The sequence below is a fragment of the Triplophysa rosa genome, linkage group LG7, assembly GCF_024868665.1.
Source record: "Triplophysa rosa linkage group LG7, Trosa_1v2, whole genome shotgun sequence".
NCBI lineage: Eukaryota > Metazoa > Chordata > Actinopteri > Cypriniformes > Nemacheilidae > Triplophysa > Triplophysa rosa.
The window spans coordinates 23,338,583-23,581,605 of record NC_079896.1 but is presented as its reverse complement, the minus strand read 5'-3'; the positions used below and the strand labels follow the sequence as shown (position 1 = coordinate 23,581,605).

The 243,023-nt window shown below is 38.8% G+C and overlaps 4 protein-coding genes across 18 annotated transcripts; 1 reads left to right on the top strand and 3 right to left on the bottom strand.

The window, feature by feature from the left end:
- Positions 1-1,585: 1,585 nt before the first annotated feature.
- st3gal3a (ST3 beta-galactoside alpha-2,3-sialyltransferase 3a) lies at positions 1,586-31,238 on the bottom strand. Of its 6 annotated transcripts, XR_008963224.1 has the most exons (14): positions 31,015-31,231; positions 30,078-30,163; positions 29,560-29,708; positions 27,890-27,937; positions 25,888-25,930; positions 23,782-23,874; positions 20,497-20,591; positions 18,880-18,943; positions 18,609-18,704; positions 18,111-18,297; positions 10,944-11,090; positions 10,260-10,406; positions 4,554-7,655; positions 1,586-1,650 (listed from the first exon to the last, which is right to left on the bottom strand). XR_008963224.1 is itself a non-coding variant. In XM_057337404.1 (13 exons), the coding sequence occupies exons 3-13, from the start codon at positions 29,675-29,677 to the stop codon at positions 7,566-7,568; spliced, it is 1,128 nt and encodes a 375-aa protein (XP_057193387.1). In that variant the 5' UTR covers positions 29,678-29,708; positions 30,078-30,163; positions 30,662-30,996; the 3' UTR covers positions 6,209-7,565. The 6 variants fall into 6 exon arrangements, 4 of the variants coding, with proteins under 4 accessions (XP_057193387.1, XP_057193388.1, XP_057193390.1 ...); XR_008963225.1 differs by lacking the exon at positions 1,586-1,650 and having other exon boundaries at positions 5,871-7,655; positions 10,944-11,085; positions 31,015-31,238; XM_057337404.1 differs by lacking the exons at positions 1,586-1,650; positions 31,015-31,231 and adding an exon at positions 30,662-30,996 and having other exon boundaries at positions 6,209-7,655.
- A 7,579-nt stretch (positions 31,239-38,817) lies between these two features.
- kdm4aa (lysine (K)-specific demethylase 4A, genome duplicate a) lies at positions 38,818-53,089 on the bottom strand. Its single transcript, XM_057337972.1, has 22 exons — positions 52,974-53,089; positions 51,137-51,296; positions 50,864-51,039; positions 50,518-50,632; positions 49,268-49,461; positions 49,136-49,185; positions 48,953-49,056; positions 48,736-48,873; positions 48,270-48,619; positions 48,022-48,179; positions 46,197-47,941; positions 46,000-46,072; positions 45,124-45,305; positions 44,275-44,470; positions 43,761-43,837; positions 43,308-43,363; positions 42,352-42,460; positions 41,879-42,067; positions 41,468-41,641; positions 41,179-41,298; positions 41,002-41,094; positions 38,818-40,919 (listed from the first exon to the last, which is right to left on the bottom strand). The coding sequence occupies exons 2-22, from the start codon at positions 51,281-51,283 to the stop codon at positions 40,782-40,784; spliced, it is 4,584 nt and encodes a 1,527-aa protein (XP_057193955.1). The 5' UTR covers positions 51,284-51,296; positions 52,974-53,089; the 3' UTR covers positions 38,818-40,781.
- A 1,439-nt stretch (positions 53,090-54,528) lies between these two features.
- On the bottom strand, positions 54,529-237,658 carry ptprfa (protein tyrosine phosphatase receptor type Fa). 9 transcript variants are annotated; one of them, XM_057338018.1, is made up of 36 exons: positions 237,317-237,658; positions 171,430-171,601; positions 158,328-158,473; positions 155,051-155,192; positions 133,424-133,612; positions 129,771-129,788; positions 126,828-126,938; positions 119,639-119,650; positions 114,008-114,277; positions 111,558-112,139; positions 111,345-111,478; positions 110,713-110,857; positions 106,178-106,483; positions 101,314-101,507; positions 84,316-84,433; positions 83,427-84,008; positions 82,254-82,351; positions 81,176-81,432; positions 80,274-80,355; positions 76,915-77,130; positions 74,894-75,051; positions 73,789-73,800; positions 73,505-73,617; positions 71,182-71,214; positions 70,510-70,607; positions 66,091-66,214; positions 65,720-65,895; positions 63,647-63,766; positions 62,318-62,472; positions 61,924-62,209; positions 59,946-60,124; positions 57,120-57,246; positions 56,775-56,900; positions 56,537-56,691; positions 56,031-56,166; positions 54,529-55,846 (listed from the first exon to the last, which is right to left on the bottom strand). In XM_057338018.1, the coding sequence occupies exons 2-36, from the start codon at positions 171,518-171,520 to the stop codon at positions 55,778-55,780; spliced, it is 5,760 nt and encodes a 1,919-aa protein (XP_057194001.1). In that variant the 5' UTR covers positions 171,521-171,601; positions 237,317-237,658; the 3' UTR covers positions 54,529-55,777. The 9 variants fall into 9 exon arrangements, with proteins under 9 accessions (XP_057194001.1, XP_057194003.1, XP_057194007.1 ...); XM_057338020.1 differs by lacking the exon at positions 106,178-106,483 and having other exon boundaries at positions 237,317-237,657; XM_057338024.1 differs by lacking the exons at positions 71,182-71,214; positions 106,178-106,483 and having other exon boundaries at positions 237,317-237,657.
- On the top strand, positions 227,863-230,131 carry LOC130556752 (structural maintenance of chromosomes protein 5-like). 2 transcript variants are annotated; one of them, XM_057338028.1, is made up of 7 exons: positions 227,863-228,018; positions 228,444-228,819; positions 229,107-229,157; positions 229,231-229,275; positions 229,354-229,418; positions 229,519-229,663; positions 229,826-230,131. In XM_057338028.1, the coding sequence occupies exons 3-7, from the start codon at positions 229,149-229,151 to the stop codon at positions 230,114-230,116; spliced, it is 555 nt and encodes a 184-aa protein (XP_057194011.1). In that variant the 5' UTR covers positions 227,863-228,018; positions 228,444-228,819; positions 229,107-229,148; the 3' UTR covers positions 230,117-230,131. The 2 variants fall into 2 exon arrangements, with proteins under 2 accessions (XP_057194011.1, XP_057194012.1); XM_057338029.1 differs by lacking the exon at positions 227,863-228,018 and having other exon boundaries at positions 228,345-228,554; positions 228,759-228,819.
- Positions 237,659-243,023: the final 5,365 nt, after the last annotated feature.

Below are 243,023 nucleotides of genomic sequence, written 5' to 3'. Positions count from 1 at the left end.
ACACCTGGTTGACTGCGGCATGTTCAACAAAAAACCTTACAAACCAGTTAATTAAATATAAAAGTTATAATTAAAATGCGTAACTACATTTATAAAACAAACAAAATTATTCATATTTAGCCTTAATTATATGATTACATTACAATGTTTATAAAATCATTCTGCAAATTTAAATTAGTTCATTATTGTACACAAATAAACATTAAATTTATGCACACTTTCATCCACAGTGCATTAAAGGAATACATTTTATCAGTATGTGTGTTCTATATTTAAGTTGACTGCAGGAGAGAAAATTAAAATCAGCCATGGATTAAATCAACAAAATGAAATGTCTTGATGCCAAGGTCAAGAGGCAACATCGTGTGTCTGAAAGGTTTATGTTCTGGCACAATCAGAAACAGCATTCTTATCTGCGAATGCGAATTCAGGATTGAAGATATCAGCACTGGATTTCTGACTAATGAAATAACTGACAGGTAAACACACAACACGTTCAGGGTTGCCAAACTAATCTCGTGGGATTTCACTTACAAAATTCCCACAATATTGAGGAATATCAAAATAGATTCCAGCTCAAGCTCTGAGCTGTTTTCAGCCACCTGAAACAAGAAGATTAAAATGTGTTTTTGGACAGTGCCACTTTAAGACATGAAGGTGGAGCTTGACCTGATGTATTGAAAATGTTTTAATGGGTGGCATGGCTAAAATATCTCGGCCACCGTCCAAAGGTTCACAACCTAGAAGGGGAGAACTACAACAATCTGTGCCAAGAACAAGAACTGGGCAAGTGTCCCTGTAATAAAAATACACAATAAATTACTTTTGATAAGAAAGCGTGGTAATAATCACTAGATTTTCACATTTTCAAAACATGTTGTTTGGTTACCAGCGTTCTTCAAAATATCTTCTTTTGTGTTCTGGAGAGGAAAGAAAGTCATACAGATTTGGAATGACATGAGTATGATGATGAGTAAATGACGAGCTTCATAATTCATGCGTACAATCTTTAGTCTACCTAAGTGCAGGAAAAGAGAAAGAGAAAGAAAAAAGGTTTGTTAAAGGAACAGTTCACCCAAAATGTATAATTCTGTCATGAATTACTCACCCTTAAGTTGTTCCAAATCGGTATGAATTTCTTTGTTCTGATGAACACAGAGAAAGATATTTGTAAGAATGCATAGCATTGGCCACCATAGTAGGAAAAATTATTTATACATTTCTTTATTCTGTTAAACACAAAAGAAGATATTTTGAAGAATGTAAGAAATCAAACAGTTCTGGGGCACTTTTGACTACCACATTGGTGAGTAATTTTTGGGTGAACTGTCCCTTTAAGAACAGAATCATTCCTAACACAGTCAGCTTGTACAGATGCACAAACTTTGCCTTAAAGACATCTACACTACATCAGCTCAGGACAAGAGCATCCCAGCCAGATGTTTGTTTCTTCAAAGCCCTGCAAGATCCCAAAATAGATGATGGAGTAAACAGCTCTAAAAAAAACTAATGGCATATAGATGCAAAGCAAAATGAACGGAAGAAAATCATTAATGACTGACAGTCAGACTGAAGAATCACTTACGACTAATTTGTCCTGGACTTCCGACTTTGGCAACGGTTTCGAAGCCGGTGGAGACGGCCAGGAGCCTGAACACAGACAGACAGACAGACGTGTTCTTAAGATGGAGCCAACAAAGAGCGTCTCACACACAGTAGGCATTCTTGTAATGCACACAAAACACACACACACAGCTTTAGATAAACAAGCAGAGCCTACCTGCCACCCCACCAAACACAAACACACCCCCGGTAAGCACTATTATGTCTTTAATTGTGGTCTGATCTCATTTTATTTATTTATTTTGAAGAGTAAAGTATAACGCAGCAACGCGCATTGCTCTAAAGATCTTTCAGACATCGTTTCGGATGCCGTCTTTGGCCGTGTAACAGATCGTGACCTTTAAAAATGGACTAATGGTAAATATGATTTTATTTCAGTGCTCATTTACACTCCGGTCAGCTTCTGTCAGAGTGATATATATTCAGGGATACGTCGTTCAGCTGCGAAAACAAAGCCCTTAGCTTGTAACATCTCACAGTGTGAGTGAAACCCGGTCCCTGTAGTGTGATCAGAGAGTCGAGGCTGACCTGCGTTCTTACAGATGTGATGAAGTTCACTCAGGAAGCCAGACCGCATGCTTCGAGTACCGGCTACACAAAGCTCTCCTGAAGAAAAAAACATCACGTCTGGATAACGTCAAACTAATTAAAACAAAGGGCTTGCTGTTTTTCCACGAGAAAAAGCGCTCGAATTCGGTATATTTTGTTTAGCCTAGCTCGGATGAAGTGTGCCAACATTCAGAGCCAGAATTTTACACCCCCGTGACTTGATATGTAATCAGGGCAATGAGAAACTAATTAACATTAATAAATGGCAGAGGGAAATAAATAACATATGAGATATGCCGCGCTTGAGCCAGTGTGAAATTGCATTTGATGAACAACATCATCAATCTCGAAGTCGGTGAGGTTGTCGGGTGTTCCATTTGTTATTTTACGATGCAGAAGGGCACTCGCGAACACCAGCGTTTGCGAACTCAAGTGTTCACACTGTACTGCTACCTGTAAGACTCGACGGAGGGGTGGCATTCGGGACAGGGCGTACGATCGTGACCCCAGAGCGTGACCTTTAGCCTAAGTCCTTCTCTCCTGGTGAGACCCTTCTGTGTGTCCAGATGTCCCACTGAGATCTACTCTACAACTATTGTGAGGAACAACATAAGTAGAACTATAGACACAAGACTGCGTTCATCAGACGCTGACCTCTTGAGCCCTGAATGTACCACCTTGACAGCAGAGCGGGTGGTCACGGCAGGTCTGCATCTACTCTCGAGGCTTAATGAACAAACTCCTGGGGTTCAGGTCAAGCTGGTAAAGAAATTTCAAGTGTATGGAATTTCATAGGTCAATAAAAACTACAAGCTTTTATGATATTTCTAACGCATTCCCTTTTATTATAAACAACAGCGTGCATATACTGACACGGACTATAGGGGTGTCACGGGGTACCGGTATTGACAATAAACTTTGCGTATTTTAAGTGTGATTCATTGGCCAAAATTTGACTGCTGGCATTGTTTTTATATGAAATTATTTTGGCCATGATAATTGTATCCTAAAAATTGGATATTGTGCTCTAATAGACAATATTAATCGTAACGCTCGTCTTCGGATCATCATGCAACCAAAACCACAAACAACAATATAGTTATTATACAGACTGTCGTCGAGATACAAAACCGTCCAATCAAATGTAAAGCACTCTTGGAAGTGAAAAATTCGAGGCATGGAGGGTAGTACATGCAGGCCTCTTTAAACCAGAATGTAAACGAACACATTATAGCAAACAAAGCTGGAGTTTATATTTAGCGTGTTCAGCCAGAGAATGTACCAACACATAGACAGGATGCTTGACAGCGAGGTAAACACTTGAACGTATCGGAACGCTTGGCCTCCCAGAAGGGCCTCAAACTTTACCTTTATCTTCTCACATCTTCCAGACCAGATCCCTTCTAGTCTGGAAGCGAGTGGCAGGGTGTAGATGGACAGAGAACATTCAATGAAAAACTATTAGGATGTATAACATCCAGGAATGTATGGAAGGATAAAGCAACAGTTCAACCCTAAGGTTGCTCCATCTCTGTTTCACTTACTTAGTTCTGTGAAAAACAAAAATACTTGTTTTCATAAAGGGGCATCGGTGCGGGATAATGGTCCGGATTGGCCGCAAATGTCCCAGCCAGAAATATTTGCCACTCAGTCGTCTATCAGAGATCACACCCCCCAAATGTGATCACCTATAGATACAAAAGTATAATGGGAAGTCCACATACCAACTGTATTAGATTTAAAGCTCATGTGGGCAGCATTTTAATTGTGAAAATGGTCCTTTAACTGTACTTGACTGGCCGTACTCTTAAAAAAAGAAAGGTTCCAAAAATGTTCTTTGTGTGGTTCCATAAAAAACCCTTTAACACAGAAAAAGTAACACCAAGGTTCTGTGGACAAGAAGGGTACAATTACTAAAAAATAAATGTAAAAATGCTTACATTCAATTTAGAACAGAATTTTATTTTTTGCTTTTTATTCTTGCATTTTATTTTTTTATCCTTTGTTTTTATTTTCCCATATGAATTCCCCCCCGTATTTTAATATCTCAACATTTATTTATTTCCATATTTATGTATTTTCTATTACATTTCTGACTTGTTTTTTAATTTAGGTACATTTTGTTAGTTTATTTTGCAGTGGAAAATGTTTCCACAGCCTATGAAAATTTAAGAAAGCAATGGATCTTTTAGAATATTTTTAGTGAATGGTTAAAACCTTTATTTTGAAGAGTGTAAGCTGTTTTCTGCGTTTTCTATTGGAGTTAAAAACAGGTGGGAAGTGACAAAGTTTCAAAAGGAATAAAGTCAATGAAAAGTGATCCATCACAGGCATTAGATTGATCAAAAACACAGCACAGGCTGGTCTTTAGTCAAACTTACGTGTAAAAAATCCTCATGTAACCAAACTCTGCTCAAAACACTCGGCGAGTGTGAAACTGGCAGGATACGACCTCCATCCCAACTGTGTCACGAAGGCCCACCTACATGGAGAAAAACACCTGTCAAGAGCAAATTCCACTCGTCTATTCACTTGTTGAGATCTAAAAGCCGCTTCTCCTCTCACTGCACACACTGGCTCTAACTCAAGCGTGGCGTATGACCAGGTCAAGGATTATCTTTAAATAGGAGACACCTGCCTGTTGTGTCCATAGCTCAACTGTCTGTGATCTCACACTACTTTCTAAATCTGTTTGCTATTTACTGCACTCCGAGCTCATTAAACGTTTTAGCGCTCGGTGTAGCACCGCAGAGGGAAGCGAGACAGGGTTGAAAGCGAGGCCAAGAAGCAGCGCAGCGTTTGAGAGCCGCGACCCTGGACACCGAATTTAATGCTCGTGTTTAAAAGATTTACATTCCGGATTTCACACGTAACAGCTGGTTGGTTTAATTCATAACAGGGAATTGATATTCAATTAATACAAAATAAAAAATCATTACGAAATTACCATGCTAAATTAATAATTGGATAATACACATTATGAAAATAATTTTTGACTCATTTATGCATCACTTTACCATAAATATGACTAATTTTTCCTCCTTTAAAACGTTCCAGAATGTCTTTGCTCATTGAGTTTCATTATGGATTACGTGGATTATTGTAAACGCAACATTTGTTTGCTTTTACACACTCAGGGGCGAGTATCACTAACACTATTGATGGAACTTGTTTTGAACATTGAGGACATTCCCCCTGTGAAAGCGTTACCAAAAATGTCTTCATATATTATGCTATAAATCACTCATTAGAAATACATCCGACAACAGCAACATCTGACAACAGTATGATTCATACGGACCACAACATATCATTTCAGGATGGGATTTAAAACTTAAAAAAACAGATTATATTACTTTGCCGCTTTTACTCTGTAGAGGAGGCTTCACTCCCACATAATTCAGGCAAAAGGAACATTTCCTCATGTATATGGGTGTTTCCTCCACTACTGGCAGATTTGGACCCTTTTGTCATATGGCAGATTGTTAGAAGAACATGATTCCCATCACATTACTTACTGAGGCGGAAATGACATTTTAAACATTTTTAAAATAAAAATTTGCATTTTACGTTTTATAAAAACAAATATTTTCACAAAATGTATTTATGATGGATTTTTATATTTTATAGATGTAAGGCTTGTGTCTGGGTAAAATTTCAATAGATTTGTTTGAAAAGTTTGAAAATAGCCAAAGAAATTATACATGCAAAAAGTTAATTGAAAAAGCTGAAAGAGGACAGAAAAGTTAGCTAAGCCACAGCTCTAATGCTGGGTTCACACCAAACGCGAATTAAGCGTTTTGCGTGAGTAAATTACATACAAAGTCAATGCAAAGATGCGTATAGACTCGCGAATCGGGTGGCGCGATTGGCGCGTCAATCTAGTCTTCCGCGAAGGTTGAAAATATTTGTCAGATCGCGTCGATCACGCGAAAATAACGAACTTTTCCCACGAGTAACAAAGTGTGTGGAACGCGATTGTTCACGTTTGGTGTGAACCCAGCATAACAGCTTGAAACAACGTTTAAATAGACGTGGATCCATCTGAAGATGTTACTAAATCTCTCACAAATTTTATTTCAAGTCTCAGCATATTTTACGGGTCTAAATGCTCCTGTAGATCTCAAAACACTGAAACAATAGAACATTCTGTAGACCCAAAGCTGCCACATATGAATATTGCAACTATAATTACACATCATATGTTCATATATACTGCAAATCTGTCCACGGAAGACATTTACAAAAATGGTGGATTGGTGTAATGAGGTCCTCTGGACGGTTGTCAAGAGACAGACAGCAGCGGTACTGGTTTTGGAAACTAAACGGAAGGATTTCCAGGAAATCTGCCTCACTCAAGCCTTTGAAACAGACCCTTGAAAAATTCCTTAAACTTCCCATTAACCTTTCGGCCCGAGGATTCAGAAAACCCCCTCCGCACGGTGGTGAGTCATGAGATGAGCAGCCAGAGAGTGTTTTCTTCCACAACACATAAACATCAGACTGTTTGTTTGAGAAGATGGTGCGTTGATCAGGTGAGAGTTTAAATGTCATTTACAAAGGAAACATTGATCGCAGCACTGATGTTCCCCAATGACATTGACATTAGAATGATGATTGCTTGTAATTTTCTTCTTGACTTTATTGCTGACTCTTTACCTGAATGAATATTTTAAAACTTTGCACCAGTTTTAACCCTAATGATATGATGCTAATGATATAAACAAACTATGGCATCGTGACAGCCGTACTGTACATGGCACCCATTACAGCTCCATTAAAGCATATCAATACGTTTTTTGCTAGAACGCGTCAATCTACGATTCAAATTAGAAAAACTTCGGACTAAAGACTGTACATATCGTCATAATAATACTTTAATAGACCTGGTCTCAGGTAACACACAGACAGGGATATACATGTGCGAAGTGCAGGAAAAGTGTGTGTTGATCCAGTTAACGGCACAGATTTGTTCAGAAAGAACAGCGGAAAGTCATGGGGGACAATCATTTGTTCGGTGCTGTTGTGCATAGCCTGAGATCGAAGACAAAAGTATTAAAGCATCAAAGTTCACGTGGCTTAAAAAATAAAGCTTCTTAATGACGGATTAAAATCCTGTCTAATAAATACTGAGGACAAATACAAACACAGTTCATGTCTCTGCTGTTGAGTAAAAAACAGGGGAAAGCAGCAGGTCAGCAGTTCACACTGGACGTTGTGTCGCTGCTCTCCGCGAGGATGGACTCGTTCACTCCTGCGACTTAAAAAAAGCACTACAGAGTCTGAGGTGTGGTTGCCATGGATACTGTAAGCATATACAGTGAGGTCGCTTTCTTCTAGCGGTATCACGTGATTGGCTCAAACATCTCTGCGGAGTCTGCCGGGTGAGGATGTCAGATTCCATTGGTTAGGTCCCGAATGACTCCGCCCTTTACCAGCTTCCGAAGAAATTCCTTTTCTTTGGATATGTTATGTGTCCATGACTGTGTGTGAGAAAGGGAGTAAAACAGAGAACAGGTCAGAAACAAAGTTCTGTCAGTCCTGACGTCTGTCCTGTCCTGACAATTCATCAGCTGCTGATCTGCTGAGAACACCCAACCTAAACCACATGGATGAGCTCTCAAATCTGTCATGATTCTGCCGCATCTTGTCATGTTTCTGTTGGTCTAGTGGCGGGATCATGACAGAACCCCATGTTTCATGTGGAGAGACATTTTGGCACTGATGGCCTTCCATACTTTCCGGTCTGTCTTTGTCCCCACCCTCTCGTTTCCTCATTATTGATTGTTAATGATTTCATGCCCCACACCTGTCCCCTCTTGATTTAGTTCCCTATTTAATGCCCTTGTGTCTTCTGTCCTGTGCTGGTTCATTGTCATTCGTTGCATGTGGTGAGTTCCTGTCTTGTCAGTATAGTGTAGTCTAGTCTTTTGTAATATATGGTAAATGTTATTTTTTAGTCCTGTCTAGTTTAGTTAGTCTGTGTTCCTGTTTATCTGTCATGTTTATATCTTTGTTGTTTTACTCCCTCGTGGGTTTTTGTTTTGTTTTAGAATTAAAAGTCTGTGTTAACCCTTACCCGCTGTCTGCGTTTGGGTCCTCTGTCCTTGCACCTCACCTAATCCTGACAAAATCGAGACAGCAGAAAGTCTAAACAGTGGCTGTGTCTCGCTGCTGGGGAGTCATTTTATTTCAATCAACCCCTCTGCACAGGTGTACATATAAATGTGTACACTCAAACATACAGTATTTATTATGTATAATTGACTCTTATATTATTTGCATATAAGGGCCATTCTACAAAATTCATGCAAACTGCTGTCCCACATGCTGTTCAATTATTACTAAGATCCTTCTATTCTCTATAGAAACCCACAATCATATTTCAAATAAGCTTTAATATACAGTATATAAAACCTTAATTTATTGGGTACTTTCAATTGGGAGATGGCTGTCCCGAACCCAAACCCCTAAATTTCAATTTATGTAAATGATATTAAAATAATTTTTGCATTTTTTCCCCATTGTTGTTTTTAAAAATATCTTTTTGATGTTTTTTATTTCAGAAGTAAAAAAATATTTATTTTATTTTTTAATGATTAAACTTTATGTAAAAAATGTGTCCCGCATTTTCATGTCAATACCGAAACAGTGTATGTTTTAGTCCATTGGCTGAGACTTTTGCCACACCCCTACATTTTTACAAGAATAATTTCTGTGTCCCTCTCTCTAATATCTACACGGTGAGTAGATCGGTCTTATTAATTTAAAGTAAACAAGTTCAGAAGTCTAATAATCTGTGTATAACTTTAAGGAACGTCACTACCAAACATATTTTTCCTGCAATTAAGCAAACTTTTTTTGTGTGTTCATCTGTTCAGAACTGTGCTTGCTAACCATGTGCTGATTAGCATCTTTGAGCTAGGCTCAAAAGTATTCAAAAATTGTCACTACCAAAACAGTCACGACCGAAATGTATCACTGGGTATCCTAGTTTCGGTAGTGACAAAAATTGTTTCGATAGTGACAAAAAGGAACACTTAATCCTTTATTTGGGGAAATAAACAAAAGTCAGTACAGTTATGCAAATCATTAGTATTTTAGTATGTTTTAGTAGTGATATAGTACTGTATGTGAGCTGTAGGTTTTCTATTAGATTTTTACTGTCAGATGTGTGTCTGCTATATGTGCTGGCTGCGTATGTGCAACATAGTTAGTTATTTGTATTAACACAAAATGTTGATTCAGCTGTGCATATTAAATATTCACTACTAAAACATTACCAACACTGCTGAAAATGTGTCCATCACGACCGAAACATGGGATGTTTCATCAAAAATAAAGTATACTAAATTATCAACTAAGATGTTTTGATAGTGTTTGGTTCAATGTATATATAAACTAATGAATTCTTTGAAATCAGTATGATAAATTTGATGCCTTTTACACGGAAAGATTGCATTCAAAATGCAACAAATCTCATAAATTACATTTGAAATATTGTTAAAATTGTAACCGTTATTGATTTTCTTGTGAAAACATTTTTTAAAAATAGCAATATACAGTATATAAATGTATTTGTATGTAGATTTAAACAAAATCTTAATAGGTCAGTATAATAATTCTTATTAAATGATATATTATTGTGTTTCGGTAGTGACAAAATTTGGGGAGAGGAAGAACATTCTAAAACTTTCTGAAATGACAATATGAAAGTTTTTATTTTCATATTTAGCACAATTACTAGAAATGTGTACCCTTGATTTTATACAATTTGCATACAAAAAAATTCTGGGGATTTTGTTTTTTTCAAGATGTTTCAAACTCTGACTTTGCACCAATTCTGTAGAATGGCCCATATATGAATGTTTATTATTATGTGTCTGTTGTTATATTTGGATGTCTGCACTGAAAGCTTCAAGTGGCACCAAAACAAATCCTTGGCAATAAAGCGATTTCTAATTCTGAATCATGTCTACTCTAGCTAATTTATCTAAGACGGGTGCAATAAAGGTCGTTGGCAGTGGCTAGGGTTTAAACAGAGCTGGAGATGAATCACAGAGCTCAGGTGAGTGTTATGCGGTTACCTCTTTGATTGCTGACATCATGAGCTTCTCATAATAGTGTAGAGGAGCTCTGGGTGTATTCATGTCATACCCAAATCCAGCAACAGCCACCTCATCACAGCTATGAAGGGCCATCGTGATCGCAACGGTCCCCAACGTAGGAATATTCTAAAAAATAAATCATCAGTAAATCATTTATATGCAAAACTAAAAAGGATTTGTGTGGCATCACTGAATTGATGCAGCTTACATTTACTACTGTACTGTTTGCACAGTAGCATCGGTACCATACGATACACCTCTGTGATTAAAGATGAAGGTGAAATCTTTCGTGCAGGACACGCTGAACTCTCTGACTACAGTCGAGTGTCCTGCTCAAACACTTCAGTACAGATACCGTATACACAGAGTGTGACTGACTTTATCAGACATACAGAGAGCGATGTGTTTATCTCCTGCAGTCACTGTCTGATCCAGTGTGGATGGACAGACGAGTCTGATGGTGAAAGTCTTATCACAGGGCGTCACTCCTCTGGCTAGTTCTGCCCCACTCTACCAGCATACTGATAATAACACAGGAAACGCATCACAGCTGGAATCCACACCCCCTTTAACTTTCCATAGCTATAACCCATGTGATTCCCTCATTTGGTTTCTGTCTGAATTAAAGTGTTGGTGTGATATTCGCGTTTGGTTGCTTCTCACCCCTCGTCCCATGAGGCCGTTGTTGTGCGGAAGGCCGATGAATTTGAAAGCTGCTTCTTGGATGAAATACGGGTTTAGGATGCGCATATGCTCGGCTTCTCTGGGAACGACACGTGCCACAGACTTCCAGAATCCCTCCATTCTACGCTGAAAAGTAGAGAGTAGACATCAGCAGAATGTACATAAGAAGTCACACACTGAATAATAGATGAAACGAATGAAACCTGCGTGACTGCTGACAGTCTTTACCATGAGCAGAAATAGCTTTCCTTTACAAACTCTCACTCCTGCTCTGTAAATAAGTCATTACAACTACAAAAAAAGGCGTATATGAAACAGAAACATTACAGGCGCTCAATAACGCATTCAGCTGAGTAAATAAGCCACGCACTTTGATATTCAGAATAAAAAGGGGGACGCTAGCAATGCAGTCATTTGGCACACAGCCAGCAGCATACCCAAACACAGGGCTCTTGGTGTTCTCATGGCACGTCCACTTCACCTGCACCCAATATCGCCCATACGGATACACCTGGGGCGACGTGACTGTTACAAGTTAAAACTGCAGCTGACATTCATAAAGGTGACAGAGAAGTCTGGAGTAACAAGTCCGGTGGGATTTCATCAAACGCCACTCCATTCCCGAAAAGCCACCGCAGACGGCACATAATTGCACGGCCTGCCTTAAGCATGTTTTCTTTCGGTGTGCGGGACGGTCTTCACAGAGGTCAAAGAACCAATAACAAAGTTGTTCAACACAGAATCTTAATTGTGGTTGTCTGGTTGCAAAAAGGTGTTTTGATAAACAGCAAAACTGCCGATTCACACCTGGTTTGTATGTCCATAGTATGTACAGCGATTTAAATAACGTCAAGATGTACATTAACTCACAAAAGCAAACTAACTATACCACATCAGCTGATTATTCAATTCAATTACGTTTTATTTATATAGTGCTTTTCACAATGTTTCATGGTTGCAAAACAGCTTTATAGGAATAAAAACAAAAATAAACAAAAGTTAGCATCTTAGTACAAACTCTTGATTGTTGACGGAGATCGCCTGGGCTGGAGCTGGGATGATCAGTTATGTTCACAGGGTATCGCAGGAGGATGGCTCATGAAGTCCACAGAACATTACTGACATCTATTCAATTAATTTTAAACAATCTGATTTCTACAATATTTCATTGAATCAAGGCAGTTTTACGGTAAACACATGGAAGCAAAATACAGGTCAGAAAAGAGATGTAACGATACTAAATTTCTCCACCGCTAGTTTGGTGGTTATATAAACTCGCATTAACTAAATTCTAAAGGTTCAATTAATTAATATTTCTTAACTTTCTGAATGTTATTAATTCATATATTGACTATTAATATTGAACATCAAATTGAACATTTTATTTACACAGAGCACAAATTCATTGCATTTTCCTGTCATCTTTTGATGGACAGGATATATCGGCTCTGATTATCGGCTGTTTATAAACTATCGGCCGATAGCCAACAGTGTGAAAAAAAAAAAATCGCTTTTATCGACCGATACCGATTATTGGCCGATATATCGGATGCATCTCTAGTAAAAATAAAAAAGTTGTATGAAATACATAGGAAATACGGTATTTAAAGTACATTGGCTTTATCAACGGCAAATAACGATGGACTGAAATCTTCACAGCCGACTAATGATTACGAACTCTGAACTCTGGCGGTTCGAGGCAGCTGACAGTGCTATTAAATAAGCCTGTGTATCAAATAAAAATATTAAAATACCAAATATCAAAATATAACTTGATATTATATGACATCCAAATACCAAATAATGAAAAAAGGTGTTATATCAAAATATTGCTAGTGATGCTTACTGTAAAAATGGACAGTAACTGGAACGTTGCCTTATTGGTGCTATTAAGAAAAAATGAATATCAATGAAATGTATATTTTGTCCAATGCAACATTACTAAACAATATTAGGACATAAAACCACATAATAAAACTCATTGCTGAAAGCACAGACCCCTTCATCACCAGGCCCAGATCAAATCTGAATGTTTATCAGAACATTACGCACTTAAGCAGAGGTGAATCAGCAGAAAGTGAATCCGTGTTGTTCGGCAGCGGCTGTTTGCTCGCAGAGGGTCAGAGTCATAAACACACAGGTGGAAAATGTGACGTGGCTCATGGAGAGAGAGAGGTGAACATAATACCCTGTGCATGAAAAACAAGAAGCGCAAACAAAGCCACAAGGAGAAGGAAGACCCTGTATCAATCACCCCACGGTGGATCCGCCCAACGCTGCGACAGGTCTTTGTACGCAGAGTTTCCCTGATACCCGTCACTGAGCGGCTGTAAATAGACAGGCGGGTAAAAAAACAGCCGACTAATGATTACGAACTCTGAACTCTGGCGGTTCGAGGCGGCTGACAGTGCTGTTTAAATGGCTCATTGTGCTGTATTACGGCACGGTCACTAAACACTGCCATAGCAACGAGAGCAAAACTCATCTCACTGCGGGATACAGTGTCCCGCCTAAAGAGTCGAACCTGATCAAAAACAACAGTTCGATATTAAATTATTCACTCTAATGCAAGTCATTATTATAAATGTTAATACATGAACATCCATATCCAACCCACTTCAAAAACTGAATTCTGTCCGAAACACTGTCTCGCTAGCACACACACATGTTCGGTCATACACGCTTGCATTCTTTCCCTGATGGGTAATCCTCGTACCCCTTGTTTTCACAGCTCCAAACTTCCCTTTCTTTGGTTTAAAACAGTTCCTGACACATATTTGTTTGATGATTCTGGCCCGTAGGCGTGGAGTGCACCCAGTGTTTCCCTTCTCTTGATTCTGGCGGAGGAAGTGACTACGGCTTGTACGCAACAATGGCTGCTCTCAGTCTCGCTGACACTCTGGAGGTGCCAGTCGCACGCTTTATCTCAGAATCCATCGGTTTGACACACACTGCTGCATTCATGAACCGCTGCAGTCTTCAACAGCGGTCTGGTGAGTGGTTCGGGATGTTGACCCCGACCCTGACCCCCACCCCTCTTTCTCCTCATGTCTGAATCACCCGACTTCAAGCGCTCTTGATGCTCATAAACATCATTGTGTTTGAATGTGTAAGAGAAATATGTCATAGAAAGCATCTAATGATTCACAGACATGGGCTCTGTTCAAATCTCAAGGAAGCTGCCTGCCTAGACTGCATCCTAAGGTGGCCAAAATGATTAAAATGCATTAAAGCTGCAATTCGTACAAAATTAGTTATTAAGCAAGTACCTAAAATCTCTTTACCTTAACCCAATTCACAACAGCTTATAATAATAACTGACTTCATCGCAAGTTTGTCAGGTCATCTGCTATTTTATGTTTCTAACAGAGATGGTGATTCACAGGCAAAAGTTACAGATTGCAGCTTTAATGACTAAAAGGGTTCATGTAAATTTTCCGTTATAATAAATAAACTACTAGGCAATTCCATGCAAATGTCAACCTTAAGATGAAAAAAATCAAGTTTTTACCAATGGTTTTCACCGTACAGATAGGTCAGATTTCAATATTTGGGGTTTAAATACCCATATTTCTCTTAAACTTTCAAAGCACTTTTTATTGTGCTTTTAGTGTAGTTTTCCAGAACAGAACAGTCACATCCATAAAGGCCCGTATACCTCATAAATGGGCACATGATTAAAATCAAGTAATCCTTTTATGTTATGACTCCAGGGTTTAGTAAAATATAAACAGATAATTCAATATATTGGTAATAAATTCTCTGAGAATTTATATTGCAAGTTTTAACTGAAAATGTCACATCCATAATGCTGGAATCGCCCTTCTATAGTATAAATATAATATAGCAGGGTTTTTCCTGGCTCAAAATGAGGCGGAGGTGGTGCCATCCTGATCTTGTACACACACACGCAGGCCTACCGTACCATTAAGTGGCTTAACCAAAGTGACTAAAAGTTCTAATAAAATTAGATAAAAATGACAATTATTAAGTTTTAAAACATTACTTTTATTCAACCAAAAATAAATCGGTTCAAATGAGTCATTCGAGTGCGAGTCATTCTGAACGCAATGTGCATTCATACTGGCGAACTCGCTGTGTACCGTATACGCTGATTCAACGATCCAAGTGCACAGCTAAAGACATGACAATGATGTGCGTCATGTTAATTGAATAAATTTCAAGAAATGAAACGTACTTGGATGCAAAACAAACAGCCGTGAAACACAGGCTGGCTCTTGTTCTGCAACTCTTTTTAGCGCCTCAGTGTGCTGATAACGAAACAGCGCCTCCACTGTGTCGTAATGTTGCAACTGCAGTTACAAATGACAGTCTGTTAAATGCACGCAGCATGTCTTGTGAAGACTCGCAACATAATTTTGGCGAGAGCCTGAGGCGGCACGACATTTGACGGAGGCGGCCGCCTCCAATTTCTCTATGCAGGAAAAACCCTGTATAGTATTTATACATTCTTGATATTTTTATGCTTATTACAATATCTACAACTTAGCAAAATATGCTAGCGTCAAAGTCTTCTGGAATCAACTCTGAGCGCTGCACGTGACGAGGGCTATTCATATGTCAGTCCAAAAACCCTGACACCAGAACCCTTGTGGTGACATCAGAACCCTTCTACAGTACCGCTTCTGCCCAGTCAAGCACATCAGCCCACCGACTGATCTGCCCTCTCTCTCCCTTTGTTATTTTTGAAGTCTTGCGGAGCAGCTAGAAACAGGTGATTACGCCAACAGTGGAACAACAGTTTATTGACCCTTTACCCACCTGCTCATATTTACCTTTCTGTACTGTGTTTGAATCTGATTTCAAAGAGCCCACGAGGAGACAAAAGCAAAGGGACGGCCACACAACAGCTGACACCACCAAAAGCTCTTCGACTAGGCTAACATCTCACATATGGTGACATTGGTCTAAACACACCGTATTAGGACCACAAACCAACTGATGATTTAGCTCTTTTGCCGCATCATTTACGACAAGATATCTTGGCCGTTCTTTTGCTTTTAGTAGACATAGTTGCCATTTAATTCTGAATTAACGGAGATGAAAGTAATGAAAGTCTTTTGGCTGGGAGCCCTTTTGCGTATCCCACAGTAAGATTATCGCCAACAAACACAAGCACAAAGAAAAACATCTACTTTTCCTTTAACCTCTCAATTATCCTCATCAACATTTCTGTTTGAATGTTTTGAATTGAAGAGTGTTTACTAGACAATCGAGTTCGAAATTCGCACACTTCAAAACGTTCACGGCATTAACACGTTCCGCTTCATTTCACGTGTAAATTACACCCGTGATTGTGGCATGCGGTAGGATGTGAATTGATGTTTCACATGGATGGGTCAGTGACGGATAATGCTTTCAAAGCGAAAGAGACGTTCAACGTAAAAACAATTATCTAGAAAACTAGTTTCAGGAGAAACAGTTTTTGTTGGTTCAAGTCGGTTTATCATTAAGCAAAATTGTGTGTATATTCTGTGTAAATTGGTTCATTTATTGTTCAGTTTGTTTAAATCACTACTTTGTGGTTGCAAATGCAATAGATCCACAGTGTGCTGTAAAGACAGTCAAATTTATCTTCACCCTAATCTCTACATAAAACACTCAAGAACAAACGTCTGATGGATCCCATGGAAGATTCAGAAGATACATTTCTTTTTCCATTTTCTGTGCCTACAAACCACACTTAGTCATAATGGCTCTTTCAGACTTTAATGGGAATTCTAATGGAGCAGGACATAAAGGTGGAAAGATATGTTATCTGAGGAATAAAAGCAGGTGTTTTAAGGAATAGAAGGAGTCTTTACGAAGTCTTTATAAAAACCCAGACAGCGATAAATCTGAGCCACTGAACCTTATCAGGAAACAGTGAGACAAAATAACCTGATCTCTCACAAGCAAAACGGTCTCTCCAGAAGATCTTTGTGTGGTTAAATGAATCAACAAGGCTTTATCAACTTTTTTAGTATCACGACTGATGAAGAAAATCATTTGAGCAGAATTCCCTAATATGAGAGATCTGTAGGGGTGGAAATCTTTGGGGATGGCACACTGCAACTCTTTTTTTACAGAAAATGCTCAATTATTTGTTACCGAGGTGCAAATCTTAGCAATCTTCGTAACGATGCCTCAGTGCCAAATAAAGTATAAAGAGAAGAAACTAATAAAAAAACACATTAAATAATGTCTAAAATATATCTTTTATTCTGTGTTAATGAAATACTATACTAAAACAACCATGAACGTTTTGTTGTTCAGTAGGCCATGACTTATTTTCTCTGGCTATTTTTTTTAACAAAATAACTTTTTCACGACTACATGAGATGCATTGAAAATCAATAAACAGGTGGCAAATATTGCAGCCAGCTTCACATTGCCAGTTAAATGCCAGTGACATTTATTACAGTGTTGCGTCCTGGGATCCAAATAATGTGCAAGTGTCCTTGAGCCGAGCAAAGCAGAGTCGACTTTCATCATGGGAGAAAGTCCACGAGCAGAAAAGAGGCCAGATGTGTGTGTGTGTCATTCTTATTAGCATTCTGGATAACTCACCAAAAGAGCTTCTTGACTAAAACCAAACCCTGGAGATAAGACGGCTATTCTCCAGTCCAGATCACACAATTGAGCACATCACTGAGTTTATGTCAGTCACCTGAGGAAATGCTACACTGCCTCACACACAGGTGCATATCAAAGACACAGGAAACACAAAACCCACTTCCTTCTATACTCACCAGATGACCTATTGACAGTTTCCTGGGTGATGTAACTGTGTTTACTTATTATATGTCATGTACAGTACAACTGTATGTGTAGTGTATTGTTTTATATATAGCGAGGGTAAAGACCAATTTTCAGTCTGGACTATAAAATTGAACTAAACTTAACTAATTTCAAAAACCTTTTCTAATTTCTCTGCTACAAAACATTTTATAATAAACACTACTATTATAATAAAATGACTATATTACCTATTTAAAGGAATTCCAAACTATGTTTTTGTCAATCTCAGTATTCAGACACCATGCTGCCCCCTACTGGTGATAAAATATGTATCGCCTGTTTATTTGATAATCCTGTGCTGTCTGATATCTCAACAAATAAACATTATGTTCAAATCTGTCTTACCAGCTTCTCCTTAACCACAATTTGACGGAGCCATTTAAAGTCCACTGCTTTGAAGGCGGAGAAGACGAAAAGCGAGTCCTTCTCGTAACGCTCAGGTTTCTGGATGGCTCCTTCAGGGTAGGTGATACGCATTGTCGTCTTAGAGCCCACATCTTTCTCGAACCCCCTGACTGGACCCTCATTTAGTCTAAATTCATTGGACAAACAATGGACCAGTCATTAAAAAACACTTTTCCAAAAAAGCAAAAATGTTTTTATAATCTTCCATCAAAATGCAATTTTTCTCTGCCTCTTTCTTTTTTGGCTGAAGTCACCAAAACTTCTCATTTTTAAAACTTTACCTAAACTGCCTAGCAAGTGGTTAATTTCACTACGAAACATACACTTTTCAGTATTCAATCACAATTGATTATGTAAAAAAATCGTGTTTTTTAATGGCAGAGAGGGAAACATATTCAAAAATTAATCAAACCACAATCAAACATTTTAAGAACATACCGTATAACAACATCATATTCATCGATTTTGGAGCCCAGGGACTTATTGAAAAGAATTCCTCCGTTACCAATAATAATACACTTCATACAACTCAAACTGTAAGAGATAACAGAGAAATTTGATCAAAGAAATTTTACAAACAGAACAAAAAAGCCATACAAACAGAATAATATACAGCACAGTACATGATGTTAAATATTGCACATCAAAATGGAAATATACACAGTCATAAATGACCTACAATAGATTATAACAATTAGACTAAATTCACCTGTCCAGTTCTGGACCCAGAGAATAGCTCTTCGTAGTTGCCAAAATAATATCAATGATCTTTTCTGTGGACAGAGAAAATGATGTAAATAAGCGAGTTTCTCATCTTGAGAATGTGCAGTCATACCCAGTCATTTCAAAAAATACATTTTCTTGATGATAACTGGACTCCACACAAATGCATCTTGATAAGGCTGTAAGACAAGAACACAACATACTAGTATTCAAAGTGATTTACATGAAACAATGCCTGTCATATCATTTTATCATTTTAAAACTGCTAATTTACTAAGTAGTACACTAGTACTCCATTCTAAATGCCGCCTAATTCAAATCATCCATACTGTTTAGGACGGACCGTATGTGAATTGGAACCAGCATGAGAAGTATTTCTATACTAGAATCGATTCTGATATGAGTGATGCTTTAGACTTGCATCACAGCCTCTAACACATTCAAGTATGAGAAAAAAAACCTTCATCCACTGCAATACCCACTGTGCTATTTTAAGTAAAACCTCAAGGCTGTCTTCTGGGAAACAGACTCTGAACTTAATGCGTATACCAAGATTGATCTGTAACACTTAAAAAACATCTGTCTGTTCCACAGAAGCATGTGTTGGAGCAGCATTTCTCATTCTCTCAAATAATCAGACTAAGAGTAAAAAAAAAGTTTTGCCGTTATGGCGTTCTGAAAGGTTGCTCACCGGCCTAGGTCAAGAGATCTTTGAGTCTCTGTGATATGGCTCAGGTCTAGGCAGAAATCCTAGTCTAAACACTTAACTAAAACTAATAACTCACAGCTCCTTCCAACAACACTCGGAGTCAGGGGTTTATATAAATTACTAAAACGATGCTCGCTCTAAAAACGCCACTAGCAACAGCTAATTTAATTTTAGTTGTGTTTCATCTCAACATCACATTAGAGTAAACAAAGACAAGCGTAATTCCCACACAGACGTGGAATTCTTACACATTAACATTTCCGCTGCTTGAAAAAGCTCAACGGCTCTGATGCGGAGATGTTGACAGCTCTGTTCTGAACGTCCCACACCATCTGCTCACTGACCAATGTGAAAAAGTATCTAAATAGTGTCAGAGGAAAATCTGTCACTTAATGTGTATTTAACTGTTTAATCAGGCTGGAAGATAATTAGACAAAAAACCTCAAGGGCAGAAACGAATGAAGGTAAGTGGAAAAGTGAAAAGACTTTTGTATTTTGTGTGAACATCTACAATCATCAGCAAATGTTGGACGTGGACTCGAAGTGATTAAATAGATGTCACGAGAAAATGGCTTCCACATTACCTGCACGAGCCTCTGGTGACTAGTTAGGCAGACATTACATCTATAAACCGTCTGACTTATATTTATCCGCAAGTCACTTTAAATAAATGCGTCCACTAAATGAATGGATGAAAAAAAGGCTTGAATTTTATTGTTGGTTGGACGGTTCACGCTGACTGGTGGTCTAGTTTTGGTCTAGCTGGCGGACCGGTGGGTTTTTATTTAATAAATAAAAAACTCCCATAAGCTGACATTGCACAAACAAAGGTTCTAAGGCAAATAAAAGGTAAGAAATTGTAAAGTACACATTCAACCAAACTTAAAGAAATACCTTGTGTTTTTACCCCGAAGGGAGGTGGATAATTGCTGATCTTTGACAGCCGCTTAAAATTTGAATCGAGGAACATGGGGGCTGGTTTCGAAAACCTAACACAACAAATAAAAGAGAAAAAGAGGTTAAAACTCAAATTACGACAAGAACAAATGTAAAGGAACACAATCTGTGAATAAGGATCACAGTAATGACTCGCAGCCCCCTTTATGGGAGATGTATTGGTAACGGGTGGAATATTACAGAGGATTATGTGCTCTGCATTACCCATAATGCCCTGGCTGCTGGTGTGTTTAAGAAATCTCTCACACCGGAGTGTTTAAAGAAGCAGACATGCCGATCTAGTCTCAAACTAATCTGACAAATGAAGGGGGTACGACACAAAACAAACATTGTTGAATTTTTTAATATTTTTATATAATTTCAAAATATATTTTGAATGTCATTTATATTTTTACTCCAGAAAAACATACCATTCTACTAAAATGAATTAGACCTCACAACACATATTTAAACAAAGCTGGTATATTGCAGGTTAATCTGCAGTATGTAATTCACATCAAAGCCTAACACAGTATATAAGTTACACTACTAATTAAATCCTCCCTCAATGTGACCAAAAACCATGTGTGCTGGAGTTAGAAAACTTGTAGAAACACCCAAACGTCCCATCTGCCATCCAACATACATACACCTGACCTGATACCACTATACACCAGAGACGTGCTACACTGCCTCACTAAACAATGGCTGAAAACTTTAGTCATACTTTTGATGATGTTGTACGCAGCTGCCAAGCCCCTGGAGTAACATTACTAATGACACAGGTGCTTCGCTGTAGTATAGTTCCCATGAATACCATCCTCTGGGTCTGCTCACGTTCTAGTCACTTAAGTGAAGGTGACAGACAGTCCCTCGTTCCTCGCTAGCTCCAAACACATCTAAAAATCCATGAATTGTATGGATCACTGCGCGCACGTCTCCCAAACTGTGATCAGATATTCATTCTTGTCATAACAATAAGGGTCACAGAGCTATGTTTTATCCCAACAACTGTTTTACAGTATATAATTAGTTACTGATAGAGCATTGCTATTTTAGCAGGTGCCAAAAGTTAACCTGGGCCAGTTATCTCGGACTAGAGTTAAGCATGGTAATAGTTGACATGGGCTTTAGTTAATCAGTTAACCAGGGCCAGAGTTAACCTGGATTAGAGTATGGTAATAAGGGACTTGGGCTGTAGTTAATCAGTTAACTAAGGCTAGAGTCTACCAGGGCAAAAGTTAATTAGGATCAGAGTTAACTAGGGCTAGAGTTGATCAGGGCCAGAGTTAACCCAGACTAAAGTATGGTAATAGTTGACACGGGCTGTAGTTAATCAGTTATTTAGGGCTAGAGTCTACCAGGAAAAAAGTTAATTGGGGCCAGAGTTAACCCAGACTAGAGCATGGTAATAGTTGACATGGGCTATAGTTAATCAGTTAACTAGGGCTAGAGTCTACCAGGGCAAAAGTGAATCAGAGCCAGAGTTAACTAGAGCTAGAATAAACCAGGGTCTCAGGTTAAGTAATACCTATTAATTTTTCTTAATTCGGACATTGACAAGTTAATTTTGAACCCAGTGGATGGCACGTCAACTAAACCCAGAATTAGGAGTTTTATTTACATTGGAATATTTGACAAACACGGAAAGAGATTAATATATGAAAACAATGGAGCAAACTAACGGTATGCGTTTTTCGGACAATAAACCTTTTCATGTAGTCTTTGGCAATTGCTAGTATTCGGCTGACTTTGTGTTGCTTTCCAGGTAGAAGCATTTATTTGAGGTCAGATTGCAAATGGGGTCTTTGGCCATGTGCACCAATGCATGTCAGATGCTAATTACACAGCTAACTAGATGTTATAGGGTTAGTGTCTCAACAAACATTGAAGATGTCATGGTCTATTTAGTATTCCCATCTGACTCCACTTAGAACGGAGAGGTTCAACATCAAAATCAGACCAAGCCCTTGCTTTACAGTTATACATGTTACGATAATGACAATGACTAATGATCTAATGAAATTCAAAATGTGAATAATGATACAAAAAATAAAAGCAAACTATCCAGTAAGGAGAATTTATTCTAAATTAAGTGTCGATTCATCATCTAAAGGATTCTGATTGTTCTTTAACTGCGGTTTATATTGATCTCAAAGGTTTTAGGAGGAATCTTGCAGCGTAGAGAAACCCTTGCGTGTGAGTTGTGTAAATCAGAACCTCTGCTTTCTCACGCAATGGGAGCTCAGAGGAGCAAAACAAATCTCCAAAAAAGACCTGCATCACATCGGAGACCAGAACTGAGCGCTGTGGACGTGAAACATCTTTGATACACAGAGGATAAAGAGCTTCCACAGTGAGGAATCTTCTCAAACTATAAATTATTGTAAAGAGAGAGGAAATATCTCCTTTTTATGCCACTCCGAGTTCATCTCGGGAGCATTGCATGCAGAGATATCTTTACTGGGTAATGGGTTTAAGAAAAACACAACATGGTGCAGTACTATCGAAACAGGATAAACTGTAGGGTGTAAGACATTTTGTCGTTAAGATATTTAATGTTAGTGTTTAATGTCCAATTCCACTTAAACACTGTACAATTTTTCTATAAGGCTACTTTGAAACAATGTGCATTGTGAAAAGTGCTATGCAAATATATGCACAATAAAGGACCTATTTGGTCAGTTCACCGAGAGATCAGGCCTAACAAAATGTATTGATGAGCAGGACATTAAAGCGGAGGTAACATGCTATTTCATGCATTCTGACTTCTTTACATGTGTTGGCTTCTCAGGCTTAAGATGGTCAACTTGTCAAAAAACGAGCTGGATGTATGACTTTGATGAATTTCTGTGCTCAATTCACTCCGCAAGGGTTCGTACAGGTTTTCGAACGTTTTTTTCAAACATGAATTCCCGTTTCGTAACAAGGGTTCTTAGTCTCTTATTGGACAAATCTCCTGGAAAAGCACACCCACGCGTCATCCAGCAAGGGAAAGAGCATGCCCACGCGCGAGCGCGAGAGAAAGAGCACGCCCACGTGTGTCAACCAGTCAGCGTGAGAAAGTGCACGCCCATCAATGCCACTTTCAGCAGAAAGAACTGTTTGTCTGTACAGTATGTGCATTTTGATATTTCAACAGTTTGATATAGTGAACTATGTTTTTAACCATGTAGAGTGAGATCAGATTTGTACTAAGATCAGAGGTGGAATCAAATTAGATGTGTAGTGAGATCGGCTTACTTTGGATAAATTGAGGTCATCTTGGCCTGTGCGTAACCTGGTTTACACTCGCCTTTACTGAGATTAGCATATTTATACTGGAGCTCCAGGGGTCTGCAAAGCAATGACAGAGTAAGAACATGTGTTAGAAGAAAAGGAGACAGTGGAAAGACATAAGACAGCCAGTTAAGAACCTAAAAGCATTTGGACACTTACTGCAAGTCATAATTGTGAATGCATATGTCTTTGAATTATCTATCAATACTAACAATATTAGTAACACATACTACACAATATGTGCAAAAATGTGATACAATATCTGAACTAAAATATTTTTAATAAAATTATGCAGGTGACACCAGATTCATGCAAGATATTTAACTCACAAATACATGTAATTTATTATTAGGCTTGCATCTATTATTAATGTACTCATTCTTAAATGATTGATTGATTTATTATTGTAACTTAATCCCACATATGTGACCTTGGACCACAAAACCAGTCATTAGTACCACAGGTATATTTGTAGAAATAGCCAAAAATACATTGTATGGTTCAAAAATTATTATCGCTCTTTGGGAATTGCCCACTCAAGTTTGGTATTTATGTAAAGCTTAGAATTTCCGCTTTCGAGTTCATCTACTTTCCACAACGTCATTACAACGGTAAGCCAACAGAGAACGTTTAAATAAACCTGGTTCTTCTTAGCAACGGCCTGCTACAGCGCCTCTGATGGATAACTTTAAAGGCGATTTTCTCAACATAAAATTTTTTTTGCACCCTCATATTCAAGATTTTCAAATTGTTGTATCTCGGCCAAATATTGTACTATCCTCTCAAATCTCAATTTCAAAATATTGACCCTTATGACTGGTTTTGTTGTCCAGGGTCACATAAAAACTAAATATGTCATCTATTCTGATGAAGAATATAGGTAAAAATTTGCAGAACTATAGGATTACAAAATAGAAATTGAATACAAGAAATGTAATTTTTGTCTTTTTGTACTGGTATAGTTCTCAAGTATTAGCGGATTAATTTCACAAATTTCAGAATATGGATTATTTGCATGTTAAAATTTACTACATTTAATCATTATTTAGTGTATTACAATTAAATGTTTACCCTACCCGTGTGTCCCAGTAATTTGTAGTGAATGAAGTTTACACAAGTGTCCTAACAGAATGATCACAGGTATAGGTCATTAAATTTAGACATGTTCCAATAACATCTGACAACCAGAAAATGTTCAAATACTGTCTTCATTTTAAATATTAGTATATTTCATCTATTTATTTATGACGTAAAATCTCATAAACATCTTTTTGTGAAGAGTATGTAAGAGTTAACCCATGTTTATCTAAAGAGGTGAATTTAGAATAAATGTTAAATTCACTAATTCCCGAAAAGATTATAATTCTGAAAAAAGAAAATGCAGATTACAATCTAAACCCTGTTCCTGGTGAGAAAGTGGCCAGAGGATGTACAACGATAAATGTTTCTCTACGAGACAGCTGAGGTGAGGTAGAGTTTATGTTAAAAAAAGCGCCAGAATAAACCCTCTTATTCACAAGCCGGCAAATGGAAACTTGCTGGACAGTTTACATGAACACTGGACATAAAAAGATGACTCGCTGACAGTGTCATTAATACACGTGGAGGTTAATGGTAATAGGAGAGGCCGTGTCATGTTTTTTCTGGTAAACGGACCTCCCATATAGATACAATCAAGAAATCGGACATGACTGGGTGAGAGCTGCTGGGTGCCAAGACATCATTCATTAGAAAGGCTTTAGGGCTCCATTCAGTATTCTAGCAAAGTAAAGTTCAAATAAACAACGGGTCAAGTTATTAAGAGAGAAAAATTGGTGGACACTACAGGCCGAAGTAAACCCACATATGCACATATTTAAACTCTGATCCAGTGAATACAGTGAGCCGTCTTGTTGTATACAGCCCACATAGGCAGCAGTCTTCTAAGAAAGAACTCCATGAAACATACAGAAACGACTGAGACATGCATTAACTCAACTGTTAACTGTTTTATCATCTATTTTGAGTGATTCCATTTACAGTGTCATTCACAGATTATAAGAACAGATCTTAAACTCATGTGTTACTTACAGTTTTCCGTCAAGCTTCGTAAGGAATCCCTGCTTGTCGTACTCTAAAGAGAGAAGAATTATTAGACATCAACAGATTTTATGATCCCGCAAGAAGAAAAAGATACAGCAAGTTATTTTCAATGCGCCCCAAAGTAGCCTAAAAAAATTACCTGACAAATGTTGTTAAGAAAGCAGGTTATAAAGGGAGAGCTTATTTTGGTAAGCAACAAAAGAAATGTAAGACACTGTTTACATTCCATCATGAACCACAAGGGTTTTACAACGATCAGCACGCAAATAGTAAATTAACTGTTCAATTGTACATGCTGTCAGGTGAACAGGAGTGCCAGTGAGGCATTACTTTGAATAACTGGCAAGCATTTAAGAAAATGTGTTTTATGAAATAAGTAAGAGATCATTTACAGCCAATGGTTATTATGATCAAATAAATTGTAAAACAATATAAGGGTTTATTTTTTTAGCGTTGTCAGACTATAAATACATAAATAAAGGGACGTAAAATATCGATTTAACTTAAATAATTTATATTTTTTATATTGTAAATAGAACTAATATGAGAAATATGAAACTAGCAAAGCTATGCAGAACACGGTTGGCTGGGACAACAGTCAAATATAAAGCTAAACAGTAATTCCAGGCACATAAACGATTTTACATGACTAAATATTTTTTGCTTAAAAGACTATATACTGTATAAAGACAACCAAACAGATATTATTCTTTTGGGTTGTGCAGCTAAAAATCTGTATAGTTCACTTTTATAACCCAAACGATACTAGAATGACACAATTTCATCAGCAGCTGTGAACGTCACAAATTACACAAGTCTTCTTTCCTGATCAAAATAAATGCTGTCTGAATAGAAAGAAATCCTGATATTTAAAACTAACACTAATCACCAATTGTGATCTATTTTATTTGGCTAATGTGATGTGTGATGAGTCCGACCTGAATGTAATTGTTGGAGAGAGAAATAAGCTTGGTTATTGTCAGCAAGGAAAGTCGTTTCAGTGGTACATAAGTTAGATGCACAGGATGACCATTTGGAATCTGGGTGCTGCATTAATGTGGAGAGCGAGGTTGCAGAGACGTTGCATAAGATGCAACAGGTTTTAAATTATAGGAAAGAAATTTTAGCTCAGAGAGTCTTACAAAGACCGCTGTGCTTCTGTCAGCAACCTGCCTGCTATTTCTGTGCAACTGACGGAATACTCAGGTTTAAGAACTGAAGATCTATCAATAACATTGGTGGCTGACAATTACCACTGATAATATTACATGATCATTACAGATGATACTGGTAAGAAAATAACTTTTGTAGTGATCAAGTGGCTTTAGCATTGAAGCAGTGGGATGATGGCATAGTTATTTGCAATGCTTGTGGCCAACAATACGTTTATTTACTGTAAACACTTTACTGCTACGTTTTAAAACATTGCAGGCCACAGATGCCAACAGCAACAGCTTAGTCACGATATATACAATATATAATACAATACTACAGCAATATAATAAATACGTTTCATTTTTGTGTTGTCTAAATCTGAAGATTGTGCTGTCAGAATTCACACTCTATTAACAGATGAATGTTTAGCATAGACACTTAATGGTGGTCAGAAGGGTTTTTCACCAGCCCTCTGACTAGCAAACCATCTGTCAAAGCACAAGCACGTTTTCACTTCATCTGCAAGTGGACAGAAGCACAACATGTCTTTGTAAATGAATCTGCAGCAGGATTCTGCTTGTAGACACGAAGTGGGATAAGCTTCATAATGCAGGGAGATTAAATGAGCAGTGTAATTTACATTTTCCATTCATTATTTGCAATCCAGTTGTTTTGTCCACTTAATTAAGTGACCTTACTTAGTAAGAATTTAAGATGTTTTACATTGAAAAGAATTTAACTATCATATTTTTACAGTAACGTATACAAGCAATTCAAATGAATAAAATTAATCTCCCGACATCAATGTAGTATAGCATATAGGGTGAACCTCTACCTGAAGCTAATACACGTCCCGTGGAAAGTAATGAATCCAAATCAGGTTCTGAAACACAAGATCGTGAGCAGCGGTCTAAGAAAAAGTGAGATGCTCGTAGTGTCTCTGTAAACATTATTCAACAACAGCAGCACACGTGAAAGTGTGAATGTCTGGTTATTACTTAACCCACTCCAGATTCACACACACACACAAAATTTTTCATTGATCGGTACGCACCATGATTAAATCATGTTCTCCGAGACATCAGCTTTGACTATGAGCTATTGCCCACAAAATTAATATGTGATTTACAGCGATGTGGCGCTTTGATCTGGAAAGATTTGCCAAGGGGGGTTTGGAAATAAGGCGAGGGAATTCAAGCACACCGAAGAAAAACATAACTATGCAGACGCACGCAAGTGCTTCATTCTGGGGGGGTCTGATTTGTTCTTTATTACTAGTACATTGTTTATTACTTATACTGTTTTATTACTCATCAGAGTCATGCTGCCTAGTTAAAGATAAAGTTTTTGTTTTCTGTCTGAGCCAAAAGGCACAACGCAGCAACTCTGAAATAACTAACAATTGTTGCGCAGATTTTATCCAGGTCCACTGTAGTCACGGTCAAAAGGCTTTTGCGATCTGCAATATGAAAACCAGTGTATGGCACACTCCCCAAAATGAAGAAAATTCGAACAAAATTTTTACTCTGACCATTAAAAAGAGTTTTGCCATGTTGGATTGGAATGGTAAAAAGACTCCAGAATGTAAGAAACAGCAATCCAGTAAATAGCAATACACATAAAAGTAGAACATTTAAAAAATGTATGTTCACTTATTGGGCTAGTATAGGCAATGTTTTCCTGATGTGTTACATACAGAATATTCTGTATTTATAATATTATCAGTAGACTACTGGTGACCTCAAAACTGAAGATAATGAACATCACTGCACAATATTATTTAAAAGAACAAAAGATAGTACTTGTAGTTTTGCCCAAGCATACTTTTCGCAATAAATATTTTGTTGATTAGAAGATTAAATTGAATTAAATTTGCAATGCAAGCACTGTGTTGAATGAATATACAAGGTGAACAAGGCCAGTGATGTGGTCTTGGCTCCCTCCTCTGGCCACAGTAAGTAAAGCAATATTTTATTCTGGTTCCTTTTGGTTTTAATATTATGATGTCACACCTCTGATGTCAAAGGGGAATGCAGTAAAAAGGGATGGGCAACAGTCTTAATTTTAGGCATGACATTTTGGGGGAATTCCTGAATGAGAGTAGAATGAATAGATAAGGTTTTAGGGACTTTAGGTACAATTTAATTTGTAGAGAAATACAGAACACACTCTGGATAAGCACTCAGTTTCAGTTCCATCACATCCAGATGAACTTTTGTGCTTTACATAACATCAGACTAAAAGAACATGACAAATTTCATTGACCTCTAAGGGCGTATTTATTCTGTGGGTTTGGGTTTCTCCAATACAAGTTAAGGATGTAGTTTCAGTTTGTGTTTATGTGGTTTTCATGTTGACTAAGTATCGATACGCAAAGCAACCAATATATATTTGTTTGTTTGTATAAATATACCATTTAGGTCACAATGCTTTACACACGCCTGTGTTGCAGTCCCACTCCTCACAATCACGTCATGCTGTAGGAAATGCTCTGGGTTTACTCACGAGACTTTTGGACTGAAGTTCTCAGGTGTAGTCTTCCAGAAGAATAGTAGAGAAAAAACAGCACCAGCGTGGGACACAGGAAAATGATGAAGTTCCGTGTGGACTTCATTCTGATCATCTCACAAAAGGCTTCATCTGCAATGAATCACCTACACACACACACACACACACACACACACACACACACACTGTCTGTAGTCTACACTTATTCAGCAAAGGAAAAGATTAATATGATTTTTGAGCCATGATATCGTGAAATGATATGACATTTACATTTAGCAGAAGCTTTTATCCAAAGCAACTCACAAATGAGGTAAACAATGGAAGCAACTGGAACAACATAAGGACAACAAAAAGCAGAAGTGCAATAAAACTGGTACAGTTGAGTGACACGAGCAATGAGTTCAACACGAGGCAACAGAGACAAAAGAAACGTTTTGTTTATGTGAACTCAGAAAACACATCTTTAAAACAGTAGTTACACGCATGTTGTCAAAATGAAGTAAGCTGGAAATTACCATGACAACAGTGGTTTAAACCATCCGTTCAACCACCCATAACGTTTTCTTTCATTTTCACATGTGTACTGCCAAAAGATAAAATTCTGTAAAGGTAAATTGAATAAAAACCAGTTAAGCCAGATATTACAGCCTACTTTGTTTATCTTACCTGACAAAACATGTACAGTCTAGTTGCTACAGTAAACTATTATACGTTGAATTATAGCTGCTTTTAAAATTAAATAAATATTTAGAAAAAGCCTGGAGATTATATTAATGAAATAAAAACATAAAAAATAATATTAGATATTAGTATGTAGCCCTGTGGCAATTTGGAAGCTTTATGCTTTTTTGATTATGTAACAAGAAAATAAGTAATAATAATAAGTCTTCTGAAATAGATTACAACCATTTCTAACCTTAACATACTTAGCCTTACAGTACTGATATAAGTGATGTCACAGTAATATTGTGAAATTTTCGTACACACCATAGTCTTGCAAGTTACACAATATTTTAATTATTTGTTGTTGTTGTAGTTATCATGGCGTGTGTAAACAAAAAGGCACAGTACTACCATACAACATAAAGCCTTACATTACCATACGATTTTGCATTTCTGTTATACGACTCGCGCGTAACCACTAATGACCGTCAGGTACGTTAACTATTTTGTGCGGGTTTATAAATAAATGCAAAGTGACCCCACGAGCCCATAGCTGCTGTAACGGTCGCACACATTCGTCCAGTTAGCGCCCCTGCTAAGGTCCTGCCAACTAACCGCATAACCAACCCTCGATCCGTGTCCCCAACCACACAATTACACAAACCTTTCAACAAAAACCTCACTCAACAAATAAATTACGGCCGTTGAAATCGCAAAAAGACAATGCTAGCCCTAGCCCTAGCCCGTGCACGAGCGGGAGTGTGAGTCTGGATAGATTTCGTTGCCTACCTCAGAGAGCGCGTCCACGACACACAGCGACAATAAAAACATGTCCACAGCAAGCTGCTATCTGTCTCTGCTGTCGTTACATTTCTCCTGAAGAAGAAACAGCATCTTTTCTTCAGCGTATGAAGTTTGTTCCCACTCCCAGTGTTGTGAAGGATATAGAATAAAACGGAGTTCATGTGTTGAGGGAGGGCCTGAACAGCTATTGGCCAAGGGATTTTTGTGCGCGCACGCACGCACGCGCACGCACACACACACGACTGAAAGCTTCATGTCTGCCGACCCGTTAATCTTGTCAAAAAAGCATCCTGACTTGTTTTTTCCCTGTATTAATTACACAAAGATTGACATAATTTTATCCAAGAAGTGTCTTTTTTGCATTGATTTGTTATCAAACATTAACCTTACACACAAAAACATTCATTATAGATAGATCTATTAATCCGTGTTTTCAAGTATTAGTTGCCATAGTTCATAATTTAGTAATTGCTAAAATAATGTTAATTGTACTGCTTTTAGGTAAATATTAATACTGTAACTTCGAGGAAACAGGAATGGTTACAAATAGAAGACCCCTGTCTTTGTGTCAGTTGCGTGGTCTATGAAGTGAGGAGCTCATGTACACTATATGTTCCCTGTTAGTAACAGTAACAGAGAAGCAAATGTTTGTTTATAATGTGAAAGAAAAATTAAAACTAAAAGAAAAAAATCTCTCATCCTGCGCTCATCATGCGAAGATGTCACGCTCAAATGATATGATATTTAGATATTTATTGAAAATTAAAAAATGCAGAAAGATTTGTGTGAATATTTGGTTTAGGTGTTGGGGAAGGGTTAGGGGATAGAATATATCATAAGCCTGATAAAAAAATCAATGGAGGTCTATGGCAGGTCCACATAAAATATGGAAACCAGTGTGTGTTTGTGTGTGTGTGTGTGTGTGTGTGTGTGTGTGTGTGTGTGTGTGTGTGTGTGTGCGTGTGTGTGTAAGAGCAAGGCTTGCTACTATGTGAAAGGTTTCATAAACACTCTTCAAACCTGTATTCAATGCAATATTAAAAAGTCTTTATTACGTCTTTATGTCTGATATCTAATTATATACAGTACATAATATATAATGATGAAGCTCTCTGGACGTTCTTCATAAAGCATGCTTGGTTTTCTTGTGCAGGGGTCTGAAGCCATCGTCTTCACCCTCATTCTCTCTCAAATCTCGATGCCTCTTACCGGAGGGTAAATTGGTGCGAGAGCTGTGAGGTTCAGAAACAGGTGAACTGGATCGATGGCTGAGGTTCGGGCTTGTGGAGGAACACGGCGAATGAGAGTACAGGCGTTTTCGGGAGTGTGAGAAACCAGACCCCTCGGCTCTGTTCTTAAAACGGTTCACTTCCTGTGAGCAAGAACCAGAAAACCGGTTTGTAAGAAGACAGAGCTTGATGCTTGAGAACAAACATGATGTTCACAATCTTACCTGGCGTAAGAACATGTTGATATTCAGGGCATCAGGAGACACACAAGACTGTTTGCAGGTGGGACAAACATGTTCATCATCACAGCATCAGTGATGAGATCATTACAGATCTGACAAAGAAAAGCATCAGGCACTGGATCTTCATCTGAGGTCAATGAGGATAAGAAGGGTGGGGTAAGAAGGGTGGATTCTCTTTCCTCTGAGTAGCATAAGCCTCACTAAACAAAACAAGCACACAATTATCAACCAAATGCAAATGTTTGTTCATGGTGAGGTCTCTACACAGATGACAGTTGTAAACTCACGCATTAATAATGGGAATGACATGCTTTCCACTGCTGCTCAGCATCACTCCCTTCATGTTGGGGTCATCCACCTCCATTAGGAAGCTGACAGGAATTCCTGCGCTTCTCCGCATGCGCTTAACCCCAACAAAAGTTGAATCCTGTGAAGGCAAAAGCAACAGATTGCATTTACATTCATGGCCCGATCCGTCCCCCTCACTGTCCCTATACGAAAGGTGACAAACATCGGTAAACCTGAGGATTAATCAGGGTTTCCGCTATGTACATTAGCCCAAGTAGTGGTGGACATGCCCGCCGCTCCCTTAATTATTTTGCCGTCACTGCTTCAGAATTGGGTCGGGGCAGACACAGGCTGACCCACAATAACAGGGCTGCCAACCCTCACGCATTCGCCCTGAGACTCATGCAATTGACTGTTTTCTCACGCCACTCATCCATTTTCTCACACAGGATCACACCCGCCATTTTTTTTCTGTGGTGTGTAATAAAATTTGTGATAGAAATGCCTAAAAGCCTATCTGTAGTTTTTGGTGCTGCAAACGGTCTAGCAGTGGACCTCAATGTTAAAATAAGGTGGCCATTGGCTAATCAAATGTAAGAAGGCGGGAGTTACTGTTTACAGAGCCGGTGTGGTGGTGACCAATCAAATCAAAGAAGACATCTTAGGTTCGAGTGCAACGCACGATGTTAGAGGCTAAACAGTCAATATTTTACCATTTTTTTAATAATAGAAATGTTTAGCGGTAGTATCCACTGATGCAAACTACAAAACGCCGTTTTAAATGGAAAATATGTCATTTACTTGATTCATGTAATGTACACATACATCCAGGGGCGCAGATGGGATTTTTTAACTGGGGGGACCAACCTGTCAGCAAATGATTTCGATTCAGTTAGTTATTTTGTGTAATTTGGGCTTTAACTAGTGCTCAAGTAGTTACTTTGCGTAATTTGGGCTAATGGTTTGCACTAAAAGCCATTGGACGATTCTTATTTGAAATAATGGATAAACAACAATGAACAAAGGTCACCCTGATCAACACCAGCAATGCATGATCAAACTGTTATTTGTCTAGTATGCCAATTACCCACCAACACTTCAGAGGCAAATAGCAAATTAAAACAAAAAGAATGGTTGGATAAATCCAACAATTTAGCGTCAGGAAATACAGACTAATTTCTGTGTTTTTAGGTCACGAATACAATGAACCAGGGGTGTAGTCAAGTTTTTCTTTTGTGTGTTTCCCTCCCAGCCCTCTCACCCGTCCCAGATCGACAACCCATAATGGTTGATGTCCTTAGGGCAACATCATGTTGACCCTGGGACAACATTTAAATCAACCATTATCAGATTTCAGAAATAAGTTTACAGTTTATTTTAAATGTAATCTTACAGCCAGGATTAGGTGCTTCTAGACCATTGTTGTTCACTTATCATTTCCCTCCGATTTTAGGGGTAAGTTATGGTTAGGGTGGGTTTAGGTTTTATTTATAAAAATGTTGTCCTTAGGATATCAACCACTTGGCAAAATTAGGTTGAGCATACGTTGACTGAGGTAAATTTACTGATTTATGTTTAAATAAAACATTTTGCAGAAGGCATGAAGTTTTGGTCTGTGATTGGCATACTAGGCAAATAACAGTTTGATCATGCATTGCTAGTGTTGATCAGGGTGGCCTTGGATGGCTTTTTAGTGCAAACCATTAGCCCAAATTGCGCAAAGTAACTACTTGAGCACTAGTTAGAGCGCAAATTACACAAAATAACTTACTGAGTTGAAATCATTTGGTGACAGCTTGGTCCCCCCAGTCAAAAAACCCCATCTGCGCCCCTGCTGGTAAGCGATGAGAGTCATGATAGAGTGCACTTGAAAATTCTGCTCATGATGTGAATGTTATTATACTCACTTCGTAGAATAGTAACAGCGGCTGGACTGGAACATGACAGCTTTGATTTTGTCCTCCTCTGATGCGTTGGCCTCAGCCAGATTCTCAGTCTGTTCATTTACAAAGAAACGCTTTATACGCCTATACAGTTTACATAGTTTTCATGTTGTTCAGTGGATTTCAGTACCTTGAAAAGCTGCTCCAGTGACAACGATGACCTGTTCACGTGCTGCTGAAAGAAGAACAAAGAGATTTACTATTACCAGGCATAACCCCATCACACCCAGAGAGACAAACTAAACACACTTAAAACAACGCAAACAGAAACCCACCAACTGGTATTTTAAAGCAAAATAGCTAAACCACAGCAAGGTACAAATTTTATATTGAAATAAGTTCATTACAGAAAATGTATGTGAAACTTATAAGGTGATGTGATGTTTTACTTAAAAAAAAAGTTTTAACTTACTAAAATTGCATGTGGGCCTATTGTTCCAGGCTTCTTCAAGGTCAACTCTGACCAGATTAAAGAGATCATACAGTACAATGTAAACAACCGAGTCAACACTTTTGTTTACATACTGCTTTTGAAGATCCACTTGATGGTTCAGAGCACTTACTGCAAAACAAAACAACAAAGACTCAATGACTGATTGAAATTCACTAAAAGATTCATATTCGTAACATCATCACGTGACTTACTTGGCATGTCTGTCATATGTGAATTTTACCCCAGTTCCAGGGATTCGTCTGACGGTCAACATGGTGTAACTGGGGATGATGCCCGCATCATCAGTGTATTCTGTGGTAAACACACACTTGTTTACAGTCTGTCCACACCAACCAAAGTAATACCAGGGTACTGTATACTGACCACAGTACATGTCAATGTTAAAACTATTTACATTAGTTTGTCATGATAACACCCCAGTACTGTATTTACAAGGGGAGACAAATGTGTTTTTTTTACCAGGTCGTAAAAAATAACACCTTACATACACGCATACTAATTAGTGTCATAAAAACTTGTTGAAAGTTGTGAAATGCACACATTATACTAAACGCACAAGGCGAGCAACAGACTTAGGTCAAGCCATTAGACTTGGCGTGAGAGAGAAAAGGAAAGGCAGGAGTTTCGGACTGAAAGTAGGGACTCTGAATGTTGGTACATTGACAGGTAAAGGCAGAGAGCTGGTAGATATGATGCAGAGGAGGAAAGTCGACATTCTGTGTGTCCAGGAGACCAGGTGGAAAGGGAGCAAGGCTAGAAGCATTGGAGCAGGGTTTAAACTGTTCTATCATGGTGCGGACAGGAAGAGAAATGGAGTAGGAGTGATCCTGAAGGAGGAGTTTGTGAAGAATGTTCTGGAGGTAAAGAGAGTGTCAGATAGGTTGATGAGTCTGAAGCTGGAAATTGAAGGTGTGATGTTGAATGTTGTCAGTGCTTCCGCTCCGCTCCACAAGTTGTGAGCAAGAGGAGAAAGACAGATTCTGGAGCGAGTTTGAGGAAGTGATGCAGAGTGTTCCCAGAGGTGAGAGAGTGGTGATAGGGGCAGACTTTAATGGACATGTTGGTGAAGGGAATAGTGGGGATGAGGAAGTGATGGGCAGGTTTGGTCTTCAGGAAAGGAACCCAGAAGGACAGAGGTTGGTAGACTTTGCTAAAAGTATGGAGATGGCTGTGGTGAACACGTACTTTCAGAAGAGGCAGGAACACAGGGTGACATATAAGAGTGGTGGCAAGAGCACACAGGTGGACTATATTTTATGTAGACGCTGTAATCTGATGGAGATTAGGGATTGCAAAATAGTGGTAGGAGAGAGTGTAGCTAGACAGCATAGGATGGTGGTGTGTAAGATGACTCTGGTGGTGAGGAAGATGAAGAGAGCAAAGGCAGAGCAGAAGACAAAGTGGTGGAACTTGGAAAAGGAAGAGTGCTGTGTTGTTTTCAGGGAGGAGTTGAGACAGGCTTTAGGTGGTCAGGAGGTGCTTCCAGATGACTGGACTACTACAGCCAAAGTGATCAGGGAGACAGGTAGGAAGGTGCTAGGTGTATCATCTGGAAGGAGGAAAGAAGACAAGGAGACTTGGTGGTGGAATGAGGAAGTTCAGGAGAGTATCCAGAGGAAGAGGTTAGCTAGGAAGAAGTGGGACAGTGAGAGGATGGAGGAAAGTAGACAGGAATATAGGGAGATGCAGCGTGAGGTTAAGATAGAGGCGGCAAAGGCCAAACAGAAAGCTTATGAGGACATGTATGCAAGGTTAGATAGTAAGGAAGGTGAGAGGGATTTGTATCGGTTGGCGAGGCAGAGGGATAGAGATGGAAAGGATGTGCAGCAGGTTAGAGTGATTAAAGATAGAGATGGAAATGTGTTAACAGGTGACAGGAGGGTGAGGGAAAGATGGAAGGAGTACTTTGAGGAACTGATGAATGAGGAAAATGGCAGGGAGAGAAGAGTAGTAGAGGCAAATATTGTTGAGCAGGAAGTAGAAAGGATTAGCAAGGGTGAAGTTAGGAGAGCTTTCAAGAGGATGAAGAGAGGAAAGGCGGTTGGGTCCGGATGACATACCAGTGGAGGTATGGAAGTGTCTAGGAGAGATGGCAGTAGAGTTTTTAACTAAGTTGTTCAACGAGGTCTTAGAGAGTGAGAGGATGCCTGAGGAATGGAGGAGAAATGTTTTGGTGCCGATTTTTAAGAACAAGGGAGATGTGCACAGTTGTGGAAACTACAGAGGTATTAAGCTGATGAGCCATACAATGAAGTTGCGGGAAAGAGTAGTGGAAGCAAGGCTAAGGGGAGAAGTGAGCATTTGTGAGCAGCAGTATGGTTTCATGCCAAGAAATAGCACTACAGATGCGATATTTGCTTTGAGAAGGTTGATGGAGAAGTACAGAGAGGGTCAGAAAGAGCTGCATTGTGTCTTTGTAGATTTAGAGAAAGCGAATGACAGGGTGCCAAGAGAGGAGCTGTGGTATTGTATGAGGAGGTCTGGAGTGGCAGAGAAGTATGTTAGAGTGGTGCAGGGTATGTATGAGAGCAGTAGGACAGTGGTAAGATGTGCGGTAGGTGTGACAGAGGAGTTCACGGTGAAGGTGGGACTGCATCAAGGATCGGCTCTGAGCCCCTTCTTGTTTGCGGTGGTGATGGACAGGCTGACAGATGAGGTCAGACAGGAATCTCCATGGACTATGATGTTTGCGGATGATATTGTGATCTGTAGTGAGAGCAGGGAGCAGGTGGAGGAAAGTCTAGAGAGGTGGAGGTTTGCTCTGGAGAGAAGAGGAATGAAGGTTAGTCGCAGCAAGACAGAATACATGTGTGTGAATGAGAGGGATCCAAGTGGAACAGTGAGGTTACAGGGAGAAGAGGTAAAGAAGGTGCAGGATTTTAAGTACTTACGGTCAACAGTCCAGAGTAATGGGGAGTGTGGAAAAGAGGTGAAGCGTGTGCAGGCAGGTTGGAATTGGTGGAGAAAAGTGTCCGGTCTGTTGTGTGATAAAAGAGTACCAGCAAGAATGAAAGGAAAGGTGTACAGGGCAGTAGTGAGACCAGCAATGTTGCATGGTTTGGAGACAGTTGCACTGAGGAAAAGACAGGAGGAAGAGTTAGAGGTAGCAGAGCTGAAGATGTTGAGGTTCTCTTTGGGAGTGACGAGGATGGATAGGATCAGGAATGAGTACATCAGAAGGACAGCACATGTGAGGTGTTTTGGAGACAAAGTTAGAGAGGCCAGGTTGAGATGGTTTGGACATGTTCAGAGGAGGGAGAGTGAATATATCGGTAAAAGGATGCTGAGGTTAGAGCTGCCAGGCAGGAGGCCGAGAGGAAGACCAAAGAGGAGGTTTATGGATGTAGGAAGGAGGACATGAAGGTAGTCGGTCTGAGAGAAGAGGATGCAGGGCATAGGGCTAGATGGAGGCAGATGATTCGCTGTGGCGACCCCTGAAGGGAACAGCCGAAAGGAAAAGAAGAATGATGATTACAGCTTGTTACAGGTAGGCTAATGTTTAATTTAGATTAATCCTAATAGATTTAATAGAGCCTATATATTTTTTTAATGTGGAGGTCAATGCAGCTTTTACAAAGAAGTTAGTAACATAGCCTACTACTTTTTTTAGATAGGTAACTTATAGGTTATCCTTTTTGTGAGTGATGATGTAATTAGTAAATATTACTTTTGAAGTATCATACCCAACACTGGTAATTAATTTAAAACATATGCATTGTATCTAAAGATCCATTAAAAATGTTTTAGAATTTTTTTTATTTACCTCAGTTATCCCGGACACGAGCAGTGATCAATGACGACACTCTAGTTTAACTACTTTGAATTGCTACTTGTTATAATGTGTAGATTTATTAACACCGTAATTACTTTATTAAAGACTAACACCGTGTTTACACTGCATCCAGTGTGGACAAAATTGAAATAATGGGTTCGAATGCGTTTCTAATGTCTTTTGTTGTGTCGCGTCGCGCCTGTCGCGTCCGGTGTGGACACGGTGTAAGGCCCATTTTCACAGAGAAGGCTTAGCTTAAGCCAGGACTATTAGTTAAATTAGGATATTTAAATCGCTTTTATTAAAACGCCTTGGATAAAAACATTATTGGTGTGCATGTTGAGACAAAACAATGGCAATTACATATTTTTAGATATGCCAGGGCAATTTATTTTCAGTTAAAACAGCTCAAATTTTCATTTTAGTCTGGGACTAAGTTAGTCTTAAACCTTGTCTGTGAAACCGGGCATCAGCAATACATCAAAGTTCATGGATTTAAATCCCAGAGAACAAACATGCAATTAATTATATCGCGATGTTCGCTGCTTTGGATAAAAGTGCACGCGAGCAAACACGGAGTTCTCACAGGGCAAAAACGCAGCTTGATAAGAAACATGTCGGCTCACATTCTTTACTAACGCACATAAATGATTTTTTACAAAATACAAAAATGTCTTCGAGCCTTTGCGTTTATAACAGGAGTGAGAACGAGACTCGTATTCAAAAGCAAAACAAGAGGCAGCCAAAACCATGCTGAAAGCTTCAGTTTTAAATTACAACATACAAAAACTATCTCACAGTATATGAACATTAAACATGTATTTAAAAAAAAACAAATAAAGGCTTCTTGATAAAAAACTTTTATAATTCATTTATGGTGAAACTCAGCCCTCTAACAAACAAAGGAGGACCACTACAATCTTTTACCAAAAGCTGGTCAACAGACAGGCAATGGGCCTCAACGTTCATAAATGCATTGTTATCTCTGGAGCTTGGCTACTGAAAGGAAACAGATAAAAAGTCATACAAAAACAGTTAAAAGTGCAAAAATAGCTTATTAAAACCCCAGGGGGTGTGATAATATGTTGACAGCAGTAAGCTACATTATGCCTGAAATTGTGTTGAAACAAGAGTGCAAGGCAGGGCTCTGTGAGCTGTGAAAGTGAGATTCTTGGCATGTTCGGCTTTATCCTCTTTCATAAAACAGAATGACAAATCGGCTTTGAACTTGGACAGCACAGTAACTCGCACATTTCTTGTAAAAGTTACTTTCGGAAAGCACCAGGTAATAAATAGCCGTGTAAAAACATCTCTCGAGATGAAAAGCTAATTTCATTATGTTCCAAATAAAGCACAATATTCAGGATGTCTACTGCACAATTTACAACAGTGTAGATCATATAAAAGCATCGTAAAATTGTAATGGCACCTCCGTTCTGTAAAAGATGGGTAAAACAGCACCCTGAATTCAGTCAAATAAATTAACGCAATTCCTAAAATGGAGATAACAAATAATCATATTTCTTTTTTACGAACAATTATTAATGAGACAAGCTACTGCTTCCTGTGCCAATTCATCCGGGGACCATGTGGGAACATCTGAACAAAGATTATGAACAATGAACGCCCTGCGTCGACTCCACACCCACACCAGAAAAACGTAACATGCTGGACGAACGACAGCTTGTAGGGGTCTATAGGAAGTGGTCAAACCCCTTCAGGCTTCTGACCACTGCTATCTGAACGCTGTTGATATAAACAGGGTATACTAGAGTCTGCTGGATGGGTGCTGGTGGTTTCGGATGAAGGTCGCGTCATTGCCGACTACTCCATGATGGCTCGATAGATGACGGGCTCGATGTAGTCCCCTCTGTATCTGGAGTTGATCACTCTCTGCCTCTTGCTTTCCTGAACCTTCTTCTCTCCAAACATCCCGTCGAAGCGCATGTCCGAGGCCTTGGACTGAATCACATGCACTCACAAATCAGCACTCAGAATATTTGGAAATATTGAATTGATTGACAAACTCGGTGATGGAGCTCACCAGACGAGACTTGACCCTCTTGGGAAGTTCTTCGTCCAGAGTGTAGACGTCTTCTCTCTTTGCGGTGAGCTGCGATCCGTCCTCAAACTCCACCTGAGAAGGTACGACATACCGTCACGGTAGGTTTTTAGAAAGGGAGGATTAACTGGATAATAACACGCTAGTATGCATATTTACCTGGTACATCTGTATGACATGAGCTGCCACAAATTTGGCTCCATAAACAAGGCCATCGGTCCATCTGACCTGAACCACTTCACCCTGCGGAGGTGGACCCAGCTGAGCGCAGTCCCGGTTCTACAATAAAACAACAAAGTGTATTACTTCTTTATTTTTAATAGCGTGCTTCACTACATTCTAACAAAAACGCTAACTATAAAAGGCCAGTTCAACCTTCTGAAGGTTACTGTCCATGACATTATTAAAGGGTTTAAAAACCACAGAGAAATCTCTTCAGCCCTCTCACCACAATGTCTTCTGGGAAAAGGTTATCGCTGAAGGATCCGTCATCAAAGTTGACCTCATAAAACGTCTCTTTTGTCAGCTGTATCACTTCACACTGATAGTAACGGCCGTTTTTGTGTTTGCAGATGACCTTTTGACCCACGCTGAGCTCGGCTCTCAGAGCTGCTGCGTTTCGCTACAGACAGAAGAAGAGAGAAACTTTGCTGTAGTTCAACACTGAGTTAACAATGCCAAGGTCATTGTTTGGGCTCAAACCAAAGTGCGAGTATGAAAATATAAGGTCTTACTCAATACTTTGTTCTCAAAGAAAACAGGAAGTCAATTTTAGTCCAACTTATTGTAGTGTCAAAGTGAACCAAGTGTTTACATCAGTTAAAGCAGAAGCTCTGAACGCTTTCTAAAGTTTCCAAACCTCTGACTGTACTGGCCCTTTGTGCCGGCAGCAGGTGACGTAGACGATGAACGGCCAGTCGTCCGGGTGCATGATGACACCTGCAGCCTGCGCGCAAGTGGGGTGATAGGATGTGGGACAGCGACCGTGAGAACACTGCACGCAGCATCCTGACGTTTTCTTCATGCGCCGTTTGCAGTAATAGCATTTCTACAAACGCAGGAAGTTGGTTCGGAGGAAATGAGAAGTGGAAACATGCCTCAGTGTACATATAAATAACACTACAGTTTCTTACTGTATGCACTGTGTATCTAGTATTTCCATCAATGAAACTCATTTTTCCACAGAGAAGCATTTGGTGGTTTTCAGTTTAGGACGTTTTAAAACGCACTTGATGTGTTGGAAGTTTTTGAAGGAAGTGAAATCTTCAAACAGAAACGGTTTACTGTGTAAAGGGCAGCCACTCCACACAGTTCTCTGGAGATTATACTCACCAGTTTAAATCTCTGTAAGGGAATGCCGCTGAGATCCACAGGAGATCGTTCCGTGATGTTGACAAAGCGCGCTTCAAGCACGGCCACTGCGCACAGCACATGAACCCACCTGCACATGGACACACGTCGGTTCATGTTAGAATCTCGGGGTGGTAGTATATGGAATTTTTACATTTGCATGACAACGTAACATATTTTGAGGGTTCAATACAAACGTATAAATCGTACGGTTTTACTCATCGGGTCGATTTAGATATTTGCCACTTGCTAATTTTTACTTTATAAAACCTGCCAATTTGCTGTAATCAGCATTATGCAAATAAAAAATACATAGAAATGTGTATGATTAACTGCATGAAGTTGTATAAGACCCAAGTCAAATATTAGTTAATGTTGTTATCAAGAGAAATTATATTAAATAGCCAGAGTTAATATAGTTTTGTTTTCAGTTTTATTAAAACTTTGAATTAGCCATTGTTTTTTTGTTAATTTTAGTTCAATTTTGAGCAATTTATGCTTTTATCACATCGTTTTTATTTGTTTATCGTTTATGTTGACATACATTATTATTAGATTTATTTTCATTTCAGTTAATAATTTGTAACGCCTTAATTTAAACTTATTTTAGTTCATTTCTCAGGCATGATTTTTAGTTTTTCAAATAATATTTAGGCCATTTATTATTTGATTTCAATAAACAGAAAAAATGGTTTAATACAACTATAATAACCTGTTGATGGCAAATATAACCTGATGGTTGTCGTGTTGTCTTGTTTTATTCTTTGTTGCTCTTTTTAAAACATGTCAATGCTTTATCGATAACAAAATCTGATCACTTTGCTTGTTGCAGCTATTAAAAAGCAAATAATATCTACAAAGATCAGGTCAGGTCAGGTCAGAGAACACGGCTTGTGTTGTATCACTGCTGACATCTGGTAGACCTCTGGATTACTTACTTGCCATTATTGGCTCGGTGTAAAGCACCTCCTCTCAAAGAACACAAACAGCAACTCTGAAAATCAACAAAACACAATGACATCAGAAATAGGAAACAACTTGTATCTGCACTGGTAGACGCCTACTTCTACTCTGCCCTTAAAGTATGCAGTGTTTTTGTTATAAGTATAAACATTTAAGTGCACTGGGACATACTAACACGAAATGGAAGTGGCCATTGTTGCCTAAAACAAACATCAAAATACAGCTCTTCCTTGCATTTAGGTTTAACTCTCAAGTTACTATGTATTCAACAAAGGTCTACACTGGACACTTGGGTGATATTTTATCATCTAATGCAAAGACAAAACATGTTCTGCTAATGTGATGAACAAGTAATTCCATCAAAGGTTCATGTCGAAACTGAAGCTGAGACCACACTCTTTCACACTATGTGAAGCTTGTGTATTCACCTCTGTGAGAGCGTCGGCTTTACAGCGGGCACATTTCCACTCTTTTGTGACTCTTACTTGAGGCACACCGTAACAACCTGAAAGAGAACACGCCACAAATGAACCACACTTCCTTAGGCTTAACACACCCTTTCCTGCCACAGTACACTCAAATCAAGAATGAAAGCCTCAATTATCAAACAAGCCCATACTCATGCAGGACGTGACTCGTACTGATACGAACATGTTTTATGGTAGAAAAAGCATAATATATGATAACCCTGTTAGGTTTATTCGAACACATTTTGTTTCCTCTTCACAAACAATCCAATCGGACTGATACGTAAAGTGTCAGCACTGTTTGTTTTTCAAGATTTCTTGACAAAATACTAAAAGCATACTAAAACTCAAGCTCATTGAAATCTTAACGAACCTTTCAAACTCTGACAAACCCGCAACTTGTTCAGTTTAGCATAAAGCCAGCCACTCGAATGAAAAACAAATCTCTTGCAATATGCAAAGTTCTGAGACTCACTGGCGTGCACACGGACGCTGCAGTGCGAGCAGCTGATAAGCAGGCTGGTTCCGTCTGCGTCCAGGTGAGGTGTGGACAGGTGCACGCCTGCGTTCTCCTCTGTGGTGGTGCTGAAACACATCTCTGGAATCAGAGGTTTGGTTCTCATTTGACCTCCACGCAACACCACGGCTGACTCGCTGTCGCCCCCTTCAGACTAGACACAAAACCCACAAGCAGGAATGTAGAGGATGACACAGGAAGTCTTGGGCATGTAAATCACAGATTTGTAATGAAGGTGACGGGCTGACGGCATGGTTATCTTTCTATACTAAAACCATTGATTTAAAAACATCTGTTGATTCTGTCATCATTTATTCACCCTTTTGTCATTTCAAACCTGTTTGACTTTCTTTCTTCCATAAAACACAAAAGAAGATATTTTGAAAAATGTCGTTAACTGGACCCTGTAAAGAGCCACCCATCGGCCCAACGACGGAATCCAATGGCGTGGGCGAAGGTATCTCGTGTGTTCTATGACTTTCTTTCTTCCACAGAACACAAAAGAAGATATTTTGAAAAATGTTGTTAACTGGACCCCATTCACTTGCATTGAGTGGGGGCCAGTGCCGTTCGGTTACCAACTTTCTTCAAAATATCTTCTTTTGTGTTCTGGGGAAGAAAGAAAGTCATACAGGTTTGAAATGACTAGAGGGTGAGTAAATGATCAGTTTTGGGGTGAACTATCACTTTAATGCAGAATAACAGAAAACAACGCATTTCCTTTTATGTATTTTGCATCATTTGTGCATGAAAATGATAAGAAGTAAATATATCATAATACTGGCTCACTCTGACATTGCGACTTACCCGCGGGTGTGCTTGGAACAGCATGCACACTGCGCAGTAGGGTGGCACCAGCCCCATCTTTCTGTTGTATTCTCGCTCTCTCTCTAGATTAAATGGTTTGTTTTGCCACAGGTGGGTCAGAGGTCGAGCCCAGGCCTCTCCGTCCAGACCGTCCTCCTCTGATGCAGATGGGTCCTGTAGCTCTGCACAAGAAACAACAAAACACATCGGTGCAGAACATATACAGACTAACAGATCAAATGTTGAGGAAATAAATGTGACTATCACAAAAGTGCGTTCTGTGAAACAGATAAATATAGGGTATATGTCGAATGTCACGTGACTAAACCAGTAAACAGGTCTGGTTACATCCGCTTGTTGGAAAAAGTGTATTTACAGTATTAACTATCAGCAATATCTATGGATTTTGGAAGTGGAAATGAACCATCCAGTCAAGTTAACATATTTACTAAATAGGTTTTAACCTATTTTATATCATTTTTGATTGAAGTGGAAGCCTATTTAATAAATAATGTTAACTTGACTGGATGGTTCATTTCCACTTTAAGGTAATCTGCTAACCTAGCTAGCTGTTTCCATTGTTAGGCGTTTTGTGCTATTTTAATATTGAAATGTCTGTGAGAAGAAAAATAAACAAACTTATATATATATATATATATATCAATCGGTTTATGTGATGGGCATCGATTTTGATCATCTTTGGTAGCTAAAAAAACGGCTCATTATGTAATGAAGGGCATATGCGTGTGATGTTCGGCATAAAGCCTACTGGATTGCTTTTTGATCAAAACAGATGCAAAATGTGCATTTTTACCGGCTTATTTTCATTTAAAAATATTGTGGCAAGTGTTGAGATGATCAAGACAAGTATCTGACCTTCATCACTGATGATGTCCTTCATCAGAGGGTGATGTCTAGGTAGTCTGGGGATTCTGGTTCGCGTTGTCTTCTGTAAAACAACACACAAATTTTTATTGCCACACACATGCAGTGTCAGACTAAAGAAGCGTGTGCCAAATCTACAGACCCTCAATGTAAAAAGGCTAAAAACGTGCCTAACTTTCCACACGTACCTTGCTGTCTTCCTGAGACTCGCTATCCGAATCACTGTCTCGTTCCCTCTCGTGCCTGATGCGTGGTTCGAGCTCGCTGTAATCTCCTTTAGCGTAGCTGTGAACGTGTAGCACCTCAGCCGGACTCAGAGTCCTCTGGAAGATACGCTGGACTTCAGACTGGTTCACCTGACCGCCGCCTGCTGACACAGAGCTACTCTGCGACTCCGAAAGCTCCGTGGCCTTTGCGTTTACGGTGACATCACAGGCGGGGACTGAGCTCGTGTCAGGCTCACGCTTGGGGCTGACCAGGTTGTTGCTGGGTTCAAGGGTAACATTATCCATGTGGGCGGAGCTAATGCAAAGCTCTTGTTTAGGGCTGACAGTGCTGTTGCTGGGATCTGTGGCGACATCATAAACCTGGGCGGAGCTTAAGTCAGGCTCACATTTAGGGCTGACGGTGCTGCTGTCGAGTTCTGTAGTGTCATCAGAGGTGTGTGTGGAGCTAACGCCTGGCTCGTGTATAGGGCTGATGGTGCTGCTGCCAGGTTCAGTGGTGATGTCACAGAGGTGGGCAGGGTTAAGACTGGTTTCATCAGTGCTGATAGTGTTTGAAATGCACTTGCCAGGTTCTATGATTGTATCAGAGGTGTTGGAGGTGGTAATGCTGGGCTCACAGCGGATGGTGCTGCTGCCAGGTTCAGTGATGAGATCACAGACGTGGGCGGAGTTATTGCTGGCTTCATGCTTAGGGTTGATAGTGATGTCGCTGGGTTCAGGGTTGACATCACAGACGTGGGTGGAGTTATCGCTGGCTTCATGCTTAGGGTTGATAGTGATGTTGCTGGGTTCAAGGGTGACATCACAGACGTGGGCGGAGTTATCGCTGGCTTCATGCTTAGGTTTGATAGTGATGTTGCTGGGTTCTGGGGTGACATCACAGATGTGGGCCGAGTTATCATTGGCTTCATGCTTAGGGCTGATAGTGCTGTCGCTGGGTTCAGGGGTGACATCACAGATGTGGGTGGAGTTATCACTAGCTTCATGCTTAGGGCTGATAGTGCTGTCGCTGGGTTGAGGGGTGACATCACAGATGTGGGTGGAGTTATCACTGGCTTCATGCTTAGGGTTGATAGTGATGTTGCTGGTTTCAGGGGTGACATCACAGATGTGGGCCGAGTTATCACTGGCTTCATGCTTAGGGCTGATAGTGCTGTCGCTGGGTTGAGGGGTGACATCACAGATGTGGGAGGAGTTATCACTAGCTTCATGCTTAGGGCTGATAGTGCTGTCGCTGGGTTCGGGAATGACATCATAGATGTGGGTGGAGTTAATGCTGGACTGAGCAGACATATCTGCAGGATGATGTTCTGGTGTGATGTCAGAGGAACATGAATGGGGTGTGATGTCACTGGGTTCAATATCAGCGAGCTCCGTGTTGACATCACCGTTCTGAGTGACGTCATCGGGTTTGGTTTGGATGTCGCAGCTTTGAGTGACAGCATCGGACTGAGTGGTGACATCACTGCTCTGAGCCGTGACATCACTGATGCTATTGGATTGTGAAGATGAGGTGACATCACTGGGTTCAAAAGGAGTGACGTCATCTTCTTGAGCCTGAGCTGTGATGTCACTGCTGGAGGTGGGATGCGGCTGCTGGTTTGATGGAGAAACCTCTTCCTCTGTGTGAGGAGGAGGGGCTTGATTCTCCTCCAGGTTTGGAGGGGGGGTGTCTGTCTGCATGGTTTCCTCAGCCTTCCCTTCACCTGCAGAAAAAAAACACTTCTGGCATTTTATATCATTTAAAAAAACGTACGATGTTAATAATTCCTACGAGGCTCTTAACCTGGATCAGCAGAGATGGATTGTTCTTGGCTTGCATCTGTCTCAACCTCGCTCAATTTAGCTTTCTTCTTCTCGACATCCCGCTCTTCTTGAACCTGATGGTCATCTTGTCCTTCAGCATCATGAGGACGCTTCTGCCCCACAATCTGCTTTGGACAGCTGCAGCATGACATCATAGGGATTAAGAGGAAATGTCATCATAAATGAACCTAGTATGATAATATTTGTTAAATGAACATGAACACATGCCTGTTGTTCTGCTCCGAGGTGCTGCTGGGTTCCTCAACACCAACAGCCTTCTTCTCATCCGTCTCCAGCTGTCCATCGACAGCTTCTTTCTTCTCTTCAGCGTTTGCGTTCGTCTCCTCTTCATGTTGCAGCTCTCCCGTCTTCTCCGCTTCTGCTCCGCTGCCGTCTCCGAGCTCTTCCGTCTGGACCTCGCTCCTCTCGTCCGTCCGCTCCGCTTCCACTGGTGTGGGCTTTGTGTGATCGATGGGCGCATTGTCCTTTCCTGCTTTCCAGAGTTTGTAACGTTCTGGCTGAAACTTGTGAACAAACAAGTCCATAGATATCTTCACCATGTCCTTCCGGCAAGAACACTGGGAGGAGACATCAACAACACAACAAGCTTTTTGTAATCATTTCTTTATTTCATTTTCATTAAAAAGACAAATATGGGAGTTGATGGCACTGCTGTACGTAAAGTAAGACGTACTAATGTGGCCTGTTTGCCGTAATCAATCCAGCGCTGGGTGGCAAAGTTGGTTGACTCTGCGCAGTTGAATCCATGATTAAACCCTGCGTGATATCCATACGGGAAGGTCACGATGAACTGGCCAGCTTCCTGACTCACCTGATGTGTTCAACAGATAAAATATTAATAATACGTTCAGGCACAACATGAAGCTTTTCATAAATATAAAGAAACAAACCTTGTCAAAGGGAATGCCATACTTCCTCAGAATCGATGGTGAAATTAAAGTCATTTTGTGTCGTAAGAAGGCTTCGCAACTCTGAGCGCTTCCAGGAAAAAATCCTGCGTGAATGAAGAAATGTCATGACCAAAAGAGCTGATGAAGAAGAACCGTAAGAAGGCCTACAGGATTTTACTGTACCTTTAGCAAGACGCTCCAATCTTTTCCCATGCTCCGGAGGCACGGCATACCTGCAGAAGAGTTCGTTTTAATTCAAGACAAAGTAATAATGTCTTTAAATCTCTTTACATGACACATGTGCTGTGTCTGTACCATGACTTGGGTTCTCCGAAGTGAAGGTAGTTGATGCTGTAGAGATCCATGTCCTCGGTGTGCCAGGCAAACGTGCTCTTCCACATGCCGAAATAAAGATACGGAGTGTTTACTCCTTTTATTGTGACCCCACTTTCTCTCTCCACCGTGTCCAAAATAGTGTTCAGACGACCAATATTCCACTCTGTGACATCCTATTAGGAGAAAAATGTAATGTATGTGTTGGCAGACGTTTGAGAACAAAGCAATATTGTTAAACATTTTTTAGAAGAAAACATTTGAAGGAATCGTTAACCCAATAATACAAATTCTATAATAATTTGCTTGCCCTCATATCATTCCAAAACTGTATGACTTTCTTCCTTGAAACACATAAAACGACACAGAAAGTCCACGCTGCTGTTTATGATGTGAAGAAAGTGACCAGGTGCTGGCAAACTATTCCACACAAGTCGTACAATATATTTTAATATTTTTCTCGCAAACTGTTATATGAAAACAGAAGACCTGAAATACAGCTTTTGAGTTGCTTAGAGCGGTTTTAGGCCATGTTCACACTTGACTTATTTTTTTGAAGCGGCTAGCGTCTGTTTTACATTATAATCCTATGGATGGAGTAAACCGCGTTTTCAAAAAAAGCACCGAGCGCTTTTTAAACGTTTTTCTGCAGCTCAGGGCGTCTTTCGAGGTTGAAAAAAGTTCAACTTTTCAGAGAAAAAACGCCCTACGTCAAGCAACTTTTTTCACAGCTAACCAATCGAGAAGGCTCAAGCTCGAAAAAATAAAATGGCAGCCGAAATGCCGTTTAATTTTCACTTTCAATAACTTTTGATTGCATTTCTAGCGAGAAATTAGTATTGCAGTTTTTAAATAAGTGATTGGTTATTGCAAAGACGCTCTCTGTTTATAATTCGAATAGACTACGCTGCCAATGAAGACTATCTCTCTAAGCCGCTTTCGTGCACAAATGTTATCTTTGAACATTGCCGGCTGCTATTTGTAACCACAACGCTGGCATAAAAAAGCGGCATTGTCAAGTGTGAACACGGCCTTATTGTGCTTTTTTGTGTTTTCTGAATGCTGACAGCGCCTGGCCACTGTATGTTTTCAATGTACTGTATAGAAAACAGTGTCATCAATCTGCTTAAAAACGTTGTTTTCCATGGAGGAAAGTTGTATGGTTTAGAATATAAATAAATGAGCGATTAACCCTTTTAAAAAATAGGCAAACAGCAAGTGAAATAACTCACTGGGTCATAGAGGGTTCCGCTAACATCCGCCCCATATAACGGAGGGTTGAATGTTAAATTCTTCCAATATTTCCTCTCCAGCTCATCAAAATCAGCGTATCTGGGATTACAGAATCTACAATGCAGATGTCAGAGAAACGTTAAGTTACACGGTGAGAACCAGGAACATTTATTTAGTAAAAAGGCTTTACATGACTGCTTTCGGCAGACCATTTTATCCAAAGAAAAAAAAAAACGGAATATTTTGACTACCCATTTATCACTACAAGCATTCCATGGGATGTGAAGTTTAATCTATAATGAGCTCATTAAAAACATATAGACTGTCTCAGGCTTTGCTCCTCACTTGTCTGTGTTGGCGGTTTTGCGAAACTCGCGGACCGTCATTGGTTTCTTCTGGATGTTGTACTGAGTGAAGAGACCCGACTGGCCGGTGACAACCTGCTGAATAGGGGCGGTAATCACCAAATCGTCAATGTCGTCATACGTGAGTCTGGGCTTCCAATCTTTCGGCGGCACCACCTACGACAAAGACACAAGAATACAACTTGCTGAAGTGACAATCTCACAACAATAGCCGAACGAACATGGCAGAAAATTTAAACAAGGTGGTGCTAACCTTTGCCATTCCTGCTCTGTGAGCGCCCTGTGACTCCATATATGCGATGTATCTGTTGAAGTCTTTGAACTCCTCTTTTGTTGGATGAAAGGTCATGATCCTGGTCACAGGACTCTGAGAGCTCTGAGAGACAGAGTCTGAAGCCATTCTGCCTTCTGGACTGAATGAGGGAGAATACATTTTAGCAACAAAGACATAAATCCACAACATAATAGTTCTATCTTTTCGAAAATGTTTTTCAAATAAATGCGCTAAAAGTTTGTACCTATTTATCTATTTACAGTTACTTTAAAATATTTAAAGCTACAATACGTAACTTTTGCCTCTTTATCGCCATCTATGTTTAAAACATCAAACTGCAAGTTATTTTGTGTCTTTACATGGGTTGAAAAACAACTGACATTTTCTGTAAAATCCACACCCACAGCTCAAATTATAGACCATAATACTATAATAAGCTGACCGTTGTGAATTGGGGTATGGTAAGGAGAGTTCTGATGACAGGTCTTTTATGTATTTCTTAATATTTTTAACTTTGAACACTAAAAATGATATAACCATCATTCATGTTTCATACCTTTTCTGGGAAAAGAAAGCATCACACATTTTCTGTAAAAAGTAATTTTTACTGTTGCAGTACATTAAAACAAATCTACGAATGTTACCAAAAACCTTGTCGATGTTATTGACAAACATTTGCGATATTTTAATATATAGTGCAGCCCTAGCTATAACACACACGCTTTAATATTAGGCTACACACCATCAATAAAAAAAATGTATACATTCAACAAGTGTCTTGTTGAACAAACTCATTCTCGAACCACTAAACTACAAACACAACTACTATTCTAGGACTAGGCGTGTTTATTTATTTATAACACATTTCCTACACTATGGTAATTCTTTACTAAAGCATAACGGAAAAAAAGAATGGCTTTATATATTTTACTAACATATATAACATAATGAAAAAGAACATAATGAAAAAATCTATTTACTGGTATCCGTTCATTTTTAAGGATCCATACATATATAAAATACTATTATAACCTGTTCTGTACTTATACAGTATAAAACACTATCATATCCTGTAAAACCATCCTACTCGCATATGTTTATACTCATTTTGATTAACAATCTGATATTAAATGTATTATACTTGAGTAATAAATAAAAAGTACTGCATTATTCAAACTCATAGTACACGAAAAAAAACTTAATAATAACCAACCAAGTTATAGTCTACACGTTGCATGTAACATAAAGTCTGTTAAAGTGCATTATTATTTAACTACTGTTCTAATTGTATTATATTATGCATTGATATTGTGTTGTATTATATTGTAGATAATGAATGTAACAGCACTTGTAAAATCAGACCCTGCACTAGCATGCTAACTGACTTAGCCCAATAATAACACCGATCATTCTGAGGGTTTTATCTGACAAAATCAAACCCACATCTCTCATGATCTTCTCATCATATTCATCCTCGGGATCATTTAAAGTTCCGATGCAAAAAAATCTGTCACACAACAACAAAACAAACATACTGACGGGCTAAAGCTGCTGAAATGACACAAAACTTACAGCTGTCACACAAACACACAACTCAAGTCAACACACAAACACGCGGTCACGTTTATTAAAACGACTCGTTAAAGTTTCCGTTTAACTGTTTAACTCTTACATATGAATTATTGATCTGCTCAAAACTTTGATGAGCTGTGATGCTAACTCCTGTAAACACCGACACTCGCGGGCTGAAACGCAAGCGAAATCGCATAAAAACATAACGGTTTCTGTCAAAAGAGTAAGATGTCATTTTACTTACAGGTGTCGATGGGTCGACTGACAGCTGGTGAGTGCACGAAAGCAAAAAAACAGCGCAGAAAAAGACGATTATACAGCAGACATGTCCTCCATTAGAGCTCAGCACACGGACTGCGCATGCGCAGGAGCACACTGTTTACAAAGATGGAAGAAGGCGTTCCTCTTATCAACTCTCTCCATATGACCCCTGTGGGGCCATTCACACGCACAGAACACGTTTATATATATATCATACATATTAGTACATACTTGGTAACACCATATGAATTTAACTTTTAGACTTCATAAAATTATGTAGATTTGTTGAATTAACTCTGTATAACCAATAACTAGAGGCTAATCAGTGAGATTACAGATTCAATACATTATCATGGGGCCATAGAGAAATATAACACATATATTTAATAGTATATCGGTTAATACTGATGTAATAAAAAACGTTTTTAAAGTATATCTTTGAATGAACTAAAGTAAGCCAATACCCATGGGACCATATAGTTTCCAGTAAATGACAATGACAGTACTGTCTCAGGGTATTCCTACAGGACCATACTGATATAGAATCCATAGATAATAGGTATAGAGTGACATATATTTTGCCTATATAATAAAGATTGAATTTACTGTATGGATTTGATTAGACTGTCATTCTGTACTGTATGGAGCCATACAGATTGACAGATTACACATTCCTATGGGGCCAAATACAGTACAAATTTAATATGCAACTCTATACATCTCTATTTATGGTCTTTATACCTATCTTATGCCGTGAACAGCCATATACAGAGAATAAAGATGATCGATTATAACGTATAACCCACCTACTGTATTCAGAATACATATTGTGTATTACTCACGCCATATAATATACTGTATATACTGAATACATTTACACAATATATTACTCGCAAACATTTTCCGTACATCACTATCTTACTAGCCATGTGTGCGCATAGGCATACACAGATACTCATTTTTCTGCATCATTTGCACAGTATGAAAAATACAGTAATGCTTCAGACTACACCTGTACAGTATTTCAATCAATTTGAGCTCAGTTGAATGTTAATCTTTTGATGAATCCTCTCGGTACTTTTTTGCCTAATAAGGTCAGTCAATGGCAGTTTCCAGACCACGGAGGTGTAATTCAATCATTTACGGTTCTCCAGAGGTAAACAGAGACATTGATTACCGTCTTCAAACAGATGACCGGGTCTAATTATGTGTTAATTACTATGCAGAATAAAAACCAGCAACTCCGACCTTAGACTAAAGGGAGAACTTGTGTCTAATTTGTGAAATAATTCGCTTGAAACTTCTCGGATGTTAAGATGTTTTAAAAATAGATGATAATATCACTATAGTAGGTGTTCTAAGACAAATAAAATAGAATTTCATTTGAAATAAAATAGTCATTTACATCAAACTGCAGTGACTGGTATGCTGGCTCACTTCAGCGGTTGACCACAGGGTTTCTGGCACAACAACACTTTAAACTGTGGAGGAACAAGCCATCTGTTCGTCAGGAAATGCGAAGAGAGGAGAACACAACACAGCTAAACAATAAAAATGTACAAAACCCAATTAAGCATTTTATTAACACATATTTCAACATATTTCTCTCCTTTTTTATTAACAAATAGAAAACAGACTGCCTGTACAACAGATAGAACGCTGTTTTGTCTCTATGCGAACACAAAGTGAAATGAACCCCTCCCTGTCCTGGAATTCCATCTTATTTTTTGCGCTCAGGCCATAGGAGGTAAGAAACACTGGAGTATGCTCATGTCTTCAGTCCACCGATGTGTGACGCTGCAGAGGACGTATATGTGTCTGTACGAGCCACAGTGAGAAATGATCAGACCACATAAGGAGGATTTTTTTTCCCGCAGGGCATCGATACCCAGGCTCAGCTCTGGTGAAGACTGTTTCACTTCGCTATCTTCCAAACCGGATGCCGCACGACTGAAGCTCCGCCGGACGACTGTGGGGACAGGCTGACCTTTGACCTGGGATGACATGGAACAAAGACTTTGCTGTGGCAGCAGGTACGTTTTCTTTGAGTTCATTAAAACGAAGGGTTTCCAGAAAAAACGGCCGTTCGCTTCGTAGCGCAGAACCACGTCGTTTCATTGGTCTATTCAGTTTCGGTCCAGTGAGGTCACGGACTCGGCTGTAAGCATTCCATCTCTTTTCTACTCGATTATATTGTTTTACAAAGTATCAGGAGGTGAAAAGGTTTTATAAAAAGTTTCCCCCGTCCCACCAAATAAAAGATCATAATAATGATTCAAAGTAAAAAATCATCAGCAGCTCGGAATACAGTATTAGTAACCTGGTCATGTGAAAATACATGTCCACATGTGCTAAAAATAACAGAACGAGAATAATAATAAACAAGAAAATAAAACAAACCCCGTAGATATACAATGATTAGTGTAAATGATATAAAATATTGTACTTTTCGACAGCAATGGCAATAATAATAATAATAGTAATAACAAAGGATGCTGATAATAATGCAATGGCAGGGTAGGGTAAAACACTCAGCAGGTACAGAGACAGGAGCTGTGCATATATAGAGACCATATTGAAGCGTCTGTTTTAATGAGAGAAAACGGACTGGAGTGAACTTTCAGTAGCGTACGTCCTCTCTCTCCCTGTATGTGTCAGTCAATCTCTCTCTCTCTCTCTCTCTCTCTCTCTCTCTCTCTCTCCAGCAGCTGTTTGGGATGAAAAGGTAGGATGGCTATGGCTCAGCAGGAAGTGACGTCTCTCTGGTTCTGAGCATTCTGGGAGTGGTTACGTTGCATAGTGATCGAAGCTGCCTAGGTACTCCAAAGCTGCTCTGTAACACAGCTGATACTGATCCTGAAACACACAACACACACGCCGTTACGCTCAACAGCACAGACTAAAGGCTTAACACTCATTTATCACAAACATGAGTGTACGTCAAGTAACTGTGTGAAGAATTGAAATATAGCTTCATGATGGTATTGATTAGTGTGAAAAACGACCGAATTGTCCTTGAAGAGGACAGCAGTGAGATTACCTCCGTCTGTACCATGGCAGGTCTCTGAGTGCGCAGCGTTTTGATGGTGTGGAACATGTCCACCACACCTTCATACCTCATCCGTTCCAGCACGATACTCAGAGTGATGAACACGCCTGTTCGGCCCACACCAGCACTGAGAGAGTGAGCGAGAGAAAGACACACTTCAGACTTCAGCACACGTCAAAGTCCCTTTAGAAATGTCGCCGCACTCATCGGCCATGTTTGCAACATCTCTGGGCAGCTATTTCAGTATATCAGCTTAAACCGAATAAGACTGATATCTTTCAAATCGCTTGCTAAGGTCACAATAAAACAACTTATTACACGGCGCAGTGGAATACTTGATTCTGATTGGCCAGTCGTGACATTCCAAGGTAAGTCATTTCCCCAAAATGACCCATCTGAGTAAAATTTTCTTGAGTTATTACTGAAAACATTCACATCTAAAGATGCAATATTGGATTTACAGCTCAACCAACGACACTGTGTGTCCTCCGTCTCACCTGCAGTGAACAGTAATTGGTCCATCCTGTCCGAACTGCTCCTTGGTTTTGTGAACTTGGCCAATGAAATCAATAAAGCCCTCTCCTGTCTTTGGCACACCTTGTTCCGGCCAATCGGTGAACTGAAATTGGCGGATCGTCCTAGACTGGCCATCCTGAGAGAGAAAGAGAGATTTAGAATTTTAGTGTTTTAAAGAAAAACAAATCGATCTGTAAGCTGCAGTATGCTGAAACGCACCCTGGCGTCCGTCACTTTAAACTCCCTTAAGATGTACTGGGGCATGTTGTATTCAGCCATGGGGTCCACGACAAAGTACTGGTAGCGAGCAGATCTTTCAGCAGGCCAGTACTGATGGCACTTCTCCTGTGGGACAGAACCACAGTTAAGAGTTAAGAAGCATGTTTTGATCCCAACCCGAATTCAAAAGCTTTGTTTTCTAATATTGTCTGTCACTTTGGACAGAACACTTCAAGTTTTAAATCATGTCTTTTATTATGTACGTACTATAAAAACAATTTCTTTAATTCTTTAAAACAACATGCATGCACCGACAGTATATGCAAAATAGGGTGACGTTCTCACCCGTCCCATCTCTCTGAGCTTCGTCAGCATCACCACGATGGTGGAGTTGTGCTCCCAAAGCATCCTCCAGAAGTCTTCGGTGGTTTCAGCCAGAGGACCCTGCGTTCCTATATAAGCCTTCTGCTGCCTGTATGAACACAAAACATTCCGTTTCAAAACACGACATTTGACACAAACTCTGAGGTTTCACTGCCTTAGTATTGATTGAAATGGAACAAGGGAGTAGTTCCTCTCAGCTGACAGCAGGAGGCGCTGTGGCTCCATAATTGAGATGCAACACAACACGACCCAAAAAGACAGACGTGTGGAGATAAAGCCAGCAGGGGAGAGAGAACACTACTACAAGATGGAGAAGATGAAGAAAGAGAAGAGTGAGACAGGTGATAGAGACTGCCAGTAGCGGTTTACTGTCACATTGGTCTGTGTGAGGAGGACACCAGTAGATGTTTTTAGTGCTCGTGTGAGACTCATGCTGTGCTCATTTCTTCAGATAAATAAAGAGAATGCTTCTCTCAGACGGAAAGAAAAAGTGCAGGATTTCTAATCTATCTTCCTCAGCGCCTCCTTCATCCTCGATGTGCCTCGTTCACACATACGAGTTTATGACTGCAGTATTGCAGGTCCTCAATCCTGAGCATTTTGATAATATTTCTGTATGTGGGTGACATATCAAATAGACACTACAGTATCTCACAATAAACGCATCGTGTGTGCCACACTTCTCATTTGCATAAAAGACATTTTTTACATCACTGGAAACGCCCACAACAGCCAATCGGCCATGTTAACATATACAGCACAGCACATGGCATGCTGGGAAAATGCATTCATCTTGTGGATGCTGTAAGTCATCATTGCAATACGGGTGGAGAGAGAGAGACAGGTAAAGAAAGAAAGAGAGAGAGAGCGCCTGGTGTGTAAAGAAACTCATTTGCTTCATTCAAAGACAGGAAGCACAAACCCGCCACGCATCAGGCTAAAAGCAAACGAAAGCTCGTCGACGTCCGTCCTGCATTATAAACAAGATTAGTGCAATTACACTTCAGTAAGGTAACAGATGCGAGGGAGCTCTTTGATTGGCTGTTAATGTGATTAAGGGCCAATAATGAGTCCAGATTCTCACCGCACCTCTGCCCTCCGCCTCACATGACCCTTGAGAAGCGGTGGAGGTACAGTACCGCAGGACTGGAACTACAGCTTTATTGCATGAAGCCGAATCGAATAATGGATCCCTATTGAGCCGATGACAAAAAGTAAAAAAGTGCTCGTATCCTTTAGGGCGATATATTTTTAAAACGGCTTTTATGGGATTTTTGTCTATGATTGATAGTGCGGCAGAGAACTATTTGGAAAGTTTACTCGGTTTGAAAAGACCCTAACTCCTGCTGTGAAGCGTATGTGTGCACCTGTAACAACCTGTAGGACTGTGCGATTGTGTGTGTTTGTGACAGATCGAGCAGTTCACACAGAACATACTCCACATGTCGGGTAAACCCCCACTGAACTGTTCCTCTCCTGTCAGCCAGCGCTGTTATTCCCCAGCGCGGATGGTGCTTCAGCAATAGACAGTCCTGCCAATAAGTGCGATTTGTCCTGACAACTATCAGAACAAAGGCGGCAGACACGCACGCAGAGGGGGACCTCGGAGACGGGCCGTGACGCTGTCACATCCAGCAGGAGGGAAACAGACAGAGGGCAGTGACAGAGACACACAGCTGCACAAGAACACGTGATCCTCCATTCGCTGACGCACAGTGCGTGTCTTCATCAAATCTCACACCAGGGTTGGACAAAATTCAGAATACCGTCGCTGTCCTACCGAAACCTTGGATGTTACATCTTTTCAGGAGATTGAAAAACACTGTACAGTACTTTTGAAAAGATTACATTTTGTGCTGTCAAAGTTGACAAGCACTTTTAATACTTTTTCATTGGTTGCATAACCCAGTGACAAACATGGAGATAAAAGGTTTCAGAAGGACAGCAGCAATATAAAAACGGACTTCCTTTCAGTTTACGGGTGTGAATTTGAATTGAATTAGCCACGCCCAAATCAATGATGTTGGATATCGTCACTGTCGGAGCGAGACCTTGTACCTCCATTTTTCATGATTTTCATTTTTCTGCCATAAATTATTACTATTGGTCACCCTTCATGTTTGTCTGTGGGTTTTGCAAATATTGAACTAATAAAAAGTATTAAAAGGAGCGTGTTAACACTGACAACACCGTTTGTAATTATTTTTCAATTGGTGTTTTTTTATTTTCTGTAAAGTGGCCGTTTTGGAGAGAGTCCAACAGCGATTGGACTAACAACCATCTGTAAAAACTGTAAAACGCAAATTTCTTGATGAATCGGTCCATATCAATCCTACTTAAATTCTTCGTTAAATTGAAATCTTAATTCTGCGTCCTATTCACTATTTTAATTCAAATTCATCAATTTATCGTCCACTAAAATTACAGGATATTTGGTCCGCACACGCATGCACACGCATGCACACACGCGAACACACACACACACGCGAACACACACACACACACACACATTTTGTGACATGAGGACATTTTATAGACTTCTATTGTTTTTATACACCGCTGGTTATAGACGGTTTCGGCAGCAACAACATAAACAAACGCTATGTGGCCCAAATTTAACTTCCTGTAGACTTCTGCAAAGAATCAATAACTGTTGAGTAGCTTTAATTGAATTGAATACATTTAATATACAATAAAATATGAATATCAATTCATATTACTTTTAAATAAATATAAATAAGTTGTTAATTATAACAAACACAAACAGACACACACATTCTCACTCACCTGTATCCATCAATGAAACTGGCGTTAATGTAGTCGGACCCCTCCACTCCTCTGATTGGCTGCAGACACACACGACTGGACTCAAATGGCATGATGTTGACCAGTCGGTTCTTGAATTTGTTGCAGGGCAGACTGGCGCTGATGAATCTGGAGGTGTGTGCTTTTGAGTTGGCCAGTTTCTGTTGGGAGAAAAGATGATCATTTAGATGTAATATATGGACAGTTTGCTCTTTGGGCACCCTTGCATGTGTGCTTTTCAAAAAGTCTTCGCTGTCAACATTTGATGTGGATTTGTGACTGAAAACGAGTAGTTCTGAGCAGCGCTTGTTCTTCAACTTCAAATAAAACTAGAGGTTTGTGCTCTTTAAAACTCAGCATGGCACCAGCGAGTTTACTCCATCATGGGAGTAAACATCCCCACCCCGTCTCCCCTAAAGTCATTACTGCTATACAGGAAAACCCAAATGTGTCAAAACACAACATCCTATAGCACTGACCTGCCTGCTGATGGATCATCTCCTTCAGACACAGTCAGTTTAAAAAGGAGTTTACACAACATCAAGCATCAGAAACATGATTATACTCTCCATGGATCTATAATGATCCAGCACACACAACGTCTCTGATCGTCATCATTTGGGCTGTGAGGCGTCCCTGAAGACAGCTGTTGTGTGTTCACAGAGTGTGTTAAAGCTCAGACAAGCAGCGAGAAGCTTACACGCGTTTTCCAGCATATAGCATCTGTACGTCTCACCGCGGTCACAGACTGGTTTCTCACTCAGCTTCTAGTTTAAGGTAATGTCACTTATTAGTAAAGTGTGCAAAGGTTCTGGCCAACACTTTCAGTGTAAATTGTACTGTATTGTGTACTATCCATAGTGGCTTAACTGGTAGGAATGGGAATTATAAATGTTTTAACAATTTTAGTTCACATTGCATTTTAACAACTGGAAATGATTCAAACATTTTGATCCTGATTCCATTTTAACAATTTGAAATGATTCAAACATTTTGATCCTGATTCTATTTTAACAATTTGAAATGATTCAAACATTCTGATCCTGATTCTATTTTAACAATTTGAAATGATTCAAACATTCTGATCCTGATTCTATCTTAACAATTTGAAATGATTCAAACATTCTGATCCTGATTCTATTTTAACAATTTGAAATGATTCAAACATTCTGATCCTGATTCTATTTTAACAATTTGAAATGATTCAAACATTCTGATCCTGGTTCCATTTTAACAATTTGAAATGATTCAAACATTCTGATCCTGATTCTATTTTAACAATTTGAAATGATTCAAACATTCTGATCCTGATTCTATTTTAACAATTTGAAATGATTCAAACATTCTGATCCTGATTCTATTTTAACAATTTGAAATGATTCAAACATTCTGATCCTGATTCTATCTTAACAATTTGAAATGATTCAAACATTCTGATCCTGATTCTATTTTAACAATTTGAAATGATTCAAACATTCTGATCCTGATTCTATTTTAACAATTTGAAATGATTCAAACATTCTGATCCTGATTCTATTTTAACAATTTGAAATGATTCAAACATTCTGATCCTGATTCTATTTTAACAATTTGAAATGATTCAAACATTCTGATCCTGATTCTATTTTAACAATTTGAAATGATTCAAACATTCTGATCCTGATTCTATTTTAACAATTTGAAATGATTCAAACATTCTGATCCTGATTCTATTTTAACAACTTGAAATGATTCAAACATTCTGATCCTGGTTCCATTTTAACAACTTGAAATGATTCAATCATTTTAAATCGGATTCCATTTTAACAATTGAATCCATTTAATCAAACTAAGTGTGACCACAGTAAGACTTTGTTAGTGACTTGGTTTCTGTTTTTTCTCCACAGTTAAATCTCCTTGGTCTTTTAGGTCAAAATTGACACAGGAAAGGCTTTGCAGTGTTTATATGACTATGTCTCACCTTAAACTCCAGCTCCATGGCGGTTACAGCATCTCCGGGCGGAACCAGCGTGAGTTTCTGGATGTGTGTGTATAAACTGCGCGCCGGGACCTCCGTGTTGCCGCAGGTGGCCGCCTCCAGCAGAGCTTCGTGGATGAAGATGTACTGATCCTCCGTCTGCACCATGTAGTTCCTCTGAGCCCGCATGCAGGTCACGTGACCATAGATGTCCACCAACTTCTCATGCTTCATTCGCTCTAGCATGGCATCTATTACGATGAAACAGCCCGTTCGACCCACGCCAGCACTTCCAACACAAGAGCAGACTCATGTTTAGACTGATTTATCAGATTCATTTCTACACTAAACATTTGTACACTGTTAATGTGGAAAGTGAGTGTAGATCGTGATCTACCTGCAGTGAACCACCATGGGTCCAGCGTCCGGCGGATTGCAGGCCTTTACTCTGCGCAGAAAGGCTAAAATGGGGGTTGGGTATTCAGGAACGCCATGATCCGGCCAAGCCATAAACTGGAACTGCCGAACTTCCCGTTTCTCGCTGGAACCGGTCTGTTGGAACACATTAAAAGGGAAGGAAATGTGAATGAAAACAGGATTTATTTTCCTCCTTTGAAATAAGAGTTTGATGTTCCTTCCCCGGTCCACCCGGAAGATTTACTGAAACTAAGCTGCAAAAATGGGTCGGTCAGAAATCTTCAAGGTTATGACATCACAACCATAAACCTGTTAACGTTTATGCATCAATGCCTGCTCAGAATACAACCTGACACACTGGTACAGAGACGTTTAACCAATCATAGAAGAAATCAATTACATGTCATTTACATATAAAAATAGTGCAGGCAAATAAAGCATCAAAAACAGACAGAAATAATTATTATGACAAACTAATAATTATACAATTTTGTCATAAAATAAGCAAATAAAAACATATTATTGTATTGTATGTACTGTTATTATTAAACGAAATTATTAAACTAAATTCAACTAAATATTTAAAAAATATATAAAAATTATTATTACCATTGTGTCACAATATAAGCAAATAAAAACATATTATTGTATTGTATGTACTGTTATTATTAAACGAAATTATTAAACTAAATTCAACTAAATATTTAAAAAATATATAAAAATTATTATTACCATTGTGTCACAATATAAGCAAATAAAAACATATTATTATTATTATACGAAATATATCATTATTAATAATAAAACTTTTTATGTCAAACTAACAATATGTGTTCTTACAAAATGAAATGCTACAGTGATAAAAATGATTATTGAAAGTTTGTAACTTTGTCACAAAACAATCAAAAAATATATATATTCTTTTTAATATTATTACAATTATTAATATGACTATTATTATTATTATTATATATTTTTTTGTTTGTAAAACTAAACTTTACTAACAATAAGCATTCTTACAAAATGAAATGCTACAGTGATAAAAATGATTATTGAAAGTTTGTAACTTTGTCACAAAACAATCAAAAAATATATATATTCTTTTTAATATTATTACAATTATTAATATGACTATTATTATTATTATTATATATTTTTTTGTTTGTAAAACTAAACTTTACTAACAATAAGCATTCTTACAAAATGAAATGCTACAGTGTAAAACATTGCCTCTAAGCATTTATAATCCTCTCCACTCTGATAAACAAAGAAATTTTCTCGACTATGATAAGATAAAAGTAGTTCTGACCTTATACAGAGCGAAGGTTCTGACGCTGTAGGTGGCTAACTCCACTGTGTCCAGCACGGTAACCTGAATCATGCCGTACGTTTCCGTCCCACGACTGGGCCAGTACTGGTCACACTTCACCTTTAGTGACACGCACACACACAAGCATCTCAAACAACACGTGTGTTGATATACAATGTGTCAGAGCGTGACTATAGAGGGAGGTGAAGAAAGACAGATTCAGTGTCTTGTGTTGTGCTGTAAACTTTCTGTTTGAGCCATTGGAAACTAAAGCAGGACTGTGTGTATATCTGTGTGTGTGTTAGGCCTGGGGGTCTCTCTCTCAGGCTGGGCGGGCAGATGGGGGCTTCACGCACTACAGAATGTCCAGAGTAGTGGCAGAACCTCAGGCGCTGATAACATCCACTCACACACACACACACTGAGGGGTTTGTGAATAATGGCCGGTTAGGCTGAGATTCAGGCGCATTAGTCCGACCCATCTGGGCTTCTGTAAACACTGTTGTCCAACCAGAACAAAGAACAGTTACAATTTGTTCTCCCTCTCTTACTCACACTTTTGTTTTTCTATGATTTTGGGGACTTTGTTTTGACTTGTTTTTATAGCCTACTGCACAAAACCTCCTTGCGTTTTTACATTTTCATTAAGGCATTATGTATTTCTATTGTTAAGCTGTAGGCAAATTTATTACACACCTAAATGTGAATATAATACATTCTATGTTTTTTATAGAAAGTTATTTCTAATTACTACAACACTAACCCTTAATCAAGCCCTAAAGAAACTACACTTTACTTTATTAATTTGTCTTTATTATGTTTTTGAAAGGATGTTCCTAAATGTCCCTCAAGGAAGGTTTTTAGATGCCACCCCGCACACACAAGACACATTAACACCAACACACTCCTTCAAGCTCTGATTTCGGTTATGAAGTGTAAGATATTTCTTGCCGTGGAATGAATATAATCCTGTCACGGCTGGGAACAGCAGTAACAAGCAGCACAATATATTTGTGGTTACAGAGAGCAACAGCAGGTTTCTGGATGTAAAAATCACATTTATTTTCTCCATCGAGAAATCGATTTGCGGTGAAAACGCATAAACCTTTCAACACAGATCAACTATGAGCTCACAAGTTGTTGAGGAAGCCAAAATTTGAGTGCTTTTAAACCTGATTTACACCCTCGTGAAGCTCTCTTCGGAGGTCTATCTGATAATCTTTAACAGCGAGACACAATTTCATTTCCATTAGAATGCTCGTGTAAGATTCATATGCGTGGTAAAGTGCACGTGAGGTGGAGAACAGAATGACCAGCTGGCAACACGGCAGGTGAGGACTGTAACTCCTCCCCTCTCCCGAACACACGACTTCCTGTCCAAGACTTCTATTTGTTTCTTATATAAAATACAAATTCTGTCATCATTTATTCATTTACTTTTGTCATTTCAACCCTGTAAGACTTTCTTCCACAGAACACCAAAGAAGATATTTTGAAGAATGTTGTTAACTGGGCCCCATTCACTTGCATTGGTTTTGTGCCCGTACAATAGAAGTGAATGAGGGGAAGTGCTGAAAACATCTTTTGTGTTCTGCGGAAGAAAGAAAGTCTTAAACGTTTGAAATGACAAGAGGGTGAGTAAATGATGACAGAATTTTTATTTTTGGGTGAACTATCCCTTTAATGGCTTGGAGGCATCTGTTGAATCAGCAATGACAGAACCTGAAATTTGACGTACAAAAGAAATTCCGCGCACTAGAGGGTTTTTAGAAAACAAATAAAAGTCGCTTTATATGCCAGTCAGATGGTCTATTCCTGAAAATAACAGCTGCAAAGTGGACCAGATTTTACCCAAATGGTCAAGTCTGGCTACACGAGACTAAAGATATCATAAATATGAGATGATAACATCTGCAGTTTGGTCTAAGAGGCATCACGGGTTAGTTTAAATAACTTCAAAACGATAATTCGGGATATTTAATACCCAGTCTGAAAGAGAATCATTTAAACGCCATCTGTCTCCCACCTTCGCAAAACTCTTCCGTTCCCCTCGGCAGACACCAGACAACTCACCCTACTCTTCTCCTCCAGTCTGGTCATCATAACGATGGTGTTGGTCCTTTGCTCCCACACCATCCTCCAGAAGTCACTGAGCGTCTCTGGCAGAGGACCCTGAGTGGCGATGTAGGCGTTCTGCTTGCGGTAGCCGTCGACGTAGTTGCCATTGATGTAGTCACTTCCGGGTACGCCTGCAACGGTGCATTTATTTGTGTTATAAGGTACTACACTTTTATTGGTAGCTAAAAATGGAAATTAGCCAAAATATTTAAGAAATGAAAATGCAATGGGTGTGGGGGGGGGATTTAGGGTGGAGTTGATGGTTACTCTGTCGTTCCTAAATCATAAGGTTGTATAAAATAAGATGCATGAATTTCTGAACTAACCATCAATGGGGTTCAGCACGACTCGGGAGTGATCGTAAGCAATGACGTTTGCATAGCGGTTCTTGGGTTTGTTGACCTCTAGGTTAGAATTTTCCCAGGTGAACTGCTGACCGGGATCAACAGACTGCAAACCAGAAAGACAAACCGGGAACAATTAGAAAAGTAGACCAACTTAAGCCCAATGCACATCGAGTCCGAAATTTGCATCCAAAATTTCGGCACGTTAAAAAATAAATACGACCTCACGTTATTTACACACTGCCTCCGATATTTTCGTCCGTCAATAAAAAATTCGGACTGGGTTCGATTTGCGTCAAGCTTCAAGCATTTTGAGTGGCCTTTTATAACAATTCAGAGACACCGTACAAACAAGAGCCAAATACGAAAAACGCATACGAACATTTCGGACTGTATGTGCAAAGACCTTTACATACAAACTTAAAATCTATACAAATAACGACTTTTCTGTATTGCCTCACTGCAACTGGCAGGCCAAGTTTCCCACGTTATTGTTGTGTAAATGTGGACGTTCATGCGTTCAGATGTTCAGCTTCCTGTTTTTATTTATTTTAGTCTTTTATTCTATTGAGCAGGAAGATCGGATTTCTTGACATGCCCTCCGCTACATGACCACGCTGGTCTGATTCACCACAGTAAATTTAAGACCTCCATAAGCCTTTAAACCCACATCACTGTTACCATAGTGATGAAATAATGAGTCACATGGGTGGTACTGTATGCACATATGTCTGTTCTCTAGTCTCCCTGCAGTGCATTTTTGTGACTCTTGGGATAATTGATTTGTTCATTCCTGGCACAGAACACCTTTTTTATAATGAACAAAACAGTCATTTTTCATGTATAAATCCCATATAAACATGGGAAGGGAATTCACGGTAAACCATTGGGACAATTTTCTATATGTAGATCACATGATCAAACCGGAGATTAATAGGAAACAAACAAAGAAATCTGGCATATTGCAGTTGATTGTTTTTAACCTTACTTTGCGTAATTGCATGTTTGTTTCTTGCCACTTTGATAAATAAATTGAAGTAATAACTATTTCAATTTAAAATGTATGTACAATTACATTATACTGTATAAGCTTATAAATCCCATATAATAATTTTATAGCTTTCAAACCCGCTCACTGTTCCTCAACCGACTCATCTGCCATTACATTCTTTCTCCAAAGGGATTTTAAAAGAAACATCCGAGATAAAGTCGAACGAACATAACTGAGCTCCATTAAGTCTCCTGACTATGAAAAAACAACCCGTAAGCAATAACATGTTCCTCTGGGTGTTTTAATAGCGTTGCTGAAGCATGTACGAGTTTCTCCCACTCAACTCCAGCTGCTGTATGGTTGGCTATACATTTCACAAAGTAGTATTGTTTTTTCTATTATCAAGCAGAACACTGGAGATGATTGTTTTATTTATAAAAGTATTCTGCAAGTGCTTAACTATAATTCTGTACACACAGAAATTGAGAATTTCCAGTGACAGCACAATCCAGAAATGTACTGTATATAACAAACTTGACTACCAAAATTATTGAAATTTGATGCTTTATCCGAAACGACTTACAGTGAAATAACTGTACATTAACCCCTCCCCAAAATGCTCGGGGTGTTTCCAAAAATCTCACTAAATTATCTCAGCAATTGTAAATCAATATAGATATTTCCTACTAACACGCCAAGCAAAAGATAGAACATCTCAAAAACATTTTTGTCGGTGAAGTAGGGTTGCACGGTGTACCGGTGCTACGGTAGCATCGCGATGCCTCTCTATTTTTGAAACGGTAGTATCGTAGTACCGTAGTTAATGTTGCATATGCGCATTACTATTTATTTGAACACTTACATCTGCCTTTTGGCGGTGTTTATCTCCAAAATGAATGTGTGTTTTGAATGTCTCGGACGAGTTAATGATTCAAATTGGCGATTTGAACAAGTTGGTTAAATGATTCACAAACTCAGTGGAAAATTGACGCCACCTACTGGCCGTTTTAGTTCTGCATTTAAAGTAAACCTAATATTTCCCTTTATAAAGACTGCTGTATCAATTAAATTTGTCCAACATTTGAATTAGTTCCTACGTGAAAAATGATCTAGTGTACTTTAGTATTTACTACAGTAAACTACTAAAACTCATAGATACTAGTGTTTTTGAGTCTTATCATAGTAAATATTTAAGTATACTACAGTATTTATAGTATTTACAAATGACTAAATGTAAATGTATTTGCTACAATTTATCCAATTACTACAGTTAATACAACAACATATTCTAGTGCAAAGTATAATATAGTAAATAAAATATGTTTAATCTAAATCTGTGTTTTTTGTATAGATTTGAATTATATGGCACAGCATCGATTCGTGATACTACTTGGTATCGAGATACACTGCAAAAAATGACTTTCTTACTTAGTCTTTTTTTCTTGTTTTCCAGTGAAAATGTCTACAAATTCTTGAATCAAGATGCATTTTCTTGATGAGCAAAATGACCTAAGAAAATAAGTCTTGTTTTTAGTAAAAAAAATGAAATTTCAGTGAATTTGTGCTTAAAATGAGCAAAATGAGCAAAAAAATCTGCCAATGGGGTAAGAAAAATAAACTTGAATTGAGTGACTAAGAAAAAGGTCAACCTTAATTCAAGTTTATTTTTCTTACCCCATTGGCAGATTTTTTTGCTTGTTTTAAGCACAAATTCACTGAAATTTCATTTTTTTTACTAAAAACAAGACTTATTTTCTTAGGTCATTTTGCTCATCAAGAAAATGCATCTTGATTCAAGAATTTGTAGACATTTTCACTGGAAAACAAGAAAAAAAGACTAAGTAAGAAAGTCATTTTTTGCAGTGTACTTCAGCTGGTATAGTATCGTAAGACATGTTTATGGTACCGTGACAACCCTACGGTGAAGAATTACTTCACTAATAAACTTCTGGTTTATTTCTAATGGGCTGTGGTCAGGGGCATAGAACACTAAATAAGACTAAAATAATAATGTTTAAAACTTACTGTATACCACACTTTCAAAAAAAAAGAGCACCTACAGTATTTACTTCTGTCTCATGGTCTGTCCATCTTTGCATACATCTCTCCCCCATAAGCCCCATCAGAGCATCTCTTTATCCCGTTCAGCTTGTTTAGTATTGCATGCTAATGGAAGTCATTTGGCGTTTCATTAGATCACTGTTACTCCCTCAGTATCTGATGTCTATATTAAGCTTTTGATTGTTTAACCACTGAACTGCTTGCCATGCAACAACAACTCCAGCAGGCGACTGAGTGCTGTCCCGTCCGCCCTCACACACATGCGTGCGCATGCACACACTGCAGGATTAGACGTCTAATAAAGCAGGTGACTCTCACACTTGCTATACTCCTAATAGAGTCATTCTCGAGGTTTAATTTCAAGCTCTGCGGATCTGTGCGTGTGTGTGTGAGAGAGAGAGAGAGAGGGGGTTGATGTGATTAGGAGTGTGTAAATTACAGTGTTGTACACTTTGAAAGAGAGTTACATCAGCACATATGTGCAGAGCTCACAGCAATATCTGTTTTGTGTGTTAATGAGTTGACACTCATGTGATCTTTAGAAAAAAAGTGATAGAGTAAACACATTGTGCTGTGTGTATGCGTGCGTGATAGTCTCAACCTTTTGTTATAAAGCGAAACGTTATCAAAAGTCAAATGACACAAGGCAACCCATAAGATCTCGAATTATTTCTCCTAGACATCAATGAGAGTAAATGGAGAGGAAATGGAAAAGACCCAGAACTCTCCATTCTCCATTAGCGTTTCACAATTGATCTTCATGTCACAAACTGAGCTCACATTTGCCAAGTCTGCAATCAAAAGTCAATATTATTGAAGATCTCAATATGAACTCAAACGTTTCTCTTCAATTGACCCAAAACTCAGATTAACCTATACGTCTACATTTTATACCTTCATTCTTTTCATCCATTTAAACAAATCTCTCAGTTATTTGTATTGTTATTAATAAATAAACACGAAGTAGGAGAAGAAACTGTTTACAGTACACACAAAAAATGTTGAAAACTACGCGAACGTTGCTCTAATACTGTTAGCTGAGAGAAACCTTCATCTATAACCTTGCAAACTATTTCACTTTATCTTAAACGTCTCTTCAACAGTTGATATGCTTTAGATGTAGGTCACATGTAGCACAAAACACATCTGCAGTGTTTTCCAGCTGCAGTGGATATTTATAATAGATGTGCTCTCCGCCTCTCATTGTCCTCGTTTATCTATTGTAGAAACACATCATTTCATGCAATTATCTGATGTTCAACAACAAGAAAAAAACCCCACTGTGGCTTTTTCAGCATGTGAAACAGGGGATTCTTTTTCTTTGGGTTTGTTAATACGCCTCACATTACCTCGTATTCCTGAGAGAAACGCAGGCCGTCGTTGGCTTTCAGTCGCTCTATGTGGTCAGCCAAAGCGCAGACAGAAACTGGAGGGTGTTCTCGCATTCCTACAGGGAAACAGAGAGGATGAAGTGACAAATATATTTTAAGGGTCTTGTTTTGTTTTGATTGGCTGTACTGTGAGGATCAAACAGAGTTCACATAGTTTTGAATCTTTTAGAAGATGAGTACATTCAGAGATATAAAGAGCACAAGGGTTGTGCAATGAGGTAGTGAGAGAGACTGAAAGAAAAGGACACAGATCAACGCTTGTAGTATCATGCTATGTGCTAGACAAGTAGCGGTGATGTAAGCAGTGAAGGCACATGCTCAAAAGATGGATTATGAACTGCTTCCGGGTCGTTAGCAAGATGATATCCTTTACGTGACATGTAAATGACACAAGGACTACAGTCGGACCACACGTTTTCAGATTCTTCCGCCAAACAGAAGAGGCGGAAGGTTTGAGACACACAGCCTGTGGAAAGGAGGTGAGAAATGATAAAGCTTTAATTGACAGCAGCCATTGTGGTGGTGGAGTGGGTGTGGCGGAGTGGGTGTGGCTTTGGTCTTGATGGACAGGTGGGAGGGAGGTGCGAAGGTAAGTGGGAGTTCACACGGGAACACAAAAGCAAAACTAACTTGGGGTGTCGGGGCAGCTGAAGGCACTGGATCCTGTGGAAAAAAGGAGATAATATATTTACGAAACGCGCTCTGTAGAGAAGTTTGTCCGTTTAGGGCTACTGTAGAAACAACATGGCGTATTCCATAGAGGGGGACCCGCGGCGTATGTAGATAGAAATAGCTCATTCTGAGGTAATAAAAACATAACGCCGTATCATTATGTAAGGTCTTTACACATCTGAAGACAGTTATGTATCTTATACTGCATTTCTGTTAATAGATCCTCAAAAAAAACCCACACTGGACCTTAAAATGGCACATTTCTGTATTAATGTCACTGGAAGTCAAGACAGTATCTGTATACAAGTGACCCTTGAAGTTATATTCTGCATTTGTTGCACACCAAGGATACATTATAAAACTCGCTCCTATTTATCAAAGCGCCCTAAAGGTGTTTGAAATACAAATTCTAAACTTTTACTAGTAAATAAACAACACTGGCAGTAAGACTCCTCATTTGAAGACTGCCAAGCAAAGTAAATCAATTTTCATGCTAGAGAAGATGACATGAATATTCCTCCCGGTTTTGCCATGAGAAATATCGCGCATCAGTCGGCCCGCGTGCTCGCAGCGGAACAGTCTGACATAAGAACATAAGTCACTTTGCAACTGAAGCAAATTCACATTCTTATTGAAGTCAGCAAAATATCTGTGCGCTCTGAAATCCCCCCTGAGAAAGAGAGAGGGGCCTAGAAAGAGACAGAAAGAGAAAAGCACAGAGTGCAAAATATGGATGGAAAGGAATGAGAATGATAAAGATTTTCTCATGCGGATCGTCTCAGGCTGGAATAGCGTTCAAATCTCATCCGGAGGAGAATGAAGTTATCTGGTCTGATGTGACAGCGTTCTGTGTGTTTGTGTGTGAGAGAGAGAAAGATCAGCTGGCAGGATCTACTCATCGTGTCCTTCACCTGACAGAGTGAATCTGTATGAATAATGTTTTGTCTTCACACCAAAGTTCCAGCTGACCATCACATTCATAAATCTAGAAAGAGCTTCTGACAACTATATCCGAACCTAAAACAGATTCATTTGTGTTGCAAAACTTTTTCAAATACATGTACACTTTTGTCTAACAGTGGTTAGACAAAATGATTACTGAAATACATTAAAAAAAAAAAAGATATTTCTTATTTTGCCATTTTTATATGAAAAAAAAATTACAAAATTAAAAAAAATATATATATTTTTTAGTGGAAGGGGGGGCTTCGAATATTTTTTAATACAACGGGGGCCATGGAATCAAACATTTTGAAAACCCCTGTTTTGGAAGCTATCTTGTTTCTAAATTCTATACATGCAATCCCAGAATGCACTGCATAGTGAAAAAATTACAAATTAGCAAAAATACTTCACTAAATTTTCACTCCACTACATTTCATAAATCAATTTTTTAAAAATGTTTTAACCTTTAATACAGAATTTACTGTAAGCACATTTAAAATCCAGTACTTTCCTACTTTTAAAAGTAAAAAGTAAAAATACTTAACTAAAAGATAAGAAGTAAAACTACTAGATTTGAGCTTGTACTTAAATATTAAAATGTAAAAAAACAACATTTATTTATGAAATGCAGTCGAATAAAAAGTATGATATATGCTTTGTCATGTAGTGAAGGATTTCCCCCCCAAAGTTTGAGCACTCTAACAAAATACAGATATTTTAAAAAGTATTTGAGAGTAAAAATACTCAAGTAATGTCCACCTTTACGATAATAAATGTGTTCTGTTGAACACAAAAAAGTGTTCATTCAATTTGAAAAAAAAAAAAACCAAATTGGCGAAATAAGCTATGATAATAAATGTGTTCTGTAAAACACAAAAAAGCATTCATACAATTTGGACTAGAATAAAATTGTTTAAATGAAAACTGCACTATTTCACTCAATATTTGTGTATATTGTATTATTTGTTTGTTAGAGTATGACATCATCATCTTGGAGACATGAACATCTAAATTACTTACTTATAGCTTTCCGTCTCAGTTAGGGGTCCTTCACACAGAACGCAGGGCATTAAGACAACTCGACTGATCTTAGCGGGGTGCACTTACAAGTGCATTAACTCATTAACGCTAATGTACTTCATTTATTCCACTGCTCTATTGTTTAACGCTGCCGTTGAGCCGCTGCATGTCAGCTCTTCAGAAGGCAGCTGCTTATGTAGACATACAACAGCAAGGTAACTCACTAGGGTTTTGAAACACGCCTCTTGTCTTGTGTTTAGGTTGTGCATGTAGAAAGATGATGTAACAATACTATATAGTGTATTAGGTCTATTACCTTGTGTCTGGTAGTTGAGTCTCCTCATTTCCACTGGGTCAGAAGAATTAGCCAATAAATGATCTTTAACTCCAGCTGAGTGCTCGTCTTTCGCCGAGGGAGAGGTGCGCTTCCTGTCCAGCCAGGAAATGACACGTGAGTATATGAACACAGGTAGATGTGTAAACATTTGAGATCATTTGTTGTTTGTTTCTGTTAGGAAATTTCATTTATACAGTCATTTTTTATTAAAAAACCAGCACAAAATTGTCTAACATCAGATGAAAGAGAATCAAGATACCCACCTCTCCTGTTTGCTGCATTCCACAGAAAGACAGGAAAAAAGACAGAGAACGTCAGAAAGAGAGACAAGTGCAAAGTGTGTAGTGTGAATTTTTAATTGCTAATGAGCGTCATTTTAACAAACTCTCCCCCTCCTTTGTCTAGAAAGTTCTGTCATTTAGCATCTTTTCTACCTTTCCTATCGCTCTGCTAACATTTGGAAAATTAGTTTTCTCTCGTCTCAAAAGACCTCAAACTCTGGACATTTGGTTCTCTTACATTTTTAATAAGAAAGATTGCATTAAGACGACGAGTACGTTTTTAATCTCCAGTTTTTGTTATGCCTCCAACTTGCAGAACTCGGCACAATGGAGAGATCAAATTTTGTTTAGGTGTGCTATCTTTAAACTTTTTTCTTTCGTTGAGATTTTCATTGGAGATTTGGGGTAGGGAAAATATGATTTCTGCTGTCCGGTTGAATAAGTGTAGCACTATTTAATCGTTAAAGTTCTGTATTAGCATTCAGTATTACAAAAGCCTAAGCGTGGCCTGAGGGTACACGTCTAAATTGCTGACTGTCGTAAGCGCTGTGAACGTTGCAGTTATGAAAAAAGGTTTCTCGACGAAAATAGCATGACTCTTTTTTTTCACCAATGTCTAATGTCTCTCTGAAATTATATTTATATCACTCTAATATATATATATATATATATATATATATCGCTGCTGTCCTTGTGAAACCTTGTATCTCCATATTTCGTGATTTTCTTTTTGCCATAAATCATTATTATTAGTCACCCTTCATGTTTGCTAATGGGTTTTGCAAATATCTAAGCAATAAAAGTATTAAAAAAGTGCTTGTCAACTTGGACATCACAGTATTTAACACAGCTAATTTAGACATCCAAGGTTTTGGAAGGACAACGACAATATTTAATTTACGTTACTATAATTTTACATTAATATTTTATTGTACTAACTGTATTAAATTCAATTATTATTATAGTTATTGATTCTTTGCGGGGGTCTCACGGAAGTTAAGTTTGGGCCACATAAGGTTTGCTTACGTTGATGCCGCTGAAACGGTCTATATATAAATCTATATAAAGGAGTTGCTCTAGATCATACCTCTTGAAGAGCAAAATGGCAATAACAATGATGATGATGAGAACGACGGCCAGCACAGGTCCCATCACCCACAGCATCTCTGGGTCTTCCATGTGACGGGACATCCCGCTGTGGAGCTTCACCATCATGGATTCAGAGTATGGACTCACGGTAAACATCTGCGTGAACACCAAAACAAAGACCGAATCAAACAGACACAACAGGACTGAGTAAAATCTTGCTTGAAAACAGTCAAAAACTTTCTAAGTTCATGTAGTTCTATTGGTATTGTGTTAGCGTTGCAAAGGTCATAGGTTTGAATCAATGCATAAACATACATTCATAAAAATACTAGTGTCATTTCCTTAAATACCTCTTAAAGGCATAAAATAATTTAGAAAACGAAATATAAAATGCAAAATAGGCCCTTTTTAACCCGGTTAACAGGTGAATTTTGGGTGTTAAACAGGAGATGAGAGGCATGGCGACCGTGTGTCCCCTGTATAGTGTCATTTAATGACGTTTAATGGTCACAGATACACTGAGGATTTTTTAAAGTGCGTTTCAACAGAGCAGAGGAAACCCTTCAAAATCTTCAAAGCAGCATCAAAGCTGGTCCTCTTCCACGAGCGCAGGAAACGAATCGCCTTAGTAACACCTTTTAGACAGCACAGCAGGGTGCGCACAAGACAGAAGGAATGGAAAGCGGAAGATAGAGAGCGAGAGAGAGAAAGGGCCGAGGGTGGAGTAACCTCCTCTGTCCTGCCGAGAAGCGAATGATACGCATCATCGACCTCTGAGGCAAATCCCATCAATGCAACACCTTCTGCACTCCCACCTGAAACCACTGCGGGAACCAAACACCCAGCCGCTGCCCAGAACTCGTGCGAGTCATTGCAGGAGCTCGGCACAAATGTTTGAATTTTTATTCCATGTCACTTTAGTTCGGACACTGTATAGAAACGCATCTGGAATGACTTCGAGTAATGCGAGTATGAATAAATAGTTCAAAACGAGGCCCAGATGTCACATGCACATATAGACATCATCTTGCTTTTTTGGTTGCGTCTTGTAGTTTGGAGTTCCAACGTCTCATTTTAATCCTAGCCTCCACTGTCCTGATGTCACGTCGTACAGCTTATGAATTATGAGTTTGGACACCATGTGCGAAATACATTTATTCATTTGGCAGATGCTTTTATCCAAATGACTTACTATACTAGCCGTGCTTTTTTACTCCCTGGGAATCAAATCCATTAGCACATTTTCACTGGGTGTCAGAGAAGGATCTTCTGTTTCTGACATGCAGAATGTCTGTCACACACACACACACACACACACACTCTCTGTCCCTCTTTAGAACACACACACTCTCTTTTTCTCTAGCAGGTGTCAGACAGAACGTTTGGAAGGACGCAGGAGTAGTGCAGTGAGAAAGGATGTAAAGGCCTGTGGGAATCTCTCAGTGGGAAACTTTCAGAGTGATCAATTTAATCGTCATTCCTTCAGACAGAAGCGCATCCCACAGCGTGAGTAATGCATCTCTCACTGACTCGAAGACTATTTACTTATACATGTTCATGTGTGTGTGTGTGCATCACAGTCACACACTTCATGTGTTTTCACTCTCCTCCATCTTCAAGACTCTTCATGTGATGTCTCAGTCTATCTCACGCGTTTCGTTCATCCCCTAATCTGTTTTTCTTTAAATGCAGCGGTAGTTTTGCTCTCCTCTTCTTTTATCCAATTTCACACTCGGCAGTCTGTTTACCAACACGACACAAAGCAGCACTGACTGTGCTTTCACCAGCCCCCTCCTCTCCTCTTTCTAATTCCTCATTTCTTCACCTCTAGCTTTCTCCTCTCATCTTGTCTCCAGCAGAGCTCACAGCTGCAGATCTCTAACCCAGAGTAACTGATCATGAGGGTGACGACGATAGAGAGATGAAGAGAAAGAAAGTCTCAGCTGTCTTTAAGATCTCCTCTCTACTTATATCTTCATCAGCTGCTTTAAGCAGCGAGTTCAGTTTATAATGACTTACCGAGTCCCGATCTTTCAGTTCTGCCATGATAAATGTGCGGTACTGTTGTTGGCCGGGTAGGGGTTTGTTATAGTAGCTGTTGTAACTTTTCTCATCTCCTAACACAAAGGTCTCTGGAAGATAATCCAACTTGGCAGCGATGTACGGCCGCAAGAAGTCCTGAGTTTGCCGTCTCCTTCTCTTCCTCACGTCTGAGTCTCCACCACCCTCCAAAAGCTGAAACACAGACAACATACATAAATGAACATATATTTCATATGTAAGTACTTGCTTGCTCGGATCTTTGCTAGAAAACGGGGATGTTTCCAAACGCAGAACAGCAATGCAGACGCAGGTCTGATGCTTCTTAATATCTGAAAACTCTGGTGTTCGAAAAGCTTTTCCTGTTTTGCAGACGATGGTTTATTGAGAGCAAGTAAACTCATGAGAAAGCAAACTGAAGTTGAGGGCTAGAGCTTTAGTATTAATAAAGGAAAGCAAAAAATGCCAAGTGAAGCTTTTTAAAAGATCCGAAAGCGTCTCAGCAGAAGCTGTAGAGACGCAGAGAAACACATGAGAAGAAAAGAGCAACCACAAACACTAGAAAATCATGGAAAAACATCCATCACAGGCCTCATAACATGAAGTGAAGAATTAAAGTGACAGCATACAATGCTAGAGTAACATTTATGAACCTTTTATTGGGGACTTGACAAATAAATCGTAAATGTGTCCTATGGTTTGACAGCAAAAATAAAACTAGCAATGAGGATAAATCTCTCTCATGCTATTTTATATTATACATATTAATAATACAAAATAATATATTATTAACAGTTTGTTTTCCAAGTTTTCTCAAATTTATGTCACACCATAGGACATAATATGATATGTTTGTCAACTACCATTTTACAGTTCCAGGTGTTCATCAGTTGAGTTAGACTCAGTATGTATGTCTTAACTATTTATTATATTTGTATTATTTGCAAAAACTGATAACTTTAAAAAAAGAAAAAAAAATGTAGGGATGCACCGATATGTAAACTTTGGCCGATAACGGTAACCGATACTTCTTTAACATTGAAAGCCGATAACTGATATATTGGCCGATATACAGTATCTAAATATTAATATAAAATTCCCTAAGACTGAGACAAAAGGCAAAAAGTGGACAACTGCTTTTATTTGAAAACATTCACTGCAGAAAACAAGGTCCCCATTAGTTCTATTCTTTCCCCTTAAAATCATGTACCAAGCCTACTTTACGATTCTTTAACCTTCAAACTTTTCTGGTATATAATGAACAAATGATAGATGTTCTTCCAGAGCAACCCAGAAAAATGTTCTTAATAGCCACATGTCTAACAGGTCTCAAGACAGAAAGCATTCAGAGATTCAAACAATATGCTTTTGTTCCTATAATTTACACATTCAAAAATACTGGATCTACATACTGTACCAACATCAACAATGTTTTGCTAATAGCAGTAAGCGAATGATCACGACAGAAAGACAGTACTGTGCTGTATTTTAATTGTGAGCAGCCTGTAGCTGAAGAAGTTTAACCAGACGAAATGATTTATGATTTATCGGCTATAATACATCGGCCTAAATTTTATAATAATAACCAGGGCAAGATGGAATCTACAGACTTTTTTGTTAATTCCGTGCAGAATTTTTGGAAAAATCTGCGGAATAGATTTTAAATGTGTTAAAAAGAGCTGAGAGAATGGGCCTTGAAAACATTACAAATAAAATCAAAAATAATGATTTCTTTGAGGTTAACAATACAAATGTAATTGGAATAACCAGTTTTCAAAACAAAGCCATGTCTCTTTCATAGTACATCACAAAAAAGATGCATAAAATATATGTTAAAAATGTTAATTACAGTTAATTCCAGAATAGTCTGATAGAAACACAAGAAAACAAGTAACAGAAAAAAATCTGGTATTTCATCTCATTTATAATCTCTAGTGTTCAACTGTCCAATCAGCATCATAGAGCATCACAGACTTTACAGAACATCACTCCCCATCTTCCCTAATTATTTTGCTCTGTCTCGGGCTGTAATTTTTGCTGACAGATGACGTTTTTTTATAGTTAAATAGTTAAAAGGTTAACTATTCCGCTGTGAATTTTATTTTACTCATTTCAAATAACAGATTGTTAGTTTCTATAAAAAACCGCAACAGCAATCAATATAGCCTTTAGTCACAGGCAGGCATGCGCAATTTCTTTCCTACTATGGCGAGGGAAATGAACCCGGACTGATTGGGTCAGACCGGTTATATTAACACTAATAACAGAAGCGTTAGTTTTGCCTTTTTATATTGGAACTAAGTTGGATAATAAAACAAGCAGATTGACCAGGAGACATTTGCAAGCAGGACTTCAAAGGACGTTTCATAGAAGTGTTTTAGAGGTATGCGCACACACACACACACAATATCAGTGTGTTACACTGAACAGCTTTCACAGCCGATGTTAAAGTCATGGAAGCTGTTATTTGACTGTTGGTTATCTTAGAATGTGTGTAGCTGAATTCTTATTACCAGCTGTAGGACTGTGGTGAAAGTAATTAAGCGTGCAGTTCAGTTAAATGTTAACAATCTCTGATAACCAAACACTACTCCAGCGGCTCTTCCTCTTCTCTAAGGAAGGCCTCGCCCCTTTTTTGGCGTATTCCTTTTGGCGGAGGTTATTCAAAAACTCAGAATAGCGACATAATTTACCCGGGATGTAAAGGGCTGTAGTCTGATTCCAGCCGTTCTCTGTAGTCCTTGAAAAGCGAATTCTGTTAAAGACAATATCTCGCTTGGCATTGAACTTGATCATTTTGCAGATATTGTTTATGCTCTAACAGCAACATTACACACTAACTAAAGTTAGAAAATTTACATTACGGGGAATGGCCCCTTTAATAAACAATAGTAAAACACAATAAAAATATGATAACATTATAAAAAAATGATATTTTTTAGGGATGCACAATTAATTATTGACCATATCGGTATTGGCCGATACCTATATGGTGAATCATTAATTATGTTTTTTATTATGTTATCATATTTTTATTGTGTTTTAGTATTGTTTATTAAGTTATTATTACTTAATCAAAACAACCCAACTGCAGTTTGATTGATCTTACTTGGAATGCACAATAAAAAACATGATTTTTCAAAATTGTATGTTTTTGCAAACAAACTCTTCATATAGTCTTGGTGAGATTCACACTAGTTCAAGGTAAAATTAAGTAAAGCCAAAAAGAAAAATCTTGATTTTTAAGCCCTTTTATCATATTCAAATTCACAATTTTAATAAAAATTCTACTTGTGGTGGTGCTGCTTTTTCAACAAAGCACGCTGATACACACTAACCTCATCCAGATCCATGTCTTCTGGGTTTTCCCAGCGGCGCAGCGTGGATGCAGTTACTGGTACCACCACTACATAAAACCACCTGTAAGGACACATACACAAGAATATTTATTCACATCTCTTTGACTCAACTATAATGATGATAAACATGTCCCTATTTATCTCTGCCATCTTTTAGAGAACAGATTTTGCGCGTCCTAAATGAAAGGGCAAATCTTTCTGGCTTCATCGCGGCTCTTGTTGTTTGTGAGGGTGATGTAAATGTCTGTTTGGACAGCACACCTTAGATTGCTTTTCTAAATGATTCTGTGATGCTCCAGTAGCCTCCAGCATGCTCACTGACTGTAACAAACACTTGAAACTCAATTAAAAGGAGATTTTTCTACGCTCTAATGCACGGAGCGAGCACTGTCTATTGTCAGTACTGTCACATATAACTGCCTCAAATTGTTCAATTTCGGTGATTTATAATTGAGCATTAAGCAGAAGGACGTCTGAGCTCTTCGGCCAGTGTGAGACCTTCTTCTGCACTGTATCAGGTCAAATCTAGCGTGCCGCTAGCAGGTGAACTCATCTAAGACAGTTCCTCTGAGCTGAGATGGGAAGTGCCTCAACATTAACCTTTGATCTCGGTCTCGCTAAAGCACAAAGATCCAATATTTGCCCACTGAGGAACGCTATTCCTGCCTACGTGCGCTGACTAAGACTCGAGACTCAAGCAAACATTGCCTTGAGATCAGAAAACAAGAATTGTTTTTCGAATAGCAAACCACCCAGTAGCCTGCATACTTTACACACAGTGTGCAATGAAAACCTGTTAAATGACCAGTGTTGCTACTGCAAGAACATGACCCCAGAATATAATAGCCAAAAGACTGATTTGACACGTTGGTGTGACTGACCTGACGAGGGCGCTGTTGTGCACTTTGGGCAGTGTGATGGTGAGTTTGCCTCCTTCTTCTGGGTCTTGTTTGTAAAGGACGGGTTTGGTGATGAAGAGGTCTGGGGCGGTACGAATGGAGACCTGCTGCTGAAGCCCACCGGCGCTGTTTCCTCGACTCATCAACACAAAAGAGTAATCGGTGTCCGGCTGTAACCTCGTGATCAACTTCCTCTTCAGATCGCCCTGCACCTCCACGCTCTGCTGGTTATACAGGATCTGCCAGCAGGGAAAACAGGTTAATATTAAAGACAACACAAAGAGAAACAAACTAGAGATGCACCAATTCTAAATTTCTTCACCGATACGATACCGATAGCCGATTATACAGAGTGATATCTGCCGATACCAATTCTAAAGATTAAATTAATATTTCTTAACTTTCTGAATGTTATCAATTCAAATAATGACTATTAATATTGAACATTGAATCGCAGATAGTGTGAAAAATTGCTTTTATCGACCAATACCGATTATTGGCCGATATATCGGTGCAACTCTAAAACAAACCAAAACAGCTTTTTTTATCAAATAAAAATTCTGCATTCCATACTTTCAACACTAAGGTTCAGAATTTTCAACTTCCTCTATAAATAAGTGGGCAATACGGGACCATTTAAAGTAATTAAATGGTAATTTTTGCCTCTGTATTGCCACCTCTGATTTAAAGTAAAACTGAAGCTTATTTTACATATTTACCTTTACGAAGGTTGAAGTGAAATGATGTCATACTGTGATTTCCAGCTAAATCTTACCAGCTCAAATGGATTATTATTATAAGCTTACCATTGCAAGGGCAAGGAGACAGTTTTGAACACTGATTTTTTTAATATACTTTTTTGTTTATAATTTTGAATACTTCGTAACAAAGATTTTTTATGTTTTTGTCTATTATGTTTTTTTAACCAAATATTTATAAATAACTTATACTTGTGACTACAATGAATTCTCATTTTAATTTATTTGTGTTTTGGATGTACACATGTTTTAATTTAGCTTCACTTGTTTTTATTTATTGAAGTTAATGAATCTGTTTTCACCTTGAAAGGCACTTGAGACTTGTAGGTTTCGGGCACCTCCCACGTGAGCAGAACTGAGGTCTTCATCACAGCTTTCACACCAAAGTTTTTGGTGAACTCTGCCGGAGAAGTCAGAAGAGAAGGCTTTTAGTCACATGAGACACAAGAGCAGTGAAAACAATGCAGGACAGAGACAACACAGATTAACATGAAACCTAAAAACATCTAAAGAATTTAAGAAACTATCTGTTTTCTGCCTGCTGTCTATTCTGCAGGGATGGAGATGAGGGCGACACATCTCAGCAGAATATATGCAAAGCTAAATCCACTAAACTCTTGGTATTTCTATATAAAAATTTATCTTATTCAACATCCTCCTGCAGTGAGAGATCAGATTATTGTCATTTTTTACAGTGTAAACGCCTCCTTAGTATGTAAATGAAACTCGTTATAGATTGAGCTCAGCGCTATTTGTTGTCAGTCGAGCAGGCGGTAATCAGAATTTCATTTAAATGAGATGTTTGCGTACATTTTCTATTGATCATGGTGGCGGTAATTTATAAAGCGATGATGAAATGATGAAGGCTTCTTCAGTTACTCAGAAAACGTTTGCAGGTCTAGCAGACCCACAACATTATTATTTCGTATTTAAATCAAAATAGCCATAAAAATTATTGTAAAAAATTACATTTAATTTATCCCAGTTATTAAGCAACGTAGACAGCATGCTGTATATAGTTAATATTTTTGATAAACCACATTTATAAAAAAGATGCTACTTGTATTTCGTTTAAAAAAAAGCAGTACAAAGAAAAATCTAAAAATTATATAAAAAAAGAAAAACTTTTATCTTGAATAAATGCTTGAGAAAGAATCAATTGTGTTGTATAGGATAGGGTGACCATAAGTGCCATTTTTCCCGAACACATCCTGGCCAGGATTTCGGGTGCGTCCTCCAGGGGTCGCATTTATCGATCGCGTACGTCATCGAGGTTCTCACATTTCAGTTAAAAAAACATTATAAAATAAAAAATTGTACTCCCCCTCCGGAGGATGCACCCAAAATTCTGGCCAGGAAAATGGCACGTATGGTCATCGTAGTATTGTCATTTTTACCAATAATTTTCTTAAAATACACTTTAAAAACAGACCCGAACACCACAAAAGGTCTAGCACGTATTCATACAAACTCACCAGGCATGGAGGTAGACATGGTTCTGCTCTGAATGCTGGGGCTCAACGGACCACCTCCCTTTCCTGTGAACGCTCTCACTCTGACGTCGTAGGTCGTGTCTGGCTGCAGGCCGTGGATGGTCATTTGCGTCTCCGCAGTACCGTTGGTCTGGTTTTGATGGCTGTTGATGTCACGGTACACCACCACGTAGCGCACGATCTTCCCGTTCCTCTCGGGCAGAGGCGGAGGGTCCCACGCCAGTTTGGTGGTAGTGGTCGTCAGGCCCACCACTCTGAGATTCTGGGGGTAGCTGCTGGGAACATCATCTGGCGTGCTGATCTCTTTGGTGTACTCCTCTCCATTTCCCGCTCGGTTCTTGGCGCAGAGCTTAAAGATGTATGTGGCCCCCTTGTGCAGGCCCGTGACGGTGAAGTGATCGTCTGTGCGTCTGAAGTCACGGGCCGTGTAGGTCTCATCTTCCTCACGCTTGTATCGCAATCTGTAGCCCATCAATTCACCCACCATCTCTTTAGGGGGCTGCCACTGGATCAGAGCTGTGTTCCCGATGGTGGTGCTGATGATCATGGTGGGCTTGCCAGGCACTGTCGGACAGAGAGAAAGTTGGCGTCATAAGTTATGGCGTATCTAAACGCTTTTTAGCAAAATATCACCCCACCTGTACTACTCATACTTGGGGATCTGAACAAGCCCACACAAATGCTCAAACTTCAACGTGTTACACAACTAGTTTAATGTGTGTAGGCCTGATATTACAGCTATAGTGATAGCCAAGGCCATTTGTTGAGATTTGTGTTTTTGGCTGCAGTTGAAACTTTTTACCCCTGAAAACACTGGCGACCTTAAATGTCAAATAAACTGTGATGTCACAAATTAAACAAAAACACACACCTGCCCCCGTAGTGGTCACCACTTTGGCTTTGCTTCTTGCTCCATCTCCTTTAGTGGTGTACGCTGCCACGGTAACAGAATATGTTGTTTCAGGCAACAGACCAGTGATGATAGCCTCCTGAGAGAGAGAGAGAGAGAGAGAGAGAGAGAGAGAGAGAGAGAGAGAGAGAGAGAGGGTGGTTAGTCTCTGTCTCTCAGTCGATGGAAGGCATACTGTGGTGTTGGTACTCATTATTTCTGCAATAACTTTTTTCTCAAAAACATTACTTTGTGAATATACTCACAATTATGATATGATTTTGTGTATGGTGTAATCTTCAATGTCTTTTTTAATTTTCATATTTTAATGATTTGACTTTTCTATAAATCTTACCATTTTTCTATATTACTATTCTTTCTGTAGCCAATCTATATTCTTGTCTGTTTGTGTTTTCTGTACAATGCGCAATTGAGAAAAGCACTCCTAAAATAACCTTAAATTGAATAAAAAGGCTGAATAACTTACGGTACTGTAAAGTAAAGTGTTTTCAGAATGAAAATGCTCTTTTTTCCAGGTCTTTATAACTCAAGGATAATGGTCTTATTCAGTCCTTCATACATTATTTGTGCTGCTCTGAGATATTTTTACAGAATTCTGAAAGCAGGTTAATAAAAGCTCAATTCATAAAGTGAATGTCCCTGTTAGTAGAGTTTAAAAACTGACCAAAAATATGAAAAGTTCACAATCTGAGATTTTGATGATTTCACTGTCATCAACATCAATTACTGTATAATATATTTTAGACTTAGTATTTTCACAGCATGAAGGGTTCTAACGATTAAAGGTTTTACGATAAACCATGATAAAAGCGTCCAACAGGTAGTAATATCATGTCATATTTGAGTTATCATTAAACCGTACCAACTTATCGTTACTAACGGTAAATACTGTCCAGTGTCAGCCAAAGTTAGAGATGCATTATGAAATGCGGGTTTTGTTCATTTATGTCCGGAATGCAAAATAAACAAGCAAAATAATACGTTATTGATATGTGACATACATATTCATCCTCGTCTGCTCCCGTTTAATTGTGATCACAGGGCTTTTAGTCCAAAAATGTGCAAATTGGGGGAAACGTAGATTTACTGAAACACGTTTACTTCATATTTCTTTAGACAGACTGAAGATTTTAAAGCTCTGTTCAACTCTGATTGAATCAGGTGTCTCCTGGGTCCTAAAGTACACCCGGTTACTCATGACACATGCAGACAGATGATTTTATGATTTGTGTTGCGTTTAAATGAATGTCTGATTTACTTCAACCTGAAAAATTGAAACTTTTACCTAATGGCCCCATTGTGCCAGGAGGAATAATATTAATGTTATATATTTGATGTTTATGACAACAAAAATCGTTTTTAACAAGCTTTTTGGCACGAGTACTTTTTGGACGTTTCCAGCACATGTGAACAAAACCGTGATAGTACTGACAGCCGTGATAATTTTGTTCTCTATAATAATTATGTAAAATGTTCATATCGTTACATCTCTAGTCTCTATGTTCCCTCATTGCAGAAACAAATCTGTCTGTAGAGCATCACAGCATGATGTTCTTAATTCCTGAGATCTGGATCATTTTTACAGATTTAGTTTTTCTGCCAGGGCTCAGATTTGCAGTTTCACACTAGAAGCTGTAGATTCTTTGAGAGATGAAAACTAGTGCATGTGAGGGTCTAAATATAGTAACCTTAAAGATTCCATGTGTGTAGTTAGAGAGAAACAAAGTGTTTTTTTCACCGCAGGAGGTCTGAAATGAGCTGACAAAAAGTCATCAGTAAACACAGACAGAAAACAAGCAAACACGTTTATAATACAGCATACACAGTTTAACAGATCTAAAAGCCTGACACTGTGTCCTAACCAAACGCACTGCGCCGCCGCGACGCGATGAAAGGTATCTTTCCATGTTAATCAGAGGTTTTGTCCTAACCAGCCGCAACAGGGCTGCGCAGCGAGCAACGGCCGTTTCTACTTTAGACGTCGCGGCTGACAGCTCCGCCCACAAAACGATCTCATTCGATGTAAGTTCTGCACCTCATGAATATTAGTCACCAAACATGGATGATGACAGGTCACAGGCTATATACATTTGATTACATACGTTTAGATTCTGAAATTATAGCATAGCGTCCGGTGAGGCATCACTGAAGTCATGAGAACAGAACAGGACGCATCTCTCTGCATGTGCACTGTTCAGCTGCAGCATGAGAGGGTGCGTGGACAGAGAAAAACTGTTCTGATTGGCTGTGTTTTGGGATTGATTGTCGCGTGCCACCCCTTTTTCGCGTTCGGTATGGACAAACAAATTGCTTATCTCAGGAATCTCATCGCGTCGTGTTTGGTTGGGATGCCGTGTAACAGACATTTTTGTTCTTAGAATGCTCTTATTGGGGTAGAGTTCAAGTCTGTGTTGTCTGTAGAAATGAATAGAACATAGAAATAAACTTTATATGAAAATAATATGTCTACAGTGAGATACAGTCGCGGCAAAAATATCAGGTTTTCAATGTCCAAGGACATTGCTAAGATGCCATTAGGTAAAAAGACTGTTTGGGGACTTTTCTAGCACACAAATGATCACGGCCACCCAAACATAAAACACATGCCTCTTTAATCATCACCTCACAGCTCCAGACTTTTACGCAAATGGGACTCACGAAAAGCTTTTAAATGCTGTTTAAAAGCCACGGCATGGCAGGGGATCGTCTCTGCACTTTAAGCATATTTGCCTTTGCCTCGTTTCTCGTTTTTAGCAGTCCGGCTTATCGCTGCTAAGTGTTCGGGGGAGTCACTGAGTCCTGAAATGTGGGAAGACTTCAGCGTTCATATTAAGCCGTGATGGATGGACTGCCTGTGGCAACACAGAGCTTACCAGAACATTGAGAGAGAGGAGTCTTTTTATCTGTTTTGAGTGATATCACTGTCACGTCCCATTAATATGAAAGAAAAGGAAAGCGAGACGGAAGGGGGCCTAGACAGACCCGCATACTGATGGAAAGATTAAACAGGCCATAGCTGTAGATGACACTTGAATATGAGTCTTGGTAAATATCTAGGGCACATGAAGAGGGATGCAGGCCTCTTGGCAGAGCGAGAAGAGGAATCGCTCGTCTCCAGCGCTACGGACGTCGAGCTGTCACTGGTTGTCTGAGGAAAGAACAACTACCTTTGTCAATCAAATTCACTCTTCGGCGATTTGGAATGTCTGGGGCACTGCTGGAATTATTTTCATTTCCCACGCAGGTGAAACCGAGTTGAGCGGCTTCTGATTCGATGTGAACAATTATGACACATCAGAGCTGCTGTCACATAACCACAGGCACATTTTGACCCCTATTTATCTTGAATTCCCAGCCTATGCATAAACAAACACAGTACACACATTTGTTCTCAAGTCAAAATAAAAATTCTGTCATCGTTTACTCACCCTCTTGTCATTTCAAACCTGCATGACTTTCTTTCATCTGTAGAACACAAAAGAAGATATTTTGAAGAATGTTGTTAACGGGACCCCATTCACTTGCATTGGTATTGTGTCCATACAATAGAAGTGAATGGGGGCCGGTGCTGTTCGGTTACCAACTTTCTTCAAAATTTCTTTTTTTGTGTTCTGCGGAAGAAAGAAAGTCATGCAGGTTTAAAATGACAAGAGTAAAATGATGATAGAAGATTCATTTTTGGGTGAACTAGCACTTCAACAGGAAGACAAAATCTGACCCAGTTTACTTTCTTAAAGGGGTGATATGACACGGCTAAAACGAATATTATCGTTTGTTTTAGATGTAATGCAATGTGTATACACGATTTAAGGTTCAAAAACGCTGTATTTTCCACATACCGTGCATGTTTGTATTTCCTCTTTGAAACGCACGGATTTTTAACAAAGCTCATGGCTCTGAAAAGCGAGGTGTGCTATGATTGGCCAGTTAACCAGTGCGTAGTGATTGGTCGAATACTGCAAGCGTGTGACGGAAATGTAACGCCTCTTACCATATTTGGAACATCAGGTTCCAAAGCAATTGTACTGACAGGTACGCCCACCTTACTTGCGTATACAATTGGGCGGTCTTAGTCAAATCATACCACCAACTGACGTAGATTTGTGGGGGTGTGGTTACACGAGGCGTTTCAGGCAGGTCTGGGTGAGTATTCGCTTTTAGATAGAATGCATTCAATTTTTGCAAGTTTACGTGTCTAATACATGCATTGGCAACTTATAACACACCAAAGACAGAAAAACACGTGTTCGCTCCATATGACCCCTTTAATATACACTTCTGGTCTGATTGTAATTATTCTTTAGTTTAAGTTATTACAAAGACATATTTTTTTTGGTTTAGTTTTTGTAAACTTAGATCAAAATGTAATAACATGTTTAGTCTTTCAACTGTTGTCACCATTTCTTTCTCTTTTAATCCTGTCATCCAGAGGCCATCCAGATCTTTCTAAAGTCCTAGACGTCACTGCGATTTAATGGAGAACAAATGGAAACATTGAAGACACTCCTGCGTCTCAGATATTTCTCCTGCGAGAAAGATCTCAACAATGTCACAAAGTGAGCTCAGATTTTGCAATCAAAAGTCAATATTATTCAAGATAATATGAATTACAATGAGACAATATGAGCTTAAACATTTCTCAACCTATTTACCCAAATCCAGATTATTTCACCCACACAACTTTCACAATTGCCTCATTTGTTTCTATTTTTATTTAGAAACATCTGGGACTAAGCTGATACTTGAATTTAGAGCTCAAAATCTTCTGAGCTATGAAAGAGCAACCTCTGAGCATTAAGATTATCCTATGGGATTTTTTTTCTTGGTGAAAAATGTTTCATTCAGACAAAAATGTTTCAGTCAGACACTCCGTCACATTACAGAAGTGAATTCAGTTCAGGATGATAAAATTACGAGACGGTTGACATTTAAAATAGAGCTAATTTCTCTGTTATTTTTTTTACAGATTTTCCACGTAAAATGTAAAAAAAACCCAGAATTTTTATGTTTTTTACAGATTTTTTTATTAATGTGTTTTTGAAATATGAAATATTAAAATTACAGAAAAAGACAACAAATTTACAAGAAAAAACTATTTAATACATATCCTTATATTCTGTAATTTTACAGGGAATTTTTTTTCTTTTACTGTATATTTCTGTTTCTCCCACTAACAGAAAATTTTAATTTTTTTACAGTGTAATCTGCTTTTCTTACAAAACAACACGAATTCACAATAGATAGTATCAAGTCCCACCCGATAAAAAAGTGCAACTGAAAGTTCCTCAACAGAGTAAAAGAGAGAGAGAATTAAAGTAGTGTTTGTCTCCAGGCTGCTATCAAAACACATGCACAACATTTCAAAGGCAGATGGAGGCGTCTTTCTGCCGTATGCCCACATCCCAAAACACACTACAGTTACTCACACAGAATCCCTCTTGTTCCACCGACACACACACACACGGCAGGAAAAGAAGTCAATATCAGACCACAAACCATAAACACTTTATGTTGTAATGATTTATGCAGAACAACAGGTTTCAAAGCATGGCTTGTGTCAGCGGAGGCATAAAGATTGATGATCAATTTACCATGGAAAAACTACAAATAAATCAATACGATAAAGAAAGCTGAAGAAGAATAATATCTTTCAACGATTTCAGGCCATGAACCTCAGCAGCTTGATCAAATCTAGTGATTAGTTCATAGAAGTGCTCAATGAAGCAGCTGGGAACTTGATAAACATGATTTTGTTTCCCAATGGACTGATATAAACGCATGCACTCTGACTGCTGCATAAAGGCACTCGAACAAATCAGAGCTTGCGAATTTGAGAAAGCACTTTCCACATTTGTGTGCAATATGCATTAAATGGTCTGTGGGTGTGTGCGTGAGGCCGAGACAAGACCCTGATTCTGGGATCGGCTGGCGAAGAATTCATCGACCTTCATCTCTATGAGTCACTACAACATCACACGTACTGAAAAACAGTGTTTTACAAAAAGTCAAGAGCGGAGACCTTCACCGACATGATATTTTTCAGACTGAATAAACCATGACGCCTGATAGAAAGACTCACCCCTGTGTTCCCCACAACCTGTTCATTACTCCAGCAAACACAGTTAACAGAATCTATCACTGAGTGTATCATAACACAATCTGTACACACAAAGACCATTCCAAATGTTCTTTTAATCAGCATTTCTAGATGTATTTGGGCCATTACAGTCCAGTGTCTGTTGAATTTCAACTAAATTAAATGACATAAACTCTTCCAACAGCAAGTTAAAGACTGACAGAATGACAAGACAAATGAAAACTGTGATAAAATCAAGGTTATCACATAAAAAATGTATGTTATCTTTTCCTAAATACATGTACAAATAATACTGTTGTATTTCTTAAAAGTGAATATGAACTTCACTGTAAAAACCTGAAAAAATACAGAGCATCTTTTCTCTTACTTTGACCCGTTTCTCCAGTTTTCATTTTCTGCAAATACATGCAAACCGAAACAATATTTTTAGTTCAAATTTGAGAGATTAAAAAAAAACATTCTGAGCGTCCCAGAATCAGAAAACATCCCAGCGACATCATTCATTTCAATGAAGAGCTGGTGACTTCAGGCGACAGTGACCGTTGCCGACAGGAAGTGGGCGTGTCTAGCGACGCAACAATGTTGAGCATTGCTCAACTTTATGCAAATGATGAGCGACTTTCAGAAGGGGGGACCTTTCATAGACATAAAAAATTGTCTTTCATGTTATTAATTTCCTTGCTTACTTCAGCTTTAATCCTCCAAGTAACATGGCCCTGTAAACTATCGGTACTGTTTAGCGTGTTGACAAAATGTTATATGCTCTCCTACTTGTAAGTCGTATTGGATAAAACCGTCTACCAAATGAATAAATGTAAACATCATCATTTTTATACTGTACAAACTGCACTGTAAAAAACATACAAACTGTAATATTCCAGCAGCTGGGGAGCCAGGAAAATACCGTACAATAAAATAGTTTTTATGTTATTTTACAACCAACTTAATAAAAATTAAACGGTAAAATTCAATTCAATTATTTGTTTTTTTACAGTGTGTATATTCTGTTCCCTAACCGTCACCCTACCACTTACCCTCACACAAACCTTTTTCTGCATTTTTACATTTTCAAATAAACATCATTTAGATTTATAAGCTGTTGTCCTCACACACACACACACACACACACACATACACGCACACACTGTAGTTGATGATTTAGCCGCTGTGTCAGTAAGTGGAGATTAAGTTTCACCTTCAGAGGTTAGAGGATATCTGCTTATTCAGCAACCAGCTCAGGGATTACATTTTTCCCTTATTTCCCTCAAACACACACATCTAAAGGAGCCGCCGTCTGCCAGTCACAGTCCTCACATCCTGCACACGTTTGGTGGTGGCAGGGTGATTTCTCTTCTTAATATGGCCGATGCATATTCAGTGAGCGCTGTGCTTTCCCCCAGATGCACATCAACTGCTGCCATGGGCCCACTGATGGAGGGATTTATATTCCGCTCCATAACCTTGCTGACTAACAGCAAATAAAAGACACGGCACCTCCAAACCCTTAGAAAAAGCTTTAATCATAAAACAGCACACATAAACAAACAGAGAGAGCGAGAGAGACGTGAGAAGGTTGAAGAAACATCTGAAAATCTGTGATTGTACAGTGATAGAAAGGGTTGCTTACTCAACCAAAGACACACTTTCTGTACATATAGCCTCAAAAAAATTTTTACATTTCCACATTGCAGGTTATTCTGGTCAAAGCCCGCCCACTCTGATGGGAAAAGACTGTCTGAATCACGTTACCAACACCCTATGTTTTAGATTTTGTTTTTCAGTTTGCGGTTTAACAAAGAGATGCGTTATTCCGTTCAGACATAAAGATGATGCACACAAACACACATAATCTCTCTTCCCCTTCATTGCCAAAACTCTTGTTGAGCGTGTTGTATGTAACCAGCTCTCCTCCTTTCTTATGCAGAACAACCTCCTGGACAGCAACCAGTCAGGTTTCAAGAGCGGTGATTCCACTGAGACTGCGCTGCTCTCTGTCATTGAAGCCCCGAGACTGGCAAGAGCTGCCTCAAACTCATCTGTACTCATCCTACTGGATCTATCTGCCACCTTTGACACCTTTGACACCGTTAACCACCACAACCTCCTGTCGACCCTCAAGGCTATGGGTGTCTCCGGAATGGTGCTACAATGGTTCAGGTCTTACCTCTCAGGTAGGTCATTTAGAGTATCCTGGAGAGGTGAGGTCTCTGAGTCCCAACACCTCGATACAGGGGTGCCTCAGGGCTCAGTGCTTGGGCCGTTGCTCTTTTCTGTATACATGACATCCCTAGGCTCTGTCATTTGGAAACATGGCTTTTCTTATCACTGCTATGCTGATGATACACAACTCCACCTGTCATTTCAGCCTGACGATCCGACTGTTTCTGCATGCTTTTTAGCATGCCTGAGTGACATTGCGCTCTGGATGAAGGACCATCACTTGCAGCTGAACCTTGCAAAAACAGAACTGCTTGTAATACTGGCCCACCCTAGGATCCATCACAACTTCTCCATTCAACTGGGCTCATCAACCATCACATCTTCCAGAACGGCCAGAAACCTGGGAGTGGTGATCGATGATCAGCTAAACTTCACAGATCAGGTTGCCAGCTCCACTCGGTCCTATAGATACATCCTCTACAATATCAGGAAAATTAGACCTTTCCTATCCGAGCATGATACGCAGGTCCTAGTCCAGGCTCTTGTTCTGTCCAGACTGGACTATTGCAGTGCACTACTAGCTGGACTTCCTGCTTGCACAACAAAACCTCTACAGATGATCCAGAATGCAGCAGCAAGAGTGGTCTTCAATGAACTGAAGAGAGTACACGTCACCCCTCTCTTCATTAAGTTACATTGGCTACCTATAGTCGCTCGCATCAAATTCAAGACTCTGCTCCTGGCCTACAAGACCACCACTGGTTTGGCACCCCCTATCTTCACTCACTAATGCAGACTTATGTACCCGCCAGATCCTTACGCTCTGCAAATGAAAGACGTCTTGTGGTGCCATCCCAAAAAGGTAAAAAAAAATCGCTCTCACGAACCTTCTCTGGATCGGTTCCACATTTGTGGAATGATCTGCCTGCTGCAACAAGATCAGTAGATTCTGTGGCCATCTTTAAGAATCGGCTGAAAACACATCTCTTCCGTCAGCACCTGACCGATCTTTTCTACTCTATCTAAATATATAAAAATTAAAAAAAATCTTTAAAAGATTAGCTCTGTACACTGTAGTAGGCTTCGTGGGACATGTTTTATTGCACTTATGCTTTTTGTTGTCCTAATGCTGACCCAATTGCTTCCATTGTTTACCCAACTTGTAAATCGCTTTGGATAAAAGCGTCTGCTAATGAATAAATGTAAATAATCCACACAGACAAAAATCGACAGATCACAATTCACAGGTGCAGAAACATCGGAAATCAAAGATGCCATATTACCAGATAAGAATATACAGACGTGCACCAGCACACTTACTTACTTGTTGCTTGCTGCATAGATTACATTGATTAAATTTGACAGGCTTTGTGCAATTTTTAGTGGCTTCATCTTCAGAAGCGCTCATTGTAGCAATCTGGGGTCTTGTAAACATGATTTTACTTTACAGCAGATCGATAAAAACCTGGGCACTCTCAAAACTGCATTACGCTAGAAAAAATCAGCTAGTGGAATTGACAAAACTCTCTCCGCTTTGATGTAATAAACTGTATATAATAAAAAGCCAAATGAAACAGAAATCTATGCACTGGTTGCTATCAAACAGCCTTTAATAAAAGCTTTTATAAAATGTGTTTTTAACTTAAAGCGGAGGTAACATGCTACGTCATGCATTCTGACTTTTTTACACTGTTAAACGTGCTGGCTTCTCAAGCTTAACATGGTCAACTTGTGTTAAACATAGAACGTATGACGTAGTATTTCTGTGCTCGATTCACTCCGCCAGGGTTCATACAGGTTTCGGAAAGTTTTTTTCCAACATGGATTCCCATTTCGTAACAAGGGTTCTTAGTCCCTTATTGGACAATTCTCCCAGAAAAGCACGCCCACGCGTCACCCAGTCAGCGTGAGAAAGAGCACGCCCAGCAATGCCGCTTCACTCGGCTGACTGAAGTTTAGCTGTGTTTGTTTGCTCACTGCATTTCGGTGATGAATGTTATATAAACGGTGGGTATAACGCTGGATTTGGAGATCGTTTGAAACTGATAGATGCCATGGTCCCTGCACTAAAAGATGCCGGACTTGAACTGCACGCAGTAAGTCAAACTTTAGTCATATGTCTGTGTTTTGTTGGCAATCGGCGTGTACATGCATAATGTAAACAACACGAACTTATAGTGAATCAACATGCAGGGATAATGCGATGATGTATTGTGTGCTCGTGCTGTAGTTCCGCCCCCCCTCCAGGTGCTCGTCTTTTTCCGGAAATAATCATACGGCTATATCTGTCTTTTATCAATTTGATTAAAACAAAATACTCTTCGAAGATACGAAGTATGCAATACTACTGTATAGGCACTCAAGATTAATATGAGATTGGCAGAAACTGCGTGTGTTACCTCATCTTTAAAATGACAAACCAACAAAGATGTGAGCACAGCAAGACATTGCACTTCATATAACTGCTATGTATAGACTGTTTCATCGGACGCACGTGTGGACTCTTTGCGGAGGTCTACCGGAAGTTAAATTTGGGCCACATAACGTTTGTTTACGTTGTTGCCGCTGAAACGTCTAAATCCTTGGCGTGTTGTGTATGTAGCTGATGTATATTTCTTGTTCTGCATCTTAAACTGCTAAAGAACTGTCGTGTAAATACATTTAAACTCGTATACAGTCTGTGTGTAAAACATTAGGACTCTTGAGGTTCTCTGTAACACACGTGTATTGACGTGCTAATGCATTTGTATTTGTCTATACAGTAGATCATTGTAAAGATCTTTCTGTCCTCGCTGTGTTTGCACTAGATTTCAGCCTCAACGAGAAGACAAGCATCCAGTCGTACAGAGCAGATGTGTTCTGGTTCTTTAATCCTTATTTAGCGGGAATGTTTGGACCACTGAGCATTACCAAAATGTTCGGCTGGTGCTCTGATGCACCATCAGCGTGTCATTTAGCAGATGTGAGAGGAAAAACAGTGCTGAGATAAACAAAACTTTCTTTCATTTCTCAAAATCATTGCGACTGCCACAGGTGTTTGCTCTATCTCTCGCTCTCGGTCTCGATGGGATGAAAATGGGCAGTAATTTAGCCTTGACGCTGATACTGCTTCACAATAAGAGTAGAGAGAAGTGAGTAATGTCCTATTTTACATTCCTGTCTTGCGGACGTGGCGCTACACGACCACTTTTCGCTTTACAGGTTTGGGCAAATGTGAGGAAAATGATGAAATATGAAGCCACGGCAACTCTTTGTGCTGTTAAATTGTTATATCACTCAGCACACTTCGAGGGTCATGTTCTGTTGGCGGGTCCCCCATCACTTTGGGCTGATAAAAGCTTCCATTAGGCCAACCCACCATCAACTAGCCTCTCTCTCTCTCACTCGCTTACATGTATGTCATCACATTTGTTGGATGCCAGGTATTTCCTCCTGTGAATATTGGACTGGGTTGTGAAAGCATGGGGGAAATGTGCTGGAGGCTGCAGTGTTTTGGCTCTGGTTTAATGGCTGGGGTTTGGTTCTGCAGGGCGTGTTATGGATGGAAGGAAGAAGGGTAATGCTAAGGGAGATCTGCTGCTTAATTAACTTTCATCATTTGACGCATTTTAACTGCGTGATCAAAAGCAGAACATCCCTTAAATCTAATGTTCATGCGAGCGTGTATTCATCTGAAGAAATATTGAAATCACACAGAAATCCAAATGCTTGTGCATTCGCAGACCGAAGATGTTCTTTCATAACTCAGAAATGTCAACAGATACACAAATGAAGCGATTTCGAGTGCAAAGTGTTACGTCATATTCGGAAAAGTATTAAAAGAAATAAAATCATTTCTATAACTTAAAATTCCCAGGCTTGAAAATCGCCCTTTTTATTCGATTCCGATTCACAAGCTCTCGATGCGATTCGATGCTCGATTCGAGTCAATGATTAGATTTAATACAAATTAAAGATATTTCTAAAAAAAGATCAGTAAATATCACATTACAATGGTGAATTAGAAATTGAAATGCCACAAATCTGTATATTAAACTTTAAACACACTTGGGTATATTGAAACAGAACAGGTTTTTACATTTAAGATACAGTATAACAAACAAAATTTCACAAAATTAGCTGTAAAGAGAGGCTTTTTTTGCGAAGGTGATGTTAAATTCGACGACACAACCGCATCCACCATGTTGACTAAGCGATGAATGAACGATAGGCTCCCTGTTGTAACATCCAACCGTTGTAAAAGGGAAAGTGACATCTAGTGGATAGTAGTAGCAATAACATTCACGTTAATGAATGTTCAGTGCTTGCGGAAATATGAAAGAAAATAAATCGATTCACAGCTTTTGAGAATCGATATTGAATCGACCGCATTTAAAAAACGATTAATCGATTGAAGTCCTAGTTACGAAGCCAATTGGTACATATGGGGATGATTAGGAGGCCATGATGTATAGAGGCAAAGGGGCTAATTTGGCCAGGAAGCCGGGGTTACACCCCTACTCTTATTCAAAGGAATCCTGGGGTTTTTTATGACCACAGAGAGTCAGGACATCGGTTTAACGTCTCATCCGAAGGACGGTGCTTTTTGACGGTACAGTGTCCCCGTCACTATACTGGGGCATTAGGACCCACACAGACCACAGGGTGAGCACCCCCTGCTGGACTCACTAACACCTCTTCCAGCAGCAACCTAGCTTTCCCAGGAGGTCTCCCATCCAGGTACTGACCAGGCTCAACCCTGCTTAGCTCCAGTGGGCAACCAGTCTTGGGCAACATGGTAATATGGCTGCTGGCTTGATACCCCCATTAGCCAAAGACAGCTTCTCTCCTTCAACAAAAAGAGTGCTTGCGTTTTCTTTCTCTTTATCTCGCTCTCCATCTCTCCATTTCTCCCTCCCTAACAGTGACCGGGTCATCACGCACACCCTCTCCTGCGCTGAAGGAGACATAGATCAGACTTTGACAGCATGTCTTATCTGATAAGACGTGTCTCATGCTTCACAGCCCTCCTCTCGCTCTTTCGCTCTTTCTCTCTTTTACACGCAGGGATCACCGAGTCCTTCAGGTATGAAAACAAAAAACAAATAGCATCTGCCCAGCACCCTTTATCTTCCAACAACTCCATCGACAGAGAAGTATCTTCAGACAGAATCGAAATCAATGCTCTCAAAAAACAGAACTGCACAGACATCCTTAAAATCAACCTAAAACCAACAGTCTCTGGACAGAAGACTATAAGAGATAATAAATGATCCAATTAAAAGCAAATAGGGGTCTAACAGCCTCATGTCAATGGAGAATCTCAACCATGATACTTAATTCTCTGTTTTGAGGTTTTCAGCCTTTAGCTGAAGACTTCAAATCTGAAATCTTTATTGATCTAACCTTACAGTAAATAAATAAATAATTTGCATCACGTACAGTTCTAAAGAATGAGAGAGATTACATTTTGAGTCTATTATGATTTCATGCTTGCTTTTAAAGATACCAAAACTGACATTTTTGTTTTTATTTTTTCATGAAATATTGGGGAATATAATAGAATATAATGTAATATAAACAGTGTTTATAATAAATGATTTATTTGTGCGGGTCATGATTATTATTATTATTATACAACAAGTATACTGTCAGAAAAAAACATTGTGCCAGTTTAAAAAGAAATCTGTGTCGCTGCTTCAAAGGAAAAGTTCATGTCAAAATGAAAATTTGCGGGTTAATTTACTTGCCCTTAGGCCATGTACAATTTTTAGGAGAGCAGAAAAGAAGAAAAAAGATTTGTATCTATAATGCTGTAAATAATGTTCAGTTTCTTGCCCAGACGGATCGTTTCGCTTCATTCTGTCAGACTTTCATTTATCATCAGTAGCTGTGGGGATTACATTTATCTTGGTCTTTACAGCTCTATTGTAATAAATTAACAACAAGTTTTCATTATTTGATGAACTGTTGCCTTAAAAACCCAGTAACAAGTACAATACAACAAATTTCAAGAAACCAAAAAGCTACATAAATCCTACAGTCTAAAATGGTTCTTTATATAAATAAGCTCCTCTGCTAAACTGGTAAACAAACAATTATATTAAATTAAAGAAAGAGATCACCCAAAAATTTAAATTCTTCCATCATTTATTCGACCTCTTGTCATTCCAAACCTGTATGACTTTCTTTCTTCTTCAGAACACAAAAGATGATATTTTGAAGAATGATAGTACCCAAATCAACAATGACCCCCATTGACTTCCATTGTATGAACACAAATCCACTCAGACATTTCTCAAAATATCTTCTTTCGTGTTCCACAGAATAAAGAGTCATACAAGTACAAAGATGCACTTCCACTTCTGTTGCAGGTGCATGCGCCCGATATACTATGAGTTCTACTTCTTCTTTCATTCAGGTGTAGCAAGAAGTACCACAGTCAGCTTCGGACAGATTTTGTTCTTAATGATGTTACACTCCATCGTTCTTCGATTTCGCTTGAAGTATTTCAGGGCCCGTGGAGCATAACCCCAGGACAGACTTCATCAGGACCGACAGCCACTTCATCTCTTCCAGACAAGGACACGCTGGCCATAAACTGGGGCGCGAGCGAACGCTGGGGTGGTGAGAGAGAGCAATCATCAGCCTCCGAGACTGACAGAGCGGGCCACTCAGAATGATTCAGAACGAGCTTCGCAGATTCGATCCATCACCCGTACATGTGATGTACGAATGGGCAGGCCCCTGCCCGAACCCATTTCATCTCCTCTCATCTCCTTCCTCATCCCCCAATACAACACAACACGCTCCATTTACCATTTCTGAACGGAGAACAAGCAAACTAACTGCTGCTTATCGATTCTAATGTGGAAACCGCTCGGGTGCCAAGCTGGCAGTCATTACAGTACACGAGGAACACAAGCAGAACCGGAAGAGAGCGAGAGAATTTGCTTATTGTACTGTAATGTTTGTTTTTCACTGCACTTATTTTTATTTTACATTACACTATTCTTTATTGCACTTGTCAATAGATTTCATTTCTACATTTCCATTTAAATGACTTTTCATTCTTTTACATGTTTTGTGCAACTGCTGCAATGCAAACATAGGGACTGATGCCAGTGTACGTGCATATCTGATAACTGCCATGACAGTGTGATAAATGTCCACATATGAAGGATGGTGTGTTAGCGTGAGCAAACGTGTTTCTCGTGTGTAAAAATCTTACTCAAGACCATCACGGTCATACGGTACAGATAAGACAGGAATGCAGGTGATGGTGGGAGAAAAGGTGCAAGTTTTTATCAGGAGGGAACAACAGCATGACGAGGCTCTCCCCCTTCAGGGAAACCAAACGCATCACTGAAGAAAAGGAACCAGGCCTGCTTTCAGATGAGGATCGCTCTGGTCCTTGCGTCTCGCCAAAACGTTTCAGCATTTTGACTCATTCTGTGCCTGCTATTCCAACACTTATGATAGTCACGCGTGGTCTGCGTGTTCCCGCAAGCTAAACGCTGAATAACAATCCTCCTCTTGACTCTCAGATCTCCCATGAATACTCGGCTAAGATTACAGCACCCCCAAAGCTGCACATCTATTTAATAAAAAATGAATTTCTATCAAATATATATATTAACATTAACTTCATTTGGCGAGTTTGAATCTTCCCTCTGCAGGTTGGAATTACACTCTTATGAATAAAGCAATTCCCACTTGTTCTCGGACTTAAGTGTGAATAAATTCAATTTTTTTTATTGGTAGCAGGTGTTTTTGAAGCCTGTACATATCACTGAATATGTTCTATAAAAATGTTTATTATACTTTCACGGTTTCATTTTCTTTTCATAATAATTAATTACATTACATTAATTACGTAACATAATTTTAAGGCATAGTTCGTCCAAAAATAAAAATTCTGTCATCATTTACTCACCCTCGGATTATTCCACACCTGTATACAATTCTTTGTTCTGCTGAACACAAAAGAAGATATTTGGAAGAATGTCAGTAACCAAACAGATCTCATCCCCCATAGTAGGGAAAATAAATACTATGGGAGTCAATGGGGGATGCGATCTGTTTGGTTCTGACATTCTTCCAAATATCTTCCTTTGTGTTGAGCAGAACAACGAAATTTATACGGGTTTGGAACAACCTGAGGGTGAGTAAATGATGACAGAATTTTCATTTTGGGGTAAACTATCCCTTTAATAGAGCTGTTAATAACATATATTACAATGCACAGTTTATATAATATGACTCTACATTACCCCATTAATTACAAATAAAACGACTCAAAACACAGTGTTTACAATTATTCACATGTAAAGTTGTTTCATAGATGATTTTATCAGATGCACACGCCTGGCCCGAAGTTGTAATGTAACAATTTATTTTATATTGAATTAATATGAATATTTTACAGTTTATTAATTATATTAAATTACATTAAAACTAAGTTATTGATTCTTTGCGGAGGTCTACCAGAAGTTTGGGCCACATAATGTTTGTTTATGTTGTTGCCGCTGAAACTGTTTATAAGGCTTTATAAATACATTAAAATGAATTACGGACATATTTTTAATGGATTCAATATACACAGACTTCAAATAAACTCGTGCTTTCATTCAATTTCACACAGAGGACTAAGAAAGTGAGCAATAACTGGTCCGGGTCATGAACTGTGTGCAGTAAAAGGCGTGTGCATACAGAATTCGTACCTGTGCCTCTGGCAATTCCATGTCCATGATGATGGGCTGCCCGCGTGGCTCCCCGTTCTCCAGCCGCGAATACACCACCTGATAGCCACGGATCTGTCCGTGCTGCCTCTGCTGCAGAGGAGGCTTCCACGACACGCGCAAGGCCGTGGAGTTCACGTTGTCCACCTCGACTCTGCGTGGAGGAGCGCCAGGCACTGCGCGAGATAGAGGGATGCTTTAAAATTCAACCAAACAAACAACAGGAAAAACCTGCTCCCAGGCTCCCAGTACTACAACATGTTTATAGTAAGTTATCTGCTCTCCTTCCCACACACTGGGTTTCTTTCTCAAATCCTGAACAAACTAAAGGAACAGATTCTTATGATTTGTGTTTCCCAAAATTTGTTATTACAGGTTTTGCTATTCTTTACCATACACTTCACAGTGTGTTGAAACAGGGAGTCTGGGAGACAGGCTTCACCAAGCCAGCATACTGAAACTCCAAAGACAGAAGGTAACCCTGCTGATCTGGAGTTTGGTGGAGAAAGCTGCAGCTCGGTAGATGTTAATGACAGTCAATAGATAGTCTATAGATGAAGGGACGGCGAGGTGAAGGTTAAAAAGCACAGCGTTAAAAGATTAATACCCAGACAGAGAAACCTCATCCCCGTTCCTGAAGCAACAGCCCAGAGCGCAGGAAGATCTATGAAGGTTCAAATGCTGAACATCAGCAAAATAAGCCTCACTTAATTGGAGTCATTTGACTGTATAAATGTGCTGGGCAGCAGAATCCAGCCTTGACCTTCAGTTGGAAAAAGTCAATAAAGGCCAAAATGTTGTTTGCGTGCAGATTTATGTGTCTGTGTGACCAGAGGTAAAACCAAATGCGGTCAGGTTGCAGAAACTGTGTGTATTATGTGTGTGAGAATATGTTTGTATACATACACAGACACACATATGCAAACATACACATTATATTTAGAGCATAGGTCATTTCACATGTTTCTCATGATGTTCATTTTTTCATTCTGAAGGCATATGCTTAAAGGAGTAGTTCACCTTCAAAATGAAAATTCTGTCATCGTTTACTCACCCTCTTGTCATTTTAAACCCGTATGACATTCTTTCTTCCACAGAACACAAAAGAAGATATTTTGAAAAATGTTGTTCAGCCACCCATTCACTTGCGTTGGTTTTGTGTCCATACGATAGAAGTGAATGGGGGGCTGTGCCGTTCTGTTACCAACATTTTTCCGAATATCTTCTTTTGTGTTCTGCAGACGAAAGAAAGTCATACAGGTTTGAAATGACAAGAGGGTGAGTAAACGATGACAGAATTTTCATTTTGAAGGTGAACTACTCCTTTAAATGTTTAAACGTTAAATTTTTATGCAAAAATATAAACTATAATAGAATTTAGCACATTCTAGGAAAATGGTGACCATCCTGAAGATGATACAAATAATCCAAAATAAATTAGGATATATTATATCACAACATAATTCCCATAGTTAATTTGAGTTCAATTATTTGATTTATAATTTGCTAATTCATTATTTGATTTAATTTAATTCTTTGTCTATTTGTCTTTGACTATTATTAGTATACAATACTATTTCTATCTATCTGTCTGTCTGTCTATTACATAAAAAAAATATATAAATATATAAGAAATAAATATTGAAAAAATCTATTGAAATCAAATTTAGAATCAAACGTATAATTGAATCTGAGCAGCATTTCAGAGGTTATAAATCTGAACTGTGCTGGTACTGTTGTTTAAGCTCTTATGTTAATTTAGTAAAGAAAAATGTTTATTATTTGAGCTGCAAAGTCTAAAACATTCTTGACTAGAACTCTTTTCTTGAAAAAAAAAAACCTAAGGGAGTTCAAATGATTTTTGTGGTAAATGATATTATAACGCAACCCCTGTCGATAGAGCAGAACTGTGTTGAACCTTAAACTTCTCTTAGGAATTAAACCCCAGGATCTTCTCCTCAAACCTCAACATGACAACAGTTGCTGGAAGATTTAACTTCTTTTATTCCTCTCAACCTTCCCTCGCTCGGTCTCATTTTCTCTTTCTCGCCCTACGGTACGTCTCCATGGAAACGCCGGTGGAGGGTTCGCACAAGGCTCTGGTACCTCCCTGTGCTCGCAGCCACTTCATTCCACTTGAGCTTCTAAAGCGAATTACCCACAGCTTCATGCGTGAAGGCAACATCGCAGGCAAATTACACGTGTGCCAATCAGCAGAGAGATGGATCCGTAACATGATAAAGATCAGACATCACCTGAGACCCATGAGGTGTGGCACGTGAAGCCAGTCTTGTGAAGACCAGCATGCAGCATATACAGTAGCTTAAAGCGGGGCTGTGTTTAAGGCCATACATTCCTTTCAGAATTTCAAATAAGTGATCCAGCTCTGCTGCCCTCCCGCATTGAAATTCTGCGTGCCGTGACCTTGCTCAAAACCACACGTTCACACATCACCGTGTGAAAGACATTCATAACTCCGGCGAATAAACCACGAAGCTCAGAAAGACTCGAACCTTTATTTATGAGAATGCGCAGGTTAAGTGGCTCAGAAACTGTCAAAACACTCCTTTCTGTTCAGAATTCACTAACAAGCTCATGGCACAAACAGTGTGCACTTCAATATTTCTGTATTTGTGTTTGATGAATATGGATGTCGGGAGCCGGCGTGAATGGGCGGAACAGGTAAGAAGGGCCTATATGACAACTGTTTACAGATAAAAGGCAGAGCTAATTTATCAATGGCTCGCTGGCAGCCTAGGTTTTTGTTTTCTGTCGGAGGCGTTGAACCCTTATTGGCGCCACAGCACATTATTCTCTCCAGAATATGCACGAGAGACAGTCAATGGCTTGATTTATCTCATTTTGGCCTGATTAATAACCCTCCTACGAGACTTGAAATGAAACTATAACAACACGTAAAAAGTTTGCTTTGGCTTTCGAGTTCAATGTGTAAACTTTATGCGCTGGTCCAATAGATTTACATTTTACATGATGTTTCTAGAAAGCAGAATATTATTGAGTCCTTTATGAGGATACTTCACCCAAATATAAAAAAATGATGTCATCATTAAATCACCCTCCTGTCATTCATTACCTGTATATGTCTTTCTCTTCTGTGGAACCCAAAAGAAGATATTTTGTGAAATGTCTCAGTGGTTTTGTGTCCATACAGTGGAAGTCAATGAGTGCCAGTGTTGTTTGGCTACCAACATTCTTCAAAATATCTTCTATTGTGTTCTGCAGAAAAACATCAGAATGATATGACGCTGTGTAAATAATGAAAGAATTTTCATTTTGGGGTCAAATATCCCCTTAAACTTGAGCCAGCAAGCAATTACCAAAAACGCTGCACAACATCCTAACAGTGTGGTGGTGAGATTTGCAATGGCAAGTACCACAAGTAAAAAAATGTGGTTAAATAATGTTAAAAACAAACGCAAATCAGAAACTGATGGCTGACAGAGGGCCAAAGGGACAGGATGAACTGAGAAAACAAGCCCTGGTAAAAAAAAAATAAAGAACCCTCATTAACAGTAAAACCAGAGGTAGTTAAAAAAAACAATGCCTCCAGTAACAAGAAAGACAGAAAGAGGGAGAGAGTCACAGAGGGAGAGGCAGAGAGAAAGAGAGAGAGGCAGAGAGTTTATGGTTTGATTGACAGGTTTAAACAAACATGGGACATGTTCTTCCCGCATTCATCGCCCCATTCACCTGTCAATCAAGCTGCTGGAGAGACTAATGTGGAGCTTTAAACAAGCCCTCACACTCACACACACTTATTCACATTCACACACTCTCAAGCTGGGCAGTAGTAGCTAGATTTTTACATTTTTTGAAAAGAATCTAAACGGCGAAAACTTGGCAGCATGATAGTACTTGTAGGTGGATGCTATGCAGCTGAGCTCTATTCTGTGTATTTACTTCAGTAGCTGGTTGAAAGTCTAAAGCTTTTTTTCACAGATTTTATCTTCCGAGTGAAAACCAATTGTTTTGAAATGTAACAGCGCAAATGGAGCAGTTGCACTTTAAAGTTGAATACTTACATAAATGAACTCCATAGGTGTTAATTAGATCATTTTATAGGTCCGGTGTATGAAATTTAGCAGCATCTAGTGGTAAGGTTGTGAATTGCAACAAACGGCTCACTCCACCCCTCCTTTTCAAAGCACTACGGTGGCTGACACAGGACTAAGATGTTTCCACGTTTTCCCGATCTTTGCAAGACAATTAATTTACGAAACACGTTCTGTAGAGCAGTTTGTCCGTTTAGGGCTACTGTAGAAACAACATGGTGAATTCCATGTAAGGGGACCCGCGGTGTATGTAGATAGAAATAGCTCATTCTAAGGTAATAAAAAGCTCTTTATACACCTCTGAAGACATAGTTATGGATATTATATTGCAATTCTGTCAATTGATCCTTCAAAACATGATACACTGGACCTTTAAAAATTAGATGGCACTCATTTAAACTTTTCTAGCCTTTACAGTAGCAAGTGGAATCACAAAAGGTCAGTACGGACAACAATAACCCCCCCGATCACCCACACGCCCCCTACGCTTTTCTCCACAAGAGTCTTTTCATTGAAGAGCGATGGCCGACTCGCAAAATAATACACCAGCACTTTTCTCAGGGCTTTCTCTCTCTCTTGTGTACAAGAGAACAGAAGAATGAAGAGCAGCAGGAAGGAAGTCCAGCGTACAGTAATAAAAGCAAGAAGCAGAAAGATCCGGAGAGGAAAGCAGGAACCAGGCTGGTCACCGGAAGTATTAGTTCTGGTAAGTTTGGCATCTCGGTTAGAAGAAGCAGAGAACAGGTCAGGAGCAGGCTAAAGCCAGGTATTACCGTCCTCTTGCGTTCTGATGCGGGTGCTGCTGCTCTCAGGACCGGGTCCAACATCTGTGTGTGCTTTGACCCAAATCGTGTACTCCGTCCATTTCTCCAACCCCTCCAGAACGTAGCTAGACACATCAGCCGGGATGTCTTGCACCTCGTGCCGTTCTTGGTCTTCGCCTGACGTGGCCTGATAGGCAAGTGAGTACCTGACGATGTGTCCGTGACGACTATCGACCGGTGGAGCCGCCCAACTCACCTGGATGCTGGTGGAGGAGGGACTGAGCAGGTGCACTTGCTGTGGTGGGGCGGACGGGGCTGGAAAGGGTAGGAGTGCAGGAAGAACACATGAGATCAGGACCTTGCTGGTTCTTCCTAGCAAGAGTTATTTGTCCGTGAAGTGTTCTTGAGCTGATTACATGGTCAACACACCGTCATGTGGAAATGACACAGCACACCAGAAAAACTGCTGGGCCGTTTTGAAAAATCTCAAAAAGCTTTTGATAGATTCTGATCTCCTCCACTGCTGTGGCCTTTTACAATTTGGTTTCTAACGGTGCTCTAAGATTATTATTTTTTTCTTTAATACCACAAACAGCAAAAGAAATCACACTTTCTATGATTAAATAAATATTTATTTATTTAAATAAAAAATATAGAATTAATTTATACACACATGCGCGCACACACACAATATATAAAAGATCAAATAAAATAATAATACATACAGTATGTATATATACAGTATGTGTGTGTGTGTGTATATATATGCATATACCTGTATATATATATATATATATATATACACACCTGTGTACATACACACACGCACACGCACACACACACACACACACACGCACACACACACACACACACACACACACACAGTATATACATATATATATATACAGTTTATACAGTATATTATATATACTGTACATACACACAGTACATATAATATATTGCATTAATATATATTACATAGAGAAAGAGAGACATATTGATATAGTGTAGACAGATATATACATATTGATATAGTGTCCACTATAACGTACAGATATAATGGACTGTGGTCATTTCCACTCAGATATTCTGCTGATATGATTCTTTGCAGGAAAAACGAAATATTGATGTTATATTATATTATGTTATCTTATATTTTCTAGGTATCATTTGTTAACAGGAAAATCACAGTCCTCCTGGGGTTTTCAAGCACCAGTACATAAATGGTTTTCTAAAATGACTTTCTAAAAATAATTCTCTAGGGCATCAGGATATAAAAACCTTTTTAAAGTTTAATATTTGTCCGCACCTTCTAAATACTGTATGTGGCGAAACCGAAGCAGAGATTGATGGTTACCCGTTTGCGCGTGTGTGCGTTTACGGACGTGTGACAGAAACAGAACGTATTTTCTTTCTGACACAGACTCTTCGGCTGAGAGGTGATTGATGGCCAGTCCATCTCTGAGTTGCTGTATTGGTTATTTTTAAAAATCACTTGAGTTCACAGAAAATCCTGCAGCTCTATTCTTTCCCATCCTGTGGACACGGCAAAAAATAACTGTAGGATTATTACACGGCTCTCTGGAATTCTTTGGTCTGGTTGAATGGTCTGACTGAATTCTGCAGTCAGATATTTTTGTACGATAACCACCAATACAAATAACACTAAATTTGCACTAAACATTCATGTCTTTAGCCATGTAAAAAGCATGACAATGCACAGTCAAATGATCATTACTGCGACATAAACCACATAAAGGTGATATAAGAACCTCTTCTTTGTGTTCTAATCACGCTGTCTGCGTTTATTTAGCTATAAAGTCCATCTGACTTTACTTTTCATTTGGAAGCAACATGCTGGATTTTCAAAAAGGACTGAAGGTGAATATATGATCCAGTATGTAGGTGAACATACGTATGATGAATATGAAAAATACTCTATCACTCCTGTGTTTTATTGAGCAGAACAGACGCAAAACATAAAACTGTGATTTCAATGTATCCAACTATAATATAAGGAACGATTATTGAGGCAGTTTAACTCCACGCAGAAGATCAACAACCGTGTCTGTAAACAGTAAAACATAGGAGGAGGAATCCATGAGAGAAAATAAAAAAGGGAATAGAATGAAAAGAACAGCAGAGTGACAAAAAGGTGGGCCAACCGGGTGAGAAAGCAAGATTGCAGCAAGAACGCTTTGAGAAAAACAACAGATAGAGTGATGAGATGCTGGACACATCTGGAGTCAATCAAGAGGGTGTTAAAGTGAACATAAAAGTGAGAAAAAGAGAATATGAGCATGTGGTTTTGAAAGAGAAAACAGAGTGAGAACAGCTGACAATCTCTCTCTTTTTCTCTTCTGCACCTGCAGCAGAAGAATGTATGAATAAAATGTGAGAGAAGGTAGTCGGTGCACAACATAAAAGAGAAGAAGAGAGGGGATGTTGGGTGATGACAGAGAATGAAGTGGGAGGATATAAGGTGTATTAAAGGTGAAAGAGTGTTCTGAAGAGGTGCGATGGGTGAAAGAGTAAAGCTTCCCAAAATAATAACATCAAAACTGACCTGTTTACTTTCCTAATGCATACTCATGGGACTACTGTGAACAAATCATGCTTTAAAAGACAAAGCTTTGTTAAATTTAAACATAATTTAACGAATACTGAAATGTTAACAAATAGGTAAATCTAAACAGTAAAAGCACAAGTTTGGTAACAGCAAACGCTATTAAACCTTCAAAGGGACACTTCACCCAAAAATTTAAATTCTGTCATCATTTACTTACCATCAAATTGTTCCAAACCTGTATGAATTACTTTGTTCTGCTGAACACAAAGGGAGATATTTGAATGTTAGCAATTTTCAATTCTTGGCCACCATTGACTACCACAGTAGGAAAGATAACAATGGTAGTCAATGGTGCCCCAGAACTGTTGGCTTTCCTACATTTTCCAAAATATTTTCTTTTGTGATTAATAGAACGACAAAAAAAAATGTATCAAATCATTTTTTCCACTATGGTAGTCAATGGTGCCCCAGAACCGAAAATTGCTAAACATTCTTCCAAATATCTTCCTTTGTGTTCAACAGAACACAGAGATGTACAAAGGTTTTGAACAACTTGAGGGTTGAGTAAATGTGACAGAATTTCATTTTTGGGTGAACTATCCCTTTAAGTTTCCTTGCATGTTTACTTCATGTTAGAGGAGCTATTTGTGTGTTGCCTTTAAGTTGCTCCCTATGACGTGCACTCAGATGTAGTAAACAGGTCGACTAGAGCTTTGGAAAAGAAAGAAAGAGTGAGAAAGAGAGGGATTTTGGTCCCTCAAGTCTTTACGGACATCGACTCAAGGTTCAAAAAGATGGATGTTTAGAGACAAAGAAAAAGCGTTTCTATGGGAACAGAGTTTCTTCACGGGTCCCTCCTCTCAAAGCCGACACACGTAACAAATAGCTGTGAATAGCAGGAGATTTCTCTCAGGAGCTGTCATAAATATCTCTGCTTTAGTCCATATCGATGGAGCCGGAGAAAGATGAGGACAGAGATTAAAGCGTGCGGCCTGCGTCATTCTGACGCCACAGAGAACACACACACACACAGTCAGGACGCGTCACGGTCCAGCATCGCAGCAGCTCTCCGGAACCATTCTGTGTACTGTGATTCAGCTGAAGTGTTAAAAGAAGTTAAAAGAGGCCAGCGATGCTCTGCTCTGGAAAACACAGGGGCTTCTGAACACCAAGACCTACTTAAAATTTTTAGTATGGTAGAAAGTTTTGTTATTAGGGTGAAATAACACAGATGTAAATGTTAAATATACTGTAATGTTACATATATATAGCAACCGCACACTGAAATAAAAAGTTGCTTTCTAGTTTAAAAAATATAGACTTTCTCAAAACAAGATAAATTGACTTGAGAAGCAATATTATGTAGGACAAATCCTTTTTAGAGAACACATAGTAAGAGTATTTTTCTTACTCTGTTATATCAACAACATTTAATAAGATTTAGAAAAAATACAATTTGCCAGTGAAGAAAGATAATCAAATTATTATTATTATATATCTTATTTTTAAAATGTCCATATATATTTTTTGAAAATAAGATACAAAAAATATCATAAAAAGATTCTGCAGTGGACGTCAAACACAATGTTCCAACTACTAGAAGCGAATTTCTAATAGTCAACATAATGGAGTATAAGAACGCAACACAACATATTACAATATATCTTCATAATTTAAACTAAATTGTAATATATACGCATTATCCTTCTATCCCTCACAGCCTTGTTTTATTTACATTTAAACACGCCATATTCTCAGGTTATAACAGGAGCATGATGCCACATGCTGTTAATGTTTTCACAAACAGCTTTTCACATACTGAATGTTTCAGTATTTCGGGAGGTGAAGCGGTGCAGTGTGAATTATAGCACAATTAAAAATGCACGAAAGTTAATATAGTTTGAAAACACACCTTACCACGCTTCAACAGAGGCTGCTATACTGTATATATGGTCAAAGAACATGTGGCACTTACTGGACTGCGCAGTCCGAGCCTCTATGGGCTGTGTGAACACACCGAGCCCCATTTCAGAGCGAGCGGCCAATGAGAACTTGTAGAGGGTGTCTGGCTTCAACCCTTCGACAGCATAAGAACCCGCTGGGTTAAAAGTGATGTGCTGCTGTGAAGGATAACAGAGAGAGAGAGACAGAGAGTGAGACACACATACAGAAGGCAGTATGGAATACTAATGTATACACACTGTATACTATACATATATTAAATATGTCAACAGTAAGAAGAGCAGTTATCATTGCTGAAAAATGGTTTCTATTTTTAATTTTACGTGAGAATGTCTTACATTTTGGAAATGTGATCATATGAGTCACGGAACAGACTGAGGGTAAATATCACGGTTAATATTATGCATCACGCTGGGAAAAATAGGTCAATTTAGGCACGTTGCATTGTGGGATATTTCATGCCGTGTGCTCTGTATACTGCACATTTAGGCAAATGTATTAGGTTAGCTTTATATTTTATGCATATGAAAAATTCACATTATTCACAGTGTGCATATTGTAAAATTGCTGTGAGAAGTATGGCCATATTTCATTCTAACCATGCAATGTACAATCAGAGATTTTCTTTGTTTAAGCTTGAAGTACCTTGTTTTCAGATCCAGCTTCCCAATACGCAAGCTCGTATTTGATGATCTGGTCTTGGACGGGCCACAGCCACAACAACATGATCCGTGTGTCAAGTTCAGCCTCTGCTTCAAAGCCGGTGGGTTGGGCCGGGACTGCGGTCAGAGAGAGACAGACAATCTTACCATGTTCAAATTCATAGTTTACATCTCAAACAGGTGACACCCAGCTCACCTCCTTGCTGCGTTTTGACTTGCAGTACGTCTGAAGGCGGGCCGTCGCCCACCGAGGTGAACGCCAGCACACGTAACCCGTATGTGATGTCTGGCACCAGGCCGGAGATGGTGGTCAGGCTGCCGTCTTCTGTGTTGTGTTTCTGCCAGGTGCTGAGGGGCAAGTGCAGATCGGACGTGTAGTACACTCGATATCCTCGTATCTGTCCGTTGGGCTCTTCGGGAGCCTCCCACTGCACCAGCATGGTTGTGGCGCTGAGCATCCGGGCCTGGACCCGTAGGGGAGGAGACGAAGGGGCCTGCTCGCTGGTCCTCGTCTCCACCGCCCCGCTGGGCGGCCCGCGGCCGATGTTATTGACCGCCATGACGCGGAATTCGTATTCCGAGTATGGGCTCAAACCCCCGATGCTGTAGCGGGTGGAGGCCACGCCGTCCACTTCCTGAAAGCCGTTGTCTGAGATTTTGGCCCGGTATTGGATCACGTAGTATGACACGGATTCAGGGTTTCCGGAGTCCCACGTTAGAGTCACGCTGGTGGCGGTGGTTTCCGTGACGATGAGAGAGGTGGGAGGGCGGGGCAGAGCTGAGAATGGGTAAAGATGTAAAATGCTAAGCAAGAGATAATGTACAGTCAGTCGTTACTGTGAAATAAATCTCAACAGAGTAACAGCAATAATATTAGTCAATTTTAAGTACTTGACAAAAAATGTGGCATGGTACATTCTGTTATTACCATTATTCTGTCTTTCTGTCAGTGCGGTCAGGTCATCTCAACAGACGACCAGAAAAGTGCCTACATTGTAATAAACAGCTTTTTAAATGGACTCGAAACAACTTTTGGGCTCTATGCGATTGGACAGCTGTCAAAAGTCCAAACAGATCAGCCTGAATAGGCAGTAGCAGAGTGGAACGGGACAGAAAATCCTCGGAAACCTGTGGCTAAGTGCTGCTTTAAGAGACTTAAAGCCCCTCAGCTGCCCCGCGGGCCGGGAAAACCCAAAACACATGATATTAACCTCAGCTAACGTGATAATGCACGAGTGTAAATGGCAGAGCAGATTCGCAGTAATGCCACATTCGCTCTGATCAATGCTAATCCTGTAACTCAGCTCAAATTCTCTTTCATTCTCTTGGACTGTAGCTTTCAACTCTTCCCTGGATACAAGAACAAACGCTGACTGTTTTAATAGTTTAAAACAGTTTTTTCACTCAGAGAGTGAAACATGAATTAGATTTTTACTAAATCTGTGAGTTGCTTGAATGATTTTAAATCAAATAAAATGAAATGCAGATCAATTTAAATGATAACCATTTACAGCATACGGCACAGATACAGCCACAGAATTTTTTTCCCCAAATTTTCCAAACAATCCAGCATTTCTAGATGTATTGTGGCCATTCCAAAATACATTTACAAATATTACTGTTGTATTGTTTAAAAGTGAATATGAACTTTTTCCTTTGTATTTGAGGTCTGAAAAAATCTGAGCATCTTCTCTGATATCTGGTTTCTCCAGTTTTCATTTTCTGCACATAAATGCAAATAGAAACAATATTTTTATTTGAAATTTGGGAGAAATATTGCTAGTTGGTCACATAATGAAATGACAGAAATGGGAATTATGCAGTGATGAAAAAATCCAACATAAATCAAAACTTTGCAGAAGTTTTCTCTTGGGTGTTTTAGTGAATCGCTCTAAAAATCTTTCTTTATTCAGTCCAAGTCATCCATTTGAAAAACATTCTTTAATTAAAATTTTAGTTTTGTAAAGAAATAAATTAGTGTTCAATTTTTTTTGTTTGTTTAAAAAACGGAGAATTTTGCTTTAAAAAAGCTTTAAATTGAACACATTAATGTTACGAATGCCTTCCAGAGAAAACAAACAGAGAGCACGGGACAATGAAATGTTTCAAGCGGATTCATTATCGAGCGACAGCCCTTTACAATAATCTGTAATGATGATGTGAAGCGCAGAGAGCTGGTTGGCTCTGTCGAGGAGGAGAAGAGGAGGAGAGAGATCTCCTCATCACATCTCGGCTCTGATAAAACATTGATGAGGTGATTGCGTGCGCTCTCTGTCTAGGACGCTGGGAACTCCCATGAGCATGTTATTGATGTGAATTCTCTCTCAACGTTCTTCAGCCCGACCTCCAATCTGATTGCAGCAGCTTTGTTTGGAAGTGTCTGGATAATCACATCTTTAAATACACCATTGATATCATCGCTAGCTAGAGAGTCGAGGATTACTTAAGGATAAGCCTAACGTTACCAAGCAGCCAGAGATGTAGAAGTACTTCCTTGTTGCATTTCAGTAAGTTTGGAAATCCAACTCCTTGAGAAAAAATGTTTCTGTTGACTTTCACTTGTTTCAACTTCATTGTGTCATTTAACTTTTTAAAATATAACAACAATATGTTCTTGTGTTAGATGGGATGCTAGACGTCTCTTACCTTTAACAGTGATCTGAGCTGTTGTATCAATCATGCCCAGAGAGGAAATAGCCACGCAGGTGTAGTTAGCTGACTGGCGGATGTTGGTGAGCTCCAGCACGTTTCGTCCGATAGGCATCTCCTCTTCTTTGGTGAGCTCCACCTCACCCCTCATCCACTTCACGTAGGGCATGGGCGCACCCACCGCCACGCAGGTGAGGTTAACGCTGCCGCCCGGCATCACCTCGTGATTGGTGGGCGGGATTGAGAAGCGCGGCGGAACCCGCCGGACTGTTGGAAAAGGGCACATGATGTTAGAAGTAGAATATTGGTGAGGGAGACAAAAACATGTCTTATACTTGTAGTACGCAGGGGTCTTTGTGTACGTTTTTGAGACATGACGCTCTGAACAGATACAAAAAGGTAGTTAAAGTCCCTGTGAACCGGAAGTTGCGATTGTTTTTACTTCCATATTTTGACACATTTCCGAGTTAAATGGAATTTCCAATGAGAAAAATAGTGGGCGTGGCTTTCGTCTTTTTCTGCAATTTGGTTGGATGTATACAAACAGCCGTTGCATTTTGAAATGGAACTGGCAGCAGACTGACAGCTTCTAAAGAGCCCTAAAATAATGTGTGCATACTTTTGCACTCGTCTGTGAGATTTTGCAGTATATATAGTGCGGGTGAATTAGAAAATATAGAAAGACGTAGCACACATTGAGAATGCTTTACAACTGAGTCAAGACTATGCTTCAAAATTTAAACTAAATTTTCAAACTTCATAAATCAATAAACTTCATAATTGACACTAGATGGCTGAATTTAGTCAATAGTTTAAGCACACAGTGTATGGTACATGCTTTGGGAGACACCTTAAGTGTCTCATTTTTTGGCTCTGGGCATTGATGTAGTCGAGTCTCATTACTGTCTCATTAAATGTAATTTCTCCGAATAACTGCCGATCTTTTCACAGTAATACAACTAAATGAAATCAATGCCACTCTGTCTGCATTACAACATTACAAAAACACAGTGAAGCAACAGAAACAAAGCTGCTCACAAAAACACTGATAGACCAGCCATTTCTTACAATCCTTTTTCCACTTTACATCACATGCTCCTGTCACTAAGTCTACAACTGACAGACACTCAGACTTCAAAAATTTGACAGACAGGTGAGTGTCATTTACAGATTTGAACTCTGACTTTCTCATCAATGTGACTGATATTTTAGCTGTGCAATGCACTCCTCCGTTTTCTTTAAAGAACTTAAAGGATCAATCTAAACCTAGATGAGGAACAGAAGCATTTGACGGCTGAATGTCACTTCACACACATTAAGATGCTGTGCAAAGCCAAATCATCCTTTTTAATATCCAGCTGACACGTTGTGCATCTGCAGAGCTTGTGTAAATAAAGGTCATTTCCTGAAGACCGCATGGGCAAGCGGCCGTTTGACAGCGTTGATAGAGAGACCTTCATTAAACAGATCTTTTATAACATCTCTGTATATAAATGGAATTGTTGTCGAGTTTAGCTCCGTGAACACACGTCTACTTACATTTCACAGTAAAAGCACAGATAAACAGGTCTCGCTTCTGAGAAGCTCCGACTCGCTTTCAAATCGAAACATTACCTGCTCATTTCCCTGTGATTACCTGCTCATTTCCTGACACAGGAAATGACTCCAGACAAATAAGGAAAGTGTGGGGCAGAGAGATTTCAAATGCTCAGTGTTTACATGACTTGAATGTGTTTTTGGAAACAGAGCACTGGATAGCACCCAAACACTGTGCTCTGGTCGCATACATTTGAATTTTTTTAATTAGGTATAATTGTTTCTTTCTGCATTACTGGAGGCAGGTGAGATTAAGCAGTGAGCGTTCAGAATAAAAACTTATGTATATGAACTTTTTTACAGTTTTTTTTACAGCGAACACGATTGATTTGCAATGTAAACTGATGTAGGGTGTAAAATACCGTTTTTAAAATTACATGTTTTTCATGCTCTTCTTGTAAATTTGCAGTCTTTTTGTGTAATTTGACATTTTTTTAAATCGTATTTCACTGTAAAAAAAATACAGTAAAAACTGTAATTTTCTGGCAGGTGGGGCGCCAGTAAAGGACCGTAAAATAATACTTTTGTAACGTAAAAATTTCACGTTTTCCATGTTCTTGTATATTTGCAGTCTTTTTGTGTAATTTGACGTTTTTCTTAAATTGGTATTTCACTGTAAAAAGAAAATACAGTAAAAAATGTAAATAGCTGGGGCACCAGCAAAAAGACCGTAAAATAACAGTTTTGTCAAGTAAAATTACATGTTTTTTATGTTCTTGTAAATTTGCAGTTCTTTTCTGTAATTTGATGGTTTTTTATTGTATTTCAAAAATATGTGAAAAAATCTCCATAAAATGATAGTTTTACACTATACGTGAAAAATCTATAAAAAATAACAGTAAAATTCTGTAATTTTTTTTTATAGTGCAAAGTTTCATGGCACTGGGTCTGGTTGTTACTCACCTCTTAAACAAACAATCAGTGTTTTTTCTTTCTGTATCATATAGCTAAGGTTCAGATATAGTGAATCAAAACAAACGTGTGCATGCTTGACTCGAGTCTAGTAAACACTGAGCAAATTGGTCTGACGCTTTCTGATCTGTGCCAGCCGTGGCCAGAGGCAGCCAGGCTGAATTTGAGATTAACAGATAATCACAGAGTTTTGACTTTGCGGACGGAGTTTGTTAGTCGGGCAGAAGTGCCTGAGGTGCAGAAAGACATGACATTAATCCATTAGTCACTGTACATAGAGAGGATGATGTTATCCATGGACATGAGGGATGGTTAGGACATGATGGCAAGAGTTTGGAGGTTGTTAGGAAAGTTTCAGAGTCTCTGCTGGCTCGTAAAGCAGACGGGCGTGAGTGAGGGATGCCAGCAGTAGACACGAGGTTAGAGAATGGGCTGAACGGATCTCATAAGACTTGTTTTTGGGAGTGTTAATAGAGCGATGAAAGCTTGCAGTTAGACATGCACACAAACACAGGCATTCAATTAGAAGAGAGAGAGAGTTGCAGGCTTCAGATGGGGAGGATTGGTGCAGAAATACCTCCCATCCTGGGTTGCATTCAACGCACGAGAGATTTCACACACACACATAAACACATACACAGACAATTTAAAGCATATAAATGAAGCATGACGCAAAGAAACACGTCAGCAATAGTCAACAAAGCATGCATGTGTGACCAATACACTAAATCAAATCAATTACACACAAATAAATGACATAATGTGCAGCAAAGTGCAAAGAATCCAATTGTAGCCCACTCTGATCAATAGACAATACACAATTGGATTTTTTTCTCTGAAACAAAGGATTCCACAACAAGAAAAGTCTTGATGTGGCCAGTTTTTGTGCTTTTAATCATAGAAATGACATTTGAGCCATTTAGAAGTTAAAGAGGTAAAAATGTTCTGGCTCCAATCCATGTCAGATGTGTATTGTGCCAATACAACCCCTTAGGTTGTAATGCAAAAAAAATCTTCTGGAGAGAAAACATATCAACCAATAAATAAACTCTAGGTCCAAAAGTGAATACAAAAAAAATCATTTTAAATAATCTGTTTGCCAAAAATATGTAAAAAATAAACACATTTTTATAAAAAATAAATATTCTTGGCTGGTAAATTCTCTAACTGGCAGGTGTGGCAAAAACAAACAGTGACGTGACTAAATGTTCTCTGTACATAAGAGGTCACAAACTAAGACTGCAGAGATTATGAATGTTGGCACATCTTGTGTGCTGTGCAGGTGCCAATATGAGAGATCGCAGGACGACAGTGCTGATGAGAACGTGCCTGAGGCCACAGAAATAAAAGCATGCGTTAAGACACGAAGAACTGAATAGATCATCGAATAGACATGGGAGTGGTCTTCAAAAAACCCCAGGACATGTTAACTGATTCCTGTCAGGTTCTTCAATGCCTTCTGCAGAAGTGTTTTACCGTTACAAAGAACAATTATATATAGTGACCCTGAGTTGGCTATAAGAAAACTAAAAGTTTAGATGCAACATTAAAGGGACAGTTCACCTAAAAATGAAAATGATGTCATGAATTACTCAACCTCAAGTTCTGTAGGTCTGTATAAATTTCTTTGTTCTGTTGAACACAAAGAAAGATATTTGGAAGAATGTTAGCAACTGAGATTTCTGGGGTACCATTGACTTCCACTACAATGGTTGTGGAGAACTGTTAGTTTTCCTAAATTCTACAAAATATTTTCTTTTGTGTTCAGCGGAACAAAAAAAGCATACAATAATTCTTTCTACTGTGGTAGTCAATGATGCCCCAGAAATCTCAGTTGATTTCATTTTTCCAAATATCTTTCTTGTTCAATGAGACATTTATACAGGTTTGGAACAACTTGAGGGTGAGTAATTCATGACAGAATCATCATTTTGGGGTGATCTGTCCCTTTAAGGTTCTTCAAATCAGTGGTTTTTTTTAAACACCAGTACACTTCTGCATTATTATTACTATATTAAACTAATGCGAACGTTGGAGGAAAAAGTGTTTAGTTCTCATTAAAAATATATCACAATGTGCACAATAAAAATGGCTTTTGGGGATGAAACAGAACCAGGACATTTGGAAATGTATACCCAAAATTTCTCTGGTATCGTGCTGTAAAATCCCTCTTTGCTCTTGAAGCGATTGTTTATCAGAGTTCAAAACAGCCCTGTAAGACCATCAGTTTGACATTACGCTGTTTCTCTTTTCCCTTCACAAATTTCCGAAAGAAAAAAGCTAATTTGTCAATGTCATCCAACGCTCTTGTCTAAATGAAACAGCTTGTTTTGGAGATAACGTAGAGAGGGCCGTGTTTGTCTTCTCCGCGGAGAACAAACGCCCGGGTTCAAGCGTTCCGGGCCTGGATTTATTTGAAGGGAAGTCTTCACCAAATGGCTGATTCCAAAACAAACAATCAAAGCTGCTTTAGCCATTTTAAATAATTGAGAACTCAAAAGGCTTTCTGGCAGTTAACCGGGATGAAAGGACGAGCTTTCAGAAATGCGGGCAGAAAAGCGAGGGATTGCTGTAGTTTTGAAATTTGAACTGGTATATAAACGAGTCTGATCCGCTAAGCTAAGTTCAAGCTTTGAACAACAGCAAATCGGCCCGTAGATTTAGAAAGAATTATGCTGCTGTGCTGTGCAACACTGCATAAAACATCTAAGCGCTTTCTTAAAACAGCAGCGTGATCGAAAGACATAAAAGTAAAGTCACTCTCCGAGGCTTTAGCCTACAAGATGCAGATTTGAATAATGAGAGTCTGGGGTCGGAATCAGCGATACTACAATTGTTTGGAAGCAGCCTAACTAGGGCCCTTATATTCTCAACACTTCACGAAAAAGAAAGTAAATCAGATGATGACAAAACGTCCAATGTCGTGAAGCATGCAACACTGATGAAAAGCTCATGTTGAAATGTAATGCATTAAAGCAACAGGCAGGCAGCGTCATGCGCGAGTCTGTCCGGCAGCGGCAGACGGGGGTCCTGAGAGACCGGCACGCAACAGCAGGGGGTGCACGCGGCTCCCGTCCGCAGACCCTCTGAGTAGGAGGAGAGAGAGTGAAAAGAACGCACCTTCCCGTTGGTCTGAGAGTGAGGAGTGGATTGAGTTTGGATGGCAGGGTGCGATGAAGATGGGGGGGAATCAAAAGAGAAGAGGAAGAGGAGGAGGAAGACAAGGAGAAACAGAGAGAGAGTAAAACAGGCAAATATTCTGCTTATCCATAAAAGAGACATGAGACGAGAATGTAAAGACAATGAAAGAGCACCAGCAAACATGCACTTCACACACATTCACACTCCTCTTTCTGTGTTTGATATATTGCTGAAGTCATTAATAATTACTGTAGATGACTTGAGCTGCTTATGGTTTAGATGTATGTAGTAAAAAACTAATAGCATTTAGCAGATTGCATACACATTCACTTCACACGTCAATTTCACCCCAAACAAAAAAAGTCAAAACTACATGAAATAATTCTAATTTCATTAAAAGACTGAAGCCTATTTTTCTGAACATTTTTGGGACATCATTTTCAAGTAAGCACATTTTCCAGCTCAAATTATGTTCTGTGTAATTTGAAGTAATACCCATTATTAGTCCTATTAAACTAACGTAACATAAAAGGCAGTATAATAAATACTGTATATGTTGTTTCTTTGAATTAGATTTGAATTACATGAGATTTGGGTTGGACTGTCATTTACTCACCCTTTGTTAAACACAAAATATACACTCACCTAAAGGATTATTAGGAACACCTGTTCAATTTCTCATTAATGCAATTATCTAATCAACCAATCACATGGCAGTTGCTTCAATGCATTTAGGGGTGTGGTCCTGGTCAAGACAATCTCCTGAACTCCAAACTGAATGTCAGAATGGGAAAGAAAGGTGATTTAAGCAATTTTGAGCGTGGCATGGTTGTTGGTGCCAGACGGGCCGGTCTGAGTATTTCACAATCTGCTCAGTTACTGGGATTTTCACGCACAACCATTTCTAGGGTTTACAAAGAATGGTGTGAAAAGGGAAAAACATCCAGTATGCGGCAGTCCTGTGGGCGAAAATGCCTTGTTGATGCTAGAGGTCAGAGGAGAATGGGCCGACTGATTCAAGCTGATAGAAGAGCAACTTTGACTGAAATAACCACTCGTTACAACCGAGGTATGCAGCAAAGCATTTGTGAAGCCACAACACGCACAACCTTGAGGCAGATGGGCTACAACAGCAGAAGACCCCACCGGGTACCACTCATCTCCACTACAAATAGGAAAAAGAGGCTACAATTTGCACGAGCTCACCAAAATTGGACAGTTGAAGACTGGAAAAATGTTGCCTGGTCTGATGAGTCTCGATTTCTGTTGAGACATTCAAATGGTAGAGTCAGAATTTGGCGTAAACAGAATGAGAACATGGATCCATCATGCCTTGTTACCACTGTGCAGGCTGGTGGTGGTGGTGTAATGGTGTGGGGGATGTTTTCTTGGCACACTTTAGGCCCCTTAGTGCCAATTGGGCATCGTTTAAATGCCACGGCCTACCTGAGCATTGTTTCTGACCATGTCCATCCCTTTATGACCACCATGTACCCATCCTCTAATGGCTACTTCCAGCAGGATAATGCACCATGTCACAAAGCTCGAATCATTTCAAATTGGTTTCTTGAACATGACAATGAGTTCACTGTACTAGAATGGCCCCCACAGTCACCAGATCTCAACCCGATAGAACATGTTTGGGATGTGGTGGAACGGGAGCTTCGTGCCCTGGATGTGCATCCCACAAATCTCCATCAACTGCAAGATGCTATCCTATCAATATGGGCCAACATTTCTAAAGAATGCTTTCAGCACCTTGTTGAATCAATGCCACGTAGAATTAAGGCAGTTCTGAAGGCGAAAGGGGGTCAAACACCGTATTAGTATGGTGTTCCTAATAATCCTTTAGGTGAGTGTATTTTGAAGAATGTTTGAACAGATGAACAGATCTGGGAATGGCCGTAGCTAGAGAATTCTGGGTCCCCTGAAAAAATATTGATGTGGGCCCTCACCCCCTTTAATAAAACTAAAAATTTAATATCAAGTTTTATATCATATCACTTTGTCTATTTACATCTAACAGAAGATGGTAATGTTGTGGTAAACCCTTTTTTAAAAGTTAAATGTTTATAAATGTTATATGAACTTATGAAACATTGTCTTAAATAAATGCATGAAGACTTTTAGACAATACATTATCAAATAATAAAACAGATGTAAAAATGACCATCAGTACTGTATAATAGTCTTTTCAATCAGTCTGTTATCAAATAACTGAAGTTAACATAAAAAATTTGAAAAAAATTTGAAAAGAATGCAGTCATGTAAATAAATAGACCACTTAAATGTTTCTAAAGTCTTAATGTTTAATGAAAATAACATGGAATTGCATAATATATCATTAAATAAAGCCAATACTTGTATCTATACAAAAGCCCCATAAAATAAATCGTGCAGAGCCCTGTTTAAATTCCTTTTTTTTCTTAAAGTCCAAGTTTTTCTATTTTAATTCTTCTAGATGTTTTCTAGAATGCTATTGTATAGTATAATGTTTTACACTATGATATACTTCAGTACACTAACAGTAAATAATAGTGCAGATTATGCTACAAGTGTACTACTGTGTTTTTGTATGTGTTGGTCATAATTTGTTCAAATTAACCAGACTTTTATTCTGGCGGGCCGCTGCAAAAACCTGGATCTGGGGCACCATTGACTACCATAGCAGATAAGAAAACGACCGTGGTAGTCAATGGTGCCCCACAGTTGTTTTGTTTCCCACATTCTTCAAAATATCTTCTTTTGTATTCAACAGAACAAAGACATTTATATAGGTTTGGAACAAATTGAGGGAGAGTACATGACAGAATTTTCATTTTTTTGGTGAACTATCCCTTTAATTGTCATAAGAGCAATGACACAACCCACAAGACTATTTCATTAAGGAAACAGAATTTTCTTTTGATTTTGGGGTGAAGAATCACAAGACACGCACGCATCATTTCATTTCCATCCACACACATTTTCAAAGTCACAAACACACAAAAACAAACAAGCAAAAGGCAGGACCCTCAACGGTGTGAGCGTCAGTGTGGTAAGGCACATGGGAATGAGAGTGACGTAGAACAGGATAAGCATTTATGAAATGGTGGCTCCCATATACAGTGATCAACAGATGCACTGTAAACACGCAAACAAAAAATTGTGATTGTGTTAAACACGCGCTCGCACACAAGCTGTTCAGCAGAGGTCTGATGTACAGTAACTGTGTGTCAGTGATGTTAACACACCTGCAGAGAGACTCGAGACAGTTATACTACAGTACAAATGAAAATAAAACCATCACACAGCTTTCTGTATGTAAATATCCTCATTAGTAGGGCTGGGCAACATATAAATATCCACAATGTGATATTAAGTAGTCTACCATCATATTTGAATTCCATCTTAAATTAAATCCATAGATTATTCCATGTTATAATAATATAGTATTATATTTGTGTAAATGCAGTGTGTATGTGTGTGTCCAGAGAGAAGGGTACACAGAATGGTGTTTATTGTTTAAAGAACAATGTCGTTGTTTGATGTTCGGAAAACACTGATTTACTTTAAATGTACTGTACCGTATGATTGTAACATTCATTGACGCACATAAATAAACACGTACACAGTGATCATCTTAATTCTTTTAAACGAAACTGTGTTTTAGTTTGTTTTTTACAGTTCAATGTGTTTGGCCAACAACGACAGGTTTTGAACTCATCTGCCATTAAAGAAATTGTCTTTATAAGAGAGCATTTCTTCACTATATCGCTCAGCCTGTACAAGATGATGTACGTACACACACACAAACAGATAAATCAAACAGACAGTTCACTTTAACTGCGAATACATGTGAATTATAAATCTCTGAATCAAAAAAGCAATAAAAGGCTGACACAACAGGTGAAAAATTCACTGACTAACAACCATTCTCTCTCTCTCAAACACAAACATAAAGCACCGAGTGAAGTCTGATACTCATACATATATATTAAATGTCATTCATCACAGTACATCCTGATTGTGTGCGTGTGTGTGGTCTGTGTAAAGATCAAAGCGCTCCGGAGAGAATTCAGACGATATGATCTTCCCCATGCATCATTTATATAGGGTTTCTCACTGAGGCGCTCTGATTGGTCGAGCTTGAGGAAGAAAAACAGGCGGAATTTATGTACAAAGATGTGAGTCTAGTTTTCATTTCCAACTCTAGAGCTGAGTCTCAACCCAACACAAACAGACTCAAACACACTCAAATGACATCAATTCCTTGAGATAGAGACTGTAGAATTTGACACTTGTTATCACGTTTTCAAGAAAGTATCGATGCTTTTTTGTGTGTTCAGTTCACATCCAAAAAAGACAATTTACCACAACCTTTCCACATTCACAAATCCTTTAAGGTCATTGAACACTTGTCAGTCGGAGGTGGGTTTTAAATGAAAGAGTGGAGTTCTGAAGGCTCTGTGGTCTCTGCTGTAATAGATCCTAACATTAATAATGAGGGAAATTCCACGGCTCTGCTTAACAACGGGATTCTCTGATCCTGCCTGCAAGAGTCGACATGTTCTTTCACTGATACCCTGACAAAACTTACACTGGTTCTCATATTCAGTGCCTGGCTAGTGGAGTCAGAGGGATTTATATCTAATTTGCTAAAGTGTTGCTTACGGTTAAAGTGATGTTCTACACCTCTAGCAATGCATTGCATGGTTAGCTATGTGATGTCTAGCCAAACGATACAACTGAAATGTAAAACATTACAAACAAACTTAGCAATCAATCAAACTTAGAGATAATTTGACGTGTCTACGGCCCGGTTTCACAGACAAGGTTTAGCTTAAGCCAGGAGTATGCCTCAGTTAAATTAGGAAATTTAAATCGCTCATATAAAATGCCTTAGAAAAAACATCACTGGTTTATATCTTGAAACAAAACAATGGCACTGATGTATTTTAAGATAGGTCAGGGCAAATCATTTTCAGTTAAGACCTTAAGATCTAACATTCATATTAGTCTGGGACTAGCTCTAAGCCTTGTCTGTGAAACTGGGCCTAAAAGTGTTTTTCCCCTTATGCTAGGCTAATGTGAGAAATCTAACAGCCTTGTTTACGAAAAAAATGAGTAAATACAATTTATTATTATTCATAATATTTTACTTTTTGTATGTGTGGCGTTCAGGTCTGTTTAGTGTGTTGGACCAATCAATGTTTGCTTTAAAATAAAATAAAATAAAATAATAAAATAAAATGATGTGATTAAAGGGGTCATATGGCACGATTACATGTTTTTCTGTGTCTTTGGTGTGTTATAAGTTGCCCATGCATGTATTAGACACGTAAAATTGCCAAAAATTAAAGTGTGGGAACAAAAGATGCATTCTATCTAAAAGCGAATGCTCACCCAGACCTGCCTGAAACGCCTCGTGTAACCACACCCCCACAAATCTACGTCATTTCATGGTATGAGTTGACTAAGACCGCCCAAATCTAAACGCAAGTAAGGTGGGCGTACTAGTAAATCTCATTGTATCGTCGCCGCCGCAGCCATGTCGTTGAGACAACTAAAAACGAATGGTTACATTTTATTTACAATACTGTTCCAGAACAGTACAATCCGAATATTCAAGTGTGTGCAGCGCATTTCACAGAGGATTGCTTCATGAACCTGGGCGAGATCAAGGCCAGCTGTGCACGAAAGCTTTTGTTAAAAAGTGGGGCAATTCCAACCATTACAACTTCGCAAGGACAGTCTGGCACTTCAGATTCGCAGCCTGTAAGTATATTTTCATTATACTTCAAAAGACTTTGTTACGGATTAACGCGAGTTGAGTTTGTCGTGTGTTTGTAGCGCGTGTTGTTTCTTTGTGTGATCTACAAATGCAGACACACGCGCAACGTGAAAAAAGACAACATAAGTCCTAATAATCAGAAATTATGTTCCAACTAGAGGCAACAAATGTCGTGTTTATAATGGGGTTTATTGTCTTTGTTGAGTGGCGACGAGACATGGCGTAACACTGGTTGATCACTAAAGGCAACTCTTTATAACGTCGTATATAAAAGGTAAAACAGTAAGCTATAGTTTTTAACTATTTAACATAATATTTTTTAAAAAACCTTACCAATCCTTTACATCCTGCTCAAGTTGTGCTGGCAAAGTTGATGTATCTGCTTGATCATCTTCATTTTCCGGATCAGATTCGGGCTCAAATTGATAAGGAAAGTACCGATGACATTTTATCACCTGTCAGTACAATTGCTTGGAAATATGATGTTCTGAATATGGTAAGCGGCGTTACATTTCTGTCACACGCTTGCAGTATTCGACCAATCACTACTCACTGGTTAACTGGCCAATCATAGCACACCTCGCTTTTCAGAGCGATGAGCTTTGTAAAAAATCTGCGCGTTTCAGAGAGGCGGGGCAAAGAGGAAATACAAACACGCAAGGTATGTGGAAATACAACGTTTTTTAACCTTAAATAGTGTATACACATTGCATTACATCTAAAACAAACCATAATATTCGTTTTAGCCGTGTCATATGACCCCTTTAACAAATTTTTAACCTCATACATTTATATCATATTTTTTTCACCGATTTCATAGATTTTTCTGTTTTACAACAATTTATAAAAGAGAAGCATCTTCTTCATGTCATGTGATCTCAGATATTACCCATATACTGTATGTTGCTTGAAAGGATTTTTGCATACGTTATTATGGGTATATTTGTTTAAAAACCGAATAATGCCGTGGGTCCACTAGACCCGCAAAATTAGTCTGAATAACAAAAACATGAACACCACACAGGGTTAAACTAATCTTATGTTTAAAAACTTCATTTCAGTATTTTTGTCTACATCTCATTTTAAGTAAAACGTATAATCTTTCGAATCTGCCACGGATAAACACAATGTAAACACACAAACACACAGCTGGGTCACTGCAGCAAAGCTGTCATTAAAATGCCTTTAAAAGATCAGAAGTGGAAAATAAGAGTAATTCTTCCTCATGGAAGCAGCTAGAGGTTTTATCAGGTGAATAGAGAAGAATAAAAAGAAATGATCAGGTTTTGAGTGACAGGCCCAGCTCTGGTAAATCCTGAATAAGAAGCAGAGGTTTGAAGTGAACAGGTTTTGGCTTGGTTCAGATGGACCTTCGGTGACGGTGGCAGATCTTACCTCTGACGTAGAGGTTGGCAGGAGCCGAGTACCGCGTTCCTGCGCTGTTCACCGCCACACATTCATACTTGCCCTGGTCGGATTCCTCGCTGTTCTCAATCTGTAGCGCCCCTGCAAACACAACACACACAAATCACAAACCCGACAAAAATTCTCTTACACACACAAACTAGAGTAACCTCCAGCGCAGTAAACAGTGCCACGCTGCAAACGATCCGTCGTGCCCAGACAAGAACGCTGGTCAAAACAACATCGGCACAGGTGCCCCGAGGGAAAGCAAATCTTATTTGTGCTCCACAAATCTACAGCAGCTAAACCGCAGACACACACTTCATTGACTAACAATTGGCTGCCTCATGACCTTTCCTGCCTTTCTAAATACAGAAAGGAACGAGAAACATCTTTCGCTCCATAATTCAATAAATCCTCGCCAGTAATGGAAAGCAAACTGAGTTATTTATTCATTGTGGTAAGTAAAGAGACCTGTAGGCTCTGCTGGCTAAAACTGTCACAGCGCATAAACTCAGATTTCTGCTAGCAGAGACAAAACCGTGCTCTCAGAATGGATCTGCCTGACTCGAGACATAATACAGCTGGCACAATTACTGTCAATACGTCCTCCGAGCATCCATCGACAGCCATGTCACCAAACAAAAGGCGATCCAGGTGGACTAACACTAACAGCTTGTTGACTTAAAGACAAACCTGTCGCAGCACATGCAACGCATTCTCTGTCTGAAAGAAAGTCTGCATCCTACCACCACTTACCTGACTCCAGCGTTCTGGAATATCCATTTTTGATATATTTAAGAGCACACATAACATAGAAAGACTGCAGCCATTGTGTTTTGACAAACAGAAGCAGATCATTGGTCCGTTAGGTTGTTTAGTACGGCGGTGCTGTTTGTTCGCGTGACATACATCATGCAATCTGAGAATGATGGGGGCACACCGAGAGAAATAAAAATGTTGTTTTAATGTTCTGTATTTCAGAAATATTCCTGAAATGCATTATGGGATGTATAAATGTGTGCATTAAAAATTGAAACATAATTGAAAGTTTATGAGACCTCATTAGAAAACTGAGCATTAACCTCGCTCCACAAATGTGCACACACACACACACACACGCACGCACGCACGCACGCACACACACATGTCTGGTTTACTATCTCCGTGGGCACAGTCCAAAGGCGTAATGGTTTTTATACTGTACAAACTGTATATTTTATCCCCTACCCCTAAACCTAAAGATCATAGAAAACTTTTTGCATTTTTAGATTTTTTTTAAATATTGTTCTGTACAATTTATAAGCTTTTTTGCCCACGGGGACCTCAATTTTGGTCCCCACGGTGACACGAGTCCCCATGTGTTGGTGTGCATTCAGGTTTAGGTCCCCACCGGGATATACAAACATGAACACACACACACACACACACACACACACTTTTCTTATTTTATTTAGATCGCAGGAATGCTGTATTTGCAAAGAATACATACAATGCCGTCTTAGCTTTGGTCCAAATGGATGGATCTTACAAGGCAGCATAATTTGGCCGACTACTTTGTGCAGCCATCTTCACATCACAAGTGCTCTTACTCTATGATACCTAAAAATACTGCCTAGGTAAGAGTTTACAACAGCGCTATTGTCTCTTTTGCTCCTATCATCAGGTTTTTTCCCCATCGGTTCTTTTTATATCTAATGTTTTAGTATCAGACTGATATTAAGAAATGTCTAGTCTGTCTAATCTCAGATTCCCTGTGATGACAGCTCGCCTCTACATCAACAGATATGGAAAGATCAGTTCTGTATTACAGCAGAGAACCACATTTATTTTTCCCATGTCGCCGGTGAGCTTTTCTATCCCTCTGACTGGTCGTTCTGGTCTCTGGCCTGAAGAAAAGACTCAGCTTTAGTTAAGAGCCCTGAGCAGAGAGGCGTATGGCTAATACAAACTGTCATATTGACATTAAGCTTTTGCGTTTTTGAATTTCAGGGAATGAGATGTCAAGGTATCTCGCTAATTCCAGAGACGCGCTGTTCGTCTGCTCAACAGTTATTGATCAGACAGGTTGTCAGTCATCAGAAGACCTCACATCTTCCATTACAAAGTTGAGTCGATGAGAAAACGAATTAATACTAAAATCCATCCAGATCTTGATGTATAATAAAGATTATTATTGGAATATCTGTACAGAAAAAAACAAAACGAATCTATTGCTACTAATACCGATAGCATTATTCAGAGTGATTCAGAGTCTGCAGATACCGATTCTGAAGATTCAATTTATATTTCCTAATTTTTCAATGTTATTAATCGATATAATGACAATTAATATTGAATATTAAACTGGTGATGTTTCTTAACATTTTCTATACACAAATTCATTGCATTTTCCTGTCCTCTTTTGATTGACAGGATATATCGGCCCTGATATAAATTGCTTTTATCGACCAATACGGCCGATATATCGGTGCATCTCTACTAATAATATATCACTATTACTAATAATCTCTCTCACACAAACGCACACACACATACACAATGCAAGATTGTAAAAAAGTTTAATTTCCTATTTTTTTCTTTTAATTTTCAAAAACGGCAAGCACAGTTTCGTGAGATTCATCCATAGAAAAGCATTAACACTTTTTCCTGATTTTGGAGAGATACCATGCCTCGAGGTTTCCTGTGATTTGGTCTTCAAAATCTTTAACATTCCTACTCTTTTTTGAATGGCTTGATTCAGACGTCCATTCGTGATACACACGAGCAGAGGTTCATGCACAGAGACGAGGCTGGACTGAAGACCAGAAGAAAGACAAGGAGAGACCCAGAATGAGAGAGGAGGTGAAAACAGTGATGGGGACATTTGGGGGTGAACGAGTAAAAGATCAGGTGATGACGCATTCGGTAACTTTCTGTTTTCAGCATTCTTACCTCTGATTGGTGTACCACCTGGTGAGGTAATATGAATGCAAATAAGATTAAAGAGAACCGTTAGTGCAGAGCAAAGAGAGAGAGACGAGAGAAAACAAGAGAGATATACAGGAGAAGAAATATTTCTTTTCAAGAAGTGCCATGTACAATCCCATTCGGATTTGAGAAAGAAATGTGTTTTTTTTCTTAGTGCTGTACGATCTACAGCACCTTAACGTTATTGTGTTTTATTTCAAATGAAAAATGTATATTTGCGGTTTCATGCCAGAAACTTACCCGACGCAAATAGGCAAATGCAAAAAGCGTGTACTTGCTTTTCTTGCAGAAGGAATTTAACAAGGGGGTCTTGAGTCAAGCTATGTTTCAACTTCGAATTATCAATAATGTTACGATATTAGCAATGAATAATTCTGTTGCTTTGCCAAAACAGTAGCGTTATAGAACGACACATCTTAAGCTCATTATATTCCTATTCATTATTATAAACTCATTATAGCTCCCCTTGTGGGGATGCTAAGAATGCAACTGGCATCTGTGAAACCCCACTTGTGTAGCTCGAGGTGTCACATACTTGCGTCGAGTATGTTTTGGACTCAGGGTGACACATTTTTTCTGGCAGTTGAGCCAGTAACTATTTATCCTGTCACTCGGTGCACAAGGGTCTCCTGCTGTTTTTAGAGAAATTCATATTCTACCTCCAGCACATCTTTGGCCTTTGGGTTCAATCGCAGCTGTGCTAAATAAAAACAGCATGTGAGGGTGCAAATCTTGTGACAGCAGTTTGATTAATTATTATTATCATACTTCTATCCCAATGTATTGCATTGACTGACCCTTGAGCACTTTTACAAGGAAAATCGCTTTTGTTACTCCAGATACTGTATACAGTACAGAAGGTTTGTGTTCATATACCGTGGAGTCTGTTGGCTATGATGCAGATTTATGTTCATCTGGATTATAAACCAACCGCCCCGCAGGTGAAAACAGGAGTAGATTTGGGAAGGTGGGGGGTCAGAGACACAAGGAAGCCCCTGTAAACTGTGCGGATTGCATTTGGAAGCCATCATCAGTTTACGGAGCCCGGTGCACACTGGGACCCTCAGAAAGCTCGGAGCGAGCTCATTCTGCTGGGTGAACCTGCAGTGTAGCACCACCATAATGAAGAATAGTAAAACTTTACTATATCATCACTATGTCGAGGGGAGAAACTTCTAATATGTGTTACTTTATTCTGCGTTTAACTCAGTTAGAATGGGCATCCGATATTTTACTAAGGAGAAATCGATAATCAGTCTGACGGATCCTCTCAGCGATCATTATTAATCACCTCTGCCTGAAAGCTTAGCTTGAAGAAGGAGGCGGTGTGCTGGTTATTCAATTTAGGGGTTGGTGCAAATCCACAACTCTTTTTCTGGGCAAAAATAACATCGACAGTTGATACGGCACTACTTCAAACTTTTTTAGGTCAAGTAACCCTTGTTGGAGAGATGGAGCATTGCTCCCTTGATACATCTTATATAAGATTATTGCAGTTTAAGCCTGAACAATACACAACATAATTGCAAATAGAAACAATATTTTTATTGGAAACTTGGGAGAAATATTGTTAGTAGTTCACAGAATGAAACAAAAAATGATCATTTTACCTAATCACATAAAGAGTAAAATGGTTTCAATTTTTTTCCCTGCAGCTGTTTGTTTTCAGATCAAAGTGTCTCAAATACCATTAGGTCACAAACATTAGTCACAAATTATTAGTCCAAATTTGATCATTGTTAGTCACAAATTATTATTAAAGCTGCAATCCATAACTTATTTCTTGATTAACAAAGCCATATACTTGATCATTTAAATGTTCAATTTTATATTTTCAGATTTTATATTTACGTATTTTCATTTGATCACAAAAATATATTTTTATTCAAACATCAAATAGCAGGTCCCCTGCAATTCCACCACAGCCCACCAAGGGGTCGTGAACCCCAAGTTAAAAAATCACTTCTTTCCTAAAAGTCTTGATAACTTGATAACCTGAAGGCCGGTGAACTCTTTAAATAATGTTCAGCACGGGGTGATCCCCTTGGGCATGAGTCGAGATCTGAACAGAAAAAGCAGCCGGTTCAAAGCTCTTCCACTCTTTTATGTCAGGACGCCGAGGGCCAGGCACTTGTTTCTCTGACCGGGGGCTTGATTCCTGACATGTTGTTGTGTAGCTGCCTTTCCTGTAACTGTTTACACACAGAAGCAGGATAGCAATCCAGAGAGCGTCTAATCCTCTCTCTAGCATCTTATCAGATTTTGCCTCTAGTTGTCACCTCTCTGCCTGCTAATCACCCAGCCTGCATTGTAAATAGATTGTTGATTGATGTCCAGGGTAGAACGGGCCCGTTCGGCACGGTTGACGGTAATTACTCCAACACAATGACGTGCCGCAGTGAGATTAAGGTTCCGCTTTGAAGCGGCAGGTATTGAATTATGAGTGTTTTTCCTATTTGTTCATAGACGTTCTGTAAAGGTCACGATTTGAAAAATTGTTTCATTAGCATTGGCTAATGAAAAAAGGCCGTCGTGCTAATGGCCGGAGAGCAGAGCTAATCTCAGAATCAAATAATGGAGTATATGCAAACAAATAAATGACGCGATTATCTGAGATGAATTGTCCGAGTGGGAATTATTTGACAAATACAGGACCGTTTGACGATTGATGCTGGAAATCACTGTTGACAAGGCCCGATGATTCCAATCAAAACAAATCACGGCTCTGTGCTGTTAATATTGTTAGCGTGTCCTAACGGGAGGGTTATGAATAATAACTGCAAGGCTGTCCTCGTGTTGACTCCTGTTTACTTCAAGAAATGAAACCGGAGGCCCGTCTGGAAATAAAACTGTCATTTGCTCTCTTTCTGTGCGTTACCGTTGACGCGAGGAAGCGTGCATGGGATGTTTTGTGTGATGCAAGACATTTTCTGTATTCATATGGAGTTGCCAGGCTTTGATCAATCATGTAAATGTTAACAGGTAAGCGTAAGGGTTGTGTAGCATCTCGCAGCAGATGTCACTGCTAGCTACACTTTATATTTACATTTTTATTCAGCTGTGAGGTTTAATTGTGGGTGAAAACTGTCTGTTTCTATAGTTTCATTTTCAGAAAAAAATTATGAACTTCCCATAATTCTCACGCGGCAGTAATGATGCATTAAAAATGTGAAAATCCACACGTTGAAACTATGTCGGCCTCTGTATAGTATACAGTTTGAATATTTTGCTATAAACGTAAAATATTAATTTATCACAACTGATATATTAGACAGTTTTATACTGAACTGTCGTTTCTGACTCATGCGGTGATAAAATATTAAGTAAACTTTTCTTTTTGTTTGCTTTGAATCAAACGTGTGATTCATCGTTTTCATCCGATTTGGTTAAAGGCCTAAAACCCTTTACTGAGGATTTGTTTTAGATATCTAAAAAACGGAAAAATACTGTACGTTCCAGAACCAAGGCCGCTTAAAATGGGGCAACGTCTGTCATTGTTTGTCGTCAAGGTCAAATAAAACACCCTCCTGTTCGCAATTACTTTTTGGCAGAAGACCTTCATAATACTTTCATTCTTGAAGCCCTCGGAATATTGTGTGTTCACAGGTTTACTTTACCTGAACGGAGCTGTTTGATTCTGCCGTTGCTGCTGTTAATGTCGACAGGAAGGAAGTCTTTAAACCAGGAGATCTCCGGGTCGGGGTTGCCGCTCGCAGCACAAAGCATGGTGGCGGTCCTCGTTCGTTCCACCACCTTCAGCTGTGGGCCCATGTCTATGGTGGGGAACCCGTGAGGGATCTGGTCCTCTGAAACACACGCATAACAAAGAGTGAGAATTAAGCACGCACATGCACAGCACCACAGATGATGAAATTGTACCATACACTGCGCCCCTTTGGTAAAGCCACGGCTTTATAAATGTTAGTATGCAAGACCACCCGGCTTCTGGCAGCTGACACGCGTGACTGTAAGACAGAGAGGTGGAGTATAGTTCACGCTGTGAAATCCGCTGCTAATGTAAATCTGGGCGGGTCGAGGCGTGACTAATCTGCCTGTGGTGTTTCTGGTCATGGGTATACGATGGTGAGAGGGGAAATTTCCCCCGAGGTATTTCAACACCTTACAGAACGGCTGGCTCATATTGACCCACAGTCTCAAAAGAATACAGTCGAAGCTGACATCACTAAATTGGTGACCAATAAAAAACCAATAAAAGTCAAATCCAAAAGTTCAAGTTCAAATTCCTCTTTTGCACTATGGCAGAGGAGAAAATCTTGCTTGTCAGATCTCATGATGCCAAATGTCTATTTATACCCTCAAATGCATGACTGTTAATTGAGATAAAAACAATCTGAATCAAAGACGAACTGTACTATGAATCTTTAATGTGCTGTGAGTGCTTATGTGTTTGAAATGGGAAATGAGGAGCACGGTCATTGAAAGGAAGAGGGTCCTGTGGCCGACACGCACTCACTGCTACCAGATAATAGAGGAAATAACAGAAATATGCAGATCAGCATCATTAAGAACAGCAGGTGCAAAAAGAAAACATAAGAGGACCGAATGTTCAAAGCTGTTCAACAACACTAATTGAGCCTTACCAAAACATGAGAGCAATAACATCTCAATTGTGATGAGGCCTAGCGTGTTTATTAAAATGTAAAAGGCTGTTGTTCATTTGAATAATTTCATGTACAATTAAATAATCATACCAAATATTGTCTGCACGTACCGTATGCTTTGAAGTCAAGTGGTAACACTATGTCTATACACCCGTCATGTGTGTGTGTGTGTGGGGGAGGCGGGGGGTTCTCAGAATGCAGTGTATAGAATGGACGCATTTAATGAGTTTTATTAACAATGCACATGTGATGAAATGCAATTGTTTTGTTTGTTGCAAAACTGAAAGCAGTTCTGAGTTTGCTTCTGTTAAAGATCAACGATTAAATTGAATTTAGAGTGTTTAAATGTGTATCTTTTCTATCTATTTAAAGGGATAGTTTACCCCCAAATGAAAATACTGTCATCATTTACTCACCCTCTTGTCATTTCAAACCTTTATGACTTTCTATCTTCCGCAGAACACCAGAGATTTTTTGACGAACGTTGGTAACCAAACAGCGCAGGCACCCATTTACTTCTATTGTATAGACACAAAAACAATGCAAGTGAATGGGTGCCGGTTAACAACATTCTTCAAAGTATCTTCTTTGTGTTCTGTGGAAGAAAAAGTCATGTTTGAAATGACACGAGGATGAGTAAATGATGACAGAATTTTCATTTTTTTCGTCAACTATCACTTTAATATGCACTGGCATTTGTACTGTGCATAATTCACTGTTGATCTCCCCCAAAAAGCAAACCTTGTGGTTGGTGGTATTAGACGTTGTTCAGTTTATCTGAGCCCCCCACCAGCCCAACACAACCACAGTGACTTGTGATGAAAATTTTGCAAAACATTGCCTTCTTTATTTTGGGAATTCTGTTTGGTAACGCTGAGGCACAGAAATATAACAATCATTCATCAGTCATCAATCAACAATCAGTCATCATTTATTCATTCTCATGTTGTTCAGAAAACCGTATGACATTCTTTCTTCTGTGGAACAAAAATGAAGATATTTTAAGAAATGTCTAAGTGGTTTTGTGTCCAAACAATTGAAGTCAATGATGGCCAGTGCTGTTTGGTTACCAATGTTCTTCAAAATATCTTCTTTTGTGTTCTGCTGAAAGAATGACATACACTTTTGAAATGACTGTAAAAAAATAAATGATGCAAGAATTGTAATTTTTAGGTAAACTATCCCTTCAACTGTGAATTTGCAGTTGCACCTGAGAACTGTTATTTTAGGCATTCCAGACCTTTTGTTCTTTCATCTCTGATCTCAGAAGTAGCAACATAACCCATTAAACACGATTCAGAATATCACATTACTCTTAAAATATTTATACATTTCCAATATATATTTCCAATCACGCACCCCTTAAAACACATTCCATTCTGCCTTTAAAATCTTTAGAAGCTGTTTATGAGTTTACCTTCACCAACACAATGATGAAACCGGACCCCTCTGCGGTTAAATTACAGTGTCACTGAAGTTTGGTTTTCTCACAGTACGGTTCTATTATGCACACTCACACAGAAGAGTTTCTCTGAAACAATAGAGGGAGAAGTAGGGAAAGCCTACATAAAGAGCTTAGCCAGAGCCCAGAACGAGGCGAGAGAGACTCCCCGGAGGGCTGATGTCTGTCTGTCTCTATCCGTGTGTGAGAACGTGCACCTGTAGAACGCCTCATCCCGTTACCTTTGTTGTTGTGTTTGTTTTTCATGGAGAAAGAGCACAGATAAGGTCGCAGCGGGGTCACTATGATGTACTGGAGGTCTTTGTGTGACACACAGATTTGGTAATAGACCCCAGTGGGGATAAACCAACACCGGCCATAGCGAGATACAGCTTCAGGTTTTGAAGGAATCCTCTATTGCAATCCCATCCACAGGGAAGGGAGGGTTTGTAAGAGATACTACGCTATACTGGTGTATTGTATAGTGTGGTATTGTGGTTAAATTTTACCCGCAGGAAAAAGTGATATAGTTGAATATTTCTGGTTATATCTCCAATTGCTTCTCCTACATACTGTAGTAATGATATCACAAGGAGAGCAAATTTGAAACTTTTCCAGATTTCCAGAAATTCTTCTCAGAGACAGCAATCTCACATGTCTCAAAAACACTTTTAACTTTTCGTCTCATTTGTGTCTTTTTTTGTTTCTCAGAAGAATTCTAGGCAAAAGTGTAAGAAACCTAAGAAATCATCATACTGAACCTCAGAACAATAAAACGGTCCCATAGGAAGAGCTGTTAACCAGAAGACCACTGGTCTGATTCCCACCACGAGTGATTCATGAGCCATTACAGATTGTTCCTTATCCACACTTTGCTCCAGGGACGATGTATCCTGGTATCAGGTGAACTTTTAGTAGTTTGGGGTAACATTATTATGGTATTTACTACAGCTAAATCAGCCCCCACAGGATTTTGCGGAGATTTTTTGTGATTTCTGTGGCCAAAAATGCTTAATTTTGCAGCGGCTTTATTAAAATTTTTCGATAAAAATTGCGGGGGGGGGGGTTTACCGAAAAAGTACAAAAAAACCTACTTGAATTGGCAAATAGGGTTCTTCTTTAAAACTACCACCTGTGAAAACATTATTTATGCATTACTTATGATTAAAAGGCATGCAGAAGATTCATACTGAAGGTCAGGAAACCTCGGCCGCTTTAAGTTTAAGGCCCGCCCAAAAGGCCATTTTGACTGACAGGTCAAGCAACCAATCACATATCGTTTCATGCCGTTTCATGTTTATGGTTGTGGAAATGTCTATGCAATGAGTTTATGCCATGAACCTTGCATACTTTTAAGAAATCAGCGTTTAGTTGATTGTGATGTATGTTCATTGATACCGAAATAAACATGATGTTTACAACGTTACAACATTTACAACGTTAACGGCTAATGATAACGCCTTCAGCGAAACGAAGGAAAGGATACCAGAGGCTATTTTTTAGATGGCAATGGATGATGTTAGAAAATTGTAAGTGTTACAGACCCTTATATCTACCTTCTATAGTATCTCTCTGCTTGACTTTTGGAGCAGGTTTTGACAGAATGCGCGATGTGAGGACGTCACATGGCGCGTCTTTGGCCAAATTATGCGGAAAATCTGCGACAATCTCAAAATTTTGTAAATTGCCGCAAATTTTGCGGAGTTTGTTTGATTATGCGTTAAATTTGCAAAATCCTGCAGGGACTGCTAAATGGAATTATAACTATACAGTCTTTCAGAGTATAAAGCATTGCATTTAAAACTACACATCACTGTGGAAATAACATTATTATTTAAGATCTGAACGTTTCACTTTAAAATGAATTAGTCTGATTTACCATATTTAAAAAATGATTTCTGAACTGAGGAGACACTGAAATGATTTCTAAAGAAACTGCGAGAATGTGTTCTGAGTGGTTGCCAGGATATTTCTAAGCGGTTGCTAAGGAGTTCTGAGTGGTTGCCAGTACATTGCTGTGTGGTTTCTAAGGTGTCCTGAGTGGTGCATTGGTATTCAACCCCTAAGATATTCTGTTACGTGTTTAATTTTTGTCTACCATCCATTAAAATGTAAGAGTTAAAACTCTTTCTTGTGAATCAGGGTTGCCAAATAGCAAGAACGGCAGCCATGCCCATGAGCTGTTTTTTTCATTATGCTAACTGTCCAGAAATCTCTGGCTAAGCTTCACAATATCGGCGCAGTAAAAAGGGTCAAAACTGGTTGAACTTTAAGCATTGTATTACAATATCCGACCAGTGTACAACCAAGAGTCAAGGGTGCTCTGTAGCTTGACGCTTCACTCCACAAAGTTCAATGTTTAGAGCAACATTAACCCGACGCATGTGAAAAGACTTACAAGAGTTCTACAAGTTTAAATTGATGGACCGATGCCTGCCTTAGCAAGCACTAGAATAAATCAAGAATCATTTCATGCCCCACGGCGTTCTAAATGTGTAACCTACGCCAAAAACATTGTTCAAAGTGTTGTAAAAGCACATGTACAGAAGAACACAAGTGTGCACTTGAACCTGGGGCTTCACACAAGAGTCTTACGTGGCACACGGAAAGCCAGCTAGACATCACGCTTTAATGAGGCTTTCTGGATCCGACCCACAGACCAGTTTTAAGCCCTTTGTTGAATCTGATGGCGGAAGAAAGCATGTCGTACCTTCATTTGTGCACTAGTAAAAGACAAATAACACAAGAAACACCCTGAAATTCAATCACCCGGATTATTCTCCAGTGACAGGGCGACGTCTAACACTCACACCGACAGCTCGGCTGCATTTTTGACCGGCTCAACACAATGACGCCAGCGTGGATGTTTCTCACAGTAATTTAACACCCAGCTATTTCATTAAAAGTATGCAAGTCGCTAAACAAAGAATTCTACGGTAATGGCAACCCTCAGACAAATTAGTCAGGGGGAAGTATTAGGCCTTATTACGTGACTCCGGCGCTGCCGCGATTATTCGCTGGAATTTGTGAAATTGGGGATTACTCTATCCACCCTTTAATCCCTGAATGTTGGAATCGCGGTGGAACTGACAGCCCGTCCGTCAGACAGAATTAGCTATTGAGAGGATGCTGTCCCGACAGGCCTGTCTGTCTCTCTCTAAAAGTCACAGGGTTTTTGTCAGCTCACGGAAGCTTATTGCCACAGCAACCTCAGAGATAACACATGAGACGGAGAGAGGGCGACCCTGCGTCATCCGCCGCAGGAAATAAACGAAAGACAACATTCTGTCTATCTGCTTCCATCTCTGTCTTACCTGATCACTTCATCACCTGAGGGACATTATCAAAACCACACATTACACTGACACAGTGTGTCAGTACATATTTCCTTTGCCAAATGCAAATACATGACTACTCAATACACATCTGCCTCTTTCTTAAGGGCTAAACTGACATATATAGACTGAAGTGCTTTGCTTTCAGACTTAAGCAGATTGTAAGATCTCAATCACACTTTAGAGTCTCTATAAATCTGTCATTATGATTGTCATCATGATTTTAAGAAATAATTCGACTAAATTATTTTCATTTTAATGATTTTTATGTAGCCGTTTTGTTATTGAACGTCAGCTGTTCCAACAATATACAGAAAACAACAAAAAAAGAGGTTTCAGTTGCCATGAAATGATGCAAATACAATACAACGAACATTATTCTCACTTGTTGCACACAAAAACATGCAATGCTACCAACGGGTCTTTTCAGTTTAACCATGTGACAACCCAGAGGAGCAGGTCAGGTGTGTTGACTGAAGCGTAATGAAGCGGGCCGTCCGCTGGACATGTGTCACAATGACCCATCCACTCAGCTATGTGTATGTGTGTGTGAGCAAAAAGACGCCTCCACACTGGAGTTTTGTTCTGGGATGGTTACTGACAAGGTGTTTGAAACAGTATACCTGCTGGATCTCAGACACTTCTGGAGGCAAAGAGAAACGAGAATCACATTGGGCTGTAACACAGACAGACAGACGGAACGCTTTTGCTCTGGGGATGAGAGACAGATCTTAATAGGGTTGCGAGTGTATGTCTCAAGCTGCCAGGCTCATAGAAATTTTTTGAAAACACGACAGAATTTGACAATAGCCCCGGAGGATATTGTCTAATGTTTCCTGGTTGTGAATTCTTCCACTAAATGCTGCACGGAATCAAACCATGTGTCCAACGCAGGCTGGCAAACATTAATCCGATCTGGTGGTGAGGACTATTTGGAAAAGGTTTTTTAAAAGGAAAAAAATATTAAAAACTAGATTTGTACACGTTTTGAAGGAAATGCATGGTCGCGTGGGCATTCTTATGCAGTTTCAAGGGTGTTCTGGGTGGTTTCTAGTTTCAAGTAAAAACCATGCATCCATTTGCAACAGCAATCCTCTCCATAACAAGTGATAGAGATGCACCGATACTGAATTTCTCCACCGATACGATTATTCTGAGTGATATAGATTCTGTAGATTTAATTAATATTTCTTCATTTTCTGAATGTTATTGATTCATAACGACTATTAATATTGAACATCAAACTGGTGATGTTTCTTAACATTTTCTGTATACAGAGTACACATTCATTGCATTTTCCTCTTACATTAACAGGATATATCGGCGCAGATCACTGGCTGTCTTTAAACATGTGAAAAATTGCTTTCATCGACTGACACCGATTATTGGCCGATATATCGGTGCATCTCTACTAGCAAAATAATTGAAAGAATCATTCATGTTTAAAACATAAACTGTCAATTCCCTATTTTAGGTGACTGTTCTAGTGCTGCACAAAGTAATGAGATGCTTTCCGTAAGAAAAACATTTGGATACATTTAAAAACATATCTATATGTTCTGCATACTTCTACCCTCATACTAAATATCAAAAACTTTTTTCCTAGAAAATTATAGTATATTATTAAATACTGAGAAATAAAAACATTCTCCATTAAGTCTCGTGAGCAATGCAGTTTTATAGATTCATTTGATGATTTTCTGACCAGTGAGGGTATCAGATGTGAAACAACAGTTCACACTCACAATATGAGAACGGCATCAGACAGTGTGTGTGTCCGCCCTCACAGCTGCAGATGTAGACTCTTACATGGATCTGGATTGACAGCTGCATCACGGATCTGTTACAGATTTGGACGTTTTCACTTGAGCGGTGGCTGCGAGCAACACGCATGAAGCCTTGCTGATGTACATGACCCGGAATTCACACACTCTCTTTTCACAGTCTCTTAACCTATGCATGCAAGCTAATCATTTCTAGCTAATTCTCATGAACATTTTACAGGAACGTAACCAGGGTGTAAAATTAACACTTGGTAAGTGGCAAAGAGAGTAAAAAAGATCCTTCTGAAAAAATGGTCTTCGGTGGATAGATAAAAGTGATTTACTGGCTAATTGGCTGGTGGCTTTATCTGAAACTGCAGCACAGGTGATCCGTTCTTTAAATAGAACTATAAGAATGAGTCTGAACATCACTTAAATAATTAAGTGATATGAGCAAATGAATTGACCATCAATACCTCAATTAATTAGCCATCATACGTTTATCTACTTGATATATATCTTGAAGACAGTTCCTGTGACAAAACAATATTATATAAATCTATACATAGCTAGAAAAAGAAAACAATTAAATAACTGCAGTTATAAATGCATTGCATTATTTTTTGGTTTAAAAAAATCTAAAAAGATATAAAACAGATAAACTCCGATTGAAAAAGTTTTATTTGTCTTACGCGCCAGACGTTCAGCCAACATTCCGTGTGACGACTGAGGCTGAGCCTAAAGTTCAGTTTATACTCGAACGTCGGACCTATGCCGTAGCCTACGCAGAGCCGCGTACCCTACGCCGTAACCTGACGCGCACCTCTCCAAAAATGTAACAACGCATCAACTCAACGCGGACCGCAAGCGCTGTTTGAACCCCTCCCTCAGGTCATAAAACTCTGCGATAGAGTCATGTCTACGCAAACGCATTTCCGAATGAATATTAATATAATTAATAATATTCCGAAGTAAAATATTTGTGCTTCTGTATTAAACGTCTCAAATCTGCAACAAAAGTGACTGTTTACTTGTCGCTATCACTGCTAATGCTTCTCAAACGAGCTGCTTCTTCTTCGGCTCTTGTCTTGGTTACACAAGCAACACGCGCGTGGACACTGACGCCTAGTGGTCATTGCCTGTCGATGCGGACAACGACGTAGAAGTATAAATGAAAACGGCTACGGCGTAGAGGCTACGATGTAGGTCCGACGCTCGAGTATAAACTTACCTTAACCTTCCAAAGCACAGACTTTGTATAAATGAAGCTACAAACTGTATCGCCAGAATTTCTGGACCTCCGTTTAACATCAAGTCTCAGAACAAAAGCAATAATAAATGACTGCTGAATGGAAAAAAGAACCTCCTGCCCCCTGTTAAATAATACTTCCATCTTCCCTGACTAAAGTTTCTCAGGTAGGACATCTACACCTCATCAAGGAGCTGATCCTCACTGGGCCGGAACAGGGTGGTTTAATTAACACGACATGAACTCCTCTCCATCTGGGAGGAAGAGCGAGAGCCGGAGAGCAAAACAAACAGAACATGCCTCTCTTTCCTCCCCTCGTACGGCTGACATTTCCTACCCCGGCCTTTCATCTCCTCTTTAATCAAGGAGCAGTCATGATCCCCCTTGGGGAAATTGAACGCTCTTAATAAAATCTTCTTCTAGGCAGATAAAAACCGATTGCATGGGGATGAGCGGAGGAGAGGGGAGGAAGCAGAGGTGAGGGGGTAAGTAGGGATTCAGGAGAAGGACAGTGCTGGGATAAATTAAATGGAGAGAGATCTCACACTTGTCTGTAATGAACTACCACTGCATGCTTAAGAAATGAGCCGGACTTGAGGAACAGGGTTTGGTGCGCTGCTGGTGTCACTATTGATAAATAACTCATCCTTCATGCAGAGTATTTTAAAGATATTTTGAAAAATGTTTTGTAACGTTATACCGTCCGCCAAGCTAAAGCCTGCTGTTTCCTGTCCAACACAAGCAATGAAGTGACAGTGATGTTGGCATCGAGAGCGTGTGATGTCAGAGGGCGTGGCTGCATCTTGCTCTCTTCACCCTTGTAAATTGCTGGTCAACCCTGCCACAATTGTGTCTATGACCTTCTCTCCGTTTCATCAAGGATAATTAGTTAGCGGAATTTATTCGCATTGTTAATTCCTTCCCCTCAACTATCTCTCTCTCACACAGAAACACACACACACAGTATCTCGGTTGCTAATAAGACTTTATTAGCTGCTGTTTGAAGCTGGGTCTTTGAAGCATCATCCCTGGAGGTTTGCAGAAGTCAGCAGTCTTTAGTGAGGCTGGCGGATAACAGGGATGAAGGTAACAGCACTTCTCTACACATATATGCATGTTTCTATTACATGCTGTGTTTTAAAAAGACAAACGGGTGGTTGACCTGAGGTTTCTGTGATTTGCATAACTTCAAATATTAATAGTTAAGAAATATTATGCGAGCTATTTTGATGACCTCATATTTTATGCCCTCATATTACAAGGACAATAAGATTAGCAACGATGTTATGTATTGTATTACATATGTAAGATATATATATGATGCACTGATACTACATTTCTCCATCGATGCGATAGCCGATTATTAAGAGTGATATTTGCCGATACTGATTATGAAGATTAAATTAATACTGGTAAGTTTCTTAACATTTTCTATACACAGAGCACAAATCCATTGCATTTTTCTCTCCTCTTTTGATTGACAGGATATATCGGCCCTGTGCATCGGCTGTTTTTAAACTATCGATAGCCGAAAGTGTGAAAAATAGCTTTTATTGGATGGTACCGATAATTGGCCGATATATCGGTGCATTTCTCTCTCTCTCTCTCTCTCTATGTAGGGTATATTGTATAATACAAAAAACGGAAACAAAGGCTACAAGATGATTAAAATAATAAATAATATGGGGTTAACAATATGCTAAAATTGTAATATAAAAATTGTGATATGCATTGTAAAGCTATGGCAGTTTTTTTAGGATATGACGTCTGTTTAATCCCACTGGTTAAACTGCCAGCTCATGACCTGCGTCTACACATAACGCCTATATTTTAGTTTTATTATTCTGTGACAGACCTATTTGACGACTGTGACCATTTTTCAGTCCACAAAAGAAACTCACAAGCGCCCCCTATGCAGCATCAATGCAATGTGCTTTATCAAAGAATGCTTCCTTTTTAACTTCAATCCAAAATAAAGTATCAGTTTCTACACCAGTCATTAGGCACAGCTGAAGGCAGAGATACTGCCTAAACATTTTCCTCAGTCTGTCTGGGGAAATTCAAAACAAGACACAATGTTTCCTTGACAGAAATTAGGACATCAATAAACAATATATGAACAAACACTTTCAATGTCAGCTGTTTGCGGGGAAAGGACAAAATATCTTGTAAATAAGTTTTTAAGGATTGAAATAGGAAATCCACTAGCTTTAATTACTTCTTTATCAAGTCCCAGCATCCCTCTGGTGTGTCTGGTGTGTACGTGCATGTGTGTGTGTGTGGCCTGTTTGCTGCAAGATAAACTGCACTTTCTCTTGCCTAAGAGCCACAGCATCCCAGTGAACACATCCCATCTCTAGTGGCACGCCGAGAGTCTGAAACTACACATACACACAACTACACATAAACACAATAACTCACTTACATAACCACACAAATCTTCCAAGAGATCAGGTAATACAAAATTACACACTCAATAAAAAGACATATCCATTAAACAAGACTAATCAGGAAAGAAAAATGAACACGTCAGTCTTCTGGAGCACAAACATGAAAGATTTTTCTTCCTTCACAAACACTCCTTTGGCTGAAGGTTTGGCTTGAGAAGCATATTTTGCCAGGCTGTTATTTTTTACACAACGGGTTAATAGCAGAGCGAGATATAGCATGACCACAGGTATGCAGCCGTGAATAGAGAGCGAGCAATAAGAAATGCCTTGGGGTTGATGGCAACACACAGTGTAATGATGAGTTTTAGAGGAGACATGCGGTGCTTACTACCCAGAATCCTCAGAGTACGACTAGCGTGCTTCATACATGCTCTTTATATAATGTCTCATGTTACCAACTATTCTTGTTCTGCGGCAGTCTCCATGTACCCGAGGCAATCTCTCTCTCTCTCTTTCTGGTTAACACCCTTTCAACATTATAAATCAGAGGAAGATACATCGAATACATAAGTAGAGAGAGGAATTTCAAAGGAATCCTATGGAATTACCTTCTCTTAATGTCCGTGAACAAGGGGGTGTGCTTTACCGTGTGATGTATGCCTGACATTCTTTGTGTGTTTATGCAATCCCTTGCAGTAACAATACCTCATCACATGAACCAGGTAACTAAATACACAACAAAGGGGTCAGAGAGGGCATTGAATCTTTGTCCAACTTACACAGCGTTCACTGTAAAAATATGTAGTTTTACAGAAATTTACGGTTATTTTTAAACAGATTTTCACAAAAAAAAACAAAAAAAATGTTTACAGAATTTTACTGTAATTTTTTTTACTTTAATTTTTACAAATTTCCCATGCATTTTTGAAATACGGTTAAAAAAGTCACATTACAGAAAAAACTGCAAATTTCAAAGAAAAAACACGATGAACATGTAATTTTAAGGTTTTTTTAATGCCCCCCGCTGCCAAAACGTTTTTCACAGTTTTGCTAATAAAGGCATAAGGACCCAAAATGTGACTTTTCTCGTTGTTGACGCTAAATTTGGTGGACGAGCAGGATTCTCATCGCTGAGCTGAACCCCCCCAAAAACCTGTATTCAAAGTGCTTAACTGGGATTACAGGGACAGGTGCACGGTCAGATCAGAGGTCAGAGGTCACTCCAGCATGGCGCCTCTGTGACAATCATTTGGGAGTGTGGAAATTAGACGATACATGCACAACATCTCAGTTTACAGCAATTAACACATTTACAGGCATGTGGGCTTGTTCTAATAAAACTTAGGGCCAGATTTACTAACAGCGTGCAGAAGCACAAACACCTCTTTTGGTGTAAAACAGACAGTAGTTTATTTATTAAAGACACGCTGTGAAAATTAGCGCTGAAAAGGCGTGGACACAGCTGTTTTTGCGACTGACCTTATTTCATATGCATTTGCATGAGTTTCCTCTTCAGATAGAGAGCATTTAAATGAATCACGCAACGTGATTTACTAAGGTTTGCGATTGTGATTGTACTGGTATTTGTGGCTTTATTTAACACCCAAAAAAGCATGTGTTAAACCTGCTCTAATCTGCGCTACTATTAGTAGATTGCGTTGGGAATTATGGAAATTAGATATTGCGGCTGTGTTTTTTTAATGTGCACTACTTCTTTTAAACTGCGCTCTCACGCTATTTTGCCACGTTTAGTCAACCTGACCCTTGTTGTTCAATCAAAGCACCGTTAGTCTTTTGACCCGCCATATACATCTTGTGCCAACTTTTAGTTTATTCATCTGAAATGGAAGACAGGTTTAATATGACAAAAATAAAGTGAAGAGGTCGTAATTAAGCATGTACAGTTAAGTATGCACAAATGTTAAGTAGCTTTCATTGCTCTTATAGAACAGACTTTGTTTCTTACAGTCTGCACTGTGGGGTGTAAATAACTGTCTGTTATCTCTTATTAATAATTAAAACATCTCTTTGAAGTTTGAAATGTCAGGCTAGCCTTCATTATGTAATAACATAGAAAATCTTATATAACCTTCAGAATAAGTAATTAAACATTGACTGAATCGGTGTGATCAGAGCAAAATGTGAGTGTTTTGTAACCAGATTTCAGTCAGTTGAGATGTTAGAAGCATTTTCGATCTTTTTCTTGTCAGCATTTCAGCTCTCCTCCTTTAATCGTTCAGAGACGTGTTTTGAGTAAATGACACTGGAGGTGATGAAACAGAGGAACATCTCGTCGTGCGCTCTCACTTCACTCAGAACTAAACATGAAGAGAGAACGCATGCCACAGCTCATGGAGAAAGATTTTACGCATTAAAAAAAAGGGTGCTTCTTTTCTGTAGAAACATTATCAGAACATCCTGTTATTGAACTGAAGCATGAACTGATCTTTTTCATTAAGAGGAATATGTAAAAGGAACACGTCTGGTTATTTTTAATAATATTCTGAATGTCCTTCAGTATAGCCTGAGCACTTCATATAATCAGTGTTTGTTCAAACGTTTTGTGAATGTGCAGTATTTGGTAGATCTGCTCACTTGGGTCAAGACTATTGAAATGTTTGGAGCCGGAAATTTTATGGATGAACTACTTGGTGTTGTGTGTGACGGAAATGTAATTGGCTCGATGGGGATTAATACGAATCATTTTGATTCAGTTGATTGGCTTATGAAATCAGATGTAATTGGCTGGTAAAGTGGCATGTAACAGATGTGAATACAGGTGCATCTTTATCTTCCTGTAATAAAAACGACAAACCCCACTTCGTATAAAGAAAATACTAACAAAATACCTGCGGCAAACGCTTCTAACAATGTTGAAAGCGTATTAGCCCTTAAAGTACCCTGACGGTTTCCCAGTTGAGCTCTCTGTATTAATACTCTGTAAATTAAAATATTTATGATTAATCTTTATGTTGCCTAATGGATTCCCTTACTGCAATAATGATAAGCCCGGAATTTAATTCCCATTTTAATGGATCATAAATTCTAGTTAAAATCTTATTGCTTGTGGACATGTCATGTTTCCTAAATGGTTACCAATTGAATCTGTCTTGTTAATCTAGAAGTGTGACAGATGTTAATGGCACTGAGTTGAATCAGAGTTATGTGGACAGTGTATGACGGCTTTTCTACATGACGTTTTGGGCTTTCAGTGCGTTGGACGCCCTTTGAGTCATATTTACATCAGTAATTTTAAGTGCGTTGAACTTCAGCCGCCATCAGGAGCAAGAAAATGAGAAAAGAGCTTCAATTTGATGTGATTTCCCTTAGGATGTGTGAGGTGTGACCTCATATCATGGTCTGAGGTTCATAGATCTTGTGCTCATGGCGATGGTGTCATTGTACAGTAAAAGATGCCTGCTTTTCATGAAAAGCTGCTTTCTTCTAAACATGTCCTGTGTGTGTTTAGACCCCGAAGCTAGAGCGCTGAAATCAGTTCAAGTCTCATCCAAATTACCATTAATGTAACCTTATTCACATTACAGTATTTTTAACATTTTGTTTATTTAATGTAATGGGAATGTAGTGTGCTGAACTGTCATAAAAATAATGCAATGCCATATGAAATCGTAATGGTTTTAAAATAGGTTTATCTTCATCAAAATTTTCTGTCAATATCTTTGGATTTTAAGGTGAAATGGGTTTTTTTTTGGGAGATTTTGGACCCAGAGAGCATCATTTCAAAGTCATCGTTCCACTCTGATGATTGTCTCTTTACCAAAGGTTTATGTTTGGGCTAAAATAGTTCAGGTGTATTTATGAACTGTGGGTGTCCTGCTCTTAGTTTCATCTCTTTTATTCATCCTCTGCTCCTCTTTAAATCTTCTTTCACTCCTTTGAGCAAATAAGAACATAGAAAGGCACGTTCAAAGACAAAACATTAAAGGAGCACATAAGTAAAGAGGAAAGCTTCATTTCTTTTCTGTCTTAGCAACCCAGCCGTCTGTTAGGTAACCACAACAGGGGTAGTCATTTGCCCTGCCGGGGTGAGATCGGTCTAACAGAGAAGCACTTTGTAACCATGGATTGGTTCAATTGTTTACAGTTTAACTGGAATGGAACTAGAAATGGACCGTGTCCTGGGCATTCAGCCTGTAAACTAACTAGCTTGTTAACTTCAAATATAAACACTAGAAGGTCTGACACGCTACATGAATCACACCGCTAATGCAACAAATAACAATTGCATGCCGATGTATCGCACATTTTAGCGTGTCATTGTTTCGGCTGTTTCTAAGAAACTTGACGACTAAATCTTTTAACATTTCTTCTTTGTTTAACATACTTTAGCCGTGTTGAAATCAGTTCCTCTTTCAGAGGGTTCTCACAAGGTGCAGAAGCAGCTGTTAATTAAGTCAGTAGGATTTTTGTGCTGTGTCTTGAGATATAAATAATCAACACTTTGTATAACTAGCACTTTGTCGCTTCACTCTGGTTGGACAGTTTCTCAATTCAGCCTTTCTTTGATTGGAGCTTACATATCAAACTTCAGTATTAGATTCCAGATACATCTAGTATTGAAATTATTAATGATACAAATATTGCAACATGCATATTTGCAATTGTTTGCAATATCAGCATGATTATAATTCTTCAAAAAGTTATGTATAGTCAACGTTTTAGATCGATGCAGATAGCAGAGAGACTGATGAGAAAAATCATGTATATATTAAATATGTTTTAATATAATTTAAAATTATTTTACAAACTTTAAGCAGTACCATATTGCATACTGCAATATTTAGTAAGTTATCACATTACACTTTTTTCTTCAATATCACGCAGTCCTAATAATGACTTTATTCAATTTATGATCTATATTTTTTAACACAAGTGTTAGCTCTGTAAGGTGACTCTGACTGATTGACATTCCTCTACACACATCATTATGTAATGCTGATAATTTATGCACTCCAACACATGTACAGACTGCAACGGTATGTGTGTTTGTTTACGTGTGTGTTTGATTACGGCTGTTATATAAGTCTAAACGATGACATAAACACTGCATTTATCTGATTACAGTCAATGTTCGCCCACTCTCGCATGTAGCATGAGGTGCACCTTCTGTCTTTTCTCAGAGTCTGTCTCTTTGCGTCTCCATCGTGGAGGGCTGATAATTGGTCTGTGGTGTGGACATGACAGCAGTGATGTCACGTACCTGCCTTGACGTGCAAATTGTGGCTTTCAGCCAGCTAGCAAAAGACACAAAAATACCCCTTAAAAAATGTTTAAAGCCAAAATTCAGAGATACGCCGAACATCGTAAAAAGGCTTAGCACAGGTATAACACACACACACATGCAGACCTCTGATGGTGAATTTAGCTCCTCATAACGATAAACGTCTCCTGCAGGTGCATGTGGCAGGCAGCCCGGTGTGATGATGCTGAGGAGGGAGGTGGGTGTGTTTACCTTACTGCAGTACACTGATGGAGTGCTGAGTAATTGATATTTTGCTAAATCCAAACTCAGCTCAGAGGAAGACTGGGCCACTGCCAACCCCTGGAAACTGAACCCAGGTCATGGATCAGCAACCGCGTGTGTGCGAGATGCACGCTGTAATTTCAGCCCATTGCCCTGTTCTATGCATTAGCTGATCTTTACAAAGGCTCACAGGAGGAGGGAGAAATAAATAGACGCCGTCTGTCTGTGGGCAGATATTTAGATAAGGAATGCCTTTAAAGGGGAAAAAATGCATTTCGAAACGTCTGTGGGTGAAATTGCCGGTCTGAGTCACCTCGTCTACTGTATCTGTATGCAGGGAAAGTGATGATATGCTGTATATTGGCATTCTGTCAGGGAAGACATCTGTTTGCAGGTTGTACATTCATGGCTCTGTGCGCCAGCTGACACTTCCTGTCAGTCTAGAAAAAAGCTAAGAGGAGTTTTTTTCCATTTGAGAATGGCTGAATTCATAGTGTAGGCTTTCACTGTCTTATTAATCAGAGAGAGAAACGCACACGGCACATTTTCAGATCTTGAAATGGCCTTGTACTTTCTTTAGGCTGCACTTTAAGATGCTGATAAATTGCAACGAATCTCATAGACTCAGCTACTCTTTGCTTTCAGGTGAAAACAATTTAGACGCATGAATAGGTCAGTAAAATTCAAAGAATGAGAAAGAAGAAGAGAAAAGAAGCGAGTGGACGAGATGAGATGAGAAGTGAGGAGACAAAAAAGAAAACAAGGAAAAAAAGAGAACAGCATAATGCCACGGTAACACTAGACTCTTCGTTCCGCTGACTTCCATTCACACGCATGCGAATAATATTAGCATTCACTGCATTCCAAAGATCAAGTCTGGTGAACTTTGACTTGCGAATATGTATCACTTGACGACCAATAAGAAGATCAAAACGTCACCGTGTGATCTTTTCAGGTGAAGGAGACCCAAAAATTAGAGCCAAAGATACCATTTTGTTCAATACAACCTTAAAAAAACCAGCACAAGCACATCATAATCTATGATGTTTGGATAAAAAACACTTTACCATGTGATGACACAATTTTACAGGAATTCGTAACTATTTTACGAGGTGGCTAATTCGTCCGAATTCATCCGATCTTATTCGTATGTTTTAGATTTGCTTTCATGTCAGTGACCGTTTAGGGGTGGGGCTTCAGTATTGCTTTTTTCTATCATATGTTGTTGTACAATTCACATCATATGAACACTTAGTATAGACCGTTTCATGGGACGTGCCGCCTAGGCTGCACTTAAAGGACCCATTGCAAGAAAGTCAATTTTTTTCTGTGTTTAAGTGATATAATCGGGTCCCCGGTGCATGTAGCAACCCAGAAAAAGTGAAAAACAAGATCCCAGTAACTTTGTTTTGGTAAGCCTTTCTCTGCAAGCATGTGAGAAATCGAGCCGTTCAGATTTCGCTCCTGATGTGACGTAGACGCAGGCTCTTATTATAATATTACCGCCCCTTAATCTACACAATTCCACCCACGGCGTTGCCGCCATTGTTGTTTTCACAAGAGACAGCGGTATACGTGACACCATGGCTAAAGTTCGTGGATTGTGCGAATCACTTCAAGCCGGAGTACTTTATCAACCTGGGACAGTACAAGCAGGATTAGCTTCAAAGTTGTTCCTCAAAAGGGATCGAGACCAAATGAACGAGACAAAGCTGCCGATGTAAGTAATATTTATCAACAGTCTGAATTGACGTACATGTTCCAAATATATATAAGAGGATAACGTTAGCATATGATAGCGAAGGGAGCTAAGACAGTCACGGGCTAAATAGAACATTCAAAGCCAGTGTTAAACTTACTCTATATTTATATGTTATTTGGCAAATGGGCACTTGGAGTTTAGCTGTATGTATCTTAATACATTATGTGCGTTAATATGTTCAGCTGCGGCAAGCTGTTTGTTTTGCTAATGAACCTCAAATCATTCGTCCTAAGGCTGAAAAATCTGCTTGTTGAAAATGCTCATACAATGAGTCCTTTAACTTCCAGTCTGTTTGTTTATCGGTCTGGCTAGTGTCTAATAATATAACTATTTAATTTAATTTATGTTAATATTGATTTATATTATTATTTTATTGTATAATAATTGTATTAAAAAACGATTTGTTGAAATTTGTTGTATGTTAATTTTATTAAATAAACCATTTGTTGAACATCTAGCAGTTGAGCTTGGTATCGCTGGAATATTGGAAGGAAAGCTTAGCCAAGTAACGGTTCTTCTCGGTTTATTTTGCTTGTTATCAGAAATACTCTACAGGCACTCTATTGTTTGCGAATGTGTACCGGAAGTTAAGGGCAGTCCACGAACGCACGCATGCGCAGTAACGTTTCTTTACGTTGTTGCTTTGAAACCGTCTATAATAGTTTGGAATTCCTGTGCGATCAGGTTGTATATCCGCTTGCTACCCTTATACTCAGGGCTGTGCTTAGAAATAGTATTCTGAAAGTCTAGCGTGACCGCAGTATAACTGTGTCTACAGCCTCAACAAAGGCACTGTAGTGACAAAGACGGTGGCAACATTCTGCTCTAATTATTATGGAATCGAGGGCACAACACCTAACCTACAAACCTGATTCCTGCACAGGTTCAGCCCACCTGCTGGTCCACGGCTCCGAACAGACGTTCACTGGGACTTCGGACTCACAGAGTATAAGAAACTGTGGCCCACTTTCCAACAGGCTTGGCATCCTAAACCGACGATTTTCTCGCCTCTAAATGAATTATTCAATTCCCAAGATTCCTGCACGGATATATTACAAAGACAAATGGTGTCCTGCTATGGTGCCCTGCTATGGCTCGAGCTGCATTTAGAGGAGGTTGCAGAACGTCAGTGAGCTGTACCTGTGGACTAAAACAGGCCTCTTTGTTTATGAGAAGGATTTGGATGCAGGATCTAGACTGAGATTTATCACCCGGTAGTATCAGTGCCTCTATATTCCACGTTTTTGAACATGCATTGAGCTGCGGTGTGCAGCACACTCACATATAAAACATATCATCTCTATCTGTGTGTGTGTGTTTTAATCTACTAGGGGTCAAGGCAATGATCTGCTCAAATGTACCCTGAAATGAACTTGCATCTTTAAAAGCAAACACACGCCCTCACACACAAACACAGTTGAGCTTTGAGCTGTAGGAACACAGTGGGGCTTACAGACAACACAGGCAGCTATCAGAATGCCGCACATGTTCCGATCCAAACGCGAGCGTGTGTGTGTGTTCGCTTCTCGGTTCTTTGAGATGGCGGGCTGATAAGCTTCATAACCATTCAAGAAAAATGAATAACAAACCACTGAGAAGAAAACGCCTGGTGTGGCTGAAGATTTTGTGCTTTCTATCAGAGCTCAGAGAGTCTTTCACAGAAAACCCCATTGAGAGGGAGGCAGTATATTTGGGGGAGCTTTTAGGAAAATGACTTTCTTTATCTTTTCAATGTGATCTCCCACTTTCTATTTCTTTCCCTAAACTCAACACAAAAGTAGTTCACAACCAAATTTACTTTTATAATGTGGAACAATTCCCATTTCCAAACAGGATCCTCAATGATATATAAATACAGGGGAAGACCTAAAATTGTATACAATGTTCAATTTGAATGTTAGTTTGCAGTGGGTAAAGTACTTTTTTTTGACAGAACTGCACTAATAAACTAAAGGAATCTATGAGAAACAGAAATAAAGAAATATGTTGAATATTTTCATTTCTACTAGGGAATTTGTGAGCTATTAAATATATTCGTACAGCAAATACATGCAGAACCTTAAAATTAAAAATAAAATAATATCATTAACAGCTCTTGCTGTACTCTTTAATCCCGAAGAAATTCACTGACTCTTCAAATTTACCGACTTCCTACATGATGTAAATCAGTATGTGAAAGCAGCAGGGAAAGAAGCAGATTAACGTCAGCCGAGTCTCTCATTAACAGAATCTCACAAATGTCATTATAAAGGTCACAAAAAAACTTAAAACCAAATAAATCCGTGTGCAGGCAGTGTTTGATTGTATATCTGTTCCATCTCTAATGACACAATTGACCTATCGGTAAGCCCCGCCCCCTTAGTTACTGTCTTTCAAAGGCAGCTGTTGGTGTAAAAACCTTGTCCGAAGTTGTTTTTGGAACATTTTGGACACACTCTGTCATCAATATGCCATGGAGGGATATATAAACGATTTTAAAATAAATATGGTGGATAAGAAATTTAATTTGGAAGCGAGGGTTTACAGATCACAATGCAAGCGAGAAGCCTCATGTTGCGGTCGTCACGATCGCAGGTGACAACATCTAGGATCAACTGTTCATACCGCAGGGTAAGATTAAATACATTAACCACTTTAATATGGAGAGACTGAAATGTAGGCAATGTAGGCCTACATGCTGTGAGAACAGGTAGCCATTCAGATTTGTACGTTAGAATGGACTCACTAACTTAACTAGTTTTAGCAAGAGCCCGAGATACGATACTGAAGGACAAGATGACCTTAACGAACTCCAGGTGGAAACTTTAACTTAGTGAAAGTATGACAACCAGAAAATAAATCACTGTCATCACTGGGATCGGAGTTGAATCGGGTTTCTGCTCTTTTTGTGTGGGTTTAGGAAATTGAATAAAATAAATTCCACTCCTCATGCTCCCAGGACTCCTGGAATTAGTGTTTCAAGTACCCCAGGCACATCGTTTTATCATTTTTGTAGCATAAAACGCCATAAAAGCGATGAGAGCTTCTGATCTTACAATGTTTCTCTATGGTGCCTGCAACCTAAAGTTGTCCGAATTTCGGTCCCCTTGCAACTCATATTCAACTTCCATAGGCTCATCTCGCTCGAGGGGAGGGGCTTACCGATAGGTCAATAAAGTCCTATAAGAGCATCGGGTTGAGAGAACGAATGTTCTTACCTTCCAGTACAGTGAGTTTAGTGCTGGTGTTAATTTCTCCAACGCTGTTGGTGGCCGTGCACTCGTAAATGGCCTCGTCTCGATGCGTTCGCAAGGGCTGAATCCTCAGCACTGAACCCGAGCCGTCGTCAAACTCTATCACCTGAAACACACACAAATTCTATTACACCAGAATCACAAATAAACATCTCACTGGTGTCTTACCAATACAGAATAAGAAATTTACAGAATTACACCCACAACACTCTTTTTGATGCTATAAACAGCTCGCAAGGTTGCATGAATGAAAACATCAAGAATATCAATTAAACTACTTAAAGGTCCAATGTATGAAATTTTGCGGCACCTAGTGGTGAGGTTTCGAATTGGAATTAACGGCTCACTCCAGCCCTCTCCCTTTCGAAGCACTACGGTGGCTGACACCGACAAAGATGTCATCACGTTTTCGCTTATTTGCAGAAGGAGATGACGTATTTACGAAATTCGCACTCTTTGTCTGTTTAGGGCTACTGTAGAAACAACATGGTGAATTCCATGTAACTTTTTGGACTTTGTTGATACCTAGCACTAGGGCTGGGCGATATATATCGCGGTTCACGCTAATTATATGTGTCTAAATCGATTCTGAAATCGATTCGATGTTTTATGCACAGCTCTTGCGTGAACAACGGCTCTTTGATCAGTAGGAAGTACTGCTCGATCTAAAATCACTACGAGATTGAGACGTTTGAAGAACAGCGATAGAATATGACCACTGGCATTTCCTGGAACTAATTGTTCTTCTTCTGTTTCTCATATTCGGAGTTTCTGCGCAAGAGCGCCCTCTGGCTTTTGGATGTGGCGGCATTTAACCGTAAGTCATTGAGAAACTGAGAGCATAAGAATCGCACAATATATCGCCCAGCCCTACCTAGCACCCATTTTCCCTGTGTGCAAAACAGAATCTTGACATTCTGCCTAATGTCTCATTTTGTGTTGAATAGACAAAATACAAGTTAGTTATTTGTTAGTTATTTTGGCGAGGCTATTACCATATAAAATGTGCAAAATGTGCTAATAATAAACCCTGGAAATGTCCTCACTAGCTCCTATATGACAGCGATGTAAAATACACAGCGAGATGGATTCATGTTTAAGCACACGACCATCATTGCATTCAGACATACAGTAGAGTGGAGTGTCTGAGACACAGAGCGTTTAAGTGAAGTGAGATGGTGATGCTGTCAGCCCCGCTCTCCTTCACGCTCAATCAACTCTGTTGACAGCGTGAGGGCGGGTCGTCTCAGCGAGCCCTCATGCCCGGCTCTTTGGTTATAGGTTGGCTGCCAAATTGAGATTAACCTGAGCTCTTTTGCCTCACTGCTGGAGGACTGTACCGTCTACACTGATTGAAAAAACCCGAATGTTATGAGAATGCTATAGATACAGTCAGCAAGGAGGACCTGCCTGACAAAAAATCTCCATAATTTGTCTGTTTTCACAAGCTGCTATTAAATTGCATGGATCTAATGCAGTTCCCTTGTTGCTATAGTAGTTAATTACATATTGCACATTTGAATTGATTAAGGTCTGCAAGTTACAGTAGCTATTAAATATCTTTTCATGGTAGATATTAGTAGAAAGTAAATGACCTCTGTGATGAGTGTCTATTCTATGGAGAACTTTACATTGATAGTCCTCAGAGGAGCCCACAAAATGAATGTTGAATAGCCATTTATGTAAATGTAGTGTCACAGGTTAATGTTCCCGTTGTTGTGACATCATAACAGGTGATAGACTGAATATCAGCTGACAACTTGGCTAATTATTTGTGCATTTTGAGATCATTCTAATCGCCTGATAATGTATCTACTTGGCTGATCACCAGAAGTGACAAAATCTCCAGACAAACAAAGTCAGTTTTCAACTTGTTTAGTGAATTTTACAGCTGCAATCTGCTACTTCAGTGGTTATAATAAGCAAAAATATGACTTATTATTACGACTGTGTCCTTGAATATCAATTTCATGATTTCAATGGAAAGACAGTTTGACTAATTTGATTTCAATCCACGTAAAGATACATACGTACTCGTATAAGCAGGTCATATTAGCATGCTACAGTCTGGCTTGTTTTGTGCCAAACGCTATACGGAATATGAGCCTCTGTACTGTGTCCCGACTGCAAAGGGTTTTAGCAGACCACCAGGCCAGGCGACCTTCTAGGATCCGCTCACACTAAAACCGCTCCATCAGAGAGATCGATTCACATCCGCCACCTGTGTTGATGCTGAAATTGCCAGCATAAGCAAAAACGGCAACAATGGCAGGACAGCGCGTGAAGGGAACATTACTTTTGTCCGGAGTGCAGGGAGACCTGTCAGACCTTCTCTGATCGCTTCTCCAAAAACGTCACAGCTCACTGACTAGGACCCAAGAGAGGCCACATCAGGTCCAGACGACAAAAGGAGAGTCATGCAAACAGAGTGCTAGGGTGGAATCAGAGCTATGATGTGGACTGCCTGACAATAATAACACGCAAAGCATTGAGAAGACATGTATTAACCAGTTAGAGTTGTTTTGATCACTTTTATGATTTATCCTTTTGGAGCTGTAACATAATGAGTCCCATATAAAGGCATAAAGTGAATGTGACGGTATTTTATATACAATTCTTAGTTTGTGTTTAGCTGAAGAAAGAAAGCCAACTGGGACGAAACGAGGACAAGTAAAATTTTGTGTGAACAATTTCTTTAAAAATGACTAAAGGACTAATTATTGTCTAAAGATTCATATTGCCTAAAGTAAAACATACAATTGTGTTTTTATTAAAGTATAAATAAAAAATAAAAAAGTGCATTTATACTATCCATTAGTGTATTCATATGTGTTGAAGATAATCTGTACACAAGCACTTTGTGTGCTCCCAGACTTCATACTTATTCTAAACCTGCTGCACTACGACTGAGCTCGATATGTAACTCGCATGTAAACACTTGACATCTCCCCGGCGGCCTCCAAACCTCACAGCAAGTCACGATGAAAGATAAATCCCCCGCACATGATCTTAATCAAAGAGTGAAGCCGAATTATTGTGCGACGCCTGAGAGCATGAAAGCTCAGTTAGAGGTGAGAATAAAGGCAGGCGCTTTGTTTTTCAAACTGGGTTTGATTACATGTTCTGGTTAAAGAACAGCTGGCAGGAAGCAGGTAGATCTCCCACATGATGCTCGATGTCACGTCTGATCAGAGCACGGGTACAAAGACAGCGCATCTCTTCATCTGGCATGCACACGTACCTCAAAGCGCTGTGAGCTGACTTTCTTCCCCTTCTTCATCCAGGTGATGCGTGGCTTAGGCTCTCCGACCGCCTGGCACACGAAGGACGCCACCCCTCCAGAGATGCCTGTCTGATCTTCAGGAATCTTAATAAAACTGGGCATGCCTGGAGGAGAGATGGAAAGAGAGACATTAAAACATTGTACACAAAGACAAATGACACAGATCTTTCTCCAGCAAGATTATTATAGATTACTAAAACTAAACTAAAACTATTAAAGCGTTTCTGTTAATTGAAATCAAATAAAATACCGTCCAAATAGTACTTGAAAAACTTAAACGTAACAAAAACGAGAAATGTTGCCGTAGCCATAACTTAAATAAGTTTATTGCATTATTAAAAGTTAAGGCATTAATAAGTAAAATAAACATATCTCTTTTACACAAAATATGTTCAATGTAAATATATATATATAAATATATATATTTATTTAACTTATATAGCAATATAAAAAACGAACAAAAAAATAAATAATAAATAAATGAAATGAAATGACAAGCACTAATAAAATTGCTTAAAATTAAACTAATGTGAACAGAAAAACTATAATAAAAATAGCAGCTAGTTCTAAAAATATCAATGAAACTATAATAAAACTGAAAACAAAACTGTAATAACTCTGCAGGTTTCTCTGCAGAGATTTCATTATGAATCCAGCCAACCCCAGATGATCCGGGACTTGCTTTTTGTATCCTTTACATTCCACACCTGTATGTCACAATGTCTTTAGTTTTTCTTCTAAGGAATAACGTTGATGCTTGAATAAGACAAAACCGAATAAGACAAAACTGAGAACTCCAATTATCGCATATACCCAAAATCTCATTTGCACTTTGACGTCCATTGCCACTGTTTTTGTGTTTGTTTGTTTGTTTTATTCATTCTTAAAGGAGTACTTCACCTTCAAAATGAAAATGATGTCATCATTTACACACCCTCTTGTCATTTCAAACCTGTATGACTTTCCTGTATGAATTTTCATTTTGAAGGTGAACTACTCCTCTAACGCCATTCCAGCATCTCAGGCTATATTCATGGCGAGAACCAGTCAATCCATACACAAGTCTGTTATATACACAAGTTGATCCATACACAACTCGGGGGGACAATTTTGGACAATTCTCAATCGACCTAACCGGAGTGAACCCACGCGGACACAGGGAGACCATGCAAACTCCACACAGAAAGGTTTCCCATCCCAGCCAGGACTCGAACCGGGGACCTTCTTGCTGTGAGCCACTGTGCCGCCCCCTGTTTTTGTGTGTCATGTGACCAGTGACAAATGTATAAAAAACACAACCACAATAAATACTGGAGAGCTACTGCAGAGGGGAAGATTATCACTCTGACATTGTGCCTAAGATCTGTTTTTGCGCTTCAGAAAACAAACAAACTAATACAGAGTTACCACATCGAGATGAGTAAACTGTTCCCGTAAATCTCCAGAGTTTTGAAAGCAAAACCAAATACAACTTTGCAATACAACTATCCTTGCAATAAGCGCTTGAACAAAAACTGTGTTTAATGCCTCCCTTCAGCTAGACCTCCTGGCAGGTCCCAATAATATTCACCAGTGCATGTCCCTCATGGCTGGAAACAATAAATATGAACGAAACGATTCGGCTGTACCAAAAAAAAGAATAAACTGTGTATAAGCTATGACAGTTCCATTTCATAGGATGTATCAAAAGCATAATTAAAAGCTCTGACAGAATATGAGTCATGGCAACCCAAACAGATTGAGCTCCCCAACCGGCACGTTCCCCTAGTGAAAACACATCTGCAGAGGAACGGAGAGCTGACAACGGCGTAATTAAAGATTCCGGACATCCAGCGCACCACGGGGAGCAATAGATATATCATGCCGCTCACCGCCTGCTTTGTTTACTTCTGTCTCCGGCTATGGGATGCATAATGCAAACCGCTGCCCTCTCTGGGGACGATGTCTTCATTTTTTGGCAGGAAGTGTGTTGGTGTTGTATGTGTGTGAGAGAGTACAGGGGAGCATGTCATTTTCTTTGCCTTTAATTCATTCTTTCACTCGCTTTACAGAAGTGATGTCAGTAGGGCAGGTGTCATTATGGGAAGCAGTGACCACTGTGTTTTGGTGACTTTCATTACAGGTAAAAGAAGGTGGCGCATGATGATTGATGTGTATTTCAGGGTGATCAGTGGTATATATTTGCATCACCTGCACAGGGTCACAGGACGCCGAATCTTCATCACATGGCTAATGTATCTGACGGCTTTTCATATACGCAAACTACGCAAGTTGTGTAGGGCCCCTGCACCACCAGGGGGCCTCCTTGAGTACAGAAGAAAAACATTATAATGTAAACAAGACGCGGATTCCTGCCTTCATCGTTTGGAAATTTCCTTTTTAATACTTAATTTATTTCATTACTGTGACATATTCGGACATCATGCAGTGCGCGCAGGTGATGACATGCACATAATGTGATGATGCGTATTTACACATGGCCATGGCTTCAAAACGAAGCTACCCGTCTGTAGCGGAAAAACGGCAACAACGTGAAGCAAAAGAACAAGGCGGCGTGTGTTTTTGTACTATTTAAAAGTCTTATTTAGTTTTGCCAAATTATGCAAGTACAGAAAGATTTACAAATTCAGTATTTGTCGACTGGTATACAGTTGGTTTGACTGTGGACGTTCGTGGATTTAGGGACCGTCTCCAAAGTTACATACTGTATAACATTAATATTCTAACTTCAATAGCATTAACAGGAAATTACTTACAGTCACAAAACCAGCTGGACAATGTTCATGTGAGTCTCACCATTGCAATCCACTGTATTTCGTTTGCCCATGATGATGTGTAATTTTTGTGTCATCACATTTAGAGAATTGTTTTTTTGAATGCTTAGCTTTCGTGAGTAAACTATATTTATTTATGTTAATAACTCATTTGGTTAGTAAAAAGCTAGATGGTTCGAGAGCCAAGTATTACTTTAGGTAAATGACTATTTACATGTGAATCAAAATGTGAATTTAATTTAAAACTTAATTGTGCTTACTGTCAGTTTAATGTTTTTTTGTCTTTCAGTTTTAATTCATTTAAGTGTGCTAATTGATTTATTATTTTTATTTCTTATAGTTTAGAGTTATGCTTATTCTCATTTGAACTATTATGACAAGGGCCACTCACAAAGGTTTGCATAGGGCCCCCAGACGTCTAGGATCGGCACTGTCTGACGGTCACATTGGCTGTTTACCTCTGACCCTGGATGCATCACGCAGGACAGGCATCACAGATTCAAAGTCACGCAAGACTTCCTCTGCCTGCTAGCATGACGGTCTGCTACAATATTTACCGTGTTGACTTTCATGTGTGTTGTAGAGGCAGAGCAAAGCAATCTGGCTCCCTAGATTTGCGTCCTTACTCAACCTTACCAAAACACAGACTATCTAATGAGCCCTCTTACATCACCTGTCAATCATACAGTACAGTAGACATTTAACGCCCTCTGAATGTCACTCAAACTCAAACCGTCGATTCTCCTGTTTCACCGTTTTCTCTATTTTCTCCACACAAGTCTGTTTCTCTATTATAATCTGTAACCCACGTACTGTATACATAGACTGTATTTAAACTTCACCTTTGAAACAAAAAGAAATGAAGAAAAGTCTCAAGTGCAAGAGCATAATTGTATTACATACAGACTCATACATGATGGAAATCATTTCCACTCCATGACGCGAGAGTCTCCTGGCATACCAATACTTTTTTAGAACTTCTTGATTAAATCATAAAAACATTAACTTGGAGTCTACAAGCAATTCATAGACTGATTCAAATCGGTATTTGTAGACGGACAAAGCTGGACTGTGTCTGCCTGTCAGCATGAATGTGGGGCGTTTCTAAGGTCAGTGAATCAGACGGAGGCGGTGTGGAGTGTTGCGTGATCTTGCCTGCAGCGAGGAGCATTTTTAAGTCAAAGCATCTGTGTTTTCTCCCGGTCCCAGCCCAACCCGTCATGAACATAACTCACGCAATTACATGTTAGCAAGAATTCATCATGTTAGCAAGAATTCATCATGTTAGCAAGAATTCATCATGTTAAACAAAGAATAATAGACTATGAACATTCAGAATGAAAGCAGCATGGAATTGGTGACATATTATCTGAAAGGAGTATTGGAAACAATATCACAGTGAGAACTCAAAGCCCTCTTTGAATGTTTATGAAGCCATTTGATATTCAGAAGATAAACTTAAAATTCTTTTATTTTGAAGCATATCTCTCGATATTAAACTTCAAGGGCCGATTTCAGACATGACCATAGATCGCAAGCTCTGCTTTATTATTGCTGCGTTTATTTCATATGTCTGTAAAATATTCAGTGCATATTACCTCTAGAGAGAGAAAAATGTCAACAGAGGTTTAATTTCTTTAGTGTGTCTGCAGAACGGAATCTGTGGCGTAATTTAAACAAGCCAACACTTTTCTGCTGAATAAACTACAATTTGCCAGTATTGATATTCCAATTTATGCTGACAGTCACAAGTCTGGCTCGTGAGACTATATTATTTATACACCATAATTGCAGCTCTACGTGGATTTTACAGTGAGGAAAATTACTAGACAAATGGATTAAAAACAAATTCGAGTACTGTACTTGAGGCGAGTATGGGTCAAGTTTCTGGCCTAGGGGTCGGAGGTCACAACAGCGGGCACTGGGCAGCCGACCACCAACATGGTGCTCACTTCCCTTGACCCGCTGCGGGAATACAGTTAATTTGTCGTGCCCACAGATCACGGGATTAATGAGTATCAGCCGTCTGTGGCTGTCTATTTCTCATGTCTAGCAGGATCAGATGTTAGACACACTGTTTGTCCCCACATAATATTAGGTGCTAATAGCTGTGATCTTTCCGTTTGGAAGTGTGTAAGATGACTTTCTTAAACTCCCAACTGCCAAAACAAGCCACAGAAAAATAAACACAATGTGCCACATGTTCATGCAATTTCACTTTGTGCATTTCATTCACAGCACGGTGATACTCCACGCCTCTATTTACAGATCAGCTCATAGAGAAGCTTCAAAACCCGCAGGAAGTAAAAGAACCTAACAGCTTCCAGGAAGTCAGCCTCCTGCCCTTTGCCCCCAAACATCAAGCAGCCCAAAATCGATCAAAGTACAGCAGCCCGGCCATTTATTCTCATTAATTATGGATGCGCTGTTTACATCCAATTGTGCACGCTCATGTCTGCAGGACAGAATCTGATTGGACATGAACACAGGATGTGTCAATATGTTCAGCACGGCATTCTTATCAGTCCCCCTTGAAAACAATGTTGTGTACAAACTACAATGGGTGCTTTAAATACATAACTAAATATCAACAAGCTTTGTTTTCTAGTGCGTCTGTGATGTTGGTTATGTCTGTGAAATTATTAACATGATACGTGTTGTTTTTTTGATCAACAATAATGTTTTTTTTTGTCATTGTTGTATGATCAACACATTTGATGCTTTTTCAGAGTTATGTTTTTTAACCATTTACGAAGTCTTAAAGGGATAGTTCACCCAAACAGCAGAACACAGAAAAAGATATTTAGAAAAATGTTGGTAACCGAAAACCGATGGTACCTATTGACTTCTTTTGTATGTACATAAAACCAATGCAAGTCAATGGGTACCATAGTTGTTATGTTACCAACATTCTTTCAAATATCTTCTGTGTTCTGCAAAAGAAGGAAAGTCATACAAAATTAAAATAACAAAAAGTTAAGTAAATGATGACAGAATGTTTCATTTTTGGCTAAACTCTCACTTTAAGTTGGAGGTTCTTGGCCAAAACAAGTTGCTATGTAGACCACACTTGTGGTTTATTTGGCTACATGAGAAAGGCATCTTAGTCCACACATTGTCATAATATGTTGCTGTTCATAAACTGTAATAAAAAATACATAACAGAGGTCTTATGCGAGTTTTTCAGACTTGATAAAGTTGATCTAGTGTGAACCCTGGGCTTTATAACTCATGAGCAGTTTGAATATTCTATGGGTGGTAATAAGGTAAGAACAACACTAAATTCCCAAACCTAGTTAGAGAGACTCCAGCTGAACGCCTGGACTGTTTTATTATTCAAGAGAAGAGAGGAGTGAGATAAAGCCGTGGAGAAATTGCTTCTCTTTTATTCCCCATTGGGTGGTGCATTACAGTAATGGCTCTGTCTAAATAGCTATAAAGAGGAAGAGTGGTGGCCTATTATCACCAACGTGAACAATTCCTCTCTATTTCAATCTCTCTCTCACGCTTTCTGATGTGTGTTAGCAGGGGTGGTGTGGCTGGTATTGTTTCTTGTTCGCGATCGTTCAATAAGCAGCGAGTGAAATGCCTACACGAGCAGAGAAACTCTGAAGGTGATTATACGATCAGCACACCCGGACCGTCTCACTTTAAAGACTCTGACATCACTAATAAGCTTATTCAGCGACTGAGAAGTATGAATCAGAAAATTAGCTTTCTGATGACAATGTAATTGCCTTTCAACGGAGCAGGAGCCAAACGAGTTATTTAAAAGAAACCGAATAATTGTGTCCCGCAGTCTGATTTCTCTATTCAAGCGGGAATGGTTTGCTATATGATAAATGGATTTTTTAAGTTTAATGTGAATATTTAAGGAGTAATGTACAGTCGGTTGATCATCGTCACATATTATAAAGAGGATAGGTCCTGTCCTTGATGCGGTTAGGTCAAAAGTTACAATATATTGTTTATTCACAAAAATTATGACTTCACTGCGAATGTGCATCACTACCAGCACTTGAATTTGTTGCATAGCAAAATGTTGTACAGCAAAATGAAATAGTGATTTAAAAATTTAAGACTCCAGAGTTGTACAAAAGAGAGATTTACACAGCAGTTTTATACAGTATAGCAAAAAACTTTGACTGGACATGTGGATATATTTAAAGGTCATTTAACAAATACAAAAACAAACCTGCACAAAATGTAAAAAAAAAACTGCAGTCGTATAAGATAAAGTGTGCCAGCTGCCATTAGCTGTGATTCAGGTTACAGTAAACACTGCTAGATGAACACAGGCAGAAGGGATAAAATTACGAAATTGAGACTGAAAATCCCACGCGCACACGCGCATGCACACACAAACACAATCAGTGCAGCAGCTTTTTTGTCATTCAACACCCTGCTCTTGTCCTCCAGGACCTCTCTCTCATTTGGGCTCATATAACCAGGGTTTAATGGCATCTAGGCAGACAGCCAAACAGTCAGATATGTGAGTTGGAGCTGCGTTTGGCAATGAAAAATGACAAAAGTTTCAAACATAAGTCACTGCTTTTGGACTGCAAAGCTCTCATTAGCGGTGCGGCTACACGGGCTCAATCATGCACAATGAGAGGAATCACTCACACAAACACAAAGACAGGCGCTGAGCTTTTTACAAGGCCCAGAGGTGCACACATTTTCTAAATGGCTGCTGAAAGAATATATTCTCCCAGTGAGCGGCCCTATTCAGTTTCCTTATGCATGATAACAGTGCAGAGAACAAGAAGTTCATTAAACTGACTCGGATCTGTGTGAAATAACCGCCTGGATAACTCATCGTTTGCTTAGTTCAAGATGAAAAACAAATACGTTTCATGTGTGTATATTCTTACTACCCTTCAAAGTGCTCTGCAGTACTACTATTACTAGACCTGCAGAGTGTAAAATATAAAATATCTATCGGGACGATCTACTACATTTGCCAAAATGCACTGTACAACCAGAGCACAATGGAACATTGCCGCCCATAATGCAATGCATCCCATAATGCAATGCATCAACACACTAAGACCCTGTCTACACCAGTGCGGTTTCATTTGAAAATGCGGCTTTTTCCTCTCCGTTTTGGCCTTTTGCTCACACTGATACAGCGTTTTTGCTAACAAAAACAGAGCTTTATGAAAACGCATTCGAAAGTGGATACATTTGAAAATGCCATTTTCGCACTGTAGTCTGGATGAGGAAGACAGAGGGGTTTAAAAACGATAAAGTGGTTTTCATCATGTGATGCAGTTGTTTTGGCTGCTTTCCAGTTTGTTACATTAATGTCAGTTCGTGCATACTTTAGATTGCATTTCAGGAGACTGACTTGCAATTGATTACTTGCTATTTTTGTTTGGCAGCGGAGTGTGAATTAAGTTTCATTATCGCTTTTGCAGCTTTACACAAGACGTGATACCCGCAGCAACATCCCTACCTCTTTGCCCATTCATTTAAAAAAAACTTGGTGTCTTTGCTCCACATTGCCGCGACGTAAGGCAGAAAGTAAATAAATGCCTGACAGAAATGACACAGTCACACAGCGCAGTACATGGATGTAAGCATTTTTCAGACATTTCAGTGTGGATGGGGAGCGTTTGGGAAACGCTTGAAAGCGCTGTGTGGAACTCTGTTTTTAAATGAAAACGCCATAGTGTAGACAGGATCTAAACCTTCTGTTTCAATGGACTGGCATACGTTGAGGCACTTTTACATATCACTGAATTCAAAATAATAATAAATAAATCGTAGGCGTTATACAGTTATCCCAGTATTCTTAGCACTTATTAAGGTAAAAATGTCATTGCAAGTGGCATCTGTAAACAAACAATGCTTGTGATATTCTCAGAACTAACCGTCAGGATCCCTCAACAAACAACCTTTGTGTTCATTCTCTCTGGTTATAATCACCTCAGGTTTATGCAAAGCTGGGAAAGTTCACAAAAATCATCCGTGTATACATATATAAAGTTATAAAATGAATTTACCCTGAATGCACTGTAAGTCGTGTTTGGTGAATACATACAACAATAGCCAGAGCCACAGGAGCTAGACGCAAAATTCATTTACATTTTGTCCACCTGATCTTAAGTGAATTTGTAACTATTTTACAAGGTGGCAAAGTTTACAATTATTAGAAAAAAGGAATACAGAAGCCCCACCCCTAAATCTAGCGCCACTGGTGTGAAAGCTAAAATGTACGAATAAGGTCGTATAAATTCATACAAATCTAGGACAAATCATCTACTAAGAGAACATATGTAGTGACTCAAACCATGTGGAAGATTCACCCTCACTTTTCTATCTAAGCAGTCTAAAGGTTCTTTTGTCCCCCAGGGAGTCAGGACCCCCTCTAATCGAACTCTCTCTCTCTCTTCAAAAAGGCCTCAAGCTGCTTTTCTGGCCTTCATGATGTGTGCCGTTATTGCACATAAGTGACTTTGATTCCGTTGTCAGAGTGATTCCTGCTGTGTTTTTGTAGCTTCTCATCCTCATATTGACAGAAAGACTCTCTCATCCATTCAGAAATCAAAGCGGAGCTCTTTAGTGCTGTAACAGATACAGTCTGTGCTGTGGCCTTTCCATCTACCTGCTTTCAATTCTACCCGATTACTCGTATTTTGTGATTTTAAAAGACTAAAATGTCTATAATGATAAAAAAGCTTTTACAGGTCTAGTTTCATGTAATTGTATTCGCCAGTTCTTTAGAAATCGTTGAATTGATATTGGTTTGATATACTTTCAGAAAACCTTTTTCAACCATTTTCGATAAAATCAACCTGCAAAAATGTATATAAATGTGGGTATAATGTAAATGTGTATAAAAGCACCGTATGCACCACACAAGCGCCTTATTGAAATAAATTACTACAACCAGGCAGAACAAATAAGCATGACATCTGTGACACAAACGTATAGTATGATGCATCACTTCATTCTTCCGGTCAAAATATATGACTTATGTATAACAGCTCTGCCCCTCACAGGTGTGTTTGTTTGTGCATGTGAAACAGATTTCTGGTGGTTCTGCTGGAGGGTGAACTATCACGATTCATCCAGAAAATCCATTCGCATCTGCGTCAATTAGGCCAGACATCAATACGTGGCGGACAGTTAAAAATGGGTTGTGTCGAACCCCTAAGCTCCGATAGGAAACACGCTTAGGCACACACATGGCGCAAAATCTAAACAGATTTAGTGAAATCTTGTTACACTGACCTTTTTAACCCCTGGAGCATTGGAGCTCTACTGATGCGTTCATTCAGACAAATCGCTTCTTAATCTGAAGTGATTTGAATAATCAATCTTGTTTGAACGGGCAGTGGTAAAGCCGATCATTGGCTGCTTCAGCAGTGAGTGTTTGTCCTGTTGTCCCATGAGTCTCAGCTCTCAGTCAGGTCAGGCCCGACTCAGGTGCAGGGTGAGGGGTCTTCTAAGCACTAATTTGTCATTTAGCAGATGCTTTTATCCAAAGTGGCCTACAGTACATTATCGCAGGCTCAGTGCCCCTAAAGTAACCCAAGGTCAAGGGTCACTCTCAGTGTCACAATAGTGATTTTTTGATTAGTGAAATTCAAACCTGATGTGTTCAAGACAAATGCTAGAACCGTTTTATTTAAATATAGCCAGAAACGCTACACTGGTTATGTAAGCATGCAAAGCTTTAACATGTGAAAGCGTGAGCACGATTTTTTAAGCTACAGTTATGCTGAAGGCAACATTTTCTGAGACAGACGACTTGAATTTCAATGTATTCTTCACACAAACTTATACTCCAGCTATACATACTAGATTTTCCAAAGTCTTTGTAATGTGCTGTTTAGAAAATGTATTTATTTTACACATATTACAAAATGTGAAAACATGTACGGTATCCAAGCCACATCAGTATATTTTTAACCCAATAAACCCAATGTTGTTAATCTGGTAATTTTACCATATTTCAATATAATAGATACTTAAACGGAATATAGATCGATTGTAGGTAATATATCAGGCCTGGGTGATATATTTATCTATTACTCCATCCTTTCGAGCAAGAAGAGGGTTAATAGATGAGAGAAAGTTAAAATAACTAGTTTAACTAAACCTTCATTATAACAAGTTATCAATATGGAATCTCACTGTGGGTTCACATTGGCTCTTGCTACGAGGTCGTTAGAAGGCGTTCCTAGCTTTGGTTGCTCTAGTAACATTTATAAACAAACTCTGCAGTAACTGACGAGAGACGGATGACGTGAGCTCCGCTGCTTTACTCCTATTGGTAGTCGCTCCCGAAAGTCGCTCGTCATTTGCATGAAGTTGAGCAATTCTCAACATTGTCGCGTCACTAGACACGCCCACTTCCTGTCGCTTGTGTCGCTGGAAGTCACCGTCTCTCCATTGAAACCAATGACATCGCCTCGCTTAGTCTCTGGGTGTCTAATCTGTCAATCAAAGCAATGGAACCTGAAGGTCTATCAAGAAAACATCCCTTCTTTTGGAAATGCAGAAAAAAATCTTTATTAATCATTATTGCAATTAGCGGCATGTGAATGTAGCACATGCTGTGCGAGGTGAAATCACTTCCTTTAGCGACCGCTGGCGTTAATCTCATATTTGCATGAGCACAGCAGAAGCTCTCCACTATAGATACAGCACAGCATCAGTCAGAACCGCTGAAACTCAATAAGCCCCATTGCTGCTGCAACCACACACTGAAGTTGCAGCATATTTGCTCTCATAAATAAAACATGGTGATTTTGTTCTCTGTGCTCGCAGTCTGCGAGATTACGTCTTGCGCCAGTCTGCGAGGAGAGCAACGGAATAGAAAAACAAAGAGTGAGAGGAAAACAAAAATCTACTGAGCTACTCTGGCGCTGGAGTAACTGCCGGTGCAAGAAGTTCACAGCATCTAAGAAACATGGTAAACGCTTTTATGAACAAAAATAAAAAGAGTACATTACGAGTACGTTTACAACTATAGACCACCTGATTGGTTAATACAACAGGAACTATTTCCAGGACACTCTGAACAAAACATTCCAGCTACACAGTTGACTAATGGTTTTATATTAACACAGAAATTATTGGCATACATGGTTTCTGTTGGTGCATCCTCATTTATTTCAGATATCATTTTTCAAAAAGTATTTAAATAAGGTCTATATCTCTCTTCCACTCGCGTGGATGCTACACGCAAATATAATAATATAAAAATGATTTCAATATTATTTATATAAATAATATAAATTTCCCAACCACCGCACCACCTCGGTTAATTTGTCCATTACCACCGCAGTGGTAAAAAACTGCCACCGTCACAGCCCTAATGATCATTCCAGAACAATGGAAGTAAATATAGTTCTAATAACCTTTTCTTTAATTCCAGGTAAGTGATTTAATTTTGACATTGGAAGTTGTGGGTAAATGATTAACGATGCAGGAATTACTGCCATCGTAAAGATCGAGAGCAGTAATAAGTGACCAGTCGTTCAGACGTTGGCGTCCTTATTGCTTTCAGGGTTCAGGGACCACACAGCGCAATACCTGCGACCCTCACGCTGCTAAACAAACACGCCGTTATCATCTCTCATCTATAGAAGTAGTGAACACACAGGGCCTTCGGTCAGTAACTGCAAAAAAAAAAAACACCTGAGAAATCTTTCTGCGGACACCTGAAACTTTTCTTAATACTGACAACAACAATTTCTTCAGAATAAAAATACAAACAAACCAGCAGGCTTCACATTTTCTGATTTATTAATTTTCTTATTAAGATCTGGCTAAGTCTGAAGTGAAGCGTGTCTTGTTCATTAAAACCCAAGCGGGTCTCTTGAGGCAAACAAGAGCGATTCTAAAACTTCCTAAAGTATGTTATTAGACAAACAACATGACGTCGATTGCATCCACTCGATCCTGCCTCTTCCTAAATGCCTGTGACAATCCTATTTCCTCATCTTATATTGTGGATGTCTCCATTATTTACACCCCTTGATTCATCATCAGCTAGCCAGACGAGATTGAACTAAACAGACTGTGTCAGAAGATGTGCACGAAATGTGCTGCCCCAGGACTGGCTTAAAGCACTAACCAGATTTTCCTCCATGTATCTAACAGAACGCTTCACAGACTTAAGGAAAGAAGGCTTTGTCTTGGAAACAACATGATATTCCCATACACGTCATTGTTTAAATCAAGATAAACAGAAACGCAGGCACATGACAACAGCCATGTACGAACAAAGAAGGCAGAAACACATGCGCTGTGTTTAAAGTCATACTCACTGTCTGCATGGATTGGCACAGCCAGGCAGAGGAGCAGCAGGAGGCGTGTGGCACTGGCACGGGGAGAGGCCTGTCGGGCATGTGGCACCATGATTTGTGGTTGGCACTCACCGCAGGGGTTCCCTAAACTCCTGCTGGATGACTATACGCTCACGCTATCATTTAGTGAGACCTGGCAGGGACATAAAAGAGAATGACATCAGACGGCTGCAATGCAAATAACACAAAAAGTCAACAAGCATTACATCATGACATTCCACTACATTAAATCATCATCCTCAGTATTCCAAGAATATTCAATATTCACACAGTCCTTAAGACCGCATTGCGTTTCTGTTCCTGCAGCTCAGTTTCTACAGCATTGCACAATGTTTTTTAGGGTGAGTAATACGGATACAATATGCCATAATAGAGCTCCTCCTCCCGAACAGGATTTGGTTGTTGGTCCTCTTGATTTTTGTGTTCATTTTCATGTTTCTTTGTTACACACTAGAGGGTGGAGTCTCTGAAGTTAGCCACGCTTACTAATTTACAGTGATATAGACAGAATATAATTTTTTTCTTTGCAACAAACTTTGGGTTGTTGACAACCGCACATGTGTCCAATGGTGTGACTAGCAACATTTTTGAAAAGAAATAACAATGAAGATAAATCTCTCTTATGCTATTATTTATTACACATATAAATATGAATAATATAAACTAACTTGGGCTGTCAACAATAAATCGCATCCAGAATAAATGTTTGTGTTTACATAATATATGTGTGTGTACTTGTGCATATTAATTTTGTATTGATGATCACAAAAACATATCTACACATGTATATATATTTAGGAAATATTTCTATGTATTTATCTAGATTTACCAAAAATTAATTTTTAGATTTTATATATTTTTTAAATATATGCATGTATGTGTATGTGTTTATAAATACAAAATTAATATGCGTTGTACACAGACATATAGTATGTAAACACAAACATTGTGTCAAACAATTAAACACTGTTTGTTACCTTTTTGCTGTCACACCATAGGACACAATGTGGTTTATTTGTCAACTACCCATATACCTTCATACCACTAAGCCCTAGTAGTAAATAATTCAAGGTTTGCAATTTTTGGGCGAACAATTCACACAATGAATAATGTCACTTGTTAATTAAAGTGATAATTAAATCAAGTGGTTCTTAACATAAGAGAAAACAATTATGCTCAGGAGACCTCTAGCCTCAAGAGAACACACAGATCATGCCAGTTTGACACTGCGAGTGCGTGTCTAGGGATCTCTGTGTGTTTATAGCCGCCTGGTGAGAGTTCTCCTGCAGACAAAGCCCATGCACACATGCAGACACACACACTCACTCATGATTAAGATGATGCGTTCATCTATTAACCAGCACCGCTCATCATGTAATTGGCCGGACCTGAGCTAATTAATCATGCTCACACAAAGCAGACATCTGCTATCCAACACACCCCCACCGCCACAGAGAAAATAATCACGGTAAGAGCACAGAGAGATGCCCATCCAGCAGCACTAATTACAGTCACCACAGCAGGAAAGCTTGCGGCCGCTGGCATTTGGCAACAGCGTTTGATCGGGAGTTGAAGGTGCGCTTTCAAATTCCTGCAGGCTGCGTCACTCCATAAACGCCTGAGCGGAGGGGAAACATGTCTGGTCTGCGAACACGGTATTTTTTCACAGCTTATTATAGAAATGAAGAGCCTTGAAGTGAACCGGTAATATGACGGAATCAAAAATATGGCTTTAATGCAGAATATTTAGAGACACAAACACACACACTAGGGGAGGAATCACAATCGGGGGCGCCGCTAGGTATTCTGGGCCCTGTCCATAATTTTAGTCTGGGCCCCGGTCCATCCGCAGCCGTGTTTCCGGGGGGACCTCAGTCTGTCCGCGCCGGTCCGTTAGCGCTGGTGTCAATCGCCTTCTGGATGCGATGCAGACCGCAGAGCTCTTAGAATCGTCCTAACCTCCCCGCCCCCTTACGGCACCCCTGATCACAATTACAAGTCGATTATTTTTTAGTGTTGGGTGTGTTAATAAGCATGTTCACAGCTTGCTGTTCTGCATCTGTTTTCATGGCAAAATCCTCTCAGAAAAGTTGCCCCGTTGTTGTAAACAAGTTGCAACTTTCTATTCTGTTTAATGCAAAAATGCATCACATGTACAGTAAACACCAGGAAACAGCTAAACGGAACGGGAAGTCAGTAAGATTAGATTAGTGGATTTTAAAAATATGTATTTTTGAACATGTCTAACACACACACGCGCACACAGTAAAGACACTGACACACACACACACACACAGTAAAGACACTGACACACAACTCTCTCTGCTTCATCACACACAGTAATTAGAGCATCTGCCGCCACCCTGCGCCCCTCTGTCTCCGCCTTTCTAAAGAAAACAGAGACTCTGCTTTGAGTGGATGTTAAAACCAAGCCGGCCGACCGTCTCCGGCGTGCCCACCCTGCAGGCTCCCCTGAAAATTCTTACAGGAGGAGACGGAAGAGCATGCTGGGAAAACAAAGCGCGGACTGAACACGCTGTGCATTTCTAAAGACCTGAGTCACCTCCGCTGAAAGACAAATAGTACGAGCAGCCAAGTGTGATGATAAGCATGTTTAAATGAAGGGTCATAGGTCAGTCCATTTCTCGAAGAAATCACTCAAGACTGCACATTGGCTGCCAAGCAGGGGGGAACAATTCAAGACCTTCCTTCACTCAATCCACAATTACGAGCTGAATTTAAGAGTGAAATCACCATTTAAAAATGAAGTCCATATTCAAAAAAGAGGCTTATGATATAACAGACTTCTTCTAAAAAGCATTTTGCACTGTATTGGGATTTAAAGTTACTGTGTTGATCTTGAGCGATTAATACGTTCTTGATGTTATAATACAGGTTCTTCAGATCAGTGTTTTGGGCATCATCTATTATTAGAAAAGTAATGCCCTCCATTTGCAGTAGAGCAGTTTGTAGTTCAGAAAAATGTCTTACGAGTTAAATGAGACAAAAACTGCTGAAACCGAAACAGAAACCTTTGGTTCAAGACTTGCTGAAGAATGCTGATGACTTAAATTTATTGATGAAACCAAACATCATAGAAATCATATGGTATCCAGTAGATGCACCGATATATCGGCCAATAATCGGTATTGGTCGATAAAAGCAATTTTTTACAAAGAAAAATCAATAATTTGACGTTCAATATTAATAGTCATTATATGAATTAATAACATTAAGAAAGTTAAAGGAGCCATTCCCTGTGATGCCAATTTTCAAACTTTATGTGTGCAATGTTGCTGTTAGAGCATAAACAATATCTGCAAAATGATAAAGCTCAGAGTTCAATGCCAAGCGAGATATTGTCTTTAACAGAATTCGCTTTTCAAGGACTACAGAGAACGGCTGGAATCGGACTACAGCCCTTTACTTCCCGGTTAAATTATGTCGCTATTCTGAGTTTTTGAAAAACCTCCGCCCAAAGGAATACGCCAAAAAAGGGGCGAGGCCTTCCTTAGAGAAGAGGAAGAGCCGCTTGAGTAGTGTTTGGTTATCAGAGATTGTTAACATTTAACTGAACTGCACGCTTAATTACTTTCACCACAGTCCTACAGCTGGTAATAAGAGTTCAGCTACACACATTCTAAGATAACCAACAGTCAAATAACAGCTTCCATGACTTTAACATCGGCTGTGAAAGTTGTTCTGTGTAACACACTGATATTGTGTGTGTGTGTGTGCGCATACCTCTAAAACACTTCTATGAAACGTCCTTTGAAGTCCTGCTTGCAAATGTCTCCTGGTCAATCTGCTTGTTTTATTATCCAACTTAGGTTCCATATAAAAAGGCAAAACTAACACTTCTGCTATTAGTGTTAATTAATATAACCGGGCTGACGCCAATCGGTGCCCTGTCATTTCCCTTGCCAAAGTAGGAAACAAATCGCGATATCTAACAAAGATTGCACTAGCATGATGTGAAGTTGACGCCATTGTTACTGTTTATTGCTAAAAGCCAAAGCTTATGAATAAACGTGCACCAAGAGGGGGACCAACCAATCACAACAGCCTGAGAAGTGGAAGCTCGCTGCTATGGTATGGGTGGGACATTTTCAGACACACGTTCTAAGCGGAGAACCAAATCAAGACAGACTGGGTCAGCTTTACCAATCAGAGCGTTTCGGTATTGTTTTGTGAGAAGAGCGACAGCGGTGAACAATAGACTTGAAATATGTGAAATATAAAGCATTTTTTGAAACAAGAAACATGAACATCCATTGTTAAAACCCCCCAAAACATAATCAAAGCTTCGAAAACAGCCAAAGAATGGCACCTTTAAGAAATATTAATTTAATCGTCAGAATAATCAGCTATTGGTATCTGTGGAGAAATGTTTTATTGGTGCGAAACCTTTGGCTCTAATTGATAGCTTCATGTTCAAGAATGCAGGAAATAAAATGCTAATTTTCATTGTCTATTCCTGTAGCTCAGTTTTCAGATCATTGCGTTAGCAAGGCAAAGGTTGCGTGGGTTCAAATCCCAGGGAATACACACAGTGGTAAAAATGGTGGTATACTTTAAATGCAAAAAGCATCTGTCACATACATAAACGTAAATGTGCGGAAACACAACTCATAAACATATATTGCTAAATTTACTGCAGAGTCTATCAGAGTGATGTTAGCTCAAAAGAGCACTTGCTTTATTAATATTGGATTGATGTATAATCTATCATAATCCCACAGAAGACTTGCTGCGCATTACATTTCCTGTACGTTGACAGAAATCCCTATGTGGGGAAAAGCGGTAATATCTCAGATACACTTAGAAAATCAATGCTCTTTGAATATTAATTATGAGCTACACTTAAATTCACGGTTTGACGTGGATGTATTTTTCTAAGCACTCACTTTCAAAAGCTCTTTTCTTGCAGATATGTCAGATGTTCATTACGGTCAATGACATACGGCGAATGGGGGCTGTTCTGAGAGCTTGGTGTTGTGCTGTTCATCTAATCATGTCAATATTGTTTTCAAGACCATCATCTGTCCACTTCATTTTAATCTATACAAATAAAGGTTAATGTAAATGTCAGGGTTCATACACAGCTTTAGCAAACTAAACGTGACGTTTTTCAGAAATGAGAGTAAAGGTGTAAGAAAAGATCGTTCAACAACGAACGTACATCATTCTTGATCCAAAGCCGACCACTAAAAACCCAACAGGACCTGGTGTAACAAAAGCCGAACAAATATTACAGAGGAGATCTAGCACTACAGCATCTGCATCACACGCTCATTTCAGACTCCAAGGATGTACGTGTATAAAACAATCAAACACAATCACTTTCATGGTTTTATGTTATACAGAATTTGTTAGCATAGCATGCTAACACGTGAATAATGGAATCAATTATGAGCCAATAATGAGCGAGTTGTGTCAGTCACTAAGGAGGATTCATTTAATTTAGGATGCTGCCACACAGACAGGGAGGTCCCTCACTCTTGAAACAGAGCCACAACCTTTCAGTCTTTCACATTTTCTCTTTCTCTGGTAAAGAGCACCCAAATCCGCTGTGTTTCCAGCAGGAGGGAGAAAGAATCGAGCAGAGAGCAAGCCGTATCTTTTCCCCACAGACTCTATGGGTGTGAAGGGATGAAATTTTCCTCCTGAGGGAGAAGCACCCTCCAGGGGCAGCGCTTTCTTATCTCCCCTGTTATCCGCCCACTCCCCACGGGAAGGAGACACAAAGTGAGTCACAGACACCGGCTCTGTATTATAAGTGTTCATTCAAATTTCATTAAAGGCGAAAACTGAATCTTTAGTAAAGGCGAGAATGTCTTTCATCAACGCTGCTAATAGGGCATCCGTGTATCGTTTTGGTCCAGATAAACACGACCACTCAAAGGTTAGGGCATGTTTTACTGAATTTATGTTTCTAATAATCTTGCGATCTAAATGCTTATGCTTAATGTTGGTGCGGATAAATATAAACCATGTCTTTGAATGTGTTTTACGAAACTTGCTGCGTAGAGGGAAGGGAGGATAGGAATTCATAGGAACTCCGTCTATACTATAATGTATTTTAAAAAGCATCTCAGGATGCACTTCATAAAATTGGAGTGGATTTTTCACTATACAATTTCCATACTTTAATTGATCTTATTTCTACTTGTGTGTAATGTAAACATTTTCCAGTAGTTTTTGTAGTATCAATCTATCATACATGCCCAAAGCGTGAATGTGTTCAAAGTCACACGTCCACAAAAGCACACATCTAAGATCTAACTTTCATCTCAGTACTTTACTGCATGCGCGGACAGACGGAAAGAGAGAAGAGTGAAGTGATCATCTCTGGCAGCCAGGTGCACATCTCTGGTCGCCCTGCAGCTATGCAATCCAGTGAGATTTTCAAGTGGTGAGCAATAGTAGAAAAAAGCAAAAATAGTGTCATGCCACAAAAGAGAAAACAAATGAAGGCAGAACTAAAAGTTTGGAACAACATGAAGGTGATTAAATGACAGAATTTTCATATTTGGCTAAACGACAAAGACAGGGAAATCAATAGCGCAAAGCATGGAGGTTCTCTTTATGCATACCTAGCGCAGCGTGTTGGATGATAAACTTTTTTTAATCTTTGTTTGAGGGAAGCACTCATTGTGCTGTAAAGCGCTTGTGGGTTTTATGTGGCCGCGGGGAAATCTGAGGCAAAAAGGACTTAAAGACTTTTATCACCCCAGTAACTAATTATTACAGCCCAAAGAAAGAGAAAAGAGCTAGACAGTGTGTGCGAGACGCAGAAGATACAAAACATTTAAACAAGAGAGAACAGACGAGCCCCTGAAGACGCGCCATTGCGACACATCCTGCGACGCGGCCGTAAAACATTTATGAAATAACTTTTGCTCCCAGTGCAAAGTATCCACAGCAAAGTTAATGGTATGATTACACTAATAAGGGGAAAGAGATGGAAGTGTGCTGTATATAATGACAGGGTAAAAAGAACTGAGAAAGATATAATATAAAGAGTGTGTGATAAATGCAACAGCACAATGAGATGGAGACCACACAGTGAGATCGGAAAAGAGATTTATACTGAGACTTCTACAGGCAGCTAGTAATAACGCACAAATCCCACAAGAGCTTGTGTGGTACTGTTCTTACACATGAAAAAGTGACAGAAACAGGAATATGATACAATAGTAAAATTGATGTTCAATAAAAAGATATGTTAACTTATAAAGTACCAAAATCAAGAATTTTAATATTGTTAATGATCCTGTAGGTCGTACTGCAAAAGCAATTCTGGCACATTCCTTTAAAATATGCGGTCACAGGTGTGCATTATAGTAATTTACAACATCTTACCAGCCTCAAGAATCCGTTTTATAATTGGAGTGAGGACTTATAAACAGAGTTTATTGGCAGTCAGTGGAGATGCCCTAGTAAACACAAAAGATGTCAAACACAAAGATGTGGAACACAAATGGATGCACAGTGATGCAAAAACATCTGGACACTTAAAAAGCCAGGCTTAAATATATCGGAATATTTTTGCATTATTATCCACAATCTGTAATAATACTACAGATTACCAGAACTAACCATGCAACTAGTTTAATTTCAGTGGATGTATGAAGTCTCCCCTCATATTCACAAAGGTGAATATGACACATTCCACTAACAACACCCTTGGTGTATTTACTGTATTATATATTCATTTAAACCCCCCCAAAACTAGCTGTTGGGATAAGTTACTGTCATCATTTACCTACTCTCTTGTCATTTCAAACCTGTATGACTTTCTTTCATCCACAGAACACAAAAGAAGATATTTTGAAGAATGTTGGTAACTCATTAACTTCTATTGCATGGACGAAAATCAATGTAAATCCATGGGTACCGCTGTTGTTCGGTTACCAACATTATTTAAAATATCTTCTTTTGACCCTGTATGGCAGACAATGATACTGTACATGTCAGTGAATATGTGTAAAAGGTTTATGAGCAGAGGACAAGCAGATTCGAACAATGGATAGATTTATGAGCAATGATTTTTGCTTCACCATAATAAATCCACTTCACAGAAGAGTCAATTAAAACTGTTATGACATTGTGTACTGAGAAATGATTTACAGTACGGAACATGAAAATCTAAAGCGCTCCGGACAAATGGGGTTTGAAAATCAATCGGAAATTAATAACAGGTTAACGTGCAATGTAATGTTGATACTGCTAGACTAGAGGAACTGATTAAGAAGTCGAGCAGAATGAGTAATTTTAAGAAGCTGGTTGGTGGAAAGCCTAAATTCCCAAACGTGAGCCAAAAGACTGTGGTCTATTCATGCCGTAACGTTTTATTGCACCGTACAGGCGTTTTCCAAAGCCTCCATAAAACTGTCAGAGGTCTAAATGTACTGGAGTGTAAGCTTATGTACAGCCTGTCCCTGATACACAATAATGAGTTAATGATCAGTCGTGGGTGACCCAGCGTTCACCGAGCTTGGTGCAAAACACCTCAGATGCCAAGATGAAGTGGACGTTGCACGGCTTAGCTTTCTGAAAAATGAACTTCCAGCAATTACAAGCAACTGTCCGGACGCTCATCACAAGACCCTTATTACACAACCTAAATCCACAAATATGTCTAAAAATCCATAAAGGCATCTAGACCAGTGGCTAAGATTTTTTTTTTTTTACGTTGGTAGTCTTTTGTTTGCTGCAATGTTGAGATCAAATGATAGACTAATAGATAACAAATCTGCCAGTTTCTAAAATGGCACTGCACACAAAACTTTTGCATTCTCATGATGATGCAATAAAGTTCACTGTCATCGTGTCCAGCAAATCTAAGAAATAATTACCTGGACACAAGCACCTGGACTCAATTTCTCATCAAAGATATGGTTTGGCTACGGATTTAAGACATTCCCACTACAAAACAAAGAAAACATCCGTTCCGCTGATGACAGATCTGAGCATGTAAAGAATGCTGATAGTGTGTTAAGCGGGCTTCGACAACAAACCCTTCCTGGCCGAGCAGTAAACCATTCAGAGGTCAGACAGGTGAGCAAATAGCCTGCACTCTGTGAGGTCAGATACCCGGAAAGGTTAATGACTGTTTTGTCCTGAGGCAGAACATTAACCCAAGTCACCTACAGGCCATGACATCAACGCTAGTGCTAACATGAAGGTCCAAATCATTTCACGTCACACGGTCACTCACTCAAAAGGTCACGGATACCACTGTCACTGCATCTTAAATGCAAAGTGCCAAATGTTAGGGTCAAGATATTGATTGTGATGAGACGTCGGTATTTAATTGGTCGACAGCATTCCGTCTGGCTCCCGATGTTTAATTACATGTAGTGCATTCATGAGACGACTTCGAGCCACAATTAATCAAAACACAACAATCAATGACCTGTCGGGTATGAGAAGCTCAAAGCAGACACTTAGAGCGAACCTCACAATTGCATGAGACAGAAAAGACTTTTTGCACTGCTTTGAATGTATTTGGTATTGATTCAACTATTAGTCCCAACAATTGGTGACATCATAAGGGTGGACTTGTGGGTGGGCTCTTCTGACTTACTGCCACCAAGTACCCATTTAGATCACACTAGAAGCATGGCAGTTTGTTTTAAGGCTATCTGCAGGTTTGAGATTAAGAATTAAAGACTTTTAAGGACTTTTGTCTGACGCATATAGGCTATTTAACCAGCAAATGGTTCACGAAACTGAAAATGCCCAAAATCATGTCTTTACCGAATAAGATACATTTATTTCAAGCCACTTGCTTATAAATTTCGCCATTTGTCTCTGTGTACCGCTCTAGCAGCTCTGATAGCATGTAAATTTGTCACCGTAAGGTTGCAGGTTTGCAGTTTTTTGCAACTCTGATCTATTGCCCACCTGTTATTAGAAATCAGGTGTTTACGCTCAAATATTAAGACCTTTGAGAATGATTTTTAAGGACTTCCTCAACGATTTATGACATTTAATGTAAAAAAATTCATGGCCTGAAATTTGTTGGATGTTAATTGAAAATTTTCATAAGCAATAAACATCTAGTTAAGTGGCAGCAAACTCTGTCTATAAATACAAAACATGAAATCAATAAGATGTGTCTGTGGACATATTAACCAGTCACATGTTCAGATTTCATATGCATCCTGTGATACACCGGCGAGTGAAGATGCCACCTGTTCTCCATTACAATGCACATATACACACAACGTATCAGCATTAAAGCTAAAAGTGCTATAACAGGAGCGAAAGTGTCCTTGTCTCTGAGCTCCAACGCTCTCTTAAAATACACCTGCATTCCCACTCACACGCAAGTGCTCTTTTAGAGAAAGAGAAAGCGTTTGTGTCTGCCAGCTGTTGTAGTAAAGCAGCTCTGAGGGAGGAACAGCGTGATGGGACTCGTGGGAGGAGAGGGGAGCAGGTTCACGAGTCCCTCGAGCACATAAATCTGTCCATTATAACAATGTGGTCAGTGGCTATAGCGGGACTCTCCTGAGAGATGTGCACCCAGGAGAGAGCACTCACTTTAATAAAGACCACGGCGCATTCTCTTCTTTTTATCTGCTCCAAAACCTACTGATATGCTACCTTCTCAAAGCACGGATGGGGCTCAACTGTTGTATGATTAGTCAAATGTTCAGTCCGTTAATGAGGTTGACTAGTTTATATAGTTGTTATTTTGTAAGTTATGGTATTTGTAGTGCTTTAAATACTGTAGCACGATACGCTTTAGATGTCCAAAACCAAGCAAAATGCTCTTGCCTTTACACAAAATGCTGGTTTATTTTAACCCATGCTTGGGTCAAATATAGATAAACCCAACTGCTAGGTTAAAGGGGTCATATGGCGCGAATACATGTTTTTCTGTGTCTTTGGTGTGTTAAAAGTTGCCAATGCATGTATTAGACACGTAAAATTGCAAAAATTGAATGCATTCTATCTAAAAGCGAATGCTCACCCAGACCTGCCTGAAACGCCTCGTGTAACCACACCCCCACAAATCTACGTCATTTCATGGTATGAGTTGACTAAGACCGCCCAAATCTATACGCAAGTAAGGTGGGCGTACTAGTAAATCTCATTGTATCGTCGCCGCCGCAGCCATGTTGTGGAGACAACTAAAAACGAATGGTTACATTTTATTTACAATACTGTTCCAGAACAGTACAATCCGAATATTCAAGTGTGTGCAGCGCATTTCACAGAGGATTGCTTCATGAACCTGGGAGAGATCAAGGCCAGCTGTGCACGAAAGCTTTTGTTAAAAAGTGGGGCAATTCCAACCATTACAACTTCGCAAGGACAGTCTGGCACTTCAGATTAGCAGCCTGTAAGTATATTTTCATTATACTTCAAAAGACTTTGTTACGGACTAACGCGAGTTGAGTTTGTCGTGTGTTTGTAGCGCGTGTTGTTTCTTTGTGTGATCTACAAATGCAGACACACGCGCAACGTGAAAAAAGACAACATAAGTCCTAATAATCAGAAATTATGTTCCAACTAGAGGCAACAAATGTCGTGTTTATAATGGGGTTTATTGTCTTTGTTGAGTGGCGACGAGACATGGCGTAACACTGGTTGATCACTAAAGGCAACTCTTTATAACGTCGTATATAAAAGGTAAAACAGTTAGCTATAGTTTTGAACTATTTAACATAATATTTTTTAAAAAACCTTTCCAATCCTTTACATCCTGCTCAAGTTGAGCTAGCAAAGTTGATGAATCTGCTTGATCATCTTCATTTTCCGGATCAGATTCGGGCTCAAATTGATAAGGAAAGTACCGATGAAATTTTATCACCTGTCAGTACAATTGCTTGGAAATATGAAGTTCAGAATATGGTAAGAGGCGTTACATTTCAGTCACACGCTTGCAGTATTCGACCAATCACTACTCACCAGTTAACTGGCCAATCATAGCACACCTCGCTTTTCAGAGCGATGAGCTTTGTAAAAAATCTGCGCGTTTCAGAGAGGCGGGGCAAAGAGGAAATACAAACACGCAAGGTATGTGGAAAATACAACGTTTTTTAACCTTAAATAGTGTATACACATTGCATTACATCTAAAACAAACAATAATATTAGTTTTTGCCGTGTCATATCACCCCTTTAATTTAACCTTAAAAATGGGCTTATATATACAGTACTTGACCCTATCATGAGTGGGAAAAAGCCATACTCCATATCCCATATTTTGAACGAATCGTAAGGTAGAACTACAGTAAACTTCAGATTCTAATGTGGCCAAAAGAAAATAAACTGTAGATTATACAGTTATACATTAGAACTATTTTTATAAATAAATGAAAACCCTAGATTACTGTTCATAAAAAAATAAGAAAATACCATAGATTATATTTTATATATTATACTTTATGACACAATGTTATTATATTTCAGCTCAGTGTAATTAAATGTGTTTCAAATAGAGGGAATAAGCCTCTGACCACCTTAAAAATAAATATGAGAAATGCAAATGGAATCTGTACACAGTCTTTATTTTAGTCAACAATCTTAATTTGCCGTGTTAATTCAATTGATTTTTAAATCTTTTTGATTTGACAAAAATTATAAGCAAAAAACGATGAGTTGAGATTTTTTTACAATATAGAATGGAAAGTTCTGCCGTACAGTTCAAAGTCACAATCTCCTTTCTGATCGATCATTTTACTCTTGAACTGTGAATATTGTCTTTGAATATTGTCCTTGTGATTAACATAGACTCCTGTAATGTAAAGTAGGAGCTGAACTGACCTATTGGAACAGGTTGAGAGTCGTTCATACAATGTTTAACCGATGCACAGAGTTGCTGCCTACGCACTTATGAGCTCCATTTCAGCTGGAAGGCAGCAGCCTGTGAAGGCAGAAGAAAGTAGGTTTTGGAAGAGAGCTAATTTCCTTCGGCTCTGTATCTTATATGTTTTCGCTCCTCTTCAAAAGCTGTGCAGGGCTGCAGCAGTGCGGTACTCAAGCAGGGGAGGGCTGTCTATCGGACCCCCACTGCATCATGGGATTGAGAGGCATCACTGAGTAAATGGCGGCTTCCAGCTATCTCTCCTCAAAGCACTTAGGCTTTGAATTAGAATTAATTACCGAGATGTCTCTCTCGCATCGCTCACATTAACATCTTACTATTGACAAGAGCGTTTATGTGCGCATGTGTGCACTGATGAGAGTGCCACTGTAATCAAGATCTATAGCATCGCTCTGTCTGTCTAACCCTCTCTCTCTCCCTCATGCGTGTGCGTGCTGTTGGAAATTCAAACAAAACACATAATTCAAGACTGACAGAGGCTGTAGATGCTCGTTGTGTCTGCATGCATGGAAGTTTGGTTACCGAGCCGTGCACATGCCGTTTTTTCACTGTAGGTCTGTCTCTGCGAGATATACGGGTTCACTCTGTAAGTGAAATGAATGCTAAATAACTTGAGAATGAAAGGGAGATAGTAAAAAGTTAGTCAATTAAAGACATGCTTTGGGATGCTGGTGATGTGCCTCAGTGAGCTATCGCTATGCTGAATGTGAGAGGATGTCTTATCATAAGAGCAGAGAGAGAGGGTGGAGGGAAAATATTTCATTCTAAAACACGGTTCATTAGTAATCAGATTGAGAGATATTCCTCCGACCTCAACAGCCAGTTCAGAGAAAACTAGTTTTTTACATTTGAGTGCCCACCCTCAAGTTTCTATAATATTCTGATTTTTAATCTAATTATTTGACCTAATTACTATTAATAGTAATGATTTAAATGCTAAAGAAAACCTTTTTTTCCAAATGGTTCCATAAAAGTGGTTCATTAATAAAACATCTTCAGAACCTTTTTGTTTCACTGAAGCGAAAAAACGTTCTTCAGATTATAAAAGGTAAGAAATGTTTTTTTTTCTTATAGAACCTTTGACCTCTGAATGGTTCTTTGTGGAACCAAAAATGGTTCTTCTATGGCACTGCTGTGAAGAACCTTATAAGCACCTTTATTTTTAAGAGTTTATGTATGTCCGTAGTCCAAAGCTGTGGGACAGACTTGCCTGACCAGTTTTAACATTTGTAAAAAATCTGTGTTTTTACGAAGGCACCACACTAAAAGGCCTGGTATGATTTTCCATGTGGGTTTATCCTGATCTGGTAATGGTCAAGTGGGTGAACCATAATTTCTGCACCATAATATCTAAAAATAATTGTGACCATGTCTGTGAAAACCAAGTCTTGGAATCTAATTTTGAGATAAAAAAAAGTTTGATTTCAACCATTCATTTACATTTACACATTTGGCAGACGCTTTTATCCAAAGCGGCTTACATTGCATTATACTATCCATTTGTTTCGGAGTATGTGCAGTGCCTGAGATCAAACCCATGACCTTGGCGTTGCTAGCGCCATACTCTAACCACTGAGCTACAGCTACATTTCACTATGATTTCAATCTTTGACATGGCCTTACTCAGTCAAAATTAAGATAGTAATGTTTAACCGAATGTCATTTATATTATGTGTTTTCACAGACTGGCTCCCAACAGTCCCCTCCCCCAGTCGCCATTGTTCTGCGAAACCAATGGTTTACCCAGAAATTGAGATGTGAGGCTGGGTAAACAAACAGAGCAATGTTTTGATAGTGCCACAGAAAATGTTTTTGATGGAGACAGCACGCCCACGGTGTGATGTAAATTATACACAAAACTGGAAAACACTCTCTGATTGGATGGCATCATGATGAGGAAGTGAACACAGTCAGGTTTGCAAGATTGGCACTTTGAAATACTGTAAATACAGAAAGCTTTACCCTATTTTAGAAGCCTTGCGCGAACACAACATGCTGCCCGTCTCTGCTGACTAACACAGAAGTGCACTACCCTGCATCAGGTACACAAATCTTTTAAAGGACTCTGATAGTATACGACGGAGGTTGCTCCCAGCCTGTCAGCTCTCTGTGGAAGGACCGGTCGGTCCATTCAGTGAGCGGATTTTCACAGAGAGGAGGAGAAGCGGATCGATAACATTCTGAAGCGCAACACAGCGCTACAGCGATGAGCCTCTCGGCATGGCTGACACGCGAATGCAGCTCTAATCCTTGCGGGTTAATGTAGCAGAGTCAACCATCCTTTATAGGGACTATACTTCGAAGACAAAGTCCAAACAGACAAAGAGCTGGAACTGAGCTAGTCTGTCTTGTTAAAAAAGAACTGTGGAGTCAATTAAATCGGAATCTTATGGGTGTGCAGTATCGAAGATTTAAAGACACATGGTATAGAGCAGCTTGTGGGAATAATTTGTTGCCAACAAACAAAGCCAACGATAACTGTTTGAAAAAGAAAATGCATTACATAAAAATAAAGCTACTTCTTCTTACATTTCAGTATTAACAAATCAGATGTTGACTTACAGTGTGATATACAAATATAAATGAATGCTTTGTACACATCACCTTCTAGACCAGTCTACTTGATCTGTTTTTCACTTCTAAGAGCCTTTCTCGTTCTAGTTGTAAATATTTAATGTTGACAGCAGGTAACTGTATGATGAGTTCATTCATGCCACTGAATATGCTTTTAGTCTGATCACTAACAGGATCTGCAACTTCTTATCGATCCCGTTCCAAGATCAACATCTCAATCAACAACACTGCGAATACGTTTCCTTCACTTCTTTCAAAAATCTCAGTTGCTGGAAACGTGGAGAAACTTAAATCCTCCAGAACTAATCTGACACCTGAGATAAAACAGCCACACGGAGCCAAACCAAACAGTGCGTTGTGTACGGGTATGATTTGAATAATCCGACCTTTTACAGGGACACATGTTCATTATTTCCCAGTCTGTTTGAGTCTCTTCTCACTTGTCCATTACAGAGACTGAGAAAGAAGATTGTGAGCTGAATGACATGAATAATGCCTTTATTATCTGTCAATGTCTCAGCAGAACTAATTGCATGACACCGGTGACGTCAACGAGATACAGAATGGGAACGTTTACAGCTTTACGTCTCCAGTAAATCAGAGGTTCTCTGCACATTTTTTTACACCTCACAAGCCTTACTTTGTGTATAGAATAAACACAATATGGAATTTTAAACAGCAGTGTTTATTTTGTGAATAATCTGGTAAGTAAACAACTATAGGCAAATTATCCGTCAGTCTGTGCAAAGTATGTAAACAGATACACACTGATTGACGACAAGAAGTGTTTGTCAAAAGAATCAATACTTTTATGCTTTAACAACTGATATCAGTGAGCGTCCTGCTTTTAGTGAGAAATCGGTGAAGAAAACAAGGACGTGCATGTCATAGAGTAAAACTGTAATGAGATTACAGATAGTTTCTTGCACATCCCCAGAGACCCTCAGGACCTCCAGAGTGTGTGCAAGCCAGGCTGAAACATCCATAGAACAAGATCAATTTACTTCTACAAGACTTTTTTACTTAAATTTAAAACAAGTGAGGGGAAACAAATATAGTACAAGACAACATTCACTCATAACACATACACAGTACCAGTCAAATGTTTAGACACACTTGGCAAAAATATTTTGATCTAAAAGGTGTATGTTTCAGTGTTTGAAATGACTTTTGTAGACAAAAATGTAATTGTGGCAACATATTAATTTCTTTCATAACAAAACAAAAATTTTATTGTAAAAAAATATTTTTGAAATTGATTACTTGGACCAAATAATGACTAAAAACAGCCAATAAGAGTCCAGCATAGACAGAAATTCCTTTAATGCGGTTTAAAGATGTTTAAGTACAGCATAATAAGACAAATACATTATGAGAAGCAGACACATTTTCCTTCTCAGAATATTTGATTTGCATGTAAAGGAATAGTTTACCCGTGGTCCCCACTGACATGACAATAGTAATTTTTTCTCCTAAGATCCAAAGTGAATGGGGACCATTTTTGCGGAGAACTATTCCTTAATACTGTGAAGAATACAAATAAGGAATAAAAAAATACTGTGATAAATGAATTCAGAGTGGCTAAAAATACATCTGTTTTACATGTTTTACATGCGTTTTGTGTTCAAGCAGGAGGTTAGCAGTCAGAATTCTCTGCTCTCAATCCAGCACTGTGTTTTAGTGTATGTGTGTACATGAGGTGGAACTAGGGGTCCACCATCCATCCGCTGGTAGGATATCTAATGAAGGCATGAAAAATGGCTTATCTGATCTGACTGATTTGCATGTGTTGGTGGTCAGTCAGGGGCAGATGAGTCACACAATGAATATGGATAAGAATCTTGTTATTTCCTCAAGTGTTCTTGACGGGTAGAGGCATGCCTTTAAATGTAGAACATGGGAGCCTAATAAACGACACGCTGCTCTGTTTTCCAGCTAAATGTCACATACAATTTTGTTTCAGGCAAACATACCCAGAGGCTGAAAACAAGCCGGAAAGTCTACCGATAAAAAAGTTTCTCCGGGGTCAATCTTTCTGTGACATTTCTGCTGGCAACAGCTGAGAACTTTGAATCTTTCATAAACACGTTAAATCTGTACAGTGCTAATTTTGTACAGCCGCAGGGCGTGTCAAAAACAAGGTCGTATAACACAAAGGGGATATGAATGACACCTTCCATTACGACCCATGTAGAGAAAAGCGCTTTCACAGAGAGGGACACCTGTTGTTCGGCTAAAGCACCTTAACCCATTATGCAGTACAGTTCATTGTATAAACTTTTAAAGAGTCAGTGACGGAGTTTCCTATTGTCTACAGACGGCATTCATACATTTTCCAGCACTTTAATCCTCCAGTTTTGGCTTAACAGTGAACTTAGAAAACAGAGACAGTTTCTAAGCAACGCTACTGTCAGAACCCTTCCGAAGACACTCGAAGGACGAGCACAGACTTGTGCCACGGCGGTGGCGAACAAACACACCAGAACACACACTGCAGAATCGAGACTTCTTCAGGTACGTCAACAAAGATGCCAGACATCCGTGACGGAGTTCCAAAGTTAAGAAATAACACACAAAACAGCACTGCATTTAAATACAGTGTCATATAAAACGAGATTTGAAATTCCTGAAGGAAGCGGCAGCGCTGGCAAGCTCAGCTTTTTGACTTACTCTGTGTTAGTGTTTCTCAACCAGGGGACGGAACAAACATTTAAGGTGTCATCAAATAAAAAAAGACTAAACAAGCATTAAAATAGGCTATGACAATCGAAAATCAAGATTTTTTAATTTTTATAACCCACATACATGTTGTTTAAATATTGTAGACCAGTGGTTCTCAAACTGGGGGCAGTTGCGCCCTCGGGGGGAGGTCAAGATGGATCTCCAGGGTGGCACAGTTTTTGAGTCATTTTATGAAATATTGAAATTCATCACTTTTTTTAATCAAATATCAGAAAAATAACACCACCAACCAAAAGAACTGAAAAGTTTAAGAACCACTGTTGTAGACACCATTTTAAGTGAAGTTTAAAGGCTGCGATTCACTGCTCTATATGGTTAAAATAAAGAACCACACGAAACCAAATCAATCACAACTCATTGTACAAACAATGTAATAAAGGCGATACAGTAATGTTAAAGATTGTAAGCATCTTCAAGTCAATGGAGGTGCTTAAAAAAGTTAATGGAACCAAAAAAAAGTTAACGACCAAAAGTTAATGATTCAAAAGTTGATTCAAACTCTGTTTTGTAAATAGTTAAGTGGTTCAGACTGAATTAATTGCAGAAGTGTACTTTAAGGGGTTTAAGGGTTTAGAACGTATCCTAGCCAGAATGTTTGAGGACGTCTGAGCACCGTAATTATAGCAGATGTCTCCGGTTTCATAAGGGGAAAAGTACAGAGCTGGTAACCAATCAAAGTTCTCAGGTCAAAGAAGATCAAAGTTTGCCGTCTCACACATCAGCTTTTGAAGTTTTCAAAGGAAGGGAAGACGGTTGATTTGAAAGATTGTATCGCCGCTTTTAAACCAAATAACTGAAAGTAGCAGCTCGGAATAATGCTGTTAAACACGAACACCTTTTGCTCCCCTAAACACGAGATAACAGAAATAGTGACAAAGATGCAGTTTACTGTAAATCACAGCGACTGAAATTCAAATGCTAATTGAATTTGGTTTATTGTGAACTCTTCTTCAGAGACTCATGGCAGAGGAACTCTGGCTTTGAAATCTCCATCAAAGAGAGCAATAAACAGCAAATGGAGACTTTAAACGGCAAACAAATTACAGCCGCCATAGTTCATAGTGGATTCATTCACATCCAGGCGAGATGAAACAATCTGAGGAAACCCTGGACGCTGTGCGTGTATTATGTGTCCATCCTCTAATGTACCGTAGGGGACTCATCCATGAAACAATGCCCTATTCATCAAGTAGCAGACACTTGCTCTGCACCAAATCAACTTTCTTTGCATTTACTTACAATTTCACAGTGTCGGTCAAAACGAGTCTTGTGATCTCCTACCAAAGGTATTTGCAAGAAAAATATAGCAAAAAATGGTTCCTGTTCTGTTTCTAAATGCTATTCATAGTAGGGATGCACCGATATGTACATTTTAGCCGATAACGGTAACCGATACTTCATTAACATTGAAAGCCGATAACCGATATATTGGCCAATATACAGTATATAAATATTAATATAAAATTCCCAAAGACTGAGACAAAAGGCAAAAAGTGGACAACTGCTTTTATTTGAAAACATTCACTGCAGAAAACAAGGTCCCCATTAGTTCTATTCTTTCCCCTTAAAATCATGTACCAAGCCTACTTTACGATTCTTTAACCTTCAAACTTTTCTGGTATATAATAAACAAATGATAGATGTTCTTCCAGAGCAACCCAGAAAAATGTTCTTAATAGCCACAAGTCTAACAGGTCTCAAGACAGAAAGCATTCAGAGATTCAAACAATATGCTTTTGTTCCTATAATTTACACATTCAAAAATACTGGATCTACATACTGTACCAACATCAACAATGTTTTGCTAAAAGCAGTAAGTGAATGATCACGACAGAAAGACAGTACTGTGCTGTATTTTAACTGTGAGCAGCCTGTAGCTGAAGAAGTTTAACCAGACAAAATGATTTATGATTTATCGGCTATAATATATCGGCCTAAATTTTGTTATCAACCGAAACCGATAACATTAAAAATGACCATTTATCGGCCGATACCGATATGGCCGATACTTTATCATGCATCCCTAATTCATAGACATCTTCATCAGACTGCTAATGGATAGGTATTTAAAGCCTCCTTAATTCAAAACAACTTTGAGTTTGCATAAGCCACCCAAATCACTTAATACCTACAAGACCACCATAACAGACCAAAAACAAGGTTCTTCAAGCAAACAACACAAAGCCACACAGGAGATGAACCACCTTTTTAAATTCCTGTGCATTCCAACCTCAAACTGGATGGACACGAGGCATGATGGGCACACAAATACACAAAGAGGCTCGAATGGGTGACCTCGCAGTCATAAAACACTCGAGTGGGCCAGTGGATCAGTGAAAGAATAGTAGAGCTCACAGATTGAGCTCAAAGGGTCAGAGAGGTTAAGATATCTAACTATTGTTTTTGTTGTCCCATCTGCGGAGTAAACAGAAGCACAAAGCCTCCTCTCACTGATGTCCTCCCATACACCTCATTCTCTGTTATTACGAACGAGAGCTGCATATTGGTGGTCCTTGTAGCAACATGCAACCACTGAGAGTGCGAAGGGAAAGTGAGAAAGCGAGAGAGGGAGAAAGAAATCTTGGCAGTGACTGAATGGATGGCATTGCAGTAGGGCAGGACTGTGGGATTAGATGAGACAATGGTATGCTTGAAGTACGCAAGGCTCTCTGTGTGAAATAGAATCGCTCCCTGGGGACACAAATGCATTCCTTGCTGAACAAAGTGTGACAGACAGCCTTGTTCCTGTTGACTTCTCACCAAAAGACACTTTTGATTGACTATTCAATCACAGCAGAGGAAAAGTTGCCCAGCTCATTCTATACCGGCCTGTTGTTGCGGTATACGTGAAGTCATATTCGCTGTAACCACCTGGTGAATAATGGACTCCTATGTGTTACGAACAATGCAATACACTTTCTTTTATAGTGGGGGTCCAAAACACAGAAGAAAAGTTGAGACTGATATAAAACAAAAAGTTTGACGTAAAATGAAAAAGAATCAGAACTAAACAAATCTAAGCAAATCTGTGATGGACAAAATGTCAACAGGTTTTGCACAAACCTGTGGAGTCTATGCCATCTCCAAGACACGCACACACCATATACTATTTCTAAATTTGGTATAAATCCTTTTATGCTTCATTTCTTATACTGAATATCATTTGCATTAGTCTACAATTATAAAAAAAGTGCATTTTCACTATTATTCTGTAATATCTGGACTTCACTCCACTATAGTTTTTAAAGCATCTAACTGATTCATCATTTTTGTATAGTGCAACTACAGAACTCACATCTCACACACTTTACATTAAAACGTCCAGGAAATACAATGTTTCATTTCATACACCTATTCTCAAAATAAATGACACATTCAATTGACCATTTAGAAAAAAATCACAACCTCTCAGGTGGATATTATGCTAATGAGTAAACAACAGAGATAAACACTGATAAAATCTCTTGCCACAGGACAGCTGTGATACTTTTACTGATTTCCTCTAAGCCCCGGTGTGTTTGTGTATAAACAGTGTGATGAGAGACACTCAACCCGACCGCTAATAAGACATTCGTTTAAGTGCAAATGATTTGTTGATGTTGTTTTGGAATATAATTGAGTAAATATAAAGGTGAATAGAGAGCTGAAATAACACCTGAAAGAAGTTCATACATAAAACCTGAGCAAATTATTATAATGCCACTTATATTATTTAAAAGACATGCAATGCCTGTGCATCACTTACCCATGCGAAGAAAACTCTCCCAACGAAATCTTAGCAATTATGGAAAATCCTCATTTAAAAAAAACTTAGTCCTGAAGAGGAAGGCAGCTGTACGTGCACAGAAGAACAGACTGATCCATATACCTGACACTGAGACGGCAGCGTTACTCTATCTCAGTTCTCAGCTGGGACAGAAGCGCTAGTGTCTCTGGGGACAGACGGACGCTTTCTGAGACTGTGAACAAGACTAATTCAGCCACAGGGAAAATCAAGCAGGTGTTGAATTACAACAAGGCCAGAGGGAGGGGCTTTATCTCCCCGGCCAATCGGAGAAGGGAACCATTGTGTGATTTTGCACAGGTAAATGGGATGGCCTCTCCTTTTTCCTTGCTGGCAGCAGACCAACAGGTAACTGAGGGCAGTAGGGACATTAAAACGGGTTGGTTTTTTTTATAAAGTAGGTAGACAGACTGGCTGGCAGTAAAGCTGTTGTTGAGATAAAGCCCTCCTTAAGTACAATATGCTGACTGATTCTGAACACGGACAGAGTTGTTTGTCTGACTTGCTAGCTGCTGTAAAGATAACGCTGATCAAACAAACAGGGTGTCAAATATAACAAATACGTGGTTTGATAGAAATGTGTTAAGACTTAAAAAATCCAGCGACTCAAGCATTGACACTCGTGGTTCAAAAAGCACCAAATGTAAATGTGCCGCTAATGTTTTCTTTTGTTCCGATTCAATATTTAGACTAAATAGCAGGTAAATGCTTCCAAGTGAAAGCAAATAGATTTTAGATTACATATTCACAATCTTACTTAGCGAATAACTGACTCGACAGCTTCCAATTCAGTCGACTTCACTAGCTGTTTTTCAGGAGAAATACCTCAAACAACTGCATTTGGCACGTGTAGTAAATAGAAAAATGGAAGAGAAGACAAATCTCTCTGAAACAATATAAATAAATGAGCATAATTTCCCTTTAATGGTAAGCAATACATTTGTTGTTTAAAAATGTTTAAAAATGCATGCTGTTTGTGTGAAATTAATTTGTTTTTTATTTAAGCCATTTAATGGTAAAGGTTTATTTTCTAACACGTCTATTAGGGTTGGGCAATGTCTATCTAATTGGCATCGGACGATGTCTACAGTGAAACATCACGATGGATCGCGTTATAAAGTGAGGCGCGTATTTATACAATGCGAGCTGCGCAGACACGTGTACGTCGTCTTTATACAACACGGGCTGCGCAGACGCGAGTCTTCTTAATACAACGTGGGCTGCGCAGACACAAATCTTCTTTATACAACGTGGGCTGCGCAGACAAGTGTCTTACAGTTATAAAGTCAGGCAAACTGTTCGTCAACAATGTTTTATGCATGAATCAGAAACAACAGTGGCACTTAAAATTATAGTAAAAATGATCCTAAATTAAAATAACTGCCCTCTATAAATGATTCCAGCAAAGCAGAGCTCCATTCATAGCACGAAAGGATCAATTTCAACACAACATCACTACACCGCTTACATTTCCACCAATAATGTACAATGGCAGCATATTAATTCTGCATCTTACCAATGGAACAACTCTAATGCCCAAACCCCAGAACCACCTGTCAAACATACATGTTCCCTTCAGAAAACAATTACCTCTGAACAGGACTGCTGGGTATTCTTGATAAAGTGCTTGGACTATTAATTAATGTGTTTTGACTAAGAAAAATGAGGCGGAATAAAATTACAGATGTATCAGTTTTCATAAAATTTTGGCTTGATAAAGGAGCTCTTTAAAGAAGAATCTACTGCCAGGAAGGAACCCAACGGAAAGCATCTCTTTCTCTTTCACTATATCTCTCGATACACATAAAAGCAGATTTTCGGACTCTCCGCTTTCCGAGCCCACATTCATTTTCACTTACGGCATCAGGATTCCTGAGGTACATTTTTTCCAAAGAAAGGGACATATGCAGATGAACTGTTTCTAAATAAAGACAGCGTTAGCCCATTTCCACCAGCTGCCACCCACAGTTCAGATCAGCACTCATTTCACACAACTGCAGTGCGCATGAAAATGTGTGTGTGTGTGTTCATGTTTGTATATCCCGGTGGGGACCTAAACCTGAATACACACCAACACATGGGGACTCGTGTCACCGTGGGGACCAAAATTGAGGTCCTCATGGGCACAAAAGCTTATAAATTGTACAGAACAATATTTTTTACAAATCTAAAAATGCAAAAAGTGTTCTATGATCTTTAGGTTTAGGGATAGGGGATAGAATATACAGTTTGTACAGTATAAAAACATTACGCCTATGGACTGTCCCCACGGGGATAGTCAACCAAAGCCTGTGTGTGTGTGTGTGTGTGTGTGCGTGCGCGCGTGCGTGCGTGTGCGTGCGTGCGTGTGTGTGTGTGCCTACAGTTCCCACACGGACAGTTAACCCTGAAACCACATGCAGTCAACAGTTTCCACATGGAAATGTCCTAATAAACATACTAAATAATGAAAATATATAAATTTCAAGACGTCTGTTAGTTTCCTTAGCTGGGCAAAAAAATCAATGTAATGTAATGTAATAAAACTTGAAAAAAGTATCAATCTAAGAAATTAGACACTTACTTAACACACTCTTAGGACAGTACAATGACTCTCTCTCTCGCTCTCATACAGACAATGAAAATGTGCACGTGCTCAACCTGAAACTGAAGGCACAGTGCTTGGTTTCTAATAGTATTATGGTCATGTCACGTAATATTACAAACACCTTGGATTAAGTTTCACTTCAAACCTCAGCACATGAGCGGCTGCTGACTTCAAGAAAGACATTTTCTACATTCATCCAGCAGGTTTCAATCTTGAGAACCATTTGAGAGGACAATAGCACCTGCTGGAACTGAACAGATATCCAATGTGTGAGAATCTTAGAATAGAAACAGACAACTGAGCAAAAACAGTTCTTCTTCTGGCTCATAATGAGCATGTTTTGGAAAATGGAGATATGACAATGTCCCTGCTGAACGGCAACCAGATATTGTGTAACAATAAAAATTACCCAGTAGCCTGGTGTCATTGAGAGAAAGATTAGCACAACTGACACCTGCCCTGCAAACACATACATTGTGTGTTTAGAATGTTAACGATTTTAATATGTCAGTAAGGCTAAATTATCTAGCTGAATGATGTAGATGTACACTAGTTTTGTTAATTTAACAAGAATGAGTTGTGATTGTCTTGACAGCTAGAAGGGGGCTGAAAATTATAAACAAATGAATAATGCCATTATTTTCCAGCCAAATTCTTTGTGTAATCCTTTTGCTGAGAGGGATTGTGTTCATGAAAATGACCTAATCTGAGAGTAATCTGGTTTGCTAAATTACACATTATCGCAAATGACCAAATACATGACCAAATCCAGTCTTTTATGTTTATCAGCACTTGTGAAATTATATAACTCTTTGCATTTTAATAGTAACAGTATTTGTCCGTTGTCTGTAATTCTGTTAACCGGGTAATTTGATTCATCAAATAATGTATTAACGCGATTAATCACATCCAGATTAAAAGTTTGTGTTTACATAATATGTCTGTGTAATGTACATATTTAATTTGTATTCATAAAAACATACGCATACATGTGTATATTTAAGAAAAATATCAAATATAAAAATTAATAAACATTAAATATAATTTAAATTCTTGGTAAATATAAATAAATACATGTAAATATTTCCTAAATATGTATACATGTATGTGTTTATATATATGCACACAGACATATATTATGTAAACACAAACTTTTATTCTGGACGCGATTAATCGTTTGACAGTACTACTATTCTAAGTAACTGTCTTTTTTAATGTTTGATATTATCATGAGCATTCTGGAACCGAATTCTAGTACCTGGATTATTTTCATTTTGACTCCCAATCACAGCATGCTGCTGTCAAACATTTTCCTCCGCAACCGATTTGCAACACATTTGTGCCAGTTTGTGTTTCTCATGTCATTTTGTGGTTTCTTACTTCTCACAAAAACCCCCAACTCTAGTTAACATTTCATGACAGTTTAATTATTTTATAAAAAGCCATGCATGTTACAAGCAGAATTATATAATGCACATTAAAATAAGTCAAATAACCCATTTAGGGCTCTGCTTCACATCACCGTGTCTGGGTTTATTTAGTCATAAAGACCAGCAGACAAATGCATATTGCTCATTTTTAGGCTATTAATGTGTTTAGTCATGTGACGTTACTTCGGAGAAAGGAAACAAACAGGTCCTCACAAGAAAGAAAAAGGTTCTAACAGGTTTTATATTTTAATGAAATGGGTCTATTAATGTTTGTATGAATAAATAACAAGATAAAGGATGTCAAAGAAATGCCCAGTTCTGTTAACTTTCAAGGATAAAGGTTCATGTATTTACACAAAAATTTGTGTTGTATATAGATTTTATTAGACACAGATTTACAAAATGTGCAAATGCCTATATAGAAAATACGCTCTCTCAGTGGCACAAACAAAGGGGATCTTGTCTCTGGGTGATATAGGATGAGTTCACATCTGTTCTGATACAGCACTCGGGTCCCCAGGGCCAGAGGACACAGCAGACAGAGACAGTGTATGAATTCATAATGTTAATCAATGTGAAGGACGACACACCCCACTGTGTGAGTGCAACAGATTCCCTTGATTTATACCCATGCAGAACATGGAGAGGATGTGCCATTAGCCAACACACAATGCATTAAGATTTTCCTTCCCCTAATTATGTACTCTCTCTCTCTCTCTCTCTCTCTCTTCAGGACATGTGGGGGTAATTACAGAGTCACATGACATTTCTGCTAGGTTGACCAATCAAAGCCTGACCACCTCTGGCATCTGTGCTCGACTAAAGAACAATGAACAACTTCGTTTATTAAAGTGCACATTTTAGAAGAACCATGATGGGAGCAAAAGCCCATCTCACAATGGAAACATCACTCTAGTAGTAACTAAGGCAATATAACACGTTTGTAGAAAAGCAAGTAGCTATATTATGGTATATAACACAGCTATGCATAGTAAAGGTTCATGTGAGATGAGATTAATGTCAAAATACAAAACATAGCATGTCCCAAACATTAAAATGTGCGTTCAATGCGAAGCAGTGCTTAGTTCTTAACGATTGCCACTCGTTTCACATCATGCAATACAACATAAGCATCAATATACTTGCTTGAACATATAGATACCATGATATAAAACTGCACATATAAGCCTGTAAGATTTTTACTGTACCGTAACATATTCTGTACATTACCATCATCTTGTTTTTTAAACCCTGGATGTGAATTACATGGTAAGTACGTTGACAACACTTTTTCTTCTTAAAGTGGAAATGGACCATCCAGTCAAGTTAACATTATTTATTAAATAGGCTTCCACTTCAATCAAAAATGATATAGTAAACCAGATTAGAGTGACCATTTAAAAGAAAAAAGGATGCCTTTGTATAGGTTTTGTAGCAAGGGCGCCGCCATCTTGCAGTACCGCTGACAGTGACGTCACCGAGTTGGTTGGGTTCATCAGACACAATGGGAGAGACACTGTTAAATACAAGACAGTGGAGGACATATAGGGAAAGATAACAGTTGAGACCGTGAACTGTAAAGCCACGGGATTATCAGAGGAAATATTTACAGTTAGAAAACGAGAAATTAATCAAAATTGAAAAGCGTTGTGTCCTTTTATAGAAGTTTACCAACCTAGACATATTTGAATAAAAGCATTAAATTACACATTGCTACAAAACCTATAAAAGGCATCCTTTTTTCTTTTAAAGGGTCACACTAATCTGGTTTACTATATCATTTTTGATTGACGTGGAAACCTATTTAATAAATAATGTTAACTTGACTGGATGGTTAATTTCCACTTTAAACCCAATAATCCATGCTTATTCATGAGTTTCTCACTCCCCAGTCAGCGTGGAGAAAGATTCTAAACTGTGATACGGGAGAGGAACCTCGCAGCATCCAGACTTCACGCTATAGGTGGCCCGCGAGCATCCCGGAGCTCAGCTCCGATTTCCGAGACACTTATTCTCCATCTGCATGCACAGGCCTGTCCTTGAGTACACCACTGGAGGGAATGAGGGTCTATTGATGTTAGCTTACAGAGACAGCACTCATCAGGGTAGGGAAGAGTCATGTCCGCCTCTTGTTTTATATTTCAAGCGAAAGGTTTTGAAAAGCACGGCTCTGTTTTTTTAAGGAGGCCACCTCTGCTGTGAGTAAAGAGACAGGCATTACAGTGAGGATGTGTGCTGTCATAACACACAGAGGCTGGTGGTGGTGGTGCGGTGGTGCTTAACATTCTGCGCTGGCAGCACAATGAAGCCCTGCTAGGGCGCACCCATAAACGTGGAAAGATGGAAAGCTTCCGTATCAGCACTGTGCCCTTGCGATAGACACTTAATCAAGATTGCTCCAGTGGGACTGTATCTGCAAGTTGTGCATTGTAAATTTCTTCAGATGAGACATAAATGACGAGTATCAAAAAAGTGTGGCACCTGGAATACACGCCCCATATTCAACGATTTAAACATCGATTGATACAAAACGCTTTTACCAGATTCTCACTGAAAACTGCAGGATGTCATTTTTTTTGTTAGAAAATGAAAAGCTCAGATTTAAAAATCTAACTGGATGAGCCACATTCCAAAATGTTTTCAAATAAAATAGTCAACCTACTGTATAGCCTGCCCTACACAATAACACGGTAAATTGCTTGGTAACTGTATAGAGCCTCACAGACTGATGAACTATACTGTGATTTAGTGTTTGTTAAAGGGATAGTTTATAAAAAAAAGAAACTTCCTTCAGCATTTACTCACCCTCATGTCAAAACTGTATGACTTTCTTTTTTCTACAACAGTGGTTCTCAAACTGGGGCCGTGGCCCCCTGGAGGCCGCAAGATGGATCCAGGGGTGCCAGACGTTTTGTGGCATTTTATGAAATATAGACATTTATTCTAAACTTTATGCAATCAAACATCAGAAAAATAAGACCACCAACCAAAAGAATTGATGGTTCCAGCATTGTAAAACTGAATATGCTTATGGTTCAATTAACATTCTAAGATCTTTATTTGGGGGGCCGCAAAGCGATGCACAGGACACAAAAGATGATATTGGCCACCATTAACTTTCACCGTATAGACACAAAACCACTGAGACATTTTTCAAAATATCCTAATGTGCTCCACAGAAGAAAGTCAGACGCTTTACAGGTTTTGATCTACATGAGGCTAAATAAATTATTCGATTTTGTTTTTAATTAAATATCCATTTAAGGAAAGTCTCACTGACATTCTGGCATTACAGAGGTGAAAAGGAAATCAACACAGACATTGTTTAACAAAAGTAAAAATTTGTTTTACATATTGAATAAATCTATTTATTTATTGAGGAATGAAAAATGATACCTTTTCTGCCATGTTATAAAACCAAAAGGCCACTTAAATAAGTCAAAAATAAGTGATATTAGCACTTATTGTTTTCATTAAATAATTAAATTACACATTTAACAACATTATTCAACCATTATCTAGTATGTCTAGTTAATACACTAAAGCTATAAAAAGTTATAAAAAGGCTATACGAGGCATTTCTCTCTTTCGCATACACACCTGCTGAGAAACTGTCAAAATTTGTGCTCTGCAACTCAATTATACCCTCAGCGCTACTCACTGTTCATGTAACAGTGTCACGGTTTACACTGTCGTACACCAGCACACCTGTCGAGGCTGAAAGGTCAACATGCTTTTTGTCCCTCTGATGTAGACACTGCCGGAGCTGTCAGCGAGTTCACCTAACACCACGACCACCACAGCGACAGCCATGTTAAAGTATGGGTCAGTATTTTAATAAATATTTTAAACATTCAGTTCTGATAAAAACCTGATGGCCACAAAACGAGTTACTAGAAAAAACAGTCAGGTTTCTGTTCATTATGATTTGTTAAGAGCAAATAGATCTCTTATTTACCCAAGGAGTGAATCATTTCACGCAAGATCTGATGTCTATAACTCATACCACCTGACAGAAGACACGATGTGGGCGTTTGTTTGTGGCTAAAATATTATTCCATGTGCACCGTCTTAAGTCAGTTTGTTTCCAGATTAAGATGTTTGCTCTGAGGGGATGTTAGTATAGACACATGCACCTGTATAACATAGATTTGTGCTGCGTTTTAAAAGACTGTCAAACTCAAACACTGCAGCTACTCTAGGGCAACGTTGGGTTTAAATAGACAAATCTTTTGTTCGGAAAATATAGGTCACCTTTAATCACAGCAGGCAATTTCACTTTATAATCATACACCCACTCAGAAGAACATGAGTCTACCATAAAAACCTCTTGGCTTAGCATACAATCATGACTTCTGAGGGGGAAAAATCGAGTTTCTCCTTACTGCACAAACTGCAGCGGGATTCTCTTTAATTTCATTAAAAATGACTTTAATATCTCAATTGTTTCTCCTAGTAAGCACCGTAAGCACACACCGTGGGTGCATGTCGACATTTCTATCGATATACCCCCTTGCATGAAATACGCCATGTTGCTTCTACAGTTCTGGACAAACTGCTGTACAAAGTGCGTTTCGTAAATACGTTATCTCCTTCGGCAAAGAAGGAAAACGTGATCTTGGCCTTGTGTCAGCCCTAGTGTTGTCACGGTACCAAAATTTCAGTAGTCGGTACCAATACCAGTAAAATTCCACAGTTCTCGGTACCAATTTCGGTACCAAAGCAAAACACCAGTACATGCTAATTGAAACACAATTTTATTAATAAAGCTCATTGTTAATATAAATGTATAGAAAGCAATGCCATTTTGTATACATGAAGTATAAGTTAATTGTTGCTGAAACGGTTGTGTGCTCACTGGGGTCTTTCATGCTGATGAACATCCTCCTCAGTCTGCTGCTGTGTAAAACAAATAGAATAAACTTCAGTAAGTCAACTGACTGAACAAACATGCATATGCAATATTAGAACAAACCTCCGTTTTTATACTGCATTTACACAAGATTACTTACATTAAGGTAACTGTATATTAAAATAATAAATGCAACAGATAGATTTTTATTTAGTTTAAATGTGGTTTTTTAAACCTAATAGAGTTATCTATCCAAGACATACACATTGATAGTCATACAGTTAGTATGCTAGTTTTCTAGCACATAGATTTCAGATAGGCCTATATAAAATAGGTACTGTAATCCCCATCCTGTCCTCCCATTTATTTTACCCCATTACAGTTATAAAAGCATTAAATGGTTAATAAGGACACATGACTGGATTAGCATTGGCGCTAACAAATTAAAACGCAAACAGGGACGTTTGTTTTAACGTAACCTTTAACTTAACATATGCTACAACATTCATAATGCAAACGCGAACAGAATTTGAAACTTACCGCTTGAACTTGTTAACTTAAATCCGGATGCTTCCTCGTTTCACCACAAAACTCTGTTCGTTTTCTTCGTGATATGACTTTAATCTGAAGTATTTCTGCGCGCATCTCTTGTGGATCGGAGCCGCGCTTATCCGCTCATCACGTCTTATTGCGTCTATAAAAAGTTTCCGACTGACAACCTGTCAGACAGAGCATCAGTACCCGGTTGACCCGGTACGTCGGTGGTACCGGGTCTTATGAAAATTAGGTACCGACAACTTTTTTATTTTTAGGTACCGACTTGGACCCGAAGTACCGGTACTTTTGACAACACTAGTCAGCCACCGTAGTGCTTCAAAGGGAGGGGTAAAGAGAGCCGTTGGTCGCAACCTCACCGCTAGATGTCGCTACATTTCATACACTGGACCTATAAATGCTGTTATCAATCAGCATCAAGGAACTATCTGTTTTATAATCTTAAATAAGATATTCACTCGAATTTGTCATGAACTACTGCAGCTTGTAATGTGAATAATTCAAGAGCCATATTCTCCAGGTTTATTCAAGCCTGGTTCTCAAAACAGCAGCGGGGAATTTTCTGCTTTAGAGTCAAGACACGGTGCACAAACCCACAGACAATTAGCAAGGCCACTTCAATCTCATCTATTGTCTTTCAAGGGCTGCCCTCAATTATATACAAAGTGAAAACTGTGATTATTTTCTTTGCGGTTAGATAAAGTTTCTTATTGTGGGTTTTATTATACGGTTGCAGCTGCGAGGATCTGCTCAGAATTCACTGGGGTGAGATTTCAATCGTGCAGGAACAGGAACACACGCTGTCCTCTTATCCATTCAGCATTTACTTTTCAAATAATTGAAATGGCATATTCGCTACGCATACATCTCTCCATTTCCATGTATCAGGATGGGGTTATTAATGATAATCTTTTAAATTGTCATTTGTATGGAGTACAACATCAATCATACATACTGAGCATGTCAATAACAAGCAGTTGATCTTATTATATTTAGTGTGGTGTGTTTGTCTAATCTTTGGTGTGTCCGGCCCTCTCGAACTTTAACCTTGTAATGTCACAGCCTCTGTGCTGTAGGTTAATATAATTCTGTTGCAGAATGTAATAATTTTCTAACAGAATTTTGAGAAGCTCATTGACTAGCGGTAAGAGGCACTATATATTAGGGATAATTAAATAAACCTTTATCCCCAACCGCAGGTGTTCAGTGAGAAACTCATCTGTGTACAGACATGAGTGATACTTCAGACCATGTGACCTGAAGAGACGTGAACTATTACTTTTGCAAGTAATAATCCTTACAATCAAGCGGAGAAACTATCCCATAGACATTCAATGAAGCAGAGACCTGAATAAGTAAAAGGAGCAGATTTCAAATGTGTATGTATGACCACAGAAAATGACAAAAAATAAAATGAATTGATTCATTGCAAGATATAGTCTGAACTGACTCAGAAATAAATACAACTTTACTCTATAACTGTTTTAAAAACATGAATGACGAAAACAGTCTATGATCTAAGTTGCAAAAAAAATGCAAAATATAATAAAAAATTCACATCACAAAGTTAATTACACAGGCAACGCTGAATATGCTGAATATTTCATATACTGCCCAGCCCTAATGCCCATCACAAATAACACAAGTCCTTTTCCTTTATCTATAAAAGAAATGTATAGTGTGACCTTATACTTGCTTCTGTTCTTCATCTCCTTCCATGTACATGTGTGGTGATGCCTGCCTGACTAATGACCTGTCGCCACTCTCACTACGATCAAATAACACAACTTCCTAACAATAACATGGGACTTTCATAATAACAGACCTGGAGAAGGAAGAGCACAATAAATAAGGGAAAGAATAGGGTGTGGACCAGATTGAGGGCAGTGGGACAGGGAAATGTTCCTCTTTCAGTCTAGCAGAGGGCTGTAGGAAACCTGTCCTCCAATGTGTCAAACTGTGACGGGCGCTCCAGCAAACAGCATGGCCAATTAGCTGTAATAACAGGGTTCGCACGCTTTGCCCAACTCGCTTTCATCTCTACACTACCCAGATCAGCATTGACTCGATGCATTCAGCTTCTGATGTCTGCTTGAGAATTCTACATTTGTATGCATACCCCAAGCGTATACTGTATATGACGTACATAAGTTCACTCTCTGTGACATTTCAATTGACTTCTGACGCACATTCCTACAAACTGAAGTCAATTCCTAGAATTACTGCACAGAATATATACAATGTTTTCAGTCATGTATGATTACATACAGTATGTCAGCGTGTAAGATTAACTGTATTTATAGCTTCAACTCCTACTTCCTATTTGTAAACATAGCTTATTGTTTGCTCCTTAGACAAAATGTTAAAGGAACAGTTGCCCCAAAAATTAAAATTCTGTCTTCATTCACTCACCCTCAAATTGTTCCAAATCTGTATAAATGTCTTTGTTCTGATGAACATAGAGAAAGCTATTTGGAAGAATGCTTGAAGCCAAACAATTATTGGCCACCATTGACTCCCATAGTAGGAAAATTGCTTTTTAAATTTCTTTGTTCTATTGAACACAAAAGAAGATATTTTGAAGAAAGCAGAAAAGCAAACAGTTCTGGGGCACTTTTGACTACCATTGTCATTTGTCATACTACATATTCTTGTACTAAGCTGCAAAAAGCAATGGTTTTTAATTATGATTAAAAAGAAGGTAACATAACGGTCATTAATAACATTAACTAACAATTTAACTAATATAATGCTTAATGGATCATTAGTCACGAAAACAATCAAATGCCAGGAAACTCTGATTAATATATTGTTATATTTGAATAAACTACTGGATATATTGTTTGCTAATGACTTATTAGTAACACTTTATATTAACTTTCATTAATATGAAAAAAGAATATCATTACAGTTTCAGGGTACATCCCTGCTTTATCTGAAATTAATTTCATAATAAAAAAGAAATCTGTCTGTGTGGTTTGAGGAATTTTCTGTCTGCTTATAGGATCTTCTCTACACTAGTTTATCGTGCGGGCAGCTCAGCGCACATCCATCTCTCACATTAATATAGTCCTGATGTAAGGAGAGCACAGCCATGTTACACCTGCAACCGCAGTACTGTACTAAAAGAAGAGACTGGATTCATTACACCTCACCTAACACTGCATGCCCTGATGTTTCATGCATGTCAGTGTCCTCTGGCAGATAATAAAAACCCACTGTTACAAAACAAACCCTGGAAGTATTATTTTCTTCCATTATGTCTCTCGTGAGATCCTTAAACAGATCTGAGTTCACAGTGTGGAGGTACAGAGAAAGTCAGACGTGCTGCAGAAACAGAGGGCATCGCTCAGTCTACAGCACTACAGAGGGTTCTTTAGTTTCCTACAGAGAGTAAATCTAAAGCTACAGTATGCGTATGATCTGTCTTCAGCAGTCACAAATCTTGAAAGATCTGCATTAAATACAGATGAAAGGACCTGTACCTTTCTATACAGCAAGAATTGTAGGCTCGCTCACATCTGTCAAGACTTAACCATCATATCCATCTCTAGCCATCATGAGTCTCTAAACTAGCGCTGGCAGGACTCTGGTCTTGAAGAAACGATGAATTAATAAATGAAACAAATAGGAGGCGTCGTGAGATTTGGTCCATCTGCCTTATGGACCGCAGGGTTCTTAATGTGCTCTTCACCCCCGGAGCCACCCAATCACGTTCTTCCCACACACATGGGAAACACTCACAGACAGGCGGCAGGCTTACATATCCCAGCATCCCTTTCCTCCAGCTGTCCTGCAAAGACACCGTATGTTCCTCCACCACGCGTTTCATTCTGACAAATGCTCTTGTCCCAGAAATAAAGACAATGCATGAACTAAACAACCTACGAATTTTCTTCTACTTATGGCTTGCGTATGCTAACGATGACTACGCTTCATCACAACCACCATATTTGGATCTTGGCTCAAATAGATGTGACCCCTACTACATAAACCAACGCAAGTTTATTTTTTCTTATTCAACATCCTGTTCTGGCAGGCGAAGGCGAATCTGCTTTTATCCATGCTACAAGCTGTGATGTAAACTAAAGCCAAGGAGGTCTATAAAACCTGCAGAGAGCCGTGCATTAACACTTCCATTCATCTCAATAGCAGATGCACGGCTGGTGCGCGACCCCTGTGAGTTCGCAGACAGCATCCTTCCATTTTTGCTTTTGGCCATTCGTGACTGTCCTACCGATGTGTAAGGTACAAGACAGCAGACCGAGAAAACAGACAGTCAATGTCATCCCATAAAACAAAAAAAATCACTGGCTAAACACACGGTGGCATGCCTATTCCCTAAACAGCCTCCGTGCCACTATTATAAACAGGGATGCACATAAGTGGTGCGCAGGTGCGCATGCGAGACCAAAATTAAAAATGCGCTCTGTAAATAAGTTTAGAACGCTCATTTGCGTACTGACATGGTTGAAACCTTTTGATGCACAATCACTGTTTTAGACCGACTAAATGTAATACTGGATAAGATTTCCGTTTGTACTGAATGCTGCCAAATCACTGATATCTCGTTTGTTCCCGGTGATAAACAGGACCTGGGTGTAAATTATGAAAAACGGAGTAGGCTATTGGTAGCTCCGCCTTTGTTGGTTCTGTTTTCGTTACTAGAGAAGCACGGCACGAGCAGCCTCTGTGAATGTCTGGAACTGCACTGCGCTGCGCTGCATGTCTACCAAAACACCGCTTCTCTTAAACTTTCTAAAAGGACAGCTGTTTAAACTTGACACTTGCACACAGCTTGTGTTTCTCTATGCTATACTCGATCCTAGCTCCGCACCGCAAGTCTCCATGTGAAAATGAAAATGCAGAGAGGCATGAGGAAACACCAGTGAGAAATCAAATATGACCTCACGTGTGGTGAGAGAGAGCGACGGACAGCATTACAGACTCGCTTGTCAACAAATCAATTAGTGTTCACATTCCATGGGAGTGTGGGAGAGAAATTTCATTGGGCTTCCACAGACTTCCTGGAAATGTGATCAGTTCTGGGGTGTTAAGTATCACAAAAGGTAACAGAAAGCAAACCGAATACGAGGAGGAGAGAATTAACATGATCATCGACCTCTCGGCAGGGAAAAGGCGCTAATTGTTTATGATTTCTTACGTTGGCTCTAATAAGACGACAATTTTATAATTGCACCAAATCGGCAGAGTTCATGGCCCGAGGTTGCAGAGCTTCACGCTAACTCATTAACGGCTGCCGCTTCTGCTCTTTAATCTGATGGAGCATGCTGCAATCTCTATTTACCAACATTACATAAAAATGTTACTTTACTGCACATGGCTAGTCAGGAGAGAAAAAATTGCATCATGATTTTGCAGATACTTAGGTTAATGCTAAATAATCAACAGATGCTGTGCTGAAAAAACCTAATGGCCATTTTATTGTTTTGTTTACTAGAATGCTTGATAAATGAATAAAAGGCAATAAAACAGAGTGTTGGAGAATGTGGAGCCCTAGGGTTTAAAGGCTTACAAAATGTACAGCAAATTTAAAATGATCCATCCTTTAATCTGTTTTAGGGACAAAAGATAAACTTTGTTTTATGGGTACCTGTGTGAAGTCAGAGAGAACATGGGCCGTCTTGTGGTCTGAACAGAATGTCTATGACAACAACTGCACGTTCACTTCATTTAATTCATAACCAACGTGGCTTTGTCGAGGTACATCTCATACCGAATGGAGAAAGTCATAAATAAAGGAAACAGTTGCTTGAAGGTGAAAATCATTACTTCATAATCAGTGTTCCACAACTGTACATATACGTGTGTCAAAAAAGAACAAGAGACAATAAACACCAACAAAAGAAAGATCACAAATACAAAATAGAACGAATCTGAGCATTTTATAAATACAGCTCAGGTCAAAATCTACATACTGTATATTACTATGGTTTATAGTTTATGTTTTAGTAATTAAAGTTTATCTAAGTTCCCACCTCTTCTAGGTAAAGATACTTTCTTAATTCCTATTTAACAAAAAGAAGAGATCCGATTTCATGTTTATGTTTCACAAAGTAAGCAGATACTGGATAGTTTAAATTTTGAACTATGAAACTTAGATTTTAGATTTTTTTTAGATTTTTTAGATTTAGATTTAATGGATAGTTTAAATTTTGAACTATGAAACTTATTGAACTATGCTGTTCCAAAATCCTCTTTTACATGTTTCTCCGACATCTGACTTTCCACAAGGACATGAGGTAGATGAAAGCTTTGGCTTTGCAACTTATTCCTTTTATCGATATTAATTTGCCAGTATGCATGGTTAAATGATGTGCACTGGACAGAATGTCTATCACAATACGCTTCAAATGTCCACATCAACACTTTACATTCAAATCTGGGACACATTTTGACCAATGACATTCCATAAATTTTCTTCTCATTTAGTCAGATTTGTGCATAAGATTTTTTTTTCATTTAAAAGAGAATGCCAAGGCAGATTTCTTTGTATGTCAGGAACCAATATGAATTAATATATTTGTACACTCATAAATGTCCAAAAAGCCCCTTAATGGACACACTGATGTTATCACACTGCCTGGCAGACATACTTTTGGTACACACTTATAAAAGAATATCTAGTCAAAAAATATTTTCCAAGGAGCTAAAAACTACAAAAATGCATACTCATTTTAGAAACGAACAACTTATTATGTAAGAAATTAAGTCTAGTGATTTTTCACAATTCACAAATTGAAATTCACTGACCAACAGCGAGCACTGCCTAAAGACAATCCTACAAATGAAAGGAAATGCCAGTAAACCACACAACAGCTCCCACAATCTGCAACACAATTCTGTGTTGAATTGGTGCAGTCAAGGGCCACAGTTACTGGGGGTGCGCTAGCTCACTGTACTCGGGCATAAACTCATGAATGAGCCGTTTAGAAAGAAGCTGTGGCCGCTTTTCTTCTCTTTCCCTGCATTTCTCGAACTATATGTAACACACACCACTGGCAACAACACCCACTCACAGTCACTCAGGAAATACACCAGCGGGGGGCAGCAGCACATGGCTGACATCACAACATACGTGAGGTAAGAAAACCTAGTGGATCATTAGACTCCCTTGAGTTTCATTTTGCTTAATAAAACATTTACACTGTCGTGATGTTCTGTACAACGATACAAATAAGAAACACTGCAAAGCGCAAAAGCACTTAACCAACACGCCTTACAAAACCGGAGCCTCCATTCGATAACAGAAGCAGTTCCGTCAGTGTACGGGCACACCGCCCACAGCGCTAGCAGATTGCACAGAAACTGAGCGAAGCCAGACCCAGCAGGCCACTTCCCCTCATGGGCACAGGGTGGAAAACTCAAACATGTCTGCGATTGGTACGGTGCTCAAATGCTGACAGTGATTAAGGTCTCTGACACAAACTGCAACACGAATGTAATAAATAATAACATTGGAGGAAGTGGGTAGGGCAAGAGCTAGAGAGTGTCCTGTTAGATAGGTGACTTATGACATCATATTGAGCAAACAAATATAACATTTCTCTGCCACTTTTAGACACTGATAACAGGTCATATTGGACTAAGGGAAATATTTGTTTCTCTCCATCTTTCAGAGGGTATTGAGCATTCGTTGCTGTATATGTTGTTTGATGTTGAAAGACACGTGAGCAGAATATTTCAGATTATAACCTGCAAATTGAAGGCTGCAATGTTACTCCAACAAATACAGTTAAAGACCTAGGCGTTATATTAGACAGCAACCTGTCATTTAAAAATCACATCTCAAATGTCACAAAAACAGCGTTCTTCCACCTTAGAAATGTTGCCAAATTGCGAAATATTTTATGTGTGGCTGACGCAGAGAAGCTTATTCATGCATTTGTGACCTCAAGACTTGACTACTGTAATGCACTACTTAGTGGTTGTCCTGCAACATCAATAAACAAACTACAGTTAGTTCAGAACGCAGCTGCCAGAGTTCTAACCAGGTCCAGAAAATACGATCACATAACCCCAATGTTATCATCCCTTCACTGGTTACCCATTAAGTATCTTAAGTATTGACTTTAAAGTTCTTTTAATGACTTATAAAGCCTTAAACGGTTTAGCCCCTACCTACATAACAGAGCTTCTACCACACTACAACCCATCATGCTCTCTAAGATCTCAAAACTCCAGACTTTTGATAACACCTAGAATAACTAAATCCACCAAAGGGGGTAGAGCTTTCTCATACGTAGCACCTAAACTCTGGAATAGCCTCCCCGATACTATTCGAGGGTCAGACACACTCTCCCAATTTAAATCTAGATTAAAGACACATCTTTTCAGCCAAGCATTCACTAATACATAGCTAATGAACAGCAGCTACGCTAATTATTCTCTTTCTGCCCTCGCCTCGGGATGCCCATCCCGAGGTAGGGAGAGATTCCGCCAGGCCCAGATGAACGTCATATGCCCATCCACAACTAGAGATTACGCCAGCTACATCGGAAAATCCCGTGCCATCCTCCTGCGAGAGCCTTGCGGACTGACTGACCATCCCAGCTCCATCCAAGGCAATTCCATCACCACCCAAGAAAAAGGCGACCATCTGACCATCCCAGCTCAGACAATTCCATCCCCAACCGAGAGCAAAGACGGACTACTTGTCACATTAATGCTAAATTTACAATACTTGGTATTTAATGCTAAAATTACATCACATGACAGCAGTGTGAAGTTATAGCTGCACTCAGTGACCTGATTGGAGGTTGCTCGGTGGGTGTTTGTAGGGAGTGAGGGGGCTTGTTGGTTGTGGTTCGGGGCGTTTCATTTGTTGGGACTGTGTGGGTCTGGTCTGGTTGGTCTTGTTTTGTGGTGGATGTCAGACAACAGAGGAATAAAGTTAATTATGCCATTACTATTTTTCCCTGGTTGTTCATCTGTTGTCTGTTGTTGATCGCGGAATGGGACCGGGTTGGACCTGCACGGTTTCGGCGGGGGGGGCTTCCTGGGTCGCGGCTCGTGGGCTCTCCCTGTTCTTCGTGGACATTGCTCGGTGGCTTTGGTCGGGGTCACCTGTGTTTTACCTTTCTGTGTTTTTCTTATTTGCTCCTGTAAAGCTGCTTTGGAACAATGCACATTGTGAAAAGCGCTATATAAATAAAACTGAATTGAATTGAATTGATCTCAAACATTGTAGCACAACATGTCAAGGTACAAGAGAACCTTTGGTTTGTTGAAATTAGGCTTTAATGCAGCACACTCCATGGATGCTCTATGACGACATAGACAAAGATCAGTTTCACAGTGTAAATTGTGACAAGACTTAACATACGAAGATAGTCTGAGAGGCTCAACAAACAGGCACTTAACTTTAACTTTCATTTGAAGCCCTGAGTGTACAAAATATTGAATTATTCTTACATCAATTTCCAACAAAATGCAACTTGACAAGAATTTGCTGTCTGCCCGACAATGAACACGGAATGTGTGTGAAGCTACAATATTAATAACAATCAGCCACATCAGAACAGTGTGATGAAAGACTTCTAATGGAAAGAAAAAACACAAAGATCACATCAAGTCGCATTTTGTTTTTACAGCAAACTAAATCATAAAGTACAAACATTATAAACCAGAGCTGTAAATCAATTAAAAATGTTGTACTTTGATGACGCTATTAATGCATATTCATGCAACAGCGCTTACTCGCCTCACTTGCACAAAATAGGCCATGGCAATTATGTAATTTTCACACTGCATCAAAACAAACAGAAGTTGAAAATATGGAAATCAAACCTGAATATATCCAGTAATAATTATATTCAGAGAAAGACTTCTTGGCTGTTATGTTGAATTTTTGAATTATTGAATATTTGTAATTCAATTTTGGGGTAAAAACACAAATATTGTTTTGACTACTCATCATTGAATCTTATACCATAATCATCTTATACTGTAACTGTAAAGTTTTTGTTAAACCGTTTATTCATTATGATGAGCTTTGCATTTCATTTTACCCAAAATTTTCTCTTTTCTGCTTTTGGCAGTGTTTTTGTAAAAGATAGATCTGATTTCTTGTTTAATTTATTTGTAATTCAATTATAGCAGTGAATGGCAACAGCTTTTTTCACCAATTCGGATCACTGTTGAATCCGGCTTCATGCCTGCTTTTACAGTTTCTCCTACAGACAGGCATGTTTCAGGATGTTTTGCCATGGTGGGAAAGTGACGTCAGTTCTTAACCTCGGTCCTTGCTCTCTTTTGTATTCGCTTGGCTGGTGGTTACAGCCTAGGTGCAAAACAGTGATTTAGGTTAAAATGGCATCTGTTTGTTGTGTGGTGTTTGTCTATGCATCTTTTTATTGTTGTAAAATGTTATGTCTGCTCTTGATTGTAAACAACTGAGAGCCTGGGAAGAAATCCCAGTATAAGTTTATTTTTATTGTAGTTTTCTAACTACAATAAAAACTTGATAGACTGTTAAACAAATGAATTTGTTCTATGCAAATTTATAACTGCAATAAGAGATATAGTGTTACATTTAAACTGTGCCTTGGTAGAATTTCTGTATAAAATAAACATTTTAGGAGCGGATGGTGAAGAAAATGCAGCCAGCCATGCACAAGTGATTTCATAGTATGAACATTTAAATATTAGTAGCAAAAAAGAGTAAAATAGCAATACAGGTGAATATAACATTTTTTACATTTGCATTTATGCATGTGCTTTTATCGAATGCAAATTACAGTGCAAGGTATACAATTTATCAGTATATGTTCCTGGGAACTGAACCCCTGACCTGAAGCTTACAGTTTTGTCGTCATGAATTTCAAAGGGGCCAATTACAATTTACTGTCCCTATGTCTTTTCCCATGATACCTAGCTGTCTAACCAGACATATTTCATAAGTGCATTTCATCAGTACAAAGGAAAACCATAAAAACTACAATCAGTATTCAGCACAACCGGAGCTACTCTCCGGGAACAGCTTTAATATAACTTCATATTACATAGAAAAATCTGTCAAACAATTTAAAGCATTTAAAACATCTGTGACGACTGCATTTATAGATATAAAAAGACCAGTGTAAGAAATTACTCTATTTAAAGATTGTTCAAATGGGAAATGAGCTGCTAAATCTATTACAGCTAAGGATGAACATTCACTCTAATCTAGGGTGACCACCAACCAACAAACCAAATGTGGGACAGGTAATCCGTTTGTGTGGGACAATGTGGGACACCACTGAAAGGTAGCGTGAAACTGGGATACAATAACGGAATGAAAAACTTTTATATATTTTTTCTACCTTTTACCTCGTAAAAATAATTTGATATTTAGTCCATTCCAACTACAACATAATTAAATCATATATAAAATGTTATACAACATAAAACCATTTTAATGGCGATTTCAATTTAAGGTGTACTGTCTATTTAAATTTTGAGTACAGATCAGACCTGGAGTCATCATGTTGTACACTTTGAAGATCTTCTCAAAAAAAGAAAGCTAAAAGAATAAAAAAACAAACAGATAATGAAAAAGAGTTTCTCTTTTGAAATGTATTATTGTTAAATAATGCATTTCATTATTCGCTCATAATTTTTATTTTAATACGCTAACCACAACCTATAGGCTAAACACAGTTTCAAAGCTGCGCAGTTTACGATGTTTTAGTGAGTTTTTATCCAGCAAGTTGACATGGGATCGCCACCCGATCTACTGACAGACACAACCTCTTGATGACTGAAATCACTGCCGTCTTCTCATACATTGGATAAATGTAAGGCTTTAAAACATAGTTGCGTTTGTATGACCTCGTTGCACACTGGTGTGCACCGGACTGCTTCGACACAACACTGTTAAATAGTTAAATAAACAGTGGCGCAAATAACCATCTCATGTGCCTTTTGGGTTAAAGAACGTTTCTTAATGTGACAACTAAAAACCAACAGACTGATGAAAATGCGGGACATTTTCTCAATATGCGACCCACGGGACAAGGGGTGAAAATGCTGTGCGGTACAACGCAAAGCGGGACGGGTGGTCACCCTAATATATAATCTAATAATCTAAATTTAAAACACTTACCATATGAAAAAGTACATTTCAAGGTCAAAATTAAAGAACAAAATGGCAAACCCAGAAAGGTGGCTAATGTTGATTTATGAAATGAAGTCACACACCTAACCATTTGCTCTCTGATAATATGATTTGTTCCACAATGCGAGGTAAATAATTAATACAAAGCTTCAGTCAGCCAGTAAACAGGATCATCATGTCCATGTCTAATGTGAGGTAAATGCTTTCCGCCCCTCAAGATATGCAGTACAGTGTAAGGGAAATGTAATCCTGTCCAGCCAGCTGTGCAGAAGGAGATCAATCACATACATTGACTACAGTTTCTAAGCATTAATGAGCAGAGGAGGGAAGAGAGAGAGAGATGGACCACGGAGTCAAGAGTGATGTTTTCATTCACAGCAAGCTGATCATTGCCAACAACACGGTGCTTCTTCACCATTGTTTTGGCGTTTACATGCCACCGGTGTATCAAGTTCAAATGGTAATAGTTCCCGGTGCATCAAACAACTCAAACGGCTACATCAAAAACACATGCGCTGATAAACTTGTTTTTCTGAAATTGTAACTTTTAACTTAAAGAATTGTAGCTTTCATTTTAAACCATGCTATTTTAACATTCCTGGGGCAAATGTTTCTGTTTCTCTGCTCAAGAAAAACATCTCAACAAAATGCAAGATAAGAGAACAAAACGCTGGTTGATCCTCATCCTTGGTTTGTTAAAAACAAAGTTTCTTGCTGGCTGCTCGCAAACATCATCTCTCTTGTCATAAATTCACTGTGCCTTTTTCCCTTCCCACATCTCCCAGAATTTATATCTGAAATAAAGTTGAACTGTGGCCATGAAAATGCTTATATCCCTCTGGTAACACGACTAACTATTTGCAGCATCATGGCCAATAAATCACACGCCACACGGTCTGTCCTGGCCGAAGCGTTTTCAGAGCTATTTACTACTGATAATGCCCGCAGTCGCTCGTGTCGCTGAGAGAGAGGCAGTCAGGTGAACTCATGAATCACTCGCTTCTTTCATCACTGCTCACAACGCTCAGCTGCGGGGCGGTTTTAGGGTTCTGCAGAACATGATGGGATAAAGTGAGTGCCTCCTTATTCTCACAGTGTCAGTTTTCTCATGAACTAATACATATTTAATCACAAACAAATGTGTTTGTCTATCTTTCTAAAACGCATTCATTTTAGTAATAATTTATAAATGAAGATATAGAAACTGGTAGAAATCTGTCAACAGGTACATATTCTGCTACACCGTTATACTTCAGCATATTCAGCTGAATGTGAAAGAACCCAAACTAAGGCTGCATGATAAATCCCAGTTAAAGCCAAAATATGGAATATTTGGACCGCTAGATGGCGCACTTTCGAAACAACAACAAAAGGTCAAGCTATATGACGTTATGTGGGAGAGTGCAATTATGGGACATGTCGTTTTAACCATCCAGAGGCGTATGGAGATTGCCCATCGTGTTCACAGACGAGGTAATGAATGAATTGTATTTTATGTCATCATAATGAATTAGCTTGCAAGAAAAGTGGAAAGTAATGCTACGTTAGCCCGCGACTGATATTGGACTTTGTTAATTGATTTGGTAGCGTAATGCTACACAGTTTTACGTGTTTAAAACAGTCATACAGCCGTCGTTTAAAAAGTAAATTTGAACGAACCCACAGTATTTACAAGTAACGTTATTGGCTACATATTTTTGTGCAACATATACTATATTTCATAGGGTAACTGCATTCGTAACTATTCAAATAATCTGTGCATGAGTATTTGTCATGTACATTAAAAAAAAAGTGCTTATTAAAACGCATGCGAGAGCAGAGTCTCTGTCGAGTCTAAGTTGGTCGCGAAGCTCTCTCCATTAAGAAAACGCCATGCCGATATTATTCCTTGTTTTATTTCTTCGTTTGTCCATAAGCCTGCTTGCCTCATTTGGCCTACGTTTACACTTTTTGGGGGTTTCCTTTACTCGCCAAAGAGTAATCGGGATCCATAATAACAGAACAACAGATGCTGCATCCCAGATGCTGTATAACCACTTCCGCATTTGCATGTTGCCATAGTTTCTACAACCGGAAACTGGGGGTAGTGCAGAGCAGCGGATATTAAGTCACTGATATGCGACAAATACAAGGGAGACAAGGGACAGGCCATTATTTTAAAAAGGAATTTCTCTGGATTAGCAAATTCTTGGGAACATTTGGGATAATGTAAGTACACAACTGCATGACTGTGAAAGTGATTTTTGCATATTTCATAACAAAATTATTCCATATTGTGGCTTTAACACCAAATGAAGAGTTTGGTTCCAAAATCAGATAGCTCTGTTTTAAAAAAAATAGTTTTTTATTATGTTATCATGTTTTTACTGCGTTTTATTGTGTTAGTTAGCTGTATTTTTTTAGTTATTATGGCTTAAATCAAAACAAACCAACTGCAGTTTGATTGATATTAATTGGAATGCACAATAAAAAACATGATTTTGGAACCAAACTCTTCAAATATCGTCCTGTCTAAAGCGATTATGACATAGGAAAGTCTGCGATTATGTTTCATGCGCAATTTGTCCATGAAGCACAGCTCTTTGATCAATAGGCAATGCTGCTTGATCTAAAAGCAGTGCGAGTCGCTTATAACGTGCATTTGAAAAAACAATACCAATATAACAATACAATATATAAATATACTTTATTGTCATGAAAATACCCGAGGAGGCTTGAAGAACAGTGACAGAAAGAGGCTCATACGTATTTCCTGGAACTACGTGTGTGTTATGGTACTTCTTCTGTGGCGTTTATTTGGAGTTTCTGTGCAAGAGCTCCCTCTGGCTTTCAGATGCAGCAGCATTTAACCGTACTTCACAAGCTGTGCAAAAATTTGCAGACTACCGGCAAATCGTATTCGGTTTATTTTCGATTTATTGTGCAACCCTATCCCAAAACAAGCTGGAAAACTTAATTTAAATCCATCAAATGTAATAATAGATAACTACATAATTACAAACATGTGGATATCTAATATAAAACATTTCAGGTTTAAATTTTCAGTAAATAATAACCATCTTGCAATATTGATTATATATCAAGCGTATAGCGTCAGTTCTGGCAGGCACGTTAGTCAAGCTTGCTCAGCTGATCTCATCAGGTGCAGCTAATCAGTGTCAACCAATAGTGATACAATACATACTAGTAGTTGAGTGTAGTTGTGTCCCAAATGACATATAATACACTATGAGGGCTAGACATTAACGCTTGTCCGGGACAAGGGAATGTTTTGTATGAGCAAGTGAGAGAGAATTTTACTTGCCCGACCGGACAAGTAACTTGAAAAAACAAATAACACTCAGGGCTGCACAGTCCGACATATATGTAGAATAATAAGAATAGGTGCATTAGACAGAGCTGCGTGTTTGTGTGAAGTGCGTTTGATCGTTGTGCTTGTTTGTGTGACATTAATCAATGGCGCACCGCACTGAGTCCATATAACTACAGTAGATGCGGACGTGGAATCTGTCATCTGGCTGTTCTGCATGTCTGAGTGAATGAGGTGCACAGTTTAACATACAACACATGTGATGGTCGAGAATTTGTCTGCGTCTGCACTGTATGAGGATATAAACACATGAACTTCATCACCAATTGCTCTAAGAGTTTATTTTGCAAGCGTTTTACTGTTTCAGTGAAGCTAACCTTCCCGAAAACCTGTCAAAATAAATGTCCCGTTAACTTGAACACTCAGACAAAAAATACTGTAGTATACTATAGTATTTGCTATAGAAAATTGTGTGCCCTTGTAGTAAATTGATAAACCAACTTTATGGAGATGCAGATTTCATTTTCCAACAGGACTTGGCACCTGCACACAGTGCCAAAGCTACCAGTACCTGGTTTAAGGACCATGGTATCCCTGTTCTTAATTGGCCAGCAAACTCGCCTGACCTTAACCCCATAGAAAATCTATGGGGTATTGTGAAGAGGAAGATGCGATATGCCAGACCCAACAATGCAGAAGAGCTGAAGGCCACTATCAGAGCAACCTGGCCTCTCATAACACCTGAGCAGTGCCACAGACTGATCGACTCCATGCCACGCCGCATTGCTGCAGTAATTCAGGCAAAAGGAGCCCCAACTAAGTATTGAGTGCTGTACATGCTCATACTTTTCATGTTCATACTTTTCAGTTGGCCAAGATTTCTAAAAATCCTTTCTTTGTATTGGTCTTAAGTAATATTCTAATTTTCTGAGATACTGAATTTGGGGTTTTCATTAGTTGTCAGTTATAATAATCAAATTAAAAGAAATAAACATTTAAAATATATCAGTCTGTGTGTAATGAATGAATATAATATACAAGTTTCACTTTTTGAATGGAATTCGTGAAATAAATCAACTTTTTGATGATATTCTAATTATATGACCAGCACCTGTAATCTCTGTTTTATGGACTAACCACTACTCCTGCCTTTCATGTATAAAATATCAAATTCTAGTTCTAATACCAGCGTTTATAATCTTAACGTAATTGTATATAGCTTTTAGATTATTATACTCTTTTTATTTTACATGTCATAGGCCTAATACATCACTATTCGAGTTAGAGCACTGCAATCTAGAATGTCAGACGTTTCTTCAAATAGGCTACAACAGACAACAGTGTTTTATATGGAAGCCCAATTCCACCAAGTGATAAAAAAAAATCAGGCTCTAAAAAGTCATAATTATGAGATACAAAATCGAAATTATGAGATTAAAAATCATAATTATGAGATAAAAAATCAAAATGATGAGATACAAAAATCGAAATTATGAGATGAAAAATCGAAATTATGAGATGAAAAATCGAAATTATGAGATAAAAAATCATAATTATGAGATAGTCAAAATTATGAGATAAAAAGTCATAATTATGAGATTGAAAATCATAATTATGAGATTGAAAATCGTAATTGTGACATAAAAAATTGAAATTATTATTTAACATGCGCAGTGCAGGCAAGACACTGCACGCTTGCGACTGCTTAATACGTTATAAATATAAATAACTGTACATTTTTTATTTTATTTAATTAGGCTGAAACAAGCAACCTGATTCATTTGTTTTGAACTGATCCAAAGTCCCATTTTAGAAGCCTCATCAAACTAAAATTACTAAAATACTACAAATTGACAGGCCACATTTTAGAATTATAGTACTCATCATATCTTTATCTAGGAATTAAGTTTAAAAGCATCCAGAATAAATCAAAACTATATGCAGGACTAAAGAATATATGTAGAATATTCAAAGTAGCCACCCTTTCCAAAATTGCACTCTTGGCATGATCGAGCAGCTTCTTGAAATTTCACCTTGTAGGAAGATTTTTCAATAGTATTGGCAGAAATTTCATTATTCATTTCTTGGCTGCTTTTTTTATTTGGTCCTCAGTTTTTGTCATCTAATAAAATAAATTAATATGTTGCCACGATTATATTTTTGTCTACTAAAGTCATTTCAAACATTTAAACATACATCTTCAGATTAAAAGATTTTAAGACCATGAGAAACATTTCAGTCAACTCAACTCAACTCAACTTTATTTATATAGCGCTTTTACAATTTTCATTGTTACAAAGCAGCTGTACATGAGACACATTGACTACAAGCAAAACAATCAAAGTTGTACCTGCAAAAACAAGAAAAGGTTGAAAACACAGAAGACAGACACACCCACACACAAAACACTCCACACACACAACACGCACACGCACCAACACACACAGACACACACACACACACACACACACACACACACACGTACGTACACAGACAAGTACGCACACACACACACGCTCAGTGAGAGCACACATTTAGGATAAAGGAGAGAGAAGCACAGGTCAAATATAACAGATAATAAATTCCTATATGCAATATTAATTAAGTAAAACTTTAAAATTCTAAAGCAGCCCCCCCGGTCAGGCAGATAGTGCAAAAACAGTATGCAAACGGTGGCGAGGAACCCAAAACTCTAATCGAGAAAAAAAACCTCAGGAGAACCCAGGCCCAACCAGGGGATTCCAGTTCCCCTCTGGCAAAAGCTGCTGCCTCTGCACAAGCTCCAGAGAGCTTGCACAACAAGGCTAAATAAAATAAATAAACTTAATAATAAAATAAATTATAGTTTAAGATTATCATTAATAATCTAATAGCATTTGAAATTTTGTGGTGAAGACATGTCAAGAGACCGCGTCCTTCTTTATCCAGCTCTATCATCTCAGCTCTTGTCAGGTCCCCACTTCCCATTCTCCGCTCTACCATCAGGTCAGGCCATGAACTGCATCCTGCTCGCTGTGGTAACCTTGGAACAATGAGACAAGACTGGCTGAGAGTAGAGTACTGTTCTGTACTCTTTGATGCAACAAGTACATCAGTTGTGTTTTTGGTTCCGGTTGATCTAACTAATGCAGCCTAAACCCTCTGAAGATTTATATTATGGAAGAGTAGTGTATGCAAGATTAAAAAGATGCGTCTTTAGTCTAGATTTAAACTGACAGAGTGTGTCTGCCTCCCGGACAGTGCAGGGAAGACTATTCCAAAGTTTAGGCGCTAGATAGGAAAAGGATCTACCACCTGCACTTGATTTTGAAATTCTAGGTATTACCAACTGACAGGACGCCTGAGAGCGTAATGCACGTGAAGGACTGTAATACAAAAGGAGTCAAACATTCAAGTGTTTTAGAACTTTTAAACAGCAGTGTATTTTTGGCCCTCCAAAATCATACATCAAAAATTATGCATTTAAGAGATGGCTTCACAAATCTATGGTATTACTACTACTGTATGTTTCACAATAGAAACCTCTCTGGGATTTTACTGGTAGTTTGTTGGCTTCAGCAGGCATGTTATCTGGTAGATAGGAACCAGTGAAATACTTTTCAGTAGCTCATAGAGCTTTTGTTGAAAGGATTCCATATACATTGTACATTGAATGTGGCCCAAAACACACAATATTTTGTAATTGTTTGGCTGTGGAGTCCTTCAGGTTCCTGGGCTCCACCATCTCAAAGGACCTGAAGTGGGAGACCCACATAGGGCCCAACAAAGGTTGTTCTGTGTGCTTTAATCCCTGTCAGGTTTGCCTCGGCTACTCAGTTGATCACAAGTGGACAAGAACGGATAGTCCAGATTGCTGAAAAGATCATTGGTGCCTTCATTCCCACTCTTGTAAAGTGCAATCATTACAGACTTGATACACCCTGGACACAACATCTTTGAACTGTTGCCCTCTGACCGGTGCTTCAGAAGGAGTACTAGAGCATCTGGACATATTGCTTTTAATAAATTTGAATATTCACAAATTTCCAATCTATTTTACATACAGCATATTACTTCTGTACAAATGTCTATTTACAGTTGTATTTTATTTATATTTTTATATATTTTGTACTCTGTTTTATTATTATGTGTCTGCTGATGCATTTGGATGTCTGCACTGGAAGCTTAAAAAAAATACTGAAAACGGAAAACAAATTACTAATATATATATATATATATAACCAATCGCAATTGGTTTGTAAAACCACTGAGTTGCATTTACACCATTCTAACCAGCGGATGTCACCAGCGTGCAGTGTCCTGGCTGCACTGCGCATGTGCACATTAAGTCATAATTTTGACTTTTTATCTCATAATTTTGATTTTTTATCTCATAATTTTGACTTTTTATCTCATAAGTTTGACTTTTTATCTCATAAATTTGACTTTTTATCTCATAAGTTTGACTTTTTATCTCATAATTTCGATTTTGTATCTCATAATTATGACTTTTTAGAGCCTGATTTTTTTTATCACGTAGCGGAATTGGGCTTCCATAGTTTTGCGCAGTAGGCTAGTGATGTTCAAAAATACGAGCTCGAAGGCTGCTTGTATTCGGCAAAGCCTTTGTATGCACTGCCTAACAAACAAAAAACTCGGCATTTACCATTGTGCATACAGGAAAATATTTCTGCGCATTTAAGTTCTTTTATTTGCCGTTTAATTAAACTATTTGTAAATGAGTAACAACAGGTTTTTTTATTACATCTTCATTGATAAATTGAAGATACAGGCTGATTCAGTCCTTGAATTGTGTTTATTTGTAAAATTTCAATCAAAGGCAGCAACGCCAAAAAGTGAGAGTTCGCTCTTTTGTGTTGTTATAATGATGCCATTGTTTTACGGTGTGCTATACTGATTTTTTTCATTATGTGTTTACAGTTGTGAGGTGAGCAAGGTGCCCCTCCAATGAACACAATGGCCCCCTCACTTACGCCCTATAGCGCCAACTCTGCCTGGACCATCACGTCGGAGGATTTATAACGCGGAACATCGAAAACGTTAAATTATAATATTAAATATATATGAAGAATATGGTAACTCTGTTTTGATTTTTTTTTTAAACGGAGTTATCTCATTTTGGAACCAAACTCTATATCATAACACATTTTACTAATCTATTTTACTGACTTATCTAAAAAAAGGTGACCACTGGTAATGCACATTTGCTATGTCTGAATGCAGAGTGGAAGTGCTTTCATATAAATAGATTTTTTGTTATATTAACCCAGTGTTTCTAATTAATCTCCTTACTGCACACATTAATTTTCCTGCATTTGGGCCAACATATAAAATATTACTTAATGTGAATTCGTTAGATCCTATTTTCCCCATTTCCTGCCATCTCTCCTGTTCTGTCATCGACTTGAGGGCGGCAGCAACAGCCAATCACAACGGGAGTTCCAGAAAGGAGCAGGACCAATGGCATTTGTTGTCACAAAATCGCAGTGTCCCGCCCCCTTAGTGCCAAAAGTCAAAATGACTCGAGCGCGTGAAGAATCCCAGCTCATGCGCGTGTAGAGTAGCACTTGCGCGTGTAGTCAATACTGTCCGCGAGCGACTGCTTTGACTCGGGGGTTTGTTATTTCCCCTCGTAAGTCTTGATTTACGTGCACAATCTTGGTTTTTGTGTTCAAGTTAGAGATTTACGATCTCTACAGGTTTACATTTTACGCGCGAGGGTTTTCAGTGTGCCCGCGCAGCTGTAATCTGCTTGCGCGCTGTGTTTACACGCTCACATAGTTTTGTCCAACTTCTAATGCCATACAAAAGTGTCAAGGTTTCACGGTATTGCAATTACAATACTAAAATGTGTTATTTTCAAATGTCTGCGTATACAAACAACAACTTTTCAAATACATTTTATTGGACACAAATACATTTTATTTTTAACCAACATTCATAGATCATATATGTCAGGTAAAAATAAAGCCATAAAATTATAATACACTTTCAAAAAATATATTTTTGTCATAGCCCATATATTAGGCCTAAACATCAAACATTGCATTACATGACTTAATTGTGTATTTTTGTGTAAATACAGTTCATACCTTAGAAACGGTATCACAGAAATTTTTTGTGGTTTTGAAACCTTGACTCTTTCAAACCTCGGTATACCTTGAAACCGGTATTCGGCCCATGCCTAGTCTGAAATCAGAATCAGAAAGAGCTTTATTGCGAAGTATGTTTGCACATACAAGGAATTTGTTTTGGTGACAGGAGCATCCAGAACACAGAAACAGCAACAACAGAGTACACAGAGACCATAACATAATAGAATACAGTACACAGATGATTTAAATAAGGGCCTATGGGTATAAAAAATTAAGAAATACAATACAATAAACATAAGATAAAGATATAGAGAGTAAAGCTATGTGTGTATGTAAATATGTACAAGTAAAAAATAAGACTAGACTATTGTATGTACAAGGTATGTGCTATATACAGCAGAATGAAATATAATTTACTGAAAAAATTGCATAAAAAATAGATAGTGTATTATCTGGAGGATATAATTAATATTGCACTTAATTATTATTGCACAGTTATGAATTGCACGGTGGGTAAAAAACATTTAACTGTTCAAGAGGTAGATGGCCTGAGGGAAGAAGCTGTTTTTGTGTCTGGTTGTTTTGGTGCTCAGTGCTCTGTAGCGCCGACAAGACGGCAGCATTGTGAAGAGATGGCTTCTTCCATACTATATAGTAGGCAAAAATGAGTATGAGTCATGAAAAAAATGTCGTAGGCGAGAAATACCCGGATGGTCTACTACTTCCGCCGAAATTCGTGAGTGTGGATCGGATGGACACTTTTCTATGCCATGATGCCACGGGAGTAGGGATGTAACGATTCACTGTGAGCCGGTTGAAAATCGGTTATAATGAGTGACGATTCAAATCGGTTGAGGTGTGAACTGAATCGAAATACATTTTTTTAACAGCAGGGGCCGCCATGTTCACTGCAAACTTAAACATGGACATGCTGATATTTCTTAAATGCAAAAAAATCCAAGGAAAGCACAGACAGTATTAGTTTGTTTATATTAAAGATACTTTTTCTATTATTAATTTGTTTTAAAATTGCAGTTTAGTTTTGTTATTTGAAATAAAAAAAAATTATACAAAGAAACGTGAAGCGTTTAAGAAATAATGCAAGGGAAGTTGTTCATTTCTAATTTGTTTCAACTCATTTTGTAAAAATAAATCGTGAGTAAATCGTGAATAAATCGCATCGTGAGATCAGAATCGTGAATCGCATCGCATCGTGAGCTGAGTGAATCATTACATCCCTACACGGGAGCTGAGCAACGGTCAAATTTCAAAAAGTAAATCAAATAAATATAGAGGAAAACTTTAAGGCAGACATCTGTTTTTAATGTAAGTGCCAATAAATGAATTTCTCGTGACTAAATTATGTTTTTATAAACGCTCACGTATAGGTTGTTGTTAAAACGTCATAGGTCAAAGAGCATACGTGTCACATGACCATAAAACATGGCGGGCGCAGTATGTCCGAAATGTAATCATACTACACCCACTCATACTATATAGAACGTACTGTTTTTAATGGCCGACAGGTAGGTACTTATTTAAATTCAGTACATACTGTCACATTATGCAATTTTGGATGCAGCACGTGTGTTCTATTTAAGTTGCCTTCTTAGAGTTGCCTCTATAGCTGTTCCACCCCCTTCCCCAACTCCTCCTCATCTGACTGCATCTACCAGGTCCCTTTTAATTTGATCTTGTATGCATTTCTATGTTATTTTCCCTTCTGACAGGTATGAATTCTCTCTATGTCATATCCTTTAGTATATAAAATTTACGGAGAATTTGCCCAGAACAGTTTCATTCCGCCAACCTTATATTGCTATTGTTTAAATCTTTGACAGTAGTGGTCCTGACAGAATTATCATTATTGTGGTTGTCATATTGCACACCCTTAATTACATCTAAAAATGTTATTTATAATAAAAATACATTCATTTATCTTTGCTGAAGCTCTTAGCAAGTCTAGTCCCTGGTTTGTTACTTGCTCAGTTTTAATTGGACAGAATGTAAAGCTGCTGTAAGCACTGTAAATATATAATCTGTGATGATAACATCCAATGAAACAATCACTTTGTTAGTTCTTATGCTTCAGAGAGCCCTGGGTTATCAAAGATGGCCTCTTCAGAGTGAAGCACAAACGCTTACCTGCTGACACGTATGATGGAATATTTTATTAACCAGCAGTGGCTTGATATATATACACTCTTGAGTTTCAATCCCCAGAGCGTGTCAAGGCCAGAGATGGGCCACTTTGTCCTGAGCCCTATTATAGCAGTCACAATCTAACAGCTATCTGTTCACCGTCTGCGCAAGGCTCCATAAAACTCCCATAAAAGACAGAGCGTCTGGTCACTTGTAGATCGCTTTCACATGACACAGCTCATAAAACACATGCGAACGTACATGCGTAACCAAATCGGTCAGAGCGCCTGCAAACGTGGCACTACTCCATCCTAAATTTAACCTACAGATTAATGTTAATGTAAAGAATGCTCATTTACTCCCATATTTAACCAAGGTGACAGCAGAATATAAAGTTTGTTAAAAAGCATTGTTACATTGAAAACACACACCGTAGGCCACAACGTCAGAACACTGTTATGCTAACACACGTGTCATAATGTAATGTGAACTTGATGCATACAAAAACAATGTTACATCATGTCTTGTCTACCACAAGGCTTTTCCAAAAGCCCACATATCCAACGGACTAATACAAACGTTGACTCTTTCATTATGTGTTGTGAGCTGTAATGAGCAAAAGTCATAGAGGATGAAATAGCAGCTGTCATCATCCAGAGTGCAGAGAAATAATTTTTCAGTTAAACCAGGATTAGAATCAGCTAAAACTCAAATGTTAGAGTCAAATGACTCAAATCACCAGCGCATTCTCTGGTTAAAAAGCTTTACTGTCATCTTTGCAAAATAGTGGTTTCGGGGGGTTTCCGACCATGCTGCCAAAATTATCTTGTGAAAAAGCTTTGAAATTACATTAAGCAGATAACATCCATTTATATTTACGGTGGGATGTTATTCTACATGTTGAGTTTAATATCTAAGTGATCTACATCTATTTTCTGAACAGATTCTCACAGTTTACTATACACACCAGACTAGGGGATAAAATCAATGACTTATGTGTCCTTTTGTTCAATTAGGACAGACATTTACATGTGCAACAAAACACTAAGACCTACAAAAACATCAGCTCTTTATAAAAAACACAACAATGCAAAGAAAACTCATTTTTAGCAACTTGTTGTTTCCCTTGAAAATGTTTTATAAACCTTTTTTACCATCTGCACGATATGCCAACAACCTTGTTAGCACACTTGCTGTTAGTCTAAAAAGAAACCTTTTTACCAGTATCTCTCTGCTGCACATGCCCTGAAAAGTTGAGTAAAAGTGAGGCAGGAAACAAGAGATATGCAGAGAAGAGAAATGTCTGCTGAGGCATTGTAGGTGTCACGTGTTCATGTGGCTACCCGATCCGTCCCGGAAACACGATTTGTTCCGCGCATGCGCGAAACTGACGTCACTTCCTGTTATCGCCGACGTTTTACGACAGTCTTCTCGACCTGGGACCAGCTCGGAATCTGGCAGGGGTGCATTTCTCGGCATTACACCTGTTCCGGGCATCTTCGAATTTTATCATCAAAGGTAATTAAATTGCGTTAAGCGATTTTATAATTAAAAGGAGAATTGACAATCTGTTACAACCTGGGTCATGTGCTTAATTTACAAAGTTATGTTTAAAATATCGAGCTACATTAACTGTACTTGTTAAATTCCCGTATAGTATAAGAAAACGATAGAACCCTTCACAGAGATGCTAATGGTTTACATTAAAATACTACTATGAACCATTAGCTTTTACCATTAAAACCATTACAAATTTCTTTCTTTGTAGTGTGATTTGTGCATTATTTTATATATTAATTATAAAATAAATTTATATATAAAATTGGTTAAATTTATGTGATGTTTTTATTGACCTTTATGGAGTTTAATTTTAGTCAGATATCAGATAATATGATATTTCTTTTAACTGCAACTTTTTCATGCTTTTTTTCTTCTTCAAACAGGCGACAGACTCTTCTACACCGGCCCAATTAAACAGTACATGCGGCTAGTTGTCCTGTCCGAGGAAGACAACCTGATGGTTTTGGAGATAAGACTTACAGAACCATATTTAGGTTTAGACTTAAGATAATTTACTGGCCTTGTTCCAGGCATGTTATTTGGTTACAGTTTCCAAAAGGAGCCTCGTTCTCAGGCTTCAAGTTTGTATAGAGCCTCGTTCACAGGCTTCAAGTTCATCAAAGAGCCTAGTTCTCAGGCTGCACACCTGATAATTTAATTGCACGTTATGTAATTTTGTGTTCTCTTTGGAATCCCAGACACATTGCAAGCTTCATTGACCCAGGATCCTGGACTGAAAAAACAGGAAGAGACCTTGAGGTATGTTTTAAATGATGGAATTGTGTCAAGCAAATGTATGTATATAACTAAACATGTTTATTCGACTGTGCTCTGGAATACTTGATTCTGATTGGCCAGTTGCAACATTCCAAGGTTTGATATTCCCAGATAACAAGCACACAAAACTAATAACACATGGTAACCCAGTCTTTATCACACTGTCAGGCTTTATTCTGCGATAACAACCTGCTGCCTGTACATCATCCCTTACCTAAAAATTGCAGTTGTTTTTTAAACTAACTGTGGATGCACTTTTCCTTTTCCAGTTTTTTCCTCAACAGTCCAGTGGGGATTCTTGTGGTGTCTACATGCTGATGGTAAGAATGTTTAATTTATCAAAGCTGTTAGATAATAAAACCAAAGTCTTACAATGTTATTTGTGTTTCACAGTATGCTCTCAGCATCTGCACATCATGTCCCTTAACATTCACAGAGGTAAGCTGGATTTTCACACAAGTATGTCATTGAACTACTGGTATGTGTGCATTTTTTTTGTGTGTTTGTGTGTTTTAGGAGGAGGTGCCATTGATTCGCCAGTGGTGGTGCATTAACCTCATGGAAAGATTTTGCCTAGAAGGGTATGATAGATTCTACAGATATAATTTCAGTATCTTGGCTGTATTAAGTTAGCTAAAGCTATTACATAGAGTTCATATACATTTACATATATTTTCAAAGGCATGGACAGAGGTTTGCATACTGGACCGAAGAAGCATCCCAACTCCTTCAGGGGATCGTTGAGCCTGTGTTTAGGGTGTCGAAATTCACCACCACCAAACTGTCACCCAGCAGAAGAGTTGTGGATGACAAGGACATTGATAAGGTTAATGATTATACAGTAGTGGTTATACATGAAGCATTTGCATGATTGCTGAATAAATAGTATAACTGTTGTGCCATTTTACTATGTAAGGAATAAATGACTATAGGCCATTTAATTAGTCAACCAATTAGAATGAAGCATAAACTTCATTTACTTCAATAGGTGCAGCAGCCAACCATTGTCCGAGACCTAAATACAGCGTGGTACTGGGTACAGAATCACAGACACTTATTCCGTGGGGAGGTGACAGAGCCTGCCTTTTTGCAGATGAACAGGGGTGATCAACAAAATGCCATCAAGAACCTCTTGGGGGGTCAATTCTCTGAGGCGAAGGATGCCTTTTTGTTTATATTTCATTACCAAGAAGACATGGAAACATTTTTGTCATACTGTGTTGATGACCAAGGCCTAAAGGTCAATGCTATGTTCTACAAAGAGAAATGTAGTGTGTGAGTGTGTGTGTGCGAGAGTGTGCGTGAGTGAGTGAGCGAGCGAGCGTGTGTGAGGAATGGAACAAATGTATAAATAAATTGAAAGAATATATATATAACTGTATTCTGTGTGTTTCTTAAATGCAGTTAAATATCTAGAACAGTTATGTAGAACCTATCTTCAGAAAATGAATAGAAAGAAAACACATCTGTATGAACATCTGTATTTTCCAAATTGTGTCTAGCCAATTTAAACAATTCAGTTTAATTTGACCATTTACAATGAAGTTAATTTGTGCCACATATTAACCAAATTTTAACCGAAATGGATCGGGTAGTTATTTTTTATGACCACCTTAAAACAAACATGCATTATAATTCAGCAACAATTTAACAAGCCAGGAAATATCTCAAAGCATTGTAAGAAACAAATTAAGAAAAAAGAAACTTATACAGATATAATAAATACATTTATTAATAAATGTAATAAAAAATATATATATTAAACTCCGAGTATAAAACAACAGCAGTAACGGTATAGCCTACATACCCGAAACTGCCGTAAAGTGTTACGATTTATTTCAGACAGGAAGTGACGTCAGTTTCGCGCATGCGCGGAACAAATCGTGTTTCCGGGACGGATCGGGTAGCCACAGTTCATGTTAGTTTTTGTGAACTTTTAGTTTGTACCTCAAGTTCCTGTTTCCTGTATTGTGTTGTGGTCCTTGTAGTTCTTTTGTTCATTGGTTCCCCTGTGATTGTCTCCCCAGGTGTGACTTGTTAGCTCATTACCCCGGTGTATAATAAAGGGTATGCACCTGTCGTCACTTTCTCACGTGAACACGCAGGAACCCGACTGCTTGAGTGGTAAAACACTGGGCAAAATGAATGGTTACAATATCATTAAACGCAATTCCACGCAACATTTCAGTGTCTAAGAACACCTGATTCCTTTGTAATTCATAAGGTAAGTCGTAAGGATCACCGTCGAGTCCAGCTGCTTGTAGTTTCAGCAAATAATTGCGTGTTTTAGTCCCGGTTTTTTGTTCCTCCTATTGAACGCAGCCATTATGACTTAGTTTTACCACTCAAGGGAGCGTGTCCCGGCGTGTTCACGTGGGAAAGTGACGTCAATACTGCATACCCTCTATATACAGTATAGCCCTAGTGTTTGAGATGTCATTTGTAGGGATGTGACGAGACACTTATCCCAGAGATGAGATGAGACACGAGACTGAGTTCACGAGAACGAGACGACACAAGATTTTTAGACTCAATGATGAAATATATAGGGGAAAATAGTCTCTTATTCACCTTAAAAATACAAAAAATGTAGGCATAATAAAATCAACTTGTATTTTATGAAACAAATTAAACTTCTATTTTAATGAACTATACTATGCAGTAATAAACAATATCTAAACACTGCAAAATGTTTTGTCACAAACTCAACTGACAGGCAGTAGGCCTAATTGCACAAAAATTATGCTCTGCTTTCTTAACAGGTGCAGTTTTTAGTAAAGAGCTGTGGTTTGTTTCTCTATATGCTTTTTGCATAGTGTTCGTGTCAGCAGAGGTGGCGATCATATCACATTGTCAATCCTCCTTCCTCCACTGACTGAACCCTCATAGACTTCAGAGTCTTCAGTCGATCAACAAATGATATGCAGAGTGGCCCTCACAGAGCAGAGAGAAAAGAGTGACACGTTTTCCTGTTTCATGGGTCGAATTGTAAGAGGCTGAAGACAGACAGGCGGACAGATACTGTAGATAGATGGATAGATGGCCAATATTTTAACTGTTTTAAAGCAACACTATGGAACATTTGCTCACGGGTTCCCCCATGTGGTTGATAAGTGCAATTGTCTGTTACTAGTGTCGTAAATAATGTCACTGTATAATAGGGATGTAACGATTCACTCAGCTCACGATGCGATGCGGGTCACGATTCTGATCTCACAATGCGATTTATTCACGATTTACTCACGATTTATTTTTACAAAACGAGTTGAAACAAATTAGAAATGAACAACTTCCCTTGCATTATTTCTTAAATGCTTCACGTTTCTTTGTATAATAAAATAATGTTTTATTTCAAATAACAAAACTAAACTGCAATTTTATAACAAATTAATAATAGAAAAAGTCTCTTTAATATAAACAAACTAATACTGTCTGAGCTTTTCTTGGATTTTTTTGCATTTAAGAAATATCAGCATGTCCACGTTTAGATTTGCAGTGAAAATAGCGGCCCCTGCTGTTCAAAAAATGTATTGCGATTCAGTTCACACCTCAACCGATTTGAATCGTCACTCATTATAACCGATTTTCAACCGGCTCACGGTGAATCGTTACATCCCTACTGTATAAGCTTCCCTAGGGGCAGCAAATGCAGAAACGTCGTTTGGAAACGACTGGCAGGGGATGGGCGGGGCTGTGTGTACCCACCTGAACACAGAACTTGCTGCAGCTACTCAGGTAGCAGTGGAATTCGTCCAGTTAAGAGTTATTCTACCACTGAAATAATTTTAGAGACATTATTTTAAGGTCGAAAAACTACATAGTGTTGCTTTAACACTTTTATGTCAAGAGAAAGTACAGTATCCTACCCCCTGCATGATATAACTGTAATAAGAACGAAGAGCTCTTTCAGCAAAGTTTATCTCAAAAGTGCTTTTGTGATGAAATAACAACGAGGGACATCATCCCTCCGTCTATAAGTGGTTAAGCAAAAATGTGTCAAGAACACTTAAATATAAATATATAATTAAAAAAATTAATATACACAGAAATATATTTAAAAAAATGAATGCAACATTTATATAAAAGTAAAACAGTCATTAAACAAGACATTAAGGACAAAAATCTATGTTTGAGTGGAAGTGTAATGGAACGTCCAAGGAAACACTGACGACGGTAAGTACCAAACAAAAAACACTTTCATGATCAGGAGTGTATAACATTCATAGGTATATTACAATTAAGACGAGACAAAGAAACAGGCAGAGTAAATATAGTGTCCAGTGATGAGGCTGATGACGGGCAGGTGCGATGATTACAAACAAGGGACAGGTGCGGGAGCGTGGGGTGTAATGGGAAACGGAGTCCATGGGGGAACACAGGAGAAAACAGGCATGGAAACAGACGGAACTGTGACAGTACTGGTGGGCGTCCCCAGTACTGGACGGTGCTCCCAGCATGGAGAATCAGGGGGACCATGGAGGATCTGGGAGCTCAGGGGGCCTAGGGGGTTCTGGCTCAGGGACGGCCGCCGTGGCCCTAGCAGTGGAGATGATAAAACTGATAAAACCTGTTTTTGCCCCCTTTTTTTGCCCCTATACAGATTCCAGCATGAAAGCTTATTACTCATTACTGACCAAAGCTACAAAACCACAAACCCAATTTTGTGATGATGTTAATAACTTACATATCAGTTTGTTTACTTTGTATTTAATGTTGTGACATACTGTACACTCACTTTCTATGCAGCTTGATGACACACATATTGTAATATTCTGAACTGTGCAACTTGCATCATTAAAGGGATATTTCACCCAAAGATGAAAATTTGTCATCATTTACTCACCTTTGAGTTGTTCCAAATCTGTATAAATTTCTTTGATCTGATGAACACAGAGAAAGATATTTGGAAGAATGTTTATAACCAAACAGATTTTGCCCCACATTGACTCCTATAGTAGGAAAAATTACTTTATCATTTTTTTTTGTTCTGTTGAACACAGAAGACATTTTGAAGAATGTAGGACAGCAAACAGTTCTGGGGCACTTTTGACTACCATTGTAATTTTTCGTACTATGGTAGTCAATGGGGGGCAAAATCTGTCTGGTTGTAAGCATTCTTCCAAATATCTTTCACTGTGTTCATCAGAACAAAGAAATTTATACAGATTTGGAACAACTCGAAGGTGAGTAAATGATGACAGAATTTTCATTTTTGGGTGAAGTAACCCTTTAAAGGCAGGAAAAAAAATGTCACATGAATTGAGTGTGTCTTAAATCTTAAACCTTCCTAGACCGTTATTAGTAATCTACATGACGCCACGAGAAATTGTGGAGTACTGTAATATTGCAAATAGGGCTGTCAAGATTATGAAATTTGACTAACGATTAATTGTCTAATAAATCATTGCGATTATGACGATTAATTGTCTAATAAATCATTGCGATTATGACGATTAATTGTCTGTTTTAGAGCCTTGACTTTTAATTCTCATACATTTTTTATTCAGCTTTGAAACGACCATATTGTTCTGAATATAAAGACTATGTTCTTTTTCTTGGAAATACATAGGAAAACATTGGGTCATCATACTTAAGGTTTAGGCTTTTACCTGTCAATAATACAACCGCCAAATACTTGTACATTAAGTAAATTGATCAGGAGTGAATTGAAGCCACCATTAAAATACTGTCAGCCATAGAAAAGCTAGTCTGTTTTTTTCTCACTTGCAAGACTTCTGTAACGGCCACCTATGTCTAATGTGTATGTACCTTTAAGATGAAGTCTGTTGTGTATGCATGCGGCTCCTGCGTTAGCACGCGGAGAGTTGGGTTTGGACGCTGAGAGGTGAACAGGTGTGATGGTCGCTCTACCGCTGACTATGTGTGTACCTTTTCCTTTGTGATGGAACTGGAGGGTTTCCTTCCCCGTTTCTACACAACTATAAAAGTGTGCGGGATGTTTAACCGATGGACTCGTGTCTTTCTTCCTCGGCTATGGCCATCTGTTCCATTCCGGGTAACGTAGTCTTAAACTCTCTGGCCCGCCGTTACACTACAATAAAAGTTTACTTCTATGTTAATGAGATTTTGGTAGACTGGTTTCCACACTGAAATAATATTAAATTGTACTGCAGGATATTTTTATGGTATATGCTTTAGTTTTTTTAAAAGTGATTGTGTTGTGGTGGTACATTTTACAAGTATTACCATGCTTTAATTACAATATATACAATAAAATATGCAATATGAAGATGCACTACAGCGCCCCCTAGTATAGAGATGTGCAATAATTGCGATGATCTGAAACCATCGCGATGAGGTCAAAAAATCGCGATGAGACGATTATTTAATAATCGTGACAGCCCTAATTGCAAATGGAAAGGATTACAAGCAGTAATGGTTAGTTTTGTGGACGATGGTCAGAAAAAAAATCTCCCTAACCCTAAATTATTTCAGAGCAGTCAAATTAGCTAATAAATCCTCTAAAATGTGAATGGCTAGAACTAAAGACTAATTTACTAGTTACAGATTGCAGCCCTCTGCTTGTTTGTACCAGCATGACTTTTGTTTCTGACTATAAGGCATGATGACTGAGTCTGGCGCTTCATCTATGCTGGGATGAAACAAAAGGACTGCTTTCCAGACTCTGGTCAAACAACAAACAAAAGCAAGGGTAATTGAAAACCATGGCCACTCTGTTATTGTGCGCTGGCAGGAATGCACCTCCACTGGTCCGCAGATTGGTCAATCTGCATACTATACAATGACGGGCCACTGGCACTATGAGTCCTTTCCTTGCGACTAGTTATTGCGCATGAAGCCATTACAAGGCTATAAAATCACAAAATTATTCTCAAGGAATACAACGGCAGAGACCAATAAACTGTTCATATCACTAATACCAATAATCATATCATTAATCAGAGCCGGATTAACTGCAGTTCAATTCAAAACACCTGAAATATTATTTATATTATTATTTCAATGCATTAGATAATCCCATTGTGTGGGTTTCCATTTAATTTGTAACCAGAAGACCCTGCGTTCTGAGAGTCAGAAAGTAAACACTGTTTGTATGTGTCTTTGTGACTTATATTTCCAATTCACACAGAGACTGACTTCCCTATATGTCAACAAGTCGTGTATTTTGTTACCAGAGAGATAGATGTTAAATGTGTAGCCGCTTGACTGTCCATTAAAATGGTTTACCAGCTGCATCACTCTGTCATCATGTGGAGAAGCTATGCTACATCAAAAATAAAGGTGGGGAAAACTACCCCTCTCCACATATGTTTACACTCCCACTCATTACTGAAATTACACATCATTTATCAGCACGGTGAGCCTGAATGAGCATGGACAGAGCTGCTGTGTCCTGTGTGTGCGTACGCGCGTGCGTGCGTGTGTGTTTGAGCGTGGGTGTCTGTCTGTGTGTGAGAGAGAGAGAGAGAGAGAGAGAGAGAGAGAGAGAGAGAGAGATGCTGTCTGATAGAGTGAAAGTGTAGCTCTCCAACAGCTAATTAGCTGGAGCTATGTTTGCTCTCTGTTTACTCCATCACCCGCCAGAAATCATCAGCAAAGACCAAGGCATCAAAACAGAAAAGATGAAAACTAAGTGGACAGGCATAACACATTAAAGACAAAAAAATACACAATAGAATATCTTATCTAACAGCCTTAAATATTTAAGACAAGTTGACTGAAGCAAACTGGAACACACTGTACAGCTGGCATATCTAACTATCTATCTATCATGAAAATATGTATGTAAATGTAATGTGTTCTGAATTACATCTTTAAATAACAATAAACAATATTCACCCACAGTATACTGTTAACATTGTGGCATATGCGTTAGACATGTTTGATTATGGTACAAACAAGATTAGTCCACTGAAACATGTATGAACAGAAGTCTGCACACATATGTTGACATGACATTTTTGCACTAACGAATTATTTTTTATCAAGTCAACATGTGATTTTAGACACCCTCTCTCTCTCACTCTTTAACGAGTACGGAGAGATCAGACCTGCCCATGACACAACGCTACATCCTCTTCGATTCTCTCATCCAGGCTTCCCAAACTGAGTGCTCACCATCACCAACCAGCCATGGCAATACTTGACATTACAGTTTTCATGTTACACATAAAATACAATGAAAGAATATAACGTTATCAGAAATAGCATATAACAGCAATATCTATTTAAGTTTATCGTGTGACGGATGCTGATATTCGATAAGAGAATACTAAATCAACCCTAACATTTAAAGCAACAAAATCAGTGTTCGCATATTTTATCTTAAATATATATGTTATTAGAAAATTAATATAAAGTCACATTTGGAAAAACGTGAAAAGCGTAACGTTAATTAGGTTTCAGTGAATGTCAAGTGACACCTGACATGTCGAACAATATCAGTAACATCGCGACACACCTGAAAGGTGATAGAGACATTAAAAACTCAACTTACTCTTTAGTGTCTCATTAGATTGTGTTGTTTCTCTGTTTTCTGTGTTCGTGAGCATCGGCTGAGACTTTTTTCTCCTCAGAAGTAAAACGGGATAAAATCCTCCTCAGTTCATCAGCTCCTGACTGAAAGCGGACTCCAATCCCGATGTTTCTTCCCCACAGACGCCTCACAGATGCGCACCGATTAGAATTCAGGTTAAATATATCCCTTCACAATGATTTTGTCCAGAAGAAAGGTCCGTTTTAACAGAATAATAAACGTGTTTTCTGGACCGGGTGTCTCTATGCTCCTGGCGCGCGGCTCTCACGAGCTCAGCTGCTCACTGGGTTTGCGCTCCAATCAGTTGCGCGAGCTCGCGCACATACAAACGCGAGCGCGCTCAGATGCGCTTCACACCGGACACCGGAAGCGACCTGTAATTGTGTAGGTCCTGTTTCATATGATTATAAACAGACAAACTGCGTGTGATTATTCCCAGTTTGAGAGAAAAAAACACGGATCAATATTCTGGTTTCTATGAATGGAAAATATCAAACTTAGCAAACTAAGTAAAATCGGGTGTAAACTTCCGAGATTCATTGAGGGGACTCTAGCTGGGGCCTTTTTTATATTTTTAAAACACAGATGCAAAAAGCTCTTTATGTGTGAGATGTGCATAGCGTGAAGGCTATGGATAAAAGATGGAAATCCTCCAAACCCCCTTGAGACAGCCCACATTCCCCCAATTTCCAGCCCTGACTATTATTTTATATCAGTAGTCATATACTTTAAATTATGAACATATATTGTCAGAAAACAGCCGATATCCAGAACCATAGTTAACCATGCATGACTGCGGAAAATACTTGATTGTTTTTGTAATGAAAGGTTTCATGAAAGGTTGAGCTTTGCATGGACTTGCCGATATGCATTTACGGACCTTTCATTGTGATTTTTACATATAACGTGTCATGTACTGTACAATATGTGATGATTGCTACAATCCAGTTCGCCGTGCACACACCTGCTCTCCACATTCACCCACAGAAACATTTATCTACCTTTTAAATTAACAACCTCTCAAGCATTTCAGATTGTTACAAAACATAATATTTGTGGCAGTGAGCTGTGATATTACAGATCGATTTTAATACTTTATCTAATAGAAATTATTTCCTCATTTCGGTTTTAAGCAAAAACAGGCAAAACAAAAAGGGGGCGATGGCTTTGGTCCTATAGCACATAAATCTTTTATCCCTGGACTCAGCAGAGGAAAGTGATAAGACCCAGACAATCGAGGAAATGAATGTCTCATCTGAATCTCCAAGCACTTCCATTCCCCTGAGTGGGCTGATGTAGAGACAAATATGCCTGCAAAAAAATTATTTAATAAAAATCTCACCGCTCTGCTCAAAAACAAACAAATGTTTATATGCCACAACAATATAAAGAACAGAAAAAAAAACTCCATATGCCAGTAACATTGTTCTTGAGAGATGAGAAAAAATGTTGTTACTGTCAATATTATAGGGAAGAGACCATATTGTTTAAGACCTCACACTACCACATGCATTGCCTAGGATAAAATAACATAAGTTATGTGTATCATCATCAAGACACCAAATACAAAACCTGTCAAACAATGAAGGTTTGAATGTAACACAGTTTCTTGTGATCTGTTCAATGCTTACAGTCATTTATTCAGATTTGTCTCAGTTTTGTCACTGTCAAAAACACGATACACAAAAAAACATTAAAATCAAACATCAAGTGAAAGTTAGAGAAGGGAAATGTACAGTAGGTGTTAAGGAACACACGTGTAATGTGGGCTGGATATCACGCATATCCAAATCACATGCTTACAAACAAGCAAAAGCTGAACATTATAAACCGACAGAGCAAATTTTACAATACAAGTACAAATAATAAAGCAACAATTGGGAACACTGTCTTTTGTTGCAGGCAGTGGAATAACAATGGCTAGTTGCACTATTATAGTTCTTAACATTCAGAAATGCAATCTTCAGAGACATGAAGACAAAGAACTAACAATCACTTCATCATAACATGACAAAGGCCTCTGGGTCTTTATGATTTATAATCTGCACTACGAAACATTAAGCTTTAATGCTATTGTGCCAACTGAATTGTTTGAATACATCTTCATACCATTTACTTTATATTCCATATTCTGCCAAAAGCATTTCTTTGTACTCTTACTACCATATCAATTAGATTTAGGCACACTAATGGATTGCATCAGTTGTTGTGTTGTCTACGCAGACGGACGCATCATCGCAGATTGAAAGTGGGAGAGGTCAGGTTCTCTTTCTAATGTAACTGATTAATCAGGGTCTGAGATGAGCTCACCACACCGTACGGACGGCAAACAATACAACAACAGCTCGGCATCACTCCTCAAGAGCCTCTGGGGATAGTGTCTGGCTTTCAAAACACGCTGCGCCCTTTGACCTCTGAGGAAAGCTTTTCAATCACTTTATACCTGCTCACGAGGATGACTGGGTGGGGTGCACTGGGGTCAACAATTCAATTAAACCAGGCAACACACTCACTAATCACATCATGCCAGAGATTCATTAGTGCCTCACAATCTTCAAAGCTCCACCTTCTTGAGAGTAAAGGGATTGGCTGGCCGTTCTTTTATGGGTTCATTTCATTTCAAGTCTTACTGGCTAATGCAAGTTTACATATTTTATGTATATTTTGTAATACACACACACATTACATATATCTATGAAGAGTTTGGTTCCAAAATGAGATAACTCAGTTTTAAACATTTTTCAAAAATCATGTTTTTTTATTGTGCATTCCAATTAATATCAATCAAACTGCAGTTGGTTTGTTTTTATTTAAGCCATTAAAACTCCAAAAATACAGCTAACTAACAAAATAAAACACAATAAAAACATGATAACATAATAAAAAACATGATTTTTGAAATAAATGTCATTTTGGAACCAAACTCTTCATATATCCACAGCACTGGAAACCAGGAAACGTAAGCAACGCTTGTCCAGAAGAACTTGCCGTTTTCATTTTTTAACAATCCACAAACTTTTGAACAAAATACAACCAACAGAACATTTATAACTAAATCAAAATGGTAATCAAATATCTTTAAGATTTAATCATGTTTGTAGGATTTAAAAATAAAATGACTAAAAATGAAACCAGAAGTGCTTCTGGACCAGTGTTTACATCTTCTATATTTACATATATATATTTTAATTTTTAAATTACAATTAAGTATATTCATTAAGGAATTGAACGTGCCTAAAGAATCAAAAAGTTAAGTTCCTTTCTTACGTTCCATTTATTGATGGCAGATTGAAACATACGAGAGAGAAAGAGAGAGCGAGAGGGCTTAAAGGCAAACACGCTTCTTGAACCATTGCAAATTTCCAATGAGCTCAGGGTAAATTGAAATTCAAAGAAAGAGAGTGGATAAAGAATGTCAGGCGTAGACTGAGGAGTTACTGATGGGGAAAATACTCTTCTAGCCTGACCTCCTCTCAGGGTGAGATACGCCAAACAGAATTCGGACACAAGTTCAACACAACTTCTCAATAAAACATTACATACCAAACTCATATTGTCACATCAGGTCTAAAATTTTCTCATGATTTGAAATGAGTTCAAAAGGTATTTATCATGAAAATAAGTGTGGCCTAAAAGTCTAAGACCATCTGTATCAAGCATTTATTTCTAATTCAAACAAATTTGAGCGACGAGATGTTATTAAAAAAAAGATGAAATCTGTATTTGATATGTCCTACCTTTATAAAAGCATGGGCTCCACAAGTTTCCTGAAAACTTTTTTCTAGCGCTATAAAGATTAGAATTAAATACAGATTAAGTACGTTGTGCTACACCATTAGAAAATGAACCCTCAGTGCCCAAGATTTCAGTATACATCCCACAAATGATATTAAATCAATTACCTCACATGAAATAAGTCATCTGAGGCCAGCGTTTAACAGGTTAGACTGTGAAATCCAACTTTTTGATGATTTTACTTTCACTGTTCCTTTACGGTAGTAGGAGTTTTACTGCGGTTCTTCTCCTCTGTTCTTCACAATGTCACTGATAAATGATCACAGGCATGTATTTCTGTCAATGTGCTCACGGTTCTGTTTCATGCATCAGTTTCTGTAGTGAATTCTGCGGCACTAGAAGCACCGAGGAGAACTGCAAAAACATTGACTGATTACAAACAGCTATTATTCAGAAAACAAACTATAAATTGACGATATTTGTCCAGTTAATGTTGCCATAACTGGTTTGCTCAAGCACAAACTGGTTTGTTTACACGCTTCATAAAAAACAATTCTTTCATAATTTTCTCAATCTTATGTCATTTAAAATGGGTATGACTTTGTTTCTTTCTGAAGAATGTTGGTAACCAAACAACACTGGACACTCGTGGACATGGAGTCATTTCTCAAAATATCTTATTTTTTGTTCCAAAGAACATGGAGTCATTTTAATTTTTGGTTGAACTATCTCTTTAACACCAACAATATTAGCGATGTGCTTAGCAGTGTGTTCTATGGTCTTAAAAGTTATGAGGCTTCACAATTTACCTAATGAGCAACACAATGAACACATTATGACATCAGTTCTGCCACATGAGCACTGAGTAATCACGACATAATGCCGATGTCATTATTTACAGAGAGAGAGAATCCAAGAACATTCTATCGTCAATTTTCTAATGTGGTCTTGTGTTTCTATAGATCTACATTAATTGGTTTTAATTTACTAAAAATATGTATTATTTTTGTATTTTTAAGAATCAAATCAATTTAAATAACACCTTAAGGTAAAAAACAGCATTTTGAACAGTGTAACATAGAACAATGTGCCTTTACACCTGTGTATTTGACTTGTGAGACTTCATTTGTAGCACATCAAACGGCCATTCTTCCACCCATCAAACTAATGCAACAGCCGTCCTTTCATTGTTCGTTTTTCGTTCTGGGCTATTTTCCATTTGCCCTTGGAAACTTAGGAATGGTTTCTGTCTCACTGACTTTGTTAATAATCATAATTATCTGCACGTCTCGTTTATCCTCGCTCGCTCCCCCTCCCTGTATCTCCCCGATCGGGTTTCTGACGTCATGTTGTGTAGCCGAGCTCTGGAAGCTTCCCTTTCAACCTCCAAAACTGTGCGTGATAGAAAAAAGATATCAAACTGCTTAATTTTTAATCTCTTGAATGCAAAGCGCTGTAGTGCAGGGCTCCGCTCTAATGGCCCCAGATTGGATAACTCGTGGAAGGCTCTGGAGAGCGCAGAGATGCTTCACTGCTGGATGAGGGTATGATTACAAGTCAACAGAAAAGAAGCTTCTGTCAAGAGCCACAGTTGAACAGATACTGTCTGTCTGCAGTCAAAATGCTTCACCAGCCTCTTTATGCTGGAAAACATACAGGTTTTGCAGTCTTGTTGACATATGACAGATGTCTGTTTTTCTGTGCTGAAGCACAAACTATGTAGAAAAGATACCAAAAACACAATTATGACCTTTGACGTGGCAGTAAAAAAGTGTGTGTGATTTTTGATGTGAGAAAACAGCTCAGGTAGTATTTTATTACAAAATCCTACGGTTGACCTTCAGGGAAAACAACAGTTTTTGCGTTAATGTGTCTGAATTTCTTCGTTTTTCCTGTAATAAACTACCTTCATTTCAACTCAACCTTCATTACG

Coding starts and splice junctions, on each gene's coding strand:
- st3gal3a (XM_057337403.1), bottom strand. CDS start 29,677: ATGATCAGAATGAAGTCCACACGGAACTTCATCATTTTCCTGTGTCCC. Junction 11,091..18,110: donor TTGTGGTTAAGGAGAAGCTG/GTAAGACAGATT, acceptor TCTACTTTTCAG/CGTAGAATGGAGGGATTCTG. Junction 10,407..10,943: donor ACGGCCTCATGGGACGAGGG/GTGAGAAGCAAC, acceptor TTTATTTTTTAG/AATATTCCTACGTTGGGGAC.
- kdm4aa (XM_057337972.1), bottom strand. CDS start 51,283: ATGGCTTCAGACTCTGTCTCTCAGAGCTCTCAGAGTCCTGTGACCAGG. Junction 48,620..48,735: donor ACGGCAAACAGGCCACATTA/GTACGTCTTACT, acceptor GTCTCCTCCCAG/TGTTCTTGCCGGAAGGACAT. Junction 44,471..45,123: donor TGTTCCAAGCACACCCGCGG/GTAAGTCGCAAT, acceptor TTTTGTGTCTAG/TCTGAAGGGGGCGACAGCGA.
- ptprfa (XM_057338018.1), bottom strand. CDS start 171,520: ATGGTGCCACATGCCCGACAGGCCTCTCCCCGTGCCAGTGCCACACGC. Junction 84,434..101,313: donor TGGAATTGCCAGAGGCACAG/GTACGAATTCTG, acceptor TCTCTCTCTCAG/GAGGCTATCATCACTGGTCT. Junction 75,052..76,914: donor AACTGAAAGATCGGGACTCG/GTAAGTCATTAT, acceptor GTGTTCACGCAG/ATGTTTACCGTGAGTCCATA.
- LOC130556752 (XM_057338028.1), top strand. Junction 229,419..229,518: donor GAAAGATTTTGCCTAGAAGG/GTATGATAGATT, acceptor ATATTTTCAAAG/GCATGGACAGAGGTTTGCAT. Junction 229,664..229,825: donor ATGACAAGGACATTGATAAG/GTTAATGATTAT, acceptor TTACTTCAATAG/GTGCAGCAGCCAACCATTGT.